The sequence below is a fragment of the Trachurus japonicus genome, chromosome 2 (assembly GCF_045865225.1).
Source record: "Trachurus japonicus isolate A0001 chromosome 2, Traja_1.0".
NCBI lineage: Eukaryota > Metazoa > Chordata > Actinopteri > Carangiformes > Carangidae > Trachurus > Trachurus japonicus.
Window position 1 is genome coordinate 8,412,832 of NC_140908.1, and position 279,588 is coordinate 8,692,419.

At 42.9% G+C, this 279,588-nt stretch overlaps 24 protein-coding genes across 39 annotated transcripts in view; 9 read left to right on the forward strand and 15 right to left on the reverse strand.

Annotated features, from left to right (window-relative positions):
* The window catches only part of LOC146990733 (voltage-dependent L-type calcium channel subunit beta-4-like), a 21,749-nt gene extending 13,414 nt beyond the window's left edge, over nt 1-8,335 (reverse strand). For 2 of the 6 annotated variants that reach the window (XM_085798609.1, XM_085798600.1), the window contains exons 1-3: nt 7,732-8,033; nt 6,499-6,582; nt 1-18 (exon numbers count right to left, since the gene is read on the reverse strand). The exon at nt 1-18 is cut by the window's left edge and continues 153 nt beyond it. In XM_085798609.1, the coding sequence (XP_085654735.1) occupies nt 1-18; nt 6,499-6,582; nt 7,732-7,794 (165 nt within the window). In that variant the 5' untranslated portion in view covers nt 7,795-8,033. Of the gene's footprint in view, nt 19-3,097; nt 3,671-6,498; nt 6,601-7,730 lie in introns of those variants that run through there. The other 4 variants (XM_085798617.1, XM_085798625.1, XM_085798592.1 and 1 more) reach the window with 3 other exon arrangements.
* Nucleotides 8,336-15,236: 6,901 nt separating this feature from the next.
* Nucleotides 15,237-40,815, reverse strand: LOC146990734 (semaphorin-5B-like). 3 transcript variants are annotated; one of them, XM_085798644.1, is made up of 23 exons: nt 40,714-40,815; nt 35,530-35,588; nt 29,062-29,261; nt 26,513-26,612; nt 26,365-26,410; nt 25,800-25,862; nt 25,601-25,699; nt 25,287-25,500; nt 24,369-24,654; nt 24,146-24,281; nt 22,806-23,013; nt 22,498-22,705; nt 21,712-21,829; nt 21,427-21,611; nt 20,841-20,984; nt 20,590-20,737; nt 19,781-20,006; nt 18,803-19,024; nt 18,381-18,551; nt 17,021-17,170; nt 16,878-16,913; nt 15,653-15,864; nt 15,237-15,567 (listed from the first exon to the last, which is right to left on the reverse strand). In XM_085798644.1, exons 3-23 carry the CDS (start codon nt 29,225-29,227, stop codon nt 15,406-15,408), a joined length of 3,300 nt encoding a protein of 1,099 aa, XP_085654770.1. In that variant the 5' UTR covers nt 29,228-29,261; nt 35,530-35,588; nt 40,714-40,815; the 3' UTR covers nt 15,237-15,405. The 3 variants fall into 3 exon arrangements, with proteins under 3 accessions (XP_085654770.1, XP_085654778.1, XP_085654786.1); XM_085798652.1 differs by lacking the exon at nt 40,714-40,815 and having other exon boundaries at nt 29,062-29,264; nt 35,530-35,544; XM_085798660.1 differs by lacking the exons at nt 35,530-35,588; nt 40,714-40,815 and adding an exon at nt 30,423-30,441.
* A 2,876-nt stretch (nt 40,816-43,691) lies between these two features.
* On the forward strand, nt 43,692-54,412 carry ipo5 (importin 5). Its single transcript, XM_085798692.1, has 26 exons — nt 43,692-43,878; nt 46,175-46,255; nt 46,922-47,114; nt 47,227-47,329; nt 47,422-47,518; nt 47,603-47,707; nt 48,465-48,587; nt 48,677-48,797; nt 48,882-48,969; nt 49,102-49,208; nt 49,287-49,411; nt 49,503-49,592; nt 49,719-49,892; nt 49,994-50,212; nt 50,321-50,404; nt 50,501-50,633; nt 50,753-50,874; nt 50,966-51,062; nt 51,178-51,350; nt 51,443-51,554; nt 51,916-51,971; nt 52,069-52,191; nt 52,290-52,509; nt 52,600-52,828; nt 52,916-53,057; nt 53,140-54,412. The coding sequence occupies exons 1-26, from the start codon at nt 43,801-43,803 to the stop codon at nt 53,224-53,226; spliced, it is 3,282 nt and encodes a 1,093-aa protein (XP_085654818.1). The 5' UTR covers nt 43,692-43,800; the 3' UTR covers nt 53,227-54,412.
* A 980-nt stretch (nt 54,413-55,392) lies between these two features.
* atg13 (ATG13 autophagy related 13 homolog (S. cerevisiae)) lies at nt 55,393-62,584 on the reverse strand. Of its 2 annotated transcripts, XM_085798672.1 has the most exons (18): nt 62,416-62,584; nt 61,720-61,800; nt 61,494-61,574; nt 61,261-61,380; nt 61,032-61,078; nt 60,502-60,642; nt 60,331-60,371; nt 60,111-60,207; nt 59,874-59,981; nt 59,488-59,581; nt 59,203-59,301; nt 58,770-58,853; nt 58,307-58,413; nt 57,778-57,922; nt 57,610-57,687; nt 57,390-57,497; nt 57,161-57,289; nt 55,393-56,585 (listed from the first exon to the last, which is right to left on the reverse strand). In XM_085798672.1, the coding sequence occupies exons 2-18, from the start codon at nt 61,786-61,788 to the stop codon at nt 56,508-56,510; spliced, it is 1,626 nt and encodes a 541-aa protein (XP_085654798.1). In that variant the 5' UTR covers nt 61,789-61,800; nt 62,416-62,584; the 3' UTR covers nt 55,393-56,507. The 2 variants fall into 2 exon arrangements, with proteins under 2 accessions (XP_085654798.1, XP_085654806.1); XM_085798680.1 differs by lacking the exon at nt 59,203-59,301.
* A 196-nt stretch (nt 62,585-62,780) lies between these two features.
* Nucleotides 62,781-66,687, forward strand: harbi1 (harbinger transposase derived 1). The gene is made up of 7 exons (XM_085798735.1): nt 62,781-62,861; nt 63,233-63,398; nt 63,512-63,714; nt 63,804-63,891; nt 64,012-64,219; nt 64,309-64,484; nt 64,916-66,687. The coding sequence occupies exons 2-7, from the start codon at nt 63,234-63,236 to the stop codon at nt 65,114-65,116; spliced, it is 1,041 nt and encodes a 346-aa protein (XP_085654861.1). The 5' UTR covers nt 62,781-62,861; nt 63,233; the 3' UTR covers nt 65,117-66,687.
* An 815-nt stretch (nt 66,688-67,502) lies between these two features.
* Nucleotides 67,503-94,506, reverse strand: creb3l1 (cAMP responsive element binding protein 3-like 1). 3 transcript variants are annotated; one of them, XM_085798724.1, is made up of 13 exons: nt 94,128-94,506; nt 85,460-85,592; nt 84,101-84,187; nt 75,205-75,359; nt 74,996-75,080; nt 74,620-74,834; nt 73,605-73,751; nt 73,246-73,304; nt 71,412-71,480; nt 69,038-69,140; nt 68,536-68,701; nt 68,063-68,228; nt 67,503-67,971 (listed from the first exon to the last, which is right to left on the reverse strand). In XM_085798724.1, the coding sequence occupies exons 1-13, from the start codon at nt 94,236-94,238 to the stop codon at nt 67,935-67,937; spliced, it is 1,533 nt and encodes a 510-aa protein (XP_085654850.1). In that variant the 5' UTR covers nt 94,239-94,506; the 3' UTR covers nt 67,503-67,934. The 3 variants fall into 3 exon arrangements, with proteins under 3 accessions (XP_085654850.1, XP_085654841.1, XP_085654831.1); XM_085798715.1 differs by having other exon boundaries at nt 74,996-75,077; nt 94,128-94,306; XM_085798705.1 differs by having other exon boundaries at nt 74,996-75,083; nt 94,128-94,306.
* A 4,116-nt stretch (nt 94,507-98,622) lies between these two features.
* LOC146990739 (ras-related and estrogen-regulated growth inhibitor) lies at nt 98,623-102,294 on the reverse strand. The gene is made up of 8 exons (XM_085803326.1): nt 102,163-102,294; nt 101,984-102,065; nt 101,354-101,410; nt 101,169-101,242; nt 99,887-100,025; nt 99,462-99,555; nt 98,846-98,917; nt 98,623-98,747 (listed from the first exon to the last, which is right to left on the reverse strand). Exons 2-8 carry the CDS (start codon nt 102,033-102,035, stop codon nt 98,639-98,641), a joined length of 597 nt encoding a protein of 198 aa, XP_085659452.1. The 5' UTR covers nt 102,036-102,065; nt 102,163-102,294; the 3' UTR covers nt 98,623-98,638.
* Nucleotides 102,295-102,779: 485 nt separating this feature from the next.
* Nucleotides 102,780-110,678, reverse strand: LOC146990740 (NADH-ubiquinone oxidoreductase 75 kDa subunit, mitochondrial-like). Its single transcript, XM_085798748.1, has 19 exons — nt 110,607-110,678; nt 109,438-109,514; nt 109,132-109,223; nt 108,870-108,977; nt 108,683-108,759; nt 108,377-108,458; nt 108,138-108,268; nt 107,861-108,046; nt 107,621-107,755; nt 107,407-107,521; nt 106,422-106,567; nt 106,196-106,324; nt 105,982-106,111; nt 105,730-105,890; nt 105,487-105,641; nt 105,228-105,403; nt 103,746-103,880; nt 103,573-103,645; nt 102,780-103,109 (listed from the first exon to the last, which is right to left on the reverse strand). The coding sequence occupies exons 2-19, from the start codon at nt 109,508-109,510 to the stop codon at nt 103,018-103,020; spliced, it is 2,196 nt and encodes a 731-aa protein (XP_085654874.1). The 5' UTR covers nt 109,511-109,514; nt 110,607-110,678; the 3' UTR covers nt 102,780-103,017.
* Nucleotides 110,679-111,136: 458 nt separating this feature from the next.
* On the forward strand, nt 111,137-113,693 carry unc50 (unc-50 homolog (C. elegans)). 2 transcript variants are annotated; one of them, XM_085798773.1, is made up of 6 exons: nt 111,137-111,175; nt 111,969-112,240; nt 112,358-112,478; nt 112,572-112,711; nt 112,832-112,939; nt 113,023-113,693. In XM_085798773.1, exons 2-6 carry the CDS (start codon nt 111,973-111,975, stop codon nt 113,157-113,159), a joined length of 774 nt encoding a protein of 257 aa, XP_085654899.1. In that variant the 5' UTR covers nt 111,137-111,175; nt 111,969-111,972; the 3' UTR covers nt 113,160-113,693. The 2 variants fall into 2 exon arrangements, with proteins under 2 accessions (XP_085654899.1, XP_085654906.1); XM_085798780.1 differs by having other exon boundaries at nt 111,137-111,170; nt 111,965-112,240.
* A 1,048-nt stretch (nt 113,694-114,741) lies between these two features.
* On the reverse strand, nt 114,742-126,934 carry LOC146990742 (protein-tyrosine kinase 2-beta-like). Its single transcript, XM_085798760.1, has 30 exons — nt 126,758-126,934; nt 126,226-126,598; nt 125,589-125,767; nt 125,389-125,476; nt 125,182-125,261; nt 124,596-124,658; nt 124,083-124,137; nt 123,857-123,997; nt 123,661-123,732; nt 123,475-123,567; nt 122,581-122,698; nt 122,324-122,363; nt 122,045-122,076; nt 121,914-121,961; nt 121,422-121,516; nt 121,237-121,318; nt 119,780-119,880; nt 119,565-119,680; nt 119,274-119,374; nt 119,084-119,173; nt 118,660-118,864; nt 118,454-118,562; nt 117,587-117,634; nt 117,142-117,267; nt 116,913-116,945; nt 116,512-116,536; nt 116,319-116,356; nt 116,086-116,220; nt 115,912-115,992; nt 114,742-115,073 (listed from the first exon to the last, which is right to left on the reverse strand). The coding sequence occupies exons 2-30, from the start codon at nt 126,430-126,432 to the stop codon at nt 114,840-114,842; spliced, it is 2,835 nt and encodes a 944-aa protein (XP_085654886.1). The 5' UTR covers nt 126,433-126,598; nt 126,758-126,934; the 3' UTR covers nt 114,742-114,839.
* Nucleotides 126,935-130,189: 3,255 nt separating this feature from the next.
* Nucleotides 130,190-146,983, forward strand: LOC146990743 (rho guanine nucleotide exchange factor 7-like). Of its 3 annotated transcripts, XM_085798801.1 has the most exons (22): nt 130,190-130,653; nt 132,029-132,112; nt 135,259-135,343; nt 136,039-136,163; nt 136,267-136,471; nt 137,868-137,959; nt 139,400-139,494; nt 139,819-139,914; nt 141,649-141,771; nt 141,865-142,003; nt 142,186-142,245; nt 142,338-142,484; nt 142,626-142,712; nt 142,799-142,877; nt 143,210-143,346; nt 143,452-143,676; nt 143,783-143,876; nt 144,253-144,342; nt 144,771-144,932; nt 145,311-145,407; nt 145,598-145,652; nt 145,917-146,185. In XM_085798801.1, exons 1-22 carry the CDS (start codon nt 130,489-130,491, stop codon nt 146,037-146,039), a joined length of 2,565 nt encoding a protein of 854 aa, XP_085654927.1. In that variant the 5' UTR covers nt 130,190-130,488; the 3' UTR covers nt 146,040-146,185. The 3 variants fall into 3 exon arrangements, with proteins under 3 accessions (XP_085654927.1, XP_085654935.1, XP_085654919.1); XM_085798809.1 differs by lacking the exon at nt 144,771-144,932 and having other exon boundaries at nt 145,917-146,938; XM_085798793.1 differs by lacking the exons at nt 130,190-130,653; nt 132,029-132,112; nt 135,259-135,343; nt 144,771-144,932 and having other exon boundaries at nt 136,000-136,163; nt 145,917-146,983.
* Nucleotides 146,984-151,162: 4,179 nt separating this feature from the next.
* On the reverse strand, nt 151,163-159,096 carry LOC146990744 (ETS translocation variant 5-like). The gene is made up of 13 exons (XM_085798822.1): nt 158,909-159,096; nt 157,288-157,353; nt 157,106-157,190; nt 156,954-157,001; nt 156,733-156,783; nt 155,552-155,660; nt 154,878-155,183; nt 154,077-154,357; nt 153,881-153,946; nt 153,738-153,806; nt 153,481-153,632; nt 152,919-153,020; nt 151,163-152,687 (listed from the first exon to the last, which is right to left on the reverse strand). The coding sequence occupies exons 2-13, from the start codon at nt 157,333-157,335 to the stop codon at nt 152,454-152,456; spliced, it is 1,551 nt and encodes a 516-aa protein (XP_085654948.1). The 5' UTR covers nt 157,336-157,353; nt 158,909-159,096; the 3' UTR covers nt 151,163-152,453.
* A 2,603-nt stretch (nt 159,097-161,699) lies between these two features.
* On the reverse strand, nt 161,700-163,388 carry LOC146990745 (gamma-crystallin M2-like). Its single transcript, XM_085798836.1, has 3 exons — nt 163,315-163,388; nt 162,189-162,431; nt 161,700-162,096 (listed from the first exon to the last, which is right to left on the reverse strand). The coding sequence occupies exons 1-3, from the start codon at nt 163,330-163,332 to the stop codon at nt 161,824-161,826; spliced, it is 534 nt and encodes a 177-aa protein (XP_085654962.1). The 5' UTR covers nt 163,333-163,388; the 3' UTR covers nt 161,700-161,823.
* A 1,392-nt stretch (nt 163,389-164,780) lies between these two features.
* LOC146990746 (gamma-crystallin M2-like) lies at nt 164,781-165,757 on the reverse strand. The gene is made up of 3 exons (XM_085798849.1): nt 165,646-165,757; nt 165,293-165,535; nt 164,781-165,171 (listed from the first exon to the last, which is right to left on the reverse strand). The coding sequence occupies exons 1-3, from the start codon at nt 165,652-165,654 to the stop codon at nt 164,896-164,898; spliced, it is 528 nt and encodes a 175-aa protein (XP_085654975.1). The 5' UTR covers nt 165,655-165,757; the 3' UTR covers nt 164,781-164,895.
* Nucleotides 165,758-166,979: 1,222 nt separating this feature from the next.
* Nucleotides 166,980-168,216, reverse strand: LOC146990747 (gamma-crystallin M3-like). The gene is made up of 3 exons (XM_085798895.1): nt 168,129-168,216; nt 167,755-168,003; nt 166,980-167,315 (listed from the first exon to the last, which is right to left on the reverse strand). Exons 1-3 carry the CDS (start codon nt 168,141-168,143, stop codon nt 167,034-167,036), a joined length of 546 nt encoding a protein of 181 aa, XP_085655021.1. The 5' UTR covers nt 168,144-168,216; the 3' UTR covers nt 166,980-167,033.
* Nucleotides 168,217-168,737: 521 nt separating this feature from the next.
* On the forward strand, nt 168,738-169,537 carry LOC146990748 (gamma-crystallin M3-like). Its single transcript, XM_085798861.1, has 3 exons — nt 168,738-168,748; nt 168,858-169,124; nt 169,206-169,537. The coding sequence occupies exons 1-3, from the start codon at nt 168,740-168,742 to the stop codon at nt 169,482-169,484; spliced, it is 555 nt and encodes a 184-aa protein (XP_085654987.1). The 5' UTR covers nt 168,738-168,739; the 3' UTR covers nt 169,485-169,537.
* Nucleotides 169,538-171,877: 2,340 nt separating this feature from the next.
* LOC146990749 (gamma-crystallin M3-like) lies at nt 171,878-172,954 on the forward strand. Its single transcript, XM_085798873.1, has 3 exons — nt 171,878-171,904; nt 172,001-172,243; nt 172,463-172,954. Exons 1-3 carry the CDS (start codon nt 171,893-171,895, stop codon nt 172,733-172,735), a joined length of 528 nt encoding a protein of 175 aa, XP_085654999.1. The 5' UTR covers nt 171,878-171,892; the 3' UTR covers nt 172,736-172,954.
* A 1,509-nt stretch (nt 172,955-174,463) lies between these two features.
* On the forward strand, nt 174,464-175,394 carry LOC146990750 (gamma-crystallin M2-like). The gene is made up of 3 exons (XM_085798927.1): nt 174,464-174,616; nt 174,718-174,960; nt 175,049-175,394. The coding sequence occupies exons 1-3, from the start codon at nt 174,608-174,610 to the stop codon at nt 175,316-175,318; spliced, it is 522 nt and encodes a 173-aa protein (XP_085655053.1). The 5' UTR covers nt 174,464-174,607; the 3' UTR covers nt 175,319-175,394.
* A 158-nt stretch (nt 175,395-175,552) lies between these two features.
* Nucleotides 175,553-176,661, reverse strand: LOC146990751 (gamma-crystallin M2-like). Its single transcript, XM_085798905.1, has 3 exons — nt 176,509-176,661; nt 176,174-176,416; nt 175,553-175,881 (listed from the first exon to the last, which is right to left on the reverse strand). Exons 1-3 carry the CDS (start codon nt 176,515-176,517, stop codon nt 175,606-175,608), a joined length of 528 nt encoding a protein of 175 aa, XP_085655031.1. The 5' UTR covers nt 176,518-176,661; the 3' UTR covers nt 175,553-175,605.
* Nucleotides 176,662-178,605: 1,944 nt separating this feature from the next.
* On the reverse strand, nt 178,606-182,198 carry LOC146990752 (protein boule-like). The gene is made up of 11 exons (XM_085798887.1): nt 182,021-182,198; nt 181,202-181,396; nt 180,933-181,024; nt 180,772-180,826; nt 180,580-180,649; nt 180,305-180,468; nt 179,749-179,817; nt 179,627-179,662; nt 179,423-179,539; nt 179,233-179,325; nt 178,606-179,157 (listed from the first exon to the last, which is right to left on the reverse strand). The coding sequence occupies exons 1-11, from the start codon at nt 182,078-182,080 to the stop codon at nt 179,017-179,019; spliced, it is 1,092 nt and encodes a 363-aa protein (XP_085655013.1). The 5' UTR covers nt 182,081-182,198; the 3' UTR covers nt 178,606-179,016.
* A 14,840-nt stretch (nt 182,199-197,038) lies between these two features.
* LOC146990753 (DNA-binding protein SATB2-like) lies at nt 197,039-217,875 on the reverse strand. The gene is made up of 12 exons (XM_085798881.1): nt 217,681-217,875; nt 211,752-211,997; nt 210,128-210,313; nt 206,975-207,101; nt 206,280-206,403; nt 205,414-205,516; nt 203,971-204,021; nt 203,348-203,883; nt 202,693-202,908; nt 202,281-202,433; nt 200,620-200,811; nt 197,039-197,876 (listed from the first exon to the last, which is right to left on the reverse strand). Exons 2-12 carry the CDS (start codon nt 211,951-211,953, stop codon nt 197,184-197,186), a joined length of 2,583 nt encoding a protein of 860 aa, XP_085655007.1. The 5' UTR covers nt 211,954-211,997; nt 217,681-217,875; the 3' UTR covers nt 197,039-197,183.
* Nucleotides 217,876-221,738: 3,863 nt separating this feature from the next.
* LOC146990754 (gamma-crystallin S-like) lies at nt 221,739-222,677 on the forward strand. Its single transcript, XM_085798916.1, has 3 exons — nt 221,739-221,815; nt 221,892-222,134; nt 222,344-222,677. Exons 1-3 carry the CDS (start codon nt 221,807-221,809, stop codon nt 222,614-222,616), a joined length of 525 nt encoding a protein of 174 aa, XP_085655042.1. The 5' UTR covers nt 221,739-221,806; the 3' UTR covers nt 222,617-222,677.
* Nucleotides 222,678-223,139: 462 nt separating this feature from the next.
* On the reverse strand, nt 223,140-250,582 carry LOC146990755 (voltage-gated delayed rectifier potassium channel KCNH8-like). Its single transcript, XM_085798936.1, has 15 exons — nt 249,979-250,582; nt 239,969-240,202; nt 239,692-239,823; nt 239,218-239,363; nt 238,106-238,364; nt 237,285-237,442; nt 235,687-235,894; nt 233,755-234,132; nt 233,187-233,386; nt 232,416-232,665; nt 229,281-229,495; nt 225,997-226,271; nt 224,803-224,912; nt 224,262-224,314; nt 223,140-224,136 (listed from the first exon to the last, which is right to left on the reverse strand). Exons 1-15 carry the CDS (start codon nt 250,052-250,054, stop codon nt 223,405-223,407), a joined length of 3,426 nt encoding a protein of 1,141 aa, XP_085655062.1. The 5' UTR covers nt 250,055-250,582; the 3' UTR covers nt 223,140-223,404.
* A 2,913-nt stretch (nt 250,583-253,495) lies between these two features.
* Nucleotides 253,496-279,588, forward strand: part of fam184aa (family with sequence similarity 184 member Aa) — a 37,454-nt gene continuing 11,361 nt past the window's right edge. For 2 of the 3 annotated variants that reach the window (XM_085798944.1, XM_085798954.1), the window contains exons 1-14: nt 253,496-253,859; nt 262,620-262,697; nt 264,057-264,191; nt 264,339-264,437; nt 266,209-266,415; nt 266,787-266,960; nt 267,179-267,340; nt 267,808-267,943; nt 268,307-268,488; nt 268,568-268,753; nt 272,106-272,228; nt 272,315-272,476; nt 274,992-275,113; nt 275,410-275,560. In XM_085798944.1, coding sequence (XP_085655070.1) covers nt 253,692-253,859; nt 262,620-262,697; nt 264,057-264,191; nt 264,339-264,437; nt 266,209-266,415; nt 266,787-266,960; nt 267,179-267,340; nt 267,808-267,943; nt 268,307-268,488; nt 268,568-268,753; nt 272,106-272,228; nt 272,315-272,476; nt 274,992-275,113; nt 275,410-275,560 — 2,085 coding nt within the window. In that variant the 5' untranslated portion in view covers nt 253,496-253,691. The remainder of the gene's footprint in view (nt 253,860-262,619; nt 262,698-264,056; nt 264,192-264,338; nt 264,438-266,208; nt 266,416-266,786; nt 266,961-267,178; nt 267,341-267,807; nt 267,944-268,306; nt 268,489-268,567; nt 268,754-272,105; nt 272,229-272,314; nt 272,477-274,991; nt 275,114-275,409; nt 275,561-279,588) is intronic. The other variant, XM_085798948.1, reaches the window with a different exon arrangement.

The following is a 279,588-nucleotide window of genomic DNA, read 5'->3' on the forward strand; positions in this document are numbered from 1 at the left end:
GTACGAATCAGCTGAGCCCTGAGGAACAGAAATCACACCTCAGATTTACCAAAAGTGCAAAGCAGAGGTACAAAACTCAGCGTGCACAGCCTGTACAGTACAGCAGGCGACGCTCCATTTAGATATAAGGGGAAACTAGGCTGCAAAATGTATGATCAAAGCATGACTAATGCACATGAACAATCGCCCTCTGCTCATGATTCACCGACGACTCACTGCTGAAAAAAGAGAGAGCAGTCGGGAATCATGAGAAAAAATTGCACTTAACACCTCTCCACGGTGAAACCGAGCTCCAAAGTCAAGGACTGAAAGTGATGCAACAAAGCTCGGAGCTTCGGCCTGTTATAAAACGCACCGCGGCGGCTTTATCTCACTGATTGTCAAATTAGATCCTCAAACTTCTTTATGGGGCCCGTGACAAGTTTTGCTGGTGCACATCGGCTCACGTTGCCAGGTCCTGAGTGGTGGGCTGGCACCGTGCAATGCAGACCAGGTGAAACGGATGAAGTAGAAAGAAGAGCCGACTGCCAGGAGCATCTCAGACAAAGTGGAATTTCTGTTTCTGAGCTGTCAGCGGTTTGTAATACGACCACACCAGGCCAACCAGACAACACTGAGACACGGAGAAGACACTTTCTTTTCTTCTCCTCTCATGCAATCATCCCATATGATGATGAAATGTCACACTAACACGACCTGAGAGAGTTGTAAGCGTCAGGCAGGTGCCATGAGGCTCAGGTTTCCACTCTCTGGTCCTTCAATGTAACATTATGTAAGTTCAGGAAAAATTTGTGAAGAAAAAGACACATTAAAGGTTTTGCACAACAAAAATTATGAGATTGGAAGTCAAAATCATGACAAAAATGCAGAACATTACGGCCAAAAATGGAATAAATTAACTAGTAGTTACAGAATTAATAAGTATATTTGATCGTATTTCAACAAGAAGCCTTTGTTCACATGTTTACTGACATAATCTACACCTGCAACTGTTACACTTTGGTTTGAATCCAGATTTTTCCAAATATGGCTTTTTTAAAATTTCTGTAGATGTGAAAAAATCCAGGAAAATGCTGAATCTGCATCACACACACACACCCATACAGAGTTGTACTCATCATTAACAGTGCCATAAGAGCTAGACAGACATGTGTAGGATTGTTTGGCCTGAGCAGAAAGTACGAGCTCCGCCGAGTGCTATTCTGGTTGAGGATGCAACACTTCCTTCACTTCCATCGATATATTTATTCATACAGACTGACGGCTGTTTGAGAGACAGCTGATATTCTAAATCTACACCGACACAAACACAGACTATGTATTTATGGATTCATGATGTTTAGCAAAAACCAACTTTAGAGAAAAAATTGTGTTAATGACTTAAAACTTGTGATTTCTTTGCATTTTTGCATCAATCTCATTCTATTCACAGGCTATTCATCAGGGCTTCTCATTGGTCTCTGACTCGAGGTCGTCCACTGTCAAACTGTAAGAATTCCTGCAATGTTTCTTTTTTTTTTTTGCTTGGACATGTCTTGACCAAGCTGCCTACTTCTGCTGTGTTAATCTAAACAATCAGCCACTAATGATGATTCAATTAAGGGAGACCATTAGTCTTCAGAAGATCAATCAAGCTTGTCGTCCCAGCTAAGCACTTTTTCGCTTTTTACAAGCTAGCAGCGGCAGGACCTGACTTCAGCACAGCGCTCGTCTGGTGTGTGTGTATGTGTGTGTGTCATCACAAAGCAGCACGTTCAGGAAACACACGTCATTCCTCATTTTAGAAAACACACAAATAAGGGTGATTTGAGAGAAGTAGCAGGAAAATATTTGAGATGTTTTTATCTGGATCAACCTCTAATGATGTCATAATGATGTCATCAGGGTGATAATAACACATTTGACAGTGGAGGTTAGAAATCTTAAAGAGGCGTTTATCAGGCAGGGAGTGTCTGATGAGAAACGCTACACTGTTGAATTATGGGAATTGTAGGATTCAGTGTTTTTAGGGCTTAACCCTCACTCAGGACTAAAAGTGAAGACATCTGGGTTTTTACACTTTGGATTTTTACCAACCTACAACTTTAATCTACATTGCTGGAGTGGTATGTTTCCAGTATTAATACAGGAGGCAAAAAAACTAAACAGTGTGGACTCTAGTTACCCCAGAAACGGTGAGTATTTTCTCCTCAGGACCGTTTTGCCTCCATTTCTGTAAAAAAAAAACCCCTTCAGTCCCCACACCAACAACTCATCCTGACATCATTTCATTCGCCCCTGTGTGGAAGCGTTGAGGTCGCACTGTGGCATCCGAGCCATTATCCAATGGAGTAGCTTCAGCATGTGACTCATCAACATCAGAATCCACTTAATGACATCACGATGCATGTTTCAGCGAGCCTCGGCAGCGGAGCCGTGTGCGGCACGCAGTCGCAGGGTCAGACACGGAACACTCGCCTGCTGCTGATTTCTGATTTTTCCTTTTTCTTTTTTTTTCTCTCTCTCTCCAAAGAAATGTGACACATGAGGTGTTTTAGCTTTTGGGTGAGGGGCCGTGGGGGAGGAACGTTGGATTTACATCGTTACATCCTCCCCCCCCTCCCCTCCCCTCCCCTCCTCACCCACCCACCACCCACCCACCCTTTTGAAACAGGGCTAGGTCCATCTCTGAGAGGTACAGAGTGTGATGAACACTAAATGGCTCTGGTGGGTTTCCTGACAGCCTCACAATCAGACTGCAGCCACACGCACATACATATTTGGAGAAATATCTCCACAAACGTGTGAATGTCACACGTCAGAAGCCATCTGCCTAATGTGCACCCCCTCCCCCCCCCCTTCCTCCTCCTCCTCCTCCTCCTCCATCCTCCTCCTCCTACACAGATACACACCGACACCCACCCAACCCCCCTTCCCTTCCAACCAAGCATAGCCCACGATCACGCTACGGTGTGCTGTTGGCTAACCCATCAAAGGCCTCTTATGTGTGTTGGTGTGTGATTATGTGTGTGTGTGTGTGTGTGTGCAGCTGAGCTACTTCCATCAATAAACACACGGCACAAAGGCAGATTCACGCACACGCATCCGAAGCACTCACCGCCTCCGAGTCTTCAAATCCATGCAGGTACAAATTGTCATACATGGAGGTTTGATATTCCAACGAGTGCCTCTAGAAGAATGAGGGGGAAAAATGAGAGTGGAGGTGGAGGAGGAGGAGGAGGAGGAGGAGGCAGGAGGGGGCACCACAGAGGAAAAAAAAAAGGATGGATGGGGGGATGACGACAATCCCTTCTCTCCTCAGCAGAGAACAATAATTTAAAAAAAAAATATCTCCCCTCCCGTCGGATCACGCCTGGTACTCCGGAGGCCCGTCGCTTGATGGATGCAGCTTCTCCCTGATCCCACAGCGCTGCTGGCTGGCTCACATTATAGGATGGAGAGGCTCTCCCTGGAGGTAGCCCAATCCTGGCATTTCATTTCATCAGGCTTCCACGTACACACACACACACACACGACACACACACACACGCTACTCATACACACACGCAAACACCCACACACGGACACTCACATATACATATACACGGCGAGAGCAGCAGAGGCGGCAGCATCAAGCAGCAGCAGCAGCAGCAGCAGCAGCAGCAGCAGCAGTGGATCCTTCCTCAATATCCAAGCCTGATGACAGAGCCAATGTGCAGCGAGCTGATTGGCTGGCTGGCCGTCCACTCAGCTTGGATGAGCGCTCTCCTTGATTTTTTTTTTTTTCCTTTTCCTCCCTTGTGCAGGAGGTAGCGGGGGAACGGGGGGAGGGGGATGGGGATGGAGGAGTAGAAGAGGGGAGCAGCATCCTCCATTTCCCTCTTACGTCTCATCTCATTATACAGTTAATTTGGCTCCGATAATAAGAGCTCGTATGATTTAACACATTTGGTCCATGAATTTAAAGAAAGGAATCTACAGTAGACAAACATCACTGTATCACTTAGGGTTTAACTAGTAAATTAGATTCTATTTTCTTCATTTTAAACCTCACAACATAAATAAGATTTTTCAGCTATTTCAAAGAGAAATCCTGAATCCAGTACAGTCCTCATTATTATATTCTGTGTATTTCCATTATACATTTATTTGATCTACACAAAATTAACTGGCAACTATTGTCTTTAATTGTCTGGTTTCAGCTTCTCACATGACGATGTCTGTTAGTGACACATATTATGGTTCAAATAGTTATTAATCAATACAATTAGATAAATAATAATAAATGAATAAAATAAATCAGCCAAAACATTGAAAAGTATAAGTATCAAATGATTATTTGGGTTGTTTACCATCAGATGTAAGCAGACCAACTGTTTTAAATCACTTCTTAAAACTCACTTTTATCGTCTGGCCTTCTTAAACTGATTCTTTTTAGTTTTTTTATTCTGTATTCCTGTATTTCAATGTTATAATGTCATGAATTTTAAATTTCCCTAACCATTTTATTTTTAAGCACCTTGTAACTTTGTTTTGAAAGGTGCTCTATGTGAACATGTTGCATGTAAGCAGCATGTGGAAGCTTTAATGTATAAGTTGTCAATAAACCACCAGTTTAATGTGAAACTGGATGGTTTCAGGTGACACTATTGGCTTTAAAAGTTAATTAAAAGTTAATGAATTAATAACATCAATGTAAGAGGTGGTTTAGGAAATGATATATGAAGCAGCCCCCTCACTCATCCACTCAACAGTTTCATTTCTTCACTTCAGAAGCCACAGCAGTAAATAAATAACACACAGGACGACCCACGGTGCAATTAAGTGCAATTATATCACAGCACCAACAAACACGCAGCTACAGGAACCGCTCAGATCTACTCTGGACCGGCCTCAAACCGACTGATATCCAAAAGCACCTGGTGAAACTTGCTCAAAGTGTTCACAGTCAAAAAGGAAACTCTTCAAAACACAAGAGATTCGAAAAACACACAATGTGTTTAAACGCTGCACTTGAGCAATAAGCGGAGAGCAGCCTCCTGGTACTGATGCTGTGACACCTCAGCAGGGTTCAACGACGTGCCCCATCTCTACAGACCTGTTTCTGCAGCAGCACACCTCCACCATCTCCACTTGTGTTGACAAAAACAACTTATCTGCTATATCCAGTTACAAATAAAAAAGTTACATAACTCCGCTCCGGCTGACGTCACACAGACACTACACACACTCTGTCTGCAGCCTACACAGCGCTGAAGCCAACAACTTCACCTTGGCACTCGGTGATGTATGCTGCACGTCACAGCCAGGGACGTCAAGAAGAGGTGACGTCAGACTTTTTAAACATGATAACACGAGTGAGGATCCTAATATGCATCATAAAAATACAATAAATCTCTGACATCTGTGCTGACACCTGTCGTTTATCACCATAAGAAAATAACAAAAGCTCGAAAATGAATAGTAAATCAACGGTTTTCTAAATTGCATCTTTTTCTAATTAAAACCGAATAAATGTTCATTTCTAACGCAGGAGTAGCATCAGGAAAATATGCATGCAGTACACTGCATCCTCTGTGGTGTAGCGAGAATCTTTCTGGGCAAAAAGCTTTATGTAATTTTTTTTTAAAGTGATAGTTCAACATTTTGGCACATTGGCCCATTGCCATAATCCCTATAGTCATAGCAGTAGGTTTGTTACCTTTAATTGTCGGTGCAAGCTGTTTTTAGAACGCGGAGCAGAGCCGTGAGCTGCTCAGAGCTACGCTATGGAGGCTCATGGGATTTCTTAGTTTCCCTCATTAAACTCATCAAATACACAATCCAACAACTCCAAAACGCTCTGGTGGACAAGTTGTGACCTGCACATTCACCACGCTATGAGATAATAACAGAATGTTACCAGACAGAGTTGTTTTAGAGGTAAATGCAGAGACTGGTTGCCAAAAAACGGCCCCCAACGGGAACGCACATCAGCGGTTTTGCATGAATTTCCCTCTAAAACAACTCTGTCTGGTAACATTCTGTTATTATCTCATAGTGTGGTGAATGTGCAGGTCACAACTTGTCCATGAGAGCGTTTTGGAGTTGTTGGATTGTGTATTTGATGAGTTTGATGAGGGAAACCAAGAAATCCCATGAGCCTTCGTAGCGTAGCTCTGAGCAGCTCACAGCTCTGCTCCGCCATTCTAAAAATAGCTTGCACCGACAATTAAAGGTAACAAACCTACTCCTAAAACTACCTATGGCAATGGACCAATTTGCCAAAATGTTGAACTATCCTTCAAATTTGATCTTGTGCTGTACCACCCTCAGCTGACAGCAGATTACTGCCCTCTGCAGACGACAGCCGTGTATGTCATGCTTCACAGTTCACGGTTCACTGTGATGTGTTGGCAGAAGATGTGACACACACACACACACACAAAACCCCAGTGTGATACAGAAACATCTGGCTGGTCTTCTTCTGCATCGTCTTACATCTCCTCTGTGATTGTGATTGTGTTTGTGGTTCTCTACCTGTCTGAGGATGAAGCTGGTGGATGTGGTGCTGCCATCAGACCTCTTCAGTCGGCTTCTCCTCGAATAAGTCCCTCGGTTCACCTGAGTCAAGAAAACACAAAAAAAATCAACAAAATGCACCTAAGTTTTTGTTTGTGTTTGTATCTGTGCTGTAACGAGAGTGTATACGTTCAAAATGATAAATTAAAATTTACAACACATAAGCCAAATGTAGCTTTCACTGTATGTGCTTGCATTGTGTGTACTTGTATGTGTGTTTGTGTTGCCTACTTAGTTTTTCCTTACCACCTGACTTTTTCTTTGTCTCTTCCAAAAAGTCCAAATATACCAGCAGAGTCCGTCTCCAGGGAGCTAAATTAATTATCTGCCAGTGATTTGCCCCATTTCTGTTCAAGTCCCTGGAGTTAATGACAATGTCACTGTTCAAACGTCAGAACCTACTTCCCTGAATTTATAAAACAGGGCCATTAATCTGGGTCACCATCTCTCTTATGTCTCACTCCCTCCTTCCCTCTCTCGCTCTCTCTCAACTCAAGTTTAACAGCCAAAAACCTGAGAGGAGACATGAAGGATAAAGTTAGCCATTCGACTATGAATATCCTGCTATTAATAGGCTCTGATCATCAATCGAGCTGAAGAAACAGAAGTTATCAGCCATCGAACTGGGGCTGATACATTCATCTTTACAGCCTCCAATCTTTCACATTATAGCTTACACCTAAAACAACAATTAATCCAACTTTTCAGCTTTTCAACTGCTTTATTCCAATAAAATGCTATAATAATGTTTATATCTGCTATGCTATGCTGTGAGAATAAGGTTAAGCCAATTCTAACAGTTAATGACCTGTAATAAAATAATAAGTAAATAAAATAAAAGCTGCATACAGGAGAGAGTAAAAGTATCTCAGCAGACATTATTGTGTAAAATAACAAGACGGTTACAGTATGACATTAAAACATCAGGTGGAACAAAAGGTTGTATATCAAAATATGTTGGGTTTTTTTTTTTAATTTAATGTCTTTTTTTTTTTTAGCATTATCTGCCTATGTAATACTGTACCCGCATAGGCTAAGTTTTCTGTTAGTAAATCTTGATGTCTCTTCTTCATCCAGCATTAGGGGAAGAAAAAAGTCACATAGCTCCTTATAATTAATTTTTTCTTGACATGCGAATGTTATCTAATGGAAAAAATATGAGTAAACGGAGTTTTTAAGTTTTTTTTTCACCTGGAAGATGGGCGCCTGGATGCCCTCGCCAATCTTGTTCCGTATGTAGATGTGTCGGGACATCTCGGCCAGGACATCGGTCCACAGGGCGGGCTGCTCCGGTCCAGCCCAGCGGAGGGGCGGCGGGTTCCGGGATGCGTGCTCCAGCTTCACGCCACACTACAAGAACATGAGCGCTCGCGACCCCCGCTGTCTCGTCGACTGTCCGCCACGAGACAGATGTGCAGTTTTTGCTCCTGCTGCGCGCGCTGCCTGCCTGGGACCGTACAGCTGTCACGCGCCACACTCACAGCCAGGTGCGCCTGAATGATGGACGGAACTATTTTAGAAACAGGAGGGGCGGGGCTGGGCTTTAATTATCCTGAGGAGAAACACAAGTGTCTTAAAGAGGCACGAGAGGCTATTTTAAGCATTAAAAGGAACTGGTTTGGGTTTAATTAAAAAATAAAGACACATAATATTGCTTTTTAGTTTATTCTAAGTTATTTATAGCGTTTCAGGGCACACGAAGTGACCAATAAAACGTCCACAATGATGTAAAACAGCTAGAATTTTCACCAAACATGCACAAATAATACAATTAAGTTTTAACTGCACTCATGATCCCCTAAATTACTAAAATATCAAAAATGTCCTTCTAAATTCAACCATAGATTCATATCCAGGCACACATAGGCATTATAAGCTACAGGATATAAATAATACACTTGTAAATATTATTCAGTAGATCTATGTCTACTTACAGAAAACCTATTAACAGGAACTTTGTATTCAGAGGTCAGTCTTATGAAGCCATCTTGAGTTTGCGTCATGTTTTTCCCCCCCATCTCTTCAACCCTGAGAAGTAGGCGAATAAATAGGTCATGCTTATTTTGAGGGGACAGTAAAAGCAACTGCACAATCTCCCTCTTTCATCATTATGTCGTTCAGGGTTGGTGTTGAGGTAAGTTTCTCTCCACCTGCACAGTTTGTTAGTTTTTTTCCCCCACTGTGCCTCTGGCTCATATTCAATGATTCTTCTGTTATTCAGAAGCTTCCTTCAAACGCTCTCCTTCCCAGACTGAACATTGTGTTCAATCCATTTATTGTCTTTAGTGTTGAGATCACAGGTACAGTTTCCATCTGATTACACTGCAGTGTTAAACAGAGTGAAGGCTCCTGTGCATCTCTACTGATTTTGTTTAAACTTATAGATTTTGAGATACTATGTTATATTGAGAAGGAAATTCAAGTATCCAGTAGTGCAGGTTTACATATTATATAAGGGCGTAGAAGAGCAAGAAGAAGAAAGAAAGAAAGTTCAAAGAACGTAATGCAGCATTTTAAAAGTGCTTAAAGTTACTACAATAAATGAGCCTTTTTTGGTTGTATTTTTAGTAAATGATTACTCTGCAGCTTGTTCTTCCTCTCTTTGCCCAGCAGATGTCAGTATTGCCAAAATAAAGGCAACAGGGTTGAAAATTAAAATGCAGAGAGCAGAGTGAGGTGCGTTTGCACTGCTGCAGGACTAGAGGGCGACACTGTACAATACATACCGCAAACACCTGAAGGGACAGGAAATAAGTAGATTTTTACACTGGTTTAACCTCCACATTAAACATATGTTTCCTACTTACTTCAGTACTCACTTTATGTTTTCCTCTTCATTTCAAAATAATGTAATCATAACTTTCATATTTTATTGTGTAGGGATGCAGGATAATTATTATTTTACATTACATTCTGGGCTCATGCTCTTTCTTTCTTCCTTTTGAGCTGATTTTTATAGTTTTGCTGCTTTTTATCTCTGAAAATAAGGAAGGGTGCAAGGTCTGTTTTTACTTTTTTATTTTATTTTAGGCTTCCAGCCCTTATTACTATACTAAACACAGGGGTTTATTGATTGACATCTATAATTAGCTGAGGTTGTGCTGCTGAGTCTGATTATGTGCAGCACTTGGTAAAACTTTTTTTTATCTGGAGGGCTTTTAACTGCTTCTTCACAGCACTGTTGGTTTTGTTTGTGTCCTTGCCGTGCAGGAAGAGGAAAAACAGATACAGATAGATTTGACATCTGAGTCCATAAGGAGCAATTTGCTGCTACGGTTTTCAACCGCCCTCTATAGTGGACAAAAATAACAGTAAGAACATGCCACTCCTGATCCATCTCCACTACTTAGCCAGACATCTAAGTCGATGAGTGGTCCGTGCTTTTTCTGCAGAGGCACCTGAGTGTGTCTTCTCACCGGGCTGATGAAGCAGTTATATTGACTGACTCAAAATATCCGAGTCACTATGCTTTAGATAGCCCTCCTGTAGTCCGTTAAACCTGCACATATAAACCACTTTGTTGCCACTGGCGCTGCATGAACCCATCCAAAAACATCATGCTCCACTGGCACAGATAGCAAAAACCAAAAAAACATATTATTTGTGACTTGAGACATGTGATGTGAAAAATGTCAGTGTCACAGCTCTTTGTAGCACTTTCATGTCGCCCGTCAAACAAATGCAAAAGGACCCACTTTGTTTCATGGACTTATGTCTTCACATGTTCAGAGACACTTTGATCAGACAAATCTTCTAAGGAGTGAATGTGGTGGATTAACTGAGTTTAAAGTGGGAGGATTAAACTGTTTTGCTCTGGTTTTGACTGATGTAGAGTTACTGGTCAGTGGAGGACGTTAAGTTTGAAGAGTTTGAAGAATAAGGAAGGACAACTGGCTTCCTCACTGATACCACAAAATGTTATTCCCAAATACTGAATCGTTATGATCTGCTCAGGGCACACGGTCAAGGGTTAAAATTAGGAATTAGATGAGGGAGGTCACTCATAAAAGATCTAGGAGTAAAGTTTAAAAAGGAAGAATTAGATCCGGGATTATATTGCCCTGGGTTTGACCTCCAGGATTTAAACATGTGGCATTAAAACTGCTATGGTTACAGCTCTTAGGATATTACAGTATTTTATGATGTGATGGAAATGACAAATCAGAATATAACCGTATATATGAGTATATAACACAGACCCAAACCCTTTACACTTGAAATAAAGCGCTAAGTACATGTGCAAGTTGGCAATGAATGAAACCATCTCCATGAACATGAGTGCATCTCCTTTATTCTGTGTAATATTTATGGACTTTTGCTCCAGTTTTCCCAGTTGCTAAAATTCCAGTGAAATAGATAAATAAATAAAACGCACGATGGTCGTCTATTTCGGTGTCCGGGGGTGTGGTTTTTTTCTTTTTTTTTCTTCTTTTCACCAGCAGATTAAATCCTCAGACGGGCAGAGTAGTGCTGCTCATCGGACTATGAACAATAAACACTAGAGTGCAGTCTGTTCGGAGCAACGATGTGAGAAGTCGGCGGTTTAAAGCATTTGGCAGTGGATGGGCTGACAACGGTCTATTATTAAAAATGTGAGGTCATCCAATCACATGGAATAAAAACAGATATTAAAACATTAAAGTGAATTGCATGCACTTATTAAAAACAACTTGTCCAGTCTCTATATTCTGTTCCTTTTTTTGTTTATCCCAGCATGCACTGTGTCAAATACAAACTAGACAAACACAGCACATGAGTTACAGATGATGTATGTTTTAATAATTGTAATTATATAACCTCTGGCAGTTCACTGCCTCAGCTGCACACACTGCTCAACCACCTGTCCAGTGGGCAAAACAAACAGGATTAAAGGCTCCATCACGCAGGGCAGGATTTCCAAGAACCGAGTCCACTGCATGGTGTTGCGTTAATCCCACTGGTAGAGAAAGACACACTTCTGACAGGAGTACAACATCTGCATCGCCTCTGAAAATATCTTCACAGCAAAACATATAGACGACATGAGCACCTATGTGGGTTATCAGGCCATGAAGAGCTGAAAAAGAGTCCATATGGACGTTTAACACGCATCTATTTCCAGTATAGTGACAACGGTAAAGGTGGGGCTCACTCAGGTGCTGCATCTGTGGGTCAGTGTGCAAAATTTAAACGAAACCGTGCTCTCCCACTTTTTCCCATGTGCTTCTATTATTCATCAAACGAGATCTCTTAACCGCCGAAAAATATAGAAACATCATCAACATGCTATACACAGACCTGCAGGTCTTTATGACTTCTACCTGCAGGCTGTCTGCTCTCAGGTCCCGTCAATTATTAAAGACAAATGGAGGATGCAGGATGTTGGTGATGGAGTGAAGTTACTAAAAGAAGAAGAGGAAGAAGAAGAGCACCTTGTCTTCTTGTTTGTGCATCGGTCAAACCACTCAAAAGGGAGAAAAAAAGATCCACCTTAAACTATAAAAAGCTACTCCGGATGAACTCTGAACTTTTGTTGAGTAAAAGTTGGGGACAGGAAATGAGCAAACTTTATTTTATTATTACCAGGAAACAAACAAGCTTAAATAAAGATCTGATAATATGTTCTATAATTTGTTCATAATCAGTTATTTTGTGTGTTTTTTTTCCAGTCTTCGTGATGATGAAAAGATGAAAAATATATTTTGAAGCTTTATTTTAACTCAGCGACTGATTGTGTTGTGGAGAGAAAAAAAACACACTTTTTTTTATGTTTTATGTTTTTGAAAAGCACAGATTAGCTTTTAGCATGTTGGCACCAAAATTGATTTATTCATCTTGATTTTTTTTTTTTTTTTTTACAGTGTACATTATACAAAAATATAGAGTACCAAAATTTCACAGTGTCCAAAAGGCAGTGTTTAGTCATAATCACACCAATCAAGTGTTTTTGGAAAGGAAAACAAATTGACATTTAGGAATCGAATGTGTGTGTGATTCAGATTTCACAATAAAGGACCAAATCCATACAAACGTGTGTAAAAAAAAAAAAAGACATAAATGTGTTTCCAGTATCAGTACATGCTGCTACTTGTACGAAAGCACCCAGACTTGCACACACACACACACACACACACACGATCAGAGCTGTTTGTTTCATGCTACATAACACTGCAGACGGTGAGAAAACACCTGAATTCATTTCTTCGTATTTTTACAACTAAGAAGCAAAATAATGTGCAACATTAACTCTACAGCACAGACGAACTTAAATATCAACAATGTTGTCGAGGAGAGGAGGAGGGGGTGAATACGTCAACGTGTTTTTAAAGGTTTAACGTGATGAAAAGCTCTAATGTGTTGATAGTTTTCCGTGAATTAAAACAGGGAAAGGTCAGATGGGTCAAATAGCTGATTGATCTGTTTTCTTTTCAGTAAATGTGTAAATGTTTTATTTTACATTTCAGAGTGATTATTAATAATTTCCGAAACGCTTCCTGTAAAACATTGATTTTTGTTTTTTTTCCGATAATAAAGGATATAAATGAAAACGTTCTTGTTTTCAAACTATCAATGAGACTCTTGTCACCGGTTTTCCAGGAAACTTCTCGGAAACGATGTATCAGACAAATAATCCACAGTTTGTTGAAGTCAGCGGCAAAAAAGTCATAAACATACAGTATTTATACAAGAGCCTGGTAAACGTGTCTGCACTCGCACCTCACACACACACACACACACACACACACACACACACGCACACACTCATATACACATTCACACACATTACATCCACATCTATGGATCATTCAGTGTTCAGTGTTTTTGGACTGTGGGAGAAAATCATGCTCAGTCACGCAAATGTGTGTTTCTTTTCATGTGTTGTTCTCACTATTAGTTGTATTCAGAAGAATAAGAGAAAACAGTTAAAGTCCATTAAAGTCATGTTTGCCTTGCCTCATATCTCACACCAGTGTTTAGCGTGTTTCTTCAAAACAAACCTCAGAGTTGTAGCTTATTACATTTCTGCAGAACATTTTCTAAATTGTCTCGTCCGTTGTGTTTTTCCGCTTGTTTCAGTCCACTACGAAAAAACAAGTTGTAAAGACTTGAAACCACAGTTGTGCATATAGTTTTGTTACTTTTTCTTTTTTTTTTCTTTTTTTTGCTGAAACGCATGTGGCTCATTCATGATGTGTTGGTGAAATATACAGGGGGGTAGCTGTGTTGTATTTGGTGACTGTTGAGCAATAACCTTAATGCATGAACATCCAGAAGGACACAGGAGTGGACGACACAAAAATGCCTCTTATAAAGTAGAAAATCAAAGTTTTTTTTTGTTTTTTTAAGTTTTTTTAAGGAGCTAGACACAAGTCAGTCAGAGTCCGAGGACTTCAGTGATGCACAGTTCACAGTCAGGCCTGTCAAAGACGTCCTCTTCAGTGTTTTTTTTCATTGTTGACGCTGCTAAACATTAAAATTAAAGCAAATTAGCCAAGAACCTCCGAATGTCTGTTCAAGGAGGAGGAGGATGTTTTATAGAACAGATCATGGACACTTAACCAAGCGTCCAAGCTGCCTATATCGTCCATATACAGTATTACTGAGTCCCCATAAAATACATAGGAGCGGAGTCTCTTCTCAGTCCAGTGAGATCCAGGTACGTACAGTGTCTAAAGTTTTAGCTGAACCGTGGACCTCGGGGTGCGACCCCTGCTTTCACACGACCCTGAGCACAAGTGGAGCACCTCAGGGTGGGTGGAGGGAGAGAGAGGAGGTCTCTGTCAGTTGTAGGTGAAAACACAGTTCCTCCTCGAGGCAGGAAAGGGGCGGCGGTAGCAGGATGTTGGTACGTATGCAAAGCCCTTAAAAAGGAATACTTCATCGTTTTGGGTGATTTTGCTTATTTTGAGAGCGAAAAGAAAACGTGAAATCAGTCGTGTGTCTGTGTGGAAAGTGTGAAGCTGCAGTGGGATGCAGTGAGCTAGGAGCATTAGAGGTGTTGGCATCTGTGGTCTTCATCCAAATTTAACATTTTAAAAATAAGTCTGTTTCCCAAAATGTTAAAATTTCTTTCATTCATGAATGATCTGTACACTGTGCACCTCTGCACATAATGTAGTAAAACCTGTAAACTGTGAATAATTTAGCTGCTGCTTGGTGACACCTGCCTCTTAAAGGGATAGTAGCATTTTTTTAAAGTGGGGTTGTATGATCTACAAATAGCCCCTAAGTACTTTAATTGCAGTAGAAGACTCTCTGCACTCCTCCCGTTAGCAACGCCAGCCCATAGCCCTGCCCAGAGATTTACAGCATACATTGTTGTGAACAGACCCAAAGAAACGGCCTATTTTCGCAGCCTAAAAGAGGTTTTACGTGAAAAAAAATACACAGTTCCATTGTTCGCTATAATATAATTTTTTCCAGTCCAAATAAAAACAGCGTTTTTCCTGCACTTTGAGGGGCTGGAAAAAAATATATTATAATGAACAATGGAACTGTGTATTTTTTTCAGGTAAAACCTCTTTTAGGCCACGAAAAAAGGCTGTTTCTTTGGGTCTGTTCACAACACTGTATGTTGTAAATCTCTGGGCAGGGCTATGGGCTGGCGTTGCTAACAGGAGGAGCATAGAGAGTCTGCTACTGCAATTAAAGTACTTAGGGGCTATTTGTAGATCATACAACCCCACTTTAAAAAAATGCTACTATCCCTTTAACACCTGTGGTTGTGACCAAATTGAAAAAGGTGAAACTGCTCTGTACTGGAGAAATTTTGGCGTTGAAGGCTCTCTTGACAGATAACCAATGACAATCTCGGTGTGTGCGTGTTGTGAAACCCTTGGGCTTGGTGTCGTGGTGGTGATGGTGGTGTGTGAGCTTGACCTCCTCTCAGCTGTGCATGTAGGTCCTGCAGGGGGTGTCCGGGTGGAAGTCGTACTTGCTCAGGCTGGTTGGGTAGTAGGTGGTGGTGAACATGTTGCTGGAGGGCAGAGGGGAGGAGAAGTGGTTGCACGTCTCGTCGTTCACGTGGAGATTGTTCTTGTTTAACGTCTATAAAAGTAGAGGCAAAGTTTGGGCAGACTGTCAGCAAAACTGTCAAGAGAGTGAAGCGTCACGATCGGAGCGACAAAGCTACCTTAAACTCCATGGGGATGTACTTCTCGTTCTTTGGCGCCGTGTTGCCCTGCTTGTTGTAGGTGAGGTGGTTGGGCGTGCTGGGGTGGATGACGGCCGACTCCGCCGACGGCCGGTTCAGGTGGTGGCAGTAGGAGTAGGCCATCGCCGACAGTAACGCCGCCGCAAAGAAACTAGCCAGACCCACGGCGACCAGCTGGAACAAGGTGAAGGCTGGAGGAGGAAGCACAGAAGTTATAACTCTTCAATTCTTAAAGGGATAATAATCCCTATAGTCTTAGCAGTAGGTTCATTACCTTTAATTGTTGGTGCAAGATGTTTTTAGAACGGCGGAGCAGAGCCGTGAGCTGCTCAGAGCTACGCTACGGAGGCTAATGGGATTTCTTGGTTTCCCTCATCAAACTCATTAAATACACAATCTAACAACTCCACAACGCTCTGGTGGACAAGTTGTGACCTGCACATTCACCACACTGTGAGATAATAACTGAACGTTACCAGACAGAGTTGTTTTCGAGGTAAATTCATGCAAAACCGCTGATGCGCGTTCCTGTCAGGGGCAGTTTTTCAGCAAGCAGTTTCTAAATTTACCTCTAAAACAACTCTGGTAATGTTCTGTTATTGTCTCATGTGTGGTGAATGTGCAGGTCACAACTTGTCCAGAGCGTTTTGGAGTTGTTGGATTGTATATTTGATGAGGGAAACCAAGAAATCCCATGAGCCTCCGTAGCGTAGCTCTGAGCAGCTCGCGGCTCTGCTCCGCCGTTCTAAAAATAGCTTGCACAGACAATTAAAGGTAACAAACCTACTCCTAAAACTATAGGGATTATGGCAATGGGCCAATTTGCCAAAATTTTGAACTATCCCTTTAAACAAAGAATAAAAGATTCATCATCAGGTAACCGTGAACTTTCAGAGGTTAACAGAAACATCAAGTCGGGGGACAAGTGGCAGGAAACAAAGTCGTCACGCTGAAAGATGATGTTTATCCGGCTGCAGTGGAACTTTAACACAGGGCCAGTGATGATTCCACACTTTGGTCTGTCCCACACCACATGGGGCCGAAGCCTCAAACAAAAGTCAATATGCTACCGACTGTGTGGTGCACAGGTAAAAAAGAAAAAGAAAAAAAAAGCCAATAACTGTGTAACCTTGGAACAATCACTAGGTGTTGCAACATGATCAGAGACTGAGGAAAAAATACATCAGTAGCAGGGGAGACTTACTTCCACAGGTCTGGTCTTCCTGTCCAGGTAAAATGACTGGAGAAAAAGAGAAAGAGAGAGAGGGGGAATGAAATCTTAAATCTTTAATCTCATATTCAATCATCTGTTAATTTGCAACAGGTCGGCGCTTCGCTCCCTCCTACCTGGCACCTCGTGGGGCTGACACGGCCTGGACTGGGTGAGGTTTCCCTGGCAGGGACTGGCCTCGGTGTCCTGGTCCTCACCACAGCGACGAGTGCGATGCTGCAGCCCCTCGTCGTCGCAGTCCCCCCACTCTGTCCACTCCCCCCAACCTGACCGCACACAGAAAAGAGGACAGACTTCACTGTAATGAAAGGTACGACAATAAAGGCTGGCTTTCCATCCACGGAGACGAGGAATCACAAGAATCACAATTATCGACTTGTGTTTAAATATGTGTTTTTTTTTAAATTCTGCATATGAATTAAAAAAGTGCATAGAAATGTCTTGGCTGAGGCAGAAACATTTACATACTGATAAAAATAAGATGCACTGAATGTCGACTGAGGCAGATTATTTTCAATGCATCATATTTTGAGATGTGTTTCCGCGTCCTTATCTTCTCTGTACACATCCTGCAGTGCAGACGAAGTGTCAGCATATCATTGCCAGCCTATATTAAATACCTCCGCTTCAAAAGAAAGCCCTAAAAAGGTATTTATTCAGAGGTTAATTGGATTATGTAACAAGACCTGGCCCACGTCTGGCTGTTCAGGGGGATGACTCAGGGGCAGCAGCAGGAGTTCTGCATATTGGCCACCTCCAAAAAGACTGAAAGAGAGGGGCTGTCTTGTCGTTCTCCTTCACTGTGCATTCAAACAGCGGCCGGCAAACAAAGTCAAACGGTCACCGACAGGAAGAGGCAGTGACCGGAGGAACCGTTGTGCACGGGTAACAAATGTTGAACGTTGGCTGCAGTGCAGTGGGGATCATCGATCAGCAGCCAGAGCTCGGCCTCCTTTGTGTTCCTACTGGAGTTACTTTGTGTGCTGCACAACAGTGTGAAATGGATGGGAAGTTGATTACACCAATTTGCTTCCCATGTGTCTGGAGGCCGAACAACGGTTGCATCCGTCCATCTCTGGATCAGTTGTAAAAATCTGAGGCTATTTTGTCAGTCCTTTCTGACTTTCAGCCAATGCATGCTGGGATAAGCTCCAGCATCCATGTTGTTTGCCTTCTCGACCCAAATATTGATTCACCACTTGCTGTGTGGAGAAGATTTCCCATCAGCAGCCATACAAACATCATTATTTAATCGAGGTGACTGGGTGACTCTATGGAGAGTATTCATGGTGTTATAATTATGACAAATGAAGACACACTCTGTATGGCAGAAAACCTGCTTAAACTAAAAAAAAAAGACACTTAAAATAAGCACAGAAAGCAAAAGCCATGACATTTTTTTTTGTTTTTTGTTTTAAAAAGGACCACGTTTATATATGAGGAAATTTCCTCCAACATCTCTGTGTGACTTTATACCTTCACATGCGTGTGTGTTGCAGAGTGCCTCCTCCGTGTGCAGGCCGATACAGATGTCTCCTCCATTAGCAGGCGGTGGGTTGCTGCACGTCCGAGTCCTCTGATAGTGTCCACCCCCACAGCTGGATGAGCACTGAGACCAGGAGGACCAGCACGACCAGGCCCCTCTCACTGCCACACACACACACACACACACAATAAACTTTATCCATTTACATGTTCTGCTTTTGCAACTTAAAGGGATAGTTCAAGAAATCCCATTCCGTAGCGTAGCTCTGAGCAGCTTGCGGCTCTGCTCCGCCGTTCTAAAAATAGCTTGCAACGACAACAAACCTACTGCTATGACTATAGGGATTATGGCAATGGGCCAATTTGCCAAAATGTTGAACTATCCCTTTAAAACAGCAAAACTGTGCAGTTACCTGGACAAGGCTGAGTGTTGCAGTCCTGATACTCCACAGGAGACCCCACGCAGGCGTTGGGGTTGGTCCTGCCCTCTGCTGTGGAGCAGCTACGCTTCCGGGTTCGGAAACCTCTGGAACACTGCTGCGAACAGCTGGACCACGTTTCCCAGGATCCCCAGCGAGCACCTTGGGGCGGGGACAGAGTTCGGCCGCTGGTCTTCACCAAGTCTTCAACCAGAGCTGAAAAACACATTTTAACCGCTTTATTAGAAACTAAAACTGTTATAAATAAAAGAATGATAAATAATATGAACGCTTTTTGAGTTCAAATAAGAATCTGAGAACTTCCATCTTTTTACTGCCAAACTCAGCAGACAGACACCGTTGTCATGAAACATTGATTAGTGTGTTGTAATGTGGGTCACGTTGAAAAAATGAACTAGATTTCCCCCCGTACGCCCACACACACATAAACGACCACAATCACAAATTATTTACATTTGAATCAGGAGTAGTTCCTGAAGCGTTTTAAACGAGGCCAGCACAAATATTTCATTCTGGGGTTTTTTTTCTGTGTTTGCAAGAGGTTGAGAGCAGCCACACCGTTTTTATATCAAAATCCTATTTTTATGCTCTGAAATAATTGAGAGTCCACAAAGAGAAAACACCTGTCTGTCTCCGAGGAGTGGAGGAAGTGGACATCTGCCTCCTCATAATGGTTCACTGATGTTTAATCAATCCACTGATTGGAAACCAGCTGCCACAGCAGCACAGTGTAAAACCCAGGCAGATGCAGTTTTACACACAGAGTATATTAGCTGGAGCAGGTTTTGTTTTGCTCTAAATCTGTTTTAAGCCACTGCACAAAAATAAAAGAGAATAAAGTTTCCCTCGGGTTCAGGTGACATCTGCTAACATCTGTAGCAGCTGTGCTCCAAAAACGTGGCAGCACTTGTGATCGGCAGGAAGCAGGAGGAGGTGTGTGTCGGGGCTTACAGTCGGTCTGACAGGCTCCAGAGCCGTCGTTGGGACAGAACCGGGTCTCCATCTTCTTCTTGCCCAGCTGCAGCTGCTGGGGGTCGGGGAGCAGCGCCCGGCAGGTGTACCTGAACCTCTGCTCCTGCCGTGAGCCGTCGTGGCTGACGTTGACTGGCATCCAGGGGGTCCAGGGGGTGTTGCGGCGCACTTCAGGACACGCCTCCAGGTTGCAGACTTTATACTCCTGGAAGACACAGTGGTGGATGAAGGATGAAAACTAAAGCATGTTTGCTTTATCTCCCAAAAACCATGCATGCTGTGTTTTCCAGTAATTCATTAACATCCTGCAGGGACACGTTGCTGCATTAATAGATTCTGCTAAACTGTGCAAATAGTGCAGTTTTTCTTGGACGGAGTTAATTATGCAGCTAATTACTGTGGCTGAATGCGACGAATTAAACAAGGCTGCATCCAGCTGAAGACATACAATGATGCTTCATAGTCACCCCTTACAGAACAGATTAATCAGGGTTTCATAAATACACACCCAGGTCTCTGACTGGGGGGAAACATGAGAGAGGACAGTGTAGTGTAGGTTTTTATTTAGGTTTGATGTTGGCTTCATCTGACAGGTTTTATTTGGCACTCATCTGCCTATATGGTCCCAACATAATCTTTTTGGGAAAGTGATGGTATTTTAGGAATCTTTACGATTAATTGTGGCGTTATCACCGTGATTAATTGTGAAAACATGTAATTGTGACATCCCTACTTTGAACCTTGAATTCATATCTTTATTCTAAACATCTTTACTGTCGTTGTATTACCGTGGCACATCCGGGACAAGTGTTTCCGTTCTCACAGGTTCTGGTCCTGGAGTGGACGCCGCCTCCACACTCAGCGCTGCAGTGAGTCCAGGAGCTCCACGTCGTCCACAGCACGGGCAGAGGACACGGCTTCTTCTCGTTGCACAGCCTGGAAACACAAAGACCTCGCTCAGACTCGGACACTGATGTCACTTCTATTCAAAGTGGTGGTGATATTTGAAATCTTAACAATTATCGACGGTGTTTCTAACCTCTCTTCCCGACCCTGGCCGACGCAGATCCGACCGCCGTGGCGAGGAGAGGGGTTGTTGCAGGACCGCTGCCTCACCTCGAATCCAATGCCACAAGTGCTGCTGCACTGACCCCACGATGACCAGGGAGTCCAGCCTCCGTTCCTGAGGAGCAGGACGCAGAGGAAAAATAAATATTATTATCTGACCTGCACTTGAATCAAGCAAATAAAATATCTAAGGAGATTGCTGAGACAAAAACTGGGTTAAGAGCTGTCCAACGCATTATTAAAAACTGGAAGGAGAGTGGGGAACCATCATCTTCAAGGAAGAAATGTGGTCCAACGTGACCACAGAGTCCAGACCTGAACCCCATTGGGAATAAATCCAACTTTGGACGGAAATAAATGTTGTAACATTGCAGAACCTTATTAAAACGATGCCACAAAATCAAAGCTAAAGGCGGTCCAACAAAATATTAGAGTGTATTTCTTATTGACACTGGCTGTGGGCCAATCAGACGCCTCCCTGAAGGTATCATTCTTTCTTTACAGTATTTTTTCCCCCCTGCATTTGCCTTGCACTTTTGCACAGTACTGTACTGTACCTGGAGCAGTTTGCCACCTGGATGGTGGGGCCCTTGCACTGGACCCCACCACATCTCGCCGCTGGTCCGTCACACGAGCGGGAACGACACGCACAGCTGCTGACGGAGCCCTCGCCGTCATCGTGGTTACAGGGCTGCCATGGCGCCCAAGGGCCGAAACCACCATCCTGGGTTAGGTTCCTCATCTTTGGTGGAGATTTTTAGAGGGAAACACAGTCACAATATGTCCTAAATCTGATTTCTCATTCTTTTTTTTTTTTTATTATGGGACGTTATGTGTCTTACTGGGCACTCTGTGATGTTTTGCGTCCACTGGTTCATGTTGGAGCTCTCCTCGATGGTGGTGCAGCGCTTCTGCTTGTGATCCCAGCCACAGTACGGGTCCCGAGCCTCCATGCAGTAACTAATGCGAGATCAGAAAAGCCAGTCAGTGATTCGTCAAAGCTGCAGATTTAGCCAGACTCCCTGCCTGACACAATCTCCCGTCTGCTGTGAACTGCTGACACAAAGTGACGTCAAGAACTTCCGGCCGTCTGCACTTTTCAGACAGTTTAAAATCAGCAGGATTGTCTAGAATAATGTTTTCTCTGCTGGTGCGTTTCAAGTAGGAGGGCGAACACAGAGAAACTGCTGTACATCACACAGCGTTTTGTCAGACTGTCAGCATATTTTAGTGGAGCATTTACAGTGAACAAATTCATTAGCGGCCCACTTATGTAATGTCTGCTCCGAGGTTTGCCAAAAATATGGACTGGCGGTTCAAAAGCAGTTTCTTCACAGGGAAAATAAAATGGGCTCTTAACATAATCATCTTTGTCAGCGTTTACTGTGCGTGCGCTTCCAGACTTGGACGCCCACGTGTGTTTGTCTCTTTAACGGCAGAGGGTTAATAAATCTTTTTAAGTGTTTTGAGTCGAGTTCATAAATCTGCACACTCACCAACAGCAGCAGATACAGAGCAGACTCACAGAGCTGAAGTGTAACTCGGTTGCAGATTGTGGATTTGCACATGCTTTGTATCAAGTTTTTACTCTTATATATCTCTTCTCTAAACAACTAAAAGAGCTGTACCGTTCAGTCGGATAGCTGGAGCATCGCTCTAATGGGATCTTCACCAATCTGTCATCAAGCCCCACAAACAAGGACCTGTCACTCTGGAGGATTTTAAGGCTCTTGATTGGGCCGATCTGTCCTTCAGGGAGGACCCTGAGCTCCTCCAGGTAGCAGCCATGAAGGCTTTTATTGGTTGTGGAGAGAGCTTTCAGGACGGTGCCGTATTCTGACGAGACAGAGAGGGAGAAAAGTTCTGTAAATATAGGAAATATAACTCGTATGTTTCAGCCCAGCCACAGCTCCGTCCTCCTCCTCCTCCTGCTCACCGGTGCCGATGTACATGACGTGGAAGAGGGCGTCCCGGCCCTGCACGATGTCCACCACCAGCTTGGAGAAGCGCAGGTTGTCCTGGGTGAGCAGAGGGTTGACGGTCAGCGGCTGGACCACGTCGTTCATCAGGAAGAGTCGCTGGGCGTCCTGGAGGCTGCGCTCCGTCAGGTTCCCGCCGGGGCCGCCCTCCTCCAGCGTCCCACACTGCAGGATCAGGTTCAGTGTGAGGTATTAAAGGGATGGTTCAACATTTTGGCAAATTGGCCTATTGCCATAATCCCTATAGTCATAGCAGTAGGTTCGTTACCTTTAATTGTCGGTGCAAGCTGTTTTTAGAACAGCAGAGCAGAGCCGTGAGCTGCTCAAAGCTACGCTATGGAGGCTAATGGGATTTCTTGGTTTCCCTCATCAAACTCATCAAACAATCCAACAACTCCAAAACGCTCTGGTGGACAAGTTGTGACCTGCACATTCACCACGCTATGAGGCAAATTCATGCAAAACCGCAAGCAGTCTTGGCAGAGGCATTTACCTCTAAAACAACTCTGTCTCGTAACGTTGTGTTATTATCTCATAGCGTGGTGAATGTGCAGGTCACAACTTGTCCACCAGAGCGTTTTGGAGTTGTTGGATTGTGTATTTGATGAGTTTGATGAGGGAAACCAAGAAATCCCATTAGCCTCTGTAGCGTAGCTCTGAGCAACTCGCGGCTCTGCTCCGCTGTTCTAAAAATAACTTGCACCGACAATTAAAGGTAACAAACCTACTGCTATGACTATAGGGATTATGGCAATGGGCCAATTGCCAAAATGTTGAACTATCCCTTTAAGGTGATGTATAAAACAAAATAAAAAATGTTTGCGATGCCGGTCACACACAGTTGATGAGTACATAATTCAAATATCGCTATAAACACACCGGAGGCATTTGTTTTGCAGTTTGCGCTGCAGAGGCCCCGTTACTGATGATGATGTAAGTAAATGCTAAACAAATGCAAATCTGGAATTAAAAATACCCAAACTATTGCATATGAAATGAAGGAATTATATAATTTAAACCGGCCCTGCAGCTCGGTTCGGAGAGCATTTTTTGTATACGTGTTGGAAACTGTCCAGGCACTTATTGCTGGATGTGTGTTTGATGGAGGTGAGTTGGGATTTTTATGCCGTGCTCGGAGATGAAATGGGCTTCAGTGCTTTTGAAACCTCTATAAGCCTCGGAGGGAAGGCTGCGAAATTGTGGAAGGATGGCGCAGTTTCATTATCTGAGAGGAAAAACAGGCTCCGATCCAGCATGTGTGTGTGTGTTGTGTTTTCTCTGTGTAAATATGAATTACCTGGAAATTGGGTATGGGGTTTGGGGTGGAGAGCCAGGCGGTGCGGGGGTTCTCCTGGTAACGGAAGGGTCCGTTGAACGCCTGGGTGATGGAGCTCAGATTGAAGGCGCAGACGGCCGAGGCTGATATGCTGTTCCTGAGGGAGTGGGGGTGTAATCACGGTCAGATCGCTGCAATTCAGTGTGAAAGGAAACAAGGAAGAAGAAGTGACTTATAAACTCACACGTTGGTGGTGAAGATGCCGTAGATCAGGTCCTGCTCCGGCAGGTAGAAGGTGCTCTGCAGCTCGTTGTAGTAGAAGGGGATTTCGCCCGAGCGGGAGCAGTTGAGCCGGGCCTTCATGAAGGTGGTCCACGTGTCCTCCAGGAGGAAACGACCTCCCATGTCGTTCTTGCAGACCCGGGCCACGCGGGAGAACACCATCTTCCCGCAGTCGTTCTCTACCGCCGTTTCTCTCAGGAAGAAGTAGGCGAACCGGCCGATCTCGTACACAGAGACGAAATGAGGCTCTGGGGAGACGAGAGAGAAAAAAAAAAAGAAGATTTGAATTTAATTTTCACCCAAAAGACAAACAGAGTTCCTACAGCTTAAGCCAAGTTACATTTAAGACTTTTTAAGACTTTTTTAAAGCCACTTGAAATTAAATTTAAGACCAACTTCATAATAAACACAAATGCAGAAAAAAGAAAAAAAAACACACCACATCAATTACATAGGGTTAGGGACAATTTTACCCACTTTCCTATGTGATCCAAGGTAAAGTGACTGCTACATGAACATTGGATTGTGTCTCTTTCCAGCTGTCCTTTCAAAATAAATGCATAAAAAGTCCAGAAAAAAAAAAAAAACACTGACTCGGGAGCTGGTGGCGGTTAGAAATTTAGCGTTGACGGCCGCCACTAACTTCTCTATGTTGGAATGTTAACAATTATTTAGAGATTTGAGACTAATTACAACCATAAAATACCACTTACCAAGTGTTAACATTTTTAAGACTTTTGAAAAATTGATTTAAGACATTTTAATGCCAATTAAGGCCTTGTTTTTAGATTAATGAATTCAATGCCTTTTAAGACTTTTTAAGGATCTGTAAGAACCCTGACAAATCTGTGTGGCGCTCTGTGTGTGTGTGTGTGTTTACCATTCAGCCACTTGGAGTTGTACTGGGCGCTGCGCAGTGGCGGCATGTTCCCCAGGCTCCTGTAGATGACCGGGTCGCGTCCCGAGAAGTCGATGACCGTGGCGGCGTACAGCTCGCCCTTCTCTGTCACCATGGCGGTGGAGTTGTGGCGCGGGTCGTAGGGACACCGGGCCACGCCGTTCACCGTGTCCAACACCTGACTGGTGTTATTGATCTGACGGAGGGGGAGAAGATGATGAGGTTGTATCAGAATCTATTCTTATCTAATCTATGATCTAATAATTGATTATCTGATAACAAACTGTTGTACCAACCTGCCTGGTTATACAGACGGGGGTGAACGCGTTGGTCCCACATGTGAAGAGCGTCTGCCCACTGATCAACAAAACCCGGATGTAGTTCTGACATTCCTCCTACACACAAACGCACCACAACCCAGTGTTACTGCATCTGTCATTACTGAAAACACCTCAGTATTACTGTTGTGTGACACACGGCTCTATAGTACAATACCTCAGATTTGCCTTTGCTCTGACACGAGCGCCTTGTCTCTTCATCAGGAGCCCACTCTGTCGCCTGGGGATGGAAAAATGAACTTTTAAGGCGATACACTAACAGGCAAAAACACAGTTTTTTCATTCACTGATCTATTTTGAGATTTTGGGCTATTTTTCCTCCTTAACATGTATTCTTTCAGAAAAATCCACATTAAGGTTTTTATTTTTCCTCATTTTGTCTCTTGTGTCAGTAGATTTCTCCTAAATTCACCAAAAGTTAACAGCTACTGTGACATACTGTACTGAGCTGTGCCTGTTGTCTGACCCATGGTATCATTGTAAAGCTCTCTCTCTCCTGAACAATTATGTAGGCTCCAAAAATTGTCATTTCCTCCATATCCATTGTAAAAGTAGGCTACTATTTTCATTAACAATCTATGGGAGATAGAGAATAAAAGCTTTGAATGCTAATAAATAGCTTAATTTAAAATCCAAATAACCTATTTCTTCTATATAACCTCTACTATAATTTTTAATGCATTAGACTAATTCTGTCTCAGTCTATCATAAGCCGGTGTTACCTGTATGAGGGAGGCGTTGCCCAAACTCAGTCTGAAGATAAAGTTTCTGAAAAAAAAAAAAAACATTTCACAGTAGATGAAACAGGAGAACTTGATTCTTGATGCGTTCAGGTGGTTTCGTTTTTTGTAGCGTTGAGCAGACTCTTACCTCGCTCCCACAACGAGCTGGTTCCTGCTCAGGTCCAGGGCCAGCTGGGAGAAATCCTTCACGCCTGGACGGGAGAACTCGGACACCCACGGCCGCAACGCTGCAGCGGTAGGAGGAGGAGGAGGAGGAGTGGTGGCGGAAAGACGAGACAAAGAGGTGAAGAGCACGATGAAAGACGAACAATGAAGAGGAGAGGTAAGATTGATGAGAGGAGAGAGGAAACGACAGAGAGGGGATAAAGAAGTGGGAGGAGCAGGATGATGGACGGGAAGAGGAAAAAGACAAGGAGCAAATCGGAAAGATGAAAAGAAAGAGGGAGGGAAAAAAGGGGAGAAGTAATAAGTTCTCCAGTCTGTGCGTGGGAATCGCTCTTCTTCATCACATGTCACCTGCTTCACTGCTTCAGCTGTTGGTCTCAGAGGCTTGGGGGCGCAGCTGCTCATTTTCTGTCGTTTTTTAAGATCTTCTACATAAACACACAGTTTCCTGCTCCGCTGGTCATTCATGTTGTGTGAGCTTGACAGTATTTAAATATGTGATGACAGCTGTCTGTCACGTCTGATCAGATCACACCCACACAGTCCTGATGATGCAGATTAGCTGAGCTCGCTTCAACTCTTCATAAATAACAACTTGAGAAGATTTTAGTTTTCTATCTGCACATATAAAAAACATGACATATGTTTTTTATAATGACATTTCTTCACACACTTGTGCTTCTTTGCAAAATGGTTTATAGCCTAGATTAAGATCTATTCAATTTCTTCAAACTGAGACATTTCAAAACACTTGAAACTATAAAACAAATAAATTGAACAATAGTAAGTGATATTTGATTAATAGCAGAGAGTTATTCGCCTTTACCACTGAAGTAATCCACTCTTTTTTCTACATTGTGCAGCACTTTGTGGCTTTGTGTCAAAGTCTATTGTGATTATAAATGACATGAAATGACACTGATTTAAAGCCTGGACGGCTGCACAGAACCAGACATTAAATAAGCCACTTTGGCATTTTTATATGAGCTCTGGATGGTGCGAACAAACCGCATAAAGTGCAACAAATTAATCCTTTTGACAATCATTCAGAGCCTTCACCAGAATGAACTCTGGTTCCTCCTGTTTGAGGGAGTGGGAGTGGGAGTGGGAAGGGGGGCAAATGTACCCACAACAAAAACAGCACAGTCTGCCAGACGAGCACTTTGAGCTGAATGGAAACTGACATCCAGTCAAAATAATATCATCAAAGGCCGTTTCACAGGCGTTCGACAGCTGAAGAAGAACACTTAATGAGGCCAAGGCAGCAGACACAACTCTCAAAATATGAAATATGTAAAGTTCATGTATCAAAACTTGGGTGTTAAAGTTAAAATCTGACACAAAATGAATCCACGTGGGAGCTTTTAGCACAGCCAGATGTTTTTTGATCTCTATGTTAAAGCCAAACCTCACTTGTTCGGCTTTAACATATTCAGCAACAGGTTTGAAAAACGCAAACAAAAGGGTTAGAACTATTACAGCTGTCTGGCTTCAGCTCCACATAAACACAAACCATCAGTCGAGCAGCAACAGTGATTTTCAGAGTGACCTATTAAATCAAAATTGTGTTGGTGCATTTTCCCATGGACATAATGAGCTGCGGCTAAGCAGACAAACACAGAGCGTCCACGTATGAGCTCGTGACTCAGCACGGGAAATTACTTCACCATAATACGTCGCTTTTGGACCCTCGCAAGGTTAAAAACACAGAATCAGAGATGGAGACTCGGGATTAGGGGACAAAAACTGTGAAATATGGATATAGGACTGTGTGACTGAATCCACAGGTTTCCCTTTTAGGTTATCTGGATCATCTGTCGTGATCGGAGCGCGTTCAGTCCAGATTCCATCACATTATAGTGTCATAATTTGAAACATCTGGACGACTACACCTCTGGATTCTGGCGTTTTTTGCTCAGTTTCTGCATCTTTGTTCTGTCGTGGGGGCTGTTCAGAATTAGCACTCGTTTTTGTAAAGTGCATCTGATGACATTGTGACTGATCTTTCAATTGAATGTATTATTTGTATGTTGATAATCCAAAATTTTTTCTTTTTCTTTTTCTTTTAGGGTGACTTTTAACATCAGTCCAGGGACAACAGATGCAAAAAAGCCTTTTGGCTAATTCTGGCATGTTTACATTTGTTAAAATGTTTTTATTAATGTGCAATGTCCCTGATCCTTAAACCTTTAAATGAATAAAATAAAAATTACATGGACCTATCACTACGTCGGTGATTATTACCAGTGGGTGTAATAGTAAATAAATAAATCAGCCTGTGGAGCAGCAAAATAAAAGTCAGTGCAGTCAGTTTGTCTGTGTAGAATGTAAGTGATGCTGATAACTTATCATCGCTGCTCCTGCGACAACACAAAGCATCGTTATACGGTCCCAACTTTGAAAAGTGTACACAAAGCAAGGTGAATCTCTTTGGATGGAGATGTTTGACTTGTTGTTTACTGGATGGATTACTGATGGATGGGCGGCTGTGAAACTTAACGACATCCTCACCTTGGTAGGAGACGACAGGATGCTCCTTTCTGCTGCAGTCTGCAGGTTTGATGAGAGGCTGCTGCTGCTGCTGCTGCTGCTGCGACAGACAAACAGACCAACAACAGAGGAGCAGCACCAGGCCACAGGGGGAGAGGGCCCGCGCCCCCCACCCTGACGGAAACATAGCTCCAGTCTTCTACCAGGTCCTCGGGAAACACCTGCTGAAACAGAAGAGACAGTCGTGATCAGTGAAAATCAAACGCCAACATCTATAAACTAATATCTAAACCCCCCTCTGTCCCCCCACGTCCACCTGCCGCTGTCCTGCCCCTCAGTGTCAGCGGGACTCGGTCACAGCTTATCCCCCCCCCCCCCGCCTCAAAAGCCCAGAGAGCCGCCAAATCTGTCAAACGCCGCCTCTCAAAACCGAGGGTGCCATCAAGGGAGCTCTTCATGACTGAGGAGAGCCATTCAGAGAGCAGACTGGGCCCGGGGCCAGAGCAGGGGGTGTGAACTTTGAACTGAGAGCCACATGAAGGGTCTTTGTGTCAACATCAAAATCCATTAATGAACATCAAAATCTGCTCAAGGATGATTATCTGGCGAGGACGACCATATGCAGAGGATTACAGCCGTGGTCCATTCAAGAAATTAGCTGGGGGAGCTTGGACTCAGCCGCGCTGTTTTTTATTCATGCACAGATGAATAATTAACCTAAAACACTAGCTGTGCTACACGGAGTCAGAGCGCCGATATCTGAGTGGGGTCTTTGGCTGAACCCAAAGAGAAGAAAATGAACGTTTGAGTCAAGCGATTTGTTTTGTTTCCTTCACCTGAAAAAGTCCTGTCAAGAAGAAGAAGATCCAAATATCCTCAGAAAGTGACACCGCTCCTTCACCCACTTCATTCCCTGTCTCCATGTTTTTTTTTTTGTTTTCTTTACTGGTTCATGGAGACGAAGGAGCGGCGGCCGAGCGGCCAGACAGCAATCTGAGCAGCCGATGTCAAATGACTCAAAATACAGCACTTGAGAACAAATGGACATCCAGGTGCATGAGGTGTTTCTAGGTGTAAAGAAAACTCATTTTAGAGAGAGAGAGAAAAGAGCTGAGGAACAGGAAGCGGGAAATGTGCACACTTTTTATAATAAAGCTTCAGGAGATTGAAGAATTTAAACTGTCAGCTGAGAGAAAGTTTATACATTTGAGATAAAAGAGTTCAAAATGACACATTTGTCAAGTTATTCTCCACTACAGTTGAGCAGATTGTTTTTTTTTTTTATTCCTTCATGGCAGCCCCCACTTTCCTTGGCGACGTGCTCTGCAAAATGGTGAATGTGTGTCTGCTGTTCCCCAGGAGGAGGCAGAGGTTTTTTCGACCTGCTGGGTTGGACATTGCTGCTTAATGAAGCGGCGGGAACAGAGCCTCCACCGCTGGCCTCACTTTTTGTTCTGCGGCCGTGCCTCCTCCCGGCCTGGGATCTGTCTGCTGGGTACAATGAGGGGAGGGAGGGTGGAGGGAGGGGGTTAGCAGCAGATGTCAGTCAAGATACTTCAGGGGCAGTAGGAAATGTAGATTCTCTCAGAAATTATCTGCTTAGTCCTCCAAACAAGCAGCACACCTCGCCCTTTGCCCCTTTCCTCCATTCATAAGTGTTACAATAAGAAACGAAGGCTGCAGGGTGTTGTTTTAACACATTAAACGTCTCCTGCTTTCTTTTTTCTGCTGAGACCTCGAAAGCTTGCGTCGGTTGTTTCTTCCTTCTTGGCAAATTAACGGCTTGTCGGAGAAGCGCGTGTTCCTCTGAGGGGCTGTAGTGGTGCTGCAGCCTGTAATTGTTTTAATTACTGATTAATCCATTGATTATTTTTAGCCATGCTTGAGGCAGGGTTCAACAGAGGACGACGGCTCGGCCCAACACTTCACTACAACAGATACTGGATGGATGAGCTGCAGTTATTTATTTGATTCCAGATAATAATCCTGATGATGTCAGTGATTCCTCTGACTGAATATCAATCAAAAAGGTTGAAAAAATAAAGAAAAAAGTAGCGAAACATGCTAAATGTTTTTGTATCTCTGCTTAATTAGCGATTTCAGTGATTCATTTTCAGTGGAATTAATTTGTTTCCTAACATAAAGTGACAACTCAACGCTTTTAAATGTGATTCAAGCGATTGGATCCTTAGTCGATGTCGCATTGAAGTAAACAGAGTGTCAAATATTTTAGATTTGGGGGAAAGGTACGTAGGTTTTAGTGTTTTTCCTGAAGCCGTGCCAGAACATGAATCCATCCAAGTAGCTGCCCGGGTTGGAAAAACACCATAAAGACTCAACAACCTGTGAAGAGATTAGAAATACACAGCCTCGGATTCATGTGACCTGTGTGTGTGTGTGTGTTTGGACTGTGGGAGGAAAACCACAGGAACACGGAGGAAACATGTGACTTACACACACACACACACACACACACACACACACACACACACACACACATAGAGGAACATGGCCAAGATGTTAACATCTGAGCTACTGAGCTTTAAGTCTAAGACACCGACTCACTGTGTCAACACACTGAGATACGACAGGTGTTCACATCACTGCTCTGTCTGCTCTGGATTATTCACTGTGTGTGTCTCTGTGTGTGTGTGTTTCCTTCTGACAAATACCACCCCCTACTCACTCAGGGAAAAGAACAGACTTCTTAATGTGTCTGCTAAAAGCTCAGACACTCTCAGAGCTCCGACCTGAAAAACAACTCTTCCTAAAGTAAAACTTTTATTTTGAAATAGCAGCTATTCCAAAACGCTGAAAGTTTCACTCGCTCACAAATGAGATGATGATTTTCTCTCTCCTGACACTGTACATCTAATTAATCAGGATGTGCTCTTGCCTGTAATCACAAACCCATTACAGTACTGTAGAAGAATAGCTTTGGAAATGTTTGCATAAATACCACAGCGTACGGCGGCCTGATGAGACGGGGCTGAATTAAATAAAGTACCTACGTGCTGCTGAATGCTTGGATAAAGACAGCAGATAATCAGTGATGCACAGAGGCACAGCCACAACAGATCTGCTGCTGAATCCCGTCCACAAACAAGAGCTCAACTGATCAGAAAGTCATTAAACACACCACTAACTTCAGAGAGGAGTCTGTTCTCCATCACTTCGACTTCAACTAGTCCAAACTGCTCCCTGCTCAGCTCCTTTCACACATATGCCCTTATATAGACTGTTTACCTATAGAGTGACATTTAGCACTAACACCTGATTTGTTGCACTTTCTGGAGGCTTGAAAATACACATAGGAGTTCCCTGTGTGGTGAACAGACTGGAGTATTCATAAAGTGCTAAAATTAGTGTTTTTTGGGGGCAAAGTTATTACTATCTGTGGGAAATTAATGATTTACAGAAAACAAGGGGCTAAGAATACATTGCAATGTTAAAAATCTGCTATAAGATGATTTTTATCCTGACTGATTTACTGGACCAGGCAGCTCTCTCAGGTCAGGAGTTCATGCAAATCAATCCTATAATAGACAGCAGCTCTTTAAGTCAGTGGCTCCTGTTTACTTGTCTACAGAGTCTGGTGGCCCAGTTCAACAGAGGCTCATTTGTTTTATAAAGAACTGTGGGATGTTTCTTTCTCGATGTCCTGGCTTATCTCAAGAGAGTTTGCTGCAGCCTCCAGAGTTTCACCTTCACCGCTGGTGGAGATGTGTTTGAACGGACAGGCTGTTTTGTTTTTTGACAGTGACTAATCTGCTCTTCTTGGAGATATTGCAACTTTTTTTTTTTTTTTTTTTTTACAGTCTAACAATGTGTCACAACCTCCTCTACTGCTACATCGAGGGAATCTCAAGCTTTTAAAGCGTGCATACAAAATTAAAGCAACACTATTCAAGCACTCTTGGTTTTGTCTCGAGACAAACTGAAGGAGTAGGACATTTCAGCCTTTTCAGAAACCATAACCCCCCCCATGTCACTTGGACACCTCCATGGCTTATATATGAATGAGGAGAGCAGAGAACGGGGCAGCCGCTCTGACACTGCCACTGTATTTGTTCTTTCTCTGTCAGGGTGAGTAAGACCTCATCAGTCATAGCTTACAAAACAGCTATTAGAGGGAATTATAGGTTGTCAAAAGATGCACCTTGGAAATGCTTAATAGCACTTACACAGGCTACAAAATGAGCATCCAGACAAATCCTCTTTCCTGGTGATATATGACGGGGAAATTCATTACGAGCAATTATTTCTTCATCCAGAGGCCCTGTAATTTGTTCCTGCGTGGCATGGGAAATAAAAGAAGAGAGTGCAGCGTCTGACCCTTGTATGTCTGCCTCTTGTCTCAGTTCTCTTCATCCGAGTACTTGGACCTCATCCAAATATCATTAAAAGAAACAGTAACCCCCCCCTACACCTCCCTAAACCCAAAAACATGGGATTCCACATTCCTCCTCAGATAAAACAAAGACTCACGACACAAAACACCTGCTATTAAAAGGGAACTCCCTTTCTTTTTTAAAGTTTCTCCTGCAGCAGGTAGCACTACACACCAATGGAGTCAGTTCATGGAGATTTGTGAGTTGGAGCAAACGGACACTGAGAGGGCATCCAGAGTCTCTCCATCAAAATATTCAGGGAGGACCATTTCCGAGGCAGTATTCCCAGCTCCTTCCTACCGGGGTGAATGGCCTCTCTGTGCGACCTGCCAACTATCTGCCAATGGCCGCTCTCTTTTACAAGTGAATAGACTGAGTTTAGCCACAGTTAAAAAGACACACTAACGTGCCATGGCTGCGCCACAATGGCCGCTCGGGTAATTTGCCAAACCTAATGATGCCGGTTTGGCCCCGGCGAGAGGAGGTAGAGAGCAGGAATCCTAAAGAGGCACACAGCTGCACTGATCCCTCTCTTCTCTATCTCCCCTCGCTCCTCTCTGCCTCCCTCCGTCCTTCTCTCCATTTCTTTTACTCTCTGAAATAAACGACACACACACACACATAGGGTGCATAACCAAACTCACACCCTCTGCATTCTCTTAATTACTCCCTGTCTCCATCACTATCCCAAATCCTCAGTGATGGAAATCTACCCAGTAGCCATGAAGGACAATGAGTGGCCGGCCCGCCCCGTTCTCCACCATGTTTATCCATAAATTCAAATGGGAAATAGGTCAAATGAAAAGAAGCCATTTTTAACAACAACCTGCAAGAATCTGATGAATCCAACTGAGCATTTAGCAGCTACGGAGCTAATTGTTTCATAAAAGAGAGGCCAACAAACATTAGTATTAGTATTAAGTTGACAGTGAATCAATACTGCAGATGTTCTCAATCTGAACTTCATTTTAATTATAATCTTTGTGGTAAGAGATGCTGACTACATCAACAAACTACGCTGATGATCCATCATCCACATGCAAAAAAACACACCAAAAAACACACACAGCACAGTGCAACCACCTGTTGTTCTCAGGTGACCGGTGCAACGCTGCTATAAATATAATATATTGTCAGGAAAGCATAATACACTTATTTTTCCATTAGCTCAGTATGATGAGTCCTGTGTGTTTCTGTTTAAGAGCCTGAGATCTTCTTACTTTTAATCACCATTACATCTCTATTGCATTAATATGCATGGCCTTAGAAAAGTGTACATACAAGTCTTAGTGCTTTAACTCGTCCACCATGGACAAGCGTCTCCGAGTCCAGACATGTGACAATTAACTTCCCAGTAATGACTAATGGCTCATTCTATTTAAAAAAATCTATTAAAAAAAACTAATCAAGTTTCTAATCAAGAGGTTTTTTTACATAGAAATGTTCAGGTACCATGCAGCCTCTTCAGGTCCAAAATATTCATCAGTATCTGAAGAGCACGAGGCAGAGACACACTCAGTCAGTATGACATGTCCCTGCTTCACAAAAAGATAATTGCTTATCTATTGAGTGATCAGACTGAAAAGGAAAAAAAAGGGGGAACAAAAAAGATAATAAATTAATTAATATGCGCACATTCAGTTGTAATTCAAGAACCCAGACAGTGGTTATTGATTGAAGGTTGGGAGTCTTTCCTTCTGTCTCAAGTCTGCCTCTCTTTGCCAATTTAATGTCAGCGCTAATGCCTCAGAGAGGACAAAGGAAAATATCCACCACAGCACACATTACCTGAACCCCTCCCTCACCAGAGTCGCTGTGAACACATGTCTATCCATGCAACACGTACACACACAGAGTGATACACACTGAGGATGGGAGGAGGAGGAGAAGGAGGAGGGAGGAAGGTGAGAGGGTCACGTTATACATTGTTAAAGAAGGGAGCGACGGGTAGAAAAACAGGCTGAGGGAACAGGAGGACACACACACACAAAAAGAAAAAGAAAAAACAGGCAGGACAACACAAAAGAATAAGTAATTGCACTGAAACAACCGAGCTCCGCATGCTGACACACTCACACACGCAGGGAGATAAACTTACTCATTCACCATCACCAAAAAGCTGCTGCGAGAGACGGACGAGCGGCACGGATCCCCACGCTTCACATGGTGAGGAAGAGAGAGAAAGAGAGAGAGAGGGGGACGAATAACAGGAAAGAAAGAACTTGTTACACATCGACACACAGTGGCACGCTGACCAGAGTGTGCAGAGAGATGGGAGGGAAAGGGAGAGGGGGGAGCAAAGCATTCCTGTTTGTGCAGAGCAAACTGTTAACTCTGAATGGAATTGTGGGTGTTTGCCCTCAGTGTGTGTGTGTGTGTGTGTGTTGCCTGCAAGATTCACTTTTAGTAACACTGTGATGTTTTTACACCCTATTTCTTTCTTGCACATCACTTGTCAACAGGTTTAAATTCGACCCTGTGACTTAACGCACCGAACCAGAACCGGTGCAAAACACTCAAGTCGGTGGCTGATTGAGGAGAGCGTCATTTGCATACGGCTGCTGCCTCCTGGTGAGCACAGGTACACACACACACACACACACAAATGTCTGGTAATAAATAAAGTTCAGCCAAGCAGGAAAACTACTTCAGGATAAACTGAGTCGACTTCCCCACTGATCAACAGGTGGAGAAGGAGGAGGAACGTCGAAGATGCAGCGAGGATGAGAACGTGTGTGTGTGTCCTTCCTTACACAGACGCCATAAGTTGCTCAGTTGTTCTGAGGGTACATTTTTAAATCTTCAAATCTTTTCCTGGAAATAAAACTAAAGCCTCTGTGTCGAGCGCAGCTGCAGCATCATCGGTGTGTAAATGAACCAGGGGACAGAGTCAACAGAAAAACACCATTAGCTCAGACAAACAGTTTGTTTGCCTGAACAAAGCAAAACCAGCCTGGCCTCCAGAATCACAACCACCACTGACAGGGAGTAGAAAATACACACACACATGGCTTTTGCAAAAAAATACTCAAAGTAGCTGGTAGGCTACATGTCATCAGTGATATTACACAGATTCTGTCCAATGCAACGACATTAAAGCTGCTGTGTGGAGAGATTTTGTGCAACGGCAGCATCTTTCTGTTTCTACATTCAGCTGCATTAAATGAACATTTAACAACCGCCACCACACAGCTGAGTCAACACAGTTCACTCACTCAGGTCGTCTTTATTACACAGAACTGAATCATATTTGATTCCCTCCCTTATCTCCGACCACTCAAACACGTTCCTCTTCTCATTCTTGAGAGGTTTATTTGGTTTGGTTTGTGATACATTTGTGATATTCTCTTTTTCTGAGGTTGTGCGTTGGCCCTGAACGCAACATTCACAGAGGGTAGAAGCAGAAATACTACAGTCTTTACCTCTGTTAACAGATTATCAACATTAGACATCCAAATTAACAACAGGGCAGAAATGCCTGAAGTGTTTTAACCTTTTAGAATCAATTAAAATCCTAAATAAAATATCCCTAACTCCACTAGTTAATTAAATTTCCATTTGGAAGATGTTATAGCAACTAACAATTAGTCTTCAGACTTAGAATCAAATTAGTTTTCTCCCCATTTCTGCCTTTTGTACCGGACTCATTCTTCTCTTCTGTTTTAGAAACTGTCTGGTGAAATCTGACGCTAAATAAATAGTTTTCTGATAAACAAGGTTTGTGTAGATTCAGTCAGCGTCAAATCGACCGGCCCAGCTCTTGTCCGTATCAACAACAAGCAAGAAGTACGACAGGTCTGTGCCTGTTGACAGAGCCACCAGTCAGGCATGGCTGTAGAAGTGGCTGCCAATCTGATAAGACAAAGGGGTGACCTCTCATTCGGAAATTAATAGCACCAATTAATCACATCCCCGGAGAAACGACAGGCTCGTTTAGCTTCCTGTGCGCCCAGCCGAGCGGAAGAGACAAATAACTTTCCCCGGCCCTCATCCCCAACCGTTACAGAGCGGGAGATTCATCTCTCTCAGCCCCTCAGCCCTCAGCCTCACCACAGCCGAGCACCGAACCCCCCTGAGAGGATGAATGGCTCGGCTCCTGTGCAAACTTCAGGATGACCTCCTCTGGCTCTGTTTTTACAGCCCTTCTGTCACCGCTGAGGCTGAAGGATTACAGGCGCAGGGGAGAGCGGAGGAAAAAGCGGTGAAAGATGGCCGGCTGCTAACACCACAGAGGACAGTGGACTTCAGCTGTCAACGAAAAAGGAGTGGATGTGATAGTAACTTCTATATCACCTTGTATTATTCACAGGCAGTGTTTTGTTTGAGCTCCAGCATCTTCGTAAAAGCACAACCTGTTGTTGTTGCTTCCACCTCACAAGCTGTTTTATTCACACAGCAACAACAACATCTGGCCACATGAATTCATCCCATATGACTGCGGGAAACATCTGGCTCTTTAGCTTACCTGTCTGACTGCTGCTGTTTGGGAGGCGGGGCAGGTAACACACAGTTACAGCTGCCTGCTGTGTGTGGCAATGAAGCTGATCACAGCAGAGGTACTAACTATGACAACACAACAATGAGCTGAAAACACTAAAACAGAGGAAGTGCAGACGCCACAATCACAGTAGGCTACTGAAATATGGTGGAATTATGGTATAATGTCCACAACAGATTGCCAATTAATCCCCAGTCACTTCCATTAATCCAAAACCAGCTGCAAAGGAGGCCAACAGTGGTAACCCAACAACTCTTAACCCCCAAAACCAGCAGCCGACCCTCCACCCCGCAAGCCACCCCCCCCACCCCGCCTCCCAGCCCTCAATGGAGGCCTTGTCCAGCACATAGCGCACCACTGTGTAAAGGAGTGTGTGTGTCACAAAGAAATATTGACTTTTAATACTTCAAAAACATCCAGCTCGCGCCGTTTCCAACAAGCCGGGCTGTGTTGATTTTTTGAAAAACCCCTGCAGTCGCTGAGGTTTACCTTTCTACTGGAGCAATAAAGCTACACACACACACACACACACACACACAAGTAAAAACAGAGTTGAGATGCCCAGTGATGGAGACTCAAGGTTAAACACTGATTTTCAAGGAAATATGTTAAAGGGATAGTTCAACATTTTGTCAAATTGACCCATTGCCATAATCCCTTTAGCAGTAGGTTCGTTACCTTTAACTGTTGGTGCAAGCTGTTTTTAGAACGGCGGAGCAGAGCCGTGAGCTGCTCAGAGCTATGCTATGGAAGCTGATGGGATTTCTTGGTTTCCCTCATCAAACTTATCAAATACACAATCCAACAACTCCAAAATGCTCTGGTGGACAAGTTGTGACCTGCACATTCACCACGCTATGAGATAATAACAGAATGTTACCAGACAGAGTTGTTTTAGAGGCAAATTCATGCAAAACCGCTGATGCGCGTTCCTGTCGGGGGCAGTTTTTCATCAAGCAGTCTCTGAATTTACCTCGAAAACAACTCGTAATGTTCCATTATTATCTCATAGCGTGGTGAATGTGCAGGTCACAACTTGTCCACCAGAGCGTTTTGGAGTTGCTGGATTGTGTATTTGATGAGTTTTATGAGGGAAACCAAGAAATCCCATTAGCCTCCGTAGCGTATAGCTCTGAGCAGCTTGCACCGACATTTAAAGGTAGGGAACCTACTCCTAAAACTATAGGGATTATGGCAATGGGCCAATCTGACAAAATGTTGAACTATCCCTTTAATATGAAAAGTTATGAGAAATATGCTAAATATATGGAAAGTGCTTAGCAGCATCAAGGTGAAAAACAAATCTATATTCTGATTCTGCAGCTCTAAACTCGTCATATTTACCCTCCATAACTTGTTTATTTACTTATGTGGAAATAGAAATGCAAAAATCAAATTGTGGTTCTTTACAGCAGTTATAGACTTTGAGCTATTTCTTGATCAACGACCTATAGGTGTTTTGCGGCCGCCAAGGGTTGCTGGTTTGAAACCTTGAACTGAAGCACAAACACGGTCTCGCAGGTGAGATGCTCATCGGAGGACTGCGGCTTTCTGCTGAGTTTTCCGTGAAAAACATTTTAAGTTTAAACAACTTTTTCTGCATCAATAAGGGTTGAACACACACACACACACACACACCATCAGAGCGTCCTCTGTGGCGTCTGAGGCTGTGTGAGAGGAGAAAACCCTAACACACCCCACCGCCTGTCCATCAGCCCCCTCAGCACCAGACTCTCTCTCTCTCTTTCCTCATCCATCTTTCTCTCCTTTTCCACTTCAGCCTGACCTCATGTGAAACTGTGGAGGTCTGTGGGTAACACATCCAGGCGTCCAACTTAATGATTTAACGCCACTTCCATTTAGAGGTAATTTATCAGCAGCAGTGAAACCTTGTAGGTAGCAGAAGAGGCTTAGCAGAACCAGACCAATTTAAAACACTTTTGACTATTAAATAACAATAAATACCTCTGTTATTTCCTGCATGATAGCTCTTCACTATATTATATTTTATAATAGAGCTCAGCAGATACTGGAATTTAAAAAACTGTTTTTTGAGATTTGAGAAGAGGGATGTCAATGAGATATATTGAGGCCTTGGCCCAAATAGCCACTCAATAATCACATTTAGTAGGAATTGGAGTTTCTCAACTTTTTTTTTTATGTCAGTAAATATTTCATTCTCACAATCAGGCAAGAAATTGGAGTTTTGACATCTTTTGAGTTGAGTTTTCTGTTCATTTCACCTCCTCTACCACAAAAGCCTGCAACAAAGCTCAGGAATCATCAGCCACAGATTATTTCTAAAAGCTAATGAGGGATCAGTGAAACCACAACAGTGGCCGCAGCTCGTCTGAGCACATTGACTAAAAGGAGCAGAAGCCATGTAACGATTGTTATGCAGCAGCCAACCATGAACACAACACAATGTGGGCTGCATCCGAAGTTTTGTTAAGCACTGTCACCGACATTCCTTCACACTTTTTTTGATACTGCGAGCTGATGAACGCATTATTTCTTTAGAGAAACAGGAACTCTGTGGATTAAAACATGTGTGTGCAGCGTTTTCCTCTCCTTAAATAAATGTCACATCCACTCAGTAAATATTATGTTATAAAGCCGATTAATAAAGTGTTTTTTTTATTTTATTTTCAGGCATAATAATAAAAAAAAACTTTCCTTTTTGACCGGTGTTTAATCTTTAAACGCTAATGGAAAAACAACAAAAAACGATAATAAGTGGCTTTTAGCAGTTCACGTTAATGCAACTGAATCAATGTTTCTTACCTTTCACTTGAAGACCATGGTGCGATCAGCGCTGGTTCACGCGGTCTGGTCTCAGACACGGAGGTGATGCGGATCCACGGAGGTCCGGAGGTCTGAGCCGCTGCAGCCTTGTGAGCGGCTGCACATCACAGCTTCAACTCACACCAGTAGGGGAGCTGTCAGGACACAACCACGACCATTCAACAGTAAACAGCTCAAGGAATAAGACAGATATGAATGCATCAAAGAGGAGTTGTAAGTGCCCTGCAAGTTCACCTGGGACTGTGTGTGGTTATTTCCAGCACACAAAACCTACACGCGCATTATATGACACAGTTGGGTCTGCAGATACACGAGGGGGGTCATGTGAGAGAGATCAGGTGTAGACCAAAATCCAGGCCCTTTCCTGTTATTATATGTCTGACACTAATCTATATCACGTTGAAAAATGAACCTAGGAGACAAAATCGGATATGATTTATTATTAGAGATAAGTATAACGTGTTTTTTTTCTGATTTGTCTTCTATCTGGAGTTCATGTCAGTGTCAATGTAAGTGTGTGATGTACTGACTTAACATGAAAAACCTGTTAAAATAAATGTTGTTTTCCACTGAAACCTGGGGGCTGTGGTAAAAATGGATCAAAAATGCACAACTGGAAATGCCACTGATATAGATAGAAAAAAAATAGACAAAAGCAAATATTTACTCACATGTATTAGGTCTGTGTGGTCTTTTAGTTCTGCTGCAGCTGTGTGATGGCCTATCTGACCCACAAACATACAAATGACTTCATTGGCAGGAAGAAACTTGGAATTAATCACTGCATAAAGCTTGGCTGCCATCTAGTGGACAAATGTGGTCAAACACCACGAGGGTTAAACCTCACATCACTTGATTTTGATCATATTGTAGCGTAGAAGCCTCTCCCTAAATAGAATAAAAGGTTGGGCGCCAGACAGCAGAATAGTTCATTCAAACTGTCACTTTTATATTATGATTTCTATTTTAAACGATTAATTCAAAAGGGAGAGAAAACCCAGCAGCTTGCTTCCCTGCTACACAAGTCACATCACATAATCAACCAAAATCAAACACATCAAACTCAAGGAGGTTAAGGCTGGTAAAGAGTCTTATTTTCAATCAGACAGCCATCAATATCATCATCATCAGCATCATCAAAACAGTTTAACGGGTTAATCAGATCAAGCAGGATAAATCAGAAGGTAAAACAGTCAATTCACAGAACTTAAATTAATGTAAATATGCAGACTGTTTCCTTAAATAAAGTCTCTGCTTAAATGAAGTCCAAGAGAGGGTATGTATGAGCGTAGGTGTGTATGTGGGGAGGGACAGGGGCTTGTATCTGAGTCTTCAGGGGGCCAGTCCGTTCCGGGGAAGGATAGGGAGTGTGGGAGTGAATGCAATACAGTTCTGTTCAGTTCAGTTCAGTTCATAGGAGTGTGCATGTAGGTGTGTGGGGGAGGGAGAGGGGAAGAGAATCCAGTTCCGGGCAGGTAGGAGATGGGGTATGTGTGTTTCAGGTAGGGGAGAGAGAGAGAGCAGGAGTAGTTCTCAGGTCAGACAGGGAGAAGCCAGGAGAGTTTGGGGGTAAAGGGGAACTTATCTGCTGATACAGGGGTACACGGATGTCCTCCGACCCGGAGAGAAAGCCACGCCTGAGTCCGAGCAGTGACAGATCCGCCTGCTCCAGGGATTCAGTTCCTTTTTCACTTTTACTTTAAACTCTTTTCCTCCTTTCCTTTTCGTTCTCACTTCTTGTGTTCAGACCTCCTTCCTCCTTTCAGTCTCTCCTTTGTTTGATTTTCCCTCCTTCCAGACTCTCCCAGGTGGTCTGATTTCTAACCTCTCTTCCTCCTCCTTACCAGTGATGTCACCTCCTGCTTCCTTTCATCCTCCTCCTTGCTACAATATAAAACATAAAATATCTATATGATAAATAATGAATATCTATCATTTCTGTCCTGGTTTTATGCTGCCAAAGAAAGCACGTATGTCAGGATATTTTATCTCTTAACAGTGATGTAATGCTTAGAAAATGTAAAGGATGTCCTGGCTTTGCCTGGGTGAAGGGAGTTTGTTACACGCAGCATGTTTTTAGTGGTTTTTAAAATGTTCAGAAAAAAGACACAATAAATCAAACGTGGGGGGGGGAATCCAACTAATGAACAAACATTTAGCAGGGGGTGACATGAGTTCAATATTTATCAAACCCTGACTGTAGCCTTGTTCAGCTACAGTTTTATAGATGAGTTTATGTTCACACTAGTTTCTCTATGAAGCCATAAACAATATTGGTAGAAGAAATATTCTTTACTTGTGAAAAAATATCAGTGTGAAATTCCTTTATAAGTAAATAATACATCTTATGTAAGTAGAAGTAGGCTAGCTTAGAAAAGTGAAATTAAAGTCAAGTGACTCAAAAAATTACATTATTAAATGTAGATCATTATAAGTAATGCAATATTTACTTAGTAGCCAGGACTGAGTATTTTAAATTAGTTATACTGATTAAATTCTATATTTTTTTCAAATAGAATAAGTAAAATCTAAACCTGTGAGGTAACGAGAAATATCATCTTGTAATAGAGTAACGACTGCAACATAGCCTACTGTATACCTTTGATATGCAGCAACGCACAAGTTGAATGTGGTGCATGAATGGGAAAGTAACGTAAAAGTACCTTTCCATGATACTCGAGTACTGCACATGAGTAACTGTACTTAGTTACTGGCCACCATTGATAATTCCTCCTGTTGTGTTTTGTTGTTTTGTATTTTCCAAAGCAGCCAGCGGTGCGGTAATTTCCCGCGCTTTACTGATTCACTATTAGCTAATGGGAACAACATTCACTTTCCTGTGTCGCGCCGCGTCCAATCAGAGCCGAGGATCCATGTGAGCCAATGACGCGCGCACTTGTCGTCCAATGAGCGGCGAGAAGGGTTGATAAAGCGAACCAATGGGGTGACGGCGGCGCTGTGTGACCGAAGCAGGGTCAACCCGGTCTCATTTCGCCCCCTTCCTCCTTCTCCACCCGGCTGGCTGGCTGGTCTCTTTTTTTTTGGGATTGGATCTCGCGCACTGCAATGGCGGAACAGCAGCAGTTCTACCTCTTGCTGGGTAACCTGATGAGCCCTGACAACAACGTCAGGAAACAGTCAGAGGTGAGTGAAGCCGCGGGAAACGGAGCTGTTATTTAGGGGGAGACGGTGTAAAGAGAGAGACTGAGAGAGAGAGACAGAGAGAGAGATATCGGCCTGAAGCTAACCGCCCGTTAGCCTTGGCCGCGCGCGCACTGAGCTCTCACGTCAGGGCTCGTGGACAGAGAGAGCCCACGTGTGATGTGGAGCCGACAGCGTGTACTTCTGGTCTGAGCTAAGGCTAACTACCCCCCTCCACGATGCTGCGTAGTTACATGTTTATAACGCAGAGCACATCCACACACATACACGCGCGCGAGGCCAACTGTGACAGCACGTGTTTTTTTTTTATGCGTGTCAATCGGGCTAAATGAAAGTGAATCGGAACCGTTTGTCGGGTCCTCACATCCTTTATTTATACAGCTGACAGAGTACAGGAAGTAGCATGAAGCTAAGTGCTGCTAGTTGTATTAGCTGACAGGCTAGCGGTGTGTGTGTGTGTGATAACAGATTAAACAGGAAGCTCCTGGGAATTAAATACGGACATAACACGGGACTTTATGCCGTGGGCGACATTACAGGTGGAGTTTAGGAGGGGTAGTTTCATTCAGGCTAACAGTCTTAGCAGAAACGCTACTTATGCAATGGCCTCAAGTCATTTCTGATGGGGGAAAGTCAGTGTAAGATGCAGCAGCAGCAACATGCCGCCGTCTTCCTCCTCTCCTCCTCTTATTCGTCTTCCTTGTCTTGGTCTGGTTTCCCCTGAAGCGATTTATCTCAGTTTCAGCCACGTCACGACAAAGGCTCGTCTCGGGTCATCCCCTCTTCACTGGATTAGTTTCCCTGAGGATTTGTTTGGGATGAGTCGAGCTGGCCTGTTCACTTTCCCCACCACCACCATGATTAGCCTCTTGTCGCGGCAAAGCTTTGTTACCCCCAGTCCCCCCCTCTCTCTCTTCAGCCGCCGACTTTTTGGATGAGGTGGTTGAATCTTATCACAGCCCCTCCACCACCAACCAACCAACCCCCTCCCCTCTCACTGGCAGTCAGCGTTTTTCTTTATAAAACACAGACTGTCTGCCGCGATGCTAAGCTCACTGGAATTCATCCTTTATAGAAACTCTCCCCTTTCTGTCTTACACACATAATAGGAATTGATCCATCTGTAAACCCATATTTTAACAGCTAATGACTGGACTGCAGCCACTGGACATTTGCAGCAGCTGACCCCCTGGTTTTACCCCCCAATGTGAAACAGGAGGGAGGGTTGACAAGTGAACAGTCTTAAAGATGTGAAGTTGATAGATACAAATGAGGTGTGGCTGCTCCATTCATGTCAGACAATAATAAAAATCACAAGAAAGCAGCTGACTGTTCCTGCAGCTCTGGCTGTAATCTATATTTACATGTTTTGTCATAGCTGCTCACTCTAAAACACTCATGGTATATGACCGTGCAGTTTCGATTTCACTGTGTTTGATTGGTAATAAGATCCTGTGCTCCACCATACTGTTGCCACAGTGATACCCCTCCCTCCTGGTTATTTGTAATGCAAATGTGTCCACTTTAAACCGCAGAGGAAATCCATTCAAGGTTGGGTTTTCCCTCATCGCTACATCTGTAGGTGTGTCATCTGGGCTCCTCTCGGCCCCCTTTTCATGTGATAAACAAAGCCGTAGATTATTTATTTACCTCCAGCACACAACCAAGGTTACGCTCCGTCCATCCAGCCATCCATCCATCCCAGAGCCTCGTGTGTGTTTGCATTTCTCATGTGACAACAAGTAAGAAGCAGCAGCAGCAGACAGCGTTCATGTCATGAGATGCCATGACACAAGAAATGACTTGAATTCCTCCTGCTGTTTTTCCTTTTTTTTTTTGCTTTGTTCCTTTTTTAAAAAACAGATTACTCCCATGAAATTGTCCCTGTGTATTTGTAATTAGGTTGTTAATTGGATGCAGACTTGAACCGGTGAGGGTGTGAGGGCCTCCGGGTGGCTGCTGCTCTGTTATCAGTATATTATTAACACAACAATAGAGAGCGTTCCTGCTTTCAAATGAAGCCCAGACGACTGACTCCCACATTACTGAGCTTATTTTAGCCTTATTTACATGTTACACTCCTCTCACTGTTGGCTTCAGATGTGCTACAGCGTGAAACAACAGGCATGTGTAAAAAAACAAATACAATACAATTTCTTTGACTGTAATACAGCGAACATGACGCTCGCTGTAAAGAGATCCATCCTTCATGGGTATCTGCTGTGATTCTGTCTGCAGGCATTTCTCATACCGCTGTCCATTCATTTTTCTTTTGCAGGAGACCTATGACACAATCCCCGGCCAGAACAAGATCACATTCTTGCTGCAGGCTATCAGAGATGCATCCGCTGCAGAGGAGGTTCGTACAGTCACACATTAAATCACATCTTTTTTTCTTTTTTTTTTCTTCAAGTTTGTCTGTGACTTGTAATTATTGTGAGATATCCTGGTGGAGAAATGTCAACCACCTGCTAAGCTCCATCCCTGGCCTCGGTAGGAAGTATTGTTACATCAGGAACGAAGAGCATTTTAGGTTAAAGGACGACAAAGTTCATGTTGTTGCATCACGTCCACATAATTGCAAAATGTTTGCGTTGAAAAGGTGCAACATTGGCGGCATTTGGAGAATGCGGTCTGTCATCATGTACCACAGCCTGACACCAAGACTCATGAGTCACAGGTTTGGCATTTGGGCAGTTCTGTTTACTCTTAACTCAACCAGCTGCTTGGTCCCTCACACTTCCTCTTCTTGTCTTTACCTCAAGGCCGATATTTTTAGAGCCTTGAAACGGGAGCAGGCAGAGAAATGCTCGGCCCAGGGAGGGTGACTCGGCCTTTCTGGGATGCTGCAGGTTTTGTTAGTCAGCGGCCATTAAAGAAAATAAAAACCAGTCTGATCGGTCGTTCCTGCTCATTGCAAACACACAAGGCAGCAGCTGTAATATCCAGTGACACTTATTGCTGTCAGGGCGCATGCATGGCGGCGAAATGCGACCTGATGTTAACCGGTGTTTAATCCGCTCAGGTCAAACAGATGGCGGCGGTGCTGCTGCGGCGGCTGCTGTCGTCGTCCTTCGAGGAGATCTACCCGGGCCTGACCCTGGAGATGCAGACGGCCATCAAGACAGAGCTGCTGACCAGCATCCAGCAGGAGACCTCGCCCAACATCCGCAAGAAGGTCTGCGACATTGCAGCGGAGCTCTCCAGAAACCTCATCGGTAACGTCCCTCTGAGCTTCTCTAATGTGTTCTGACTGAGAGCGATGACGATAAAAAGTGTTGCTGTGTGAAGTCGAACAGTGATTTATGATGGTGGTGTGCTGTTATCCAGATGACGATGGGAGTAACCAGTGGCCGGAGGTGCTGAAGTTCCTGTTTGACTCCGTTAACTCTGACAACGTTGGCCTGCGAGAAGCCGCCCTGCACATATTCTGGTGAGCCCCCCCCCGGATGATGAAGTCAGATTCCAGCTCTGTTCCCTCAGGTGGAACAACGGGTGATTTATGCGCTTTTGGCTTTATTTCAGGAACTTCCCAGGAATCTTCGGCAACCAGCAGCAGCATTACATGGAGGTCATCAAACGGATGCTCGTCCAGTGCATGCAGGACCAGGCAAACCCACAGGTGAGGTGTTGCAGCAGGGTGGTTCATGTCTGGATTTCTCTTCCTGTTTTTGTTTCATCACTAAAAATGATTATCCTCCCACAGATTCGTACCCTGGCGGCTCGGGCGGCAGCGTCCTTCGTCCTGTCCAACGAGAGCAACTCGGCTCTGCTGAAGCACTTTGCCGACCTGCTGCCGGGAATCCTGCAGGTGAGACGCCATGACAAGTGTCGAGCTTGGTGCCTGCATATAATCCTTTTGTACCAGTAATGGCTTTTAAGCAGCCTGTAAAAATTAATCCCCCTGAGAGACCCATTATCGATCTCATCTGATATACATGCATTAGATAACGTCAGCTCGTCCACGCTAATGGGTCCAAGTTAAAACAACGGCCTGTTGAGTTGCTCTGATTCACAGCGCTTGCTTTAATGTGGATCTCATTTCTGTGCATATTGTGTTGACGCTGATCTAAACTCAGTATGTGGAGAGTAAATATGGCCGGTCCTCTGCAAACAGAGGCTGGAACTTCAAAGTAAAAGCAGCAGCAGCGCTTATTTGCAGCTTCTTCAGCGAGACGCCTGAGTCCTTGTTAGGCTCTGTAAAGATTGCAGAACGAATAAGGAAGTTGGCTCAAATTGAACACACAGGAGCAGTAGCTGCTCCTCCCCCCCAGCAAAATTATTATTTTATTACTTAAGATGCAAGATGTTTTTCACTACGAGACAGTAGGGCATCAGTCTAGATTATAGGATTTAGGGTGTCCAATGTATCAACATTTCACAATAGCTATAAAGGCTGCACTAAGCTCTATTGCAACAGAGTTGGGTGAGTTTTTGTCAGTGACTCATAAGGATGGAGTTGGAAGTTAATCCCTCACATCGTAGCTGCAGAATAAATTCAGCATTAGCAGGTTGCCACGGCCAAGTGAGCATAGCTGCAACGCTTACGTCACCTTCTGTTTGATCAGGCGGTGAACGACTCCTGCTACCAGGCAGACGACTCTGTGCTCAAGTCCCTGGTGGAAATCGCAGACACGGCACCCAAATACCTGAGGCCCAACCTGGAGGCCACGCTGCAGCTCTGTCTGAAGGTGAGTCGGAGCGGCTCCACGTTCTCGATAGATATGAAGCTGAAAACAAACGTGTGAACGTCGGCTCATGTCTGTCCTCGCCTCCTCAGCTGTGTGCGGACACCAACCTGACGAACATGCAGAGGCAGTTGGCGCTGGAGGTCATCGTCACTTTATCCGAGACGGCAGCCGCCATGCTGAGGAAACACACCGCCATCGTGGCTCAGAGCGGTGAGAGGGGGGGCTGAAACTTCACTTTTAGTTCCCCCTGCTGGGAAACAAAGAGGTTTGACCGTTGTGTCGTTGTGTCTTCAGTGCCCCAGATGCTGGCTATGATGGTGGACCTCGAGGATGACGACGAGTGGGCCATGGCCGATGAGCTGGAGGATGATGACTTCGACAGGTAAGGCCCCGACCGTCACACCGGGAGTTTGACTTTTGTCTGATTCCTTCAACTTCTTAAAAAAACATCAGGACATTTTAAAGCATAGAGAGTGATTTCTTTCTGGTCACCCCCCCCTTCCTCCTCCCCCAGTAACGCTGTGGCTGGAGAGAGCGCTCTGGACAGAATTGCCTGTGGTTTGGGAGGAAAGATCATCTTGCCCATGATCAAACAACACATCATGCAGATGCTGCAGAACCGTAAGCGAACTATTATATAAAAGTTTTTGTAATTTCTTAAAATTTGCATTAGAATTAACCGAGTGTGTTTGACTCCAGCTGACTGGAAATACCGCCACGCTGGGCTGATGGCGCTGTCGGCCATCGGCGAGGGCTGCCACCAGCAGATGGAAGCCATCCTCCAGGAGATCGTCAGCTTTGTTCTCCTCTTCTGCTCCGACCCCGTAAGAAACACAACCTATAGATTCATTACCTTTAACTGGTCGGTTGTTGTATGGTGGTTTTGATTTTGGCTTTTCCTTTTCCCCTCCTCAGCACCCGAGGGTCCGTTACGCTGCCTGCAATGCCATTGGACAAATGGCCACAGACTTCGCACCGACCTTCCAAAAGAAATTCCACGATAAGGTATTTAAAGTGGTTGTTTCCTGGTACCTGCATGTTTTTTCACTCGCTAATGAAGTGATAATTTTAGATCATCCTTCATTATCTATCATCCACATTAACTTGAAACCGTATCCGTCTCCCCTCTAGGTGATCTCCGCCCTGCTTCAGACCATGGAAGACCAGAGCAACCCTCGGGTGCAGGCGCATGCCGCCGCAGCCCTCATCAACTTCACAGAGGACTGTCCCAAATCGCTGCTCATCCCGTATCTGGACAGCTTGGTGCAGCACCTTCACGTCATCATGGTTGCTAAGCTGCAGGAGGTACGGATATTATTGATCACAGCCAGGTGTATTTGATTGGCACACACACACTAGGGGCGTTTTAAATTGATCCTCCTCCTCCTCCTCCTCTCTCTACGCAGTTGATCCAAAAGGGCACCAAACTGGTCCTGGAGCAGGTGGTGACCTCCATCGCCTCGGTGGCCGACACCGCCGAGGAGAAGTTCGTGCCGTACTACGACCTGTTCATGTCCTCGCTCAAACACATCGTGGAGAACGCGGTGCAGAAGGAGCTGCGTCTGCTTCGCGGCAAGACCATCGAGTGCATCAGCCTCATCGGCCTGGCTGTGGGCAAGGAGAAGGTGCGTCCGCTGCTGCAGCGGCGTGTGATCAAACTGTCGCATCTCGCTACACCCACCTGCTTCACTTCACCTATGCTCACACCTGTTCCTTCTCTGTTCTGTCGCTAGTTCATGCCAGACGCCTCGGCCGTCATGCAGCTGCTCCTCAAAACCCAGACAGACTTCAACGACCTGGAAGACGATGACCCTCAGGTACAACTCAAGACATCTGTTGAACTACCTGGATTTCTATCTATTTCTATTCCTGTGTAGTGAACCTCACGTTTTTTTTCTCTCTGCACGGTTCAGATCTCGTACATGATCTCAGCCTGGGCCAGGATGTGCAAGATCCTGGGGAAGGAGTTCCAGCAGTATCTGCCTGTGGTGATGGGCCCTTTGATGAAGACGGCATCCATCAAGCCCGAGGTCGCCCTCCTCGACAGTAAGCAACACAGCAGTGGCTTTCAGACGCTCACCTAGTGCTTTAAAGAGAAAGACAGGCTCTCTGTTCTAACGAGATGAAAGATGCCGTGTTTGAGAGGTTTAATTTCTGTCTGGTAGCCCAGGACATGGAGAACATATCTGAGGACGACGGCTGGGAGTTTGTCAACCTGGGAGACCAGCAGAGTTTTGGCATCAAGACGGCCGGCCTCGAGGAGAAGGCCACCGCCTGTCAGATGCTGGTGAGCAGACGAGCACAGAATCAACGTTTATTACTGGATGTCGTTATCGGTGTTCAGCCGTGGTAGTAAAACGTTTGTTTTTGTTTTGCAGGTGTGTTATGCCAAAGAGCTGAAGGAAGGTTTTGTGGAGTACACGGAGCAGGTGGTGAAGCTGATGGTTCCTCTACTCAAGTTTTACTTCCACGATGATATCCTTTCCTTTATTGTCCGACAACTCAATATATAATTATTATTCTTACTTTAAACAAGCAATAATCAATCATCGGAGCCCCAGTCTTGTTGTATTTTCCTTAACCGCCTCACGTGTCAGGGTGGCGGCAGCTGAGTCCATGCCCCTGCTGCTGGAGTGCGCTCGGGTCCGGGGGCCAGAGTACCTCACCCAGATGTGGCACTTCATGTGCGACGCTCTCATCAAGGCCATCGGCACCGAGCCAGACTCAGACGTCCTGTCGGAAATCATGCACTCTTTTGCCAAGGTAACGCAGCGTTAAAGCCTCTTTTTGAAATGTGAATGTTGAACCGTTTTCTGATCTGACTGACTGATGGGAGTTTGTGTTTCCTGTTCCAGTGCATTGAGCTGATGGGCGATGGGTGTCTGAACAACGAGCATTTCGAGGAGCTGGGTGGCATCCTGAAGGGAAAACTGGAGGAGCACTTCAAGAACCAGGAGCTCAGACAGGGTGAGGCTTCGTCCCATGGAAACAGCTTGATGCAGCCTGATGACAACACTGTCTTCCTGTTTTTGTTTATTTACTTATTTCATTGAAAAAAAGAAAATAAAACGATTAAAGAAAAAAAACTCCTGAATGAAAGGGGGCAGAAAGAAGCTTATGTTGTCTACCCCTCTTTTTTCAGGAAATCCTTTCACAAATTAGATAATATATTATGTATCCAAGCAAAGAAGAACAACAAAAGTAACATAAAATAAGTTTAAATAATATACACATGCATGTACAGACCCATGATGTGCACATGCATGTGAATATAAATAAGTTTGTATGGGTTGGTAATGACAAAAGATCCTCACTTTGTTTTTCACAGCCAAGAGACAGGATGAAGACTACGATGAGCAGGTGGAGGAAACACTACAAGATGAGGTATTATTTTAATATAGGTGTTAAAGCACATATGGAAACCTGATGATGATGTAACGACTGAGCCTCACTTTTTTTTGTTGTTTTTTTTCCGCCCCAGGATGAGAATGATGTGTACATCCTGACCAAAGTGTCCGACATCCTGCACTCAGTGTTCAGTAGTTACAAGGAGAAGGTGCTGCCGTGGTTCGAGCAGCTGCTGCAGCTCATCGTCCAGCTAATAGTGAGTTAACGATCCGTAAAAATATCTGCTGGTGAGAAAAAATGGGTGACGAGGGGTCAGCGGCGGTAACTTAACGTGTCGGTCCTGCTTGTGCTCAGTGCCCCAACAGGCCGTGGGCAGACAGGCAGTGGGGTCTGTGCATCTTCGACGACGTGGTGGAGCACTGCAGCCCCTCCTCCTTCAAATACGCAGAGTATTTCCTGCGGCCGATGCTGCAGTCGCTGTGTGACACGAGCCCCGAGGTCCGGCAGGCCGCCGCCTACGGTGTCGGCGTCATGGCTCAGTATGGAGGAGAGAGCTACCGCCCATTCTGCACAGGTACGACCTGCTCGATGATGATGATGATGATTGACAGATTATTGCTTTTTTTTAAGTGATAACTGGAGTGTCTTTGTTCAACTGTTGCAGAGGCCATCCCCCTACTGGTCAGAGTCATCCAGGCAGCCGACTCGCGCTCCAAGGAAAACGTCAACGCCACAGAGAACTGCATCTCCGCCGTGGGAAAGGTCATGAGGTTCAGACCGGAGTGCGTCAACGTCAACGAGATCCTCCCCCACTGGCTCAGCTGGCTACCGCTCAACGAGGACAAAGAGGAGGCCGTCCACACGTTCGATTTCCTGTGCGACCTCATCGAGAGGTAGAACGGCCGCTTCATTTTTCCTCATTTACTGTGTTGTTGTTTTTTAATTTCTTTCTTTTGCTGACCGTTGTCTTCTCTCCGCAGCAACAACCCCATCGTCCTCGGGCCAGACAACGCCAACCTTCCCAAAATTTTCCTCATCATCGCAGACGGTGTTGCAAACGAATCGGTCAAGAGCGAAGACGCCTGCAGCAAACGGCTCGCAAATGTCATCCGTCAAGTACAGGTGAGTCCAGGGAAACATCATCATCTGGGTTTGGACGAATCAACTTGTGTGTTTCAACGCTGACCACTTTTTGCTCTTTCAGGTGTCGGGAGGATTATGGACACAGTGTGTATCGACACTGAACGAGACGCAGCAGAAAGCCATACAGGACCTACTGAACACTGCCTGAACCTGAACCCCCCAACCCCCTACCCACCCACCCACCCGTTACCTCCCCGCTCTTTAAAAAGCCCATGAAGAAAAGTCGAGCTCCTGGATCTCCTCCATACACTCCCTCTTCTTCCTCCTCCTCCTCCTCCTGCTCTGATCTGTAGTGTGTATGGACGCCGGCTTCACCCACCCACACCCTCATGATCACCCCCCCACACCCCTACTATTATATATCTCCACCTACATTCAGCCGACTGGGGGGAGCAGGTTGGATATTTATGACAATGGAGGACATTGGCCATCCACCTCAAAGACTTTTCACCCTCTATCCAAGGAAGTGGGAACAGGAATGTCTCCGTCGTCCCCCGTCTCATCACAGTCCTCAATCTTTTTTTGTTTTCCAACCCCGATCCCCGACGTTTGACTTCGTCTCGCCGTGCCCAGAGGGGACTCATTCTCCACGTAGCCCAACACAAACTCATTGGACAGTCAGGCTCAGAGGGGGGGCCGTCATAGTGGGGTGGGGGGGAGAAATGGGGGACAGGACATTCTGGTGGACTGAGCAATTGAATGAGGTGAAAATGCACACTGTCACTGGGCAATCACTGCCTGTCTCCTGTGAATTTCTTTATTTTTTTTCTCTTTTTGTATTTTTATTTTATTTCTTTTATTTTCGTTCCATGTTCCCAGTGTTACCTGGGGAGGGAGGGGAGGGGGAGGGAAACAGCATCTGTCTGCCACAGCTTCACAGAGGGGTGCGTTTCAAAACGGCATGTTAAGTGGCTAACTCTAGGAAATTTAAATAGTTAGGGAATTTACATCATCGTCGTCTGGGAAGGGTTGACATTGATTTTTTTTTTTAGCATTTTTTTTTCCTCCATAGCCTTTCAAGCAGCTGTTCACAGGAAGATGATGATGATGATGATGATGATGGTGAAATGTTTAACGGTTCTCAGCCCCCCCGCCCCTCCTCCTCCTCCCACCCCCTTTAAAGCGAAGGGTTTAAGGGGCTCCCCGGAGAAGAAGTGCAGAGGTCACAGCTTCACAACCGTGTTGACGAGTTGGAGGAACATGAATTGTAGACTATTCGTTAAATGCGTGCTACCATACTCTTAAAAACTTTATGGTTTCGAATCCTTTGCAGTCCTGCAGGTATGTGATGGAACTCAGAAAATAGCAAACAATAAAATTCCATTTGAGAATTGATTGAAAATGAGTTTGATTTATTCATTTATTTACCCACCCAAACTAATCTGTACATTTTTGGGAAATGAATTCATTCTCACAGGTGCTGCATTTGATTAGCAACAGCTAGCTCAACTCAAAATACATATACCAGAGCCTGGGAGGCCAAATTAAAGGGCATTTCCAGTCGTAATCAACGTTTACCTCATGTCAGGTCACCTATGATCAGTTCAGTTCATACCATCCATACTCCCAACAGCAGCATGTGGACGTTTATATTCATTTTTGTTCAAGAATCTATCGTTTTTTTTAAATGTTCATTAATGGGCTCCGGACTAATTTTAAAATTGTTCTGTGGTCGCAAGTAACGTCCTTTTGACCATCATTTACATTTTTAAAATTAGTTACAATGTTTACAATAAGTTAAATCAAAATTCGGACTTACTGCAGCTTCTGCATTGTTCCTTTCCGGGTCAGAGAACAAAACGCCTCAGGAAAGGAACAATGCGGAAGCCGCGGTAAGTCCGAATTTTGATTTAATTTAATTGTAAAGCAAAAACGTCCACATGCTGCAGTTGGGAGTATGGATGGTATGAAATGAACTGATCATGTGACCTGATATCTGAGGTAAACATTGATTACGACTGGAAATGCCCTTTAAGGTGCATGCACAAAAATGGAAGGAGCTGCCTAAAAGTGACTAGACTTTTAGTTTTGTATTTGTAGAGGTTGAATAAAGAAGAGATGACCCATTCACTGTGAGTGTGACCTTCAGTGGTGCAGGATAAATCTAAAGTTGGTCTGTTAACACTAATTAGAGGGGAAACAGATTTGCACACACCTGCTGCACATCATGAATTAATTCCCAAAAAGCTACAGAGTTGAAATTAACATTTGACTTGAGTAAAGTGGAGCAGATGTGTGTGTTTATGTGTGTGTGGTGTGTTATTGGCAGCGCTGTGCCTGGTAAATGCGATCCGATCACCCGAGACGACATGAGTTGTTTCAACAGAGCAGCCGTGTTTTTATTAGGACACCTAGAGACCAACAACAAATGTTTAAATTAAAGCTTTCAACCAAACCAGAACAGTCGTGGATGAACTGGAAACGTTTATCCCACCTTTACAAAACGCAAAAATATACATATGCACGTCGTACAGACTTGAGTTACTCAGGAGGCTAGAACGAATCCAACCGTCCTGTAATAAATCCCATCCTCATGAAGATGTTGACGGTTTATTATTTGGTGCCATTGTGATCTTCATGAAATTGGGATTTACTGACGGGCTGCTGCATTGATTTGTAGCCAAGTGTACTAGTTGGCAACAACTTGACTCACTGTGAAATATGTGTGTTTTCTCTACACATACGGGCTGCTGTAAATTCAATTGGGCCCATTTGTTGACATTGAAGTTGGCAGTTTAAATCCACAGTCCAGCTGGGAACATCTGGCCAGGGCAAATTAATGAGACGCTTCTTTTTTTTTAATCCAAGTTGCTGTTGAAACTGTCAACTGTGTGAAGCGGGACATTTTTGGACACCAGACGATCTTCCACTGTAGTGTACGGCCGAGTGCAATTTTCTCTGGCAGGTCTGTCTGGCTCTTTCAAGATGTTTTCTTTTTTTTAAAGTTTCCGAATAAGCTCACTCCTCTTTCACCTTCGGCTTGGATTTGAAGGAAACTTGCGGCATTGGTGGGAGATTCAGTGAACTACAGTTAACGAAAGCTACGGCTGAGTGAAGTGACAGAGAAACCCTCATGGTTGTCTGGTTAAACACTGATGACGAGAGCAGCTGCGTGCCACATGGATGCGTTAACACTAGCAGATCAGATCGGAGGGAGGGTGGAGGGGAGTACCAGTGTCAGAGGAAATAATACAGTATTTACAGTGGAGAGGACTATCTGTACAAGCTGGCGTACAAGCGAGGTGAGCGTGCTAAACAGGAAGAATGTCAGAAATGAGGAGCTTCACATTAAAACTTGGTGATTTAGTCTGAGTGTTTCTCACAGGACAAACAACTACACAGTCTCCAGTCCGCCTCTACCTTTCACTCTTTCTTTCTTTTTCTCCCTTCACAGTCTTTTTCCTGCATTGTTGTCGTCGTCCTCTTCCTCTACTGGAGCATATCCACGAAAGCGTCAAACTCGTCAATGTTTTTCTCATAGACGGCCAGTTTCTCCGGCAGCGAATCCTGCAGAGGGAAAACAGAAATCACAGTTAGAACGATCTGAGTCACACAACGAAGACAGACTTCACTAAGGCTGTCTTTACACTACAGGCCTTGAAGCCCAATTCTGATTTGTTGCCTATATACAATTTGTTTGACTGACGTTCTATCAGAAGTGACCCATATCTGATATCTGCATTTACACCTGCTTGTAAAATTCAAATAATAATTATAAACAAAGGTGAGTCTGGTGCTCAGAGTTTACGTATATCCAACGAGTCACTGTTTACAAAGTGTTACAGACGAAATCTGGTGTTTCGGTCGTCCAGGTCAGCCCCACATGTCAATCACAGGCTACAGAGGTTCAGTGAAACGTGTGGGCAAGAGAATTCATGTTAGTATTGATGACGTACGGCATGCATTGCCAGGAAAGATCCGATCTGTCTGTTTAGACTGCAGACGTATCGGCAGATATCTGATTTGCATCTGATTTATTTCCACATATAACAAAGGATCCGATTTGGGCCACTTGAGAGGAAACAATCAGAATTGGGCTGGTTGAACCATGCAGTGTAAAGATAGAGAAACCAACGCCTCACCAGGTCGTCAGCCATCGACTGGGAGCTGATGTGCAGTGAGAGGCTGGCCAGTTGTGGAGGGTTCTGAAACTCTCTGTAGAAGGTGCCCAAGTCCATCGGCAACAAGTCGTCCTTGGAGAAGGCGGGTCGCTGCAGAGGAGACGACAGACAGAGTGTCAACATAAAACAAAACATCTTCTCCATCGTTGAACGAGGAGAATGAAAACCTGTGCAGAGGAGGAGTACGTACAAAGTCGACCATGACAAAGTCGTCCTGCTGCCCCGATCCTTCTGAGCCCTGAGAGTGAAGGCTGGCCTGCAGGGGGGACGGGCAGGTGGGAGAGTCTGGAGGCTGCACCTGTACAAACACACACACACACACTTATTTAAAAATCTCCCTAAGTGCATCAAGCTTGTGATCTAATCTGCCAGATGTTTCTATGTATCTATCGTATCCTATCAGTTTTTACCATGGGGTCGTTCTCCTCTGGGTCCAGGCCTCGAGGAGCAAATGCAGCAAACGGCAGGTCCAGACTGGCGGCTGTTATCTACACACACACACACACAGACGGTGTTACAAACCCAGCTCTCTTCTATTAAATCGATGTGTGACTTCAGTTCAGAGACGTTCAGATCACCTGTGTGTTGGGTTTATTGACGAAGGCTCCGACTTTCCTTGTAAACGCGTTGAGCGACTCCACGGGGTCGGAGGGAGAGACGCTCCTCCTCCCTTCCTCCCTCCTTCCGTCTGCGCTCTGCGCCAGACCATCATCATCACCACCACTGGGAAGAGGACAGAGAAATAAAGATTAGACACAGATCAAAAGTTTAAGGGCTCAAATTGTATGTTTAAATATGTAAATGAGGCAATATCTAATGAAATATGTGCTAATCTGCATACATTTCCAGAACCAAAATCTGAACAATGGACAAAGCCACTTTCATAATTTCAATATCTCTTTGTATCACTCTGTAAATGAGAAAATACTGTCGCCAGTTCTAAAAAAAAAACAAATTTCGGCATGTTTTTAGGAATAAAATGTTGTATAAATCTGGCTTTGAATAATATATCAACAAACCCCTCTGTAGAAACCTTCAGAATATAGACAGGAAGGTTGGTGTCTGTAAATGCTGCTGAAGTGAATGCTAGATGCTGAAGAGATTTACCTGCTGCCAGGTGTGTTGGGGGGGTGTTCTGCCAGATGTGCATCTGCTCCGTGCGGAGGATGAGCAGGAACCAACACAACCCCGCCCTCCTTCCCAGGATGCAACATCTGAAGGGGAAGAACACGGACAGAGTTATAGTGGATTAACTGAGAAGAAGAAGCTGCATCAGCTAATCACACTGTATCACAAAAACTATGTGCATAACAGTGTTTTTATTCTTTGTTTTAATGATAATAGAGTTTATATTTGTGTTTTATACATCAACATTTTGAATGAAGATCCAATAAATCTGGTTAAATAGTGAAAAAATCCGAGAATTTTGTGATGGAGTCTAAATGTCTAAATTAACATTTGGGCAAATCTTTGTAATCTGTCTGTTCTGATTTCCTTAGTTTTACATCTATTAGCATATACAATCAGATCACTGGCTACAGAAATGAAGTGATTGGTGACGGCTCAGCACCTGGTTTTGATTGGAGGTGGGATGACAGAGATCAGCAGCTCCTGCTAGAGCTGTAGGCTGATAGGACATCCTGGAGGCGTACAGCTGGAGCGAGACAGAGACAAGAAGTTAATGTTAATCACTAAACATGAAGGATTTCAGGTTGATGTGGGTTTCTACTGGGATGGAAGGTGATAAAAGATCAGGATGAAGCTACTATCGTGAAGAGCCGCAAACTGAAGCTACAAAGCTTTGTGCTTAAGTAAGTGATGAAACCTCAAACACAGTCAAAGGAGATGATGGTAAAAAGAAAAACTCTCTGATGCAACTCTGACACACCAAAGAGCAACACACACACACACACCAAAACAGAAGAGAAATCTGAGGGAACAAAAGAGCTACTGAGGCTGTCTCACACACAGTCACACTCTCACAGTGACCGGTGCAGACTCACAGTGTGAGTGACAAGTCCAGGAGCCACTGGAAGCTGCAGACTGTCCAAGGGGAGGGGCTTAGACAGTTTAGAGGGAGACGGACTCAGCGTGCACACACACTGAGATTATGCAGACACGCACGCACGCACGCACACATACGGATAAACGTACAATAAAAGGACAACAGGAAAGAAAACAGACAAAGAGAGAAAAAGAGAAAGTGAAATGAAATACAGGTATGAAAATGGAAAGAAGAAGTCACAAGATCAACAACAGACAGCGACGGCCAGTGAAGTGAGTTCTACCTGAGAGGGAGGGGAGGTGGAGAAGGAGGTGGTGCAGACCTCCTGTGAATCCTGAACTCCTGCAAATAGTCCTCCGTCGTCCTCATCTGGAGCTCTGGACACACATATAGACATTAACACTCAGGTGCATAAACATCATGCAGAGGTGAACAGATCAGAGTCTTAGATTTACACTTTTAAACCAGTTCTAATAAAAATGTTTCCTCATTCTGTTCCAGTGGAGTCATATGTTTAAAGAATGCACCCTGTGACTTCCAGATGATGCAATTACATCACCTAACAGCTCTCTATTGTTTGTGGTCAGACTGAAACTCAATTGCAGCACTGTCTTCTTGAGGTGGGAGTTGTGGACAGATAATTTAACTCGCAGAGCCTTCCATAGCTACCTGTAGTTGCAGGGGTGTCCGACATTTACAGGACGCAGATTGCTGCCGGGGGGATCCACAAAGTGATCTACAATGATCCCCATGATCGGAGGTGACCGCTCAAACTGCCTGCAGAGGACCAAAACATGTTTTATTACATGTAGTGATACAAACAAATGGTTTTTCTAGTTAAAATAAGAAAATAATAATGTCTTCTGTAAGAGCACGATCTTGGTTTAGATTTTGTTTGTTAGTTACCTGTTAGACATGAATGCCAGGTTGGTGCGGTAGGCACATGAAAGTGTGACTGTGCCAACAGGGGTGCCGACAACACCAACACGCACCGTCTGAAAACCTTAAAAATAAACAGAAAGAAAACTCGGTAAAAGGTAAAAAGGTATACGTCACTGTGATAACTGGTGGCTGGTGGCTTTAAAAACATGCTGTCAGCGATTCAAGACGCTGAGTTTACAGTTACCTTCCCCTAATCCACCCAGCTGGACTTCCCCGAAGTAGATCCTGGAAAGACAGAAACAAGACACTGAGGCGACTGGACTGATCAGTCATCAAAATGCAAAATAAAGTCGGTGTAACTTGCCAGTAAGGAGGAAAAATGTGCCGTTTAATAACACAGAGAATCCACACACACCTGTATAATATAACATAGTCATGTCCCTGCTTTCTGGACAGCTTGTAGGCGGGTGTTACTCTGGTGATGGCCAGCAGAGACTTCAGAAGGACAGACAGACGGTTGTACACTGTATACGACACCTTGATGTCCTTATCGCACCTGCAACACAAACGCACAACACAACCTACATTGTGACAGCTCTTTGGAAACGTGATAAAAGGCCAAAAATGTCACCGAAACAGAGAAGCCATTTATGACTCAACACTGCTGATGTTCGCTTGCCAAAGCTGTTCACTGTGCAGTGTTATTTATACCGCATTAAATTTCACTCACACACAAACTGTACATACAGCGTGGGCATTAGACTGATGCTTTTTCACAGTTGCAGGACCCACGCACTCATCACAAGCTCTGCTTATGATTTAGTAACAAGTATAGCAATGGTATTATATTTCGGCAACTGATTACATTACAGCTGAAGTCCTGGCGTTAACATTATTCTTTAACCGTGTGGATAATTCAACAATTACAAAGTTAAACCCACTCACTTTTCATTCATCTCCAGACACCACGTCTCCAACTCCATTGAGTCGCCCTGAGTGGGGCAGAAAACAGACAATATGACAAGAGGAACAGAAAACTGGGACTAAACAAATCACAGTATCTTGGTTTCTATAAAGGAATAGATGAACACAGATTGTCACTGCAGAAAGTTTGGTGAAGATGTTATTTTACATGAGCAGAAAACAGAAGCAGCAGATAACACAAGGTTTATACCTCTGACGTCTTCAGGGAGATCTCCACACACATGGAGCGTCCGATGCCCGGAAGCTGACCCGCCAGCGCCTTCTTGGCTTCATGAGTCACCTCTGGGATGTCTTTGATGGCCAAGTTAAACTGCAAAATGCAAAATGCAAAAAAAAAGACCAACAGTCAAAACAAGCTACAGATAAAATAAAAAAATCTGCAGAAAAATAAGTGACATTGTTTGATTTGAGGAATTAGTTTACCCAGTCGGAGCCTGTAGGTGATGAGGAAGAACGAGTGCATATTTTCTCTCCAAGGCGGGCTTGGACTATCACCTGAACAGTCTAGAAAAAACACATAGGAAACCAAACTGTTATTATAAACACTTCACACACAAAAAAACTGCTGACAGGGCCAGCCAGAGCCACAATGACACTCACGTTTATCTGCACACACACATGGACAACGATCATCATCAAAGCCGCTTACCTTCAAGGCAAAGAACTTAATGAACTTGTCCAGGTCTTTTTTATCCTGAGGACTTAGGTCACTGTCCATGTTGACACAACCCTGCAATTTTAACGGACAGAGCACAAAAAACCTGATTGTAAACCAATTTCAGGTGTGAAAACTAAAAAATTGCACATGATTGTAAACCAATTTCAGGTGTGAAAACTAAAAAATTGCATTAGAAATATGAGCACAAGACTGTTTTGAAGATGGATTCAAACTCTATTACCTCAGATTAAAATCACCTGTGATAAACACAAGTAGACTGCAATAACTGTGTCATTTCACAGCATAAATTCACTCATTCCACAAATAGCTCGATAACTTTTTAAGATTAATGATATAGTTTAGACCCAAACGAACAGTATTTAGCATTAACATGACAAGTTCAGTTGTTATTATAGCTCCACGAGCAAGTGAGGCCTCCACGTTGACATGAATTTGCACAGATCTAGACGTCGTGTTGGACACTGACAGCCACCTTATACTGTATAATACACCAGCTATTACATTAAAATGCTAAAATATCGCAGTTTCAGTGGTAATTTCTCCACGTTTTCGTTTCAAAACAGTGAAGCGGAGTTTCTGTGACTCAGTGGGCAACCAGCGACGTCAGCTAGCTAGCTAGCTGAATACGACGCACTTCAATTTCACCACAAAAACAGCAAAACTTACATGAGCTTTTCCCTTCACAATGTAGCTACGATAAAAAATATAAAATTAAGAAGACAAGTTCTCAAATGTAACTTGAAACGACGCCTTTCACAAACGTTTAAACGCCCATTTCAGATTAAACACAACGTCAACAGCAGCTCTGTTTATTTTCTCCATGTCGACGTGTTTGTGTAGCAGCAGTTTCGCAAAGGCACTTTCGTAGATTGTAGTGATAAAGGTATTTAAAATATATAGTTAAGCAAAAACAATAAAACATATTTTCGAGGAGGCGAACGTTTATATATATATATTTTTAATATTTTTTTCTATAACGGTAAAACATCAATTTACATATAAAACACGTTCTCGGTCTGTGTCGAATCTGCGAACGCAACGTAAGTTATATGTTCCTGTCTCTTGTTATGGTTTTGGTTGACAAATGCCACCGCCGCATGACTTTAGATAAAGTAAGCGCATTTTCTTAAATAATACAAAACTCATCTATGCTTTCTTTTTCATTTACAGCCACATGCCTGCGTGGGTTTATAGAGTTGTTTCCACAGACATGCAAATGTTGAAATTAGGACATTTTAAACATGTTAGCCAGCTAGCCTAAGCTAGCTGCGCTTTGCACATGAGAACAGTGTTTCGTGTTTACAAAACCTTGTTTTACAGACTGTAGTCTACAATGAAAATGGAAAATATGTCTAAACTTCATAAACATAATTAGTTTAATGGTCTGTTTACCTAAATGCTCTGTCCATGCACAGATACTGCAGACAAGACTCTCATATTGTATCTAAATTACGTATTGATGTAAATGTATGACCACCTACAGCATGGCGATCCCTATAGCCATCTTGGACTGTGATCTACTATTACATGGTCGAGGTCACAAGACCCTGGACCGCTTTGATCTGGATTCTGTCTCAGACAACATCCTCCTCACACAATTTGGCTTCCCCAGGCAGTTCATTCTGTATCTGGTTGAATTACTCAGAGAGGTGAGTACGTCTGCATCCTCAGATTTGAATATGCACATTAGATAAACGTCTGTCTTTGCATAAACTACTGTGATGTGTGTCTAATTTTTTTTATGTCTCTGTATCACTATCAGGCCCTCTGTAGACGCACCCAGCGGTCCAGAGCCATCAGTCCTGAGGTCCAGGTGTTGGCTGCTTTGGGCTTTTACACATCTGGTTCATTCCAGACATCTATGGGAGATACTATAGGGATTAGCCAGGCTTCAATGTCAAGATGTGTGTCCAATGTGACCAAAGCCCTGGTGGAGAAAGCTCCTCAGTTCATCACATTGGACAGGTATGTAGGCTGTGAGTGAAAAGCATAAGGAGGCAAAATGCTTAATAATAATAACCATAATAATAAAGATGATGATATTTTCTGAACAGTGATCCCTCCAGCAGAGAGCAGTCTTTAGAGGAGTTTCAGAGAATTGCAGGATTTCCAGGAGTTCTGGGGGTGCTGGACTGTGTTCAGGTGTGTTATATTGTACTGTATTGACACTTTTAATCACAATGCATTAATGTATGTGTGTATGTGTACACTCTTTGATTTGATGGTGACTAGTCCTACTTTCTCTGCGCTCTTCACCTCCAGGTCGCCATCAAAGCTCCAAACAGTGAAGACTCATCGTATGTGAACAAGAAGGGGTTTCACTCTGTGGGCTGCCAGCTGGTGTGTAACGCCCGAGGACTGTTACTCAGCGCAGAAACCCACTGGCCCGGCGGACTCAAAGACACAGATATTCTGAAAAGATCGGCCCTAACTAAACAGCTGGAGGACACAGAGAAGGGCTGGCTGCTGGGTGAGAAGTGGATTTTACACTTTGCAGCATTGCTCTGTCTGTCAAGTCCTCTCTAGTTTGGCTTTGGTTCACAATTTCCTGTTTCCTAGGTGACTGTCGTTACCCGCTGAGGAAGTGGTTGATGACCCCAGTGGACAACCCAGAATCCCCTGCAGAGTTTCAATATAACCTGGCTCACACTACTACACATGAGATTGTGGACAGAACCTTCAGAGCCATCCAGACCAGGTTCAGATGTCTGGATGGCACCAAAGGATACCTACAGGTATTCTACTGTGTTCTGTTAAAGGGATAGTGCAACATTTTGGCAAATTGGCCCATTGCCATAATCTCTATAGTTTTAGCAGTAGGCTCGTTACCTTTATTTGTTGGTGCAAGCTATTTTTAGAACGGCGGTGCAGAGTCGCTAGCTGCTCAGACCTATGCTACAGAGGCTAATGAGACTTAATGGTTTCCCTCATCAAATACAGTTATTATCTCATAGCGTGGTGAATGTGCATCATTTTGGAGTTGTTGGATTGTGTATTTGATGAGTTTGGTGAGGGAAACCAAGAAATCCCATGAGCCTCCGTAGCGTAGCTCTGAGCAGCTCACGGACTATCCCTTTAAGACTTCATTTTACCAATCTGTCACTGCCCAGTACAAAAAAAGGAGAAATGCACACCTCTGTTGTGGTCTCTCCTCTCCTGTGTGTAGTATTCTCCAGAGAGGAGCTCGTCCATCCTGCTGGCCTGCTGCGTCCTCCACAACGCCTCCCTGCAGTCCGGCCTGGACGCCTGGACCCTGGAGAGGACGGACCCTCTGGAGCAGCCCGAGAGCCTGGAGCAGAGACCCGAGGACCGCGACAGCCAGGCAGAGGAGCTCAGGAAACAGCTCATACTCAAACACTTCAGCTGAAGCACTGGCTGGACTCAGACTCTAACCAAACTCAAAGACTGGAACCAGAGAAAATCACATCTTTTTTTTTGATTTTCTTTTCTACATGAGCATCACAAAGTCAAAACTGAAGCAAGAAAGTCGAAGGACACAGTGTTGCTGATGCAGTTTTTTAATATTTTGCTGGTTTCTACTCTACTGACTACACTAAGATAACATAGTTATATATGGAGGAACATGCACTATACAACAAACCAAGACAACACTATATCCAAAACACATTTCAAACAACTGAACTGGAAGTGCTGGATTATCCTCTGGTAGAATAATCAAGCAGCCTCTGTTGTACAACTCTTTAAACTGTGTGATGCTACTGTGTCACCCAGGTTTCTTTACAAGTGGAAAAAGTCGCCCTCTTTTAAATCCCTCCCCATTTTTTTCCCCAAAATATCCACAGATCTTTTCTCATATTTTTTTGCCCATTCCCGTTTAATTCCACAGGTTAAAATCTTGGACTATGTCACAATACAAAAACAAGGCCCTCTATTTACAACATCTGCACATTACGTTGTCATCATTTATGTACACTTGTCCATTAAGACTGTTAAAGGTGAGAATGACAGGATGGTTGTGCAACGGGCTGCAGTCACGTGATGTTTTTGTGTACGGTTAGCATGAGTGACACAAAATGAAATGAAAACGGAAGAAAAACTGAAAATCTTTGTTCACTGTAATGTTGTGGAGATTGAAAAAAAAAAGAAAAAAAGAAGAAGGCATTTCTGGTTGTTTTATGGTCAGGTTGTAACTGTAACCTTAAGGTTTCGGACTGGGACAGTGTTTTTCTAACTTTGAATTTGAAGGAATACCATGACATTTTTTTTTGTTTTTCTCACATTGTCAGAGTAGTGGTGAAATAAAAAGAAATAAAGAAATAATTCAATGTCCTGGTGTTCCTTCAAACTGTGAAAAGAACAAAGCTAGCGGTGTTTTACTTCCTGGAATGTTTTAGTCACCTGATTGGTTTCATCATCAATATATACATACTTTCTACAAACAGGAATAAATACAACATGCACTGCTGTCGCATGAGCAGATCTAGGATCAATGTTTAAGGTGTTTCCTCTGCTGCTTACAGGTCATAGGATGTATTTTTAGCAGAGATATTGTTGTTGGTATTTCATTTTTACAGTTGCTTTGTGAAAAATGTCTTTTTGTGCTAAGAACTTTAGCTTCAGGGTATAATTAGATTTATTTAAAGTGGTTTTTCAATCACAAGGGAGCAAAGATTAACCTGTGGTGGTTTTCATGCGACAGCAGTGAAACATAAAGACTGTATTACAGTTAAAAGACACAAACAGATCATGTCAAAGTTTTACAATCCATTACACACCATGTAAACTACACACCATCCTGTAAAACTTCACATCATCTTAAATGCCAAACACAACATACATTTCCTTTTTTTTTTTTTGCATAAAATAAATATGCCCTTTTTTGATGCTCGGAATATATTATAAGTTGTATTTTTGTGGTATTTTTTGTAAACATTATTTAGAAAAATGAGACAATAAGATAAACTAACTTTAAAAACATTTCATTTCTTCTTTTTTTTTTTTGCATAAATTAAATATGCTCTTTTTTGATGCTGCAAATATATTACATATACAATTTTTTAATTCCACAAAAATACTTTCATGTCATGTTTCCCGACCTCTGTCAGAACCCCTTTAACACTCCCTGGATATGAAAATATAGTTTCCTGAATAATAATGTAGAGCTGTGGTCAGTGTTTTATTTTCACTTAAAAATAATTGAAAATAAAACATATTACATTTTGACTATAACTCTAACTGAAAATCTATCACATTGTCGTCTTTTTAAGTTGTTTAAACCAAGGCTAGCTCATAGCAAAGGTGAATGTGCCACAAAAAAAATACGGGTACGCCCTGAAATAAAATGTTTGGATCCCTACTGTTCATTCAATTCATGATCAATGAAAAGAAACAAGAAAAAGGGAAATTAGCAGAACCTCAAAAGGCCGAGGCCAGCTCTGATTTATCAGTGTCATCCAGTTAGAGTTACATTTCCTGCTTTGTAATTGCATGTGTGGAAACTAGTTATAAGGCCAAGCTGGTCATATTTGACTGAAACGAGTGGAAGGCACTTTAACACAGGACAACACGTTGTATTCAAATGTGCTGCTTTTAAAGAGCTGAAATGATTATTTGATTATAAATCAACTGTGACAGACTTGATTGACTATTTTCTGACAAGTGATTCATTGATGAATCAGTGGAATATCTGATCGTTTGTTGAAGCCCTTGATCAATATAATTATCAACTAAAAATTAAAGCACTGATATAATGACGTGGATCTAGAATATGAGCACTATGTGCTAACATACACCAAAATCCCACAGTGGAGGTCCGTCAAGTTTCTAGACTTCTGTTTATAGATGTAAAGGTGGAAGCTGATCTCAACATTACATGGTGAGAGTGGCTATCGTACTGTAGGTCGGTAATGCTTTAGATGTAATGTACAAAGCTGGGTATTTAATCAATTATTCTGTATTTTAATGCATAAAAAAGGAAAATTGGAATTCTAAGGTCCCTTCAGTCTATTCGGTCTTTTCAAGCAGAGAAGTGAACGCTACATACGAGCAGGACACCGGCTGTGGAGGATGAGTCTTGGAGTCTTGAAGCAGAGTGAGTCACTCAGTAAAGAGACACAGGTATGTTTTGGTCCTGATGGATGTTGAAGTGAAGCCTGCTGAGTTCAGGACCCTGGAGGTTTTGCGCTTTTCGGGGGTCATGGGAGGTGGGGGGGTCATGCAGTCTGTCAGAAAATCTCTGACGCTCCGTCTGGTTTTGTTTCTCTGAGGACAGAAGAGAGGAGATGGATGATTCATACAGTCTGACGGGGAACATCCGGACATCATCACAGAGCTAATGGAGTGTGGTTCCTACCGCCGGTCTAACTTGGGCCCAGTCGTCTGGTTGCTGTGGGCGTCAGCTGTGTAACGGATTGTCTGGATTTGGGAGGGGGCTTCTGACTGTAGCCTCTCCCCTTCTGTCACCGAGCTCTCCTCCAGTGGAGCCCCGTCGTTGTAGAAGAGCAGGCTGCGGGAACGCACTGCAACACAAACACGCAGCCGTTTATATTCTCACGCTATGTGAAAACGTCCAGCTTTACTGTAAACTGAATATCTTTGGGGACATTTGAGTTCATCATTCTTGACTACCAGCCTAGCGGACTTTTTCTCTCACCACTCACAGGCTGGTTCTTGGCACAACACAGTGGTATTTAACATGACGGCCGCGGTGGAAGTGGTTCAAGGAGGTGAATTTATAGGGAAGTGGAATGCTTTTCATTTCAAGGCTTGCCCTGAACATCACAAACAAACTGGTCATATAGAAGAATGGTTTATTTCTAGACCTACCCTGACTGGTGGTGTAGATGTCCGCTGATGGGAGAGGAGGCGAGGAGGAGGGAGAGGAGGAGGAGGAAGAGGAGGCGGACAAAGAGGGGGTGTGAGTGAGGAAGGAGAGGGGTGAGAGGCAGGGGGAGAAGGAGCCCAACACCAGGACAAAACACAGGGCTACCATCTGCACAGAGAGGGGAACAAAACACTCCTGTTATTAAACAGCCTTGATAAAATGAAACCCAATAGATGAACTCAACAAGAAAAACACACAGGAGCTGGACACAGATGTCTCTCTGTCTCTCTGTGTCTGTCTCTGTCTGAAAATGGCGGTGTTGGTGGTTGTGGTGAACGTCTGCTTCAGGGAACCACAGCTGGACAAGAGTGTGTTTCCAGGGTGGTCACCGTGTTTGAATCACTACATAAACACTGAGAAGCTACTTTCTCCTTCTTCTTGACATTTGTAAAAAGTCAATACAGCTTAAAACAGCAACGATAAGATGCTTGATCAGTTATTTACCATGAGGCATGTCCCTGTTTGAGTTGAGGCCATTTTACAGGAACGGGGAACAACCTTCCCTGAAATCAGCGACTGGAGCTTCTGGAGCTGCTGCAGCAGAGACCTGGAGAGAGACCAAACAGAAACATTACAGAGGAATATTAAATAGCTGCTTTGCATTAGACTAATCCTCACTATTAAAGAGCAGGAAGCAGCTCAGAGCCTACTGCCTTAGTCGAAGGTAACAGCTGGAGAACCTCTAATACAGGTGTCTTGGAGCACTCAGGGGTAATCCAACACCTCAAGGAAGTTCAACCTGTTAAATTCTTATATTTCAGTATTTCCAGATGGTGAATTTCAGGATTAGAGCCTTTACTTTGCTGGAGTTTGAGTATGATGACTTGTGCAGGGCCAAGAGAGGAAGAGCAGCCTGAGAGGTTAAACCCAGGGCAGGAAGCACCCCTGTGGATATGCCTCTTAAATGACTGTGTATTATGTCCATACTAGTGTGTGTGCATGCATTCAAACACGTGCAGGATTCTCCGCCCACCACTAAGTACCATATACTCAGAACATGTCAGGCCACAGGAGGAGTTACATTCAGTCCAAAATCAATGTCCCTCCAGAGAATTTTGCTCCTCTGACGTGTTTTTAAAGGATTAAAAAAACTTAATCCGCCTGATTGGCTGGTATTTTGCCTGTTAGTTAAAACCCTCGGATAAAGTCTAGTGGGATACAGAGGGATCTGGAGAGCAGGGTTCTGATGGTATGAGCCGTCTGGGCCTGTGAGGACACGCTCTGACCACTAAGTGGCGACAGAGAACCGGTTACTGCCAAACACACACACACACACACATACACACTGATACATACACAGTCCCTCAGTAAATCAGTGAGTCATGTAATGGGTTAGAAACTAAACTGGTTAACCATTCTCTCACAGATTAAACCAGACAATGAGCGCAGCAGTGACTCAGTTTCTCGGTACATCTTTAATTTTAAATTTCCATGCTGACGCCTCTCACGTGTAAAAAGAGTGGAGCGCTTTGCCAGATGCAATAAAAGTACATGGGATGATACTAACCAGCATCAGCCACACAGGTCTTTGATGTAAAAACCACGGTAATTTACTGCTACAGTTATTACTGCTTAAAATATACAGTGCTTACAAAGGGCACGCTGGCTGACAGGGTGAATGGAAGTGTGTGTCAATACTTCTTCTTCTAGGCTAACACTTTGCCTAAATAAGTGCTTATAGTTCAGAGTTGGCCTCATTACAAATGAAACATCTCTAAAAAACTGCCTGTGTGACTTTCTGCTCAGACTGTGAGGGGAAAAAGGATTTGTGCAAACTGCAAACCCAGTTTAACACTTGAAAAAAAAAGGGATTTGAGTAAAAACTATTCTTGCACAGCTAATAAACCAGGAGCACGAACCCAGGTCTGTATGAATCAGACGTGCAAGACAGAAAAAACAGAGCACGGAGAACAAAATGACCACTAATAAGTGCATTTGGAGCATTTTTAGGAACTAGGAGCTTAAATTTAGTTCAGTCGCTTCAGAACCTTTTTTCTTTTTTCTTTTTTTGACCCACACACATATTCTGAACTTTATGTGTGTGAGTGTGCTGACTCATGTTTCCCACGTTGTGCCAAGTCATTGTTCTTCTGTGTGGTGGTTTAACATATTCATCAGAGTGTGAGTGTGTGTGTGTGTGTGTGTGTGTGGTGGGGGTTGCCTGCCATGATGAAAGCTCCTGTTAACTTGCTGCTTTAATGACAGACTGACGCTGCCACAGACAGACAGACAGACTTTGTAGAGACAGACCCCCCCAACAACTTAAAGGTCTATCCCGCCACACCCACCCACCCATCTACCAACGCTCCAGGATAATAGCAGATTGGTTTCATATTGTTATAATAACAGAGGAGGCAAATGCAGCAGGGTGAGTCTACACGTTTCTTATGGAGCAGATAATTCCTCCTATAATTTCCTCAGGGTAATTCATTGTATATATACATATATATATATATATATAAACTTCATACAGAGTATAAATTCTAGCATGTATAACCTACAGTAGAGAGCTTTTTGTCCTTTGCAGACCACATGGCTGCAGCTCAGTCAAACGTTGTCTGGCTTGCAGTTGTAATAATGCTTATTCCTCCAAGATAAATGAGAAGCAGCTCCCCGAGCCCCGCTGCAGCCCATCAGTCAACTCTCACATTATCAGGCTGCATTCTTTGCAAACTTGTTGCTGTTTTCAGTGATGATAATCCAAACATCATTACATGAATCCTGGATCTGCGTTAGAAATGTTGGGAGCCAGCGCACACAACGGCTTCAGTCTGTTAAGAGGCGCAACGCTGATGTGTGTGTGTGTAGAAGCGCTCACCTGTTGGCAGTCTCCAGGTTTTCTACTTTTCTCCACAGGTCGCTGTTTTCTGACGTGTAGTTCTCCACCCTGTTGCACACACACAGGTTTTTGTCAATGTTTGAGCACTGCTACACTGATCAGAATCAATAGTTATGTAGAAGGTTTCACTAAATCTGACACAGAGACGGTTAGAAGAGAAGAGCAATAGAAGAGAAGAGATCTAGACAGTATGGATCATTTAAATTCAGGGTTGTGATGTGTTAGAAGCACTTTTAAATGACATTGAAACATCCATTTTATCGAGATAAGAGGTTCCAGCTCTAGACTCTCTTCTCTTCATCCCTCTCCTCTGCCCTGTGTCATCTCTGCTAATCCTACTCATCGCAATTATCAATTCACCGTCGTCCTCACTTGCTCTCTCGTAATCCTCCTTGTTTGTTTTATGGCTCATTCATACACATTCCTTCCAGCGAGTCATCCTGCTGTTTTCCCTCCGAGGGGTCGTCTGGTAATTCTGCCCTCATCTCCGAAAAAGACACATCGATACAAAGAGGATGTGAAGAGGAGGATTTCTGTTTTTTTCCTTTGTCCGCCTGATTCAGTTAAGAGATGTAGACGCAACTCTCTCTCTCTCTCTTTACCCTAATGGGATGAATAATGCATTTTGTTTCCACCTGTGGGAACCTCTATGGGTAAAATAATTTATGCAACAACAGCAATGTCGAAACAGCCCCCATATTTCCATCTCTCTTTCCCTGTGCCTGTCAGAGACTCCTTCATCTTGACCCATGTGTTCAGCAGGTTATTGGAGTCCTGCCACAGCAAGAAAAAGCCAGAATAACAAAGGAAAGAAAGTAAAGGAGAAAAGAAGAGAGGTCCTTCTGTTCACTCTTCTTTAATGAATTAGATGATGTAGAGACGAGTTGAAATCTGACCCCACGTTAACCTGTCCACTTGCATCTGCTTCTGTGCTGCCCCCAGTCTAATCCCCAGCACAGCTCTTGTGTCTGTTAGTGTTACCACACTAAAAACCTCTAAATACAAAAACGCCCTCTTAACTAAGCTTCAGCTGCCAAGTTCACTTCAGCATTACACAACTCCCCCTTTTCCAGTTGCATTTTTCATCATTTTCTTTGCTACTCATGTACATAAAGAGCACACAATTATGTATAAAAAAGGCCTATGATTAGATTCAACCTCACTGACCAACATGCACCAAAGACAACACTCTAAAATACATTGTTCGACAGCCCGGAGAAGTGGATGAAAAATTAAATTCATTCATTGCATTGACGTTGCTGTGTAACTGGAATGACGTGGTCCTAATCCAATGAAAAACTGGGTTTAAAGAAAATCCTAGAGCACCAAAAAATGGTAAATGATGAATACATAACAGCTGGAAAATGATTCTATTATTGTCCCAAATCTACTACACTCACACATCAGTTGACATGCTCCTTTGGTACGATGATCATACACATACACATACTGTCACGCTGCGGTAAATACTCACTGGAGCACAAAATATGTATCCATGTGCATCGTCAAATAGTCCCTAATGATAGTCTGCTACCTGCTCTTGTTTGTGCCTAGGTTTTATAACCATATAATTTTATTTTTTAAAGGTTTGCACCCTCAGTAAGCTGCAGTGTGCTTGCTGCAGAAAGCCACAGCAGCCGTGGCCTCTGATATATAGCTGTTTGGTAACTTAAACACCATCTGAAGAGACTATAAAGAGGATAAAGTGTTTGGAAGTTGCAAAGTGACAGACAGATACAAAGGTAAACCAAAAAGGAGTGGAGAAGGAATGGAAAAAATAAGGGCAAAGATTTTTTTCTTTTCCAAGCCTTACTTCTTCTCCAGACATTCCACATACTCTTTCTTCTTCCTCCGACTCTCCTGAGCTGAGATCTGGGAAGAAAAAACGGACAAACATTACTTCTTTTCTTTCTTTCTTTCTTTTTTTTTGTCTTTCAGCATCAGGCACCTTGAATAAATCCCTCAGGTGAAGAGCAGTTTCCAGTAAATGTTTGACCTCATGAGACTATTTCTGTTTCAGCATCACCAGCACTTCATTCTGAGAAATGCCCCCCCCCTCTCAGTCCAAATCAGTGAATCAGTGAATCTGTGAATAGCTGATGTTTGTGTTCAGTCAGAGGAACTGACTCAGCTGGGGGCGCGCACACAGAATAAAAGGTGCAGTGTGTTTACCTTATTTTTAATCTTCCGCCGCACTCTCTTCAGCGCCTTCTCTTCGCTCTTGGTGAGAGGAAGTTTGTTGGGTACCGGGTAACCCTCGGCAACCAGGGTCCTCTTCTCCTCTTCTGTCAGCATGAGGGGTCCTGAACCCTGCAGTTTCTGCACAGGGAAAACACGCACTTCAGCAACCTCTATTAATCTTCAAATAGGACATGACTGATTCACCAAATCCTCTGCAGGTCCTGTGTGTGATTACCCACGTCAGGGTGCATTCAAACACACTCACTCTTCTCTGAGAAAAGAGATAAATGAGGGAATATACCGAAACCTGATGCAAGCACAGCATCAGATGTTTGGCTTTTTACTCTTCAGACAGTGCCAGGTGTTTACGACAAAGCTGAAACTCTTTTCTCCCTTCGTTTATGGATGTTAGTGTTAAAAAAACAACAAAAAATACACCAAGAGATGATCCTATTACATCGTGGCACAAGAACAATCCTGTCAGATTCGTGCTGACATTGAGTAGAGCTGTATAAATATTTGTCATCATCACATGAGCACAAATGTGATTCATTTGCTCGGAGAGAAGAGCTGAGTCAGGCCAACGATGGTCAGACACTGAATATTCAGTTTTTGACTGAATTAGTTGTTTTGTCAGTAAATCACTGAACTGATTCAACCCTAAAACTGCAGCTGGTTTATACCACGAACCCCGTGACACAGCATCTAATGCAGTGTTTTTCAACCTTGGGGCTGGTAAAAATAAAAGACTGATACAAATATTTTTTGAACTAATTATTATTCTATTTAAAATTATGATTAAAAACACCACAGACAACCTTAAACAACTGTATTCTTTTCTTTCACTTTCCCGAATAAAAATCGAGTTCAAATAAAATCTGAGCTGGCGCATCTTGATTGACGGGGGTCGCCATACATTTGGGTTGTCACAAAAGGTTGGGAACCACTGCACTAATGACTCTCATAATAATCCCTAAGTGAGAATTATCTCTTTTTTTTTACTCACATGTGGTGCAGTGAGGAGAGGTGAAGAGGAGATGGCTGAGGAAGAGGAGGAGGAGGAGGTGGAGGAAGAGGAGGAAGAGGCTCGACCTCCTGGTCTCTGTTGTGGCTGAGGGGAAGAAGGGGGCAGAGCGAGGTGTGGGGAGGAGGGAGGCAGGGAGCCGTCACTGTCGCCGTGGTTACTGCTGGGAGGGGTGGGCGGGAGCTGGAGAGCATCATCTATAGAAGGGGAGAGTGTTGAATGAGTGAGTCAGTTTCAGACTGTATGAAAGGATGGAGGGGATTGTGGGGATTAGATGCACTTGTGTTTTTGCAGAATTGAATTGTGATGCCACTCTATCAAGTGTGTGTGTGTGTGTGTGTGTGTGTGTTGCATGTACCGCTGGGCAGGCTGAGGTACTGTCCCATCTCTCTGGGTTCGTCTTTTATAGCCACTGGCTTCATGTCGTCGTCTTGACTGCACTCCTGCTGACAGGACAGACAAACACACAGCGGTGACGCTCATTAAGGTCGCTTCTCAACTCACCGGTGAAGAATCAGCAGCAGCTTCTTATAAACAAGGTTTCATCGCCGCAGGGTGGATGCTCACCGTGTGTTTCCAAGCTGATCCTCTGTGAGGGGGTGGGGGGCTTAAGATCAGAGGCGGGCCCTCCATCGGCTGTGGATCTAACCTTTGGACCACATCAGGTTCCTCCTGTTTCACCAAGATGGCCGACAGGTCCTGACTAAAGCTCCATTCGAACTCTAAGGAAAAGAATAAAAGAGAAGAATAAGATGCTTTTGCTTTCTTATATATATTTATATATATGCAAACATGTGTGCACAAGTCCAGTCAACACCAGTATTCCTCTTCAGGCTTTGCTGTAGGTCTTCCAATGGGAAGTAACGGGTAGATTATAAATCACACTTTCAAAGAGCTTTCCCAAAACATTTGAGCACTTCCTGACCAGCCTGGTTATTACAGACTGCTGGACGACGTCGCTCTGGCAACTGTAGTGCATAATTTGTCTCCTGCGAGTGTGTATCTACCCTGAAATAAAAAGACGGGCTGAACCAGCAGCGACTCGTCCTCAGTATCCCTCCTGAGAAAAGAAACAGTTGCAGCTTTTAAACACTGCAGAAAATATGCATGATCGAGTGACCCGACAATAAGCTCAGAGTACAATTTCAAAGGAGGTGCACCAAAACACAACCAGGGTGGATTTCTAGATGCATGTGGCAGGTACTTCACTGTTTAGTCTACGGTGACCTGCAGAAAGTATTTTTAGGGATATAAGTGCCTCTGCAAAGGCTGCAGAAGAGCTTGTCACTGGCACTCCTGGTGTATCTGGTGTCCCAGTGGGCAGGATGATGAAGAGGCTCTGGTGCTGCCTGCCAGCGCCTGGAAGGAGCTGTCGGAGAGATTTCTACTGTTTGTCACTTTTGGTGTGTTTGCTTTCTGGTGCTGTGCCGTGCGCCGTACGAGTCAGTACAAGTCCCACATCTTCAAGTCCCTCATCCAGTGGTGGCCTACAGGATAAGCTCCTGACTGTGGACTCAGAGATCACTGGTTCAAGACCTGCTGTTGCCACTTTGCTTTTCTCTGGTGTGTTTCCTTTCAATGTAGAACTCAAATACACCAGGAGCCAGGGAAAAAGACAGCTCGGCTGGGTAGTCGAGAGGTTTACACTTGTGGTGTTGGAGTTGAAGGTTGTGGGTTCAAGACCGGCATTGCGATCATGATGCATTGAAGCTATGGCTAGGTGGAGCCAGGATTATAATACAAAATAAGTATGCTTTTTATATAGATACATATATATTATTTATTTATATAAATATAATATTACAGATGAATGAATAACAGACGATGAAGTGACAGAGGACAGAGGAAAAGGAAAAGACACACATATGTACATGAACAAAGATGCTCCTGAGACTGGATGACAGCTGCATATACATTAACTATACAACACTGTTTCAATGATTCTTTGCTATCTGGGAGATGTTTCTCGTGGAAGCATCATCACGATCCTTCAGCAAAAACACATGTGAAGTGCAGAAGATGCATGTTGTTCAAACAAATGGAATAATAAGAAATGATAACGGCTGTAGCCCAATGATCTGGACCAGCTAATAAAAGAATAAAATAAAATATAAGAAGAACAAATGTCCTTGGGAGGAATTCGAGCACACAAATAAAACAACAATTTTTCTCAGTAGCTGCAGCAGCTCTGCCAGCGAGTCTTCTTCTACTTGGCTGTGACGCGACAAGCTTTGCACACCTGGATTGGGGAATTTTCTCCTCCGCAGATCCAGATCCTCTCCAGCTCAAACTCAAGCTCAGCAAACATGGCGCTTAAACTAGGGCCAAAGAGTTCAAAATGGGTTTCATCAGAACAAACACTCTTGTTTCTTACAGCCTGAGACTCCTTTAGATGCATCTGTGCACATTTTCACTGAAGAGAGACTTCCATCTTAATAAATTTGCAAAAAAAAAAAATCAAAAACTCTGTTCACCCTGTCATTATGGGATGCTGATTGCATACTGATTAGAGAAAACATGAGCTTTTAGTATAAGGCTGGCTGCAACATAACAAAATATGAAAAAAAAAAAAGGAATGCTTTCTGAATGCACTATACTTAAGAGCTTATATTAAATTTAGACTTCACTGTCCTGACGACTCTTCCTAAGTTCCCTTCAGTGCGTTGTGAGCAGCCTCGACTCCCACACGGCTCGGTAACCCGCGTGAGAACCTTTTGCAACCACCACTGCATCTTTGTCTGACATTATGGGCTATTATTCTGCTCCAGAAGAAAATCTTGCCACCGGGAAGAATCTCCTCAAGGACATCTCAAAAAACAAGCTCACCGAGTTAGTTGGATATCTGCGCCGAGGAAAGCCTGGGACAGCTGTTTTTCTGTTCATGCCCCAGATTTGGTTGTTTCCAGACTTTACTCGGCACACTATCGAGTTAACTTAATTCCTCTCAGAGAGACAGAATCCAGATGCTGGAGTCAACAGCATTATATAATCCAAAGTTAACAGACTAGGTGGCCTTTCTCTGACAGGTCATCTCTGATCTTTCCATCAGGTTTCTCATTAAGTGGATTTAAAAGGAGCGTTCCAGCAATTTTACACATGAAGATGTGGTTCACTGGTGATGGGGGGGTACTACTAAGACCGGTGTATAATACCGTGTGAGGACGTTTTAAAACTTTTACAAGTTAAAGGAAATCTTCCAGTTATAAAATAGATATGCAGAGTTGTGGACAGTTAAAGAGAGTAGAAAGAAAGCTTCATCTACCTCCACCTTTATGGAAAGCTGTAGTCCAGGTGTTTATGTCTGCAGATGGAAGCAATGTGCACGTCTTTTATGCACATCTTTATTTTCAAAATGATCTTGTATTCATTTGTACGATGCAAGTCCATCCAAACAAGGGGAGCTGGATGTTCACTGTGCATGTTTTCAATTAAACAAAGGTGAAGTGATTAGTCACTGCTTCATTAGGCGAACGTCTAACTAATAATCAATATGAGTTTCGTTTTAATTTTCACTTTATTTTCAAAAGTGAGGCCATGACACAGCGTTTTGGTAGCTATGTAGAGGCGGACGGGTGTGTGGTGCGTTACCAAGTCAGCATTTTATCTCTGGAATAAAACACCAGGTCAGATACTTTGATGTTTGTCACACACTCACCTAAAGGGCTCCTGTGGTGTGTGGAAAGAGAGCAGCAGCGGGTTAACAAGACAAGAGCTGCTGTGTGTGTGTGTATTGGGAGTGGACGTCATTTTAATCACCTCCTGGTTTCCTAGCAACATTCTGCTGGTAAAATGCTCCGAAGTTTACAACCCATGTGTGTGTGATGGGCAGAAGCAGGCGGGCGGGGGGGCGGAGGTGTGTGTGTGCCGGTCAGAGAGCTGGAAGCTCCACTCGTTATCCTGTCCATCACTCCAGCAGAGATCAGCACAGACAGAATCCATCCTAAAAACAAATCTCTGCGGCTTCTTTCCTCTGGTTTGGACAAAACCTAAAGCCAATAAGTTGCGAGCTCAACACTGTAATCTGTGGAGTCAATATCAGAAATAAACTCTGGCCTCAGGATTGTCAAAAATAACCAGTTTGGCTGCTTACGAGGGAAGTCTTGAGTTGATCTGCAAAGCGAGCCAATGGGGATGTTTATTAATATCAGCTGTTCTGCTTCTAATCAAATTCAGACCTTTCATTCACTTCACGGCAAAACGGCCACAACATGAAGAAACTAATCGATAAACTTCATGGTAACCTGCCCATTAACCCGCTGGATAAATATTTTCAGTGCAGACATTTTGGCGTGTCACAGCAAGACAACCACCGGTGTAATTGATAACATTAAAACAACTGCATTCCAGTTTTCCATTTCCATTTAGATGAGCTGGTGTTCATATTGTGCACGCTGACTCACTGTCATGCCTTGCCGCTGACATTTGTTTCACCTGCTCTTTCTCTGCTGCTGATAAGTGGAAATGTCTGCTGTGGAAAAGGTCTGTCAGGACATGCAGAGGAGTCGACATTTTGAACCGATGTTCGCACCAGAGGGAAAATCACAGGGTTGCCAGCCAGTAGATATGAGGGTGGTCTTTAGGTTTTTCTTTAGATATCATATCACAGACTGAAATGCTGGTGAAGAGGAAATTCTGCAAGGAAAGTCTGAATGTTGCAAATATTATTATGATTTATACAGATTTATACTCTGTGCTACATCAGCAGGGAGCACATGGAGTGGAGTAGCTATATAATGAGCTGGTCTCCAGGCAGTGACTCATTCATTAAATGCTGTATACCACTGTCAGAGTTTGGTACATATACTATCTACCTATCTACATTTATCAACTTTCTGCTGATTGGTTCAATCCTCGTTTTTATAAAAATCTGATAAAAACACAGAGGAAGCTGTAAAGCAGTGTTAGATTTATGGCGGTGTCAGAACACGGAAAGCACAGCTGCATCTAATAAAACACTCGTATGCAGCGACATGTCACCAGTTTCATCAAATTATCATCGACCTCGCTAATTGATGAGAGGATCCAGTTTTGAGCGGATTGGCTGTTTACTGGTTGTGTGCGTCCTCTGTACAAGTCAGTCGGACCCTCGCAGGTCTCTGCTAATGAAGCCGGCCCAGCTGCAAACCTCAGCCTCGTTAAGCCTCCTGCCCTCGTTAAGCCCAGGCCTGATTGGACGTCTCTTTAATGGAAACCAGAAGCTGTGAGCTGCTGTAGCCGATGTAAAGGAGAGCTGCTACTCAGACTAGTGATCTTTAGACAGTTGGATTAAAAAGAGACTGTTTGGCCTAATTAATGAAACTCATTAAGATGTGGGTGACAAAAGCCAGGTCCTAACCAAGGTTATTATAGTTTAATATTTTCATTAGTTGTTATTTTTATTTAGTTTTTCAGTTTCCTTTTTTATTTCAGTTTAGTTTTAGTTAGTTTGAGGAATTTACTAGTTTTCATTTAGTCTAGTCTTAGTTTTAGTTTTTCAGGTATTAGGAGAAAGCCTATGTGAGACTCTGAAGATGAACTTCCAAATTTGTGGGATTTTTCCCTTAAAGCAGAAGTAAGCGATCCGGTCGTTTTGGCTAATGCTGCGTTCCAGGCAGGCTTTTGAAACCGTAAATTACAGCTTCAAGTCACGACTTACGACTTTGTAGCGTTCCAGGCAACCCACTCGTGTTTTTCCGACCTGTTTTACCTGTGAAAGTCACTATAACGGCCACTCGTAACTTCCGACCCGTGAACTCGTACCAGATCGAACTGGTACGACTTCACAGGTTGAAAAAACACGAGTTACGGGTTGCCTTGAACGCACCATAACTTCTTGTCAGTCGATGGAGTTAGCAGCCCCCGCCCTCGTCATGGATCTATTGGTCCTCGTCCCTACGTCGCCACATTCACGCGCATCCCTTGGCTGCACACACAGCCCTTCATGCCGTTCTCTCTCCTCATTGGATAAAACTTGTAGGATACGAGAAAAGTTTTCTCCTCGGCTCAGAGCAGAGCAGAGTGACTGAGAGACCCGTGTTTCAGACCAAACACTCTATATAAGTGATTGCTGTTGGAAGATATAACTATTTAAGACTTATATTAACACAAAATATCGCTTACTTCTGCTTTAAGTTGCATCCCATAAATGTTCCCGTCACGTTAAATTCACTCTTATCTACCTCTTCCTTCCTGCAACTCTAAGAAAACTACAACTATAACTGATGTTATCTGCAATTCAGTTTAGTTTTCACTGCTAGTTTTAGTCTTAGAATTAGTTGACTATAATAACCCTGTTCCTATACATGATCAAAAATGATCCCATTATTTTTGAGCCTTGGAATTAAGAGACATTTTTCTAAATAAGAAAGCGTAATGTGCTTTCTTCCACATATAGGAAACTAAAAAAAAAATAGTAAACCTGATCCTTTCAGTTATGTACTGTTCAATGGGATCTCTGTGGATGCTGTATTAACAGAAAAGTGAAAAGAAAGTCAGCCTTTGTGGGTAAAAAGTTGTAAACACAGGTAAAAAAAAACCGGAGGGCTGGTTAATGACCAGAAGCTCCTGGCGGTCGTCGCAGGGAGCTAACAGAGGAGAGGTGGTGACTGCGTTTGATCTCAGTGGGACAGAAACAGTATTAAAACAATAGGTGGAGCTGCGCAGTTGGAGCTGCAGTAAAACACACAGCTTCTCTTTTTAATGCGTAAGAGGCAGCGAGACCACAGACTGAGATAGGCTGGGAAGAAAAGTGGAGGCAGGACAGCTGAACTTCCTGTGTATCAATAATCGCGTACTGTATATGAATGCATGTAATGAGTGGCATAAAGCACGCAAACCAACAGTGTCAGCACATTTTACTGGGTTTATATAGTATTTTCCATCACTAAAAGTAAGAGCCTCTTGTTTCACTCTGCACCACTAAAGTGCAATATCAATATCAGTATTATTACATGCTCTCATGGTGCTGTAAATGTGTTTCCTCACCATTTAATATTATTGGGATCTACAGTATGCGTCATCTGGCAATGGGTGAACATGTGTTCTATAGTTTGAGTTTATTTTCATGTCCTATCGACTGTTAAAGCAGTATTAAAATGTTATGATCAATAAAATAAACCATTATTATTTTTTCAAGCCAAAAAGAGACTTTAGACTGTAGTGGGTTCCCTCCTGTAATTTAAACACTGCAGCATCGGTGATATTTGAGCTGTGTGGTAAAAAAAAAAAAAAAAAATTGTATCTGATTTGATCTGTGATCAGTTCATAGATCTGAACAGCTGTGAACTTTTTAATTCTGTTTGGAGAAGAAGCTTAAACAGAGGAAGATCCACAGCTTCATCTTGTTTCTGAAAGATCAACAAATACTAACATTTCTCATCATGATAAACTAACTGCTGAGCTCACTACTGTGCTCTCACTCCATGTTGAGAGGTTTGTGAGGAGTCACAAAGTGCAACAAGGACGAGGAACTACATGCAGAGCTTCTTCTTGGCTTCTATTAGAGATTAGAGCTGAAAACAAAGGATTTATAGAATTTATTGGAGAATCTAGCCAAGACCTCCTGCTATTAGACCTTTCAGTATGTGCTTTTGTGTTAATATGCTGCATATTGCCTATCAACTGGACTAAATTATCTTCTCCAAACACTGTATAAACGGCACCATGCAACTACAGAACGATATGTCAAAGTCCATCCTTCCAGTGATTCGTTATTTTTCATTAGTACAGCTGCAACGGTCTCAGTCAAAATACTTAAGATGCCAAAATGGCAGCGAACGGCTCGGCTGTGGCACCAAACATTCCTTCGAGATTAAACAAAGCTGAGAAAAAAACAGTCATCATGAAAAAAAAAGCCTTTTTCAGAGATTAAGATATAATTTACAGCTTTTCTGCAGCTACGGCAGTAAACGATCACCTACGAACTGTCTGAACAATGTTTGATTTCCATTGTAGACAGAATGTCCAGCATGAATGAGTCAGACAATGAGATCAAATTTTGGATTTAAGATCCCATAATCCCCCCTTTTTTTTAAACTATTATTTATTTGTTCTTTGCTTTAAATTCAGACACACGGAGGCATAACTCGAGCCCAAAACCTGTGAGCCGTGAGGAATATAATGGTCCATTTGTGCAGCTGATATACAGTAAGGTAGAGATGTAAAACAGTTGGAAAGAAAGTGCCAGAAAGTTTATGCTGAGGATTTATGGAGCAGATGCAGGTTATGAAATGCATTTTGGATAAAGTTCAGTGATAAATAGGCTGGAATAGATTCAAATGCAAATGATATGTGTGTGTGTGTGAGCTCCATATGTGAGTTTGACCTGACTACACAACTACAGATGGAAACACAAAACCACCATCATTTATTTATCAAAAATAGTTTGAAATAAAATCTGGTTAAATGTTTTGTTTTATTAAGTAATATGTCATTCTAATGTCATTTTAATTTACATAACGTTCTGCTTCCTTTGGTATCATTTGGAATTTACTTTCTAACCAAAGGATGCATGATTAGAGCGGCTCTAACTCTATCTGACATTGATTTACAACCTGGATTTTATTCTCTTCTGAAGCTAATTATTATCTGCAGAAATATTCCACTTCTCATTGCTGAGCTGAACACACGCACGCACTGGCAACGCATGCATCAAACTGTTGTTTTTTTTATTCTCTTATGTAAAATTAGACCCTTTTTGCCCAATGTGCGGTTTTGGCAGTTCGTATAATCTGATATTCATACCAATAAAGTGGGATTTAATTGGATTAAGGGAGACAGCGAAAGATTAAAAAAAAGAAGAGTCAGATACAGAGAGGAAGAGAGTGAAAGATAACCTGACAGAAGAGAGAGACAGAGAGAAAGAGAGAGAGAGTTTCCGCTGGCTTCGGCTAAAGCTGCAGACTCAAAACCATATGCTTGTCATAGTGTTGTGCAAGTGTGTGCACGTGTGTGTGTGTGAGAGCACTGTGCGTGTGTGTGTTAGGTGGGCAGGGCTTAGCTGGAGGAAAACTGCTCAGACTGGGCTCATGCTGTGAGCAGCAGGATCCCCGGGACAAACGGAGAGAGAAGACGGCAGGCAGACAGACAGACAGACAGACAGAGTGAGACAGTCAGGTACAGACAGAGGAAGAGGAGAAGACAGCAGGGGATGATGGCGAAGATGAGTCAGAGAGAGAGAGAGAGAGAGACAGACAGAGCAGCGTTTCAAATACACAGTGTTTTCATATTGCCCTGCCCCTTCATGCAATATAATAGACAACACATTAAACCAATCATCACCCACCCATATTATACGAGAGACGGTGGATCCGGCCAATCAGAGGCGTGTACAGTTTGACAGACAGCACGCACAGACAGGGTCAGGCTGATGTTCACCAGGGTGATAAAGAACCAGACTAAACATCAGCTGCAGCTTTTTCCAAGAAGCATAAACTGTTACAGCTAAAGGAGAAAATACGAAAAAAAAAAACATCAATTGACCTACCAGACTCTTGGTCCATTTTGATTGACAGGGCCGGGCTCTGGGGGGCAGAGTCTTCGCTTAAAGAGTAGCTGTGTTCTGCTTGAATATCTGAGGGATTCAAAAGCTTTTATCAGACAGGGAATAGATTCAGTACTCCAGCAGCTTTGTGATGCTGCGATAAACCATGTCGTGTCTGCACGGACGCACAATGATGGGACTCTCATCTCTGTATATGAGATGATAATCAGTAATACATTTGTTGCAGTGCTTTTAAAAAGACATGCATTTATGCATATTTAACCTTGAGCTACATTTATCTGAAGGATAAATCCGACTTAAATGTAAATATTAAAAGGTCCAACGTGGTGAGAGTGACTTTTAAATCAAATTGACCTGGCATTTATGAATCTATAGATTTAACATCTTCCAAAACATGTCCGTCAAAAATGTTTCTACTGCTTCCAATGATGACAGACATCTCGCCGTGGCGGTCTTGGCTACTACAGTGATCTGGATGAGCGTGACAAGTGGTGCTACATCCTTGTGACAGCTCCAACAGACCGAGAGACTTACTGACATCAACTCTGAGCAGGGACACCAGGATCTATTCATGCAGCTCCGAGAGGATACTTTGCAAGCGAGTGCCTTAGTCGGTAGTAGCCGAGCCTGAACTAACCTCCTCTTCACGGAGCCAGCACCTGCTAGGTGAGGGATAGAGGTCCAGTGTATTTCCTGCTGGTTAATAGGCAGCAGTTTTGGAAGTTTCGGACTTTGGCAACAGAAACTGGCTCTCGGATCTAGGAATTTGACTCTTGGGAAGGCTGAGGCAGTTTGATTTCAGTGGTTGACATCTTGATACAGTTGGTCTGCGTGCAGAGTGTTGGCTTTCGAATTAAACCAAATAATGGGACTGGGGTCTTTTCTACCCAGACTTTGGCGAAGCAGTGGAACAACTGGCTGCGGCGTCGTTGGAGGTTAGTCAAGGAAACAAGAGGGTCATCTACATGTGAGTATGAGCGGAGCAGAAGAAAACTTGGACCTAAACGCATCTCAAAACGAGCAACTTCAAGACAGTGGTTGGCCAATGGAAAGGGTTCCACCAACCAACTTTTTTTTTTTTTACCTGCTGTAAGATTTTAATAATGGAAAAAATTAGGAAGGAAGGAAAAACCCACTGTGATCCAACCCCTGAACCCCTTCAGTACAAATCTTACAAGAGTACGCCGCTTCTTATACTGTTGAACAACGCATGTATGTTCTTGTGATTAAGATTAATCAAGATTTATTTGTCATTGTGCATTTACAATGAACTATTGTTGGAGCAAACCCAACAATAGTTGATGACAGTTTCTCAGAATAAAAAAAAGAAGAGGAGCTGACCTGGGCTGCTGTCTATGTCCATGTGTAAAAGTGAAGGTCTGTCTGCCAGCAGGGGCCGCTCTAATAGATGGTCGTCGAAGAAACTGTTGAATAATTCACTGCTGAAGTCGTCCATCTGGTCACCTGAGAAAGGCTGCAACACACGAAGGCACATGGAGACAAGAAATAGTTATTTAATGCAGCAAAAATACTGATTTTCAAACATTCAAACAGTATTTATTGACAACCTACTGTGGTTGATCTTGGAGTGTCATAGTGCAAAAGCCTGTAGATATATTCCCATCAGATGTTCTTTGATAGTAGCCTAATGCTTATATGCATGTTAAAGGGATAGTTCAACACTTTGGCAAATTGGCCCATTGCCATAATCCCTATAGTCTTAGCAGTAGGTTTGTTACGCTACGGAGGCTAATGGGATTTCTTGGTTTCCCTCATCAAACTCATTAAATACAAAATCTAACAACTCCAAAACGCTCTGGTGGACAAGTAGTGACCTGCACAATCACCACGCTATGAGATAATAACAGAACGTTACGAGACAGAGTTGTTTTAGAGGTAAATTCATGCAAAACCGCTGATGCGCATCTGCATTTACCTCGAAAACAACTCAGGCTTGTAATGTTCTGTTAGAAATCCCATGAGCCTCCGTAGCGTAGCTCTGAGCAGCTCACCGCTCTGCTCCGCCGTTCCAAAAATAGCTTGCACCGACAATAAAAGGTAACAAACCTACTCCTAAAACTATAGGGATTATGGCAATGGGCCAATTTGCCAAAATGTTGAACTATCCCTTTAATAGTTTGCATTCGCGGGTGTAACAGCCTGCAGAAATGAGATTTCTGCAACTGTCAAAAAATAACTACATTACACACCACTTACAATATTTTTTTATGACTGACCAACCTGACACATATTTTCTCAAACAATCAACTGGTTGTTATGTTCAGAAAGTGAAGTGTGAGACAACCAAGACAGTCTGGACGGTGCTGATGGCACAGAGAGGCAGCGAGTGGGAAACAGCATTGATAGATTCATCCTCAGTCTGGATGAATGAGTCACCGAGCAGAGAGACGTTGTTCTGGAAGCCTGGGACAACATGGTGCTCTGATTTCACTGGTTTACACGCACACAAACACACACACACACACACACACACACACAATATGAGTCACCCTGCTCTTGAGCAAACATGCACAAAGCAGAATAAAAGCATACACACACACAGATGGATTGTTTGGAACCCATTACTGCACGAGTCAACTGTGAAGGCTCCTCACACAGACACGGTGACAGAAATAGCTCTGATTTGATTAACGACAAATACGAAAATTGATTTACATGTTTTATTCCTGAAAATTAGCTCCAGCTCTGCCAGTGTGTCACAGAAGATTAAATCAGTCCAGTAGCAACAATGAAGATAGATCTGGGATAATAAACACAGATCCAACTTCAATAGTTTTTTAATATCAACAATGGATCACATGTGTATGTTAAAGGGGTCACTTGTGGTGATGAACTCATCTGACTCTCTGCAGCTCCTCCCAGCTCCATGAAACATATTCCCCTGTTCCTGTGCATTGTTCTGGGTTTTCCATCAAACAGCAGGTAGCTCTGATAAACCCCCTGCATGATGCTGTACCTCCCTCGCACCGGTGCTTATTTAAGAGAGCTAATGCTCGTAAAACATGTTGTGTATGCTTTTATTTTGAAGGATTGGATTTGTTAAAAGTGCGTGTTTGGCTTTTATTCTCTTGTACATGTGCACATCACTGCAGAAGAGAGGCATTGAGATGAACTCAAAGCCAGGACTGTATGCACAGCAGGAGTATGGGAATCGCTCACCTTGACACATGCATTTTCCCAGAGCATGTGTGTGTGTGTGTGTGTGTGTGTGACTGTGCTCTGGGAGGTCAAGTGTGTCTGGAGTTAGTCTGGGACACATGCAGCTGTCTGATAAAAAAAAAAAAACACGTGGAGCGAAGCACAAACACACACAGAAGGTAGGAATACAGAGGCTGGGGGGGTGGGACAACAGGAGAACATGACACACGAGGAGCTGCTGATGTTTTGAAACTGGACTGGGAGATGATGTGAGATTTGAAGCTGGCGGGGCTTATTTAGGAGTATGTGTTTTGCAAGAAAATGCTCTTTTTTTTACTTAATTCACAGCTGCACATTATCTTTAACATTTATAATGAAGAGATGTGTAATAAAGCAGTACGATAAAAGAATAATAAATAGAACATAGGCTCAATTACACAGATTAAAAGTGAGAAAAAGACAAGAATAAGAATAAAGGGGGGAAAATGTTCTTTTAAAACCATCTGCTCAATAAAGGTGTGTGCATGCACTGATCCTGCACAAACAAACACTCACTCATTCATAAACAAGTGCACACACACACAGGAACAGAGATTCAGACAAGAGCAGCCTTGTCCTCCTGCTGCGCTACCCATTCGAAACAATATCCCTTGAAACAACCGTGACACTGGCCCTTTAACTCCATTGGCTCTATTAGGGAATATAGGTCACATTTAAACTGTGCTGCTTAAAAATAAACAGTGAAAAGTTTCCTAGATGAGAAATGTGGCTGAAATTACTATAATGACGGGACGGGAGAGGTGCAGGGAGAGAAAGCTCCATAGTTGAAACATTTCTAAACTTAGCTGTATTAGTCCAACAGTAGTAGTGTTTATGTTGCGCTCTACTGACATTTCACTATATAGAAGTTACCTCTTGTACTTCTAGTAGTAATATTCAGCTGGAGCCAGCACCTGGGGCCAGTGGTGCAGCTCCCACCTCCTCCCATAACAACCCTAATCTTTTCCTTATCCATCACCTGGCACCACCTGGATGGATGTGTGCATGGCACTGTTTGTTTTTTCTAACCCCACACAGACATGTTGGGCTAATCGGCCTTAAAAACCTCCTCCTCCTCTCACTTTGCTATTTCCCTCCCTCACTCCCTTCTTTTAGTTCATTAACTAAAAGAGAAATCTAATAGTTCAACATTTCGCCTGATTGCCGATTGATCCGTATGCCTCAAAGCCCGACGGCACAAAACCTGGCCGTGGATTAAAGGGCAAATTGATGAATGAGGGAGTGTGTTGTGCTGTCATCACACAGTCAAGAGAAATTATTCGATTGCCAGAAGCTCTGTGTACCGTGTACAACAGAGGAATACACATGCAGCAGAAGCTGTTGTTGTTGTTGGGACACAAAGCTTAATGATGGCGGTGCTGAGGCAGCTGCAGTCGGGGGTCTGGACCTTTCATTACCTGAAACACTCCCCGTTTCTGCTGGGAAAAGAATCCCATTAGGGAGTGTTAGAAAGCAGTTGACACTTTTTATAGTTTATTTCAGTGCTGGGGTGTTATTAGGAGGGGATGGGGCTGAGAAGTCAACCACACGGGGAAAGAGCCTGCATGAGAAGACAGACACAAGGAGTAATTATAAATGCAGAGAGAGGCTCTGCTGCGTCTGTAATTAACAGTGTTGAGTCTCAACACACCTCTCTCCTCTCCTGTCATTTGGATGCCACAGGTGAAACAGACAGAGAACGACCAAATGATTCATTTTGGTGTTATTTTTTAAACGTCGGCTTAAATGCGGCGGCTGTTTGGTAAAGAGGAGCCACCTGCTGCACCCTCGCAACCGTACAGCACGATGAACCACATGCTCCCAGCGCGCAGATGAAGGAAAGCAGAGCGATGAACTGGACCGCTGAGAGCCAGGCCAAAAAGGCTTGTGTCATTATGGCATGAAAATTTCAGTGGAAACCATCGTAAAACTCCTCAGAACAACATGTAAGGGCCAAAGGGAGATACACTGAAAAGAAAATGTTCTCTACAAGGTTAAAATCCGGCCCTCCAAGCTGCTGTCATTTGGAAATAATCAGCTCGGCTCCTTCTGGATGTCCTTAAATCCTGGTTTCTGATTCTTATATTACTATTCAAGTGGGACAAAGAAACCAAATTAAAGCACAAGCTACTATTATTCTCTGCAGATCGAAGCAATTAAGGACAAATGATTAGGTATTGTGTGATTCCTGTTTGGTGAAATAAAGTAAGTAGGATTCGAGACTCAAAATGCTGCAGGAAACGGTCTGTAATGTAAGACACACTTTCTCTCTGCAGCACTACCGTTGCAGCCATGATTGCCTTCGCTCTATTTGTTCTATTATCATAAACACCGTACACTACATCTGTCTGTTTCTCAATGGATTTTCTTGATTCCATGTCATTCAATCCATGCTGCAATGGAGCAGACACCCAGAGATTAATTTGATAAGTTGCAATGGCAGCATTTCTACCTTTTTTCTATAAAAATCCACTGGTTTCAGCTTTTAAAATGCGATAGTTTGAGGCTTCTCTTCATCACACATGACAGGGAGGGAACTGAATATCTTTGGGTTTTGGACTGTTGGTTGCAATTTGACAATGGTGATTTGTGGCTCTGGGAAATTACCACATGCATTTTTTTGTTTTTATACAATTTCTAATTAAGGAAATACCTTCATCTGAAATGTTATATAAAATTGCAAAAATGATCACAGCTAATCTAAAGCCATTTGGATAACGCTTTCAATCTACAACAGCAACAAAAAGTCTCACACAGTTGAGATGATCTCTCTGCATTAAGTTTCTCAGTGGTTTTAAATACGATTTGTTGCATAACACATGAGATTTTTTTTTTTTTTTTGCAGTGTGTAATGCGACCAGAGAGCATCATGTCATTATCTTATAACGCTGCCTGCCACAGATAAGAAAATGTCAATGTTCTCGCCTGTGTTTGGCTTCATGTGGTGATGTGCAGCTGTGTTTGGCTTCACATGAGCTGCACTTAAGAGTGAGAGAGGAGGGAGATGGTTACTGTGTCTGTCAGCGTGTGTGTGCGTGTGTGCGTGTATGTATGTGTGTGTGTGTTGAGACAGACGTGAACCGAGCTGTAGTTCTCAGTAAAACAGCAGAAGTATTTTTCCTTCTCACACTCACACTGCTGCATGCCTGCTCACATTCCTTCTGAGAGCTCAGCGGCCAATCGGCAACGGGCATGCAAATTAGATGGGTGTGTCTTTTTAAAGCTGGAGTACAGGGTCTGAACGGAGAATAGAATAGAAAAGAATAGAAGTGAATAGAATAGAAAAGAACAGAATAGAAAAGAAGCAAACATACAGTATGATGCGTGTGTCGGTGGAAAACTTCCTTCCTGCTCTGTCCTCACATGAACTCACTATTACATGACTTCATATAGTATGTCTGTATCCATCTATTGATGAGACTAAATCTGAACAATATGATGATTTACAGCGATTTGATCAGTTATTGATCGATTCAAGCAGAGAGGTCAAACTTCCTCTGGTTGCAGCTTGGTCAGTTGCTGTTTTTCTGTGTCATATATGATTATTTTTAGATGCAAGATGGTTGGTCAGGGGGTTTTCAGACGCCACCAATGGACACATAAGTGATTATTGATAAAATACTGGGGGATAATCAATAGCTGAAGCCTCAGTTTGAACATGTACTGTGTCCGATCTTTCCTCATTCGTGTTGCATTTTGTACTCAACATGTTTTAAAAAACTGGCCCCGCGGCGCAGAGTTAATAAAATGTTAAAATGTGCACGGTGGTTACCATGGTTACAATGGCTTCTGGCCCCGCATGAATTTACGCTCCATAAATCCCACTCCCTGGGCCTCAAGCATCATCACACAGTCTGAAAAGTCTCAGAGTCACACTTCTCCTCAACTTTTAAAACCTTCTTGGCGAGGGAGGCGGTTCAGCATGATCAGGAGAATTCATCTCCTTGATCAAGAGATAGAAAGAATCGACTATTTGACTCATTACAATGACAAATCCAAACTTTTAAAGATTCTCCACTGGGAGGGATTTGCAGTTTTATTGAGATTGTGTGCTAATAAATGTTCTGGCTGGACAAAACAATGGATTTTGAAGACGTCACCTCGGTCTCTGAGGAGCTGCGGTGGCCGTTTTTCACTATTATCTCACTGTTTATAAACCAAATGACCTATCTATTCAATAATGAAGATAACTGTTGCAGCGGGGCCGACTTTAATTTCCTCCAGGATTCAGGAGACCTACATGTAAAGCAGATGATGTTGTCAACGCATACTCCATGCTGGATGCACATGACGCATCAATGCAAATGCATCACAAAAGCAGTCGCCTCCGATTAACCTTGAATCATTTGTACAATTCAAACAGTAGCCAAAGCACGTCCGTCAATGACTGTTAAGGGATTCAGACTCCTAATTCCTGATCCAAACTAATTCTTCCTCTGGAAAATAATAAGCCTAATACGACTTAATTCACTTTATCTTCTTCCATCTACACTGTAATCCTCACACAGCATCCTGAAGGAGATGGATAACACTGTGTGTGTGAGTCCCACCAATGCAAACACTTCATTAAAAACCCATGAGCTGACATCTCTCTGTGTTCACTGCATCCTCTATATTTCATTAAACTTGAATAAACTAAACCATGCTCTCCACTCATCTGTTCACACTTTCTCTTTTCTTCTCCTCCACCGACAATGAAGCTGCTTGAAACAATATTTTCATACGACAACGGATGAAATGTGAAAGATGTTGTTCATGGTGATGAGCCAACAGACTCCTGCAGGTCCTGCAAAACAAAGAGCTCCTTCTTAACTTAACTGTAACTGTTCTGGTTCAGTTTCATTGCAAATGACTGCATGTTATCAGTAAATGCTGCACGACAACTGAAAGAAATAAAGCTCAAGATAAGTCCTCATGTTGCTGCTGAGGTGTAAATTGCTGATAAAGTTCATTGTACGTGCATGTTTGACTTATGATAACATGTCAGTGTTTCCTTTATAGGCATGCATTAATGCAGATTTAAACAGTGTAAAGTGAAATTGAAAATATATGTGGCTTTAATTCCCATCTTTCACACAACTGCAATGAAGAAGATGAGGACAGAGTTAGAGAGGAATAAGCATAACATGGAATAGCTTTGATACTATTGGTGACATCCACAAGTGTCTGATGCTGTGGTTCACCACCTGACAGCAGATTATAGATCAAAGTTTTTGGTCCATTTGGTCTCATCAGCCGTCTTTTCCCATGTCCTCAGTGGTACAGCCCAGCCTAGTGGCTTCACAGCCGAGTGGACGACTTTATTTAGAACAGAGACAGAGGGGTACAAACCACAAGCAGACTGCTGGGCTGACTCACCGACTAGAATAGAGAGAAAAGTTCAAAAAAGAAAAGAGAAAAAACGAGACAGAATGGAAAAGGAGACAGCGAGGGGAAGAATAGAATAGGAAATAAAGACAGAGGATTTCCTGCTAGCACTGTCACTGATGCTGTGATATTCATCAAACTCTCAGTGTGCAGCGATGAAGCTGTTTCTTAGTCTGTGCACACTGTTTTTTGTTTCTTTTTTCAAATAAGATGGGTGAAGTGAGGGCACAGCAGTACTTTTGGCATTTTGTGGCCGGCGGTGCCCAGCTCACCCGCTGCTCTCTGGGAAATGGAGTGAAATAGAGACGTACTGCAGTTGTTATTATTATTATCAAAGGTCGACCAGCAAAGTGACGCTTGTATTGAAATCAAAAGCGGCAACGTCTCAGGTGCAGAGATGAGGGGGGGATGCGCGCAGCTGATGCCCCCTGTTGTTTTCGGAGGATGCTGGTGGGAGCAGGTGGTTTTTGAGATTTAATTGTCATCTTGACTTTTCACAGGCTTGAAATGAGTGTGTCTTCTGCCTCTGTAAAGTGTCACCCCAGGACATTTTTACTGCTGAGTTATGAGCACATGTGAATGTGTGCATGTGTGTGTGTTATCCTGCAGTAGCGTGGTGGAGCTATAGTGGAGCAGGATTTGATTGGACTAGGTGCTACTACACAACTACAATATGACACAGATAAGATCTCATCTGATTCCACTATTATTTGTTGTTCTGCTTTAAAATGTCTAAAATGATTCATCAAAAATCGAAGCAGTTGTTAACCTCATCTCTCTTTGTGGACTTACCAATTCACTGACTAATCATAAGGCTATAATATTATACAAGATTGAAAGTTGAGTTTGGGTAAATAAGAGTTTCATTTCATTATTGAGGAAGTGAATGAAGAAATACGCCTTCGTCCTAATTAAAGTTTGATTATGAAACTTACTTGACAAGTTAATTGGAAAGTAATGAAGAACCAATAGCTAGAAGTGATGTAGCCTATTTACAGCACACTGGCTGCACAGTAGCAACAGATAGACACATATTAATAATCAGGTGTGCTGCTGAGGACTGCAACACCTGTCAGTTCACACACACACACACACACACACACACACACACACACGTTAACCAGTAACTCGTCTGAAAGTGTTCCCAGTCTCACATATTGGTTTACACAACTAAACACACACACTCACATACTCAGTTGTGTGTGAGCCCCGGATGTCAGTCAGGATCTTAATAGCTGCACCGCCCTCCTGAGGTCCGGCTCCGGGCGGAACAGGCAGGAAAGGTGCGTTTGAATTACAGCAGCAGTTACTTATACTACTGTAATATAGGCCTAATAAGCACCTCTGTGCAGCTGCAGCACGTTAAAAGCCATTGGTTATGTAAAGAGCGGGTTGAAATAAGGTCAAGCTACCGACAGAGGAGTAAGTGAATGTGAAGACTCACCACATTAGTGAGGAAATCTCCGTCGCTGAGTTCCTCCAGGTCCAACAGGTTGGTGCATCCGGACGGGTAGAGTTTCTCCGCTGTCAAACTGTCTAAGATAGACTCCATCATGGCTGTGTGTGAATGTGTGGCTCACTTGACTGAAATGAACCGGCGCTGAACGCGAATATTTAAAAAAAATAAACTCAACTCATTAAAGAAGAAGACGCAGCGGTTTGTTTCTTGCTGCGTTACGTTACGTTACGTTACGTTGCGTTTACTGTCCTGCCCGTTATTTACACCGTGTCCAGCTGTCTCTGTCTCTGTCTCTTTTTTCCTTGTCACTGACAAAACTTGTAGAAATGTCGAAAAATTCACATCCTGCTGTTTCTTCTGCTGCTGCTGCTGCTGCGGCGGCGACGGAGACGCTGCTGTCCATCCAGCTGTGAGCGCGAGGCTGACTCTCCTCCCCTCGCGTGCGCTGTCTCACCCACGCGACCATGAATATTCACTGAAACCCCGCCCCCGTGGCGTCAAATAACGAGAACGGGCATTGGCCTTAATTACCCTGATTAGCATAATTAAGGGTAATTACTGAAGCATAATTGAGGTACTTGAGTTCATTTCAGTAGCAGAGGAAGTATCTTTACTTATGTCTTTTCTTTCTTTCTTTCTTTTTATTTATTCCAACCAAGGTAATTTCACAATTTGACAATATCATCACAATATTTCTTCCATTGGTTGGAAGGGAGCAGGGAGAAGACACATCTAATATTGCCTGCCCCTCACTCAATATCCAATTTTCCAAGTAATCTGTCGCTGGCTTGGAAGACATTAGTACAAGTCTTCAATTCATTACTTTGTCGATTCCTTATTACCTATAGGCTATTATATCATTATAAGTAATATAACTCAATTAAAATATTACTGCATTTACAGTACACAAGCATTAACAAAAAAAAAGAAAGAATAATAAGGTGTTTAATATGCAGATGGTAATAAATAGTTTTGTGTTTATCTGCATCCTGTTAAAATCTGAATTGTGAAATCACAATCTGAACCTTGACATGAAGTGTTAGAAAATATAAATACGCATAAGTACAACTATTTAAAAAGTGCACTATACAATTAATGTAAATACTTAATCACTTTTCGCTACTGTGTAATGTAGGGCATATAAAATGTGTATAATAATAGAAACACCTTCATCCTTCTTGCTAGAAGACTTTCTGTGATTCAACACGAGCACCTCATTAACCAGAGCAGATGAAAATACCTGTCGGGGTCCTACCTGGGGGCCATGTATGGTTTATTTGTTTATATATAAACCTTTTCATGTTTACGTGCATTGGCGGCTGACTAACGCGGCTTCCTGTGACACAGATGGAACCGGGCCCTTGTTAATGTTATATATTATTAGTTCCACATGGACTTGTCCAAACATCTGCTATGGAAAGGTCAATGGGCATAAGCATTGAAGATCACACCAGAGTGTATAGATGAGAGAGAAACATTGCATTTGGATTTATTTTAGTATTGGTAATTAGGCTGAGTCCTTATGATCATCCTTGCACTCAGCTTTGCTCCATGGGAAAATGTGATTTGAGTGAGTAGAGAGGCTGTTTTGACACTGCAAGATAATGCCTCGGGCAATAACACACACAGAGAGAGAGAATTAAACAGATATTTCTTCCTCCTCCATGATTACTGAGGCTCACTCCTGTTTGAGAGACTGAAATACCTGTACAGTGGGCTGAGAGAAACAGCATCAGGTGTCAAGAGCTGCATGTGTGTGCATTGTACCTCTGTTACACAACCTGGGTAGATTTCATTAAAACAGACTTACAAGAAAACAACATTTACAAGTTTAATTTATGTCTTATTATCCCTTTATCTTTCCATTTGTGACATCTCCAGGTTCAGATTTTGATTTGCCCACTAAATGCTAAGTCACACAAAGTCAAACTCATTTCCATGTTTCATCCCAGCACCAGTGTGACTCAGGATTTAATTCGGACTTGAGGCTCATCATGAGCAGGATGGACTCTCGGCCCCCTGAGCGTATTGTTCCATCGAGGTCAGTGCAGCGGGTGTGGCAGAGGTGAAAAGACAGAGCTCCTTTGTCATCACAGTCTCCATTGATTACCATCAGGCATCTCTGTGTATGTTTTATACTCCTATTCAAAGCCCAGTTGTTACATAACCATCTCCTGTTACTCTTCAGCCTCTTGCCACCTGACTTCTTCCTTCCGGCCTTGTTTTTTTACTCGATCTGTCTTTTTATTTTTGATCCTTCCTGCTCTCTCTGTTTCCTCCTCCTCCTCCTCTTTCTTCATCTGCATATCACTTTACGGAGGTGTGCCCCCCCTAAGGGAGAAGAGGATGTCTCTGAATTTCTCTCACACATATTGGTGTTGTGTAACAGTGGCGACCTTCCACTGACTACGGTAAAACTCTCCCACTTAACCCGATGAACCCTAAATCACAGTTAAAGGTGCTCTGTGAATTTCTTGACCACCTGTGGAGCAACGTTGGTTTGTATATATGGCAGGGGATATGATGAGATGGAAGTGGATAGTTGGACAAAATGTACCTCAATGTTAAACACTTAGCTTACTACAGTATTTCATAACATTATAAACAGAATAGTGACGGAAAAAGTACTTGCAGTTACCACCAGTCACCAGAGGTGTCGCCAAATCGCTCACAACTGTTGGTTTGATTGTTTTTTTTTGCCGCTTGGAAACAGCAGAACAAGCTGTAAACACACAATCATATTATCACCCTGTAAAGTTTTATAACGTCTACTCATGTCACTTCAGCATGAAATCGACTCGATTCTCAGACTGTGGTGCGATGAATGTGAACAAATGGCTGCTGGCGAGGTGGGAGGAACCCCGTGCAAAAACTTACAACGATGGAAAGTTAGTGAGGAAGTGTCCAAACCCTCCTGAACGCGACACGCACACCGCAGGATGCACAGAAGCTGCGTGAAGAAGAATTTATGTCATTAATATTACAAGTTAAAATCACTTATTAAACATTAACCTCTGATTTCAGGTCAGATTTTGACAAACTTTGTGTGTTTGGATGTAACAGCTCTCTGATTGGCTGCTCATCTGTTGCTGCACATCTCCAGAGGCAGCTCTCTGATTGGCCGCCGGTGTGATGCCGAAGGTATGACTCATGCTCTATTCTTAGCTGAAGAGGTGACACTGGGATCTGACCTTTCATCGCCTTGGTGACCGCCCGTGATGTCATCACCTCTCCGTCGTCACTCTCCGTTGTCATCGCCCTCCTCCTCCTCCTGCTGCTCCGCCGCTCGCCGCCTGTCCCTCGGCTCCGCTCAGGACCCGTTGGCATGGCAGTTAAGAAGAGTGGCAACATCAAAGCATCGAGGTGGATGAAAACACTGCGAGTGAGTCAAAGATGGGCTCGTTCTCCACTGCATCATCACTCCAGACAATTAGTCTTTATGTCCTCTCTCATGGCTGTGAATATAAATTAGTGGTTTGATATTAATGAAGCTTTTTAACAAGTGATGAAGAGCTTCTAGGGGGCCGACATCCACCTGAAATACGCCGAAACTGTCCATAAATATGATCAAAAATAGGATTTGATGTATATACAATAGAAATGACTGAGAGAAAGTCAAAACCTGTAACTATCCGCACCATGTTTGTGCGTAAAAGCCCACAAGGGGTGTGTGTGGTTGGTGGTAGCTGGGCGGAGGAGGTGATGTATACTAAGTGGAGGTCAGTGTCCTTTACAAGTGGCTGCAGATAGAGCAGACTGTGTAAACAGAGCAGTGTGGCTGAAGCTGAGCAGCTCTTACAGACCAATAAGATGCCAAAGTGTTTTCCTTTGCCTCTTATAGCGCCGGCTTATTCCTCTGGCGCTCTTTTGTGTTGTTTTTTTTCCCTCCCTCTCTTTCTCTTCAGATGTCTCTTGCTGATCGTGAGGTTCAGAAGTTCAGAGTGAGCAATGAGGAGAGAGGGATACGCTGGGAGAGAGGACAAGAAATGGGAGTTGAATAACGCCAAGACTGTAATCAAAGCCAGCTCCGGTCTTTACTCACAGTTACATCATCTACACACTCCGACAACAAGGTCAACTTTAACTTGTGTACTGCTGCATGGGTCACCGAGTGGATATTTGAGGTGTTTAAAATGTAAAAAAAAACTTGTGTGAGGACAGTGAAGGTGACAGATGATTGCCTCTGTATATTAAATGTTCATTTTTAACCATCTCATCATGCTGGTGTCACTTCTTTATGGACTCTGTTGTGCAGCAGGCCTGGCAACACTGTCCACAAACTGGGCAGGAGGTGTCCACATGACTTAGTCCGCCTGTGATGAGTCCGTGTCTCGTGAAATGACTGTGCCGCCCCCTACTGGAGGATAAAACACACAACAAACTAGAGCTCAGGCTCCCTGTGGATGTCCAGTGAATGTTCTGTATCTCAGTGCCACTGTTGTGTATCTAAAAGAAGTCGTTTCCTCCTGTCCGGTCCACACTCAATCGTCCCGGTGTCACCACTGCATGGTCTTAGAGCGGGTCAGCTTCCTGGTCAGAGCGTGGCGGACTGTCAGCATGTAGGAGCGCCGGTCGGGCAGAGGACGCTTCTGATCCAGGACCAGCCTGTCAACACAAGACAAACAGGATTTTTTGTTTAGTTTCAGTATATTTCAGTAGCTTATATCTAATTTTTCAGGAATCACATTAGATATGAAACACACCTGATGAGTTGAAACACTGCTGCTTCCACGGCTGATACAGCTTCAGCCACAGACAGCTCGTTGAAGCCACACCTACATACACACACACACACACACATTTAGTTTAAGCACAGACAAAAAACACTATTTTATATTAACCAACCTTATATATAACCTCCTGTATATGCTGTATGTCTAAGTTGATCCTAATTAGATGCACAATGTCTCCATGAAGTTGGTGTCTTCTTCCCATAATATAATGTAGACACACAAAATCTAACATTAATATATTCAGAACATACATAAAAGCTGATCTATAAAGTACAATGTTTACTTAAAATTAGAGCTGCAACAAGTAATCGTCAATTATTTTGATAATTGAATAATTGGTTTGAGTAGTTTTTAAAGAAAAAATGTCCAAATTCTCTGAGTTCAGCTTCTTAAATGTGAATATTTCTGGTTTCTTTGTTCTTTTATGACAATAAACTGATTATCTCTTTGGTTTGTGGACAAAACAGGATGTCATCTTGTGGTTTGGGAAACACAGAGTGACATTTTTAAACATTTCTGACCAAACAACTAATCGATAATGAGAATAATCGTTCAGATCAACAGTATAGTACAAACACATACCAACCTTAAATCCTTGGCCAGTCTCTGTCCTTCCTCTGCCGTCACCTCGCGTCCTATTTCTAAATCGGCCTTATTGGCTACAAGCACTGTGGGAACAACTGACACACACACACACACACAGAGTGTAGGCAATAAACCAAAATGATGATGCTATCTCTGTGTGTGTTAACAAATTACCTACAGAAGACCAAAGAGGGAATGTGTGTGTAGAGAGAGATGACAATAGACAGATGTCAGACAGAGCATGAACAGAGACTCGCAGCACTTTTAAAGCAAACATAGTGAACACACTGTTCCTCTGGAGATGTGTGTTAGTGAGCTGTTTGTTTCACTGATTTAATACTGTGACTAATACACTACATAGTCTAGTTTCAGCCTGTCAAAACTTAAATAATTAGAATAATCGGTCAGTGAAGTTTAGTTTCCTACCCAGACTCTGCTTGGTTTGCTCGATGAGTTTCTTAAGTTGTGCGATCTCCAAGAAGCTGCGGCGCTGTGTGATGGAGTAGAGCAGCAGGAAGCCGTCAGCCCAGCGGATAGACGACTCCAGAGAGGCCGCAGGGCTTTCCTGGAGAAGATGACGTCTGATATTTAACCATAATGGGAAACGCTGACTCACTGAAACGTCAGCAGAACATTATCAGATTCATTGAGGTTCATAATGGAGCGGCTCGACGTTGGGGAACTTGATTATTGCTGAGTTTAGATGAGAAGACTATGAAACTAAAACTTTTAATTAATCATTTTAAATCATATCAACCATTTCATCATATTTAATATTTCAGGGATGGATGATCCAAACCTTGTTGGAGATTTGACCACCACTAGTTTTTGTTTTGTGTCTTACATTATCTTTTAAGCCTGATAAATTATATTATTTAAACTATTAAAATCATATTATATGACCTTTTTTTTTCCTTTTTATTTATTTTTTGTCATGTATCTGTACATGGGTTGACCACTGAAAATGAAGTTTTTTGCTTGAAATTGAAGCAAAAAAAAAGAAATACAGTCTATGAAGTAGGGCTGGGCCGATACGCTTTTGTGTCGATTCGATTCTCTAACGATTTTTGGGTCCCGATTTGATTTAAATTGCGATTCTGATTAAACAAGTATTGCGATTCGATTTTACCAAGTATTGTGATTTTATATTTCAATTATTGTGATTTTCTTTCCTTAAACAAGAGCAGGTTGAACCAAACACTTGACAATACATCATAAGTCATATTTACAAAAAACAATACACACATCACATCAGTTTGTCTATTGTGTTCGTTTGTTCACATAGATATCTGTGAACAAACGAACACAACAGGCCGGTTTGTCGGGTGTAATGGCACAGAATACATGATCGTACAATAAAGATTGGTCGTCCCAAAAAAAAAAAAAAAAAAATTAAATAAAAAAAAAAATTAAATAAAATTAAAAATAAATAAATCGAAAAAAAATCGCCAGAAAAAAATCGCGATTAATATAAAAATCGATTTTTTGGCCCAGCCCTACTATGAAGTATGCATGCATGTATATTATATACGACGCACACTGGAGATGGGATCCATGTATGGCATTCATGCAATTGTGTCTATTAGCTCTCTGTCAGTTTCAACTGTTTTGTTTTGTTTTTTCTCACTACAGTTTTTTGAAAACTCAATAAAAAACAATTTGAAATTAATAAAATCATATTATATGAGATTATATAGATTAAAGTTACCTTATAAGCGACGTCCAAAATCTCCAGATCGACAGCTTCCTGGTCGACCACCCGACTACATCTGTAGGTCACCTCTGTGGTACAGTTACACACACACAGACACATTTTACTGTTTGCTCTGTATCCAGTTAGTCAGGCGTGAAGTGACAGAGTAACGTCAGTAATTCTCTGTAATAAACATTTACCCTTTTTATGGTCGTATTCTCCAATGAAGCGCCGGGTTATGAAACGAACACACAGCGCTGGAGACAGAAAACAGACTGGGTGACTGGAGGGTGAGCAGCCAAACACACACAAACACACTAATATTTCTCCTTTATACTATGTCATATTATATTTACATCCTGTCTATATGTTTGTGTGTTATTTAGTGTGATTGCTACTTCAAGATAAATCCTCTTTGTCATCTTAACCCTGACTTGTTTAAACAAACGCACAAGTGCTTTCTCTGTGTTTGTGCCTGGAGGTGTCTGGACGCATTCCTGTTTGTTTGACTTGTGTGTGTCTGCTGTTTAAAGCCTCGCTGTGTTATGTCATCAGGAATGATTTTAATATAATCTGTTACGTTGGGTTTTTAGACATAATGTCAGAGCTTGTGTTTCTCTTGTTTTAAAAAAAGAAAGAAAGCAACGGCTCAGAGCTCCTGTGTCAGATTTCCATATTTAGCAAAACGTCTTTAACCGTGACCATAACTTCACCCTAAACTTAACCTCTTTATTTTTCCATAATCAACACGTGACAGCTCCTCCAACAACCCCCCATCCTGCACCTTCACTTTGCATCTAAATGTATTTTCTGTTAAAGATACAGTTCACCTGTTTTCCCGGTGTTCTGCGCTCCCAGGATGAGGAGTTTAACTGGAACCATTTTCCCGCCGTTTGTCCCTGCATGAACTCCCTACAGAGAGAGACAGGCAGAGTCACAATATGTTTACATACAAAAAACATAAGGAACAACATAATTAGATGAGAAGTAGCACTTCCATGATACTGACCTTGAAGTGGAAATAAACTCCAGATATAGAGAGGGAGTGAAATAATGAGCCTCCTGAGCTCGGGCTCAGACACTGAGCAGACAGGGAGTGAAGAGGAGGGACTGTCCTCGCTCCTTTTCAGTGTTTAAGTGTGTGTCTCTGCTTGTGTTTTAAGAGCTCTCTCTCTCTCTCTTTCTTTCTTTCTTTCTCTCTCTCTTAGGGAACACTATATGACAAAAACCATTTGTTTGGAGGAGACACGTCCAGCTCCAGACACCAGTATCTTATTCCCGATCCATTCAACACACATAAACACACTTTTTTTTTAGTGAACACCAGTCTTGAAAACGTCTGAATATGTATTTGTTTTTGTGCAATCACTGTTTGTGTGTGTGGACTTCATTTGAACCTGTTAGTTAGTGAAGAATTATGGGTATTTCTCTGGGCTCCGCGCCACATTTGACCACATTTCATCCTGGATTATCTGGCAAAAGCTCGTCTGTCTGTGCCTTTGAATATTTTGATGTGTAAGGAGATTTGTCTTTCATGCTGGGGTGGCTGACGTTAATTCTCTCACAACCTGTAGATCACAGAAATTAAGTTACATAGAGAGTATATAAGAACCACAAGACAATGACTGGAGTAAAGACATGAGTAAGATTTTATTTATATTTCATACGTTTCTCACTTTTTATTCAACAAAGACCGATCTCAGCAGTGAGAGCGATTTATTCTGTGTACAACAAGCACCAAGGACAACTTTAAATTAAGGAGCAAGGCTGAGAGTCGTCAGAGAAGAGTGTGTTCTTTCAGCAGCGGATGAGTTTGTTGTCGTTGTGTGTGTGTGTGTGTGTGTGAGGGGGGGTTACTGAGCGTTCAGCAAACTGACGGCTCTTCGACGGCGGCCGCTCCTTCTGTGATGGCTTTCACACATTTGGCCATCGTCTGTGACGCTCTGCTGATGGAGTCTGAGCACAGAGAGAGGGAGAGGGAGAGAGAGGGTTGAAAAGGTTTGTTGTACATTTCTGGTTTTCTATTTTAACCCTCCTGTTCCCTTCCTCCAGCCTTCCTTCTTTCCTTCCTTCCTCCCTTCCTTCTTTCCACAATCCTTTTTCCCTTCCTTCCTTCGTTCCTTTCGTCCTTACTTCTTCTTCCTTCCTCTTTTGATCCAATTGACCCAATCTGTTCCCTCCTTCCCTCTTCTTTCTTTCCTTCCTTTCCCTTTCCTTCTTTCCACAATCTCTTTTCCCTTCCTTCCTTCTTTCCCTTCGTCCTTCCTGCCTGCCTTCCTTCTTTCCCTTAATTCGTCCTTCCTTCTTTCTTTCCCTTTGTCTTTCCTTCCTGCCTTCCTTCCTTTTTTCCCTTCGTCCTTCCTTCTTTGACAACAGGAGGGTGAAATGTGTGTATGCGCTAAATTAAAAACACACTCACCTGTCATGTAGAAGTCCTTGGCTGTGAGTTGAGGCGGCACCAGAGGATCTGCGATGAGATCCTGGTTCACTGTCTGAGAGAGGGAGAGAGAGGGGGAGGAAACAGAGTCACCGGGAGATCTAAATCATCTAAGGAAACAGTGTGTGTGCATGTGTGTGAGTGTGTGTGTGTACCATGGCAAGCTCATTTGCTTGTTTGAAGTAGTTGGCCTCCTCTACGTCGTCGTACCGCACCAGATTAGGAGAAACTTCGGCTAATCTGGATCTGACCTCATCCAGGGAGTCGTAGGGCAGCGTCACACCGGCCAGCTGCGCACACACACACGGAGCAATTCGGTTAAATTAACTGTTAACTCATTGAGTGCCAACCACGTAATTTCTCGTTTTTCGTTCCCATGCGTTGAGTGCCAAAAACGAAATTTTTCGTTTTTTGCTTTTTTTTTAAATTATGAAAATAGACACTTTAATACACATTATATGTAAATTTGGGGACTCTACGACGAGGAGAACTGAAATAGATGACGATCAAAGTCACATGACAGCTCATGATCTGGAAGTTTTTATCATAACTCAGCTTCTGCAAACGGAGTTCTGCATGCAGATGCAGCGCAGCTGCGCCGCAGCTGCTCTGCGCTCACCCGCGAGGCTGCAGCAGCTGGGAGCTGAACCAGGAAGCTCTCAGCCCACTGTCCCGCCCGGTCTTCATCTGGAGCAACACCGTGTCCTCCCCAAAGTCCTCCCGCGGTAAAATCTGATGGTCTCTGGACCAAAGCAGACCGGCACCACCGACCCGTACCACAGACGGACCGCGACCACCGGCGGGACCGGTGTTCGCGAGCCGCTGTGGCCGGCAGAGCCTCACGTTCCGCGGCGAGAGGCTGTGACACGGCACGGTGCGTCTGTGTTATTGCTGTTTAGTGGCGCCCCCCCCGCCCCCGATGGTGGTTTTGTGAATAGAACAACAATTGTTGTGTATATTTATCTTATACGAGCCCTTTGATCCAGAAATGCGAGTGTCTGAAGAGCGACAGACACAAACAGCGCACCTTTCATAAAAGACGCTCTATCTCCTTTTCTAGAAAAAAAGGAGGGATTTTGGTGAAACCCAGCCATGTTTAGCTTGACTTTTCTCAGGAACGGAGGCACGTAGAAACAAACGGTTTGTGGCCATTTGAAGGATAAAGTTAAACCTTTCAAATGAGCTACAGTATGTGTTGGTGGCAATAATATAGAATACACTATGGCTCTAAAATAAAAAGTCAAATATGGTCTAATTTGCCGGTACACTTGACTAAAACTTTGGAAAGGAGCGCGGCACTCAATGAGTTAACTAAACAACTGTCTCGTAACATTCTGTTATTATCTCATAGCGTGGTGAATCTGCAGGTCACAACTTGTCCACCAGAGCGTTTTGGAGTTGTTGGATTGTGTATTTGATGAGTTTGATGAGAGAAACCAAGAAATCCCATTAGCCTCTGTAGCGTAGCTCTGAGCAGCTCACGGCTCTGCTCCACCGTTCTAAAAATAGCTTGCACCGACAAATAAAGGTAACGAACCTACTGCTAAAACTATAGGGATTATGGCGATGGGCCAATTTGCCAAAATGTTGAACTATCCCTTTAACAAGCAGCTGTGAACAGTTAACTTCCTGCTCACCTCGGACACGGCTCTGATGACCTTCCAGTCCTCTCTGGCCATCCCTGGAGCGGTGACGGCCACCCGGGTGTGTTGGCTCCGCCCTTCAGTGTTGACGTAAGTGGCGTTTTTCTCCGTGTACGCTGCGCCGGGGAGGATGATGTCCGCCATTGGTGCTCCTACATCACCGTGGTGACCTGGAGGAGATGAAAACGTATGAATTTGGATTCATATATTATATACTTGACTGAATAGTGTGTGTGTGTGTGTGTGTGTGTACCCTGGTAGATGATGAGGCTCTCTTTAGGCAGGTCAGCTCTGGTGATGCATCCGGCATCGGCTCCCAGCAGGAACAGGACTTTGGGTGGATTCTTCCTGATGGCGTCTACGCCGGCCTTATAGCCCAGGTCCAACGCTGCCACCTGACTGGCCACTCTGGAAACACACACACACACCAACTATAAGCAGGGGGGCACATCCTCTATGCTTCACGTATAGAAGCTTTAATACGTTGCCGTCTTACCTGTGCAGGACGTTGAGGACTTTCCAGCCTTCCTCCACTCCGCTGCTGGTTCTGGCGTTCTGAGCGATGGTGGACACGGTGCTCAGGATCGCCGCTCCGTCTGCTCTCTGCAGGGCGCTGCTGCCCACGACCACGACTGGACGCTTCGCAGCTGCAAGCACCTTAACAGCAAGGAAGGGAGAATATAAATATACTGTAAATTGTATCATTTTGATTATTGCTCGGACCAGGTGTGTGTGCGTGTGTCGCTACCTGGCAGAAGGAGTGTGTGCCGTTGGCGAGCTCCTTCAGGACTGCGGCGTCCTCTCCCAGGTGGTCGTAGGTGTAGCTCAGGTCGACTTGGTGACCCACCATGGCAACATGGAGCTCGTTGTGGAGCCAGCTGACAGAGGAGGAGAATTAGTGAGTTTTATCTAAAAGCAGAGGAAGAGGAGGAGGAGGAAGAGGGGGAGGAGGAGGGGTTTACCTCTTTCGGATTCGGGCGTTGAACAGCGGGGCTTCGTAGCGTGGGTTGGTTCCTACGAGCAGCAGCAGGTCGCAGTCTTCGATGCCGGAGATGCCGGTGTTCAGCAGGTAGTTGGAGCGGAGGTCAGTGCTGCAAAGAGCGAGAAAAAAACAAACACACTGTGAGAACCCTGTGCATCACACACACACACTTCACCTCCGACCTCGTTACCTAGGCTGCGACTCACCCAGCCCCCGCCGTGGGGAAGACCTCCTCGGTGCAGAGGTTCTCCGAGTTCAGCGTGTTGAGGAGGTCTTTGAGGGAGACCAGAGATTCAGCGTCGGCCATCCCTCCTGCTATGGCTGCCACCTCGCTGCCCTGCACACTCTGGAGCTACACACACACACAAATAATATAAAATATCTATTGTCATGTTTTTTTGTTTGTTTGTTTTTTTCTTCTTCTCATTATTACATTTATCATTATTATTGTTTTTGCATTATTCATTCATGTATGTATTTTTCCTTTCTTTCCTATATTTACTGTATAATCACTTACTTTTCCACTTATTTTTTGTTATCATTTAATTATTCCCTATTTTCTTGACTTTACATGTAACAAATTTGGTTTTCGAATATGTTCTTCTTGGGTGAGGTTTTCATATAAGCCCTTTTGGGTTTCATACCTCCCCTTTGCATATCCCAATCATAATGATTATTCATACTATTTTAAATTATATGTTGGTGCAAAATAAATACATTCAAAAAATAAAATAAAATAATAATACTTAAAGGGACAACGAGGAGTTTTGGAAAAGCGAAGCGTTTTCACACTACATTTATGAGCCTCCGCGCGCACCGTACATTTCTTTGACCGGGCGCAAGACGGACTCATGTTTTCATTCATCAATAATTAAAGTCAGAGGTTCAAAGAAGTTCACATACCACCGTAGTTCCGACCATAAACGGTGATTTGGCGGCGTTATTCTCATGACTCGGCACGAAGGAAACACTGGTCGGCTCGACCAGCATTTCCGCCACCACTAATAATAACAAAATAACGATAGAGACAGAACGATATATTTATCTAAAATGGGCCCATTAACAAGTGTGGGTAGCGGAGATTCATCCACATTAACGTGAGACTTTTTTATAACCGAATAGAAACTCCTCGTTGTCCCTTTAATATCAAATATCAGGCCTCGGGTTGGATTAAGTGGCAAACACACTTACTGCTCCAGCAACACGAGTGAGAGCATCCTCCCAGGTGGTGGGGGTCAGCTGACCTGCTTCATCCTTCACCATTGGCTGAGTCAACCTCTGTCTCTTCAGACCATCATATGCAAACCTGAGGACACAGATTTTTAGGATTTTAGCTCTTTAGCTGAGCTACATTTCAAATAAAATTACCCTGAAACATTCAGTCATTTGGTTTTTATTTTCCCACCTGGTCTTGTCTGAGATCCACTCCTCATTGACGTCTTCATTCAGCCTGGGCATCACCCTCATCACCTCTCCTCCTCTTGTGCTCACCAAGATGTTACTGCCCACGGCGTCCAACACATCGATCGACTCGGTTTTCCTGCAAACAAGCAGAGGATCAAACTTGAAACCATGACAAAAGACACAAAGATGCAAAGAAAAGTCCATTCTAGGATTTTAGAAAAGCTGACATCCTCGTTCCTACCTGGTCTCCCATGGTCGTGCGGTGAAGGCGTAGGGTTTGGACGTGAGTGCTCCAACAGGACAGACATCAATTACATTCCCAGAGAGCTCGGACATAAACATCTTCTCGACGTAGGTCCCGATCTGCAGGTTGTTTCCTCTTCCTGTTGTTCCCAGGTCTTCAACACCAGCGATCTCACTGGCAAAACTTCAAATAAAAAACACACACAGGAATAAATTAACATGCAGACGGAGGAGAATCTCATGAAACAATGTGAGATGTTTTTTTGTCCACTTACCGGACGCAGCGTGTGCACTGGATGCAGCGGGTCATGATGGTTTTGATGAGTGGCCCGATGTTTTTGTCCTCCACCGCTCTCTTCCCTTCTGAGAACCGACTGCGGTCTGCACCAAACTGCATGGACTGATCCTGGATCCAGCACAGACGCAGTGTTAAAGAGGAAAACAGCAGCGGTTACTGTGTGTGTATTTGCAGGGCGAGCTTTGTTTTCGTGGGTGAACTGGCCCTTTAACTCACCTGCAGGTCACACTCTCCTCCTTGATCGCAGATGGGGCAGTCCAGTGGGTGGTTGGCCAGCAGGAACTCCATCACTCCCTCTCTGATGACACAAACACACACATCAAATTCATTTACAGAGGTGTAATAATTAAAGGGATAGTTCAACATTTTGGCAAATTGGCCCATTGCTATAATCCCTATAGTTTTAGAAGTAGGTTTGTTACCTTTAATTGTCGGTGCAAGCTATTTTTAGAACGGCGGAGCAGAGCCGCAAAACGTTTTCCAAAGTTGTATATACAGGTATATGAATATTTGAATTAGTACCTGGCTTTGCGTGTTTTTTCTGAGTTGGTGAGGATGTTCCAACCCTTCATGACAGGCATGGCACACGCTGCTACCGGCTGAGAACACAGATATTAATTAGATATTAATATTGTGAACATTTAAAGCATTATTCAGACCAAAGGCAGCTACAGTATCAGTGTTATTTGTTTAAACTGGAGCCTCTTACCTTTGGGGCTTTCTCAATCTCCACCAAACACATACGGCAGTTTCCTGCCACGGAGAGACGCTCGTGGTAGCAGAACCTGGGGATCTGGATTCCTACCTTCTCACAGGCCTGACGGGGAGAGGAGAAAGAGGGATATTAGAGTAATAAGCCAAAATGATAACAAACACCTAGAGTTACACAAAATCAACAAAAACCAAAGCATAAATCAGATCATAAATAACATCTGTATTATCTTGTAGGTGAATGAGTTGACACTTCTCACCTGCAGTACAGTAGTTCCAGGCTCCACCTCCACTGGTTTCCCATCCACAAACACCTCCACCATGTTGCTGGCAGCACGCACTGAGGTACGCACTGAAATTGCATGCAAAGGACCATGGTCAAATCAAATATCAATAAATAAATGACAATCTCGTACAAAGAAATATCCTTGGCTAAAGTCTTCACTAAAAAAGAAAAACATTGTTCTGTGATTTGACATCTTGTAAATGCAAAAAAGGTCAGTAATAGTAACTCAATGTGAATTGCAAAATAAGTGCTGCTGTTATCACAACAACACACATCTTACCAGTGTTGGACGGAGCCAGGCTGCCTTTGGCGGCTCCGGCCAGAGCACGGCCGACGGTCGGCAGTCGCAACATGACTCTGAATGGAAAACAGAAAGCAGGCAACATATGAGCTTAACTTTGACTGACGTACTCTGCTCATAGGTTTGCAATCTGACTTTTGTGACTATGAAGAGGTTTCTCCATCCAACAGCTTTTGTTTTGTGACACGATTCCTTTATATTTGTCATTTTTTGAAAGTGATTAGGTTTGGTCATCTTCATTTTAAACAACTGAACTCTCTTAATCAGATCATTAAATGGTCTATTTATCTATTTTGTTTTTAACTTATTATCTGCTCCCTGTATCATGCTCTTGACATGTTTTGCAGTTATATTACACAGGCATTTTTATGGAGCATGTATTTTTCAGATTTTGAACAATCAGTGAGCTTGATTTCTGTCCATGTCTTTGTCCTATGTTGTTTAAGTGTCCTTTTGTTTTTGTCTTTTTTTTAATAGGGATGCCCTCCTCCTACTGCAAAACAAATCTACTTACGGCTATTAATAAAGTTCCCTGACCTAAAGTTTACAAGACATGACCAATGTGCAGAATGTGAGGTTGGTTTATGAATATATTAGGGATTAAAGTATTAAACATATCACAACTGGTGCACTTTCCTCTGAGTTTCTTTAAGTAATGTAATAAATATGAGAGTCATGTGACTCTACCCACAACAGGGCAATTGTTTAGGAATGAATTATCTTTTACACCGTCCATTTGATCATAGTAACTAACTATAAATCTGATTGCTGCTGCCACATAGCTCACTGGCTGTCACTGTCAACAACACAACAAGTTATGCTCGCTGCGACACGTGACGTTTCAAGGAGATACAGCACAGGACAAAAGCTGCTTTTTCAGATCAAACCGATATTATAACACCACCATGCACCGTTTTGTTATTGATAAATGTGCACAAGAGAAGGAGCTAAAAGTAACACGAGCCCTCCAATGAGGCTCCCTGTTGCATGCTAACACCATTAGCTACTCAAGGACACGGGCGGCGCAGTGTTGTCAGAGGAGAAACTAAGGGTATTCAGGTCAAACACATCATTTACCACCGGGCATGCACATAAATAACATATCGATTTAAACGTGTGTAATTGCATAATGTGTTTCTCGCTCTTACCTTTCGCTATTTGGCCTTCTTGACCAGAACAGCGGTGATGTGAGTTTCACTACACAGTCGAAAAGCTATGGCTGCTGTTAGCGGAAATGACGTAGTGTCGGATTTCCGTTTGAGTCCAGATTTCACAATAAAAGTTTTAGAAGCGTTATTGTGAACATTTAGTAAGACATTTTCATACGGCAAATTCGTTTCTTTAACTTTATTTATAATTCTTTACTAATTTTGGATATAGAAAGTATTTTCGTCCTGTACATAACCCAGAATATAAATTAAAGGGCCTAATTTGAGATTTTGTTGCAGAAATGTGAGAGAGTAAAATATGATATAAACATATTTCGGAGTATGATGATCGTAACATTAATTTTATTTAGCAGTTGAGCCACCAATTTTTGTTTATTAGTTTCCATAATAACCGACGGGTTCGGCTTTCACCTTTAACTACACTTCCCATGATGCACCGGGCTTATACCGGAAGCAGCTACGTGTTCAGGAAGCGTCCGTAAACAGTCAGTCACAGAAACGAGCAATACTTGGTGCTTTCTCATGTGAAGGAGTGCAGCAAAAAACAGGTAAATATTATCCACAATCTGGAAATATTGCCTTTTATCTCCTACTTAACAGTCACTGCCGCGTTTATGTAAATATTGTGACAAATGACACCAACCAGGCCTCCGTATCTTTACCAAACGAGCTAGCAACAAGCTAACTGTGTTTGATGGCGTCAAGGAACTTAAATGGATTTAATATATTACTGTTCGTCGTGGATTAAACTAATATTGCTCATTAATTAACTGATGTTATGGTTTACAAGAGGACGTTTTTTGTATGCATTTGATATTTTAATAGGTTTGTTGCGCCTTGTTTTTCTGTGTTGACTTAATATTGACAGCTATTAGCACGCATTTAAATTAGTATACTTTGAATTTACGACATATGGCAGTGTGTCTTGTGGTTGTTATACACTGTAATGTCATAACACAGTGTGGCATTAGCAAAACAGGAGTAGTCCACTTAAATTATCTAAATAAAAACATTATGTCTGTCACCAAATATGTTGGGGTATATCCTGGTTTTATCTCTAATTTTGTAAGATACCTAAGATATACTACTTCATAGAAGAGCTGGCTTCTTGGCATTACTATTATTTTTTATTTTCTGTCATTACTACAACCAAAAACAAAACAAAAATATATATGTATATAGTTTAAGGTTAGACTGCTGAACCTGATTTGATTTATTTTATTGGGATCACCATTAGCTGATGCAGTACACATCAACTATTTTTCTTGGAGTCTGCTTAAAACCTGTCTTTCTTGTCCCTCACCCTCCATCCTCTCCCCCACCTTTCCTCATTCTTCACAGCACCATGTTGCCGACCACCACGCCGCACAGCAACGGTGCCCTTGGCTCCAGGGACGCTGCACGCCACACGGCGGGGGCCAAGCGCTACAAGTACCTGCGGCGGCTGCTGCACTTCAGACAGATGGACTTTGAATTTGCCCTGTGGCAGATGCTGTACTTGTTCACATCGCCGCAGAGGGTCTACCGCAACTTCCACTACAGGAAACAGACCAAGGACCAGTGGGCCAGAGACGATCCTGCCTTCCTGGTCCTGCTCAGCATCTGGCTGTGTGGTGAGACAGCATCATTTCCACACCTATTTATCTTCACTGCTTGCTTAGATTTGAACAAACACTGGTGCATTGTGGTTGATTTAAATCCTGGTGTTGTCTCCCTGTATTCATCCGCAGTGTCAACAATAGGCTTTGGTCTGGTGCTGGACATGGGCTTCGTGGAGACTCTGAAACTGCTGCTGTGGGTGGTCTTTGTGGACTGCATAGGAGTCGGTCTGTTCATATCAACGCTAATGTGGTGCGTATCGAGTTTGTCAGGTTTACTCTCCTGTGTGAAATGAAAGGAGGTGGAAGAAGTAATGAATATGTTTGTTTTTTTGTCTTTTACCAGGATTATCACCAACAAGTACCTGCTAAAACAACCCAGCAAAAATTTTGACGTGGAATGGGGCTACGCGTTTGATGTTCACCTCAACGCTTTCTACCCACTTCTAGTCATCCTGCATTTTCTACAGCTCTTCTTCATCAATCGTGAGTAGATTTGGTTTTAAATGGAGATTTAAAGGTCTTGAATAACATGAAATACTTTTTCTATGTGGTGACAATGAAAGGTAAATTCATCAGGTGCTGTGTTGTGTTATGTGTTTTTAGATATTGTGGTGATAAACTCAGATGGCTTCCTGGCTTGCTTTGTCGGAAACACTTTGTGGCTCGTTGCCATTGGTTATTATCTCTACATCACCTTCTTAGGATACAACGGTAACGCCCATTCACATACTTGTATTTCAGATTGGCTTTATAGATGTGTGATAGATGTGTAATGTCTGGTGTCGTCCTCACAGCTCTACCCTTCCTGAAGAACACGGTGGTGCTGCTCTACCCCTTCGCTCTGCTCGGCCTTTTCTACGTCCTCTCTGTCTCTCTGGGCTGGAACTTCACCGAGGGTCTCTGCTGGTTTTACAAGTACAGAGTCCAGTAAAAACCGGTTCGTCCTTGAGACTGGACACTCACAAACTCCACGCCCGTCTGAAAAAATCTTCTTCAGCTCACACCTGGGTGATTTCAAATCCATTTCCAGCTGCTGTCAGTCAACATCTGGTGGAGACGGACTCGGCCTCTGGTTGACTCTCGGTAAACTGGGACCTCTGGGTTGATTGACGTTGACTGTTCCTACACTCTCACTTGATTTCCTGTTCGAGCCGGAGCTCCAAAGTCAGTCAACGGGTCGTGTGTTTGGACTAGTCGCAGAAACGAGGGGACGGACGAGACGCAGCTTTTATTGTTGTTCTTTTTGTATGATTTGTAAATAGTACTCTGGCAGGTTGTAATATATACACAGAGGTTTGTTTCTGAAGAGGATGCTTTGTTTCTTTGAGTTTTCATAAAAAAAGAAAAAGAAAATCCTGCTAATTAAAGACAAGAAAGGAAAGTGGAGGAATGTGGGATGCTTTATTTCCTTTTTCCTAAAGTGTACATTCCAAAGCACTTTGAATAAACGGTTTTATGAATTTAAGTTACTGGAGTTTAACTTCCAAGAAGAATAAACCATAAGTGTGATCTTCCTCATGTCTCTGCGGAAGGTTTTTTAATATGACTCAGGATGAGAAAACCTCACAGTGGCTCTGGACATGCTGCCATCATGGAGTTGTAATATCACAGTAATATTTATAGGTTACATGCCTCTGCTTGCACATGAATCATCGAGTCACGCGAGAGCAGAGGTGCAAATCACAGGTGACGACTCAACTCCCCCCGACACCCACGTACGAGGGCTCTGATAAATTTCGATCCAGTCTGTTGCAGACTTTCAGCACTGACCACAATGCATCTCCACTAAATAATGAATAATCTCTTCCTGTTGCGGAATAGTTGAGTAATTCGGCAGGTGACAAGTTTGTGGTTATGATCTTTCATTTGAGGCCAGTAAAACATTTGTTTATGGTTCTGTTATTGTGAGACGGGTGACATCTTAAACAATCCCTGACTTCTCATTGGTCCTCAGATTATGACAAATAGAGTTGGAAAAAAGCAAAGGAGTGGCAGAATGTCATTGTCTTTAATAGTAGAAAAAGTACAGATTAGGTTATTGCTTAAAACAGTCATAGTTCGATTGGCTCGCCTTCAACTTGCTGTAACAGATCTTCCTTCACTATATATTATCATATTTTTCTTCATTTATTATGAAAACAAAAAGTGTTGCATCCTCCCATATAATCACAGCTTTTGTTAAAGGGATAGTTCACTATGGCACACTTTGGCAATTTGGCCCATTGCCATAATCCCTATAGTTTTCAGAGTAGGTCTGTTACCTTTAATTGTCGGTGCAAGCTATTTTTAGAACGGTGGAGCAGAGACGTGAGCTGCTCTGGTGGACAAGTTGTGACCTGCACATTCACCACGCTATGAGATAATAATGATTATTTGATGAGTTTGATGAAGGAAACCAAGAAATCCCATTAGCCTCCGTAGCGTAGCTCTGAGCAGCTCGCGGCTCTGCTCCGCCGTTCTAAAAATAGCTTGCACAGACAATTAAAGGTAAGAACCTACTCCTAAAACTATAGGGATTATGACAATGGGCCAAGTGAACTATCCCTTTAAAGCTCACTTAACTTCCATGTCCATGTCTTAAAACATTCAATCAGCGATGACCTCACTCTCCTCAGTCCTGCGGCTCAGGTGAGTCCGGTTTGGGCTTGGCCAGGTTGGCTCTGACCCGGGCCTGGTCCACGGCGTCCAGCAGGTTTTTGGAGTCGAGCGCGAGGGTGTGAGCGGCGGCGAGCATCTGCCGCTGACACTCCTCCCTCAGCGACGTCACAGAGTTCTGTTGGGCCAGTCGCATCTTATTGATCAGCTCCCCCAGGTCTTTGTTCAGCAGTTTCTTAGTGCCCTCGATCTGAGGGGAAGATCACATCGCACAGCTGTGGTCAAATAGCAAAAGATACTGATCTGTGTGTGTGTGTCAAGGTTATTATCGTTAACGAAAACGAACGAAATGACGAAAACTATAATTGAAAAAACATTTTCGTTAACTGAAATAAATAAAAACTATAAATTAAAAAACGATAACTAACTGAAACTGTATTGTGTGTTTACAAAACTAACTGAAACGTACTGAAATTAAGGTAAACATAGAAAAGCTAAGCACATCAGCATCAAGCCAAGGTGGAGAAGTATATTATCAGCTGTCTGGCACTGTGCACTACCAGATAAAACTTTAAATGTCCAAAAGATTTGCTGTGTTCACTTTATGCTACTTTATGTTAAATACAATACAACATGCGTGGTAGGCTATTGTAGGCCTATTGTTACTTTACTGCACTAGTATGTCAAAAAAAACTGCAGTAACTGAATACATTTGTTAAATGGTATCTTTTGAGTTTTATTACACAATACTTGCTCTGATCTTTTTGAATCCTTCAACCAACAAATAACCCAAATTATGAAAAAACTAAAACTAAGCGTTTAGAAAAAAAATTAAAACTAACTAAAACTAGCAAACCCACTCTAAAAACTAATTTAAACTAACTGAATTAGAGAAAAAGAAGTCAAAACTAAATAAAACTAAACTATAATTAAAAATCCAAAACTATTATAACCTTGGTGTGTGTGTGTGTGTGTGTGTGTGTGTGTGTGTGTGTGTGTGTGTGTGTGTGTGTGTGTGTGTGTGTGTGTGTGTGTGTGCGCGCTGTCATAAAATGAGGTCAGGCAAAGAGAGGAAGTGAAGCGTCTACCTCTGTGGTGACAGAGCTGTGCAGCGAGGGCAGGATCTCATCAACACTTTGGATCAGGCTGCGGAGAGTGATGCCCACCGTCTGATCAGAGAACAAAGAGTGGGTCATTATAATTAATAATAATAAAAAATAAAAAAAAAACACTACTAACACTCATTCATAAACAGGACCTACTTTGACAGCGGAGGGATACTCGGAGGCGGGCAGCGTGTTGACGTCGTTCTTCAGCTGCACCACCTGTTTCACCATCAGCATGACGCCGGTGTAAACCTGGTCACCTGACCGGTCCAGCTCGGCCGTGGGACGCGGCTGTCGCACAAAACAACACTGCAAATGTCAGATCTATGTGCTGTACATCACACGAGGCTCCTGCTGTGTGAATCTTTGGTGTCTGTGCTTTTTTTTACCTGTGTGGCAGGAGGCATCTGAGGCTTCTCTGGAGGACCTGACACACACAGACAGAAACATATCTGCACTTTATGTACACGCACACAGTGAACGCAACACAGTTTTCATTTTATATTCTGTATATTACACTGTTGGAGCAGTGTCAGCTTCAGATATCAAAAGGTAACAGGTCAGTAAAGTTACTGAACTCACCATTTACTGGGTTTTTTTCAGGAGGCTGCAAAGACAGAGAAGAAATTGTCACATATTAATTATATCAGTTTAAGTGTTTTAGTTACACACTTCAAGTCATGTTATTGCTCCAAATTATTTTTCTAATAGTGGAGAAGACTCAGGTTTTTACTCTTTACTGCCACCGTGTGGAGGATTGTCTCAGTCCAACTAGATTACCTCATATAGGTGGTTATTTAAATCATTACAATCAATCATTTGTTGGATACTAGCTGAATAATGCTGAAGTTAAATCTTTAAGGGAGCAAAAAGTACAAATTAAGGCCAAACTACAGCTGAAAGAAACACTGTGAGTGTCCAGGTTGGTTTTCTGCTGCTTAAAAAACATTACAAAAATTAAAAAAAAAAAAAGTAGAGTGTACCTTTAATGGTGGATCCAGGCGCACAACAGGATCCTACACAAAAACACAACAAGAGCAATGGCTGCTATTGCAAAATAGTTGTTGACGTTGTGTTCATTTCATAACGTCTGGTCAGACACTGGATGTGCTTGCCAAAGATGCACTTCCTGTGTGAAGCAGTGAAAAGGACTTTCTACTGCGATATCTGAAGTGTGTGGGTGTGTGTGTGTATGTACTGTATGTGTGTTACCAGTTGTCTCTCCTCCTGCTCCAGCCATTGTTTATCCATCTGCATCTCTCTTCTTTGTCTTTGTAAAGTGCTCTCCACGTGCGCTCTCTCTTTCTCCCACACTGGCCTGTTATCCTTTTCTGCTGCCTACACACACACACACAAACAGTCTTTCATTTTTGATTTGATGCATTCATTTCTAATATTCACATCATGAACCACACTTCCTGTATTGTTACAGTCACGTGACTTCAATTACTTTACTTCCATCTTGTGGCTTTGTAAACTCTAAACTTCCCTCTAGTGTTGTGATGTAATCTGGGTTGTTTGCTCATTGTATTGTGTGCACCATATGTTGACATCGACAATACAGTACAGGTTAACGAGTGCACATGATAGTGTATTTCAGATTCAGATTCAGCTTTATTTGTCCTTTACATTTGATGTCTTGTGTGTGTGTAGGCACCTGTTTTTGTGCAACCCGAGGAAGGGTGTTGCCCTGTATTCTGGATGGCTGGAGATAGAGAGATAGATAGAGAGAGAGAGAGAGAGAGAGAGAGAGAGAGAGAGAGAGAGAGAGAGATGATGATGATGATTAGTGAACTATTCAATTGCTCTAAATGAGTAATGTATCGTTAAGGTGAGAGGACATGAGACAACATTCACTCAAATATGTATTCACTTTTCATTCAGAAAGAGCTGGCGTGGAGCTGGAGTTCAGAACAATTCAGTGGTGACCAAACAGACATATTGTTAAAGGGATTGTTCAACATTTTGGCAAATTGGCCCATTGCTATAATCCCTATAGTTTTAGGAGTAGGTTTGTTACCTTTAATTGTCGTTGCAAGCTATTTTTAGGCAAATACAGAGACTGCTTGCCGAAAAATTGCCCCAGACGGGTATGCACATCAGCGGTTTTGCATGAATTTACCTCTAAAACAACTCTGTCTGGTAACGTTCTGTTATTATCTCGTAGCGTGGTGAATGTGCAGGTCACAACTTGTCCACCAGAGCGTTTTGGAGTTGTTGGATTGTGTATTTGATGAGTTTGATGAGGGAAACCAAGAAATCCTATTAGCCTCCGTAGCGTAGCTCTGAGCAGCTCGCGGCTCTGCTCCACCGTTCTAAAAACAGCTTGCACCGACAATTAAAGGTAACCAACCTACTCCTAAAACTATAGGGATTATGGCACTGGGCCAATTTGCCAAAATGTTGAACTATCCCTTTAAGTTTGCCTGTTTCTTCAGCACCACGGACAGCTTCAGGTCTGTGAGTTAACAGTGTGTGTGTGTGTGTGTGTGTGTGTGTGTGTGTGTGTGTGTGTGTGTGGTACCTTGGGTGGAGGGTCTGCATGGTTGGCGTTAGGTACTGTTGGTGTGATGGGTCGTGTCCGGTCCGACGTCACACCCTGCTCCTGCTCCTGCTCCATCCTGTGCATGTCACTGTCAGACACAGACGTCAATCAAATACCAGTAAAATCTCAAAATGTGAGTGTGTGTGTGTGTGTGTGTGTGTGTGTGTGTCTTTGTGTGTGTGTACCTGAGGGAGCACACCATCTGGCTGAAGCTGGGCCGGTCCTGCGGCTTGTACTCCCAGCAGCGGGTGAGCAGCGTGTAGACGGTGGGCGGGCAGAGCTGAGGTTTGGGGAGGCGGACGCCGGTCTCCAGCTGGTTGATGACCTGGCCGTTCTCCAGCCAGAAGAACGGCTGCTGGCCCATGGAGAAGACCTCCCACACACACACACCTGGTGGAGCAGAGACAAAATGGGAAGATCTCGTCACCGAGGAAACGTCTCTATTTATATTCAAGAGACAAGACAAAACCTTAAAGGGATACTTCACTCCAAAAGCGTTTTGATGACTCTGAAAGTTCTCCAAACCCTTCCTTGGCATGACGGTGAGTAGATGATTGGTGAATTATCAATTTTGTGCAGTATCCCTTTAAGTCTGCAAGTGTTTCTTACCAAACATCCAGACATCACTGGCCGAGGTGAAGCGTCTGAAGTTGATGGATTCAGGCGCCATCCATTTGATCGGTAGTCGACTGACTGAAGCTGAAAGAATGAAAGAATGAGTTTCCTCTGTGGTGCATTTCTCTGAAGTGTTTACCACAAGCACATGTATACATCTATGTGTGTGTGTGTGTGTGTGTACCTTTATAATACTCTTGCTCGTCAATGTAGCGAGACAGACCAAAGTCGCCGAGCTTGACGCATTCAGGCGACGCCACCAGGACGTTTCTTACCGCTATATCTCTGCAGCACAGAAACCAGACAGGAAGTAAGACATGAAAGAAAGAAGGTCAAAGGAGCAGTTCTCACCAAAATAAAACACTTGTACCTTTAATTAGGTTATTGTAACTTGTCTCAGGAAGTGTTTGCAGACTCAGATCTTTATTTTCACAATTTCTATTTTGAGCTGCACTGATGTTTTGCTCTGTGTTACCTGTGCACCATGTTGAGTCCCTCCAGGTACGCCAGAGCTTTGCAGATTTGTAGACAGTAGAGGGTTAATGTTGCTATGCTGATGTTGTACTGTTGCTCCACCAGATACTGGCCCAGCTGATGGAGAAACAAAAAAAAAACATTCACTGGGTTTTTTTTTTTTTTTTAAACCTTGAAGGCATCTTTACTCATTTATATGAATTCAATATTCAATACCTCTCCGTGTTCATACAGCTCCATGACGATCCAGATGGGATCCACCTCGATGACCCCGATGAGACGCACTATGTGAGGATGATGCAGGTTTTTCATCAAGCCTGCGACCGACAGAGCAGAATCGAGGAAAGTGAAAGTGAGTAGACATTACATGCCAGAGACGCTTAAAATGATGATTTACTAGTATAACAGTTAAGTAAGCAGTGATACGCACTGTTGGCTGTATAGGACAAATAAACAAGGACAGTAAGCACAACAAATGATTCCCTCTGAATGATATGTTGAGCCTCTACCAAGTTGTGATTTATGGTGGCGTGGTATGAGTTGCATGCCCCTGTAATCAGATATCACAGGAACACTGCAAAAACTCAAAATTCTTTTCAAGAATATTTGTCTTATTTCTTGTCAAAATGTCTCATTTCTAGTCAAAACTAATCTCTTTCCACTTAAAATAAGACTAATCGCCAACAGTTAACTTGTTTTTAGATAATTTTAACTTGTTTCAAACAAATTTTCACTTGAAATAAGTAGAAAAATCTGCCAGTGAAAGCAAGTTTTTTGTGCTTGTAATAAGGAAGAAAAACTTGCTCCACTATCAGTTCTTCTACTTATTTCAAGTGAAAATCTGCTTGAAATAAGTAAAAAGTGTCTAAAAACAAGCTACTTTTTATGTGATGAGTCTTATTTTAAGTATAATGAGATTTGTTTTGACTAGAAATGACATTTTGACTAGAAATAAGACAAATATTGTTGGTAAGATATTGAGTTTTTGCAGTGAAGCTGATTTATCAGAAGTTGAGTAAGAAATTCACAGAATGAAGAAGCTTCATTTTCACAACAGTGTAACAATGGCAAAGCTGTCTCTAACCAGTGACTTAGATGGAAAGTGTCAGTTTGACCACAATGAGATTCAAACTGACCACAGTGTTTGTGTGGCAGCTTGTGTTTCAAGCTGGTTGGCCTAAAAAAACAAAACAAATATCTCACTGGATGTGCTGCCACTTGGTGACATCATCATCAGATAGTCTATAGTTACGCCGATGACACACAACTGCACGTCTCGATGTTGTTGAGCAATAATTAATCAGTGGTAACGGAGGCTGTTTGGTTAATAATCAGAGGAAATTAAGTCAGAGATGTCACGTCTCAGTTTGAAACCACCGCGGCCTCAAGTCTGTGCTTCTTCACAAACCCACAACCAAGCAACAGGAAGTCGACTACCTGACGAAAGACACAAAACCCTGAATGTAGATTTTCTTTTAGTTTTCTGTGATTGCTGCATTCCTTGTGTCTTCAGGGCAAAGTTTCTTTTCTGATGATGTAGCAAGCTTTGCGGTTGCGTCACACACATCTTCTTCTGAAACTCAGCGAGCCGATCATGTGACTGAGGCGGGGGAGGGAGGGCACCGAGAGAAGCTTTCTACAGGAAGTAATCACGGCTGCAGCTTCGTACCCACCTGCTTCACTCAGAAACTTCTCCTTCACATCTGCTGAACAGTCTTTACATGTTTTGATTGCGACCTGGATCCTCTCCCCTGTCTGTAACACACACACACACACACACACACACATGCATTAGATTCAACATTTAGTGGGCATCTATAGCGAGCTGTGCCGACACGCAGAGAGGAAACAAACTCACCGGGCTTTTATAAACTCCAACGTGAACCTCTCCGAAGAATCCCTCACCCAGGATCCGACCCACCACAACGTCACCTCTCGATATACTGTGTTTGTCTGCACGCACACACACACACAAACACACAATAAGAAACAATTCAAGTGCAGAATGGGAGTGTGTGGGTGTTAAAATGTCTGCAGGTACTTCAGGAGAGAAAGAGATCAAGAGCCATCAGATGTTTTGGTTGAAACTGAAACTGCTCTGAGAGGAAATTTAGAACTAAAAGTAGGTTTACCTAAAGAAAAAAAAACTCCCTCTGCCTCCTTTCATTTAAAAAATCCCCTTTTTTCTGATTTCGTCACATGTTTTAATCATTTTTCTTTCTCTCAGGGAGGAAGCGGATGCGGATGTGATTTACTTTTTAAAAATCGACCTGTTGTTTCTGGCTGATGATGAATTGATCATGTGACAGCCTGGTTTTATAAGGGCGCTGATGGCAGACACACTACTCACTGTCAGAGACTGCTTTGCCTTCTGGGATCTCAGCATAAATGTCAGAGTCTGAAGTTGAGGAAAACAAAGATTATTATTGATTCATCATTCAGGAGGCTGAACTGGGATCAGCGAATGATTATCTGACTTACTCGAGCCTCTGTTAGGTCCTTTGGGGACATTACTAGAAGAGAGAAAGAGACATTTACATATGCAAATAAAGCATTTCAATGACAAATGGGCCTGTTTGAAGTGTGACATTAAAAACAACTGCGACCTTTCGCCTTAGAAAAGGCAAAAATGAGGTGGAAGGTGTGAAAAAAACATAAAAATACTTTACTCGGCAGCCGACAACAGACAAAAAGTCTGACCGTGTCATCTTTAGCAATGTCTATGACACATTACTTTCCAATATGATTCATCACACTTACCATTTTGGGATGTCAGGAAGTTTCAGTCTTGCGTCTCTCCCTGTAAGAGCCAGAAATTATTTCTTTTAGTCGTGGTTGTCTAAAAACCTAGAAAACTAAAGGAAGACTATATTCAGTCAGTCAGTCAGTGAGCAATACGATGATAAAACGTCTAAATTAAAGGCTATTGGTTTATTTAAACCAATTGTGAAATCTTTTGTTTGCTGTTGGACATATGGCTGAATATGGATTTGCTGCATTATTGATGGTTCCTGTACCTTTGCTGGGTCGGACGATGAGCGAGGTCTCGGAGCAGCCCTGCAGTCGACAGTAGCCGTCAATGAGGTCGGCCATGTTCTCTGCTACAGCCAGAGAGGCAGGTTTCACAGACAGAGGCTGGAGGGTTTAACACATGATACTGTGTTGATAGATAGATAGATAGATAGATAGATAGATAGATAGATAGATAGATAGATAGATAGATAGATAGATAGATAGATAGATAGATAGATAGATAGATAGATAGATAGATAGATAGATAGATAGATAGATAGATAGATAGATAGATAGATAGATAGATAGATACACTGCAAAAACTCAAATATCTTACCAAGAATATGTGTCTTATTTCTAGTGAAAATGTTATTTCTAGTCAAAACAAATCTCATTATATTTAAAATAAGACTCATCACCTAAAAATTAACTTGTTTTTAGATCATTTCACTTGTTTCAAAGAAATTTTCACTTGAAATAAGTAGAAAAATCTGATAGTGGAGCAAGTTTTTCTTCCTTATTACGAGCACAAAAAACTTCCTTTCACTGGCAGATTTTTCTACTTATTTCAAGTGAAAATTTCTTTGAAACGAGTTAAATGATCTAAAAACAAGTTAATTTTTAGGTGACGAGTCTTATTTTAAGTGGAAAGAGATTAGTTTTGACTAGAAATGAGACATTTTGACAAGAAATAAGACAAAAATATTCTTGGAAAGATTTTGAGTTTTTGCAGTGTAGATAGATAGATAGATAGATAGATAGATAGATAGATAGATAGATAGATAGATAGATAGATAGATAGATAGATAGATAGATAGATAGATAGATAGATAGATAGATAGATAGATAGATAGATAGATAGATAGACTGCAAAACCAGGAAGTGTTGTGTATTGATACCTGTTTGGCTCCTTCTATGTGCACTGTGAGCAGAGCCTGGCCGTCACTCTCTGTGCAGGAGATGCTGCGCACCTGAGAGAAGGTGGCCTCAGGCTGAGAGGGACACACAGGTGTAAAACTGAATTATTTTTGTCATTTAAATTAAATTTATATGACAAAAAATGTCAGGAGAAAGTTCAAACTCACTGTTGACTTCTTAGTTTGTTGACTGATGCCTTCAGGGCCGATGACCAGGTCCATTGTTATGTTCCAGCTGTGCTATAGACACAGAAAACACAGGAACACGCACAGATATGAATGAATATGGGGCAGACAAGGACATCCACAGTTAAAACACATAAATAACAACTCATTTAGTGGTATTTGACGCTCTGACACTCACCACCAGCTGGCAGGTGAAGCTCTCCTGTGTGTAGCAGTGGCACTGAGCCAGAGTGGTGAAGAACCGGGTCATGCACTGGTCCTGGTTCAGCGTGGAGTAGCCCTGGAAGGTCTGCTGGATCAGCCGGCGCAGCTGCTTGGGCTGATGCACAAAAACATGCAGGATTTAGGCCGAAGAAAGAAAGAAAGAAAGACATATCATACCAGGTGAATGAGTTGAACCCTACCTTCATGCTCTCAATCAGCTCTCTGGGGAAGAACGGGTCCAGCCCCACTTCCTTCCTGACGGGGCAGAGGATTCACCATCATGACACATTTCAACATTTCTGATCAGCACTCAGGCCTTGGTGTTAAATTCTCTCTCCTGATATGAACGTGTGTGTGTGTACGTAACGCAGCGTTGGTCACTGAATGTGAATGCAGCTGTATGCAATGCAAACCACACGCTGCATCTGTTCTTTCATTCTTCCTCTACATTTATCAGCCAGAGCACTTGGTCGTGTGTGTGGTTTCCCCGCTGTTGCCTAAGGGCACAGTGGTGTGTGATAGATGCGTTGATATATGAGCTGCAGTTCATTCCAGTTAAAACAGGAATTAGGGCAGCAAAGGCCACACGCAAATGTAAAGTTTCCATTAAGCCCCTTAACACCCACTGGCCTGTAGGTCTTCATACTGGGTCGGCCGGACCCTGGGCGGACCAGTGGGTATTAAGGGATTAACATAAATAGGTAGAAACTCACTCTAACAGCTCAAAGTTGGACTTTTTCTCCAGCCCGTTTGGATTCATGTCTTTGTAGAATCTCCTGTGGACACAACAGATCAAGAAATGCAATGATGTTTTACAGTTTGTGAAGAAACTGCTGTTTGTTCTTCATTAAGAATATGCAATTATTAGTAGGTACAGATGACAATCCTTTTTTAAAGGGGACATATTATGGAAATATAACTTTTTGAAGGCTCTTTAATTTATATTTGGGTGTTTGTCTTGCCGTCCGGCCTCCAAAATGTGAGAATTGACAAAATAATCAGTAATTTTCAGGCTCCTGAGGTTGAAATCCATGTGGTTTTACGAGTCATTATTTTTTGAATTTGCATAATCCCACCCCTACCTGGTGTCGGTAGAAGGGGCGGGGCAAGTAGTGGTTCATTTGCATTTAAAGGGACAGGCACTGAAACCAGCCGTTCTGAAAATAGAGCTGTGATGTTTGATCCTTGGGATATTTTGACTGAAGCATGACACAGATATGTCTATAAGACACCTGGGAACTATTTTAATTTGTGGAAAAGGGGCACAATATGTCTCCTTTAAGGTGGTAATTCAAGTACCTAATCTCCAGACAACCAAGCTGTAGCGCCATCCCATCACTGACTTTCGAGGCGTACTGCTGCATGTAGTCACTTCGTACCTGTGGAAAAAGCACACACACACATCCCAATACTTGTATCTGAGCTCTAATTTTAATGCTAAACTCAAAAAAAAAAAAAAGGACTAATACAACTACATATTGTGCAACACATGGATCCATCACTGACCTGCTGGTAAAAGTAAAGCATGGTGGTTCTGTCGTCCTCGAATTTCTCCATGAAGTCTGATGGGATGTATCTGATCCTCAGGTCATATCTGCACAGACACACACCGCAGTGAGCTTTGAGAAGTCACGTTCCTTATCTGCAGGTCATGTGATGCTGCAACAACATTGCTTGCTTGCACAACACCACTGACGACGACTCACCTCCACTCGGCCTCGAGGTACTGCTGCTCGTAGCGCTGCGTGAGCTCGGACACCGTCATGTCCGGGTGCAGCCAGTGGATCACTGAAGACTTGAGGTGTTTGAGGAGGAGGCCGTAGCAGAGATGGAATTTTATGTTTGGACCCACACAACCACTGGACAGCACTGTATTGATGACAGCCTGGGATGGAAGTAATATCCCACAATAAATATTAACACACCAACAACAAATTAGGGTGAGTTTGACAACTCAGCTTGATAGGCTATGTATTACATATTTTCTCTCTGCTATTGTCACATTATCTTAAATCTAGATCAGACTTCCTTATTTGTCAACACAGTACAGTGAAGTGTAGTAGTAGTAGAATATGAGTAGATAAGTACATTGAGTAGAAAAGGACAATGAAGTATTTTCATACAGTGGAATACAGGAAGTAAAGTGGTGTAGAGGAAACAGTAAGTGCAGTATTACGCTTATTGCACAGTATATCAGAGTGTAGTATGTGCTATATTAAAGTCCATTAGAGCATAAAGTAGAGTGAAAAGGTGTAAAGCAGCATATATGATAGTGAAGTAGAGTATAACAGTATAGATGTGCCAGTAGGACATAAAGTAATGTGAAAATTACTACATCAGTACCCTGACGGTCCAGCCCTCCTCACAGCGGACCAGTTTGAAGTTCTTGCCCATGTTGGAGCTGTTGCTAAGGAAACACACTTTGATGATCTTCACGGGGAAGATGCCGTCCCTGGCGACAGCTGCCGTGGGAGACCCGCTATCACAGGAAACTGACCGGGTGAGGGGAGACATGCTCCTCCAGGACAGGGTGCTGGTGTCCCCCGACATCACGCAGCCTCCACTCAACACACACACACACACACACACACACGAACACACACTACAGCACAGGGGCACACATCGCCTTCGCACCTACACACACACACACATACGCACACACATACACACTTCCTTGTCACTCATACAGCTGCATATGTGAAGAGATGCATTGAAGCTGGGGACACACAGGAGACACAACATCACAACATAGCAACATCACAATATCACAATATCACAACACAACCATTCACTGTTGGATCTGAAGAGTTTAAAGAACATTAACATGTCAGTAAACTATTCAACCGCTGCTGTTTGCGTTTCACTTCGTACTCACCAGTCTCGCACATCAAGCTCCACAGCTCACCATGAGAAATACACTGTCAGACAACAAGTTGACACAGGCAACAAACTGCACTCATGTCACTGTGAGTAAATTTGTGTATTTGGTCTCCTCAACACAGCAGGCTCTCTCGAGGCTGCGTCCTGAAGAAGAGCAAATCATCACTGAGCAAAAGAGGAAATGGTACGTGCAGGCTAAAAAAGGAAGTTGAAGAGCAGCGAGCAGAAAAACTTACAGAACTGATGAAACCGCCGTGTCACCCCCTAGCTCACGCGCAGTGGCACAGTCCAGCATCAAACCACAACCCACCCTCACTGTGCAAAAGAGGCACGTCCCACAGCACACTCACTTCCCTTTCTTCTGAGTTTTGCAAAGGTTTTGGAAAACGTTCTGCACAGGTGGAAACGATGGCTTTAGTCTGACGTGCTGCAGTTTGACACAGTGGTTTTAGAAGGCAATGGAAATCTAATTGAATATGTTGATAAATGTGGGAGAAGAGGGCGTGTGTAGGACAGACACTCAGTGGATTATGAACAGTTAGTAGTAGTTACAACTTTAAAAGTCAGGTTAACACAGGTGGAATTCATCACAGCTGGAAAGATGACAATAAAATGAAAACAATTGTTAAATATTTCACCTTTTAAATTGTCTCTCCCCTAAAAAGACAATGAAGACAGTTACAACTTTAAAAACAAGGTAGCCTACAAATACATTAATCGTTGCTGGGAATCTAATGACCAAATTAATTATTTGACCTTTTATATGAGAGGTCACACATGTTGGGATGCCACAAAAACCCAGCGATGGTGGGAGCTTTAAATTAGCATGTAGCCTAGGCTACTTACAAATAGGCCTATAGTAAAGTCTGTGTGTAGCTATTGACTGTATAACCTCAGCCTAAGGAACTAACTTTGTCATTTGTTATATGACTTTGTTATTATAGTTCATTATTTAGCTGATCGGGGCTTTTATCTCCTTATTTATTAGTTCAGTCAAAACACCTATAGACTAGGTTAAAAAATGAATTAAAAAAGGCCATTATTTAGTGGTTAAGTCGATTAATGCTGGACGTTATTAGAGTGGACAAAGTCTCACATTTTTCTGTAAAATGTCCTCTTGTCAGGTGTGTAGGCCTACTCAGGGTGTAGTAGCAGCAGTTCACCGATAGAGGTCTCTGTTTCAGAGCGGTTGTCGCGAGAAAGCGCGCAAATCTGATGGTTGGAACGTTGTTTACGTTCGATCGAGCGTCGAATGTGAATTTTGCTACAAAATGGTCAAGCGGGCCCAAGCCTCTTTACCCCTTTTACTCATTACATTGACCACTTCCTGTTGTGGTTGTAGGCTACATGAAGCCCTGCTACAGCGTGCAAATCAAAGAGTCACTAATTATTATTAATAATAATGATAAATGCCCATTACCCATGTAGCCATGTGCTGGACTGGAGTATTAGCAGTCATGTGAGCACATTTTAAACCAACTAATAAAGAGTTTAATGCAAAAAACATCTGGAATGAATTAGGCTATCACAACTTTTATTGAATGACTTAATGTGCATTATATTAATGAAACAAAATGGGTTGAAATTAATGAAGTCAGCCATTCATGAATGGGTGCATTAACTGGTAAAACATTCAAATATACTATTTGAATTGGTGTTGTCCTGTTTAATTTATATTGTCTCACTGCATGTCTCTGCACCCTCTTCAGGACAGGCTCCATCTGTCTCCACACCAACCGGCCACATTCGCAACTCAGATGACTGTGCCTGTGTGGGTGCCTATGAGAACACGTTCACATATGTTGGTGTGTGACAACAGTAGCTGCCAGGAGAAAAGAGACAGATTTGGTTCTCCCCCGCAAAAATACTGAAATAGTTTGATAATCTTCACAAGTCTCATTTGCCCAGTGACACCATAATGCTTCCAATTCACAGGAATGTACTGTATATAGATGTCTAGACTGGTAGTGAGCAATCAAACAAGGTGAACAGTTTTAATATAAACTGGACCACTGAATAAACTTGGGATTTTATGGTTCCATCAGCTGAGTACTATTAAAATAAGGACAAGCTTCATCGTTAACCATAAAGAGAGACTTCACACATGACAAAAGGCAAATTTCATATAATGCTCAGTGAGTGTGACATCCTGTTGTGCAGCGTATCTATTCACACACACACCCGCCCAACCCAGTTTGCCTGTATGAAGCACTTTTACAGGAACACTTTATTGTTGAGCATCTTAGCTTCAGATAAAGAAGAACAGAAACATGGCAACAGTCTCAAACTATGAAACTACAAGGATCCTGTTTTTATGAGTGATGCCCCAAATACCAGGGCTTCATTTTAAGGGCCGTAGGCTATATCACAAGTCTTTATTCAATTATTTTACAATTTTATTTTCTGTTGTTTTTGCCAGTTTGGTTAATAATAGCTGACTGAGCAGCCATAGGTGTTGAAAATGAGGTTTAAAGTTTGGGTTTGGGGGTAAATATTGCAGAGTTTAAACTGACATTAGGTTATTAAACATTGCAAAGTGGGAAATCATAAACCTATGAAGTAAACTGTCCGACAGAGGGCGTAACCGACCAGTTTTAACACTGTTGGTGATAAAGGGAGGTAGCCACTCATCATAGCAGGGAATGGGATTATATAAAATGCTGTTGCAGCAGTGTTTTGTAAATTGAGAGGAAAATACATTTAATTTAAACCAATTTAGTCATTGAGCCAGGCTATTTCAGTCTTCAGTGGATTTAATTAGCTTGTTATCATCAATGGGACGGTCCTGTGATGTGCATCTGTCAACTCTGTCAAACTACTCACAGATAGGCAGAGTTAAAACGGAAGTCACATTTTTTTCCTTCAGAGTAAAAGTACTAGGCTAAATAAGGCCTATGGTAAGTAAGATATTTTCTGAGGCTTGTGAAAATAGTTTGAGTTCAGACTAATATATAGCCTAGCTATTTCAGTGATTTCAGAGCAGTATTGGAATAAGGCTGGACTAGAAAGTAAAAATGTTGTTTCATATGACAACAACAGGTCTACCATGTTTATAATCTTTGTTAAATAAGTAGGCTTTCATTTGCATCACTGAAGACATCGTTACAGACGTGTTTAGTACCGTGAATGAGTGTGAATTGTGATTTTATTATATAATAATACAGAGTTATTTAAGCTGTTTGACCAACAAATTTCCTGATTTCATCCCTCTATAGGTGCATAATGTAATCAAATATTAGACTTTTAATGCAGCCTATATGGCCTACTGTGCGTAAAGATAAAATAATAATAATAAATAAATAAATAGCAGTTTTGTTTTCTATTTTGAACTGAAGCAGTCATGTTGGTCAAGTACGGGCCTTTAATTTGAAAATCTTTAAAGGAAACTGTGTTATATTATATCTACTTTGACTCTGGTTTCGCTGCCACTTTGTGCACAAGCAAAGGTGATGCCAACATCCGCTGAGGAAGAGAGGGAGAAAAAGAGAGAGAGCAGGACGAGGAGGAAGGAAATCGTTTAATTCTCATTACCAGCTCTATTTTTTTTTTATTTTTCTATATGATCCAACCAGTGTGGGCTGATTGTAATGTTCAGGCGAGGCGGGGCTGACCCTCCTGTCTTATGTTGGACGGACCACAAGTAGGATATATCCAGATACTCCAGAGAGAGAGCTGCTGCTGCTGTTGTTGCTGTTGCTGCTGTTTTATGACATTACACATTCAGGCATGAATTCCGCCGAGCAGACGGTAACATGGCTCATAACGCTGGGGGTCCTGGAGTCTCCCAAGAAAAGCATCTCGGATCCAGAGGCTTTCCTCCAGACGTCTCTGCAGGATGGAGCGGTGCTGTGCAAGCTGCTGGAGCGACTCAGACCCGGGACGGTGGACAAAGTAAGTGGGTGGAGGAGAGCTCGGTGAACAACAATATAATATCACATTACAAATATATTCAATGGACAACAGAAAAATAGATTTAATCAAAAGAGAGAAATAAAAGAGCTACCGTACATCCAAATACATGTAGGTTTCCTGGAAAAATAACTTTCTTAAAATACAGTCTATTAAAAACTGTATTTAGTAGCTATATAACATACAGTATTAATAAGGAATAGCCTATTAAATGTTTTGTTTCACAATGAGTAAAGTTTTTTTTCTCCCAAGTCAAAAGGACACGCCTTAATATCGTATAATTAAGAGTAGATAGTGTTTGTAGATGTGATTTAGTAGACAAACTGATCTGATTATGAATAAAACTACATCATTCTGGAGAAGTTAGGCTATATTGCAAAATGAAATATTATGAAATAATAACTAGGCCTATTAGTAATAATGAATGTAGACTGTTCAACAGTGAGTGTGTCTCCATTGGTCACAGGAGCACAGTAGCCTACATTTGTTATGTAGACCTAGTGAGTTAATACTGAGACTCCACTCAAGGCTTTTCTACATGTAAATGATCTGAATTTTAAATTTGCATGTCTCTATCTCTCACACTCACACACACGCACGCACGCACGCTCACTCACACAGACGCTCGTACACACACAATAGACCCTGAACCTGTCGACGTCACATCCTCCTCTGGCTTATCCAACTTCCCTGGAAGATTGTAAGGTCTGTGTCAGGTTAGCCTCGGTCAGCTGCAACTCAACACAGTGTGAACTAATGCGTCCTTCAAAGTAAAGGTATAAAACCCCCCAGTAGCCATTGCTTATTATCTCTTTATTTATTTATTTAAAAATCTATAGAAATGGCTTTTGCCCCAACTGTTGCAGACAGTAGCCTGCACTTCTGTGGATGCATTGGACTATTATCTAGTTATGCTTTCCTTATGTGCTTTATGCAGGTATTGTGACAACAAAAATAACCCAGCAGGCTAAGAAAAGCCTGTAATCTGATATAATTATGTAGAATTAAGTTTATAAAACACTATAGGCTACAATAGCTAGGTGATAAAATAAAATAATTTTACATGTTTGTTTTATTTTTTCACGACATGAACATTTCCAACATCAAATGTATGAAAACACAAGCTTAATTGATGTTTTAATTTGAAAGTGGAAACCGGAAGTGCGCCTCCTGACTTTGGCTAATTTGATAAGCGATAAGCAGCAAGTGGCAAGTGCAGCACCAGCAACAGCGCCTGGAATAAGATTGTTTCCGAGCGGAAAACCCTCAAACACATTTCTCTGACAGCTCGTGAATATTTGGACTCAGCGTGTGAAGCTCATGCACAGACTTTTTTGTTGTTTTGTTTGTTGTGTAGTTTTTCCAGGAACCGAGGAGCGACAGCGAGTGTCAGAGGAACATTGGCGAGTTTATTAAAGGCTGCGGGGCTTTCGGTGTGGAGGTGAGTTACCGCTTTAAATATCGATTTGTCAATATGTTTTCACAACATTAAGCCTAGAAAACACACATTTCCTGCAGTTCAATTTACTAATTCATCCTATTTATAGTGTAAACCATGTTTTATAACTTGTATTTCCTACTGTAGCCTAGATATTAGTGACGTAATTCAGTTGATAGTTTTCAGCTGTGTGGAGACCAGCTGACAGTTATTAGCCGGGGCAAAGTGACATTTAAATATGGCTGTGGTGGGAATAATATGATCAAATATGAAAATGCTAATTAGGTGTCTGGGTTGTCTAGATACGCTTTCCATAATAACAATAATGAACATTATAATGCTGCTTTGAACCATCATATAGCTATAGGGATATTAGTCATAACCAATGGCTTTATTGATCATGGAGCAGCTGTTGTGTGGTCCATTGTTATTAACTGTCAGAAGTCACTGTAATGACTATAAATGTTTATAAATGTGTTTATAGATGATTATATAATTTTTGATAAGATACCTGTGGTCCAATTACAGTAATTGGAGCAGTGATGTTGCAGAGGAAACCCCTGTACAGATTATGTTTTAGGAGAATGTGATGCTATTTTCTGTTAGGATGAGATGAAAGTGCATTAGAACCTGCAGGCTATGAAAGCAATGTTTATTTGTATAGTTGTGTGGACAGTAACATCTCCAATCTGTGCCTCTCAGTTGCTGTTCCCAAGATGTTTTTTTAAGCTGTAGTCTTGACTGTATTTTATTTGCTCTTGTTCCCATAACTACAAAGGGACATCACTCATATTTCCCTTTGTAGTTATGGGAACACGAGGCAGATATTATATTAGAGGGATATATTGGGTAGCATGTGCATCATGCATGTTGTTGTTACTGGTGATGATGATGATGATTCATGATGTTCTCAATACTGGTGCAGAGGTAGTCAGATTTGAAGTTGGAAATACTGAAATAGATGTAAAATGATAGAGTGTTGGCATGTGTATGGAAAAGATAATCTGCATTGTTATCAGAGTTCATAGGGTGTGTGTTCTGTTTGCACAACAGTGGGTTAAGCCAGGTTATGTCCTGCCCCATAGTGGGCGTGGACGGAGAGAGCGCTAGAGAGTAGTGTGGTACAGAATTACACCACAGACACACACACACACACACACACACAGACTATTGATCTAATCTATGTTTTTCCATGGGCATGGAATCATAATGGAAAAGAGCATATTATGCAATGCAGAAGTCCTTGGCCGCAGATCCTTAACAAGGTTTCGAAAAACGATCTTGTAGAGGAGAATGGGCTGTATAAATAAAACCCTGGAGGAGAAATGGAAAGAGTATGAAAGGATGAAATGGAGGAAGGAGAGAAAGGGTGGGCTGATGTAATGCAACACGCCAGGCAGCCAGTGGATTTTCCAATCAGGTTGATTAGAGGCATGTCAGCCATGTTGCTGGGAGCCAAGGCCTCCATTACCAGCAGCCTCACTGACATCAGCGTAGTAATTCTCCCAGACAGTCATCGGACAAGCAGGGGACGAGCCAGACTGCCCGTCCAGTTAGAGGAGGATTACAGAGTGCCACTATGAGTGTGGATGAATTTGGACTCCACGATTAACCAGAGCTGCACAATTAATCAGACACTCGCAATCATAAATTTGGCTTCTGCTATTAATGAAACCTAAATGGGTGGAATATTGATTGTGCGCATTCAGTGTGTGCCGTCTCTGCAGCATTAAATCAAGCGCGCCCTGTCATCAGGTAAGATGTCTGACCAATCACAGGCGTTTGTTGAGAGCATGTGTGTGTGTGTGTGTGTGTGTGTGTGTGCTCTTTGTGTCCCACAGCTGCAGAGCAGAGTGTGTTTCATACAGATGCAATCTGCCAAATGAAGCCAACTCCATTTAATATGTGGTGATGGATGTTTTGAATGTCATGAAATGCTAATCCAACCTTACAATGACTTTGTCAAGTTGAGATTTATTGACACATATCCTTAACAGGACTCTCGGTTTATGGCAACAAATCAATGCTTATTTAAAGGTGTGTACGTTTTTGTCTTAGATGTATGTTGCTCATTGCACAAATATAAAATTCACACGGAAATATATATATATATCGTGTTTAAAATTCATATAGGGTCAGATTTATGATTGTTGGAATAAATTGAAGAGAGCACTACCTTCATTAAGTGCTTCTGGTGTATATTTCTACTGCAGTAGTGAATGGAAAGTCTCATTTTGTACTTTGGACAAATGCCAGTGGGAGAGGTGAAAGTGTGTATTAACTGTTGAGCTACGAATAAGTCTATATATCTAAATGAGATGTGGATTTTTAAAGCAATGCTTCCTTAAAGAACATGGTGTTTGTGTTTAAAAAACAACTTAACATGGTGAAATGATCTTCCATTCTCATCATGCAATAGTTTTACTGTAAATTATTGATTTAATTCAAATGTCAAAGTGCTGCCACAGAGTATTTCGGCTTTGATTTTCACACCCTAGATCACAACCACACCATCTTCACGCCTTTGGAGTGTAAAAGTCAGTCAGTGTGTGTGGTGTACACAAGATTAGGGGCTTCAGAGGTATTTTGATTATGGCAGTGTGTGTGTTTGTGTGTGTGTGTGTGTGTGTGTGTGTGTGTGTGTGTGTGTGTGTGTGTGTGTGTGTGTGTGTGTGTGTGTGTGTGTGTGTGTGTGTGTGTGATGGGGAGATTACAAGGGGGAGCTCAGACTTTGAGTAATCCTGCTCCAGACTGCAGTTGGAGCAAAGATGTAAACCCCCGCTTAAACTCAGTGTTCCTTCATTTTTTAGCTGACGTACTTGAATAAGAGGAGCGTATTGTAAACGCCAGAGCCGTCGCTCCTAAAAATAGGATCTTATATTGAATTCTTCCTGTAAACTCAGACTCAGAAAATACAGCCTGTTATGATCACCAGTCTTTTCTATTTACCACCACATCACATCCCAGTGTGAGATACGTGCTTGGAAATGTCAGGAGGGCAGCTCTGTGTCACTGCTGATGTTATAAATTTATTATGAACGTGTGTACTGTTTTCTCTCCTACGTCAAACCTCTCGGTGCTTTATTGCTTCTCCAAAATGTATTTCATATTATTTATTTGTTTTTTGTTTTTTTTTCTTCCTCCTTTAGGCTTTTGAGGTCAACGACCTCCTGCAGGGACTGAACTTCTCCAAAGTGCTGAACTCCTTGGTTTCTCTCAGCAAAGCTACAGAAGGCAAGATTCATGTTATTATTGGAAGTAGTAGAGAAGTGATGAATATAATATACAGTTTACAATGTATATATGTTACATTACAATACAAACCATGTACAAAGCAAAAAATAAACTTCTTCCTCAAGATATCCAGAATCTGTTTAAAATGAAGGATTCCAGTTATAACCTGAGAAGACCACTATTATTTGAGAAACCAAAGACTCGAACTACTGTAAAAAATCACTGTCTTTCTGTTAGAGGGGTTAACATCTGGAATAATTGTCCTGAAAATATTAAATTATGCTGTACTCTAGTCAGCTTTAAAAGACTTTATAAGAACAACATAATTTCTCGTTACAGTATGGAAATTTAAGTTTTGTTGTGATCAGAAATGTAAGTGTACCGATTAATTTCAAATGTCTGTGATCTGATCCTATTGTATTAATGCGTATATATATTTTTTTATTTTATTTTTTATTTTATTTTATTTTTTAAGGTAAAAGGGGTAGGGGTATATAAGCTTTGGCTTCAACCTACACCCTTTCGGTTATATAAGCTTGAAATATACCGAAATAAATAAATTGATTCATTTATAATGATCGTAAGTTGATAAAAGCTCTTTAGAAATGTCAATATCTGTTTATGGGTACATCCTCACCTGTTCATCTAATGAGGTCTAACAGAAGCAGTGATTAGTTCTAACTGTGCTCTTGTAGACGTCGGTGTCTCTGGAGACAGTGTGTGTGTGCAACACTCCTCAACGCTGAGGATCAAGTCATTTGATTCCCTCAACACTCACACTCGCTCCTCTAAGCTGCTGCAGCCTCAGTACCGTAGCCTGGTGAGTTACCATAACAACGGCGGTAACAAAGCTGATGTGTATTGACAGTGTTATTATTACTGTTGTGCACAGATTCTTTCATCTCTGTGTTTCTCATTCCCAGGACATGTCGGAGGGCAGCGGGTGTGGTCAGGTCCTGGTCCGGGCGCGCTTCGCCTTCGAGCAGACCAATGAGGACGAGCTCTCCTTCTCCAAGGGTGACATCATCAGTGTGAGCAGGCAGGAGGACGGGGGCTGGTGGGAAGGCTCGGTGAACGGCAAGAGTGGGTGGTTCCCCAGTAACTATGTACGGGAGCTGAAAGGAAGCGGTGGGTGAAGCTCTTACTGTTTCACATGGTGTGCATCATTCATTCCCACTGACATCTATCACAACACAGTGAACTGGCTTCTTCTCGTTGCTGTGGCCAAAAGAGGATGGCTTGGTTACCTTTACTGAATATACTTAGTTTTAACCACAGTTCTATTTTAAATTGCAGTAAAATAAACATACATTAATGTTACAGTGAACCCAAACCTCCTGATATTACAGGCCAAATACACATTCAGATAGACACAGACAGACTGACATTGTGCAGGCCTGTTCTCACTGATAATTACTTTGTGACCTCTCGTAGTTATAAAATGATTATTATGAAGGAGAATGGCCAAGTTGTCAACATACAGCAAATTTAAGCATGAAGTCAGAGATGGACTCTCAATGATTTGTGTTTATAATGGCTGAAATGGACCTGAGCAGGAATTTAATCTGAGGCATTTCTTCACCAGAAATCTGAAAAAAGAGCTCTGTTTGTAACAAGGTAACGCATTAATTCAACTTTCCGTATCGTATCTGCAGGGTTTATATGAATTGATATGCAGTTCTGAGCTCACTTGCCTCCACAAAGCTGTCGTCTGCTGCCCCCTGTGTCTTCAGCTGCAGCTGGTTTGATTGTGTTGGTTTGTTGTGTTGCTTTCTGAGGAGGGAAGGCAGGAAAGGAAGGAAGCTCCACGACCACACAATGACAGGAAGTTCCAGAGCTGCTGTATAGAAACGAACTTCCTGCCTTGAAGCTTACAGCAGAAAATTCAGCACGGTGATAACGGTGACACTGAGGAACGGCAGCAGATTCATATGGCCGTGGGGAGTTGTTTCATGTGTCAGATAACAGGCTCACACTGGAGAGATGCAAAGTGATGCTGCCTCTGTTTGTTTGTTAAGTAAACAGTGATGAACTGGAGGCTCCATGTCTCCTGTTATCTTGATTTATTGACATGAATCATTGAGATTGAGACTGAGCCTTTGGGTTTTTATGTAGGAGACACATCACACAACATAGATTACTATAGACTATATAGATTCCATCCAGGTCTAACATCTGTATCTCCCCTTTCCTGGTTATTGCAGAATCTAGTTTATGTCTTTTTGTACTTTCCCTGATCAGCCAGATGGTTTTAAGGAGGACATTAGGCTGTCTTCTATCTAGATAACTAGTCATTACCCCTCTGGCTTTACATTGCAGTGTCCCCAAAGTGAACAGTAAGATGACATGACAGTGTGCAGTCAGCGATTGGCTGTCCTACATACTGTAATGACCTCGACATTGTCAACTGCAAATGGTAAATGCAAAGAGACAATTTTTTGACTGAATGAACAATGAGCACAGCTTTAATTTGTTTTGATGGAACATACCATTAAACTGTCCTTTCTTCTTTCTCTGTTTTTAGATAAGACAACAGAGAAGACAAAGTCTGGGACTCTAAAAAGTCCACCCAAAGGTTTCGACATAACTATCATCAGTAAGACCTACTACAACGTGGTGAGCATCACAACTGTGTGTGTGTGTGTGTGTGTGTGTGTGTGGGGGGGGCGGATCTGACCTTATAATGATTTACCATTCATATTAACAATGAAAGAGGAAGACAGTCCACCGGGTCTCAGTATTGTTACTTAGAACAAAGGTTTAGTTTAGATTTCTGAGTCTAAATCTGCCTGAGGAAGGTCACAATGACCGAAAGCTTGCAATAAATTGATATATGCACAGTGTTTTGAGTGTGCGGTTGCTATTTTGTTGTTTTCTGAGTCTGAATCTTAGAAATCAGAAAGTAAAAGTTCAAAGCTGGACAGCAGGAGTTAACTGAGTTAATGGATGTTTGTCACACGTGTGTTTGCTCTTGTTGACTGTTAGAATCAATATTTTTCCATCCACACATCCACTTAATGATTGTTTTGCTGTGTCTGTGCGTCTACAAGCATGTGGTGATTTTGTGGAGCCTGCATGGCACCGCTGCATGTGTCATCTGTGTGTGTGTGTGTGTGTGTGTGAGTGAGTGCTGCAGATGTAATGTAGGTTATTTCTTCCATTTCAGTGGTTTCTGGGGCAGCCTTGCCCCAGGGTTAGCGCCTGCTGCTGTGTGTGTATCTGTGAGAGTGTTGTGTGTGTTTTAATAATGCAACAAGCTGCACAGGCTCTCTAGACAGCCTATCTTTGGTTAGGCTACCTGAGTCTCTCTCATAGACGCATACACAAAGACACAAATAAACAAAATACACAGACAGACTCTGCCTGAAGTCAAAGTTGTTCCCGGACACAGATGCAAAAGAAAAAAGAAGTTTGTGTCCATCTTCTAAAAGAGCCTCTAAAAGCTGTAGAACAGATGTTTGTGTGAGGACACAGGCTGTGATGTTTTCGTCTTTGCGTGTTTGTTTTCCCAGCATTCTTGTTGCTGTCCTGTTTGTGTCCTCTTAGATCTTATTTTATCGCTTAAGTTGCAGTTAGATGTTTAATGTCTCCTGACGTGCAGGAGCACACGGCAGCATGTGTGACTAATATGCAGCAATTCATCACCAGAAACCTCATTCCTAAGAGGTTTGTGATGTTGTGGAGAGATTAGCCAATTAGCCTGAGGAGTCAGACCCATTGAAAGCTACTTAAGCCAGTTGCAGCTCCCACCGGGTCGTGATATCTCTCTCTCCATTAGCTTCATACAAAATACATCCCCCACTTTACAGGACAACCTCCTCTCAGAGTTATTCTGGCCTGCCTGCACATTGTGTTTGTGTCTGGTCCTACCTCCAAAAAAATGTGTTGATAATGACATCAACAGAATGATGATCCCAATATTGAATTACTGACAGAGCCGTAGGATCGTTCCTATGAATTTACATTAAATATCTCTCCAAACAAGGACGTTTTATAGGAAAACATTGGCATCATTGTACACAACATGTGTGTTTTTGTGGGTCGTGTTTCTGTCAGGTCTTACAGAACATCCTGGAAGCAGAGACTGAATATTCGCGGGAGCTGCAGAGTCTCCTGGGCTCATACCTGCGCTCACTTCACCCCACAGACAGGTAGAGTTATTTTTACTCTTTTTATTGTGTTATTCAACAGTTCCAGAGGCAGTGAAACATGCGCTAGAATATCTACTGCATTTTCCATATATTTTATACCATCCTTTATAAAACATTAGAATTATCCACATTTGATATTCAGAGCATGATGATACGTATAAATGCATATCATTTATTACTATCTTGTTACATGTGACAGTAAAATAGCAAATTCTGTTTGAGAGTAACATAAACAAATAGAGAAAGCTGTGTTTATACCTGATCAATCAGCATTACCCAGAGAACACCTTTAAATAATGAATGATGACCTCCTGTGGTTTGCAGACTCAGCGCTGTGGACATCAGTCACATTCAAGGAAACCTGGAGGAGATCTCAACTTTCCAGCAGATGTTGGTTCAGTCCTTAGAGGAGCACACAAAGTCAGTACATCACTCTGCTCTGCCTCCTGCATATATACATGTTACATATTACTCATAAGGAATATTTAGTAAGTTAGAATAACTCAGTCTAAAGGCCATTTTAGTAAATAGGGGAGACCGGGGTTGGTTGGCACACTTTTCACTCTTTGCCATAGCACTCTGGCATCATTTATGTGAGAATATTCAAACCAGCATTAAATGAAAGGTTAAGGTGTCAGCTTTAACTAAACACATTTCAATGTCCACAGTTATATTCTAAAATCAATTTATTTATGAATAAAATCATACTGCGCACTTGTGCCAACCAGCCCCAACACGGGGTTGGTTGGCACACTTCATGGGGTTGGTTGGCACAATGTAAAAATGAATGGATGAAGCAACCAATATAATAATAAATTGGAAATTGAATTCTAATATATTCAAATTTAAGAAGATAGCATGTATATGCATGTATATATTTGCATGTATAACACTAAAACAGGGCAGTTAAGGCCACGAACAAGATAACAGCACGTACACAGAACATTAAACAGTAAATGATTCAAGCTTTTTTTTTTTTTTTAAAGAGAAAATATTCAATGAATATAGAATTTATTCTTAAATATAGCATATCACCTCTTTGTATTTTTATTTCTTTCCATCTCACTGTGTTTTAGATTTGCTGTGTGGGGTGGATGCAGATTATTTACATTAAGGCCTATATAGAATCACTGGAATTACAGTATTGGCATATGTAGGCTTTGTGGCCCATTGTATGAAATTATGTTTAATCAGCATGTTGGGGTTGGTTTGTGTGTGCCAACCAACCCCGACATGAGTGTGCCAACCAACCCCGACCAAAACAAACCCACTTTTGTGAATATATGATGTTGCCCAGGTAACATCACTCATCAAAGACTTTCAAGTTTCATATCAAATTGAAGCTGAATCCTATCTCTACAAACTGGAAGTAACACATTTCCAATATCTTTATCCAAAGCAATTTTATAACACTTCAAGTGTGGGGGGCAATTTTTTACTTTTGGTACTAAAAAACAGATATTTTGCCCTCAGCAAAAAAGTGAGTCATTTTCAGATGTTTTAACAAACTAGATAAGTGCAGCTCAAAAAGATGATCATTTTGATGTCACATTTGTGAGTCTGTGACCAACACGAGGCCAGAAAACAGGGGTGTGCCAACCAACCCCTGTAGCCAACCAACCCCGGTCTCCCCTATATCAGAAGCCGTCACATGCAGTTATTGAAGCGGTAGCATTTTCTTCATGAGACAGTAACAACAGATTTCTTGCAGTGGTGGGTTATAATCTATACATTTGGATTGAGCAATATGACAAATGTGATTTATTATTATCCATTATTATCCCAAAATGATTTACTAACCTGCAGATTAATCACTTAAAAATATTGTTAGTTGGATCCTTCTTGTGGGTCTGTCTCCACAGTTAATTTTGTCTTTTTATTCTGCACATAGATTATTTCAATTTCACCACCAGGTTGCAATAAAAAGTCTTTATTCAGGCTCTGCATAAATCCCAGCCGACCGGCTCTTGCTTACATCCTGTGTAATTAATAGTGACTGTGGAGGTTTGGGTGAATCACTTAAAAACAGAGGGGTGAGTGTGGGTAAAAGCTCAGTGTCCAGCCATCTGTGCACCAACAGAGACATCTAGTGGTAGCATGAGGTACCAGCGTCTATTTGCTCAGTCTGATATTGTCAATGGTTTTTGTCTGTAGACTCCCAGAGACCCAGCAGAGGATCGGAGGCTTCTTCATGAGTCTGATGGCTCAGATAAAGATCATCTACGTGGCCTACTGCACCACCCACCCGTCTGCTGTTGGCGTACTCACACAACACAGGTACAGACAGACCGACACTGTGTGTGCAAAACAAAGAAATATGTGTTTGTTCCAAAACTAAGTTGTGCCTTTGGTTGTGTGTATGTGTCACAGTGAGGAGCTGGGGGAGTACATGGAGTCGAAGGGAGCGTCCACTCCAGGGATCCTGACTCTGACCACTAGTCTAAGTAAACCCTTCACCAGACTGGAGAGATACCCAACACTGCTGAAAGAGCTGGACAGACACATGGAGGTTGGACTCTCTCTCTCTCTCTCTCTGTCTGTCTTTCTGTTATTCTTAAGGTTCAGATCAATATCATCAGTGCTATTTTTAGTTTTGTTTTTGAGACCTGCACAGATTCAGATGATATCAAGTATAAATAATCCAGTGTGTCTATTCAGTAGATGTTTATTATGTTTTTATCTTTGCCTTAGGACCAGCATCCTGACAGAGCTGACCTCCATTCTGCAATGGCGGCCTTCAAAAACCTTGCAGTAAGACACACACACCCCCACACGGTGTCACACAAATCTTCTTTTGTGCAGATATTTGCCAACTGTATGTGTGTGTGTCCGTGTGTCCACAGGCTCAGTGTCAGGAGGTGAGGAAGAAGAAGGACCTGGAGTTGCAGATTTTAACCGAGCCAATCAGAAACTGGGAGGGGGATGACATCAAAACACTTGGCCCTGTCCTGCACATGTCCCAGGCCACAGTCCACACACAGAACTGTCAGGTACCCATCATATACCTGACACCACATTCCTCATATCATGCAGTTTGGACGAGTTTTGGTTTATACCCTGGGGTTGCATTCAGACTGATGAGTTCAAGTGACAATAAAAAACAGTATGTAAAATGTGACTTTGCCTTCCAGGAGTCAAATGAACGCTACCTCGTCCTCTTCCCTCATACGCTGGTTGTGTTGTCTGCCAGCCTGAGGATGAGTGGATTCATCTATCAGGTATGTTGTGTGTGTGTGAGATCAAGTTTAAACGATGCTTTCTGTGTTTTAGCTAATCCTGTGTATTTCTCCATATGTCTCTGTAGGGGAAGATGCCACTAACAGGAATGCTCATCTCCAGAATAGAGGACGGAGAAAACCTGAAGAATGCCTTTGAAATATCCGGTCAGCACTCTTTCTCATTTAGCCAAGAGATTTTTTTTTTCTAAAACATCCAGAAACTGGATTAAAATACATTCTACAAGTCATTATCCTTAGTTATGTAGAGAGGAGCAGCCGTAAAGAGAGAAGTTATCCCAAATACATAATTTGATATGTTGTTGTTAGAATAACTTTTCACAAACTAATAGAGATAGAGCACTAAAAATTGCATGTATGTCTGTTGTTCAAAGGAATTATGGGAAATGTAGGAAGCTAGTTTACTGTCTGTGTGACCTTTGCCCGCTACATAAATACATATGTTTGCGTGTGTATTATATGTGTGTGTTGCGGTGCAGGTGGCCAGTATGAGCGGATGCAGGTGGCCTGTAACAGTCAGCGCGAGCTACAGGACTGGCTGGACCTCCTCACCAAACACACACACACTACGCCGGCACACACACACGCTCACAAGCATCTGTCTGTCTGTCACACAGTAAGTAAAGGATTTATTTATTTATTTATTAGCCGCTCCATTGCTTGCTCCCATCTTCTCTCTCTAACCTCTAACCTCTCCTCTCCTCTCCTCTCCTCCGCCCAGTTGCCCTCTCACCCCGTCACTCCCACGAGACACTCTGAGTCTCGAGCGGGCAGCACTGGACACACCTACCACACCCTTCCCCACCCCTCCTCTTATGGGACGGCACTCAGTAGCAGCCCGATGTGGGGGCCCCTGGAGCCACCGAGCACCCCCAAACCCTGGAGCCTGAGCTGCCTCCGCCCTGCGCCTCCTCTCCGGCCGTCTGCTGCTCTCTGCTACAAGGAGGTGCTGTTCGATGAGTCAAACTGATACCGCTGCTTTATGGGATTCAATTCACTTTCATCCATTTAAAATTGCAATGAAACAATGATGAACACTTTGTGTTTTGTAGGATATGAGTAAAAGCCCGAAGAACATGAAGAAGCTGCTCCCTAAGAGGAAGCCAGAGAGGAAACCGTCGGAGGAGGACTTCACTGCCAGAAAGAGTAAGAGAACAAAACTTATCGAATGAAATAAAGAAATAACAGCAACTGTTTTAAAACTGTTAAATAAATAAAATTTCCTAGTCTCTTTCATTGTTAAATAACTTGTTTTTAAATCAGTGCATTGGGCTGCATCTCTATCTCTGCTGCTGCTTCTACACAGGTTGTTGTTTCTGTAGTAGACACCAAACATAAGCCAGAAAAACATGTTTTACTGAAAACTCTCTCATCGGTTTTAACAATTACTTAAAACTAGGAAAATAATCACAAACTAAACAGATGAAACCCAGGCTGCAGTGATAGAAAAACCTTAATGTTTTCCAATATGGCAGCCATACTGTGTGTACTGGAAGTTGAAGTCCTCTGGTCCTGCTCTCAGGTACAGCGGCTCTGGAGGAGGATGCTCAGATACTGAAAGTGATTGAGGCCTATTGCACCAGCGCCAAGACACGACAGACACTCAACTCCAGTGAGTGCACAAACACACAAACACACACACACACAGATTCATATGTAAACACAGTACGAACACAACGTCATGGACACACATCCTCACACACTTCTAGCTGCTGTGTGTTATATCTAACACTGTTTGTTCTCCGCTTTCAGCTCTAACAATATTTTTTCTCTTCCCTCTCTTTTCATGTCTTCCCTTGTTTTTTCATTAACTGCTGGTTTGGTTTTATTCTTCTTTCTTCCTCCTCATTTCCTTAATTTCAACATGGTTTATCCCACATAAACTATTCTCCTTTTATTTCTGGTTGGTCTGGTTTAAACATTTTTGTTTTTGAACCCAAACCCTTCATGCAAATGGTTTGTTCTCCTCCCCTCACCCTCCTCAATCCTCAATTTGGTTTGTCCCACCCCTCATCCACTGCTGGTTACTTTATGGTCCAGCCTGGCAAGGGACTGACCTCATGCACAACCATGTGCTCGCTGACACCAGCCTCACCATCACCGCTGGTGTCCCTGGCAACCTGCCATGTTCTGACCAATCAGAGGACTCGGATTATGACAGTCTCTGGACCGCCCATAGTTACAGGACTGCCTCGTTTTCTCGTAAGATATTGGGTGTCGCCACAGGCCAGAGACACTCTGGTGAAGCAGCTAGCTTACAGTTAGAGAGAGATGTGCCACATCTATTGGCCCAAACCCTTCCTCTGCTGTGCGTATGTATGTGTATGTGTGTGTGTGTGTGTGTGTGTGTGTGTGTCTTCATTTGTGTACATTCAGTAGCTGTTTTGGTTAGATTCCCATCAGTGCAGCATGACTCCTTTATTTCTACGTTCAACACTTGGAGTGATAAAATGTGTTTGTGTCCATGGGGCTGATGTTTGTGTGGACGTGTTAGTCATATTGTGTGTGTGTGTGTGTGTGTGTGTGTGTGACGCTGACGCACACAGTTGATAACTTCCACCGTTGTCTCTGCTCCATCAGGCTCCAGCAGGAAGGACGTGCACATGTTGTTCCCAGAGGAGGAGAAGATCATCGTGGAGGAAACCAGGAGCAACGGGCAAACCGTGGTGGAGGAGAGGTGAGGGAGAGACGACGCTGCTGCACACACTGATCATTTAGACTCTTGACAGTGGTTGCTGTGGGAACAAGGAGCTGCTTAAAATAAAGGCCACAACATCATAACATATGAAACACACCAGATACGAACTATAACACTAGAAGCATTCAGATGAGAGCTGGTCCTGTATCTGTCTGTGGTGTCTCTGCAGGAGTCTGGTGGACACGGTGTACAGCCTCAAGGATGAGGTCCAGGAGCTCAAACAGGTGAGTCTGCATTTTAATCAACACTATTCATCTATTATTGCTACATTGCCTGATGTGCAATGGAACCTGGAACATTTATCACATATAATGCTTTTTTCTTTAGCATAATATAAATCTGCAGAAGTGTTGTGGCTAATTTGGCTGAAATCAAGCTAAAACTGTAATATAGATGCATGAAGCTCCTTAGAGGAGATGAGCGTCACTGCTCAAGCTAAACTTATTCTCTTTTTCTCTCCTTCTCTTTCCTTGTATCTTCTCCTCCAGGACAACAAGAGGATGAGGAGGACGCTGGAGGAGGAGCAGCGAGCGAGGAAAGAGCTGGAGAGGATAGTCAGACGAGTCCTTAAGAACATGAACGACCCGACCTGGGATGAGACGAACCTCTGAGGTCAACATGTGTCCATCCAGACATGACGGACAACACCAGTTTTTTTGACTTTTAAAAAGGACAAATGACCTTTGACATGTTGTTGTTCGATGGACAGAAGCTGCCAACACTTGATCACACTTCAGTATCTCCTCACCATTTCCACTTGTTGGACTCTGGACCAAGAGAAAAACGCCTGCCAGCCTTCAGCAAAGCCATCCAGACTGTAAAGCTGTGAAGCCATATTAGCTGGTAGGCATGACGACATTACTTCCTGTCATGCTCCTTTCCCTTTTTCTAACAGCCTTTGGAGCACTGACAAAATACTCACCTCCCTTATTTATCTCTCATTCCCCGTTGTGCTTGTGCAAGTATAAAACCTCACTACAGCCAGGACAGTATGCAAGTGACTGGCCTGGCCTTTATATATTTCAGTGAGGTGTCAGAGCAGTATGTGAATAAAATTCCTCATTGAGAGTTGAAATAGTTTTTTCCATGCCTCATTTCATCAGCAGCAATTTTGTCTCAATTAAAAAAGTTATTATTATGAAAGACGCCTTATAGAATTATAATTTATGACAGATGTTATTGATAAACAGACTATTAATACATTTTAAACTCAACCTAAATTTACCAGCACGTATAAATGACAGGATGAGATCAAAGTTCTGTATAATGTGAATGAATTAATTGAATTGTAGACGATTAGTATGTGAACTTCAATCAAAAACAACAGCCCTTGTTGTTGTCACAGTCAAGCTGGAGGGAAATCTTCTCAGGAATGAACCATCAGGGAGTTTCAGCTTTCAGCTTCAGCTCCACATCCAATTCAAATTTCACATTACAAGCAATATTCAGAGGCAAATGAAAAGTTGGTTTGTGCTGAACATGTAACTGACACAGACTCATGAAGCATACTGTAGAGACCAAAACTTACAGCAACCGACAAGTTGACTACAAGTTCTCCCTCTCGCTGCGTGTGAATCTGAGGCAAGAGAGAGGAAGTTTACAGGGCCAACAAATGTTAAATGTTAAACATTCACAAAAATGATATATTCATTGCTGCCAGTTCATAGATAATTTGGAAAAACAGGGCAGAACCCCACCCCTGCCACCTTTCTTCATCAGTTGGAGAAGAATTTTTAGGTTTTTTGCAGCCAAATGTACAAGTATCATCTCTCAGAGTCACAAAAGTTCAGAAATCATTTACCTGTCGATCGCACATCAGAGGTGTGTCGACGTCTGGAGTCTTTTTCTTACGCATCATTACCTCTTTTCTTTTCAATTTGGACACTGCTGTAGTGAACTGTGAATCTCAAACACTTACCCAAAAAACATGATGTCATCATCAGGTACAATATCAACACTAAATGGCACTTTGAGTTTATATTATGGGCAAACGAACTGGTCAAACACTGACTGGATGCTGAGGTGTTGACTTTCATAGGAAGAGACCACTATGTGAGAGAAATGATGTCCAGACACCATCAGTCTTTATTTCACTGCTTTTTCTGTCTTAAGACCAAAGTTCAAGCAATAAAACACTGGAAATGTTCATGTTTTTATGATCTTTACAATGTCAATATGCTACATACATATACTTTAAAATGTTTTTTTTATTTTTATATTTATGCTTTTACTCCTAACAGGTGATTTTGATTTGTAAGACTTTTTGTTTCCTATTTGTCTTGGCTGATCACACTACAGATGATGTATGACTCATGAGGCTCAGCAGATGTGGTTTTTATTAGACTTCATCTACAAATTAACATTCCCGAAATTAGAACTACACTAACGTAAAATGTAATACAGTGTCAGTTATTGCCTCTTAAATTGTGTCTGTTGTCGTTCATACAGATTAAAACTGACTGAACTGGATTCACGTTGATTCTCTGATCCTGATTGAAACATATTTAATATTCCCTGTGTGTTGACTGTGTGATGGTTTCATGCATTTCATCGGCGGATTGTTTTGAAGAAGGCTGGAAACTTTGTGAATGGTTGAGTGGAGGAAGAGGAGGAGGAGGGAGTGGTGGGCATAGGAGGGCAGAGGAGCAATTGGCTGAGTTCCGATTGGTGCAGCACCTGAAATAACCAACCAATCAACCATCAGGAATTTCCAGCTGAACACACATACACAGAGGGATCATAATAGACAGCTCAACATTCAATCACTCTACAGTACAAAGTCCACATGGTCACACCTGGAGCTGCCGGTGGTCTGGTGGCGCAGTAGATCTGCTCATGATAATGGACGTGGAGATCGTGGGTTCGAGACCGTGTGCTGCTTTTGGTTTGTGCATGGTTTGTATGGTGCTGTGCCACAGTACGAGTCAGTACAAGTTCCAACACATCAAGCATCAGATCCAGTGGTTGATGTCATGGATCTGCTACTTGCCTGCTAAAGCAGAGGTTGTGTGTTCGAGGCCACGTTCAGCTTTTGTTATGTATGATGTTGTGCAGGCGTACGAGTCAGTACAAGTTCCAACACATCTGATTTCAGATCCTGTGGTGGCGTAGTGGTATCGTCTACTGCCTTTCGACTCAAGAGATTGTTGGTTCAAGTCCAATTGTTGCCTCCTTGATTTTCTCCTTAAGTTTCTTTGTATGTGTTGCTGATGATGTCAAATACACTATGACCAATGTGTCTATCACACTGATTAATGGTTGAGTGGGTTGCGCTGCTGCTTTGGGTGCAGCAGACCACGGGTTCAATCCCCAGGAGGGCAGTGAGAAAGGAAGAAGACTGGTTTGAGCTGTGCACGAGAAGTGAGTAAATAAGTGGGATTTTATTTACTTTATTACTTAGTAATACAATAATAGTTAATAATAGTTCTTATTTTAGTTTATTTTTATTTACTACTTACTTTTAGTTACTTATTATTACTTTTATTTTTCTACTTTATTCCTTACTTTTAGTTCCTATTTACTTATCACATTCATTCACGCATTCATTCACAGACAGACGTCACACAGAGACGAACAATGACACAGACACACTTTAATTTATTTTTATTTACTAGGCTACTTACTTTTAGTTACTTATCATTACTTTTATTTACTCAACTACGTATCTACTTTATTCCTTACGTTTAGTTCTTTATTTAATGACGACATAAGTTGGGTCACGTCGGTAGTTAGTCATTAGTCAGCCGGCCTTCTTCTGTCCCACCGCTGGGGCTTAGTACCCATCGTCGTGGTGGTGGGAGGGGGGATGGGACTGCTCCCCCTGGGGCTCGAACCCGTGGCCTGCGATACTCAAAGCGGTAACGCAACACACTCGACCACCGAGCCTGAGACAATCCACTGGTCATAGTGTATTTGACATTGTCAGTGCAGCTACAAAGAAACTTAAAGAGAAAACCTCTCTCTGTCACCCCTGGGGATCGAACCCATGGTCTGCTGCAACCAAAGCAGCAGCGCAACCCACTCAGCCATTAATCGGTGTGCTGGAGACATTGGTCATAGTGTATCTGACATCGTCAAAGCAGCACATACAAAGAAGGAGGAAACCAAGAAGCCAGCTCCAGGACTCGAACCAACAATCTCTTGAGTCCAAAGCCAAAATAAGATCCACTACACCAGCGCTAGATCTAAGATGAGATGAGATGTGTTGGAACTTGTACAGACTCGTACGGCTGCACAACACCACTGGTGTTCAGGGACCGACAGACCCCTCAACCTTTTCTAGCATCGCTGATGTTTTTCTGGGGTTCCCTTTGAGACCTCATTGATAGCCATGTGTGTATTCAGTAGGTTTATATATAACCAGTTAATTGTAACTGTACATACTAAAGCTATGGTCAACAATACATGTGTTTATGTATATCTGCAGGTATAGCATGATGCTGCTGATCTATGCTGTTTGGCTCTATAGCTAGTTTGGCTCATTTTCGGCTAGAAACAGATGCTGCTGATCAATGCTGTTTGGCTCTATAGCTAGTTTGGCTCATTTTCGGCTAGAAACAGACACATAGATCAGCACCATGCAGATCTAGGCATCTATTTCTAGCATAGACTCATACAGCATAGATCAGGTATGCTGTTTGACGGTGCTGATCAGTGCTGATCTAGGCAAGTGTTTCTAGCTGAACACACACAAGGGTAGTTTGTTTTTCATTGATGTGTAGCCATGTGTGTGTGTATAGTTTTATGACTGGCTAATTGCAACTGTACATACTAAAGTTATGGTCAACAATACATGTGTTTGTGATTATCTATTCAATTTTTGTATTTGTATTTTTTTCTACCACAACTTGTGTCTGTCTATTGCATCTTTGCCTTATTGCTTGAGGACATCATCCACACAGGTGGCCAAAATAAAGATTAGGCTATAGTTAGAAAAAAGAAAGTATTTAGAGGTGGCAAACTCTTTATTTTAATTCTCACACTGACACATATTGTAGACTGGAGAAAAATAGGGTAATATTGTTACAACCACTCCCCAGAATATTAAATGTTATTGTTGCTTCTCTTTCAGTTAATTTATCCTGTTTTTATTCATGTGAACTGGTTGCTGCAGTTGATCGTCAGGACGGGAGTGCAGAGTCAGTCAGCTCCTCCTGCTTCATCTTCAGTGTGATGTGCACAAATACCTCTGACTCGGACAACAGATACACAAAATACATTTAGTCACACTCATCCTGACATTTAGAAATGTTTGAGCTGCAACAGTTCAGCTACAAATCACACTTACATTGTGTTTTATCCAGAAACATTGAGGTGGCTCACTCCTAGCTCCAGCTGCTGATTTGGCGTCATCTGCTGGTCAAAGTATAGAATTACACCAGGTTAGTTTTAAATGACAGAAAACCTGCAGTTTACATTGAAAACATTAATAAACCAGAAACACATACACATAGAGTTTCTTCTTCTCAGTGCAACTCACCATCTTTACACGTTTCTTCTGTTGCTTCTTTGGACTTTTACACAAAAGTTGAGCTTAAGAAAATCAATGTAGCAACAGCAGCTGGAGCTTCCTGGATACAGCAAAGTGTTAAGTGGAAACTACAGAGCTGAAATGGATGGATGATTTCTGAGTGCTCAGTTTCTCTGCAGATAAACTCATTCAGACCCACAAGCTACAGTTGTAGTCTCATCTCACCCTTGTAGTCATGAAAATAATTGATTTATAGGGCAGAAGAAAAGAGTAAAATAGTTTATTGTTTCAGTTAAGATCAACATAAGGCACACATACAGTATCTGAGGGTAGACTCACACCAGTGTCAATATCTTTCTGCAGCTTTCATCATACACAACCTCCCCCATTCATACCACCATGTGATCATGCAGCAAAACACACTATTACGTCCAGTTTCTTATCTGCAGGACTCAAAGGGTACAAGTCAATCCAGCTTGGAGGGGCTGAGATTGATGCAACATATTAGCAAGCTAAACTGTGCAGCTCATCGTACAATGTAAAGCAAATGGCGCCTTTAGCAAAAATATATTCATATACAATTATACACCTTTTCTACACATCGAAGCAAATCAACTATACAAAATGCAGAAAACTATTTCGGCACAGTAACTGGTGAGCCGTTTGTAAGAAAAGTCCATGCTTAATATTAGCATTAGAGTGGCAGTATTACAGAATCAAAAATAGTAGCAGTACCTTTGTCATAAAACGGTTATAGGAAAAAACTTACAAGTCCATATAATGCCAAAAATATTAGCTTTGAAAACATACACAAAAAAGACATTTCCATCAATATACATGTTAATAGGAGGACTAAAATGTGTGTCCCTTTCAAGCAGGATAAGGTTCACCCATCAAACTTTTATTGGTCAATTAGTGAAGGAGTGCCATGGCTTACAGATACTTTTTGGTTAAAATACAGGTCCCAGAGTTCACATACACGAGAACTACAGCAATGGCCATGCTACAAAAATACCCCAGTTTAAGGGCAAAAAAAAGAAAAAGTAAATTAAGAGAAAAGTCCCAAATTATCCTGCTATAATTCAACTTAATCCTTTGACACTTCACATTAAGACCTTTCATTTATAAGATTAAAACTTTATCTCAAAATATATAATGATGACTTTATGAGTAGCTACTTTTCATGTGAATCTGCAGCTTTATTATTCTTTTCTTTTCTTTTACAACCGTTGTGTTGTACAAATATATATTTATATTTGTTTGCTAGCAGTAGCCCTAAACCCATTATAACGTATATGAAGCCTAATCAGGATTACAGTGGTGGTGTACACAGATTCTCAGTTCTGTATTGAGAGATTTTCTGGTCTCTCAACAAAACTTTTGGCAAAACAGAAACTTACTCTTGATGAAAAAAAAAAAAAATCTAATGAGTTCATCTTTTCTGTGACATACATAATGCAGGTGTACATTTTTGAAAAATCACAAACACTGCTCAGTAATTTCAGTCTTCCTATGTGAAATATCTCACATCCGTCCAGCGTCCAGGCTGTTGAGTCTAGTATGGGTAGCTGTCAGGGAAAGCCAGTCCGTGTGTGCCCTGCTCACCTCCGTCGCCCAGGTAGGGGCCCTCCTCCTCATAGGTGGGCAGAGGGGGGCCGTCCTCCTCGCTGGGAGGTGGGACGGCGTCGGGGTCGGCCTTCAAGCTCGGCCTCTGGTTGTCTGGGAAAGCCATGGAGAAAAGTGCCTCGGAGTTGCAGACAAACTTGTAGACGTACCTTTCTCCGGCCACCTGCAGCAGCGACCAATCAGGCGAGAGAGAAATTATTACACAGTTATTTTATGACTTTTGATATGATATTAAACATGAATGCACTGTAATCAATACTGCTTTGCTTTTTCAAGTAATGCTGCAAACAGGAGCTTCAGGTACATTTAAAACATAGCTGACTGCAATTTCAAACATTAAAAAGATTAAATTCATCAAAAATACTTCAGAATAAAAGAGGACAGAAGTCTTTACCTTCTGCATGATGCCCTTCTCGTAGTAGTACCTGAGCGAGCGGCTCAGCTTGTCGTAGTTCATGGCTGGTCGATTCTTCTGAATCCCCCAGAGACGAGCAACCTGAACGCAACATGTGAAGGGAAAGCCTCTATTAAACATCCAGAAAAGGAATTGAATAAAAAACCTTAAGTTTAGTTGCTTTTTGGCTTTTCACACCTTTATTAGATAGAGCAGTTGAGAGAGACAGGAAATGGGGTATGGGAAGCCGTTTTAATCATAATCAAATAAATGAATAAATGCATAAATAAATAGATATAGCCATGAAATGAGTCACGAATTAAATAAATTGGATGATAAATAGCTAAATATGTCTAAAATATATACAAATGAATATTAAAAGTAAATTAAATGAAATATAAATACACGATTACTTTATAACGTCACATTAATTTCACTGCTCTTTTTATTTCAAGCTGCAATATTCAAATGGAGGCAGAGAGAGACGCCCCCTGTTATGGTTTTTTAATCTTCCTCACTAGCATCGCTCCCTCTGTGTCTCTCATTGTTTTTACTGACTGACCTCTTCAGGGTCGATCAGCTTGAACTCCATGTTGCGTCCCGTCCACACGATCAGGTGCCCGTTAGCCGGGTTGTCGAGCAGCGTGAGCAGAAACTGCCAGAGCTGCAGGGAGCCGCGGCGTTGGTACGGCAACCCCTCCTGCTTCACTTTGCCTGCACACAGAGACAGAGAGGACACAATGAGGACATCTCGTACCAGTTCTCAGCATCACGACTTAAAAATGAGTCTAATCCATGCTGACGGCTCTGGGGTCTTACCGTCCAGTCTCTCTGGTACAACACAAGTGTCGTCGTAGTACAAATGTGGCTCCCTGTCATGACCGAATCCTGTGGGAGCAGTAACGTATATTAGAAAAGTAATGCAGCGTAGCAGTGAGAGGACTCAGGCTCACACAACTCACCGATATTGCTGTTGTGGTACAAGACCGGAGACTTCCCGAACGATGACGACTGACAGGTTTGAACCTCTGGAAAACAAAAGTCACATCATAATAATGTAAATGAAGATCAAAGCTGTTATTCTGCAAAGACACAATGTAAAGGCAGCATGCACATCCCAATAAAACACTAACTGCATCCGTAGGAGCGGTTACTGACCTGAGTCGAAGCCGAAGTCTCTGGGCTCTTGTTTTATCGTGACATGGTTGAAGGTGGTCTGGGGCTGGGCCAGTCCTGGAGTTGGTGTCCCTGGATCTGGGTACCGTGGGTCCACCAGCTCCTGTTTGAACCCCCGTGGTGGGCCGTGGGGAACCAGAGGCTCCGAGAGGTGGCGCTGGTACAGAGGGCGTCCGTCGCGGCCCGAGGGGGGGTAGAGCGTGTTTGTCGTCTTCTCTGGCGGGAGGAAGGACAAGCAGGGCTCCGAGAGCTGCCTGTGGAACCTGGGACACGGAGGAACGGCAGCAGGTTTGAGGCTTTAAGGTGGAATTTGTTTCTAGGTTTCATCCTATTAAAGGTCCAGTGTGTAAAATGAGGGGGGAAACAGTGACATCTGGCTTTCAGATTCTATTATTTATCTATTAAATAATTCTATTGTTAATTTATGAACGTGAAACTCTGGATTATCCATTCTGTACAAACATGGCGGCACATGTTGGCCACACTCTCTTGCTATATGTAGATATAAAAGAAGAATTATAAGGCTATTAAAACTAAACAGATTTTATTTTATAGCGATTATACACTTATACAAATATATTCATTGGTATATTCAGATTTTGCCAATAAACCTTGCCTATTTTACACACTGTCCCTTTAAAGTTTAGTTTAACAATGCAACTCCTGAATGAAAGAAGCCAACTTATGTTGTCTACCCCATTTTTTTTTTAAGAAATCCTTTCACAAATTAGATAATATATGATAATAATATATCATATTTCATAATATATAACAGGAACTCACCTTTGATCCCTGCTGAAGGCGGCTGCGGCAGCACAGTTGAGGGGGGGCCGCGGCAGAGCGAACTGGTGGTTTTGGTTGGTAGGTGGGAGGTGGTTGTGATGGTGGTGGTGGTGGTGGTTGTGGTGGTGGTGGGAGGGGCTCAGGGCAGGAACATGGCTCGGGGGGCAGCGGGGGGTGGATGGCTGTAGCTGCCTCTGTAAGGGCGGAGGTCCGGTCGGATGGGAGGAGGAGGAGGAGGAGGAGGAGGAGCCGCACTGGACCGCAGGTGTGGAGGCCGGAGTCAGAGCTGGCTTGTTGTCACAGGCACTAAGAGGGGAGGAGAGGAGAGGGGGGGTGAGCATTCAGAGTCGCATCCTGACTGATGTTGAGTGTTATCAGACATACAGCACTTTTATTTTATTCTATTTTACAGTTTTATACTTCTTCTTATTGTTATCTTTCTCCTATTTCTATCCTGCATTTTATTCTATTCTATTTTATTTATCTATTTTCTATTGCTATATTTTATTTTATTGTTGTTTTTAATCTTCGTGCATTAGTCTTCATGCTTTTTCTTGTTTTACCTCCTATATTGTTCAATCAAAATGTAAAGCACTTTGAATGGCATCTATTTGCTTTGAAAGGTGATATATAAATAAAATTTGATTGATTTGATTGGTTGACTTATCTCACACCTGTAACTGTAAAGGCACATGTCAGCTTGAGGTGTTCTGCAGGGAGACAGGTCTTTGGACGGCGTGGGCTCTTGCTTCACTTTGCTGACAGGCGGTCCATGAAACATCACTGCAAACACACACACACACACAGAAATACAGTAGTTATCATCTCAGTGGGTAAAACAAAAGCCTGACATACATGGAAAAAAGATCCATCCAGCACATTCTACCTTATCAAACAAGGGTTAAACATTGATTAAACGCTCTGCAGCCTCAGTGGAAGAGTAGAACAAAGAAAATCATCTTATTTGATCTGATCTTCCTGGAACCTGTAGCCACGACGACACCGTTTCCATCCACGACACGCTGCAGCTGCTGTCACATTTTACTGTGTGAGCCACCGAGAGTCATTTTTTGTGTAGTGGCAGCTATCACACAGCAATAAAGGCATGTGGTATACGTGTCTGGCAGCCGTGACACTGAACGCACCGTTTTCTCAGCTCCGGCCTTATCTGTGACATCATTCTTGCTGGAAGTCATTTTTACAGCTCCCTCCCTCCCTCCCTGTACCTCCTCATTTCCTACTATCATTTAACTGGCACACATCCAGAGTGTGTCATTTACTGTCCTGATAGGCAACGTGAAGACTGTAAACACACTTCTGTTCACACCAGTTCATGGACTGCACTCACTGACACGGACTGTTCAGCCGGATGTAATCGCACGCCGGAGGGCAATCACGTGCGCACTAAGCCTCGGTGCACTGCACGCTCACTGACAGCTGCAGTAATTGATTATATTGCAGATTCGGATTGATTTTACATGCAGGGCATATGATCAGCTTATAAAAACACACACAGAGGAGCACTACTTTCATATTGATCTAATAGTAACACTTGGAACTTGGTGTTTTTGTTGTGCTGCTACTTTAAAATATAAAAGATATGCAAAACCAACAGTTTCTTAGTTTTTCTTTCAACATAATGAGCTTGCATTGGTTCCTACATTCATTAAAAATCAATTAATTCATAATAAATGCCACTTAAATAAGAGAAAAATACATTTCTCAGTGGTGTACTACATATTTTCTCTGAGCTGTGTGCTCTGCCATTAGGAAACAAAGGCATAAATAAAGAATGTGTTATTCTGCAAAATGTGCACAGCTCTCTATAAATATTACAGGAGAAGCAGCAACTCACGGTTGTTAGACTGGAAATCGGGGACAAACTGCTCGTCGTCGGGAACCTGAGCTGTCAGGGGGGAAAGAGAGAGAACAGGAAATTAAAAGACTCTTCACTTCACACTCCTGGAGTTTTAGATTTACAGCTCAAATATCTCTTCTTCAGTTTTTTTTTTACTTTCTACATTTCCTCAGAATAACCTTTGAGAATAATCATGATTGGATGTTCGCAGGTCTCACCTTCTGCAATCCAGATCTCCTGGAGTTGGCTCAGGTCCTGAAAAAGCTCTGCGAGACAGCGGGAGTGATATTGAATGAGCATGATTTGTCACGACATTCACAAAGCTTCAACTTGGACCTATGATGATGATGATGATGATGATGGACCTTACCCTCTGTGTCCTGAGCCAGCTCCGTGTCCACAAACTTCCTTTTCCTGTCGCTGAGACATTTCTCTGCTTCTTCTGTGTGACATTTCTACAAGTTCGACAACAAAAAAGTCAAATTAAATGTGATTTATCCTCAGCTGCTGTTTGGAAAAGAGGATTTTTGTCATGTAATGTATCAAACTTACACTCTCAGGGACCACAAAGGGGACCTGTTGGTCATAAAAACCGTCCATGATGCAGGAGTCTTCACTCTGAATAAAGAGAGGATGGAGGGAATGTGAGTGAAACCAGCTGGTGGATGTTTTCATCTCTGCCTAATTACCCTAGTATTTTCCACTGATACTACCACTTCATCCACATGACGACCGTCTCCACATGTCTCGGTGGGTCCATAACACCCACCCTCCCACAGGACTCTGCAGGAGCTGTAAAACTGCTGTCGTCAATGACAGCGTTATGCAACTTGTCTGGCGTAAATGCGAGCAACAGGAGGAACGAGTCTTCAAAGACGCTTGTTTTTGAGGAGATAAACAGAAAGCAGCGTTTCCTTTTCCTCCTGCACGGTGACATCAGTGACCAGGAGATGCTGCTGGTAAAGGCGCGCAGACATGAAAGTGATGCAGGAGTGATACTGATCGACATCTGAATCTGAGCAAGAAAGCAAAATACAAACTACAAATTATATCCCTGAATCATGAGCTTTGTTTTGTCTGAGCCAGGATGCACTGGAGCTTTCAGAGTTTCAAAAAAAGCATCATACCAATGTTATAGTGTGTGTTAACCTACTTATTTCACATGAGGTGAACTGTTTTTAAACTTTCCAGATACAGTATATTAACACTTTTTTTTTTTTTAATTTTCTTATTATTTGAACAAGTGGTTTGAGAACAACATAATCTACACTGTGGTTATTCCTGTGTTTAAAATTCCTTGCAGACTCTCATTAAAAACACATTTTATTCTTAAAATAATCTAATTCAGAGCAGCAAGAGGGTAAAAGTGCACAGTCTCATACTTTTACCTCTTATCACACCAGGATCTATCATAATTACAGCATGTAGAAGGTACAATTATGAGAAATTGCTCTTTTTTTCCCCTCAGGTGGGCTTCCGTAGATTAAGATCAAAAATAGCTGTAGTTGCTTTTGTCTAAAGAAAACCGTGTTAAAAAAGTTGAGTAAATAGGCTTTTGGTAATAAAAGTTGGGTTTGAAGTTAAGTTACACTGTTGTAACGACACAAGCTCAACTTACAACGTATACGTGCTGTGTTTTCTTCGTAAACAAACCATGAAAGAGGGAGATTTGTGAATGGAGTTCGGTGGTGACGCAGGGCAGCGAGCAGCAGCACGTATCCTGGGACCTCCTTGTTTTTCTCAATGAACTGAAGTGAAACTTGATCCGTGGAGAAGCAGAAACAGAGGAGGGAGGAGGAGGGGGGGACTAACAGCTCGCCATTGAGAAATTCTCCACAGCACACGGGGAGACAGAGCCGCGGTGTGTGGGGGTTAACGGGGCCGAGCGGACAGCTGCTGCAGGCGGACACTCCGCGGTGCAGGGCCCCGGCAGATGTGGCCGGAGGGACGGGGGAGAAACGGACGATATGTCGCCTTGGATTCTCAGAAAATGGCGTTCGCCTCTTAACCCACATCTGCTCCCCACTGTGTGCCAGCAACAAGCCGCGATAAGCGCCGCTGTGGCCAAACAAAGCGAAGCGAAGGCCACTCACACTAACACAAACACAACCACACACATAGGCTAACATAACAACAGCAGCAGCAAGGACAAAAACAAAAACACGGGACTCACTTGATGGTGAAGTTTCGTGGCCGTGGAATAAACTCGACGCAGATTTCCTCCCCTACATCCCCTGCAGATCCGCGTCCCAAAAAAAAAAAAAAAAAACTCGCCAGTGAATATTTCTCAATGAAGAGCTCCGATAGCTCGAGCTAGTGCCCGAGTTCTATTGCCGCGCTCCCATTGGCCAGAAGGCGACGCCAGTCAAAGGGGGCGAGCCAATCGTCTTCAAGGCTGCTCTGACGTCCGTTCCCTGTGTTTTTATGAATGGCTGCGTTTCATTCATGCAGCCACAGCTCTCTTAAAGGTCCAGAGCTGCCTCCATTAGATAACTAAAGGGATTAATACATATGAATACAAGATGATTATTGTACAATTGATGTAAAACAAAAATAATAACTATTGTACAAACATAGTTATAACATTATCAATAGGCTACATAATTAGAAAATTGATCAGATTTGGATAGTCATTTACATCTTTGATAAACAGATTACTTCCTGTCATGCCATGGGTTGTGTTGTGCTTCATCAACCATCAAACACATTTAGACTGATGATTATTTAATGAATAAATAAAATTCAAGTGTACCTTTAACTCTAAACACCAGGATTATATATCATAGAATTGTAGTCTAAAACCAACCGTTTACTCAGATGGAAATGATGTCAGCTTAGATTTGAAATATATTTTCATGAGGGGGGGATGTCTTGGTCCAGGTTATATAATGGGATTCTCAAGTTTCAGAGGAGTACTGTAGCTGTACTACATTAGCTTCACCGTTTTGTAACGGTTACACGTTTGACAGATCTAATCCGGCGTCACACACATGACCGCTTTGAAAAGTCCATTCATCTCAGTGGGTGGCAGAAAACTTTCTCCACTTTAGTTCCACTTTGGTCCCTCTCCACTTCATTACCCACTCAGTGCACAGAGAGATATCAACTGATTGTGTGTAAATCTGGTACTGGCACTGAGCTCCTCAACACATGTGACTGTAAAGTTATCAACACTTTGGTGGACAGGGAAACTAAAAGTCTCACTTATGCAATGTTATCTCTGGATGTTATTTGATTAAAAGTTGTTGTATTTTTACACAGATTTGAGAAAGTTCAGGTTCATATTCACTCATGCTCTTCTTTATCCAGATACTCAAAGTTATGCAGGTTTTGTCACATTTTAAATAACTTCAGACTGGACGACCTGTTCTGATGCTTTTTTTTTTTTTTTTGCACGGTGTACTGATTGTTTGTGCTCTGTTTATAGAACCTGCTTGATCAGCATCAGGAGATGCCAGAACGGATCTGTGTGTGTGTGTGTGATAAAAGTTCCAGTTCAAACATCAGCTGAGCTCAGCGCCTCTGTTACTCATTTGCAACGTCTCCTGTTTACTCGGTCGTCACGTCTCTACTACTGTGTACGTATCATATCACTGATTTTTTATTCTTCCGTTCTGGGAGATCAATGCAGATGATATCATCCAACATATCCTGTCACAGGAAATTAGACACTGCAGAGTTACAATTCCTTATCAAACGTGTCCACAGGTTGTGTTTATGATGTTTTTTTGTTCTCTTGCGTTTTATTTCCCTTTGCATCTCTTCACGGCTTCACTTCACTTGCTGACGCTCTAAAATGACATTTAAATACTAGATATCATGTTGTATCTGTATTTTTTTAGTGGTGGAGGAGGGATTAGCTTTTTTTTTTGCATTTCATAAAGTGAAAACAGGGTGTAGAGTTTGAAAAGACAAAAGAAATGCATGAAACTCAAAATTATGACATATAATAATATAATAAATACTGTAGAAAGGCTGCTGCTCATTTATTAATAATATGACCCTTGAATTTTATCAGTAAATTGATTTATGGCCCTGTCCACAGAGGTTGTGCTCATTTGTGAGAAGGATGATTGAACCAATTTGTACCCAGTTTGGACCCAGCACACTATGGCCTGAATCAAGACTTTCTGTCACTAAGAACTTATTGTTTCTTAAATCTGGTGCATGTTGTTGGAAGCCCTGTAGCTCTCACCTCTCAGTCTATTCATCAGCTTCCTGGTTGTTGATTAGATCAGAAGAGATGACGTCCTGACGTGTCCTGTGTAATTAAACCCTCACACCACCAGGTGGTGCTCATACTAACACCCCCCACATGGTGGCCTGATGACCTCTGCACTCAATCGCACAAAAGAAAAACATTTATTTCCAGTTTGTTTCCTCACAAATTTTATGTTCCTTTCCACACAGAATCAAATATCTGAATCTCAGCTGTTGTTTGTGGGTGTTTCTACTTTTAATTATTCCAGATTCTGCATGTACCTTAAAGACTGGAACAATCAGGGACGTGATATAAATCATTAATACTGCAATTTTTGAGTGATAGATCTGTCTGTTTGGTGAGTTACCATTACTCAAGACACTTTCTGATAATCCGTCAAGTCTGCAGCTCTAAATGTTATCCAGTCATTAATAATAAAGATCACAGCTGTCCAACACACTGTTTATTTTTATTTTGTCGCTGCTGAAATGCTGCTCAGTTGTGTTTAGGCACCGAATGTCATCTGGGGACAATGGCTGCTGACACCACGGCTCCATGTTGGTGAATCCTCCTGAATCATCAACGGGCTTTTGCAGCCTTTTTTTGTTTTGTTTTGTTTTGTTCTGAGCTTTAGCACCCACTGCTGGGTTGTTAAACCATCAGCACCCAACTCACAGCCAGTTGCATGCAAATGAAGCTCAGGTGCCTAATTTCCAGGAAGTAGGCCTATTCATTCAAAATGCAATGTTCCCAGAGGATGAATCTCAGACGTTTACATCATCATTTATTTTTACATATTAAATGAAATCACACCCGTTCTGCTGCAGTGCCTCTGCTTTTATTTGCAGGTTTGATGTGAAGAAGACGTTTTTTGGTGTGATGTGTGTCTAATAGTCCACAACACGTCTGATGGAGCCTATAGAGGAGTGAAGGGCCCCCCACTCCGAGTGTCGCCTGTATTCACCCTTCTCCAGCAGGTACTGCCGCCCCCGGTAGTTCGGGTGCTCGTGAAAGACCCAGGTGCCGTCCTGGACGTGGGCCGAGTGGACGTCACGGGAGCGCCAGCGGTCCTGCAGGTTGGGCAGGTCCTCGCTGAACTCCATCATCTGGCCGCTGAAATCTGGACGTTCATAGATGCGGATCCTGTGCCTGCTGGAGGGCTTTAAACACACACACACACAGGACACACAGGTGAGTTAAAGCTGCTGCACTGAAATGTTTTTTTCATGAAATTTGATTTTCCAGGACTTACATATCTGATGAGGCGACAGGAGCGGATGGTGTCGTTGAAGCCGTTCCAGCTCTGGTAGTTGGGGTACTCTCCTTTCATGAGGACATACTGGTAGCCCGTGTACTGAGGCCTCTCGTAGATGACCCAGGCCCCGGCCTCCACCCGGATGGAGCTGCAGCGGCTGAAGTGGGCGCTGAGCTCAGGACAGTCGCTGCTGCATTCGTAGTAACGACCCTGGAAGTTCTTGTCCTCATAAAAGAAGATCTGCAAGAAGGAGTTACAAACTATACTACAAACACTGCCACTGCTCTCAGTAGCTCATTTGCATTTGGAATAATGATTTTCTTGTTAAAGCAGAAGTAAGTGGTCCGGTCGTTTTCGCTAATGCTGCGTTCCAGGCAGGCTTTTGAAATCGTAAATTACAGTTTCAAGTCACAACTTACGACTTTGTAGCGTTTCAGGCAACCCACTCGTGTTTTTCCGACCTGTTTTACCGGTGAAAGTCACTATAACGGCCACTCGTAACTTCCGACCTGTGAACTCGTACCAGATCGAACTGGTACCACTTCACAGTCGGAAAAATACGAGTGTCCTTGAACGCACCATAACAGTCCCCGCCGGTGAGCCTGTGGGACGGGTCCCGCTAATCGTTGAATACGATAAATGTTTTCTCTTCGGCTCAGAGCAGAGCAGAGGGACTGAGAGACCTGTGTTTCGGTCCAAACACTCTATGTAAGTGATTGCTGTCGGAAGATATAACTATTTAAGACTTATATTAACACAAATATATCACTTACTTCTGCTTTAATGTTGCACTGAGACATCATTTTGAAAGGGTTTTACATCTAATTCTCCAAGTTCTGCAGCTGGGACCAAGGTCTACAGTAGGCGGTGACTAAAGCACATGCTCTGATATTCAAAAAGAAACCAACAAAAAACAATCACTGCAGCTTTAAAGTTTTGTCTAAATCAAGGTAACACATAATTTGACTAGTAAAGTTCACAATTCTCATAAGATCATTAACAAACAAACATGTAATAAACCATCAAGCAGCTCTTTGAATCTTAATGAGCATTTACCAAACAGTCAGAGCAGTTAGTATGAATTAGTTCTAGTTATTATATTGAACAGAAAGGCAGTACTCACTTTCCCCGCTCGCTCCATAATCACCTTATGTTTCTCTTCACCCAATCAAATTCAAACCACTCAATCACACTGTAGCTATCGCGGATGGGGCGCTTTTATACGAGGCCTGATGAAATGCATCGCCAGTGGAACGATTGTCATTCAAATGGGCTCTCCATTAACTTTGGCACATTAGCTGATGCTGCAATTGTTTCAGTGTTTCAAAAAAAAAATTGTGAATGACATTTAACTCTAGAAAAATATTCGCTCAAGATCACTGCATTGAACAAGAGTTGTCAGTGGTGATGTTGCTGCAAATTCACTTTAATGACCTCCAATGGGTTACCCAGAATCCTTCAGTGCCTGAGCTGCATCATGGAGGTGATGCTGGAAGCTTCTGTCTCAGACATAAAAATGAACTGAATAAAAATGTGCATCAAAGATGTGAAGTACATTTATTGTAACATACACATAGTTTGCACATACTACATTAAAAACATAGTTAATATCAATACATTTTGTATTTTATATAAAAAGATTAAAGCAGCTACATCCAATCTTCTCTTTATAGGACAAGAACAATATAACTGAGCACATGGCTCGCATTGTGTGACCTGGATTATTCAATCAGCGATTCAAATATTTATCCAGGCTTATCACATTGTTCTGATGCAGTCAATCCTGTTTCCCTAAACAATGCAAATGCAAAGTGCAACGCGTCCCAAAGCCACTGGATGCAGCAGAGCGTGCTGCCAAAAACAAGGGCACAGTAGGACATTTGGTTTGATATGAAACGCTTTGAGCTGAGTCAGTGAGCCCGCAGGAAGCCACCAGAGACTTCACAGGTGACACCGGATCCTGATTTTTATTCACCGCACACTGAACTGGGTGCTGTCTAATCTTTGGAGACTGCGGTTTGACACCTACCACCATCATGGAGATGATGTTATTCTCCTGCGCTAACTCCATCTGCTGATGAAGACTGTGCAATGCAGCTGAACGCTCTGGAAAAAGCAGCAAGTCCTATTATTATCCAATGCTTTACACATCACTGCTGCAAAAATAAAACTCTGCTGCACCTTTAACACTATACGGCTATGGGTTTGCCTCGAGTCATTCTTCCTATTCTTTACATGAATAACATTGTGTATGTTCTATATTGATGGAAATAATATGTAATATCAAAAATGAACACCCAGATTGAGGAATTGCTGGAGAATTGTGCAGCTTTATATGTTTTGAGAAGCCACAGGACACATTTTAATTCCTGTTTTAAACTGTATAAACTGAAAACAGGTGCAATAGTTTGTGTTTGGAATAAAAATCTCACTCCACTTATTTTGAAAGGCAGAAAATTTAATGAGTTATCTCAAGTTATGGTGGCACACCTTCAGGTCTTTTAATTTACTTTACTTTACTATTTTATAATATGACATCATTACATCATGATCACATATGCTTTGGTCTTGGACAAGAGTTGTTTACAAAAAAAACATAAGAACACAGTCAGAGTTTGCTTCTTATTTATTGATTGCGTGTCAGTGAATGCATCTGAAAAGGTCTCCAATCACTTCCTGGTTCAGGCTCGTTCCGAGGTTCGGGTTAAAACTCTGTGATCCTGCGGAAGGAGCCGACCCCGGGCGAGGACGCCCCCCAGTCGCTGTGCTGCGGGTACTCGCCCCGCTCCAGCAGGTACTGGTGCCCCCTGTAGTTGGGGAGGTCGTAAAACACCCAGGCGCCATCGGTTACCACGCAGGAGTAGGCCTCTCGCAGCTTGTAGGTGTCGTACACCGAGGGGCAGTCGTCGGAGCACTCCACCATCTGCCCCGCGAAGTCCGGACGCTCGTACAATCTCAACTTCCAAATGCTGCCATAGATCTGAAAGAGAGGAGTGAGGAATAAAATCTCAGTACCCCAAAAGTGCACATTTTAGCTCTGCTTTGGTCTCCACCTTCACTTGCACATATAGACATTAAAAAACCCATGTGAGGACTCTTACGTTCTTTATGGCGCGGCAGGACTTGACGCTGTCGCTGAAGGCCATCCACTGCTGGTTGTCGGCGTACTCCCCAGGGCTGAGGATGTACTGGAAGCCCTTGTAGTTGGGCCTCTCATAGATCACCCACACACCGCTCTCCACCCGGATGGAGTTGCAGCGGGTGAAGTATGTGTGCAGGTCGGCACAGTCGCTGCTGCAGTTGTAGCAGCGACCCTGGAATTTCGACTCCTCAAAGAATGTGATCTGTAAAAAAAAAAAGAAAAAAGTGCAATATGTGAACAGCAGTGGTCTTAAACTAAACACATCGTTACTAAATGAAAATAATACACCGGTTGTAATAGCTTTTATCTTACCTTCCCCATTTGGATGCACTGTAATCCTCATTCTTTGCTGCAGCCCCATCAAAGTATTTATCGATAAACAAAATGTGCAGAGTGTGGCAAGTCTTTGATACCCAAATGAGGTAGATTTACATATCAGCAAAATGGCTTGGTGCACTTTGATTTGCCTTTGTTCCAGTCTGATGATGACTCTGTATCAAACACATGCTGGAACGGTGAAGGCAGACGGTCGGTGGCAGATAGGGAGTGGAAATAACTCGAGTTGACAAAAAAATACACATCTTATGTTTTCAGCTATAGGCAGCTTTAAAATGTTAATGCACCATGGAAGCCTGGCATAAACCCTGCTGAATTGAATTGACATTTTTTTCTTTTTGAATCTAGCGACATCCATTGCAGAGTGCCAAGCAGGAAGAAGAGTTGAGAAACAAGAAATAATAAGATTAGAGAAAGTTTAGTTTATTTAAGTTGAATAATGCAGATGACTCCCACAAAACTGGATGACACACGCACGCACGCACGCACGCACGCATGCACACAGTGCTCATTCTTACTTTCATTTTTGTTTTGTTGCTGCAGAGCATTGGTATTTTTGCTGAACAGTGATCCTGGTGTGTTGCAGAGAATAGATTTTTTAGTTGATTCTTCATAACTGAAGCATCTTTACATGCCTGTTATGGCTAATTAGCAAATTTTACCTTTGAAATCTTGTAGCTTTAGCATTCAATTCGGTGTGGAAGCAGAGCTTGAATACAATGTAATGTATTATGATGTTATTAACGTAGAGATCAAAGGTTTTTGAGATATACACATCATTCTGAGACTGGATTCGTGTTTTTAATTAAGATTTGACACAGATGTCACATCTTTAAAGGTTAATTCTCTGAAACCCTTAAAAAACACATTGTTTCATGTTTGATTTTTAAAGTTTGGTCACATTTTTCCCCATCCCTTGCCATGAATGCACAGTTCTGCCTGGTGCTTTAGGTCTTTACAGATCCTGTGCACACCATTTTTGCGCATTTGGTTATTTTAGTTTAGTTCAGTGTGGTATAAAAAAAAATCAGTCTGCACAGATTTGCAGGTTTGAGGTCACTGTTGCAATCAGTGACAGTTTTGAAAACTTGCTTGAGTGCTTGCAGGAAACTAATTGGACTTTTTACCAGCTTCCTGTTTATTTATTGTCTTTCTGTGGGTTTGATTTTTCTGGAAAAGCTTATCATACCTCACTCAAACACTGAATGTTGGAACGCATTGCCAAATAAACATTTACAAATCAGTAAATGTTCACTTATGGAAGTTGTGATTATTATTTAGCATTACAATGACATGCAGACATTAGAAACTGTGGATTTCAGCTTTGTTTTATTTTGTAAGCAGGTACATTTCGGGGGTTTGATTTAACAGGAATCCATGATGCGTCTGATGGAGCTGAACCTCGTCATGTTGTTCATCCCCATCTCTCGGAGGTTCCTGTACTCCCCGGGCCTCAGGTACAGCATCCTGCCCCGGTAGTTGGGCTGCTCGAACATCAGCCAGTGGCCGTCCATCACGTTGCAGGACTGGCAGTCGGACATGTGGTAGCGGTCCATCATGTTGTCACAGTCGTTGTCCATCAGCTCGTGCATCTGGCCTCCGAAGTTCTCCCTCTCGTAGATCCTCATCCTGAAGGGTCCGCGGTGCTGGAGGGGGAAACATCAGACCAGTGACTCAACTGGAGTATGGAAGCTTTATCAAGAAAACTAATGCTTATATTAGATCACAATGTGCTCTTAAGAAGGTTTTTCTAAAAATGTATGGCAATCGAATCCAATTATTCATCTTTAAAATGTTGCAATATTAATTTCAGAGTTTCTCGTATTCTTACTCTATATTTTGAGATGCTGCAGCTTCACACAAACACTATTTATATCAGCCACATTAGCACCAGACTCTGAACTGAATTTTCTTCAGTGAAAGGGACCTGCCTGGATCGATCTTATTGCAGAATTGAAGCTTATTTGCTTTTTGCATTTGCTCAACTAACTAATTAGCACAGTTGTAGATAGAAACTGTGCTATCTAGTTCCTTCCAGTTCTATCTACTATTGCAACTCCCCTCGTGTGAAACTCGTCCACCTACCATGGGAATCATACGACAGGATCTGATGCAGTCGCTCATGCTGGTTCCCATCAGGCGCTGGTTGTCGGGGTACTCGCCCCTCCTGGCCAGCATCTGGTGGCCCATGAAGTTGGGCTTCTCGTAGACCATGAAGAGGCCGCTCTCCACCCTGCAGGAGTTGCACCTGCTCAGGTAGGAGGTGAGCTCGGGGCAGTCGCTGCTGGTCTCATAGGAGCGACCCTGGAAGTTCCTGTCCTCGTAGAATATAATCTGCAGGAAACAATGTGAAGTGCACCTCAGAGAAAGATCTCCATGTCTTGTATCACTTGTTTTCCAAGTCCAATACATTAAGTGATGGATGTTTTACTAATAAATATTTTGTAAGCTTCACTTACCCTCCCCATGGTCATGATATTTGTGAGCTAATCTCAGATGTACACCATCAACATCGACCCTTTTCCCTTTTTATACATTGCACTGCCCCAGTATTTCCACATGGCTTGTGCTGAAACCTTTGAGTCATCACTCTATATTGTGATACAGCGCAGCAGTATAGGGTGGCAGACTGTACTGGGCCAGAACCTCCAATGGTTATTGAGCTGAATATTGGATTTGGGCTCATTTCTAGCAACTTCAACTATTTAATTCATATCTGTTATGTAAAAAACGAAACGGTGCGACGATCAAATCTAAAGATGGAAGACTGAACTTTGTGGCTGTGGGTTCCACACAGACATTTTATCCTGTTATCGTTTCTAAAACTGCGATTAGTAAGTCATTTGAAGAACATTTAGCATTTTCCATGACCTGACATGACCTCCCTAAACTACATTCAACATACAATATAACAAGTGAGGTGTGCTTTGGAAAAAAAAAAAACACACCCACGTGAACTTCATGATGAGTCATGATGTTTGACACAAAGGTGAACAAGGTGGTCTATTGGTGATAGTCTATATAAAAGTGACCTGGTTTGGCATCATTTAGAAAACCTAAAACTGTCAACATGGGGAGGGTAACACATCGTATATTTGTATAACGTTGAAGAAATACAGGAACATCCAAGTAATAAACATTGATGTCTAACAACTCTACGTTTCCTGTATGTTTTTTTTCCACTGCAGATTATTTTCTACGAGGAGAGGAACTTCCAGGGTCGCTCCTATGATTGCAGCAGCGACTGCGCCGACATCCACATGCACCTGAGCCGCTGCAACTCCTGCAGGGTGGACAACGGGTGCTTCGTGTTGTACGACCGACCCAACTTCATGGGCAACCAGGTGTTCCTGAGGAGGGGGGAGTACCCGGACTTTCAGCGCATGGGAGGCATGATGGGCAGCATGGGCATGGCTATGATGGACAGCGTTCGCTCCTGTCGCATGGTCCCAATGGTAAGGCCTTAAGGTGACTGGTTGTTGTTGTTGCTAGGTGGTGCAGAAGCTCATGATGGTCTGGTTTTTTCCCTCCAACAGCACAGGGGACAGTTCAGGATGAGGATCTACGAGAGGGAGAACTTCGGAGGCCAGATGCACGAGCTGATGGACGACTGCGAGTCCCTCCAGGATCGCTTCTACATGTCCGACTGCCAGTCCTGCAACGTGATGGACGGCCACTGGCTGATGTTCGAGCAGCCCAGCTACAGAGGACGCATGACGTACGTGAGGCCCGGAGAGTACAGGAACCTCCGAGAGATGGGGATGAGCAACATGATGAGGATCAGCTCCATCAGACGCATCATGGATGTCTGCTGATTGTAATTCATTAGGAGAAACTGCGGGTCATAAATAAACCATATTTTGAAGTATTTCTCTTGCTTTTTTTTGTGTGGATCAAAAGCAAAATGCTTTATGAAAAATACAGTTATAAATCCTAAATAAAATCACTGACTTCCTCCCACACACACACCCACAGAGCTTTAGCTACAGATTCTGAATAAACCACTCTTCATTCAATAGTATTAGTATTAGTATATTAGTATTGATGCTCCATGAGTTATCAATGTACAGTGTTGCAGTAAAAACCATGCAGTTAAATAATGCCACATGACTGGAAGCATTTTACATTTGTCCAAATTGAAAAGACAAGAACAACAAACTTTTACACCTGACATTAACATGAGTTTTCAGTGATCAGATTGCAATCAGATAGACCTCGAACACATGAAAGTACAGGTGTCAACGCACCCAAGACACATTGAGTAATAGATTGTGATCCGATTGACCAAACCACCTCAGAAGGTGGTCAAGGACAGATTGTGACCACATTAAACACAAGTGTAAACGGTAATCTGCATAATCTGCACAGGGCCGTTGTATAGGGGAGAAAGGTGATGATAATTCTAGGGGCCCAGCGCCCAGTGGGGCCCATAAAAAACCCCAGTAGTCTAATCTTTGTATGACTGAATTATTCTGGGTAAGACCCTGACTAATACTCATAGTACACTGTAAAAACACAACATCTTTCCAAGAATATTTGTCTTATTTCTTGTCCAAATGTCTCATTTCTAGTCAAAGCTAATCTCTTTCCACTTAAAATAAGACTCACCACCTAAAAATTAACTTTTTTTTTTTTAGATAATTTTCACTTGTTTCAAACACATTTTCACTTGAAATAAGTAGAAAAATCTGCCAGTGAAAGCATGTTTTTGTGCTTGTAATAAGAAAGAAAAACTTGTTCCACTATCAGATTTTTTCTACTTATTCCAAGTGAAAATATGCTTGAAAGGAGTAAAAAGTGTCTAAAAAGAAGCTACTTTTAACGTGATGAGTCTTATTTTAAGTAGAATTATATTTGTTTTGACTAGAAATGACTTTTTGACTAGAAATAAGACAAATATTCTTGGTAAGATACTTGAGTTTTTGCAGTGTAATGCTGCATTAGCATCAAAACAAAGTAGGCTACATAATAAATGATAATACATACGTAGTCTAAGAAAAAAAACTGGAAAAGTTAGGGGGAGGGGCCCACTTTAGTATTCTTTAAGGGGGCCCTGAATTCCTAGCAACGGCCCTGAATCTGCATACAACTACATGGGCAGAAATACTTCTACTATTTATTTTCTTTTTCCTATTTTAATTTACCCGCGCAAATATATGATCGGATCCCAATCGGATGTCAATGTGGACACTGGAGACGCATATTAATGAGGGTGTAAATGCTATCCAGTCAAATTCTGGATACGAGACCCATGTTAATGTCAGGTCTAAATGGGGTGAAGATGTTGTTTGTCTTTTAAGATTCATTGTTGAATGAATTATTAGATTTGTACATATCATCACTCTGGTGTATTCCTATGCCACTGCAGATAAACAGCACTTTTAAACAACACAGTAAAGAAATCCCAAGTTTTACCAGTGGTGGAGCTAAAAAAAAGTTTGTCCTGAGGTCAGTGCAAAAAGAAAGATGATGCCATATGTTTGTTTTTTTTAAGTTAACAGCTCAGAGCATGAACACACTCTTCATGTCAGGCTGCGTGTTTGATTACGAGATGAGCACAAGATAATATCATGCACAACAGAGAGGGTTCATCCACAGTGACCTGCATATTAAAATATTGAATATATATTATCAGATATGGGTCAAATTCTGGCAGGAGAAGAGAACAGCATCAGTAGCAGACACACTTAGAATAAGGCGATGTTCATTTTGCAGATCATGTAAGAAAGAGTAAGTGTTTGCAAAGATTAGCCACCGCGAGCTGCAGGTCAGAGCAGAGGGAGTGAGGCTGCAGCAGCAGAGACACTGAGGAAGTGTGTGTTCGCTGCGTCACTTACAACAGGATTGTAATTAATCTACTTCATCTGTCAAAATGCACGTTTCATCTATTAATCACGGGCTTTAATCCAATCTGTCGACATGCCGATCTGTTACATACTGCTCTATAAACAAATGTGTCCTATAATGAAAATGATGGTGCAAAACAACAAAAGTGATGCACGAACTAGAATTTGCTTTGTTATTGTCAAATCCACACAACTACTGTTTAATCACGACCGAGTGCAGTGTGCACAGCTTTGATGTATAATGCAGCAGAGACTTCCACGCTGATAAGCTGACTCGGTCCTTTCATACAATTGAGGGCCGGATTCTTTTCATGTCACATGATGCATAAAAGGCAGAGCAGCAGGGAGATGAGCGACAGAAATCAAATAGCTTGACCATGAGTGGGAAGGTAACAAAAGCTAACCGACACATACACACAGCCTCAAATTACTAAAAAACTAAAAAAGTGTTTTCTACCAAACACAATCTGTGTCTCTCTCTCCAGATCATCTTCTTCGAGGAGAGAAACTTCCAGGGCCGCTCGTATGAGTGCCTCAGCGACTGCTCTGAGATCGCCTCTCACCTGAGCCGCTGCAGCTCCTGCAGGGTGGAGAGCGGGACCTTCATGGTATATGATCAGCCCAACTACACGGGGCAGCAGTACCTCCTGACCCGGGGAGAGTATCCTGAGTATCAGAACACCATCGGCTTCGATGACTGCATTCAGTCCTGCCGCTTTATCCCTATGGTAAATATAAAGAGGATATGAGTATGGCATCAACTAAATGCACTGAGCATATGTATATTTATATATGTGTGTGGTTTAACTTACCAGAATGAGATGAGGTGAGAGAGTCCAGGTTTGTTCTTTGTTGGCACATATCAACAGCAAAAGAAATGCAACAAAACCTGAAGGAAGTGAAACTAGATTGAGCTGAACTTGTGTTTGCTGCTTGTACTCTCACAGCACAAGGGGCCCTTCAAGATGAGGATCTACGAGAGACCAAACTTCGAGGGCCAGATGCACGAACTGACCAATGACTGTGAGTCCATCCAGGACCGTTACCACATGTCCGACATGCAGTCCTGCAACGTGATGGACGGCTACTGGCTGGCGTTCGAGCAGCCCAACTACGAGGGCCGGATGTTTTACCTGAGGCCCGGGGAGTACAGGAACCTCCGGGAGATGAGCTCCGACGACGCCAAGTTCAACTCCTTCAAACGCATCACCGAGTCTTAACTCGTCTCGTGACTTCTACTCCGACGGAGAGGCTCTGCAGACGCTTTGTTTTATGAATATAAGCGAGTTGTCAAAGTGGGAGGCAGAAAGAAAAAGCCTTGTTTTTATCCTGACACTGTGATTTGTGCATTGTTTGCATGTAGTTCCAGTTGTACTGTGCAATCCAGCCACCATGAATTTACCTCTATTACTTTGTGACGCACACAATAAAATGATTTGAAGCAGTGATTCTTTTCTATTGTATGTATTCAGTTTTATAAAGAAATAAATACATAGTGATTTCCCCAAATCTTAAATGTGCATACAAACTTCTCCTTATAGACACCCACATCTGAATATACACCATCACTAAACACCACCTATGAGAATATTCTACATTTCAGATAACACTAAAACTCCAGCTCACTACATTTGTGAGTCATGCGAAATAAGGATAATGCAAAATATGCACGATTTATTGTATTGTAAGCAAAATAAAGTAAATAAATGCCAACATAGACCGATATTTCCACATAAATACATAATAATCATAAAAAATACTAGGCTATATCTATATTTGCAGATGCTTATATGCACTCTGCACAGTACAGTACAGTAAGAAAAGCAATGAAAACAGGGAGTATCTCACCTCCTCCATGTCCTTTACTGTTCCCACTGTACTGAATACCAGTGTTCACACTTTACTTTTGATTGAGATGAAACTTTATAGACAATACACGAAATATATCAACTTACTAAGACTCATTATACTGTATAAGAGTCTCATTTTAACATCTTTTTGCACTGTCCATCTGAAAGATTTAGGTTTTTCTGCAATGCTATAGACAACTTGGAGAATTTTAAAGACATTTTAATCTGGTAGTTTTCTGTGCACACTGTGTGAAAGACATGACCAGGCCTGTGCTGTATGTGCTTGTGTCTACATTTGACAGTGTTGTTTTTAAGCACATGATTTCCAGGTTTCCTGCAGAGCAGATAAAACACCAATCAGTTTCTGCAGATGTGTTTTTTATCAAAGCAATCATTCCCACACTAACTAGCTTCTAACTGTTTACACTCGATGCTGCCGCTGCTCTCGGAGTAAAACTTGTCACATGCCGACTGTACTGAAACAACATTCTGGAGCTCGGTCCATACACAACATCACAACATGGCCGACTGAAGCCGGACAAAAGCCGAAAGACCTCGAAGCCGCCTGAAACAACTTGTCACCGACATAGAGAAAACAATGGTGCAGGAGGTGGTAAATCTTATAAAAGGTGCTGCAGCGCGCAGAGGAGAGGCAGTGATGTGTTCAAAGTCAAAATGCAACCGTCTGTGTTGTGCAGTAGGAAAGGCGGACACAAACCAAAGGACAGCATCTCGGGTGTTTTTTGACTTTCTGCGACAGAATCATCACAGTCTTGGCCACACAACATGCACAGTAGCATAATCACCACATTGAATAGAATAATATATGTTCTGTTGTACTAAGATGTTTAAATATATGTTTATTAGATGAATAAAAAGCTTGTTTTAATTCACTGTCCAATGCCAACCCTAAAAAAATGTAATAAAGTACTATACAACTTCATTATGGTCCAAGTCTGTAGCTTTATTTCTGTTGTTTTATATCATTTGGTTATTTGTAGATTGAGAGAGGGCTCTGTCCATCAGTAACCGGAGCAGGTTCAATGGGTAACCCTCTGCTGAAAGGGGAAAAAAGCTGATTTGCTTTGTTGACCGCACAAAACAAAAAAAGTTGTTCTGCCAGAAAAAGCTGACGAGCCTGCTCATTGTTCGCCATCACAATGCCACAGGTCATCCGTGGGTTATAAAGGCAGCGTGGAGCCCACGGCTGCTGCTACAGTGTGACCAAGGTTAGCCGACACAATGGGCAAGGTAAGGCTGCTTGTTTTGCTCCCAAGCTACATGGGTTATCCAGGGGGAAAGCACGATTCCCTCAACGTGAGCCGACATTGATCTAAAATGTGTATTTGCAGATTATCTTCTACGAGGACAGGAACTTTCAGGGTCGCTCCTATGAGTGCAGCAGCGAGTGCTCTGACCTGCACTCCCACTTTAGCCGCTGCAACTCCATCAGGGTGGACAGCGGGGACTGGATGGTCTATGAGAGACCCAACTACATGGGCTACCAGTACTTCCTGAGGAAGGGCGACTACCCCGACTACCAGCGCTGGATGGGATTCAACGACTGCGTCAGATCCTGCCGTATGATCCCAATGGTAACCCCTTGGTTTTTGTGAATTTTAAGGTTTCTTCCGATGCATTTCTACTGCAGATGCACATAAACTTCTTCATCTTCATCTTCAGCACCAAGGTTCTCACAAGATGATGATCTACGAGCGCCCTGAGTTTGGAGGCCAGATGATGGAGCTGACCGACGACTGCCCCTCCCTGTTCGAGCGCTTCCACTTCAACGACATCTACTCCTGCAACGTGATGGACGGCTACTGGATCTTCTACGAGCACCCACACTACAGGGGACGCCAGTACCTGATGCGCCCCGGCGAGTACAGGAGGTTCAACGAGTGGGGAAGCATGAGCTCCAGGGTGGGATCCATCAGACGCATCACCATGTAAGAAAGCTGATGTCTGAACCCTGTTTATGTAAAGTACAGCCAATAAAGTACTGTTAATAAATCTATCTAACGGTTCTGCTGTGTCTGCTCCTGTTTTATTGAGCTGCAGTCAAAGTGGACGGTTTAGATTGATGCTGAAAACATGAGAGGCTCAAACACTAGGGGGGGGGTTGAGTTTGAGATAAAACACAAACACACACTGATGTCTTTTAGATAGAGAGACGCACACACACGGTTTAATCCCAGCATGTTTTATTGAGAACAGAAAGAGGAAGACGAGTTCAACTTCTAGTTGAAGTCGGTGATTCGCCTGAGCGAGCCGATCCTTGGGCTGGCGCCGCCCCAGTCGCTGTACCTGCGGTATTCTCCGGGCCTCAGGTAGTAGGTCCTCCCCCTGTAGTTGGGCTGGTCGTACATCAGCCAGTGGCCGTCCATCACATTGCACGAGTTAATGTCAGACATGCGCAGGCGGTCCTGGACGTTGGGGCAGTCGTCGCTCACCTCCTGCATTTGGCCACTCATGTCTGGACGCTCGTAAAGTCTAATTTTGTAGGAGCCACGATGCTGCACGAGGAACAAAGTGCACGAGTCAGACAGGTTTGGTTGCTTGTGATCGTTTGGTTTTGGTGGATTTCAATTCAATGTGTTAAGACTTTCACAATCTTTAAGAAAATGATTTAATAGATGCTTCTCAAGTTCATTTAAAGAAATCTGTAAGAGACATGAGCTTTTTCTTTACGTTTAGTGTGAGACTAGCAATATTTCATATCTGACACATCATGACCTTTTCCTTGATTGCGTTTTCCTGCCCACTCTCTTTGTTGCATGTGACCCACACCAGCTGAACGAGGCTTACCATGGGGATCATGCGGCAGGAGCGGATGCAGTCGTTGATGCCAATCATTCTCTGGTTGTCCGAGTACTCCCCCCTGCGGAGGAAGTACTGGTGGCCCAAGTAGTTGGGTCTCTCGTACACCATAAAACAGCCGCTCTCCACCCGGATGGAGTTGCAGCGGTTGAAGTAGGGGTGCAGGTCGGCACAGTCGCTCATGCACTCATGGTGCCGACCCTGGAAATTTCTGTCCTCGTAGAATATGATCTGCGAAAGCATTGATTAATTATTAACTATTATGATAAAAACATGTTTGTTTCCATTCTGTATTTTTTAGTAGCAACACATAATGAGCTTACCTTTCCCATTGTTATATTAGTGGGGGCCAGATGGACGCTCAATAGACGCTCTCCGTGCCGCAGTCCTTTTTATATAAAGTTGCTGTGTGATGGCACAGCATAAAGTATTGTCATCCAAATAGGTTTCATAACGCAAATCTGGTTACGTATAGCGATGCACCAAAGTGTGATGATGAGTTATTGTTGTCCACTTTTCGCCCATGTTCATCGCTATTCATCAAAAACACCACAGTGTGATAGTGACCCCGGGGTCACTGTTCACAGTATCAGCAAAACAACCAGCGTCATTTGTGTCCTTTTCATTCAAAAAGATTGCAAACACTATATGCCAGGGCCAGAACATGCGTCTGCCCCAACACACTGTCACATACATAATGTATACACAATGACTACATTAGCTGTTACGTTTAACACATTTTAAGTGCGCAAGAGGCTGCAAATTATGATAATATTGAATTGTTATCAGATATATTCCAGGATTATTGCAGATAAAGTCATATGTACCTCATGCTGGTTGTGTTTTGTGCACTTTAATGCATATTTACTACATTAAATGATAAAATAATGTGTCAATTTCTAGTTGTAAGATGTAAAAAGAGCATAAAAGACAGAGTGTCCTTACAGCTACTGTGCAACAATATTTAGATAGATAGACATTAACATTTACATTGAGACCTGACAGTCCATTATTATGGAAATTTATCAATGTTGAACAAATACGGACATTTCCATTTGTTTCAATTAGGCTAGTGATTATATAGCAAATGTTATAACTTAGCAATTAAATGCTAAACTTAGATGGTGATACCTTCTTCTAACAGCAGAAAAATTGCAAGTGGGGCTTTAGCATTTAGCTCAAGACATTAAAGAGCTTATCACAAACACTCAGTAATATTTAAAATAAGAGCCGGAGCTACTGTCATTTAGCATCTTAATTCCTCCTGACTGAGTGGACCTGAGGTGATGATTATGTAAAATACCGCAGGCTGCTTTTCCTTCATTACACCGGCTGTACTTGGGGTGGACAGGGGCCCTTGAATGTAACTTTATTTTCCTTTTTCAGGCTTCATGTGAGGTGTGTTCAGGGGCATGATATATGTATGTGGAAAACTGATGGAGCGCACTGATAAAAAAAATTGTGTTTTGTGTGTTTCACATTTTGGATGTAGAAAATGTCTTTTGGAGTAATGCTATACATCACACACGTGACATTTTCTCACCACTACCTCCACTGCGTAACTCCATAAGATAAGAGAGGTCAATCTAAACAGTATCAGGCTCATCGTGCACAGACAGCTGACACAGAGGCTCACTGCTGTTTTATAAACCTCGATCAAAGGTCATGAGATTTGATCTTTTGTTATTCTAATGAACAGGCATTTAGTGCTTTTGCTTCCCTGCCAAGATGTTGATCCCATTCATACACATACAAAAACCCTGATTCATCAAAGCCCTGTCCAGTGCAACGCTGCCCCTCGCTCTTGTTACACCACTGGATGCCCTCAGAAAGAAAAATTAATGTAAAACCAGGCTTGATAGATTTCTGTTCATCAAGTTGCATTGTGGGAAATGTAGTACTATAATTCTTCCCTTCCTGCCGACCTTTGCTCTCTAATGATATGAATCAATCTCGTCTGATACAGAACTAACACAGCGAGTACACGGAGAGAAAACATTTATTTCCACTCAAAAGAACTGGAAACACACTGAACTAAAAAATATTGTTGATAATAAAAACAGTTTCACAGCAGGTTTGATAAACAGCCCATTTGAACTCAGCAGAGCGACCTGAGAATCCAGAACATGAGCACGATACGAACAGTTATAACACACAGATATTTCACTTGTTCCAACAAGCATGTCGTCTGTCGATAAAGTTTTGACTTAACCAAACGATTATTGATTATAATTGTGGCGATACAAAACTGCTAACATTCACCTAACAGCCAGCCTATTTTACAGAAAATACTAAATTGTCATGTTGCTGCCCTGCCAATACATCCGGTTCTAAATTATTATTATAATTATCGAGCCAATTAGAGTTGGTTTTAAACAGATAGAGGCCACAGTCATGTAACAATACTGCATTTTAGAACTATTTTCAAGCACTGCTCTATCGTTAATTAGCTGAGGTCTGAACAGACAGTGGAAAAAGGTCAGAGACTCATCCAGAGCATCCTGATGCTGTTAGGACTGACTCAAAAGAGAGGATACATACAAAATACAGGAGGAATATGTTCAGATTTTAGTTTTACACAGTCAAATTAACTTTGTATTTTTGGGACAAGACTTCGTATTCAACCATGGGAAACAGAAACTGGTCCGAGTGAAGCCTGTGACATATGACAACGGCTCAACAAGAAGGCCTGAAATCACATTTCACCAAACATACTGTGTTATAGTTGTGTAGCACAGGCTTAAGAGTTGACTGATCGTGTGTGTGACAACGCTGGCAGAGGATGAGCAGGTGACATTGAGCGGTTGTGTTGTTCTTTGTGCGAGTTTAGCCTACATGAGAGGTTCAGTGGTGTGAAACATGGAGACGTTTGGCGCCTCCGTTACTTCTGGCTGGTAGTAATAGTTCTTGTGGTGGATGTATCGGCGGTACCTTGGCTTCAGGTGGCCTCGCGGGCGGTGAAACATCAGATTCTGACGAGAAAAAAAGGTAATTAAGACTCAGTGAAGTCAAACTCCAGGGATATTAACTGTAAAAAGGCCCTTTACCTTTCTAGGATCATGTTGTGCGTCACGGGGTGTCATTAGGTCTGTTCTCTGAGGGTACACTGGGTACATCTGCTGCACTGAGGGCTCGACGAACTGTAAAAGTAAAAACCAGTCATGAAACACTCCTAAAACCAGTAGAATCACAATGAAGCTGATTCACAGACTCTTTTTGTGTTTTGTCCTTATGTACCTCTGGCGTGGCGTCCTCCATGACCGGCAGGGGATGCGGGACACAGCCTCCGTTATAGGGCTGGTACAGATGTTCCTGCTGTTGAGGGTACACACCTGGACTGGAGGGCATCAGCGACTGCATGACAAGACATTGACCACAGATAAACAACGGGCCAAAATCTCCAGAACTTAAAAAACAAAAGTGCGGCTTTATTTCGTCTACCTGGGCTGAAGTCCACTGGTACTGGTTTGGCACAAACTGGGGAGGTGGAACATATAAAAAAGCAGACTGGTAAATAAAGTTCAAAGTGAGAAACCAGTGGATCTTTACTGGGGTGAGCTGACCTGGTTGTGGTGGTAGGCTGGCTGCTGGTAGGCAGCCTGAGACTGAGGGAGGGGCCCTGGAGGAGAGGGCTGCAAGGGAAGAGACACACTTACATCACATCACACGTTACCTATGTAGGATATTTTAGTTTATTCAATGCGCCTTTATGTTTTTTTGTTTAATAAAAGAATATGCAACTATAATCTTACCAGTGAACCAGTAATGCTCAATTTACTGAGTATTATGATGTATTCTAATGACATGTTTTAAGTGATTAGTCCTTTAATATTGCCATTTAAAGAGGAACTATGCTACATTTTTATTTAAACCCATCATCTCTTGTTTATGACAGATAAGACTACACATATACATGGCGTAACATCGAATATGATATATAACATTATCCACCGCTCTATTGATTGCTTTCTCGCTGGCTTCGTTGTAAACAAACGCACATGGTCGGGAGGAGGGTTAGCAAAACCGAGGGAAAGTGACCAAATTTGCATAGTTCCCCTTTCATTTTTTTTTTTTTTTTAAGTGACGTTTTATTTGGGTGTGATATCAGTGTGGACTGACAGGCCAGTAGTGAGCTGTGGGAGGAGGGTTCATGCTGGGGCTCTGGAAGTAGGCCACTCCGTTGTGGTAGCTGTAGGGGCAGCCGGTGGGTGTGGTCAGGTGGAGGGTCCCGCCAAACGTTGGTGGCGCGGCAGGAGCCGGGCTGGCCACGTGGAAACTTCGAACTGAGAAATAAGATAAGATAAAAACATAGCTGTGTCATTTCAAAAGTCAAGTACGACACACGAGTCAGGAACATTTGTCAAATGTGTTTCATAGACTGATTGTTGACTTACTTTGTCCATGTCGCTTGCGGACAGCCTGGCCGATGCTGAGCCTCTTGTCTTGGAAACAGATTTCATTCCCCTTCAGAGTATTTAAGAGAACAGAACAGTGGCCATATTATGAAAATGATGAAGTCTGCTAGATAAAACACATTACTGTTTGAGTTTAGTTAGCAAGATATTTAAATGGACTGTTGTACTCACATCATGAAGGATTTTCACCACATCTTCTTCATTTTCAAACGTAACAAACCCATATCTGTCCAAAGAAGCAAAGGAGAGAAAAACAATCATGTTTGCATGTTTCCTTCTTCAGTCTCTGTACAGCATGTGACATGACAGCAGGAGTGATACGATGAACTCACCCCTTTGGGAGTCCTAAACGATCCAGCACAATCTTCACCTGTTTTACTGCGCCGTACTGAGAGAAGAGCCGTCGCAGGTCGTCCTCATTAGCCTTCATAAACACAAACATACGCTTGTTAATTCTAGTTACAATGAGTCAAAAAGCTCTCTCAGGCCGCCCTGTTGTCCTATTTACGCACTTTGCTGCTCTCTAGTGTCAATCTTCCTACAGTAAGACACACAGACACAAACATACACTGCACAAGAGAGGGAAAGGTGCTGCTCTTACACTGTAGTCAATCCCCCCGACAAAAATCCGGTTGGGGATAATGCTGCTCAGGTGGAAGGTGTGATGGGTCGGACTGTCAGCGTGCCAGGTCGGGTTGTCAGCAGGATGAGTTGGGCTGTCGGTTTGGTTTCCTGGAGGTGACACGTCCGGGTTGGAAGAGCTGCTGCCATTTTTGGATTGACAGGTGGATGTCAACTACAAAAGGTAAGGTAAGGTTAAATCCATCTTTCACTGCAACATCAGGAGCTGGAATCAATTTTTGGCAAGGGGAAAACTGCAATATATGCTTTGCAATGGCCCTTTACTAATTTTCCAAGTGGTAAAAAGAACTGGTAACTTTACCAGGTCAGGTTAAAGGTCAAATCCTCTAAATGTAACTCTGGTGAGTAACATTTCGAGGCAGAAACCCCCTTTCTGTGCCAAATGTCTTTAATACTCACACAAGTCAGATATAAATCATGTTAATTATCGATATTGGACCAAAGTACTCAAAACACACACTAGTCTTTAAATAAATAAATAGTGTGAATGTATAATGAACTTTCTGACAGTAAAGTGCAACATTGTTGAAGTAACTTAATGTCAGGGGCTTAACTGTAACATCTTTTACTTTTAAAGTAGTAAAACTTGTCCTTGTCCCACAATTTAAAAAGTAAAATGAGCTTATGACGCAGGATAACACGTGTCTTATTATAAATTAGAACGTTTAGGTAACTTTAGAATCACTTTTCGTTACTTAGCGACCTAGCTAACCCGTTAGCTACACGGCTAATTGAACGGTTGGCTAACGAGGCGCTAACAGGTGTTCAGTTAACTCACCTGGCTTTGGTCTTCCACCTCCATGGTCACACTCATCTGGTCACAAACTGCTCGGGACATGTGCACACTCTATAATCACAGAGAAACCATGGCCTTCATCAAGATATTAAGATGTCCGTGATGGGGTTTTTGTTAGCTCCTCAGCGCAGCGGCACAATGGTCAAAGTGTTTACAAGAAAAACAAACCATGCTACGTTTTTTTTTTCTAATTTTCTTTTTTAATTATTATTAATTTTTTTTTTATTCCTTTCGATTTAATAGATAGATAAATACCATCCGTTTATGGATGAATAAATTGTGAAATTAATTATCAATAACAATCTTTGGTGATTAGGATTATTATAATAAATAATATCTTTATGTTTAAAAGAGTAGGCTATTAGATAATTCATTAATTAGAAATGATATTAAAAAGAGTGATAAGAGAACTTTTGGCATATTTTAAGCCATAATATTTTTTCATGAACGATGTTACATAAGTGAATAAAGTGTATGCTTTTCATAAAGTTAATATTCTTACTCTGTCTAATCTATTTTAATATCTGTTGACTTTGTGTAAATGCCTCTTATGTAGTGTTTGTCCTGTAAATGTCACCATTGCCTAACAAGTTGACTATAAATAAAATTTTACTGTAGTAATAAGCAAAGCCGGGTTTGGTGCAGTACTACAGATTGTCCACAAGAGGGCGCAATTTCCTTGCGAATAAATGTGTCACCCACAAACACAGTCTTCATGCTGAATGAAAACTGGTAAGGATATTAAGACTTCAGCAGATTTCACAGACTGAGCAGGTTGCTTTTTGTTTTGTCTGTATTTTTTTAGGAGCAGTTCCCTGCATTTTATATTAGACACATTTAATGATGCCAAAGCTTTTACAATAAACTTTTTAGATAATAAGGTAACTGAAAAAAGTTCAGCTAGCTATATAAATGAACTATAAATATTAACCACAGACGTCAATGTATTGAACTTGTCAATTGCTGAATAACTACAGCCCACATGAACACTCATGGAGCTATCATTTCTCAGTGATTGGCGATAAAGTGCTTTAAAACACTGTCATTTGTATATGTCCCCACCTCTCTCTCTCCCTCCTCCTCCTCTTCCTCCTCCTCCTCCTCCTCCTCCCTCAGACCACAACAAAGCAGTCGTACAAACTGCCCCCAACAGAGAGAAAAGCACCAGAGTCACTGTAATACCAGTAATGAATGAGCAACACAACACGGGGGTAAACAAAGAGTTTTGTTAAAGGTTTTCCTAGAACACATCCATACTCGTGAGGATAAATCTAAAAACATATTCTCCTTCCTCTCAACAAAATGCTCGTGACATTTCCAGTGTGTGTTTCCTCTCCGCCTGTCTTCCACATTTCCCATCATTACAACCTCCTCTCCCTCCCTCTCTCTCTCTCTGTCAGATTGTTTGTAACCATCTGAGTAATATGGGCCACACCATTACATGTCATTCATTTCCAGCTCCTCTTAATTGCCGAGTAAATTTGCCAACAAGGTCTGACTGTGCAAAATGAGAAGGGCATGTTTGATAATTACAGCAATTTACAAGCTAAAAGTCCTTTTATACTCCACAAAGATCATTTAAAGACACAAGTGTTGTCAGGGCAACTTGTCAAGCTGAGTTTTCATTTAGAAACAAAGGGGATTAAAACTGTGAATGAGGATTTTAGTTCTTGGCTGCTCTTTGTATTGACTAGTTTCTAGCTCAAATCCCTGTGTTCTTATTATATTGTTTTATTGTTAAAGTCTTTCTCCTGAGATCACACAGAGCTCTGTGTGTGTCTGTGTCTGTATTGTCCAACAACTGGACACAAACCATTGAGCTTTACAACAAGTTTCAGTGTAGGCTAACACTTCGTCATCTACGCTGTTTAGCTGAAACGTCAGGATGTGAGTAATGTGACCAGGGCAGAATAGAGACGCAGGTAAATCCCAATTAGCCTCAGCGTCTCTGGAGGCCAGCAGTGGTTCATGTCTGGCCTGTTTGACACAAACACCGTGGGTTTCACATGGCGCTTTAGACTTTAAGAAAAGATTTATGCCTCCGTCTCTCTTGTGAGAACAGTTTTGTCAGAGATTATACACCGCATCATCCACTCTACTCTTCCAGCTTGACGACAAGTCTCGAAGTCTGGAGTGGAGTAAATAAAAAACAGATATAGCACAGCTTGAGGTCAAATATCAGGTCAGATGTGAATGTCCCACTGAGAAAACGACCATGTTACCTCCGTCGGTCAGTCAAGTCAGACAGTCGTGGAGACAGAGGTTGATGAAAAATGAGCCATAACAGAAGGGTTCGACTCTGGCTCTGTAATTACTCTACAAATCTCTGATTTCCCCTCCTTCATCTCCAGACTATTTATAGCCGCCGCATTCCTCTCGGAGAATAAAATGATCTCTTTGAGACAGTACAATGCCAGAAATAACAGGTTTGGACAAACATTTGCTGAGGCGTGGTGGGCCTGGCTGACCATTACTGAGTTCCACTGTGGTTTCAGTCTACTGTTTTACCCCCTCCACCATTTATTCATCTGTTATTCTAAATGGCAGTGGGTTTGCTAGGGGAGGTGTGGAGGGGAGGGGAGGGGAGGGGGTAGGGGGGGGGGCGGTGGCGTTTTGAGTTTTAATGTGATGGTTCAACAAAAAAGCTTGTATAAGCCAAAGTGAAGTGACTTTGTAGTAAGAGACGAAGCGCGCCGGCAGCAGCAGCAGCAGCAGCAGCAGCAGCGAGGCCCGGCGACTGTGTTGATGAGTGGAGTTGTGGGGGGAAAAAAAGAGAAAACACACAAAAAAACACACTCATAAACACACTAAACACACTCCTTCATGTCTGGGAACGCTCAGGTGACTACAGGACTCAGACCTCCCTCTTCGTGCTCCATTTTTGTTTATGTTACAATCATAGGACTTCACTGGGAAATATGCGCAACTCAGACATGTGGCTTTGAGTGTGAATATGTGTATATGCAATCATGTGTGTGTGTGTGTGTGTGTGTGTGTGTGGCTTTTCTACCAACTGTGCCTCAAAGATCCATTAGCACAGCATCCTATTCCCACCAGTACTCACTCACTGCAGCACTACAGGAAAAATGACTTTTAACTAATTTAAGGTATGAATGTTTTTAACCAAACGTTTCTTTTAGGAGCTCATCTAAATTATTACTGTGCTCTTCATTTTCTTACTTGTACATTGCACATTGCACTCTTTATTGAGTACTTTCTTCTCCATTTTTTTTTTACTTTGACTTTTTCTATACAATCAGTCTAATTTCTAGTAGGTGTTATATCCTACTTGACAATAAAAGCTGGCTCTTCAGTCTCTACTGGCAAAGTTGCAAGTACAGTGAGGACTTTTCAGCTTAGGATAATAACTACAACAGCTAGTTTCCATTCAAAGACATCAAAAAATATTCTATGCCCACTCTCTCCCTTCATCATCACTTCAAACTACTGGATACAAACTGGGATTGGCATTTTCATATAGACATATTAACTATTATTGGTTACGCCCATTAAAAAAACAAACATGTCAGTCACATTGTATACCGTATCAACACAACTACAGTTTATTGTCCCCTCTCTGGCTTTCTCCAGCGGTTGTTTGTTCTTTTGTGAAAACGCTTCACCACAATGGTGTTGCATTCCACAGCAACACCCGATGATTTCTCTAAATGTAGACACATATTATTTAGGGTTTTATATGCTGGGGCCCTGGCTGTAGTTAGTGGGTGTACTCACACTGACCTATAATAAAGTAAACACACTCGCAACTATGGGCCCAGGCCAGTGAACTTAAAGTAAAGCCAGCTTTCTTTGCTGTTTGATTTTTAACCTCCTGGACTTTCTTTATTGACTACATAGTAAGGCCACTATGACCTATAGTATGTTTCTGGGTTATGTAATCTGAGAGTTGTAGCGCGTTTGACTGGACGCTCTGGGTGAACAGCGTCCGAACTCCTCTAACTCACACCACTGATGCTCTTTTTTGTCACGATGTCCTGACACACCCTGAAGTACACGTCTACATCATCATCAGAGCTGAAACACTAGAGGTCAGCAAAAACAAAACCTCATACAAAGAGGAAATATTATTATCCTAAGACATAATAGTCCAGTCATTTTATGAAAAAAGGTTGAACAAACAGAAGCAAACTCAACCGATTTTGTATCCTCAACATGTCACGAGTGAGGGAAAAAAAGCCCAGAAGAATCTTATTAGGGGAAAGTTTCGAAAAACTTGTAACTTATATTAAGACAAACAAAAATGTATGACAGGTTTTCTGAAATTCTTTGTTAACATGAGCAAACAGTGCATAATCGCATTACATATGGCTAATTTGCATACATACAACACCAGATCTAAACATTGGGTATAGCAGCTGAAAATGTCTTGTTCAATCTTGTTGACATATTACAGTAAAAAACGTGATATTAAGGTCTGAATGGAACCCATTTAGGCTACCCATAAGAATTAATACATAGAGACCGGGAGGAAGAAGGAACTTTAAACCAGTCTATATTAATTATTATTATCAACTCATCCCAGTTTTCATGCTGGTACCACCACAGCACCTTTATATAGTATACCCGTGCAGTCAAAATGGTGGAATATATGCACATTTATGCAAATTTTCACATGTTAACAAACTATTTAAAAAAAAGCTGTCATACATTATTTGTTTGTCTTAATGTAAGTAATCAACTGGGTAATTTTCATGGTGATATCTAAAGGTTAAAAATTTGACCCTATTCACGTGAGAAAAATAATTAATAGGCGTATGAATGGGCTATATTTTGGTCTTTTTCAAAACTTTCCCTAATGGGATTCTTCTGGGCTTTTTTTTTCCCTCACTCAGGACATGTTGAGGATACAAAATCAGTTGAATTTGACTTACTGGACTATAAATACAGTGATAACCTTATCTACTATGACTACACTGACTTCAAATGTACACTTTTTTTTTTAATGATAGGCTCTGTGTTGTATAATTGTGCACGTCCATGTGTGTAAGAAAAGTCAGGTTATATAAAGCCAAAGTACAGCTGATCTCACCTCCTTTCATATCTACTGTCTGCAGCACAAATTAGGTCTAAAAGTCTTTGGGGATCAAAGCAGAGAATTGCCAATTGTAGCTGTACTTATTTACTAGTTTCTGCTCCATGTGACATTTTGAATAAAACATCATTCATGGGGGAGAGTGACAAAGACCTGGGGGATGACGAGCCGAGTCCTTCTGCTATCATTTCGGATGCGGGCTCATGAATTATTTGGCAGGAAGATAACACTAATTTTGCATTAGATTCACAGCCCAGTGCACCTGCAGAGTTTCACCCCCAACACACACACATGCACATTTGTTGCCCTGCCCCTCCTGACACCCTGTTGTTTGTGTATAGTGAATGTAGGTCATGCAATTGTGTACATGTGTGTTTGTCTGTCGCTCTTTGTGCGTGTGCGTTTATGTAGTGTATGTGGCAGTGTGCTATGGAGGTCTCCTGACACAACTACAAATATGAATCTGCATGTACGCACGCACACACACACACACACACATAATCCAGCGGTAGGTCAGTTTAATATTTCATTTGGCTGATGGACGGCGTCTGCTGCTCTGTGAGCCAAACAACATTACAACACACTAAGTGACTTAACTCTAATTAGAGCTGAAAATCACATTAAAGCTGCTCTGTGATACAGGAAGTAGCTCACCTTTTCCCCGTCGCCGTTGGTTTTCGAGGCCCTCGCAGCTACAACGTCGACTGTAATAGGTTCAGAATAATTACAAATTAAGATTCAGAGAGTCACAGTCATTGATAAACTACAAATTAACTCAAATGTGGACATTAGTTGATTTAATCTCCACAATTACCGTATTATCTGTACATCAGTAATTGTTATTTGGCCTCTAATTAATTCAATTGCATTTGCATTTATCAGTGTTTTCCCACCTTTACTGCTTCATATTAATCCTGATTATCATTGATGAAACAAAACAGCTCCACTTCTCTCAGTGATGCTGAGTGTTTGTGTGTGAACGTGGGTGTTTCTGTGTATAATTCATGAGCGGTGAGGAAGTAAACAGCCTCACTTTGGCAACATGCTTTTGCACTTTGAACACAAATTTGTTGTGGATGAAGTCACAGGCTGCTTACATTCCCCCTCTACTGTACCAACGGTATCTCCTTCTCGTGGTATTAGAGGAAGACTTACATGTTGCGTTTGGACGTACAGTCGTACACTAATGTGTTGGCGTGTGACCCCCCTGCAGCCTTCTCACTGCTGTTGTGTCATCGTCAGGGCTGTTGTATAGGGGAGAAAGGTGATGATGATTCTAGGGGCCCAGCGCCCAGTGGGGCCCACAAAAAACCCCAGTAGTCTAATCTTTGTATGACTGAATTATTCTGGATAAGTCCCTGACTAATACTCATAGTAATGTTGCATTAGCATCAAAACAAAGTGGGCTAAATAAAAAATGATAGTATACGTAGTCTAAGAAAAAAACCCCACTAGGGGCCCACTAGGGGCCCACTTAAGTATTCTTTAAGGGGGCCCAGAATTTCTAGCAACGGCCCTGCTCACTAGCATTAATTCTCGGCCCAAACCCGGACTTGGCCAAAGAAAGAGGAAAAATGACCCAAACCATTTGTATATAATTGGAAGCATTTTAATCTTATCAGTTAAAAGTTATTAATCGGTTGTTGGTCCGAATAAAAAAAAATGTGCATCCCAATTTTCCCCCAATTTGACCGGTTGGTACAGCCATAGACTGTACAAATGTTGGGCATTTTTATCGCTTTTTCCAAACGCTTGCGCCCCAAGTGTAGTCATGACATCACCTGCAAACCACTTATTCAAAAGTTTGGGAGTTAATGAACCTTTAAATACTTTACTTTCAGTTTTTGAGTAGAGTGTAGTAGAGTTTGAGTTTAGTAGTAGAGTGAATAAAAAATGATAATACATACGTAGTCTAAGAAAAAAAGTGGAAAAGTCAGGGGGCAGGGGGCTACTTTAGTATTCTTTCAGGGGGCCCCAGAATTCCTAGCAACGGCCCTGGCCATCGTATCACCACACAGACTGTTACAGCAAACACAACAACAACACCGGCCCTTTCACGACTCATCATGCAACATCTGCAACTATGAAGACAATGGGAAGTGGTTGTGGCGTCCCAAACACACACACACTGGGCAGTGATAGGCATTCAGGTGAACAACTCATGAGGAAGGAGATAAAAAAGAAAAATGAAACACAGTGAGACAATAGAGAAACCTCCATCTGAAGCCTCAGGAGTTTTATGGAAAGTCTCAGGTCAGAGGTTTTTAACTTCCAGTCATGGAAATCTATTCTTCGGCTCCGTGTGTCTCAGATTTCCTCCCCCATAAAGAAGTGTGGTGGTGGAGGCATAAATAAAGCTGAGGCTGAACCCAGAGGAGGTGTTTTCTTCTTCAAGATGAAACTGCCTGATTTCAGCTTGCATGTCAGAACCATGAGCTTTTAAATCACCACCTCCTCCTCCTCCATCCGTTCCCCTGCACAGCGCCATGCTTCACCCATGGCGGGAGTCAGAGATGTCCTTGTTTTCTCCTCCCTCCATCCCTTCATCCCTCGCTGTGTTTGTGCTGAACAGATGCCAGCGCTGGGTAAAGTCCTCTCCAGAGGGGCTGCCAGCAGCATATTGGTTTATAATTAATGAAATTAGGGCCGCTGTCTGCCGAGGAGGCTTCGGTCCCAGTGTAGGATAGACTGCTGCCTGCCAGGAAGACAGACGACTGGAGAGATCGAAGAGGACAGACAGAAAGAGACAGATGTATTTGGATGGTCGCGGATGCGCTGGAAGGCCAGAGTGGTTTACTTGAACACATTCACCTTCTCCGTCTTCATTATCAGCTTTTAAATTACCACAACTGTTTGAATCTTGCATTAAAGTGGGATCTCAAATGATTATTGGGCAGGGCTTCATTCATGAGAATCTAAGGTGAACAAATATGGTTTTGCTTCATACATTTTGTGTCATTAACACTCAAAATTTGCAAAAATGCACGAGTCTGAGCAGCAGATGGAGCATAAACACAAACTATTTCTTCAGCAGACAGGTTCTGGACAGGAAAGGTGGTGCATATGTCTTTGGAGTAAAAAATAGACTCATTTCCAAACTTTAAGATGCTGCTTCAACAAATGCAAACACCTTTAAAAGCAGCTGCACAAAGGGGCACACAAACACCCAAATTCCAATCCCATACTATACAAACACACATGCACATTAAATATTGATGCTTCAATTAATAATTTGGCAAGTTTAGAGTTTAATATTTCATGTTTTGCACATAGTTGACCTTTATCCTGCTGCTGTGACTGTGATCGCCAATCTTTGCAGAGGAGAGGTGAGAAAACTAATAAGAGCTCTAATAAAAGCGGAGTCACAGCCTTCTTCACAGCAGACATTTTGACTTGTCATCGTACGTGTTACATCATCAATGTCATCAATGGTTTGGTTCTATTCAACGGCCCCATGAAGCTTCATTAACTTTAATATTTACACCCCTGAGCTTCTATGTCAAAATGTCCTGTGTGAAAAAGGCCTGTTTTCATACAGAGGTGTGTGTATGGGGCCAGCCTTTGACCATACACACACACATGCACACACACACACTCCTATTCATGCCCACTAACCTTATTTTAGTCACTTGCGCGCTCTGCTCCCCCAGTTAATCCAGTTAGAGCTGCTCAATCCAGCAGCAGCCGTTAATGCTCTCCTGCTGTGTCCTGATGCAGCGTACCTGAATGTGACATGATACTGCAGCCACATGATGTTTCACTCTTTTTTTTTTGGCTCTACAAAGTCAGATTTGACCTCCAGACATTTTCTGGATGGATCTCAGTGGAGGATGGGATGGATCTAGCCTCAAAAACCAAAACCAAAACAATGCACAACGTGGAGGAGAGGACAGGTTAGAGGGATGAGAGACAGGTGTGCAGGGTGGAGCATTAAGGGTCAGGTGATTGACAGGAGGAGGAGGTGACTCAGTGGAGCCACTGGTGGATGAATGAGGAATGACAAGGCCTGGAGATGGAGCTCACATGTTCGCTTTGAATTTGATTAGATGTAGGCTGCATACACATATATGAAGCATGGTTAAGCTCTGCTCTACCTGCTCTCCCTCTCTCTGTTTCCAGGCTTCATGCTGATAAATGCATCTTGTTTGTCTCAAAACTTCACTGTTATGACATTTGTGTTCGATCACATTATAAACAGGCAGTGCGGCTGGCTGGCACTGCTGAACCACTAATTGTTGTAATTGTTTGCAGTTGTCTGGGCTGCAAATAAGGGTCTGGTGTACAAGCTCATATCCAAGTGTGTGTGTGTGTGTGTGTGTGTGTGTGTGTGTGCTTTGTATGTTCCTTTGAATGTGATATACACCTACGCTATAGCCTATGTGCGTGTGTGTGTGACAACTTCCTCTCCATGTTTACATCCCAGTTCAGCCTTAAGCACTCATGATTAGATAGAGAAGAGACAGAGGAGAGGTAGGAAGGAAGGAAGGAAGGAAGGAAGGAGGAGAGGAAGGATGCTAGGTTCTAATGAAGGAGGGATGGAGGAAGAAAAAAGTGAGGAAAAGTAGAAACCATGTTGTTGTACCTCCAGTTTAATGAAATAGACTTGGAGGGGTGGAAACAAACTCTGTGGTAAAATCTCTAAACTAAACATAAATCTTAAAAAACTTTAGCGTCCTTCTTCCTGCATGGAGCAGGAGTCAGTAAAGCGTGCACGGTGCAGGGCCCGTGGCGTGGCGGCACCGTGGAGGAACAGCCGGTGTTAATCCAACCCAGTGACGGTTCAGCGGGCTGCAGTGGGGAACCAGCGGAGGAGGGAAGGAGCGTGAAATCCCCGACACCTGGTGGCTCTTTCTGCACAAGAGTCTGCAGCTGGTGTCAAGAGCCCACAGCCACCGGGCCAGCTGTGCTTCCTCGACAGCTCCACTGGCTCACACACACTCAGGTTACATGGACTCATGTGAAGTCCATCCACTGTATAGTACAGCACATCAGGATCATGATGCTTGAAGGACCTGTTGGAGATTGATCTGTCTCATTCAGCTTTTTATTTATTTATTAATAGTTCTTTTTTTTTCTTTAAACAAAAACAAAGACATTTTTAAGTTCAGACAATGTGCTGTTGTATGAGAATCTGTTGTCTTTATGAGGTTAAAGGGATAGTTCATCATATTGCCATAATCCCTATAGCAGTAGATCCGTTACCTTTAATTGTCGGTGCAAGCTATTTTTAGAATGGTGGAGCAGAGCCGCGAGCTGCTCAGAGCTACGCTACGGGGGCTAATGGGATTTCTTGGTTTCCCTCATCAAACTCATCAGATACACAATCCAACAACTCCAAAACGCTCTGGTGGACAAGTTGTGACCTGCACATTCACCACGCTATGAGATAATAACAGAACGTGACAAGACAGAGTTGTTTTAGAGGTAAATTCATGCAAAACTGCTGATAGGCGTTCCTGTCGAGGGCAGTTTTTCGACAAGCAGTCTCTGCATTTGCCTCTAAAACAATTCAATATACTAGTATAGGGATTATGGCAATGGGCCAATTCGCCAAAATGTTGAACTATCCCTTTAAATTAAAATAAATATAAGAATGTATTGTAATAACAATGATAAAGACCACATATACATTTTTATAATGCAAAAGAAGACCTGTGTGCTCCATGAGTCTAGCTTGTTACTTACCTAGTTGTGTTGTGTTTAATTTTTTATTTTTAATTCAAAGTGACCAAAGTTGGAGTTGGTGGATATGGTGTGAAATCCAGGGTGGTGAAGCGCGCTCGCTGTGCAATGACACAGTTATTTACAGAGCGTGAATGGAGCCACTGCTGCCTTGTGTAATTGCAGAAAGCCTAAATAGCTCATTTACTCTCAGTTTAGCTGGAGTCATTAGGTGCTGCAGCCAGAGAGCTGCAGGGAGGGAGGAAGCCATGCTGCTGCTGCTGCTGCTGCTGCACATACAGATCCTCAACATGCTTAACATCAACTACAGGTTCAAGTTTTTATTTGCAACTGGAAGAAAATATGATATTTCTCCTCCAAGCGGTGTCACAAACCCTGATTTCCACACTCACTCTGGCTTCCTGTGTGAGAACTTCACCCTGTGTCGGTCTGCGAGACCACAAAGAGCCGAGAAGGAGGGTGTTTCCTTCTACAATGGAGTCTCCCCTCGTCTTCTTTTATCTGCTGTGAAGCTCCCAATGCAAACCACATTACACAACAGGGTGTGCTGGGTGATGGGTGAAGGAAAAAGACTGAATAAGTGAATCATCCAAGTTTTAAAACCTATTTGAAACACATAATTAACAGATGCAGTTCTATTGTTATTGTGGTATTAATGTGTCAAATGTCACCTCATGATATCGAGCTAAAAAAAAAAGTTTCATCCGCTGCAGAGAAACAATTACAACCAACCACATGCATCAATGAGAAACACAAAAATAACGTTCTGCAAGTTGTTCCAAAACAGACAGCGAGTTCTCTAATTTAGCTTTAAATTTATTTGATGGTGAGGTTTTTATATTTACAACAAATAGGGCTTTTTATTTTTTTTACTGTTTGAAATAAATAGAACATTAAATTATCAAATTCCAGACTTTCAGAAGTTACAGCACTATTAGTCTTTAATTGTTTTTCATTTTCCTCCGAAAGGGATTTGCTTTGAATGTCTTCTGGTGGGTGTAAAAATGTTACTGGCTGGATGTAACGCTATTTAGAGGCGCACATCAAAACCCGCTGCTCGGCCACTAATGCAGCAGAGCAGCCATAATTAAATGTTTGTTTTTGAAGGAGATGTGATGTGGTTGTTTTCTGACTCGTTTCATCTTTGGGTATTTGAGGGGTGTTTTCACCATCTGGGAGAGAGAGAGAGAGACTGTGACTGTGTGCTTGTGTTCAACTAGTGTTAGCATGTGCAGTTGATCGTCATATGTGACACCTTCAGGCCAACATGACACCATCAAACTTCAACTGAGCAGCTCCAGCTCAGTTTGGCCTCATGACAAAGTGTTTGACCTTTTAAAAATAAAATTGTAACTTTAAATGTTACTTTTCTAAGTTGGAGGTTTGTAAAGTTTCAGTAAAGGAGTCCTATACGACCCTACCGTGACCTCACTCCTGTTGTAAAATGTGTTAAATGCAAGTGTTGAGTTCATGGCTTGTAGGAAACTCCAGTGTTAAACAGAGAAAAAAGTGTCAAATTCATCTCATTTCTCTTTCAAAATAAAAATGCCTAGGTTGCCCTTACGCACGCACAACTTTGCCTAATGAGGCTGCAACGCCTCCTCGTTGTATACATGTAATGAAATGAACACACACACACACACACATGCATAAGTTTCCCAAAACATCACACACACACACACATTCACATGTTGGCTCCACTGATTACCGTGTGTGTTGTGTTCAATGGTGTGTAAAGTTCTGCTGCTGCTGCGAGTATTAGCCTGTTTATCAGAGTGTGTATTAACGTGCTGGAAGGGGAGGGGGGGGGGTGTGTGTATATGTGTGTGTGTGTGTGTGTGCGTGCCTAGCATGGGATCACAGGTGTGTTTGCAAGCTCCGCAGAGAGCCTTCCTTCCCTCAATAACCCCTACGCCCCCTACCCCGAGCATCCTGGGTAATATCAGCCCACGGAGCACCTGCGTCCCTATCCCACAACACACACACACACACACACACACACTTCTAATGGCACTGTATCAGCCTGCCATACGCCTCTAATAGCCAGCTGTGTGAGCAGGAATCCGGTGGACCGTATACCGACACTCACTGATGCAGTTGTAATATTACATGTGAGTTAACTATGATCTCCAATTACACTTCAAACACACAGTGAGCACAGGACAACAACAAAACACACAGACACACAAACTCCAAACAGGATATTTTAGCCGTTTGTTAGCTTCCCTAAAAGTTTGGTGTATTTCATAGTGTGTCAGGGTTCACGCCTCCAGAGAGAAGTCCACAGCTCCACTGGGACCAGTTTCTTCCAGAAGCTCAGCCGGTCCTTTGAACGCACCACCACCACAGGCATCTCACACACACAGACACACACACACACACACCAGCAGAGCACTGACATCCTGGACCTTTAAGCGTTGGATGCTCACTCTTGAGTTGCGCCTCAACTTTGTGCAGCAGAAAAAAAAGCCCTAAAACACTTCTCAGAGGAGAGGATGGCAGCTGGAGATAGGAGCGAGAAGAGGCACACTAAGTTGCTTTTCACACATGGCACTTGTTAAATTGTAATTATTCAAATTGTTATCAGGTGCTGTGGCGAGCAGAGAGGACTCATAAATTTATCTGTTTCTAATGATTCCCAGAGTGAAGACGAAGGATCTGCAACAGACCTCTGCACGCCGAGCAGCCGATCCCGTCCCGTGCTGCATAATGGATATGACTGTTTAATCATAAATTAATTTTACAATCAGTCAGACACACACTGGGTGTTAACCAGTGCGCAAAACACCCCAAAATCTGGAGATGGAGTTGGACAGACACTTTAAATTATGACCCAGTTGGTGATGAAATCTGGGTGGATGTGATCCAGAGGTTTGCAAGAACCTAAAAAGGACATCAGATCAATATGTTACAGGATGTTCTGCATAGGGGATTTATATTTTAATTGAACTATATACATTGTATTTGTATTTTACAGCTGTTTTTGTTACAGTATATTCAGATCTAGTTTGGTTGGTACTGCATGTTCTTTTATGTGTTTGTGGTCAGAGCTTTTGACAGTGAATCCTTTACATCACTTCCTGTGGGTGCACTGCTACTGGCGCTCAGACAAAGATGGCAGACGCTCCACACACAGAATACTTTGGAAAGATTTCTTTTTTTTTTTTATCAGATTTTCATGTCCCACCCACAACAGAATCAAACAAACAGACGATGGCGAAAACATCAAAGTGGAACAACACCAGAAACTTTGTGATCCGTCTGGGGGACGGAGGGATTGTCGAACTGAAACACGCTGTAAACACAAATCCTTGTTTTCATACCCTGTTCCCTTTGTGGCACCAAATACACAAAACAGTGTCAAGTGACAGTGGGTTTTTTTTCTTTTTTTCCTCCCACGAACAGTATGATGACAGATTCACTTCTGCAGGTGGATTGTCAACATTTACATTATAACGAAGGTACATTTCCTCTAGAAAACAAATCTGTTGCTTTTAGAAACAGCAAATAGTGGTTAAAGCACGTCCCATGTTGGTGAAGCCCAATGCAGTGATAACTGTGCTGTCTCTCTCCACTATCCCATCAATTAAAGGCAAAAATGTCCCCAAAAAAACTGTAACACTGAGCTCAAAACCTCTCTGCTTTTTTGTCACATTCACAACGACATATTATCATATCAAAGAAAATCATATCAAAATTATAATTACAACAATAATACTTTGATTTTAGTAAATATAAACTTAATAAATATTAATGTGAGGGTGGGGTGGAACTCATTTGTTGTCAGAAAAGGCTTAACAGCCCAGTTGGCGTGGGGACACTGTTAAGTATTAAGTTGGACAATAAATTATACTGTATATTTAAAAACAAAACAAAAAAACAAGTAGAATAGAAAGTGGCTTCATTTTGAATGGATGTTCAACTTCCTCTCTGGTTGCAGCTGGTCAGTGTGTCTTCACTCTACATCCTGCACAACAAAAACGTGAAACAAATGAAGTGGACGGTGCTGCAGGAGTTTATTCATGAACTGCAGAGTGAGTGTGTTACATTTTAGGGGGGGTGGGGTCAAACAATGTGTTATTGTGTTGATCTGTGTGTCGATGCTTCTCCCACCCAAAACACAACAAGGTCGGACACTCGAGCAACTCAGGAGGAATTTTTTTTTTAAGTTGTATTGAAAAATCATCTAAAAATAGCATCAAAGCAGAAACACTGATTGTGTCTGAGGATTCGTACCTTCAGATCTGTTCAGTCAAACTTAAATCAATATTTTTCCACAGTTCTTCAGATATTAACGAGCTCTGATCGGCAGCTCTGGTTCGGGTGATCAATGTGTGTGTGTGTGTGTGTATTCACAGGTTGTCTGTGTGTGGTTTTCACAGTTTGTTGGTGCCGTCTGCCTCCTGTCTGTTATCTCTGCTGCTCTGCAGAGTGGGGGCTGTCCACGCTGCTGTAGGGGGACAGAGAGGACGTCGCCGGCCCTGAAGCTTTCCCATCATCCACTTCTTCCTTCTCCACCTCCATGTCCACATCTCTCTCCTCTCCTCCTTTGTCTCCTCCTCCCTCTGTTCTGAACGCCTCCACTGATCCTCTCCCGTCCTCGCTCGACTCCTCGGAGGCGCAGAACCTCCCCTCCTCCTCCTCCTCCTCCTCGCCATGCCTCCCCCCCGTGCCGACGCCTCCCTCGCTGGGACTCGGGCTCTCCCTGTCGTCCTCCTCGGGGATGGAGTCTCTGGTCTGGTTGTGGTGCTTGACGTTGTAGCGCTGGTTCTGGAAGAACTTGACGATGGTGTGTTTGGGCAGGTCCAGCTGAGCCGACAGGGTGTGGATGGCCTCCTGGTCCGGGTAGAGCCCCACGTCGCCGATGAAGCTCTGCAGGATCCCCAGGGCCTCCAGGGAGATCCGCGTCCGTGAACGGGCTTTCTTCGGTCCACCTCCTCCACCTCCTGCTCCTCCTCCTCCTCCTCCTGCACCGAGGCCGGGGCTGAGTCCACGCTGGGACCCGTCGTCTGAGCTGTGCAGCACCAGCAGAGGGACCGGCTGTGGGTCTTCATGTATCGGAGACGGGGACGTCAGGGGTGGGAGGGGCTGTCTGTGGAGCACCTGTTGCAAAACAAACATCAGGATGAGACCGTTTACAAAAAGGGTAAAAATATAATTCAGCAAAAAAGGACAACGTGCTACATTCTTCTGGAGCTTTTTCATCTGCATCTAATTATGAATTTGAATTTGAATTTGAATTTATTAAAGGATAGCCCCTTGAGATGTAGCATCTCATTTTCAAGGGGGTCTCTCCACCCTGTGATGCAGCAATTAAAGGGATACGTCACCCAAAATCAATAATTCACCAATCATCTACTCACCGTCATGCCAAGGAAGGGTTAGGAGAACTTTCAGAGTTATCAAAACGCTTTTGGAGTTCCAGGGGGGTCCGGCTGGCAACGGATTTACATACAATGGAGGCGGATAGAGTTCACTTTTGAATCGTCCAAAACACACACTACTGTATGAAAGAAACATCCAGATACGTCCATACTGCTCGTCCGTACTGACCCAAGTGTCCTGAAGCCGCATGAAACATTAATTTGATCTGTTTTTAGCCTTGTTGTAGCAGTAGCTCCCAGTGGCTCTGTTGATGTTTGTGCACATGCGGGAGATTTGCTGCGAGATGTTCATTCGTCATTGTAAACCATTGGATGTATGATGTAAACACGGAACTGGGAGCTACTACTACTACAACAAGGCTAAAAACAGAGATCAAATTAATTTTTTCCGAACAACTTTTTCATGCTGCGGCTTCAGGACACTTGGGTCAGTACAGACGAGCAGTATGGAGGTATCTGGATGTTTCATAGTGTTTGTTTTAGACGATTCAAAAGTGAGCTCTATCCGTCGCCATTATATGAAAATCCGTTGCCAGCCAGACCCCCCCTGGAACTCCTAAAGAGTTTTGATAACTCTGAAAGTTCTCCTAACCTTTTCTTGGCATGACGGTGAGTAGAAAATTGGTGAATTATCGATTTTGTGTGAAGTATCCCTTTAAGGTTACAGCTTTATGTAAGATGTTATTGGTCGACTATGTTGTTTCCTGTCCTGCTGCCTCAACTCACACCTTCCTCTTCAGTTTCCAAGAAAACTCTGGTGTTCATTGTTCATTTCACAATTCAATTGCAATTCGTCTAACCCTTACTTTCACATCTTACACAGCATCTAAATTGCTGTTCTGAACAAATGCCCAGAGCCAAGGTTGCAATGAAGGTAGCAACATGAGTTCACGGTGGTCAGATTATTGTAATTAACAGTCATTTACTGGTCCTTCACAGGCCTGTTTGTAAAGGTCACGACCTTCTGCAGCTTTATGAAATGCACAGATAATGACATAGAAAGAAATGTTGCAGATTTAGCTGTGCCTCGGCCTCGTGTTAGAAGCAGCACATCAAAGACTTCAAAACGTAACAAGTGGATGTAGAGAAACTATAATAACCATCACTCATGTGCGATAAAAACCACAAACGCTTTATCACCGCAGCAACAAGCGAATTGCTCGGCTCCTTCGCCACTGCCCCCCTCTCTGCACAGTCATTACAAGGAAATGTAGTACAAGCGGAAGTGTGAATGACCGGCTTCCATCAGCCGCCAACATGCAAAAACTCCCAAATTCATCACACAAACAGCCACACTACTAGAGCTTATTAACAGGGCGGGGTGGCCTGCACACCCAAACACAGGAATCCAACACCATAAATCTGTGGTCCATCAAAATGAAAGGACCTAAATAAAGATAATGGCAATTCCTTTTTCTCTGCGTCAATAATTACAGGCTATGTTCTGAATAATATTGAGGTTTAGGGCCAGACGGGAGAGCATTTTGGTTTTGGGGAGAGGGTGGGATGGAGGAGTGTTTAGCAGGAAATGTGTGGGCTGGTCATTTACCACTTCTATTTTCAATGACTTATGGGGCACAAACAAGACAAAGAAAAGGGCTGCAAAGAGGAGCAGGTGGTGGGATCACACACACACACACACACACACACACACAGGGAGATGGAGGAAACTTTTCTGAACACCACGCAGATCGCACGCTGGTTTCTCACTCATAAAAAACACTGATTTGTGTTCTTTTCTGTTTGTACATGGCAGCACTGTGACTGTGTATCTTTAAAAAATGGGTTTTCACACAGACTTTAGTTTTAATCTTCAAAATAAACACGGCTAAAAGTGAAACTAGATGATGATCCATGATTAAAAAAAAAACAATCTTTAGAGTATCCTCTATGCACAAGACCATCATGGTCTCTGGTGAGGAGTCCTCTGGTTCATCTTTATCTATTGTTGCATCGTTAGGACACAAAGTATTCAAAGTACTTGATAGAAGGTCAAAGGTTTAAAGGGTTAGTTCAACATTTTGGCAAATTGGCCCATTGCCATAATCCCTATAGTTTTAGCAGTAGGTTCATTACCTTTAATTGTCGGTGCAAGCTATTTTTAGAACGGCGGAGCAGAGCTGTGAGCTGCTCAGAGCTACGCTACGGATACGCTATGGAGGCTCATGGGATTTCTTGGTTTCCCTCATCAAACTCATCAAATACACAATCCAACAACTCCAAAACGCTGTGGTGGACAAGTTGTGACCTGCATATTCACCACGCTATGAGATAATAATGTAACGTTACAGAGTTGTTTTCGATGCAAATGCAGAGACTGCTTGCCGAAAAACTGCCCCTGACAGGAACGCGCATGAATTTACCTCGAAAACAACTCTGCTATGACTATAGGAGTTATGGCAATGGGCCAATTTGCCAAAATGTTTAACTATCCCTTTAAAGTGTACAGTGGTGGATGGTACCTGCTGGTCCGGGATGTGGAGGACGGTGTGGAGCCTCTCGCTGTGCTGCTGCCTGGACTCGTCCTCGTAGATCTGGTCTCGGTCGGCCTGCGGTAGCGCCAGGAACCTGCGGATGGTGCACAGGTTCTCCCACAGCGTGCGGTTGTCGGGGCTCGGACTCTCCTTCCACCTGAGCAGCTCACACAGCCAGCCCTGCAGCACAGCGGGACGGAGACGGGTTCAGCATGAGTGGCACCAAGAGAAATTGTCTCGTACAAAACGATGACAGAAGTAGAAAATTTGGTGGAGGGATCCATGTGTGTGTGTGTTCATGTACAGTTAGGAACTATAAAAACAGTATTTAATGATCTCCCTGAAGAGAGGAGGCTTTGATTGTTCTGTGATTTAGGAGAAACTGGGGACAAAGTCTATTTCATGATTGGCTACTCACTACATGATGATTAGTGGCTCCACTTTTTTATAGTAAAACACTCATTTCTTCTGAATGGATGATTATAACCTCAATTGTAAAGGGGATGTTTTTTGCAGCAGATTTTATGGGAAAGAAGACAAAGTTCTTTGTTTTGAAGATGTAATATTACATGGGTGAAGTTATAACCTGAATTATGGTCTTAAAAAAAGCTCCACCACCACCACAGCAGTAGTTTTTATGTCTCCAAAGACCATCTGGACTCTGTGAACGCCACAATAAAAATCACGAAACAAGACAAAAAAACCGAGCAGTTTGACAAACAGTCAGTCAAAAAAGGTTGTTATGTCTTTTATTTTGAAATACAATCTGCAAACTGCAGACTGTTGGAACCTCGGCCCTAAAAAAAAATGACTGTGTTTTCGGCCTTGTGGTAATTTTTTGATACATTATATGGCGACATGTTTGTTTTCAATTTGACTCCATGTTAACAACTGCAAGTGATTATTTATTTGTCCTGTGTATGTTTGGAGCAGAGTGTCACACATGAGCCCGACTGTTTCCATCACTGATGTCTGAGAGGAGCAGCGAGTGTCTGCAAGTGTGTGTGTATGTGTGTGTATGAAGATTGGATTATATCTGCTAGGCTGACCCAGGATCTGCCACCAGCTGTTGTTTATGCGCAGCCTTCAGCCTGGAAATTAATGGTAATAATGTGATCATCCCACCATCTTCTTGTCTGCCTCCTTCTTGCATCCTTCTGTTCCTCCCCTCGTCCCTCGCTCCATTTATGCTTTTATCATTTCATACGTCAATACACTCCTTCTCTCCATCTTTTGCGATTCTTTAGTTGTACTGTATTAAGTTTGTGGTATATGAACTTTTAAACTATCATCTTCCCCTTCCCCCTCTCTCCCTCTCCCTCCAGTGCAGACTGGGCTTTGATCTCGCCCTCGATCACCCGCATTGTTTACCCGAGGATGGAGACATGATGGTATGCCACAGCGGGTAATCAGATCCTCCACACGCCCACACACGCAGCCACACACCTCCCCGCTACACCCTCATCAGCGCTTTCAAACATCATGAACTCAGCGTGGACGAGGATGTATAACAGGATGTTTATGTATGTCAACTTAAAAAAAACCAAACACATGTCAACAAAGGTTTTTTTTTTTTTTTGCCTTATATTAAGTTGTTTTCCCGTCTCATCTCAACAAGTAGTGATGGAGCTTTAATACAAACAGCTGACCTGACTTTTATTAGCAGCCACCTTGGCGAACAGCGCCTGGGAGACCTTCGCTCTCTTCATCTCCTGCTGGATCTCCTCGTAGATCACCGACGTGATGTTGGCCAACGAGTTGAGCTTCAGCGGCGCCTCTGCCCCCGGCGTGCTGCACTTAATCTGAGAGTGAAATACTTGTTTTAAATATCTCAGTGAGGCTTTTTTTGGTTACATATAAAAATAAAATGTTGTATAAATCCACAGTTTATTCATTAAAATTCACTAATGTCCAATTTATATTTAAGAAATCTCTGCTATAATGTTTTATTTATAGACTTTGTGACAATACGTCTTTATTTATTCATGTCCACTGCAAAAACAAGATGCAACATTGATGCAAAAAGATGCAGAGTGTGATTTTAGGTGTGTGTGTGTTTACCTGTGTGTGTCTGTGTACGCTGGCGTTAGAGATGTGGTTGGTGGTGGGGTGGGTGTGGTTGGTGTTGGTGCTCCTCTCTCTCTCCTCCTGGTAGATGCGGTCTCGCTCGCCCTCGGGCAGGTTGAGGAAGTTCTGCATGGCCTTCAGGTTGACCAGCAGCGACTGGGAGGCTGAGCGGGGGTCCTCCTCCTTACGAAGGATCTCTGACAGCAAGCCCTGCACACACACACATACACATACACACACCTACACTTTAACCTTTGTCTTGTGTCAGCTTTCTGCTACCATCTCTTGTGTTAGGGTCGGTTTTGACCTGAGTCTTTAATCAGCTGTAAAACACATTAAAACAATTATTTATCATTGCATTTGTTTCTCATCTCTTGGTTACGTTGTTAGACTTCCTTATCCATGAAAAGGTTGGTTTTGCACTTATGATTTATTTCGGTTTTAACTCTTTTCTTATCGTTCTTATCGTTATAACCGGGTTAAAATCGACCCTAACACCAGAAATGTCATAATTTTAACCAGAGCATTTTATTTTATGTGAAAAAAAATAGAGGTTCCTGACAAAGTCAAAAAGCCTTGACGCAATAAACAAATTGATGTGGTACTTTTATGCATTAAAAACCTAAAAACGGGTCACTGGCCAGTTTACCTGTGTGCGGTTAAAAGCCACGCGGGCAAACACGGCCTGGGACACGCTGGCCCTCTTCAGCTCGTTCCTGACCTGCTGGTAGATATCAGAGGACACTTCGGCCCCCGAGCAGTTGAGGCCGGACTCCATGGCGGCGCCGGGGCCCTTGCAGGTCCTGGCGATGGGCGGGTGGTTGAGGAACTGCTGGTTGACTCCCTGCGGGTGCTGGTGGGCGAACAGGCGGCTGACGGCCAGCTGCTGGTTGATGAGGTGGGCCATGGCGAGCTGCTGGCGGACCAGCTGAGGGGAGAGCTGAGGGGGCAGGAGGCCGCCGTGGCCCAGCAGAGGTGGGGCCTGGGGGCGCAGGGGGGGGCTGGGGTGGTGCTGCTGGCTGCTGGGGTGGGACAGGCAGTGAGGCTGGGCGGGGGGCTGGCCGTCCCCCAGGCCGCTCTTGATGGGAAGAGCTCCAGAGCCACCAATGGCGCCCAAATGCGTGGGGGAAGGTAAGAGAGAGGGAGGACGTTGGCTGATGACGCTCAGGTCCAGATCTCTCTCCACTGCATCAACACACAAACACACATTTATGTTGCTAAAAATGTCCCTTCCAACCCACAACATGGCCACACAAAAAGAGACAAATCTACCTTTTATATCTGATTTCTCCTGCGCCGACCACATCTTGTCCATGTATTCACCTGATGGGGAAATATCACAATATCAGTTCCACAAACCACACATTTTCATTATGTCTGACACATCCAGGTGATATGTAGATGCTTTTTCACATCATACAGCATCTGAAAAACCTTTAAAAAAATATTTTCTGTTCAGAGAGTGACAGGTCGGTGCAGCGGCGTATCGTAGGATGATCTCATCATCACCACAAACGTCTGTATCACTCACTGGCTCCAGGTTCTCGAGACACAAGATTATCAAATAAGTGAAGAATGTTTCCTCTTTATCTCTGCGTTCGGGGCTCGGCCTTCTCTCCTGGATCTGAACGGCCTCTCTGCTCCTCTCCACATAAATCTGCTTCTCATTACGCTTCTACTGGGTTTGGTTGAGAGTCACATTTTCGTTTATTAAGGGAATAAAAGCTGGAGTGAGGCTTGGCAGGGCTTCAGGTTTTTACCTTCTCTGTGTGTGTGTGTGTGGAGTAAGTGAAAGAGGAGCTCTTATTCCTGGTTTTGGTGCAATGTGTGTGTGTGTGTGTGTGTGTGTGTGTGTGTGTGTGTGTGTTGGGGGTGGCTGCTGCTGTTTTCCATTAGGAGTTAAGAGCCTTTAGTTTTGTCATGTGTATTAAGGGTGACATTAATGTGAACCATGTGTGACAGTTCCTTCCTACTGAGAGCTGTCACTGACAGACGTCTCATGCTGCAGATTAGACACATGCAGGCTGACACATGCTCGTACACGTACAGGGGGGTGGACAGAAGAATGGAAAGACTTCATTAGGAAGGATCACGATCGGAGCGGCCGCATCAGGTAAAACAAAAGACAGCCAGGCAGGTGAGCTGCATTAAGCGTTGCTTTTGAAAAAGGAGCGGTGACAGTCTCCGCCTTCATGAGCTCTCGACGCGACGGGAGGCGAATAAAGAGTAAACAGCAGAACGGTTGATGGGTCGAGAGCAGGAGGAGGGTTCGGTCACAGAGGCCGTAAACTTTTTAACAAGGCAGAGTGAGGTGCGTTCACAAGCGCACACACACATGGAGTCAGATTATTGTGGATATTGTGTTTGTTTGCGTGTGCTGTAAAAATCATCCCTGATTTGTCCTCTCACTTGGTCACTCGTCTTGGAGTTCGGTACGTCGGCCATGTTTGTTTCCGATTGATGACTATAATAAGAGGTAAATATTAGGAGCAGCTAATGCGCTACAGTTCGGTCTGATTAGTCGCTACATGCTGGTTTCCTGGATGGATCTGTGTAGGCAGAGAGCGACCGACCTGTGTGTCTGTTACACAACCATCCAGACAAACACGGCTCCGTCATCACAACACATAAATTAATGGATGGATGGATAGATGGATGGATGGATGGATGGATGGATGGATGGATGGATGGGAGAGAGGGAGACATGTGAGTTACCTTTGATACGTTTGTATCTCTTGAACCAGCGTCCAAACTCTTGGCATTTCGATGTGGAGACGTTGGCGTAGTAGGAGCCGTTGACTATTGCCGAGATCATACTCTGAAACATGGAGAGAGAGAGAGAGAGAGAAAAACATCTGAATTACCAATTTAAAAAGTTTATTCTCAAAAGCAATCTTTCAAACAAACTCTCTGAACGTGGGGAGTGGCTGGTGAGTGGTCAGCTCCACAGAGCAGCAGATCCACAGCGAGGAGTCAAAGCTCCACATGGGAAACGCTGAGGACTTAGACTCACATGAGTCAGACTGAAAACACACACACATATACACACACACACACACACACACACACACCACCCACACGCTTCCCCTAATCACTAATTACATCATGACTAAGTCCTGTGTATAAATCACAAGTTGAAATGACACACTCTGGGCTCTAATGACTGCAGGGTGTGTGTGAGCAGGATAATTGAGGTGTGCGTATTTGCATCCTTTCCCATGGGATGGTATCAATATTTGTGTGTGTGTGTGTGTGTGTGTGTGTGTGTGTGTGAGCGAGGTGTGGTGAAGTGATCATCAGACCACATGTGTTTATAGAAATTTTGTAGCAGCGTTTCAGCTATCTGTGTGTGTGAGGCAGAATCCAACCCTGCTAACAACTTAGAGCCAGAACTCAAAACAATCACACGTTATTTGAATTAGGCGATTTTTGGCCATTTTTGGAGTCAAATATGTTGTAAAATGTTGAATTAAAAATCAAACTCATTTAAATTTAGCTGATATCTGCATCTGTAGCTCTGATGTCATAAAGAAATCAGCAGATTATTTAGATTAAGAGTGAAAAGTGTGTTGAGCAGGTACCTGGGACAGAGGACACTCCTTGGCCAGGGCGCTCTGGTTGGTCTCTCTGAGCAGCTCTTTGAGGGCGTTCCTCACCGTGGCGTGGGTCCACTGGTCTGATGGCAGCTCCTCCAGCCGGGCAAAGCTGCATTTTATCACACACACACACACACACACAAAAAAATCATTATAATGCATTGAAGCAAACATATAATGCATGAATTGAGTTCTTTTTTATATAAATATATATATACACAATGGCATGCAAAAGCTTGGGCACCCCTGGTCAAAATGTCTGTTAATGTGAACAGTTAAACAAGTGGAAGATGAAATGATCTCCAAAAGGCATAAAGTTAAACATGAAACACTCTTTTGCAATATTTTAAGCAGGATCAGTACAGTGTATTATTTTTGTTATACAATTGAAAAAAAGTGAAAAAGGGGAAACAAAGTAGCAGGACCCAGGAGACTTGAGCTCTCAGATAACTTTGACCAAGGTATCAGACAAGATATTTACTATTTACATGTTGTACTAACTTCCTTTTCTTTCATTTTGAAAATGTAAAAGATGAAAATAAAAATTGTAAAGTTTAAAATGTAAAGGTGATGTATCATCTGTCACTTTCTGCCTTTTGGCGATTATTTAACCAACCACATTAACGGAAATTTTGAACCTTTGCATGCCACTGTATATATATTATATTATAGACACTGACCTGTGCAGCAGGATGCGCAGTGTGACCATGTGGTAAACGTCCAGCAGCATGTCGGCCACTGTTGCCTCCGGTGCGTCTGTCAGGTAGTGGATGGGCATTGGCTTCCACCGACCCACTTTGATGATGCCTGGAGAACACACACACACAACAAAACACACACTGATTTCACATATTCTCACCCTACAGACACTTTCAGAGTCGTTTTCCACCATGCAGGGTCAGAGTGAGTGGTTGTGTGTTTAAGTGTTACCCTGTCTGAGCATCTGTGTGTGTTGGCCGAGGGTGTGTTAGTCTGATTTATACTGGCTGCTACACTCTAAGTCTCCATCTCTTATCGATGTAAATCCAACCTGCTCGTGCTGCTCGACGCGTCTGTTCAACCTCCCTCCTCTCGGAGCGTGGATCCTGGGGTGAACATTCCCCTGGCCTCGCTGCATCCATGACTGGAAGTGCAAATCTAAACAGGCCTAATCGCGTTAGGACCTGCTAAATCAAACACAGACCCGGCCCGGCCTTGGCCCGCCAGTCTCAATCATGTGTGTGTGTGTGTGTGTGTGTGTCTTCATCGCACGAGGATGGTGGTGATAGGGGCAAAAGAACAAAGGCCGTTCTCTTTGGACTTTACAGCTGATTAATCAGAGGAGAAATGTAAAATCAGCTCAACATTAAAGAGCAGAGCAGCCTGTGAACGAGAGCGGCGTCTTGATGTTGATGCGCCAAATAAACACTGAGGTCATTATTCTCCTGTCCGACAGCAGGAGATTCTCCCCGTAACTGCCAATTACTGTGTGTCCTACAGCTGCCTTCGCTTTACAGATGATTGTTCACATTTTGACATTTCATGAGCTGGTAACTGATATGATTTTTTTTTAGAAACAAACATTTGAAACTTCCCGAAATAAAATAAATAGAGTAAACAGAAACAAGCAGTTTTGACGACGGTGGAAGTTGATATTTTTTGATTTAATAAAGCTCAGCACAGGGTCACACAGTGCCGACGGACAAATATTGACAGTCAATATTAAATCTGGCTTCAGATCTTTTAAATCTGTGCCCACACTTTTCATTTTTCACTGAATAATACACAGATACACGAGCGCCAGAGAAACTGTATTAGAAGAAGTGCTATGAAAACACTACAGGTTGTTGTGAAAACTCTGTCATTACTGAATAATGAGGTGAAATGAAATAAAAACGCAGCCTGATTATCAGGCTGCTCAAATATATATTATATAGATATTTTTAAATTCACAATCTGTAAGAGACTTCGCCCAGAGCATGAATAAAACAGCTTACAAATGTTTCAAAATCACAGACATGAGCACTGAGTGAAATTATTAATGAACCTTTGTTGGGAACTGTGTCGAGAACTTTTTTTTTTTCCAGCAACTGTCCGGAGACATTTGGGGGTTTAAATGTGGCATAGGCTGCTGTAAAACAGGGGGAGTGTAGTTGAAAATGTTTATAATTATTTGGTTAAAGGGTAAATTCTCTGAAATGCAGAACGTTTCTTTAAATAAGACCTGGTTTGTTTCCACTGGTGGTTTTCAGGGTCTTCAATTACATTTTGTTATATTTTTTCTGCTCTGCAATTCACCTAAGCCCACGTTTAACCCAGGACATAAACCATATACTGCAAATAAGAAATAGCCTCTTTTTAATTAACCATAATGTGCCAGTTAATTAAAAAAAGAAGAAGAAGAAGAAGAAGAAGAAGAAGAAGAAGACGAAAACCTTGTGCCAGTTAAGAGCTTAAAAATACTCGTCCAACCAAAGTTATGCAAGACGCAATTGAATTGCAGAAGAAAATAGCAGAGACTCTGTATAATTTTGGTCGTGACCACACGGGGGGAAAAAATGCACGACTCCATTTATTTGAAAAGAAAAGGCTTATTCCTCCGAACAAAACCTAGCTATTTGGGAGAGGCGAGGGGGGTCGCAGGGCGTCGGCCACTTGGTTACAGTGCCCTGTGTTTATAGGGACTCACCAGGAATGTCAAACTGCCCTACTTTCTCTATGTGTGTGTGTGTGTGTGTGTAGGCTGCTGTTTCACGGCTGGCTGATGTCGTCTGCCCTCTTGTTTTGATCTCTAAATGATGAGAAAAGAAGTTTGCGATGCTGGTCTAAGATGCACTGATACACACTTTTATTTTATTTTTTATTTTTTACCTTGATACTGTCAGGTGGGCGGAGTCAATCAGGAGATAAACCAGGAAGCAGACAGATTTATCTTTAAAATACCGTCTCGGTAAATAGCTTCCCCGTGATCGCCCAAACATTTCAGCGCTCATTTTTTACCCATGTGGAAACCCCACCCATCTGGAAACCAGTTATGCTCTATTCAGCTGCTGGAAATAATTAATTACTCATGAATTACCAAACAACTGGGTACAAAAGACTGAAACATGACATGTTTCCCATTATCGTGTAATAATGGAAAAGTTAGGAAACCGCGTTTCCCAGATATGATGTAAAAGACACAGAGCGGCTGATGATGAATTTTTAGTCAACAAACTCTCTCATGAGACTATGACCATGAAAACATGGACGTGATGATAGTGAAACTCAGATTTACATTTACTGCTTCATCTTTGTGCCAGAAAATACAAATTATACAAATCTAAGAAGGAGGAGGGAGGAGCTGAGGAGGAAGATGAAAGTGAGTGTCAATCAAGAAAACATGGCTCTCTCTAAATTACAGAGACCCATTAAAACTTGTATATTCTGAATTTATCAGACCTCCATTTAATCTGCATTCATGTTATTGATTTCTGATCAGAGCTTCTTCAGATTCAGCTTTTTAAATTTATTTTGAAAAGATTTAATTATCATATTTGTCAGAATCAGGTATCTTCTTAAAACATTTATTTGTTTTATTTATTTAAAAATGTCAGATTTTTTTTTGGGGGTGCTCCTTTTTGCATTAACTGTCCTATCTGTCTGATTTTATTAATTTATCTATACATTATTGTCGTTACTATTATAATAAACATCTTATTAACATCATATTTGGATTTTCAGGCATGTACTTCAATATGATGCTGTATTTATATGATATATTTAAGATTAAGTGTATGTAATATCTTCATATCTGCCACCCACCAACACACACACACACACACACACACACACACACGCACACAACTACTTACCACGTGCCTGTGCAGCAGAGGTGTGTGAGTACCCGAGAGCGACCAGTGCCGTCTCCACCAGCTGTGTGAAGAGGACGTCCTTACGCACCAACACAAACTCGGCGTGACGGTCGCTGCGCCCCTCGCAGTCCCCGGCCACGCCCCCGTCCACATGCTCCACCACGCAGTAAACCGGGATCATCAGACCTGGCAGAGAGAAGACAGAGGAGGAGATCCAGATCCAGGGTTTGATGGGTGGGAACAATAAAAACTCAAAATTCAAAAACATCTTTTTCAGATTTACCGAATGGACACAGATCTGGCGGAGCAGAATTTATAACCTCTACTACGTCAGAGGGATTCCTACAGAAACTGTGGCCGGACACCAACACCAACATTCCCAGCGCTGCAGTGTGTTGGTGTCGCTCCTCGGTGGTCTCAGTGGAAGACTGGTTAAACTGGGCAGCTGCCAGTGTGAATACAAGTCAGTGTGAGATTTGTTCAAGTGTGTTTGTGTTTGCACCACATATTAAAACCCACAACCCGCTCTGGGTATAATATCTATATCATGGAGCGCGCACTCGGTGGCGGCGGCGCTGCCAGAACTCCAGCGGTGGAGCTGGTTCCGAAACAAGACGTTGGTCTAGACTTGTTACTGGGCCAGTGCAGAGAGCTCCTCCAAACCTGGAACCGTTCACCCCCCTCCCCCGGCCCGCCCAGTCCACTGCTGCGTCCCACAGGAACAGATAATTAACAAGTTATCAATCCTCCTCCTGACAGGGCAGTGACAGATCAGCCGGAGCCAAACCACAGCAGCATCAGGCCCCAGATCAGCCAATAAGCCAGCCACTCAGTGGAAGGGTGGAGGGAGCGTGTGTGTGTGTATGTATGTGTGTGTGTGTTCCAATGTTTGTGTGATGATGCATGATGATGTTTTCAAATGCATGAAAGAATAATGAGCATCTGTGCATGATTGTTGCCTATGTTAGGTATGTTAGAGTGTGCATGAAAATAGCCATGCAGAATGTGTGTTAGACTGTGATGCAGTGCTAGGACTGTACTGTAGCATCCATAGACATGAGTGACATGGGTCTTTACACTAACATGACGTGACATGACAGGACAACGTGAAGCTTATCCGTCCCAACACATACAGTAATAAAGGTCATATGAGAAAATACAATGACACAGTTGTCAGTCACACTGTGTTCAATACAGTCAATTCTTGTTGGTTAGTGGGAGTTTTATTTTGAAAGGCAAAGGTTAACACCCCAACTCTTTCGACAACTCTTTAAATATTAATAAGCAAATATATTTTCATGTGGAATCTGTTCATTTTACGATGTGAGGTAATGTTTGTTTTAGTCACCTGTTCTCTCTCAGACACTGTATGTGCATTTTTGTGAGCTTAAGCATTTTTTTTTTTCATGATGCCAAATAACTTTAAGCGGGTATGCTGTATTGTTTTTTATGTGTTTTTCATGCATTAATCAGATAATTTGTGTGTTTATGTCTCTGAAACTGCATGGAAATTACGTGGGTGCAATAAAGCGCTGTCTGCGTCCAACAAATTACAACTGCATGTCTAAGGTCGGACGAATTCTGGGATTCAGCGGCTTCACTTTAATTGTTTTTAATGTCTCACCCCCCAGAGGTCTCAGCTGTGTGCCGTTCTGCCGGGTTTGTGGGTTCGCCGGGCTGCCGTTGACATCCAGACGGCTCAGCTTGCACGGCGGGGGGCAGCTGGAGGTCGGGCTCTCCCCTCTCTCCTCTGGACTGGCCCTGTCCTGAGGGCCGGGGTTCTCGGCCCCCCCACCTCCTCCTCCTGCGCCTCCACGCTGCTCCATCCCACCGAGCGCTGCAGGAAGAGCACCCAGCACGGTGTGAGAAGCTGGGAGGAGACAGAAGAGGATGCTTTAGTGCAGTAAAACCATCTTCATCTAGTTTCTCTACACTTTATAGACGGTTGTTGTTGCTGCAGATTGTTCCATCAACAACTGATGCTTTGCCCCCCCCACCCCCGACCAACACAACGAACATATTTCTCTGTTATGTACATACAAGAGAGGCCGGGACGACCACAACAGACAGACAATCAGAGCCATCTGGGACCAATCACAGGTCGACAAGTGGCGTTCAGTCACAGACTAAATACAGACAAGTTCATTATGCTTTGTTTAGACACAGAAGTGCACAACACTTCTAATGACAGACGTGAAGGTGAATAAAGAGTGAAGCTTTCAATGACTGTTATTATACTGTATATATTATCCAGTATATATATTTATATACAGTCACATGACAGGAAATGAAGGACAGTGTTACACTTTGCAAGAGGATCCTGAACTGATGGTGAATTTGCAGCACTTCTGTATGAATTTACATGTGTTTCCCTAAGTTGCATTGCACTGAGCTCTCCGGGCCACCGTACTTATCTCCTAAAATGTCACACGGCTCTTTTATCAAGGTGTTTTTCATCTCAGCAAACCTTTGAGTTTTCTTATCTTCATACACACGAGCATATGAATCATCACGTTTTCAACTATTTAAAAGCATTTAAAGGCTTATGTGCATTGCTGCACTGTTGTGTCCTTTACATTCAACAGTCTGCAAAGCTTTAAAAAAATGTATATATAGGCCTACATTCAGATTATGCCCCAAATCCTCAGCGTTGTGTATGTATCCACTGTCTGCTCCCTTGGCTTTGTGTTTTTTCCCCTGTGTTCCTCTGTGTGGTTTCCAGTGGTATGACTGTAAATCCGGCAGCAACACACGAGTCTGAGCCCAAAAGCGACACATGATTACAATAAAACACACATGCAAAATTAATTACTGATGATAAAAAAGCCCGTCCAACACAAACAAGAAAAAAAAATAAAAAAATGACGCAGTAAGAGGTGCAGCGAGGCCTTGTACCCCGCTTCACTGCAGAAGCCTGGCTTTACACAAGGGAAGCTGAATGTTGAAGTTGCTCTCCATGCTCGATTGACACAGAGGAGTGATCTACCACAGGGTTAAAGCAGCGAGCAGCAGAAACAACTTTGCAAACTGTTCCTTAAACTCAGATTTAAAACTGGTTCCATGTAAAAACTGTCATTTAATAAACATGAGGTCCTTCTTAGTCTCCACCATTCATCCCACATGACTCTAACGGATCGCTGCAATCCTCCCTCATCTCCAGCACTAAGGTCCACAGCTCATCAGGAGCCACTTCTTCTTCATCATCTTCTTCATCTTCTTGCACCTCTCACTGTTTGCACACAGCTGTAGTAGAAGTTTTCTTTTCTCCTCTATTATCCCAAGTCTCATCATTTTTCTGATGCCACATCATCCTCTTATTGTCCCACCAAGGCCTCTTCACCCCCCCTCCCCCGTGTCCAAATTAGGATTTCCTGGTTCCTGTAACTAACAAAGATGGTGGAAATCAGCGACTGTGAACTCTCAGACTCCCCTGCTATGACGTCCTATAGCACAGATTAAAAGGCAGTTTTATTTCTCAATGACCACCGTGGGGATGCTGCTGCTGCTGTTGATTGCCCCCCCCCCCACACCCCCCATGGGTGCAGCTGTCCATCCCACACTGTCTTTGCTAATTTACCCATCAATCTATTATCATAAAAGAGATTTAATCATCGCTGTGCGTTCTCCAGTCCGGCCGAAACCGCAAAAGCTCTGAAGCGTTTCCCTCTTCCCTGAGAGACCCGTCTCCCCCGCTGGGGCTTAATTTCACTCCGGGGAGGAAAACAACTAAGTGCTTTATTTCCCTCGGTCGTTTACTCAAGTCAACACACACCAAACAAGAACACAACAACATTGTTTTCAAATCCTGACATACTGTACCAAATCATAAACAGCTGATCAACAGGAATGTAATGATGAGATTGCATGTCAGCTCTCTAAACATACACACTGCTCTCTCGCTTTCCTTCAATATGACTTCAGTCTGCTTTTAATAAACACATTTTTGGAATATTTGGGGTGATGGATAATAATCAGCCCTCTTCCCTACTTCATATTTTCTCCTCTAACCAGACCATTATTTAAGTCATTAATGAGGAGGCATAAAAAATAAATAAATGGTTGTGGTGTTTGAAAGAAATATTAAATTAACTGTCCAGAACATGGCCTGAGAAGAAGTTCATGAGAAGCGTCTGATGGGTCACGGAGCAGCGAGCCTCCTGTGTGCGTGTCTACAGCACATGCATCAGGTTTTAAATTGCTTTAGGTTCAGCAGTGTCAACTCTTTCTAGCGTTTAACACCTTAAACCAACGTCTACTAGACACTCAATCTTCGGTAATGTTGAAAAAAATGAGTCAGAACGTCTGCTGGTTAATTTTCTGTTGAACGTAATGTGTGATATTTACTGTACAGTATGTATTCCATCTTAGTCTAAAAATGAAAAATTAATGAGCAAAAGCATCTTTTCAGAAAGAAATATAGTTGCATGTTTTTTTCTCTTTTTCTATCCCCTCAGGAACCTTCTCCACCTCCGAGGTTTATCTCTCGACCAGCTCACCACTGACTGGAAGGAAAATGACGTGCAACGCTGCAAAGGTTTTGTGGCCACTTATTAAACATAATAAGTCCTAAAAAGTTTTAGGTGGAGTCCAGGGGGCTATTACAATATATCACTGGTGGTAACTCCAACTTAGATCATCTTTGGAAATAGAAAATCACTCAAATTTAAGCTGAAATTCGACATTTCAAAGTTTCCTATCAGCTCAAAAGTCCACTACTTCACAATAAAAGCCACGTCCTGCATTGCTTGGATGTTGTTGTGATGAGATATTGGTCATTTCACTAGAACTTTTTTTTTTAAATGTTACTTTTAGTTTGAGTAATATGTGTTTAACTGAGTAAAGTGATTCACTATGTTTCAGTTTATTGTCATTCTGCTTCATTGACCAACAAGCTCAGGAATCCAAATAAAAAAAAGGGAATGTATTATCTCTATGTTTTACACTATCATAAGTACTTTCATATCGATTAAAAAAGGTGAGGACGAGGTGAAAAAGGAGGAATGAGATACTGCCACACTTGAGTCTGTCATATTCTCTCTCTCTCACAGACACACACACACACACACACACACACACCACTTCAATCAACACATTCAGGGGCTGCACAGCCGAGACCACACACTCCCAGCACAGACTCCTGTTCACTTCACCAGCACACATGGAGGCCAAATGTACGGTCACAGTCAGTAGCCCTCCCACTGACAAATCACATAGAAACACACAGAGAGCTTCAGCGGGCTGCACAACAGCAGATTAACGTAGGCAGGGTCTGATTTAGGGCGTCTCTTGAGGTGTTTAAGAGTGCTTTAATGGCCTTTAACTGCATTTTAGTGGCTAACTGTAATTAAGTTAACTGGGATACTAAAGTAGAGCTCCATGACACACTCAAGTGCCCTTGAGAAAGGTCCTTGAGAAGCTTCCAGGGCAGCCCAGAAGTACAGGAGAAACTCAAAGACGATCCACAAGTATGCAATCAGACAAGAGAAGGTACAGCCTCTACTCTCTTCTCTCAGACAACTGGTGTCTGCTTCGTTCAGATTAGATCGATTCTGTGACTATCGGTTCATGCAGGTACAGTAAATACACGGTATATTATACATTACAAACCTGGGTAAGTAAACAAATCACCGCAAAAACCCAAAAATGCTCCTATCATTCCCAAAATGTGACAGCTCTGTTTTCACCATGATAATATTTTCAGTTAAATTTAGTTTTGTTCAGGCTTTCAGGTACAGAGATGTGACTGTAAAGCACAGTAGTCTCCAAATATAAATCTTAAATTTGTACAGTACTTGCTCTAAAACATAAAAAAAAATGGGGAAAAGCAGAAAACTTTTTTGAAATGTCCAAACTCTCTTATCCACGAGGAGTGAAGTGAAAACACCTGTGGATAATGTACATTTCATTTATTTCCTTCATAATAATATAATAATATTTTCTTTGTCTTTGTTCCTGAAGTGCCTATAATATTATATCCCATAATCTTCATTGAGACTCATACAGTAGTTTCCAACTTGCTTCAACAGAGATGCATCTTACTGACGACGATTTTCATTTAAATAAATCCAAACTCTTCATTTCTCATTAATTATTACTCATTATGCACATGCACATCATCGACTACATTTTTCAGGATGTTGTTGTAAATTTGTCTCACTTACTTTGTTTTTGTGCAGTGTCAACAGGACTCCCTGTGTAGTGTTGCCTCAGTGACATTAGCCCCTCTACCAGCAGAGTGTCTGCTCTGACTTGTGACAGCAGGACAAACACAGGTGCAGCTAATAAAATTAGTCTAATAATAGCCCTGTTTGATTCAGGTGCACGAGCCACCATTGATAAAATAAGCCAATTGAGTAACAAAACAGTCTCCTATTGTTAATAGTCAACGGCTCAGTAAATCAAACGCACCTCTGTTCATTATTAATGATATTAGCTGCAGCTGTGTTTGACCAATGACACGTCTGTGAAGAGGGTCAACTTCAACTGAGGGCCATTAAAATGAGTAATGCTCCAACAGTGAAGTGTGCTGCTCTAAAGGAGTCTCTCCATGTGCAGGTATATGATGTAGGTTATTGGAGCAACGTGGGAAAAGTGCAATAAAAGAAGTTTCAGTAGGTTTGGTTTCCTATAATTAATCACAAATGTGCTGCGTTGCTTTTTATTTTAAAGACGTGATACGGCAGGAACGTTGAAAGTCCCAGAAACATTGAACGCATCGGACAAGTTACTCAAAAACACTAATTTTTACTTGAAGCCAATTGAACGCTAAATCATCTCCAAACAGAAATATCCTCACTTATATGATTTTCAACATTATATGAAAGTTATGTAACATTTTCTATTTTCTTAAGTGTAGCAAACCTGAATTATCGTACAGTCTTTGAAGTAAATTGCCACCACAAAATCTTAAAGCTAATTAGAAAATTAGATTTTTTCTCACCGCTCGAGCCAACACATGAAGAAGACAGGATGTGACAGATTGTTTGTGAGTTAAAAGTATTTTTATGGGGGCAAAACCAAACATGCAAACACATTTTGTTTGCATTCTTTAAAGTAGAAGAAAGAGAGAGTGCTACTTTATGAGGATTAATTCCTAATATGGATCCTAAGGAAGAATTTAAAATGAAAACAGAATGAAAACCTAATTAAAATCTTACATAAATTAATATATTTGACTCAACTTAAATACTCTACACATGTAGTAAAGCTTAAATGATGCAAGTCTCACTTGTTATGTATTCTCACAATTATTAAGTGTATTTTCTTTATTTCATGTGTGTGTAAATGATTGTTGTTATCACATGATAAACAAGTCCAGAGGAGCATTTCCCTCTGAAATTAGTTGTATATTGCTCTAAACTGGACATAATATACCGGTAAGTAAAAAAATAAATAAAAAAGTCTCGTTAAACTTGATAATCTAATCTCATCAACATATTTGCATCGTAATCTGTCGGATTTTAACTCGTCTATTTCAACATTTCACCACAGTTTGCCATGTTTAAACGCCACGAACCTGGAGGAGGAGAACTTTTCAATAAACGCTCACTCACTTTTTAAGAAGTCACTGTACTTGCTGGGGAGTAAACTCCATCCATTGGTGAAGAGCAGAGAATCCAGCCTGAGAGAATATGATAATTTTTTTTCCCCCAAAATGTTTCCTTTCCCGTAGTAAGACCGCGCCAGATGAGGAGAGACCGGGGCGAGGAGGTACAAAGACGAGGAGCGCTGAGGACAGACTGCTGCTGGCGGCTGAGTAAAGAGCAGTAAAATGACACATGTAGAGAGAAAGAGAGGGAGGAGGAGGAGGAGGAGGAGGAGGAGGGAGGGAGGGATGGAGGGAGGGAGGATGGGGTTTGGGAGGGAAACCTAGAGACAGATGACAGACATAAAAATAAAAAAATAGTGTCATTTACTCAAACAATAACCCTTAATATTAACCTTCAGTTAGAATAAAATGTTTTAAATAAAAGCTAAGAAGAAGCTGTGGTTAAAAAGAAGGGAACTATTTTTTTTTCTCCCAAGAAAGCTAAATGAATAATGTGATCACAAATTTAGAAAGGATAATTAATTTTTCCCAGATGCTGTGATAGCAGAGAACAGGGAGAGGAGGAGAAGTGGAAGGAGTGTGAGGTTAGAAGAAGGTGATTAATACTCATCATGATAACAGTGTCACAAGTTCTTAACGTTAAATAGATACTAGGGCTGTCAAACGATTAATTTTTTTAATCGCGATTAATCGCATTTTTTCCATAGTTAACTCGCGATTAATCTCTATTAAAAATATTATATATGGCGCTTTGGACTTTCAACACTCCAAAGTGTTATAATCTCTAGACAAACAATTTTTAGACCAGACCTAGTAGGCCTACCTAATCATAACACATGATGCATGAAACTCACACAGAATTGAAACGAATTGCATCCAGTGGAAATTGCCCTTTACTTTGCTACGTCTCTGCCTGGCCATGTGCATTTGTTGACAACAGACGTGGTCAAAAAATCAATACATCGCCACGTGCATTTGTTGACAACCGATGCCGTCAAAAAATCAATACATCGCCACGTGCATTTGTTTACAACAAAGCCGTCAAAAAATCAATGGATGGAGCTGTGGATATATGTTAGACTGTGTATATTTGTGTAGCAACCAACTTGAAGGTGCCTTACCGCCACCTACTGGACTGGAGGTCCCACACTCCAGTCCTCCAGTCCAGCAGACAGAGGACAAAATGGGCCGCGATTAACCGCGATTAAAAAATTTAATCGCGTTAATTTTTTAAATTAATCTCATCGCGATTAACGCGTTAACTCTGACAGCCCTAATAGATACACATGATTATAGATCTTTATATATATATATATATAAGGATCAGAGAGGAAATGATCAAAGTTATCCATGCATGTTATCAGAATATGGCTTTACAGAAAAAAAAGGGACATGACACTGAGCTGAGTGAAGCTGATTATCTGCCGCCTAGTGGTGAAAAAAAAAGAAAAAAAAGTCAAATTAAAGGTTTGAACGGACTAAAATATGCCTCGGGGAATTTTTTGCCCTGAGTTGAACATTCCAGAAAAACCTTCCTGTCCCTGTAGGACCTTCCTCCTCCTCCTCCTCCTCCTCCTTGGACAGCATGGCCCTAATTCTGACCCTGGCACTTTCACCCTGTACTAATAGTGAAGGTTAGACCAGGGTACAGCTCACAGGGACAGAGCTTAACTTGTGTCATAAGGACTTCGTTGATTTACTTAACATCTGAAGAGCTTTGTAGAAATAACCTTTATAAGTAAATAACCTTTATAAGTTTAGCTCCACTGAACTGCATCATCTGATCTGATCATCTTCAATTAAAACTAATAAAAACACACAGTTCAGCCACCACATTAAATCTAGTAACAGGTTGGAGTATAGTATAATGGCTGATCAGTGTTAGCTGTAGCACTGCATGTCTCTGCATGAATAAATAATACAATTTAGACATAATGTCTTTGTTCCTATTGTGTTTTCAAACTGTAATTTATCTTACCTGGAGCCCTGAACATGCTGGGGGTAAGTGTAGAGAAATCTGGGTTTACAGTGACAACATGACATGTTCAGATGATAAATGTGTAAACACAATTGATGGCGCTGACTGTTGGGCTGAAAGCTGCAGCAGACAGGAGTTAAAGAGCTCTTTGTTCTCACAGGTTGAAATCCGACTGTGAAAAAATAAAAAAAAGATAAAAAATATCAGAATTTTTCAAAACTTCACAATTGCTGATTATTACCTCCAGATTTATGAGATTAAACTTGAACGTGAGGTCAATAGATGATCAGAGGTTCATTGTATTCATTAAAGCAGACACATGAAATTAAAAAATGCCAACTTTGACTTTCTGTTGATCATATATCTTCTATCCATCCATCATCGATATGTTTATTTGTGTGTCTTTCCCAACTGCAGGCCTGTGTTTCACCAGCAGTGGTCAGCTCTCCTTGATTTATACTAGATGGAAGAATAGTCACCTATCATTACTCAGCCTGTCTGCCTTCCTGTCGCTCCTCCTCTGTGGTTTCTCCCTGTGTGTGTGTGTTTTGCGCACACACACTGCCAACACTTGTCTGCCCTATATCATCTTAAGTGTCTCTGACAGCTCACCACAAGTCACTCACCATGAGCATGAGGTGTGTGTGTGCGCGTGAGTGCATGTGTGTGTGTGTGATGGTATGCATTGCAATTAAAGAGAGCTTTCACAAGGCTCCAGTGAAAACAAGCCAGCTTCTATTACCTGTAACAGCAAATATTGATGCTCTGGATGCATTCATGGTCTCAAACCACCGTGGACCGTGTAGCGTATCTGATTACAGGTGTGTGGTGTGCTGTGGTGCTGTTGGTGGTGGACTCTGGTGAGAAAAGGCTGTTTTAACAATCATTACACACAGTGTCAACTCTTCTCTTGCAATGAAAGGATCCAAAATGTACTTTTTTTTCTTTCTTTACATATAAAATGATTTGTCTGTCTATGCTCCTCCATAGTTTGAGATGCAGTGTGACAGTTTGACATTTAGCTGAACTGCCGTGTACTACGGGCTGCAGCTTCTGATTGTTTTCATGTCTGATGAATCGATTGAACATCTGTGAAATGTCAGAAAAAAGTAGAAAGCGATTGAAAAATCAGCACCGTTGTTTCCTGGAACCATCATCAAATGCTGGGTTTTGAACAAAGATTTATAATGTAAAGACAAAAAGCCAAATTTTGAGGGATAAAAATTTCTAGACCGAGAATATTGGGCTGGTTATCAAAACAGCTGCCAATGTATTTCCTGATTGATTTCAGCTCTAATTAACATATAAGTTCATCACCACATAACACTATGATCAAACCGGTAAGAAAAGGAGATTGCCGTTTCTTTTCACCGTGGAAATGCTGCCCCCCTGTGGTGCCTGTTGTAATCACAGGAAAGTGGTGTCCCAAACTAATATGTACACTGCTGTTTATAATACATGCATGTATGCACACATGTAAAATACTGTATAACTGATACATGATGATGATAACGGTGGTAGGAGGACAAAAGTAATGATATAGGCTGCTGTAGGAGTTTACTCTTCTCCAAACTGCGTCTTTCTGCTCTAGTCACTGTTGCATCAACATCAACATTATATTTATTTTATTTTTGATGATGAACCAGATTCAGCCCTTTTCTATTTGATTGTCCAACTCAGGGGGTTCAGGCAAAGATACTATATAGTTAAGCAGAATCCAGTGGAATAAAGAATAAATGGCGTCATCTAGTGGCTGCCAGACGGACTGCAGCTAAATACAACTAAATCCTCCAGTGCATACATTTATATATAATAGGATCAGCTACCATAATGTGGCATGTATACAGAGGTTTCTTCATGTTTGCACTTATGCCACTGTGTGTGTGTTTGTGTGTGGTGTGTACAGCAGGTCTTTATGCTGTCTAATCCCACAGCCTCTTTCTGGAAAACATGAGCAGCGGCGGAAACACTGACTCAAATTTTGGATCTCATTCTCATGACAAAGCAGTTGTTGATTTACAGAGCGTTCAGCAGGTATAAAAGAGGACAGGGACGCGTATGAGCACACGCACGCACACACACAGGTAGTATTTGTATTACATAACAAGCACATTCAAGGGAAACCACACGAGTGGACACAGCTAGTCCCAAGATGGGCAGGGTGAGTAGAGGTTTTCAAGCACAGCAGAGCTTTCTGAATGATTTAATATCAGACGCTCATCCCTAACGCCCCTCAGATCATCTTCTATGAGGACAAGAACTACCAGGGTCGCAGGTATGAGAGTGACAGTGACTGCACCGACTTCCACTCCTACCTGAGTCGCTGCAACTCGGCCCGTGTGGAGAGTGGGACCTGGGTGATCTACGAGAGACCGAGGTTCTCGGGTTACCAGTACGTCCTGACCAGAGGCGAGTACCCGGACTACCAGAGCTGGACTGGCTTCAATGACAGACTCAGCTCCTGCAAGATGATCCACTTTGTAAGCCTGCGAACACAGAGTCTAGATTTTCTAGAGGGCAAAGTTTAAAAGATACAACTTCTTAGTTTTAGATGGTAGACTAGGTTCCTGTCCCCCCCAAATATCCTTCATTCAGCTGATCACCAAATCTCCCAACACTTATTTTATCTCTGTTCCCCTTTTCTCCCCTCTACCTGCTGTCTTCCTTTTGCATCATCATCATGTATCAGGCTGGTGAAGATCCCTACAAGCTCCAGCTGTACGGTAAAGGAGACTTCGGTGGTCAGGTGTTTGAAGTGACTGAAGACTGTGCCTCTGTGCTGGAGAAGTTCCGCTGGAGGCAGGTCCACTCCTGCAGGGTCCTGGGAGGTTGGTGGGTCTTCTACGAGCACCCCAACTACAAGGGCCGCCAGTACCTGCTGGAGAAGGGCGAGTACCGCAAGTCGGTGGACTGGGGCGCCATCTGCCCCACTGTCCAGTCTTTCAGAAAGCTGGTTGAGTAGTCTGGTTTTTTTTCTGGTTGCTGATTGGTCTGTGATTGACTTCAAGAAGCAGCTGCAACCATAATAAACCTTAAAGGCTCTTCTGAAAGGACCGCACTGGTGTTTTTGCCTATTTTAGCCCTTTTAATCACTAATAATAATGAACATTTTGCTGAACTGTGGACGTTTGGGTTGTATAATAACTGAAACTCATGCTATAATACCATGCAATGATAATCTTACGATTGCAATTCTCAATGCTCGCTGCATCAACGTAGAATAAAAGGCTGTTAAGTTAGTCCAGTGGGAACTAAAATTAAATGCTTAAACTCAGACTGACTGCTAAAATGGTCAAAAATGGACATTATCTATAATCAAGGAGTTTAGACGACAAATAAACGTCTTTAAAGCTTCGGGTTATACTGGCTGTAACTATTTGAAAGTGCTTTTACAGGTCTTCTAGAGAGATCAGGGTGATTACTGAATAAAATCATATTAATTTTATATATATAGAGAGAAACTTTTGTTTTGATCAGTCGTCCTGCTGTCCTACAACTCTGGGCGTCAAACAAGTCAAAGTCAAACTGTAAAACAAACTCTTTTATTGTCGGATCAGGTTACACCTGGTGCTCATGATCATAGTTTAGAATAGTTTAAAATTGATGTATTTACAGCGAAGGTCACATGCCAGACTGTAGGCAGATGTTAGTCATGCAGTAATTAGTGTGGCATGCTGGTCCAGTCCGTCAGTCGGGTGTCAGTGTCACGGTCGTCCTCTTCTTCTTCTTCTTCTTCTTCTCCTCCTCTGTTCACACCGGTGGCCGTCCTTCATCGATGAAGCTCAGCTGAGCAGAGTGCTCCCCCCACTCCATCTCCTGCAAGTTCAGGAGGGGCTGTCGGGGGCGTGACGCCATGCCGGGGGGCTGAGGGGGGAGGGGCTGGAGCTGAGGCTGGGAGAAGGAGTGATGGGGATAAGACTGAGGGATGAACTGGGGCTGGAACTGGAGCTGGGACTCAGACTGGGACTGGAGCTGGAGACGAGACGTCTCGCCACCAGGTCCTGATAAGTCCACTAAGAGGTGGTCGAGGGTGGACGGGTGGTTTGATGAAGACAGAGAAGGGATGGAGGAGGATGAGAAGGGGTTTGGCACAGATGAGTGCTCATGGGGAGAGCTGTTGAGTGACGGTGGAGCCGAGCAGTGGGACGCCGGGGGAACCGCGCTGGTCTGATGAGGAACTGCAGGACGATGGCGGGCGATGGGCGAACACTGAAGTGGATCGAACTCTCCCTGCGACGCCAGGCTCAGCTGAGGAGAGGACGGCTCAGGCGGCGCCGCGACAGGTGGAGGATTTTGACCGTCCACGTGTTGGGTAAGAAGGGGCGGGGCCGGGGAGCAGCTGTGCGAGGACACGCTGGGAGGCGGAGTCACGGCGCTGAGCATCAGCGCAATGCCGGGGTTGTGGAAGAGAGGTTTGAGAAGACGCGTCATTTCCTGCAGCTCCTGACTCACAGCGGTCACCTGAGTGGAGAGGACGCTCATCTGAAGAGAGGGACAGTCAGTCAGTGTTGGTGTGAAACTGAACACACGGCTCCTCTTTGCAAAGTCCAGTCAAGATCAAGTTAAAGTTAAATGTAAACCTGTCGTTGCTACTGTACCAGCCTTACCTCGTGTTTTAGCTTCGCAATCGTCTGCATGGTGTCACCGTCATAATGGTTCCCTGTGAACACAAACACACACTTGTTAAAAAGAGCTGATCATTCACAACTCTCTATCTTGGAAATATGCCAGATGGACTGAGTAAAACTGATGTTTATCTTCTTAGGTCTTTTGCTGGCTGCAAGTTAAAAGGCCATCACAAAATGCTGCCTCCAGAAAAATGTGCCCACTACACATATTTTTGTTAATATTGCAAAACAACTGCATGTTCCAGAGAAAATGACTCACTCAACTCGACTCCAAAACGATCTGGGTGAAAAACGATGTCTTTTGAATATCCTTGAATTTGTGTAACTGTTCTGTGTTTTGTCTTACATTTTGTACTAAAAGATGGAAATTATCTATAAATAAAGAGTTTTTAAAAAAAGAATAGAGAAGTTATTCTTCAATAATTTATCCTCAAATCTCAGATGGGGCTGATGTTGGCATTTCAATAATAAAAGAATGTGGTCCAGTCTAATCTGTGTGTGTGTGTGTGTGTGTGTGTACCTGTGGCAGATGAATTGGGGCTCTGTAAGAAACTCTGAGTAGCATTGGGTGAAAAGTCAAACTTCTGGGCTGCAGCGCTGTGGTTTTCCGTCTCGATGCCGTCCACAAACCTGAGAGACAGACAGACAGAAGGAGGGAGGAGACGAGTTCATGACCAGACAAACACGCTAAGAACTGTGGGAAAATCACGACTTGCACACCGAGCCTGCCTGTGTGTGTGTGTGGATCATGACTAGAGAGCGCTTGCTGGTGGAAAATGTTTTCCAGGTGGCCGCAGTCAGCGGGTCAAAGGTCGTCTGCAGTGAGCGATGAGGAGTGGCTGCAACCAATTAGCAGCCAGACTCTGACACAGTAACACAGCTGCATGTGACAGGAGCCTCTCTCTCACACACCATCACTGACAGGTGCAGCTTTCTGTCATCTCTGGAGTGGAAACATTAAATATACCGTTGTGGCATTTTTAGCAATGGGAGATGATGCATTACCGTACATACAGTGCAATATTAAGGTTGAAAATCCAGCCATTAAATTGTTAGAGCATGAGTGATGTAATAATTCAAATTTAAAGTAACACTAAACCCTTTAGGCCGTTTAACAGGCCGTTAATTATGTGATGATGTCAAGAAATAACAATTAATTTCATAGTAATGTCATGTTTTTCATAAAGGCAGAAGATTACACATGTTTTTCATGCTTTGACTTTTTTGGGAAAGGCCAGAATTTTTCTTTCTTACTATGAAATTGACCATTATTTCTAGGCTATTTCTAGACATTATGACGCAAGTTCTTGTTATTTCTTGGCTATTTCTCGACAGACTAACGGCCTGTAAGTTAACGGGTTACCAACTTTTCCATGTTCATTTCTTCCTCAGTTTGTTTTACACATATAATTACTCCTTTTCCGTGCAGGACTACAGATACCATTTGTTTTTGTGCTTTGATAGAAGCTTCCTGTGAAAATGTGTCAGCAGATTTCCTCTCTTAACTGCAACTAAAACTGAAATGAATAAAAAACAAATAAATAATCAGGACACGTATTAACATCTTATTTACCACTGCAGTGCTGCTATTTCCCCAAAATATCTCTATGTGACTGACACGGTGATACAATTCTCACCATCAATCACCCATTAGATGGTTTGTGTTGCACACCACTTAGGTACCCACTCACTGGATCCATGACGGGCTCCTTACCGAGGGCTGAGGTCCGGCTGCAGGCAGCTGAAGCTGACCACGGGGATGTGCAGGCTGGTGGGCCGGGTGTGGTCGGTGGACGGTCTGAAGGGTCGGGGCGGCAGCAGAGGGGAGCGTAGAGGGGAGCGCAGGGGGGAGCGCAGGCCTCGGCCCAGCCTCCCCAGTGCGGGCAGCTTGGGGAGAGGGGAGTGCTCCCCCTCAGACCCTGATCCCTCCTCATCCTCTTTGATGGAGGGAAGCTTCTTGATGATGCCTCCGTTGCTCTCGCAGTCCGCCTGCAGAGTGGCACAAGTGTAACCGTCAGTTTACTCATCTAAAGTAATTACAACAGTGATGATGTCAAGCGTGCACGGCCGACACGTGCATGAAAACCACACAGGGTTCAGAGAGAAGCTGTCATTTTTATGTTGTGATTGACAGTTTTGTTTTGACAACCTGCTCTCCAACTGCCTGCAGGTGTTTCCATGTCTATTTCTTATTTGCCACATGATGGTTGTATGACAGCCAGAGTGCCAAAGGTTAGAAGAGGACGTGTTGATATTATTTGGTTCCAAAAAATAGAAAAAGCAGAAACTATTTGATATTCAGAATCAGTTTCTTCTTGATACAGCAAATGAGAATCCATTTATATCTTTTGTGCTGACAGGAAACATCATTAGTTCCCAATTCCACTGCTGCCAACAAACACTTTCCCAACAGAAGCGAATACAAACAGTACAGAAATAGGACACAGCTCGTCAGGGCAGACGTAAACACAAAGTTGTGAAGTGTTGAAACTCTGGGACCAGAAGGGGGAGCTGCAGAGCTGTGCAGCGGAGGGCTGTGGCTGCAACGGCACCGACGTCCATTCAGTTTATCGGCAGCGCTGCTTAAGATTCATTCAGAACCGAGCGAGCGGGCGCGGACTCCATTCACCCACAGAGACGTGAAGTCCTTCTGAGGGTTCTTCTGTGATGTTCATGACTCCTAACAAGTAATATCTGAGCAGTCTGACCTTTCAAAGTAAAATTCCTTCACTCAGCATCTTGTTACTGGTGGTAATTAGAGGATTTTTTTCTCTGCTGCACCTTCTCTGGACTGGAATCTAAAGCTGATTAAAGCACTGCCGAACAAACCCCATCTCCTCTGTTCCCTTTTTTTTTTATCCTCCTCCTCTCTCCTTCTCCACCTCTCACCGCCACCCCTTCCCCTCCTCTCCCCTCTATTTGTTGTCTTCTCCACCCAGTCTTTGGTTCACGTGCCCAGCTGGTATTTTTAGATCACAGTGGTTTAATTTTAGCAGTGGTTTGCCTGAAGGGGTCTGAGTAGAGAAACGCACTGTTTGGAATTTCAGTCTGCGTGTGTTTGAGTATGAGTAGCACGTGCCACCCTTGATATGCAGTGTACCACAATAAGGGCATCAGCCAATTATGTGTAAAGAAAGACGATGTAAAGAAAGAGAAAGAAGTGAGCGTTGCGCTTTAATATGTGCTGTTATATGCGCTCCTGAATACCACTCTGTATCATTCAGCAAGGGCAAATGATGGATGATGTGTTTTGGTACAATGGTGTGTCAGAGTGTGAGTGTCTGCAGTGTGTGTGTGTGTGTGTGTTGGCATGTTGTTGGCACGTGAGTACAAATATCTTCTTCCTCTTTTCCCCTGCAGCTTCCTTTCATCCTGATGTTTTCTTGTCTCGTCTCCATCTGGTTGTTGCTCTATATTTATCCAACCAGGGATGACCCCACCCCTCCCCCACCCTCCTGACAGCACTATTTTTAGTCCCATGCCACACTTGCTGCAGGATGCTCCACTGCTCCTGCTGTACGTACACATAAGTCTGTGTTTGTGTGTGTAAGGTGCTGACAACCATATGCAGTTTAACATACCGGCTGCTACATATATTTTTTAATTTCAGGCTTCTTTAAGGCACCAGTAGCTACAAAATTCCTCACAATTGTCACACAATTGAGAGCTTGTTTTTCCAGTGGTTGAGCTTGGACCAGTCTAGCACAGGGTTAGAGACAAACAGCCATTCCCACCCAGATTCACACCTACAGGAAGTCAGTGTCATCATTAAACCTGACCTACATGTCTTTGGTTTGTGGGAGGAAGCCACGGTCCTTCCTGTGAGGCAACAGTGCTTCTCTGTTCTTTATGGCAGATAATATACATGCGAGTGTATAATGTTACACTTATTGCTGGGAAGCTGTCAAGGCGCATCCAGTATAACTGTGCCCTATAGCAAAAAGCAAAGCACAGTCAGGTGTAAATATGTCGGCCCCACGTCCTCAAGCTGAAACCCGGGTCAGTTAATTACAACACGCTCGCTGTCTTGATGGCTTCTCGTGGATCTCTGCTCTAATTAACAGGCCTACTCACAGTGAAAATGTGACTCAGTGATTTCCAGAGTATGCTGGTTATTCATGTGCACGCCGCTACAGCTGAGATCCATCTGTAAATCCCTGGCATCTGAGTCGGCCATGTTTAGCTCATGTCTCGATCTGTTGGCGGCATCTCAAGCAGAAGCTGTGGCTTCCTCCTCGCTGACTGGTCCAGATGGCTAATCCTTTTTCAAGTGCAAAGCCATCACTCCGTCATTGCGTAAAATGATGGGTGGAGGGGGTCAGTGCACAGCTGAGACTAATCTAAAACACTCACAACATTAGACAGTTCATCTCTGATGCAATTCTTTGCTAACAGTGGGGTGACATTAATAATATAGTTATTTTCAAATGATAAAAACTTGGCGACGACTATCAAGAATTCTACTGGAGGTGAGTTGGAAGTATCTCAGGTTGTTATTCTCAGGTGAAGGGAAGATGCAGCTCCACAGGTAAGCTGTCCAGACTACATCAACTAACTTAGAGCCTAGACATCCATAAGGTTCATGGTGTTGAGAAGAGCTGTTGGAGGGGGTTTGGGAATCTGATAAAGATGCCTAACAGCATGTTCAACATGGGATGAGACCCCTGAGCAGACACAGTGCACGCCTGAGGGACAACGCATCCCATCTGGCTGGGGAACATCTTGGTATCCCTTAGGAGGAGCAGGAGGACGTGGCTGGGGAACTGGAAGAACATCTGGGATGTGTTGCTTTGCCTGTAGCCCTCACAGCCCAGTAAGTGGCAGGATGGATGGATGGATGGATGGATGGATGGATGGATGGATGGATGGATGGATGGATGGATGGATGGATGGATGGATGGATTTCAGATATTATGTTTGAGCTTCAGCTCCTTGAATCAACAGGTACTTGACATTTCAAAGAACTTATTCAAGCAGCGGTCATCATGGCCGTCCTACCTCAGTGTTGTGTCCTTCCCGGAGGTTGTACGTCAGGTCGTGCTGGATCTCAGTGATGAACTTTTGGGCGTAGTCTGGATAGAGGCAGAGCACCTCGCGGAGGCCTTTGAGGCTGATGTACTGCAGGTCACAGTAGGTCAGAGCCTTCACGCAGGCGTTGGTCTTAATCACCTCCTCCTGTGTCAAATAGTCTGAGCCAATCAGGTCGCCTCGGCCTGGAGGACAGAAACACAAGCAGAATTATGTTGAGATGGTTTTCACCTCTGCTAAAGAGTTCATGTTTTTACCCATTATTATTCCAAAAGGTCTGAACTGTGTGACCTTCTAGATTGTTTATTTGTTAACAGACCTTCAAGCAGTCGTCTTTTCCAACTTAAGCCATTAGAAAGATGGTGACAATATATTCTTAATATTCTTCCAGTCAGCTAATTATGTTGAGATTGCATGAGATGAACCTCCATGTAGGATTAAGACTGCCTACATGCAGTCTGTGTTTACATGTTATGTAAGAAAACACTAGGCATGTTTCCTGTTTACTCCAGCATAATTTTATACCGCTGGCTGACAGGTGGCTGGAGAAAGAAGAGACAGAAATGGCAGTGAAGCGGAGGAAACGGGTGTAAAGAGTAGATGATAGAAATGTATTTTTTAAATTGGCTTCTCTAATGCTAGTATATGAAGAAATAGATTCCATCAAAACATTTGTGTGGATTGTAAATCTAACTTTTCTTTTTGTTGTGTTATCAGGGTCATACAAAGGTCTATCACAGAAGAAATCAAAAACTAAAGGGTCGACACGTGTGTTTAGACAATTTAACATCAGTGTTAAACTCCACACTGTGGGATACAGATGGACTGCTGCAGATGAAAATAGAAGCTCTGTGTTATTCTTTTTATTTCTCTACCTCACTGCCTTTTCCAAAGCTGTAAATCCAAAGTGGCAATGCCAAAACAATTTGTGTGTGTGAGAGAGTGCGTGAGAGAGAGAGAGAGAGTGCGTGAGAGAGAGATGGAGCAAGAAAAACAGAATGTGTGAGCAGTGTGTGACTGTCTTTTAGAGAAATGTGACTGTGTGTGTGTGTTATGTGTGTAGTGTTGTTTCTGGGATAACACAAAGCCACTCTGGAGGGAGAGAGGGGGAGATTGTGTGCACTTGTGTTGTGCTGTTTCACTACCCACATGCCTGTGCCTGTGCTGTACATACACAGCAGGTACACCATGCTAATGAGCTCCCAGCCGCTTCATTATTTACAGCAGTTTGGTCATTAATAAGAAAAACAGAGTTGCCAATTTGCGCCCTCTGTTTTATATGATCCAGAGCTGGTTCCAGCGGTGGTGGTGAGTCTATTTGTGTTTCTCCATTCTGTTTCATCCATGTTATTCAGAATGAAGCAGCTTTTATTCTGAAGGAATGACGCTGAGCAGGCATCTTTTAGTCAGTGTGATGATGATTTGAATTTTGGATTTGGATTTCTGTCAGCATCATGGTTTTCTGGCCTGAGCTGGTGAATAGACTGAACAGTGAGCAGCTAAATAGCGAGTAAACACTAGATTTTAATTCATAACATTTACTGAAACAGCTAAAAAAATGTTTTAATGGATTGAGCTGCTAAACTGTTTCCCAATGTAACAACTTTATAAGGTGATAATATGTTAATTCTGTTTACTCTACTGCTCCTTTGAGGCAAAATAAAGTGGCACAAATTAATACATTCACTCATTCATTCATGCATTTATTCTGTTTATGGATTTCCTGCAAGGCTTCTGGCTGCTCCCCAAACTGTTCCATCAATCTCTGGGTCACACTCCATCTTTCACCTGACGGAGTGTGAACCGTTTGCCCACAGGAGCAGTTTAATAAGGGGATGATGGCAGTTTTTATCAGCGCTGGGCTGCTCCTCTTCATTATGCCTCTCTTCATAAAAGCTGGCTGACTGGCTATTAAATGCTGGATGTCTAATAAGTTGCTCAATGGTAAAAGAAAAAGCTCTTTCTCATCTTCTACTCACAGCCCTCCGAGCAGACGCCAAAATAGACCAAAGAGAAGAAATATTATATCCTGCATTTTTACATATTACTTAAAAAGCACTTCATGGTCTCACTGCAGCATATTTAGTGCATTTCAGGCATGACACACAAACTCAGCCTCAGACTAATTCCTTAAACTAATTTGCCTGCTAGGTACTCAGATTCAACTATCTATTTAAAACTGTAAATTTGTGCTTTTGAAGTGCGTGTGTTCTTACAACTAGACCCAACCACTTTTCCACAAGTTAATTTATTCTGTATTGATTTAAACAGCGGGTGAATTCTCATACCTGTGCTCCCTTGATGTTCCTGAGTTTGGCTTGTGCTTCCAAGCAGCTGGCCATAATTGCTCCTCTGCTAAATCTAATGGTGTAAACATCAAATACTGCATGGAAACAGCTGCTTTCTACTTTTTGCAGCATTTTGATGGTGCCATCGAATCCCCCCACCAGTCCATCAGCCTAGGGTGAGTCTGACACAGTTATTTCATCAGCCTGGATATAAAAAATTTAACCTCCCCCAGTAACATGTTGTCCCATTTCCCAGAAATACTTGGATGGGGACTTTGGTGTCCAGGACTGGCGACAGTTTTATTGACTCAGCACCAAGGGGAACCTCCTAGGAGGAACATTTGGCACTCAACACAGCCACAACAGTTGCATCTCTCCTCCTCCTGCTGTTGCACGTGGATGCAGACGACGGTTTCTGAGTCACTTTGCTGCCGGAATCTAGGAGGGCTTCTTTGGTTTTGGAGTACAAGACAGAGAAGCCCTTAAAGATTCAGGTGGAAAAATTACTCACGCTGACTGGTGGCCCAAGAGGAGGATTTTTTTTAATGTCATTCTGAGCGAGCAGAAATGAAAAAAGAAAGGGTGGGAAATGCGCAGATGGAGGCAGCTGGGAGAGCCGGTGCTGTCCTTGGTGCTGAACCTCTGTGATGTGGGATGTGTGCAGCATGCATTGCATTACAATATAATTTTTTTTATCAATTAAAATGTGTGACGAATACTGATACTAACAGTTTCTGTCTTTATAGTGGTGCAGCTATTGACTGATTTTTGTGCCACAGATCGAAATCTTTACATTTTCCACTGCAGTGTCATTTACCCAGAATGGCCAGCACGGTGTTATCCTTCAGCACTTCCATCGACCCCGAGCATACAAAGTAGATCGCCTGGAGGGCGTCCCCCTGGCGGATGAGGAACTCCCCGGGAGCGCAGAAGGACGTCTTGATGATGAGGGACAGGGAGCGCAGACACCCCCTGCTGGCCGATTCAAAGAGTGGCAGCTGCAGCACCTCCTTGTTCAGGTGCATGGCGATGTCGGCCCTCAGCTCATCTGGGAAGTCCCTCAGCAGCTGTGGGGGGGATGAGAAGGAAACAATGTTGTTGGAACAATTTGATTTGTCCAGAAAAACTCACGTCACCCATAACAGCGAATGCAATGTCATCTATCTAATTGTGGGTTCTTCACTATCATGTTATGTCTTTTTAAAAGATTATCTTAATTTGTAGCCACGGTAAAACCAAGAGTGATTTTAGTATCTGTGAGGCCATTAATCCATGAAATTAAGATATGTGCTCAAGCGCGATTGAACCCAAAACAAAACCTAAATCCTCTCCATGACTTTGAGTCGTTTTCTTTGAGTCGGCCTGAAGGGCAAGACGGAGGATTTGCACTTTCAATTTTAGAAGCCAATCCAGTTGATCCCATTGTAACTGACAAGGTCGATCCAAGCCACAGAGGTTACCCGCCCATTTCAGAAAGTTAAAGGAAGAGACGTATGGTTACATAACGTTGATATCGCAGACTGGTACCAGCTTGATGGTCCACAAAGACAGAAGGAGACTCTGTCTGACTGTTCACGTTCACTCCTACCTCGCTGACGTCAATGCCGTTGTTGACGGACCAGTTCGTCTGGAAACATTCCATCATGCGCTGCTCCAGAGCCTTGGGCAGCCGGTGCACCCGGATGAAGTCCTTCAAGTCCTTGGTGCGTGTGTGGTACAGCGAGCGGCGGGAGTACATCCTCTGGATGATGGCGGTCACGTTACCAAACACCACGGCGTGCATTAGTGCTACAGAGGAGACGCACAAAGAGATGAAAACAGCGAAAAAAGCTTTTAGACTGTTCCTTTTGGGAGAATTGTGCCTTTTTTCTAGATCCCCAGGGTGAGGGGGCAGTTTTACATTATGCATGATGAGATTTAAAAAGTTTTAATTACTGAATATGTGAAAACCCTCGACAAAACTAAGAGAAACAAATCTTTCTCCACAGTAAAATTGCTTTGCATCACTGTGAGCCCTTGTCTGCCAATGGAGGGACTGAAGATGCTGAATGTCCAAGTTGTGCTACAGCCAAGGAAGTGTTTTAGCCTTTGGCTTTAAGCCTGGCCCCTGCACTTAAGGCTCAAGTGTGACTGGCTTGGCGCGGCGCTCTGCCCACCTCCGATCAGCATGGTGCAGATGGAGAAGATCTTCTCAGAGTCTGTGTTGGCCGACACGTTCCCGAAGCCCACGCTGGTCAGACTGCTCAGGGCGAAGTATAGTGATGTAACGTAGGAGCTCCGGACAGATGGGCCGCCACTCAGCGTCGTCCCCGAGACGTTCGGTGTCCTCACTCTGGTCCTGCTGCTGTTCCATTGGCCTGAACCCAACAAACCCGCCCTGTTCAGCAGCTCCAACCCCGAGCCATTCAGCTGGCTGTAATTGGTCAGTCCTGCTGTCACGGTGCCCTCGGGCGAATCAGAGACTCCCAACAGGGAGGTCAGCGGTGCCAGGAAGTATGGCGTTCCCAAGCGTTTGGCAAGTTCATGGAGCCAGCCTGGTGGGGGAAGAGGGACAGTCCAGAAGAGTTTGTCAGTTTAATGAGAATGCATCCATGCTTGTTAGATGACCTTTACTAGCAGGCTTCATTAGCAGTCGTAACAAGGCTGGAAGGGCAGAGTAATTACTTCACTGTTGGTGTTTGTGTATTGGGTTGCGCCGGCCGCACAGTGCAGACATTTCAAATAATCTCAGTTTATATTTACACATAGAGAAAATAATTCATCAAGCTTTTTAATGTGTTCTCTTCCCATATTTTAGCAGCTGTTTCGTAACCTTTTCAGTCCCAGCATCCATCATAATGTAATATCATCGAAATAGTACAGATTTAATTTTTTTTTCACCTTTTTAATATTTATTTATGTAAATGAAAACCCCACCCCACACCTGGGTGCAGCAAAGTTAGTAACGTGGGTAAATCGTTATTGTCAAAGGTTATTTTCAACTTTTGAGATGCCTCCAGATGAAGTCACTCAACCGCTAAACACATATTAGAGTCAAGTGCCAGCCCCAATGTTGACCTGATGGCAGATGTGACCAACAGGCATGCTCTGTCATATTCAAGGAAGTCAATATGTCAGAGGTTTTAAAACGGATAGAATAAAAATATAGAGACCAGATCTACCAGCAGCTGAAAGACAAAGCTCTATTGCTTTATTCATGACAATGTGACTGCTGCCGTCATGACTAAAACACTGGAGCTAATCTGTAATGTGTGATGTTCAATGGACAGTACATATACAGCATGATGCATTTCAAGGTGAACCTCCTATTCCCCCATGCACACACACTCATTCAGTCACATGTGTGCAGTTTCACACATGTGCATCTGTGCATCGCTGGATGCGTTTTCTGTGTCAGTTACTCTCAGCTCCAGTCTCAATACATGTAGCTGTTTTACATCACTTAAACAAGAAAACCCACCATCGCCATCACCACATGCTCTTCACAGTATTGTTATCTCGCACCGGTGAGCACAGCAGGAGACGGGACAGATCACCATAATTAGAAGTGTTTCCTCAGTAAAAGGACACGCAGACACCTCACACTGAGCGCACACAAGCAAGTCTTCATGCTCTGGATCAGTGAAAATAACACAGGTGATGCTTGTGTTGCCGGCTGTTTTCGAGATAAGGACTAACTGGTTTTTGTACGGCCTCCGTGACATGTTCTTTTTTTTCTGAGTTAGGTTGTAAGCCTAAGCGGGAAAATGCATGAAGTGACATAATTTCACTTTGAAAAATGGCTTATGTAGTTTAAAGGTAGGGTTGGGGATCCAATTCTGGGGCATTTTTATTTACAAAATTGTTTGAAATCCTCTTCACACTCCGATTGCAACCAATTAATTGAATGCTTTTTCACGAAAAAGCTGCTGTCTCCATCCCTCCCTCCCAATCTTTTTCCAGGATCTCCATCCCTACCTTTAATGTTCCTCGATGTATTTCTGAATGGAAACCAACTTTTTTTCCTTTTCCACTTGCTACATTTGGAGCACAGGTTAATGGTAACCTCATAAAATAAAATAAAAAACCCACAAAAAACCCCCACAAACCTATATCCCAGGAGGCGGGGCTGTTGCTTTCGATCTCGCTGCGGCCGATGAAGTACCAGACACAGGCCATCCAGTGGCCGAGCAGGGCGAAGGTGGACATGAGCAGGGTGAGGACCACAGCACTGTACTGGGAGTAACGGTCCAGCTTCTGCAGGAGCCGCAGGAGCCGCAGGAGGCGCACCGTCTTCAGCAGGTGAACCCCGAAGTTCTGGGGAGAGCGGGAGAGAGGGAGGCGGTGGAGGATATTAAGGTATGAACACATCTAAGTGAGGGTTTTTAAAAAGTGGAGCTTATTAGGATGGGATTAGTTTCTCTTAGATAGGCACAGTCACATAATTAGAACTAGATTTCATATTTTATCTCAAAGGTTTTGTGTCTGTAGCCAAGGGAGGTTTGCAATTAGAAATTATCCATGCACACTAGGAATTTTAATCAGCCATCTTGATAGAAAGTTAAGGACCCACCCCACGATCTCATTCCCAGTGCAGTGTGGGAATACTAAAAATCTATAACACCAACTTTAACTCAAGATTGACTTAAAGTTACTTTAATTTCAGTTCCAGAAGAAGATACAAAGAGACACTCACGACCATTATCATCCTCATCCAGAACAATTTTATTCTAGAGGTAAAAATGACTTCATTGATTTTCCCTCTTACCGAGGTATTAACTGAAGCTGCAATTCCCTGCTCAGTTAAGAGGACTTTTAATTGAAGTAGGCGCTGATGATGAATTTCACCACACTCAGGCAGGATCTAATTCCCTGGATGTTTGGATATGTACCCATGCAGAGAATTTAACTGCTTCACCACAGTTGTCAATGCATTAACAAGTCCTCAGAGACGCCGTGTGCTTCAAAGAGATCTGGTTTCGGCTAATACTGCAACTCATCAGGACCTGTCGTGGTTCCAGCTACAAGTAAGCATTTTATCATGGCTGCTTTTCTTTCTATTACTCTGTGTGTGTAGTAGTAGGCTGGAGAAGGAACCACCCTTTAAAAAAAACACTTTCCTTGTTCTATTAACAATTCACTCATCTTATGACCCTTCATACTCTGCGGCACAGCGGTCCACTATCTATCACATCTGTTAAACAGCTGGCAGGCTCTACACTCCACATCATCCGGCTAATCAACTCGCTTCCACCTGTAATTTGTCGTCAGCATACTCATTCATCTGCCTAATTACCAGTTACCTAATAATGAGTTTCATGTTGAAGCTCAGGCTCCCTTGAAGCCGCTACAGCAAATAATGAGCACAAGAAGCCAGAGAGGGAATTTCAAGAAACACTGAGCAAAGAAATTCTCATGTTGATTTTTCCTTTTTCAGATAAAAGTGAGTTTTGTTTCCTTTGCTGTGTCTTTGCAGGAGAATAGCTTCAGTGCGTATGTGTGTGTGTGCATGTGTGTTCACTGCGCATTTGAAAGCTCCTCCACAGTCATATTAAATCAATGCTGAGAGGGTCGAACAGCGGGAGAGTGCTACCGCTGACAGAGCCGTAAATTGCACTGCCAAGACACACAAAAGCGAAAAGTGCAGCGGAACATTCCCGACTTACGCAGGTCGGTTAGCCTGCACAGTGTGAGATGTGAGACTCACCACGCTGATATTGAAGGCGTAGAGCAGGTCAAAGGGCAAGGCGGCGATCAGGTCCACAAACAGCCAGGAGGTGACGTAGTGGATGCAGATGCAGCGGGCGTCGTACACGACCTGACCGGACGTACTCACATAGGTGGTCCGGAAGTTTAAAATGATATCTGACACACACACAGACACAGGTTTTCAGCTCACTGTTGGATATATGAAGCGATGAACAGTGTTAAATTTCAGAGCATCAGAAAGACTACTGGATTACGGGATGCTGTGACAAAATCCTTAATGTTAATGTGGTGCTGCATTCAAAGGTTTATTTAAGTAGAAGTATAAAACTGTGACAGTAAGATCCAGGCTGTGAAAATATTCCCTTTAACAAGCCTTCTTCAAGTGGGATTAGTGGACTTTGTTGCCAGAGGGGAGACAGCAGGTTAAGATAGAGAGGAAGTGGAGATTGTTAAGGAGGTTAAATTAGCATATAGTTCCAAAGTGCCAGGAGGAGTTAGAAGGCATTGTAGACTATGGTGCACCTGCCAATTAAGAGACAAGGAGTAATTGTTTCTGGCCAATTTGATTTGAAAACAAAGTCCAAGAGGGAGCTGCCTCTAAAAACTGACAGGCTGTAAGAAGAAATTCATATAGTAGTATGAATGGACAGACACTAAGAGGCATAGCTTAAAGAGATAAATGAATGGAAGAATAGAGGAGACAGGAATAAGAATTAAACCTGTGATTAAAGGATTGGTTTTGCCTTTAAAGGTACGGCTTAATTAAAGCTGATACTCAAGCAAAATTACAAAAAGACAATCATGTGGAAATAGCTTTACCGATGATGAAGAGGATCTCCACCAAGATATCGCTGACGCTCGGAGGGTTTCGTGCCGTCGAGCCGCCGTCCTCTCGTATCTCCACGGCCGTGAAGCAGACATTGTAGGGGACGGTGACCGCCACGTAGAAAGTGGCCAGCAGGATCAGCCAATCCCAGCCGGCCTTGAACGCACCGTAGTGGAGGAGGATGAGGCGGGACTTCTGGACGTCTGCCACCTTGTACTCTGGGACCGGGTTAGCATTGGCTCCGAGGACACTCTATATAGGGAAACACACACTGGAGCATTAATAATGAAGTCACATTATCAATATTAATATTATATATTTGTGTAAATAACACTGGAAGGATCTCCACTCATCAGCATGAATATCTAATAGTCAGTATCAGTGGTGTATTATTCATGGCTTCAGCTGGAACTTGGTGCGTTGCATGGTGTGAATGCTACATATTTAAATACACCGGTCAAACACGGAAACATCAGAAGCAAATCAAGTGTTTTTTGCAGCTTCACACTGAAAATGTAGATATTACAAGAATACCACAACAACACAAACACACACACAAGGTGAAGAAGACACCAACTGAACCGCTGCGGCTTGTGGTAAAACATGTCCATCTAGTAAACAATGACGTCATGAGTTGATGCAAGAGGATGAAATCCTTTGACCAGGAAACGTTATCAGTCGGCCTCTGAACACATCCAAATGACTAACAAGAGCTCTTATGCTAATTTCTCTCCTGCAGGATCCAGGGTGCTTGAGATTTTCCTGCTGGGCCACTTTCCTGTCATGTCGGTTGTTTGAATTTACAAGTTTTCATCGTGTTGAGATGAATGCAAATCAAGTTGTGATGCAAATGAAACTCTTAGCTACTGGACAAACAAATGGCTCCTTGATCAGCAAATGGAAATTTGTGAGATTAATCAGCTGGGGCTGTTCTGTCAGAAGTCCATTTAGCAAAATAGTGACTGTCTAAAGCTTTGCTGCTGCTATTACATTCCTGTAGTGCTGACATTTTGGACAGGGAAGGTAATGCAGTAATACTTCTACTCCTCCAGGTCTAACAGGTTGAGGACTGTGAACAGAGGGTACCAAACACAACATGTCTCACATTGTTGATCTTGAGCTTGCTCTTGGACTTGTCCTGTTTCTGTAGGTGTCCGGACAGCTGGTAGAGGACAGCCCGGCTGCGGCGGCGCTCCATGTTGAAGCCTGGGGGGCGGCTGATCTGGCGGATCTCCAGCCCTGTTTCCTCATCTGAGAGCAGGGACACAAAGTCACAGAGACATTAAGGCACATGGCAGGAACATCTACAGTACTGGACAATAAAGACACGCCAGTTCACACTTTCCAAAGTTACTCGAACAGCCGGATAACTGGTGATTTCTAAAGCGAATGTGACCATCAATCCAGGAGAGGACATCCTGTAAAAGCAGAATGAGGTCGTTCTGCTCCCAAACCCCCAGCATAATATCACCAGTCATTTCTGCAGCTACATTTGTGCCACAGCTGCAAAGCCACTACTGGATAATTTCATGTGAATTATTGTGGAATTGGAGGCTGCCTCCCTTTCCCCCCCTCTCACCGGTGTCAGATTCATTTCCATGGTCCAGGTCTTTATTTTCTGTGATGTCCTTATGTGAGACCAGGAACAGAACCACCTCGCTCTTCTCGTTCTTTATCGGCACGATGTCCAGCAGACACCAGAACTTGGAGCCTGTTGACAGCAGAGATCACAATATTCCAGTTTAAAGAGAGAATACCCTGCAATGCACAAAGCTTCCAGGCCTGATGTATTTTTGACACCAGCAGTATTTACACATGATTTCATTTGACAACATCCTCCAGCAAATCAGTCTTACCACTCTTCTTGTAGAGAACGATCTCGGTCTTGAACTCCCGTCGCTCGTCCAGAGCTTTCTGCATCTGCGAGGTGAGACGGTCGCTGGTCTCGCTGCCGTACAGGAAGTGACACATGCAGCTCTTCTGCATCAGCTCGCCGCGGGCAAATCCCGTCAGTTCGCAGAATCCATCAGAGCAGTAGACGATGGGATAGAGGGTCTGGACCTGGGCGTTCCCCAGGACAAAGTTACTGTCTGAGGGGAGGACAGAGAGAAACAAAACAAAGCCTCCATCACTCATGTATCACTCAATATAAATAATACATACTGTTGCAGGAGATAGCATCCATGATCTGCCAGTTGGCTTTGAGTGTGCAACTTCTACAACTCCCATGAGATTTAGATGTGGACTCACTCAAAAGCTCATGGGAGTTGCAGCTGCCAAGAAAATACTCATTCACAATAAAAGCGAAGCAAGCAGGAAGCGCCATGTTCCAGCTGTAAAAGCCCTGCCAACAGTTTTGTTCCACGTCCAGTCACATCCACACCTACATGTTTTACTCCACAACCGTGGGGTTGCAACCTACAATTTTGCAAAGATGTCATGTTAATTCAGAGAAAACATTATTAAAATTTCATGCAGATTGGCCCTTCATTTTTCCTCCGTGTTCATCCTCACCTCTAAAAGGCCTGGGAGTAATTCTGCTCACTTTGAAGAGCTCTCCTCGGGGAGAGTTTAACGTGCCCGCTGCCTTTCAATGAGCTTCACATCTTCTCCTTTTCCTTCTTCTCTCCTCTATTGTTCCCTTCAAATAATCTTGCTTTTCTTTGACTCGTCCCATGCGTCTTCTCCACTTCTGTCCTCTACAATATTTCCAGCAGCAGCTTCTTTATCAGACACTATATAGAATTGAGCTATAAAAATAAACTTGACTTTTCCGTAGAGCTCAGACATCGTAGATTTAGATTATAAAAGTGATTTCTTTATGTTCACAGCTCAGGACAATACTTAGCTCTGGTTTGCAGAATGGAAACAAATAAAACTACTTTTATCAGTGTGGGAATTTGGGATCTTCACAGTCACAGTCATTTTCATCCTCTCATATATGCTCATGTAACACAGCATAGTGATATCTGGCAGGCAGCACAATCTAGTCATAAGGATGGATGTTACATGATGTATTTATGACTTGATGTGCAGGAGCCAGTCGCTCTCATTCTTGACAACCGTGCAGCAGCATGACCAGGGACAGTCTCTCACACTGGAAAATCACATTTTGATTCAAGTGCTTTTTGGGTTTCTGCCTTCACTAAATGTCCCAGACAGTCAAAACCGATCCAGTCTGTGCTTTCTGCCTCCTCTTCTGTCTGCTTCACTGGTCTTTTTTTATTTCTCCTCCTGCCATCGATAATAGGTGACTCTACAAGATACTAGATTACTCTGTCCTTTCTACAATATCTGTGTATGCACTGAAGCTTAGCAGCTGAAAGACTTGAAGACAGGACTGTGTCCAAGTATGCAATTTCATACACGCCTGGTCTGCTGGAGAGTATCTGCTCCAGTAACAAGCTGCCTTAAGAGTTTGTAGTCACTCATGAGATGCATGCAAAATGCAAACTTCTATATGTTTAGCAGTAGCACAGTGACATATTAATGATATCAATAATGGAAGGCAGAGAGCCTCCATTCCCCTGTCATTTAACCATCACAATTATTTCAAAGCTGTTTAAGGTAAAAATCTTGCATTGCTCCCCTTTAATGAGATATGAGATCCAAAAGCAAACATGCATGTACTGTAAACATATGTAAGAGGCTGCCAGGCAGGAGCTCTGACAAATGGTTTGATAGCCTGACTTATCGGGACGATATTGAATAATTCATTGTGAAACTGACTTACATACAGGTGACTCACACAGCTAAGACATTCATTCCACTGAGATCATTAAAGTCCATACATAAATGAAACTAGAAAAGCTGAGCGCTCGCATTGAGAAATGTGAGCAATAGAGAACGAGAGAGCAGGCGAGCAAATGATTGAGAGAGAGAGACAGACAGAGTGAGAGAGAGATGAATTAGCAGGCACAAGGAAAATGAGATTGCATGAAGATGAACTGGGGACAATGAAATTGAATAATTCATGCATTAATAAAGCATGTCCAATGTAAACGCTCTTGCCAAGCACCACTCAGGAGAAGTAAACTGCCTGTGGGTGCAGGAGGCGCAGTGGAAGTCGCACATTTGCCGCGCAACCAGTTATGGATCACAACAATACAAGTGCCAAAATGAAACCAACATGTGCTGTGTTTAGAAACCAAATACTGGGTGTGAAAGGCTGAGGAGGAATTTCACATATATACACATAAAAACCAAATTTATAACTCTCTGACAACATTTCCCTGAGTCTAACCTAATCTTATTGGTCAAGGTTCAGCGGGTGGAGCTAACGAGCCACAGGCTATATAACTTACAAAATTCAGCAGGAAAGAAGATCAGGATTTGAATAAAAAAACGAAAAAAAACTTCAACACTGACTTTTTTAGAGTAGGACGAGATATTTCTGAGTCTGTCCTCTACATGTGAAGCTGTAGCCGGCGGCGGATTAGCTCAGTTTAGCATAAAAACACATATGGATCGTATGTGCTGTGCTGTGCTGTGCTAGCCTCAGGATTGTATTTGTGCTTTTTGAAAATGATGTCATAACGTTGGCTTCATCAATCTGCTAAGCCTGCTGTCCCAGATAAATGAAGGAGCACTGGATGGATGGATGGATGGATGGATGGATGCAGCATACATATAATATACAGCATCTCGCACTGTAGCTCTGAATAGGGCTGTAGAGCTGCTGCAGGAGGCATTAAACTGAACTGTGTAAATGACTTATTCTGTCTTTAAATCCACAGAGCAGAAAAAGATAATGAAATTTCATTTAAAAGTGTCTGGTAGTTTAAAAGTATTGAGTAAAACCTTTATTCTGCTTGTAGCTGCACGACAATGGATCTCATTATAAAGACATTTTGAGGGAACAACGTGAAAAGAAGATGATATTTTCAGTCCGTACTGGACTTGAGAGATGCAACAAGTGCAAGAAAGACGACGTCACCTCCTGTCTGCAGATTAACCAGGTGTTTTAAATAGATGCAGGTTGATACGCGCTGCAGTAACATGCCATCAGTCTGACTACTATGGGAGGCGAGAGAGGCCGTCCACGTTTTTGCAACATAAGAATGATGCAGCTGGCAATTTTGAAGAGTGTGACAGAATATAATGGGATTTGATGAATCACTTCGCCCAGAAAAAATAGGCTTGTACTTTCGAGATGATTAACTGGTAGAATAGAGGAATGTATTAATATTTAAGAGCAGGGAGCCCATTTTGCATGAAAACAAGGGTAGTGCTTTTATATCAGTCTAAAATAGTAGCTTTTACCCAGGCTCTTACATTGGGGGCTTTAAAGACAAGGACCCAGACTCTGGAGTCTCTGAAACACAGAATTTGTATGGTGGTCACCCACATGTGAAGATGTTATTACAATTGAATGGACAAGGCTTTCCATACGATCTTGGACCCTGGTTACTGGGATTTGCTCCCATTCAGCCACAAGATTGGATTGTGGTGAAGAAGGTCAGTGTCTCCCATATAATGCAGAGAAAAATCGTTTCTTTGTGGACTCGACATTGTGCACAAGGGCATTTTCACCAGTTGGTCAACATTATTTTCGTTCAACTGTGCCGGAAGGTGCCCTGGAAGGTTTATATTCAGAATATATTGTCCAGCGATAATGTACTTTAACTGCAGTATAGGAGCCTGAGTCACCTTTCTGATGCTCTCTGCCTGTGGAAGGTTAGAGTACCAGTATTCAGTATGTGTGCATGGTGGTCAGTCAGCCCCATTACTACATGCACACTTGTCCCCCAAAGACGTGATGTGGTTGCAGAGAAACGCTCCCTGTCCTCCATCATTTTCCCTCCAGTCCGGCCTTATGCTGTGATCCTATTTTCCCTGTGTTGTATTCGTTTTTTTCTGCACAGTCCCCCGGGCACTAGGCGGCCCTGTCACATCCAAACCACAGGCCAGGTGTAATAACACGCGAGCTGAACTACAAAATCACTCAGACTCAGCCCCTGAGCGGCTTAGGGAACCCCGATAAACCCTGGTACTGATAACAGTGACAGTGACAGTCCGCCACAATACATTCACCTCCATGCACGATGTAAGCCTAACACATACACAGGCCACACATAGCATAGCACTTTTTAAGGACACTTCTTTCACTTCTATGATACTGTACATTTAACACAATATTAAAGGGATAGTTCAACATTTTGGCAAATTGGCCCATTGCCATAACCCCTCTAGTTTTAGGAGTAGGTTCATTACCTTTTAATTGTCGGTGTGAGCTATTTTTAGAACGGCGGAGCAGAGCCGCGAGCTGCTCAGAGCTACGCTACGGAGGCTCATTGGGATTTCTTGGTTTCCCTCATCAAACTTACTGTATACACAATCCAACAACTCCACAACGCTCTGGTGGACAAGTTGTGACCTGCACATTCACCACACTATGAGATAATAATGTAATGTTACTAGACAGAGTTGTTTTCGAGGCAAATGCAGAGACCGCTTGCTGAAAAACCGCCCCCGACAGGAACGCGCATCAGCGGTTTTGCATGAATTTGCCTCCAAAACAACTCCGTCTCGTAATGTTCTGTTATAATCTCATTTTGGAGTTGTTGGATTGTGTATTTGATGAGTTTGATGAGAGAAACCAAAAATCCCACAAGCCTCCGTAGCGTAGCTCTGAGCAGCTCGTGGCTCTCTCCTAAAACTATAGGGATTATGGCAATGGACCAATTTGCCAAAATGTTGAACTATCCCTTAAAAGATAAACTCATACATCTGAGTCAGTAACAAAAGGATGCATGTCATTATAAATATCTGAACTCCAGCTTAACAACGCCATGTCTTTGCTGAAGCCAACTCTGCTGAAATATTGATGAATTTCCGACATGAGGTGCAGCTGCTTTGTTGCTCTCACCCTCACCTCAGAGAAGACAGCGAATGATTTCCGCTCAGTGCAGACGAAATCAAACATGTGCAGGCTTTGAACGGTTAGGTATCTGTGTACATGTCAGTGAAATCAAGCAGACCACCACTGACAGGAAAGATGACTCTTGAGTGAAGGATTATTTGGTTAAACCAGCGCTCAGATGACGGTGTATCCTAAACTTTAACAGAAAACACATCTACACTCTGTATCAGCTTCAAAACTTTATAGCCCACAGCTTTGCGCACAAAACACAAAACTCTGTCACTCCTCTGTCATTCACTCACAAGACGCTCTCAACTTCTACTCAACTTCCTGCAAATGACAGGAGCCAGTTGTCTCCATCTGTGTCTGGTACAGTATAAGTATTGCACATGGGTAAAGGATATCAGTTACCTTCGCCTTCAATGAAATTCACTGTTCTACTGGATTTTTAAGAAGCAATTAATTGAAGCTACTAACCTTTGTCCTTATAAATATGTATGTAGTGGATTGAGATATCTGCGGGTTAAAAAAGACTCTAACTGAAGCTTCCTACTGCAATGTTAGAAGAAGAAAAAAAACCCAGAGAAATTCCCTGGAGTCTCCCTGGATATCGTGCTGCATTAATGTTGTATGAAAAAGATGGAAGATCCCAGCTTCTGACCTGAAAATGCTGTTCTGCTCAGCTGAGTTTTATTACTTGAGAATTCACTATCGCTCAGGATGAACACGTCCATCCACATGCACTGTCTTTTTCTGGTACCGGCGTACCGCTCTAAGTCATCATTCAGTGTGATGATATATTGTAATGTGGCACCCAAAATCTTTCACAGGCGATTTTGATTGGTGTGTTTTTGTGTCCACCAAGTCCTCAAAACATTCATTCTTTCTCTCTGGACAGCCCTTTCTTCTCCTCTATACTTTTTTGGCAGCACCCCGTGGTCGGCCACATGCAGTTATGTCGTTATTTAGTTGTAGAGGCACCTCATTAAAATTCTCCAACTGTGTTTTTACCATGGGCCAGCCAGAGGTTAGGAACAAGAGTGTAATCATGAATGAAGAGCTCAATATGAGCAGCAGCATCCCAGACTTCATTTTCTAACACAAACTTATCCAAGCGTGAAGAACTGCTACTTAATAGATGTCATCTCTTGTCTTTATTATATATACACTATGCCCAGAAAAAGTTGTATTATTCACTGGAGTTGGTTCAAATTATGTACTGTACGAGTAGAAAAACAGGCATATGCTAATGCATTATTTAAGGAAGAATTCGCAGCCGATACAGAGAAAAAATAATGTGGTGGTAGGGGAAGTTTGTGTAGCAGGGGAGTGGGGCAGAGGACTCCTGGCACAGGCCCATGTTAGTAAAGGCTGGAAACCTTTTTCCTCTGATTGGGTCATATTCAAAGCCCCAGGAGCGGCTGCCCAGTGCTGTATCTGGATGGTCAAAGTAGAACGGTTAAGCTTGTCTGGGATTAATGCAGGGAACACTCAAAGGAACTCTTCAATCCAAAAACCTCTGACTGCAGTGGTAGAGTGCTTGGGTTGGATATAACCCTGGGGGTCTTCACTGACAAGCCTTTCCAGTGTGGTAAAGAGATTGTGGGCTGGAAATAGGAGACGGTGATTCACATTTTTTTTTTTTTTTTTAAAAAGGCAGGCGAGAGGGATCTCCGATAATCAGGGTCTTGCATTGTTGCGATTTATCGCGAAAAATCTCATTCCAGGAAGCTGAAGAGCGGGATGAGTCTGACACCTCAGATTCAAAAGGGCCAAAGAGTATTGATTCAAGCCTGTGCAACAGCAAAACCAGTGTAATAGAGGAATGCTCATGGGAGTTTACCTGTCCAGTTTGCACTGCGTCCCCTAGGTCATTTTATGGGGGTTGGTTCTTGTATAGTCAGAGGCAGAGCTCAGTTTGCAGAAAGAGAAGTCAAATGCGTTCTCAATGGGTGTTGGCCTCCTGCAAAGGCTTTGTCATTACATCTGTCGATATATTAATTTATATGAAGTCCTGGGAGGTGTCCCCCTGGTAAATTATGGTTCACTATTATTTGCAGAGCAGGAGGAGCAGATGGAGAACCTCTCAAGTCATTTTGGAGTGAGTTAAATCTCTGTTAAACCAAAGGAGCCCTGTGTTTAACAGATCTTCTCCTGTCTGTGTGTTACACCGGGACTTCCGGACGACGTGCAATCTGTTCAACATTCAAATTAGACAGGAACCGATCGCTGTTGACACAAAATGAAAAATTTCTAATTGAATCAGTGTTTCCTCATAAACCGCTGCCTTCAGGGGACGGACAGAACAACACTGCATAGATGCCACTGACTATTATTACATGACAGCGGCTTTTAAACATGCAGCATAATGCAGCGGCAATCCGGCTGCGATCTACACAAATTAAATTTGTCTTGCTGCTGTTTACAGCTGTGTCAGGCAACAGAGAGATTCTGGCTCTTGTGCAGTGTGCATCCTTCATCTACACATTCGGTCTGCTGCTCAGTCCTGCCTTTCAGCCTGCGCCTTCAGAGCTATGTTACGTAACAATGTTAAGATATAATAACCACTACTGTTCGCATATTGATTGACAGTGATGTCTCTATATGGCTTAATGCTCTGATAGATGTGTCAGGTTCTGTAATGAATCCTGTGTAAAAATGGGTGAATAATACGGAATAATGAGTAAAAGTTGAGGACGGCTCTGTCAAACATTGTGAGGATTGTTCTGCTCAGCTGTTTCCTCCTCATCTAAGATGATGATGATTTTAAAGGAGGTTCAGGTGCCACCTTTACTTTGTGAACAGATCACATGCTGTGTTGCTGCTGATGTAACAGTTTGAAATGTTTCGTTTATATAAAGGCAGTTTTAAATTATTAACAATTAGTCCTGCAAAATGCTGTCAGCAAGGCGAATTTCTTTAAGGGACAAAAAACGAAGCCATTACTGCAAGCCCTACGGACAGGTGGGCGTAATTAGTCTATGGTCAGTACCAAGAGCTAGAAGGAGCATTTAACAGTACATCCAAAGTATATCTAACTCTATAACAACAAAAAAGCTGCTAAAACTTTTCATTTACGCTCATTATTTAATATCTTTATTTGAAAAACTCCCCCTGGTTCCTGTTGAATTGTTTGTGGACTAATAACTACTGTTGTATGTCTGTCACCTGCTTATTGCTGCTTATAGGCTATGTCTTGTTGATTGTTGCTACATGGTGGCACTTTTGCCCAAGACGAATTTCCCCTTTTGGGGACAATAAAGTTTATCTAATCTAATCTAATCTAATCTAATCTAATTTGCACCTTGATGCTGCTATCAGTAAAGATTGGATTTTTAGTTAGTTAGTAGCTACTAAAACAACATAACAAATAGAAGATACCAACCATGGTAATTATTCTGACATGTCTGTTATAAGCTGGTTTTGGTGTCAATAAACTCGTCGTCTGTGACAAGAGTTTGTGCAAACATAGCTGCTAACAAATGAGTTATCCACTACAACATTACAAGCCAACAATCAACATAAACACATAAACTGCATACCATTCTGAGACGTCCTTCAGTCGCCGATTTGGGTGCAAAATAAACTTTTAAAAAGTGCATAATGTGGACCAGAGTGATGCTCAGACCAGACGTAGACATGTAGCTAGCTTGCCAGCTGCATAGACTGTAAAAACACTAGGCCAGCTGTGGCTAATTACCTTAATTACCTGTTGCTAGGACGCAGCGTAGTGGGCGTGCCGTAAGCAGTGACGCATTTAGCAATGCTCTGCTGCTACTAATCCATGCTAGCAACGCTCGTCAATTTTGTCACCGTAAGTTTTTCACTTTATATAGCTTCTCTTATTCCTTATTTATATCTTTAACTGTATTATTTATTTATTTTATTATCTTTTAATTATTATTTAATTTTGTTTGTCACTATTCTTTTTCGTCTCTTATTTCATGGTTGGTTGTGTTTTGCGATTTGTCTGATTGTTTGTAGCTAACTTACAGTAGCTATGTAAGTTATACCTTCTGTTGTACTTTGTTCATGTTGAACATAAGTAAAGATTAAAAGAACTGAAAAAAACAAGCTAGTAGCAACAAAGAATAACTTTTTGTTTCCCCCCTTTTTGGTGGGGAAAATCATGTTAAACAAAAACTTAAGTAGTTAACTACTGTAATCCAAGGTTATATTCCGACACAGAAAGTGTGGGACGGTGTTTCAGGGGTTAATGAAGACGCAGCAGCTCATTTTTTTGTCGTGGGCCCATCTAGCAGGTGAATCCACCCGTGACTATATGTGAAATATCTCTAATTGAATCTGCAGTAAAGGTTGCAGCATATTGATTCCACACTGAGCTGATGTCCAAGTCTTTGAACTGATTGACATTTTTCAGATGACTGCGGGAAACCAGTGCCTTTGAATGGTAGCCTAATTAATGCACTGACTCATAGCATCAATTAACCAACCTGGTATGCAATTAACACTGGGAGTCATTATTAAGCTACACATTAGGCCTGAACATAGCATCACCATTTCCCCCCATTTTTCCACAAATCTGTAGGCTTTTTGTTGCAAAATTAGATGAAGCCTATAGTTTTTTTTCACACTTTGTTCACTTTGAAGAAGGTTAAAATATTTCTGTCAAGGATAAATCATTAATTGCTTGAATGTGGATTTAATTGACACTGCGTTTCTGAGCAAACAAAAGTAGCGTTTGTCATTTATTAATTTATTGCATTAGGTGAGGATCAGCAGAGTGTAGCCTAATTCTCAGTTAAAGTGGCTGCTCAGGTAGCTGCAAAGATCCTGCTCTGTGCCTCCATTCATTATAATTCATTCATCAGTGCTGCTCCTGACCTCGACCCTGATTAAGAGTTTAATTGTTCCACATCTCAGTAATACTCGCATCTTAATGGGGCGAGCAGTTCAGAGTAAACTAACTGCCTGATGTTGCGCATTTTTAATTTAAAGGAACATGGAGAAGTCACAGATGAGAGATGTATAAAGGCTACTCACGGGTTCCATCGAAACGAGTGGCGATGGTGTCCAAGAAGGTGTTCTGTGGCGCGATCAGACCCCTCATCACCGGCATCCGAGAGCGGGTCGAACCGCGTCTCTCCCTCCGCTCCGAGCCATGGCTCTCCCCGGCTGGAGCTACGAAGCCCGGCAGGAACCTGGACGAAGCCCCTGGCGCTCCTCCTAACCCCTGGAGGAGGGCGCCGAGCCGAGACACCCGGGACTCCACGGTCCAAAGCTGACCGGTGAGACCACCGAGCAGGTGATCCCGGCGAAGAGGAGCAGAGAGGAGCCGCTGGAGGCTGAGAGAGGGTGAGGAGGATGGAGGGATGGAGGGGACCTGCGAGGATGGTCACATTTACGCACGGGTGTACTGTAATGCAATCGCTCTTTTCCTCCTCCCCTTCCTCTCTTATACAAACACTTTCTTCTCCCTAAATATTTCCCCTCTTCATCAGCATAGACCAAACATGCCTTTCCACTCGCTTTTCCCTCCCCACCTCCCCAGCCAGTGCACACTCCCCCTTCTCCCTCTCTCTTTGAAATTCTCTCTTCACCTCTCATCCTTTGGTGCTCTCATAATGAATGCATTTTTAAAGCTTGGAAATGAAAGTGTTCTATTGTCCTTATTTTGGACGGACAAGCTTATAAATTCACTTATATGATGATATTTACAGCTGTGTGTCTGTGCCACGTTTCACACTTGAAGCTGCAAAATTTGTCACTCAGAAGAAGCAAATGAATAATTTAGTCAGGATGGACGAGAGATTATGACACCACTCCTTACGCCAGTGAATACTGTGATGAATATCAAACTGTATTTCATCCATAGGTCTTACACAGCTGTGTTAATGTTGTTCCACATGAGGGAAATCTATATGCTTGGGCTTCTCAAAGGGATTCAATCCAAATAACACATTTTGTATGCACACAGTGTGCCAAATACAGGCTTTCCACAAGGGATGATGCTGGGTGCTTTGTATGTGGAGTTTCCATGATCTCCCCATCGCTGCATTGATTTCTCTCCCAAAGTCATGCATCTTAGGTTAATGGGAAACTCTTAGTGTGTGACTGTGAGTCTGGATGGTTTGGTCTCTTGATAGGCTCACCCCTTGTCCATGGGTGTACCCAACCTCTCATCTGATCTCAGCCGGGAGAGCATCATGGTGTGACCCCTGTAGTCCTGGAGACAAAACCGGCTGTTCTCCTTTACATTCATTTTACATTATACCAGTTTTGCAGCATGGTAGATGGAAAAGTGTATTAAGTCTGTAAATTACACTTACACAGTGATGTATCAGTAATAATAATGATAAGGGTGACATAAACACACTAACAGAAGCTAATCTGAGTCTTTTTAAATCTCATATTGTTGAGCCATTTTCTACAGCTCTGGTTTTAACAAGTGCCTTTGAAATCATTCTGTGTAGTTGTTTATTGATTAGATAGTAGTTAAGAAAACAAAGAATTTAAGTGTGTGTTATAGAATAGAGGAATCACAGCTTGTTTGAAAACAGCCTCACAATGAGAAGGACCAAAGGCCCAGAGCGACTGTCTGCATATAAACCTATGAGCTTAGTTAAGCTGTCCACACCTGTCAGTGGAATTGCTGCAAAGACTGATCAGGAGGAGCTGGTGCTCAAGATAAAGGCGTCTGGAGAGAGGCGTCCCTAAACGGCTGCAGCACAACGGTGTCAATCAGAAGACAGGGTGTAAGGTGGAGGAAGGGAGGGAGGGAGATGGAGGTTTAGTGTCAGGGGGGGAAAAAAGAAGAGAAAGATTGACAGCCAGTCCCTAACAGAGATGGACCGCTGCACTTGGGTTGTGATTTTAAAAGATTAAAACATGATGACCACACTGTAATGTTACACCGGTCCAGGAGGAGGCCTTGAGTTGTATTAGAAAGGAAATAGCTCCATCTAGAGGAGATAAAGCTCAGGTTAAACTGTGTGAGACATGATTGTGGACGGACTTATAAAACCTTAAACTGACCACATAACCAGTATGAATAGAGATTCCTTTTAAGCTTTTGGGTTTTATAGTAAAATGTAGCAAAGGGGATTAGAAAGCCTTTCCAGTCATCAGTCTGATGCTTTCACACCAATCCACCCAGACACTTAACATGATCTATTTTTGCTTTTATCATTACTTGAAAGTGTGCTTTCATCATTGCTGCTTTTATGCTCAAATAGCCTGCGCAATTATGAATCAAGGCAAGTGCAAATACAGGGAGGTGCTCTTGGATTTTTACAGGCAAAACATATTCACATGGGGTGTCAATAATATGACAGTAATACCAATGAATTATGCCATTTAGGCTGTACATCCACTATTTTGCAAGTGTTGATTCCACCACACAAAACAGCCCCATGCCCCAGTTTTAGCATTCACAGTGTGCAGATAATAAACTCTGATAACTTTGATTTAACCTTAACTGAAGTTGTTTAATTAAAAAAACAACAAACAGATGCTCAAGGTGAGTTTTGTAGATTTTCCACAAGATATGTGGTTGCGTTTTTCAAACCATGAGCATCACATGCAAAATGTTGGAATGGAGACAGAAAAACTAACTTTAAGAAGAAGTTAAAGAGTTAAAGTTGATCCTTGACCTCATAGAGAAGAAGATTCATTTTTAAAGTATCCAGATGGCTTTTGTAGATTGTATGAACTGATCCCCTGAATAAATATTTTTTTGCAGTTCGCAAGGATCACCAGCAGATGTCAGTGCAGGATCAGTGACAGCTTCGTCATCTCCAGGGTGATGTAATGCAGTCAAGTGTCAGTGAGGGCCAGCAGCATCTCATCCCATACTGTAAGTTTCCAGTTGCTGGTTGATGTTGATCATGATTTGTTTTTTTCTACTTGAAGTAAAAATACCAATATAACAAATACGTCCTGGATTCAAATGCTGACTAATGCACAAAGATATTTGCAGCAAAAATAATAATAATAATAAATCATATTGATTATATTCCCTATCATAATTATTGTGCATTAATGCGTAAGAATCGTTTAAATGTTGCAGGTGGTAAAGGTTCGAGCAATTAAAATATAATATCATGTTTATTATGGTTTGTATTAATTATCTGTCTTTGCAAAGGGACTTCAGCTGGAACCACTAGAATTTAGGCTATAATAGAGCAGAATAAAGTAGCATAAAATAGAAATGTTCAAGTGATACTGTACGTACACAGAGGATACCTCAAATCTGTAACTGAGTAAGTTGCGCGTGTATTTGAAGACTCAAGATATTCTCAGCTCTGACTGCCATTGGTTGGGATAGGCATAAACTTCCGTATTTCCGACAGCCCTGAAGGCATCATCCTGCAGCTTGTGAGCCTGCTGTGTGTCCGGACTGACTGTCGGACCTGCTGCTGCACGGCTGCTCATCGTCAACATGTCCGCTGTCCTCTGCAATTAAACGCATCAGCGTGCACTTGTGCACAGAAGCGCCGTTAAAAGCGTTAATGCAACCGAACCTGGGCGCGCGCCACTTGATGAGCATCTGGCGCGCGTCTCCGAGCGCTCGCGCCCGCTTCCTCTGCGTGCGACGGGACGGTCTCGCGCCCCGCTGCCCCTGCTCCCCGTCTTCCTCCGCCACTGAAACCGAAGATTAACCACAGACACAACAATGGACGGATTTGACGCGTAGCAGTCCCCGGTGCATTTTATTTCAATTTACGGCGTCGCGTTTGGGTTTATTCCCGGTGAAAATGGCGACGGGGGCAGGCTGGCAGCCTCCGTACAACACCTCGACTAGCACCAACACCAAATACACCCCCTCTCCAACGTCCAGCATGTTTTACGACGGGAGTTTAACGCTGGAATACACTCAAGACCTGCATTTGAAGATGAGCAAGAAGATAGCACAGCTGACCAAGGTGTGTGGATGTCAGTGAGTGAGTGAAAGAGTGACGGAGGTGTAGAGGTGAAGTCATTTCGTGCAGGTTGGGATGGAGATGGAGTGTAGTACTGTGGAGATGTGTTGGTGCTGATGTGGGATGGGGTGTCATTTGTAAACATGCTCCTATACAAGGATGTGCTGCTATTTCATTCTGTGTTTTTCACATATAATCTTGTGCAGTTCTGCAGATTTGGTGCTGAATTAACATCTGCTGGTGTTTTGGAGCATGTGTTGATGATTTGTGACAGTTATTATGCACCTTGCCTGTTTAATGGTTCACAGGTCACCATTAAACAGGCTTTTTAAATTAAAGATATGTATTTTTTCTCCTGGTGCATACAGGCAGTGCTTGTCGTTTCTGGTTAGTTTGGAGGAGGTGAATTTTACACAAACCATGACAAGAGTTGCAACCTAATATCTTACTACTCTCTGCAGGCTCAGCTACACTGTAGTACTCTTCATCTAAGAGAAAAACAACAAAAACAAACAAACAAAACAGGCCTTGTTGTGTTTCATGAGTGGTGATGAATGCTGCTGTGTATTTACCATTGTTTAACCTGTGCATGTGTGTTTCTTTTTTGTCATGCCAGGGCTGCCACTGCCAGCAAAAGGGGGCTGAGGGAAGTTATGTAATCTTGGAGGGGATGCAGGGGTTTGGCATGGCTGCTTCTGTCTTTGTAGTCCACCTGAAACCAGTGTAGCATACAGGGATATACTATGTGTCGCTCAGTAGTAGGAGATTTAAGGTGGCAGCTACATTTGCAGCATCACAGGCTTTTGTCTCAGCGGTGGGGCGGGTGAGATGAAGCAGTTTGTACAAACCAGTCGGTACAAAGGGGAGACAAAGGAAGGAAGGCAGGAGTAGAGGACAGGAAAATTTACATAACAGGCATGGTGATACTATTCCAAGGCAGAATTAGGCACTGTGTACAGTGGGATAAGCTGGACTAATATCCACCGAATTGCATATTGATTGGAAATGTGGATATTCAGGATTAAATTGCTGCTCGATTAAAATGATTTGCAGTGGTGGAGAGATTGGCAGGACGTGATGTGTTTGGATCCAAGCCGGTTCTCAAAGGAGCATAGTACCGGTAGGTGAGGTGAACTCTTGGATGGATACGACAGTGTTTGTCTGTCTGTGTTTATCACACCTGAAAACCGACCCCAGGATCCTTCCCATTGCATGCTGGGAAAGGCTCCAACCCCCCGCCCAAACCCCTGAGCGAGCCTGAGCAGAATAAGCAAGTGTAGTATTTACACGGATGGATGGAAGGAGGCCACAATCAATACATGTAAACAAAGGATTCAACTTACTCAGTGCTAATCATACATTGTAAATAACAAATGGAGGGACGGGTCAGTGGTGGCACCGTCTTCTCCAAACTGAGGAGATGCTTCTTTTGTTTTTTGCCGGTTGCTTTTTGCAGTTTGATCTGTTAGATTAATACAGTAGATAATGAAAGTAATTGTTGGTGGGAGTGGATGTGGTGTAAAGGTCAAGTTCAGGTCACAGTCTGCAGAAGTCACAGAGATGCTTGGTCCAGAAAATGGCTCTCTGAAGATATTTCAGGGATTACGTTGTATGTATGTTACAGAGTTCCTGCTGTTGTATTCTTAAAAGCAAAGAGCACTTCCCTCTGTTCTGTGTCCAGCTGTCTCAGCGTTTTAAAAATTCAAGGTGTTATGGCAGATTTATCCCTCTTGGTTTTTTGTTTTTTTTGCTCGCGTCCCCGTATCCGCAGGCCACCGCTATTTGTTTACTCGTCAGCCTCAGCGTGGTGCATTGTTTCTCCTGTGTGGAGAAACATTTTCATTTCAAAAGAGCGACTCAGATATCGCTGCACCATGCCCCCCCCCCCCTCATGTTTCACGCGTTTGTGTGATAATTCTTGCATGAGCCGGATCTAGGTTTTTGTGTGAAGCGACAGTCACTCCACTCTCTCTGTGTGTGTGTGTGTACGGTGATGTGTGAGCGTTCCCTTTCAATTTCCAGTCATGCAGGTATCTGCACCGTTTCCTTCGATAACAGTGGTGCTTTTAGCTAAAACAGGAAAACTAGGACATTTTTTTGTTGTTGTGGGGACCTTTGTTGTTTTGGAGCTGTTCAGAGGAAGCATGTTAAGTAAAATGAAGAAGTACAGAAGACAATATTCCAGTGTTATTAAAACTATTTAACAAGTGTTTCAATATATTTGTTCATAAAATGCCTTAAATCTAAATTGTAAAAAAAAATATTGGATTAACTAATTTGATTGATTAAAGGGATAGTTCAACATTTTGGCAAATTGTTCCATTGCCAATGAACCTACTCCTAAAACTATAGGGATTATGGCAGTAGGTCAATTTGCCAAAATGTTGAACTATCCCTTTAACTCATGACCCCATACTCCCAAGAGAAGCTACGTCTCCTGCTTTATTCATACCAGTACAATACAATTAGTGTGATTTTTGTTTAGCGAGGCTGGCTCAGTTTCAAAGCTTTTTATTTCTCAACAACAAGACATGATGAGGTACTTGACCGTGGTCCAGGATCAGACATGATTATCGTCATGGCGATACAGTAGATGGCCCTGCTCCTGTTCTGACCGAGGCTCTGATCACATGTGATCTGTTTGGGAGTCTGTAGCCGCAGAGATTTGAATAAGACATCCTGGGTTTCATGCTGTTACATCATGTTGAGGAGTTAAACAGCACAAAACAGGTTTTAAACATATTAAAACCAAGAGAAAAATATATGTTCAGTTCTTTAGAGCTGCCACCGCTGTCGTCGTACCCAAGGAGAGCTGGAGCAATTCATCTCGACACCTTGGCTGGTTGTTCCCGTGGGAGGCCTTGAATCAACTCCTCAGCTGCTTTACACTCTTACCTGGCGGAGCTGTTGTTTGTTGAAGAGCTCGTCACATGGAGGAGAAGAGAAGAGAAGGGCTGAAATCTGGAGCTTCTCTTGTCCTACATGTTCACTGGTTTTCCAGGTCGCTTTGATTTGCAGCTCCAGCGCCTGCATGGCTGCGGTTGGTTTGTACTGTAAAGTCTCTTCACAGCTGGACTCCAAGGCTGAAACACTTACAAGAGGCCAAAAGGTCACGTAGAAGATCAGACAATTGATTTCTACTCCCACTTTCCACTGTGTGTGCATGGCCATGATAATACTTATGAATAAATGATGAGAAAGTATTGAAAATGCCAATGAGGATGACATCAGTGCTATCAAAAGGAATAGGTTAGTCTTGTTAAGAGTTGATTTGTTAGTCTGTTAGAGTAAAAGAGCTTGCACCATCATGTGCAGGGAGGAATAGTCAGCCAGCGCGACAGTAGTGTGTAATAGTATTAGTGCAATAACCTTCCATTTAATTTGAGAGAAACAAATATTAGATTTTAACTGGGAGACATGTTTACAACACTATAGAGACGTCGGTGCATGAGAGCAGAGCTAGCTGGAATAAGACTCTCCCCCCTGAGTTGATTGTGGATGCTGCCTGGGCCCTCACATCTCTGCAAATGTCAGCGCAGTCTTTAAAGGTTTAGGAGAACACAACAACACACAAGAGCACAGATGGAGGCCTTACAGTTATGTGCACTACAGCGTAAAAAAAAAGGCAAATCTGTTTCCTTTGGTGTATTCAGTCGGGTGAGAAAGTAGATCCAGTGTTTTCCAGAGCAAACTGAGTCGTAAGATGTTTTACTTAAAGTTTGTGACCTGCTCTTATCAGAACATCACAGAAGACAATATTTCCCCCTCGGCGTGCCCTCGTTCCTGCCTGCTGTGTTTGTGACTCAGCCGCGATGGCGTGCAGCGATGATCAGGGAGTAAAAGTGTGTGTGCACTGAGTGTCCTTGGAGCGTCGAGGAGGAGGAGGCACAACAACGCCAAAAAAAAAAAAAAAAAAGTAACAGATGCAAAGTGTTTTCACACCATGACAGGGAGGACAAAGAAAGTGCACTTTGTGCTCTGGCTAATTGGCAACAGAGACTGTGCTGCCACTCGACGTCGTGCCCGATGCAGGAAGAAATTGCGGACTAAAAAGCTCAAATGTCGTGGGATCGGGTTAAGACTATAGCACCTCGGAGAATCGGGCTTCGATTAATCCTTTAATTAGTGTATATGATGCTAATCCTCTCAAAATGATGAGAGCAGAGCAATGGTGTTTTGTTAGAGACAAAACATGGAGTTGTTCTCCTTCCAGAGCTTAGTGACCTTTATTCTGTTGTTCAGTCAATGGCGATCGACTGTAGAGAACGTCCTTTAGCCTCTGTTGTCATTTGGAGCATCAGTCCTCATTTGTCCTCCGCTCTGCTTTTGACACTTGATGATAAAAGGAGTTGGATCGTAAACCTGGACGATGATTACCCCCCTTTTTGGTGAAATTTCCCTGTCAGCCACAACCATTTGTCCACCACTGTCAAGATAGATACAGTGGGGTTTGATTGATTATACAGCACACGTACAATTGATCATTGCTCCGCCGGGTGCAGAGGAACTGAAGTTGAATTGTCTCTAATGATACATGGTAATGAGGTTCCTCAGGGATGTTTTAGTGGACCATTAAGGTCGAAATTTTCTTTCACGCTGGCAGGAATAAAATGATGCAATTGACTTGATCTTTGTTATCTTTTTTTAATATTCTAGGCAAGAAAAGCATCATTTACAAGATTAATTTCAGTAGTTTAGAAGAAAAAGCTTCATCCTATAGTGACAAGTTGTGCCTGATATCAAAAACCAACACCGTATTTAACAGAAACCATTTTATCTCTGGGACCAAATCCTTTTATTCAGGTCAGTATCAGAGCTGATCTTTGTGCACCAGCCCGTCCACCCTGACCTGCCTGTAAAGAAGCTTAGAGACGGCATTATTCATCATTATTTATCACTATTCACACCACAGCAAGAGGTAGTTCTTCGGTGCTTGTCTCCTGAGGCGGCGGCAGTGGCGTGGGTTGGGTAAAAACAGGCAGCTTGTGCAGCTGCTATATTTAAAAGGAAGCACAAGGTAATTTTCCCTCTTCACAAGCCGATAGAGAGACATCACTGCAGCGGGGACCACAAAAGGGGGGATTCTGGGTATCTTACTGCTGTTTTTCCAGCATCGAATACCTGAACTCTGTCGCTGCAGGCGGTTGTGTCGCCTTCAGGTTTGGTTTGATCGCAGCCTCGGGCCTGGAAACTTTCCTGTGAAACCCCCTCTCTCCCCTACATAGCCCAGAGAGGAGAGGGAGAAGCTGCAACCTGCCGTCACTCTCCTCGCTTTGCTTTTATTGTAAATCTTGTCATATGCAGGTGTGGTCATGTGAACGCTCTGCTTCGTGTTTGCTCATGGGTGATGAGACGAGATAAAAACAGGAGGAAAAATTACAAGGAAAACAAATGCTTTGCACTTGATGTCGGCTACAGCATGTGGATAAGAAAGACATCTATGTGTTTTATTGATGTATTTACCTGTGTGTGTGTGTGTACGAGGCTCCCAGCTCTCTGCCGCCGAGAATGTTAATCACGGCCCGTCAGGCTGCACCTGTCTGCTTGACAGATGCCATAGGATGTTCGAACAAACTGTTCTCTTTAAAGGTCTAAAGTGTGTTTTCAATGTTTCTGGGAGTTTTTGGACCAGTTTTCTGACTGTAAAAGTTGACTTGCTTGGGATATTTCAGTCATTTTCATGTCAACGCAAGACTTGCTATGGCAAAGACCAGACAGCTCACTGAGAACACATTGGAATTGTGATGAGTTTGATGAGGGAAACCAAGAAATCCCATTAGCCTCCGTAGAAGCGTAGCTCTGAGCGGCTCACGGCTCTTCTCCACCGTTCTAAAAATAGCTTGCACCGACAATTAAAGGTAACGAACCTACTCCTAAAACTATAGGGATTATGGCAATGGGCCAATTTGCCAAAATGTTGAACTATCCCTTTAAGGCCGGCTGTTATCTCCAAAAATCTAAAAATAATTACTGTTTCTTCTCAAAGGTGGTTGTTTGATCGCCCCTGGAGACCACATTGAAATCTGAGAACCGCATCAGCCCTGTAGATTAAAATCTGCAGAATAAACACACAATACAACCAGTCAAATTCTATCATGTCCATCAAATTAGATGTAGGAGCATGTAATGGGAAAATATCCCAGCGGTGATTGAAATTGCATCCCCATATACACTGTACAGTATCCTTGTAATGTGGCAGTGAAGTGTTTATTAGAGCTGTCACTTTGCCTCTGCACAGCCTATAATCATGAGCGTGGACTGTAATGTGTGAAGTATGAACCACTAGACTATGTATCTGCCCCTTAATTCATTTGGATTTGAACGCAGCCCACACAGCCCACTGCTCCACTGCCTTTGTAGATGTTCTGTCCATTTGCGGCGTCTCTCTCTGCCGCCTCTGTGATCATGTCAAAGTGGGGACGTTACTCCACAGCAGCATTTCACTTTTTATCTGAAATGTTCACATTTTACATTTTGCATATTCACAGATAAACCTGCATCATAATTTCTCCTTCAGCATTTAATATTTTTTGCTTGATAATTAATTATCAGACATATTGTATCTGCAGTTATTCATGAATCCACTGGCTGTTTATTCCAGCATTAGCTATCAGATAAATATGTAATTGAAGAATGTATTTTATAACAGAACCATTTCTGACAATGAAAGGAGTTGCATTGTGGAAGATTATTTATAGGAAAGCAGTAGCACGCTTTAATAATGTGGGACTGGAGACACAAATAGTGATGTGAGGTATCTTTATTCCTGGGAGATGGAGAGACAAAGGAGAAAGGAGGGGGGGAGTGAGATGCAGAGAGAGAGAGAGAAGGAAAAAGAACAAAAAGAGGGAGAGATAAAAGGATGAGAGCAAAGACAGAGGAGAGAGAGGGAGAGATGAAAAGCAGCAGGCATGCCAGCGTCATTAAAATAATCATGTATAATTAAAGTAACATTTCCATGGCTGACTTACTGCTGAGAATCAAAGGCTTGCAGTAGGACCTACCTTTCTCTGAAGGCTGCTGAAGTGCGAACATGCTGTCGAGGTAACACCACCGAAGCCTGGGTTAATACTGAAACGCTGCAGCAGCGCTCTTTCACAGCTCCGTTCAGACTCCAGGCTCAGATCAGACGGCTCTCATTAACAGGATGAATTCAGGTTTAGTTTTTATCAAAGTCAGGTTTTTTTTTTTTGGAATCGAGCTCAGTTTAACTGTGACCTCTGAGTCTGTGCTGCAGCAGCAAACTATTTTTAGTGTCATGAGCTCCGGTCGAGGTTGATTGAGTCGTGATCGTTCACAGGGCAGCTTTGAGGCCTCAGTGTTGGTGCTTATCTTCTACATGGAGCAACTGATGGAAGAGCCTTTTTCTAATGATGCATCCAGGCCCAGCTCCAGGCGTGGGCACGGGGGAGCGAGGCGCCATGAAATCATCCGGCTTCATCCCGAAATTGAACAAATAACGAATGAGAATCTTTTATTTAATATTTTGTCTATGTGACCTGGTTTTAAAAGTCATTACTGATACTAGTAATGCTTAAAGTGCCGTGTAAGTAGCTCACTAAGTCAATGTTATTCTCTCAGTGCAGTAAAGCTTTCAGTAACCACAGAGTTCACTGCTGTGATTATTACAGGATGGATGTTGAAGTGGTCTTTAAATGTCAGTCATAATTCAATGGCCGCTTCGCCGTCGTTACACATCACACCACGTAATTACCATGTATGTGCCCATTACATGCTGTACTGGATGCATGTAGGCAAACTTTTCACTTCACCTGTAAGTGGGAGGGAATGTGGCGCTCCTGGCTGTGATGCCGGCAGGCCTGTGATTTAGCTGACCATGACTGAATATTAGCTGCTCACTGGGGGCTTCAATTTGCTGAAGATGATTTTTACTCTTTTTTTTTTCTTTCCAAAGCTTCTGCATATCATTTTACCTCCAGCACTTACATAAAACCTTCTCATAATCCTGGAGGAGAGAGCAAGCATGACTGACAAGATGTGATTCACTTAGGTTTGTGTGTGGAGTGCGCCACAGCGACCGGAGGGTTCACACATATCTATTTGAAATATTTCTCCTTTTTTTTTTACTTACTTGCCTTTCTATTTCTATTGTTTCTTTTCATCTTGAGTTCCATGTTGCTTATTTGTTAAAGGGGCAGTTCAACATGTTGTCAATTTGACCCATTGCCATAATCCCTATAGTCTTAGCAGTAGGTTTGTTACCTTTAATTGTCGGTGCAAGCTATTTTTAGAACGGCGGAGCAGAGCTGTGAGCTACGGAGGCTAATGGGATTTCTTGGTTTCCCTCATCAAACTCATCAAATTCACAATCCAACAACTCCAAAACGCTCTGGTGGACAAGTTGTGACCTGCACATTCACCACGCTATGAGATAATAACAGAATGTTACGAGAATGTGCAGGTCACAACTTGTCCACGACAGCGTTTTGGAGTTGTTGGATTGTGTATTTGATTAGTTTGATGAGGGAAACCAAGAAATCCCATTAGTCTATGGTGGACAGACACACAACTGATGATTTTTTTTACATTTCAGAGCAGCTGCGATGAATCTGTGTATAATGCAGTCTTTAATCAGAGGCTGAAATCTGTTTCTCTCCTCTCCTGATTTTATTGGTATTGATTTTGTTGCAGAGCCGAGTCGGACTGTTCATTGTCGAGCCATTGATCTGATATGGAAACAGTTAATAAGAGCATCTTTCTCTCCGTCTTCAGTCTGTTGTCTAACTCTCTTCCCGCCTACAGGTAATTTATGCCCTCAACACCAAGAATGACGAACACGAGGAGGAGATCGACTCTCTGAAAGAAGCCCACGAGGATGAGGTACGGACATCACACAGCACCAAACACCTCGATCTGACAGCTTCGACAGGGAAATTTGGTGAAGTGATGGCAGAAGCTGGGACGTACAAAACTTCTCATATTCACACCGCCTGTCTGTTTCTCTTTTCACTCTCGACTGTTCAATTTCCTCAGCTGAGAAAAAAAAAATCAAGTGATTCCATTTAGGCAGAGTTAGGGAGAATTAATGTCTTACAAGCATCTGTTACCTGCAACAGTTTGCAGATGTGAAACCCTTCGCTTGCAGCAGATTAACTCCCTTTGCTGCCGTCTGAAAGTGGCAGGTACAGAGGGCTGCCGAGTGAAAGGAAACCCTGCAGAAAGTGTGTTCCAGATCAGCCTCAACGCTCTGTTTGCAGCCTGTCAAGGTTTTTAGATTCTGCAAAGCCGCTCCCTCGTTTACTGTTTTTGACGCCGGTGGTGGAGGGCGCTGAGCACCTCACGCCAAAATCTCTCAGAGGTGTCAATTAGGGTTTAATGTAGGAACTGTGAAGGCCGCAGCATATGACTGGCATCATTTTCACGGCCCGTCAAAACCTCCAGAGGCTGCGTCTCCCCCTTATGCAATCGATATGTTCCTCATTTGTTTGTTAGCCTTTCACTTTCATTTATCACTCCTATGCATATGCTTCAAATCCAGAGTGACGCACACTACCAGAGAGTGTTATATTACCACTTGTTACCTTGAATAAATCTTGAATAACCAGCTCAGGACTGCTGCGACAGAAGCTTCTCTTGCTTGTTCACATCTTTCACTCTAGTGTGCGTGTGTCATGGGGTCCAGTGGTTTATTTGAGGAGGATCCAGTGTAATTGGTCTTGATGGGAACTGGCCAGCCCAGATATACTGCAGTCACGTGTTTCTGAATCCCGTTAATCTAACATACAGTGGAATAAATCTGTGTGAGATTAAACCCAGCGATGAGTTTGTTTAAGGATAAGACCTAAGCCGGTTTAAATGTCGTTAATTTCGTTGGTATTGCTTTCAGAGAGAAGCTTTAGTGTACCGTGTTCTAAGTTGTTAATGAAATTAGAGTTGCTTTCAACTGTTAAATTTTCAAAGTGGGACTCCTCTCCCCTGCCAAGAAACATTTCTTGGAGGCAGCAATGTTTTGCTGGCGCCTAGTTTTATTTATTTCCACATTTCGTTCCCTTCAGCTCTCATTTCCACCTACTCTGTATGTAGGTTTTCACAAACCTCTACATGCTGCAGTTACAGCAGAAACGTTGTAATGACTCCTTTTTATAATGTGCAACATTAAAAAAAAAATTTTTTTAAAAAAATCCGGTTTTGAATAATTTCTACAGCGTTTAAGGTGTTGCCTCTTTTCTTCCTGCTCAGGTCCAACACATAGTGACAGAAACCAGAGACAAGATCATGCAGTACAAGAGCAAGATGGTGGACGAGGCGGACCTGAGGCGGCGGCTGGCCAGTCTGGAGGAATCTGTTGAACTCCACGAGCACATGAAAAGACAGGTCATTCACCGCTGCTAGGCACCACAAGGGAGGGGGGTAGGGGGGGGCTCCTTTAGTGAAGCTTTGTTCACTTTCCTGTAGATAAATCAATTAGACACATAATACGATGCAGCTCCATGTGCTGTAATGTGTTTTCCTCCCTGTCAGGCTTTAGCAGAGTTTGAGATGTACAGACAGAGAATGGAGGACTCGCAGCTCTGCACCGAGGCCCAGCACACACAGAGAGTGGTTTCTATGAGCAGAGAGGTGAGGCTACACACACACACACACACTCACGCACACACACACACACACAGAATACACACAAAAATGACTGTTGATCAATTCTAACAAGAAGCAAAACAAAAACATCCGGTTTCTAAGACTCATACTGTAGAGTTCTCTTGGTAAACTCAAACATTAAACTTTGCTGCTTTTCACATTCACTGCCCGTCCTAAGAAAAAAAACAGTCACACACTCTAAAATTTCGTTGGATTTCGTTTTTAATAATGCATTGGACAGCTCTTAACCCAATTTTAGTAGTTTCAGCAGTCTCCTTAGATATTTTATTTGCTTGATGCATGCCAATAATTTGACCCTTCTGAAACAAATGAACAGCTTTTCCACAACCAGATGAGACTGCATCAGTTAGGGTTAAAGGGATAGTTCAACATTTTGTCAAATTGGCCCATTGCCATAATTCCTATAGTCATAGCAGTAGGTTCGTTACCTTTAATTGTTGGTGCAAGCTATTGTTAGAATGGCGGAGCAGAGCCGTGAGCTGCTCAGAGCTACCCTACGGAGGCTGATGGGATTTCCCTCATCAAACTTGTCAAATACACAATCCGACAACTCTAAAACAAGTTGTGACCTGCACATTCACCACGCACCACACGCATCAGCGGTTTTGAATGAATTTACCTCTAAAACAACTCTGTCTGGTTATTATCTCATAGCGTGGTGAATGTAGGTCACAACTTGTCCACCAGAGCGTTTTGGAATTGTTGGATTGTGTATTTGATGAGTTTGATGAGGGAAACCAAGAAATCCCATGAGCCTCCGTAGCGTAGCTCTGAGCAGCTCGCGGCTCTGCTCCGCCGCTCTAAAAACAGCTTGCACCAACAATTAAAGGTAATGAAACTACTCCTAAAACTGTAGGGATTATGGCAATGGGCCAATTTGCCAAAATGTTCAACTATCCCTTAAAATAACCTCCAATGGGAGGCTCTTACCTATTAGTTTAGTTAAATCCAGGTGGTGACTCTTTTTTGGATGGACAGTGTATATATGCATATATAGACAGGTTGCTTATTTGCACCAAGTTTGCCTGTGCAAGACTGATTGCAGATGTTATATAAATGTCAAAATGTCGCAATCTGATCTGTTGTCGTAGACTGTACCATGTTTCATCATGCCATGTCATGTCATCATGTCATGCATCATATCACACAATGACACACGTTGACATTACTACGCCTGCTTCTGTGGAGTCTGACGGCAGTCGGCATCAACAAACACCTGAGGTCTAATTAGCCGGGATGAACTGGTGGCTGAATGAGCTCAGTTCATCGTCACTTCCCTTCTACGGCGGGATTGGTCCGTGTTAGCGTCGGTCTTAGTCCCTCGTCTTCCTCTGTGCCGCTGCCTTCATACTGTCTCGTCCCGGCTCGACTAAAGAGACAGCCTCTTTACCGACTTGAGCGAGTCTGCTGGCATCACATGACATCACACCTCATGCTGCATTTTTATATATTTTCTCAACCTGTCTGTCTGTCAGATGTTTTGATGCAACAGCAAACACGGGAAAGTCGCTGCCGTTCGCACACATGGAGGTGTAGAGAAGCTGTTTGTTTTGAGAGAAACCATAAATAAGTATCCTCCTGACAGCATGAGAGGGAAGTGCCTTATTTCCTAATTGTTACAGAGCGATTTCACAGAGACGCTGCGAGCATCTCGCTCGGCACAGGTAGAGATTAGTCTGGCAATGACACATGAATGAGAATAAAGAGAATAGAAAATGTTTCGTGGTTTCACTAGGTGGAGGAAATGCGTCGGGATTTTGAGGAGAAGCTGCGGGCGTTCAGCCACGCTCAGGCCCAGTTTGAGGCGGACAAACGGCGAGCGCTGGAGGAGCTGAGGGCCACCCACCGGCAGGAGGTGGAGGAACTCCTCAACAACCAGCAGAACCAGAGCGCCTCCTCCACCGAAGACCAGGAGAAACTGGCTGAGCTGCATAGACAAGAGGTGGGCTAAGACGGAGAGAGACAGGGAGACAGGACTATACAGCAAGTTACTGAATGGGGGTAATTGCTGTGACGGAGGCTTATACAACTTTTCAGTTTTTGGCATGAAAACTGAAAAATGTAGGGTTGTTTCAGTGGCGCAAGTTAAACCTGAAGTGGATATAATCTGGCCATGAACCTTTGTTGCATGTCATCCCCTTATTTTCCTCCCATTTTTCCTCCTTTCCTCTCAACTATTTACTCTCCAATACAAGCTAATCTTTTTTAAGAAATAGATACGATTGTACATGTGTCGGAATGTATTTTGGCAGCTTTCGGACATCATAACAAAAAACAAAGACTTGCTTTCAATGTATTCATCTCTTGGCGCAGGTGGAGGCGTTGATGGAGCGGGTGGAGGAGCTCACAAAGGATAAGGTCCGTCTGGTGGAGGAGTACGAGGCCAAGCTGGGGAAGGCCCAGGAGTATTATGAGAGAGAGCTGGAGGCCATGAGGAGAACACACCAGCTCACCACGGAGAACCTGCTGGCCTGGAAACGAACAGAGGTAAAGACAAATCACATCATCAAGACGAAAAGAAAGAAACCAAGCTTCCATGTTCTTTACAGCTGTGTTTCCATATGTGGATTATGTTCGTACTGTGAAAGTATCCAAGCCTCAGTCCATCGTAAAATGCATAAAACCTGCATGTGGGATTCACAGTTACACATCACAGACACCAACATTTCTCCTGCTGTCCTTCTGTAATGTGGGCGTTTCTGCAGGTGGAGCTCCGTAAAGAGTTCCAGGCCCAGGAAACGGCGCTGCAGCGCTCGCTGTCCAAGCTGAGGAGCGAGCTTCAGAAAGCTCAGGAGGAGGCCAGAGAGAACCGAGACAAGACCAACAGACTGCAGACGTCGCTGGCCAACGCCGAGGGAACCATCAAGGTGTGTGTGGATGAACGGGACGGTTTTCTCTCCTAAATTGTTTAATTAAATAAATGTAATGCACCAAATCTGTGGATGTTCTGCTAAACTGAGCTCACACTGACTTACCTGTTTCTCCTTGTGTTTGCATTAACACTGCATAAATAGTACAGGAGACCTATTTTTTGGATACATTTGTGTGGTGTGCTAAATTGGATGAAAAAGAGTCGCTCAAAAACAAAAACAGAAGGAAAAGCCTCAGGGCGCAAACTGTTTTCAAGGATCTCCGTGTGGTGGGAAATCTAATGTGGTGTGCACTGATGGTCCTGCAGGCAAATCTGCTGAGCAGGAATAGCTGGGTAGGTTTATGTGACTCCAGGCTGTGGTGGGAGAGATATGACTGGGTTTTAAAATACCAAATGTGGGATTGTAAGGACTAAACTGTCTGTGTGTGTGTGTGTGTGTGTGTGCGTGTGTGTGTGCTGCAGAACCTGCATAAGCAGCTGGAAGAGGCCATCCAGGACGGAGAGATCTGGGTGATGCAGCTGAAGGACACAGAGTACGAACTGGAGGGCAGCAGGGAACGAGTTCAGCAGCAGGCGACTGAAATCCTCCACAAAGCCAGTAAGACACTAAAACACCATCCAGGGGTGTGCACAGATGTTTTACACTGGTCTTGATTCTCATATATTTGTGTATTATGATTATTTGTCATGGATTAGAAAGCATCTGAAGTGTTTAAGTGTCGATTCCAGCTCTCTGCATGCTCATACATTTGTTTTCATTAGTGAAACCTGTTGTCATAAATGCAAAAGGAAATGAATCTCATGTTGCAAATCAGCAGTTTATAATAGGATGTGTTGCAGATGGTGAAACAGCCCCAGAATTATAGAGTACAATTATAGAGTCGGATTTTAAAGCTTTACCAGCGTGATCACTGAATGTGGAGCCTCTTTTACAGCAGGGCTTTGATGTGACTGTTCCCAGGTCAGATCGGCTCGCTGCAGGCGACGCAGATGGCCCACGAGGCGACCATCAGGAACCTGGACCAGGAGCAGAGCCGGCTGAAGGAGAAGATCAGCAGGCTGGAGGAGGAGAGGGAGGCTCTGCTCAACCAGAGCCAGGCCACCAACGAACAGCACAAACAGCAAGTGCTCAAACTGGAGCAGGTACGTCACACCCGTCTGCCTGGCCCGTCTGTTAAATGTGTGAAGTCGACTTCAACCTCTCTCTCTCTCTGCTCCTCAGTCTCTGCGCGAGGAGCACCAGGGCTACGAGAAGGAGCTGACCAGGCTGAGAGCGCACTTTGAGGAGGAGACGCTGCGCTTCAAGGAGGCGCAGGTCAGAGCGCTGGAGGATCTGGAGGAGAAACACCAGAACCTGAGGGAGGAGGCTCAGCAGGAGAAAGAGGAGGAGAAGGAACTCCTCATGAATGTGAGTCCAGTGTTTCTGTCCTCTCTTTATGATCGTATCTATCTATAGATTATCACAGGCACAGATTTGTTTAAAGGGATAGTTCAACATTTTGGCAAATTCGCCCATTGCCATAATCCCTATAGTCATAGCAGTAGGTTCATTGCCTTTAATTATCGGTGCAAGCTGTTTTGCGATCGGCGGTGCAGAGACGTGACCTGCTCAATGAACACAATGGAGGTGAATGGTACAGGTCCCGTGTTGCCCATCAAACTCATCAAATACACAATCCAACAACTCCAAAACGCTCTGGTGGACAAGACAGAGTTGTTTTAGAGGCAAATGCAGTCGGAACTACATTCCAGACATGGCTGCTGATATCAAAAGTGCTAGTAGTTCCCAGTATTTGCTTCTTGTGTCGTAATTTTACATAATTATACATGATTATTTCATAGCGTGGTGAATGTGCAGGTCACAACTTGTCTACCAGAGTATTTAAGAGTTGTTGGATTGTGTATTTGACGAGTTTGATGAGGGACAGGGGACCTGGACCGTTCACCTCCATTGTGTTCACTGAGCAGCTCACGTATCTGCCCCGCCGATCTCAAAACAACATGCACCGATAATTACAGTAAAGGTAATGAACTTATTCCTATGACTGTAGGGATTATGGCAAAACATGTTGAACTATCCCTTTGAATAAATGTGGTAGACGTGTCAGAGTCATTAGCTCTTAAACACACTGATGGCTGTGTTTCCTCTGTCACCATATGGCTGTGTTGTACATTTACATACTGCTGTCTGAGGGCGTCAAACCCTCTGTCACGGCAAAGAAAGAAAAAATCAGCAGCTCAGCTACGGGCCGCTCTCCTGCGGCTCCACTGTCTTCAGATATTTGGACACGATTTAAAATGGACCAAAGGGAAACACAGTCAAGAGATCATTTGTTTCTTTTGGAAGTGGACGTCTTAATGAACCTGTAGTGACAAAGCCCCAAGTGAAATCACGCACACACAGGCAAATGTTGGTGTTTCTCTTTCCTGTGCAGCAATTAAATTTCCTCCTCAAAGCAAGTGGTCGCAGTTATTAAAGAAATCTGCGTCTGTAATGAAGAAATGAGCAGCCCTCCCTCTGCCACTGACTGCACGCGTTTAATTAGGTCAACATTAAGACCAAGACGTGAAAACAACATCACTATCTCGCTGTATTTCCCTCTGCGTCTGTCATTTTGTCATCTTTTTGTCCTCCTTCCTCCAGTTTTTCTGTTTTTCTCCCCCTCGTCTCCTCACTCTCCATCCTCCATCCTGTCTCTTGGTTCGAAGGGGCTGCGTGGAATGAATACAAAATGTCCTGGATGCCAGAGGAGCAAGAGCAGCAGATCAGATTACACAGGTTAAATTAACTTACCCTGATTCATTTACCAATCACAGCACCATTACGTAACCAACAGCAAGGAGGTTTTCACTCGCCTGTCAATCAAATCTGCAATGTAAAACACACATCGTTAGATCATATAAATCATATTCTCCGCACATAGGAGACCATGTTTATTTGTTATTATACTGTATTATTATACTGATCACTGCGTAAAGATGTGTTCATGTGCCCCCTGCTTGGGTCGGCTCACACAGATTGGTCCGTTTGCAGCCGGAGAAGGAAGATACACACTCGAACTTCAGTGCTTTGCCAGCCGCTACATCATCTGATTGGTTAACAACAAGGATTACTTGAGTGAGGAGGAGCGCTTGTTTGTCTCCTGCAAGCAGCTCTTTGCAGTTCATTACACCCCATTTACTCACGCTCACGTGGCTCCACCTGCACTCAGCGAACATTAAGAATCTGAAGCTGAAATCTGAAAAGGCAGAGTGATACTGTACGTAACTCACAGTGCTTTGTCTTAAAAGTTGCAGACTCTTCCTTTAAAATGGCAGATTCTCTGTCTCTGAACTGATCTGAAATTTTTTGTTTCAATTCAAATAATGTTGAACTCTGTGTTCTCTCTCCGTCTCTTCCCCGTATCCCCTTTCATAACCCCCCCCCCATGAGCTCAGACTTTCAATGCTGTTTGAAGCTGACTGCTAATTGGCTGATTTTCATTGACATTAAATCCTGCCTTCAAGCCAAAAGAGAGCGGTGTGGTGTGTGAGAGAGCGTGGGTGTGTGTTTATAGATTCCCTGAAAGAAAAGAACGATGGAGAGAACGGATGGAGAGGTGGAGAAGGAGGGGAGGAAGAGGAGGGTGTGTGTGTGTGTGTGTGTGAGGGGGTTATATTATGTAAGACAGAGCTGTGCTGTGCCTCATCATCTTTAGATTAATGTCTGTTTTTATTCCAAGTGAAATCATAGAGGATGCAGGAAGACGAAGAGGGCGAGGTGAAGATGTTGACAGAAAGATAAAAGACATTTGATATAGATTTTTTTCTTTACTTTTTACCTTTTCCAGTACCAATACAGTATCTGTCAGCAAGATGTTTATTTAACGAGTTTGATAATATAGCTAATTGTACAAACTGCTCACGCTGTGATAATTCATCATTCACCACAGTCGAGTTAAGGCGGTCGGAGAATAGCTGCATTATTTAATCTGCCTCCTCTGCTGTAGATCCTGATGAGTTCATCCATTCATCTTTAGCTGTTGTCTTTACTACAGAACCATTAGGAGACACTTTATAGTGTAAACTTGTTGACAGAAGGTTAAGATCAAGGATGGAATTATTATTATTATTATTCTCGTTATTGTTTATTCTGCAGGTTTTATCGGCTCATAAAATATAATATATAAGTGATAAAATATGGGCAGCTTTCCCAATCCCCAATATTGGAGCTGTGAAGTACAGTAAAATAAAAAAAAAGGTAAATAAATGAACTTGACGTGACAACAAAGATAATAGATAATCATATGATAGCAGGGTATATCCACTAAAGATGGAAGAGAGACTGAGAAACCGTCTGAACAGAGGGAAAGAAGGAGAATTTCAGAGTGGCCCAGAGAGGATTTAATGCCGTGGTTTGAAGGATTATAAAAAACGGGTTGGTTTTTCGACGAGATGGCCTTTTAAGTTTAAATGACAACTCACATGTGCCTCCTTCATTCAGTGGCCACGCTTCATGCTCAACAGCTGCCACGACTCCATATTCACCCACAAATGGGATTTACTGTCCAGTGGCTCCTTTTTATAAAATATAAAATAAAATAAAGATTATACTTTCAGTGTGTTTCAATAGGAACTGCTTTGCCACTGTATTCCTGTCTCTGCACAAGGCCCACCACAGGCTTTCAGGGTGAACACACGCACGCAGATAATCTGTGCTTTCAAGTAGGTTTCTCATTCTTCTGCCTCTGCTGTTTTTTTTCTTCCCCTCTCATCCACAGAAAATGAGTCAGGAGTTTGAGATCAAGCGTCTGTCGCTGGAGGAGCAGCGAGACCGTCTCCAGCAGCAACTGGACAACTTGAAGGAGGAGCTGTCGGCCAAGCTCAACATGGCCAACCAGGAGGCAGGAAAAACATCTTCCTAAACCTCGTCTTGTCTCTTCTTTTTTCTGACTGATGATGTGACAACCTGCTCTTCTGTTCTCCTCAGGTGTCTCACCTCCAGGAGCTGGTGAGGGAGGGGCAGCAGAACCTGGGCTCGGCTCAGACACAGATCTCCTGTCTGAAGGAGACGCAGGAGAAGCTGAGGATAGAACTGGATGCAACCAGAGCCCGAGTCCGAGAGACCAGTAACCTGGTGACAGACCTGCAGGTGAGAGGAAACCTGGTCAATGCAGCTCAATAATCAAGTCAGTTAAAGGGATAGTTCAATATTTTGGCAAATTGGCCCATTGCCATAATCACTATAGTCATAGGTCGTTACCTTTAATTGTTGGTGCAAGCTATTTTTAGAACCGCCGAGCAGAGCGGCGAGCTTCCCTCATCAAACTCATGAAATACACAATCCAACAACTCCAAAACACTCTGGTGGACAAGTTGTGACCTGCACATTCACCACGCTATGAGATAACAACAGAACGTTATGAGACAGAGTTGTTTTAGAGGTAAATTCATGCAAAACCGCTGATGCACGTTGCTTTAAAGGACAGTTTTCAGCAAGCAGTCTCTGCATTTACCTCTAAAACAACTCTGTCTCATAACGTTCTGTTACTGGTGAATGTGCAGGTCACAACTTGTCCACCAGAGCATTGTGGAGTTGTTGGATTGTGTATTCGATGAGTTTGATGAGGGAAACCAAGAAATCCCATGAGCCTCCGTAGCGTAGCTCTGAGCAGCTTGCGGCTCTGCTCCGCCGTTCTAAAAATATCTTGCACCGACAATTAAAGGTAACAAACCTACACCTAAAACTATAGGGATTATGGCAATGGGCCTATTTGCCAAAATGTTGAACTATCCCTTTAATGAATGATTATGTTTTTTTTAAGTCGGCAGCCAATCAGGTGCCTCGTCAGTCAATGTGACGTTCGGCCAGGAAGCGTGTCCATCACACAGTCAGAGAAACAACCAGCCAATCAGCACGCCACTCCCATCCAGTCCTGGGTGACTAACTGGAGGTGGCAGAGGGGATGGAGGAAAACAAAGAGGAAATGAAGAGAGGGAGGGAGGGAGGATGGAGAGAGGGTTGGAGGAACAGTTTGAAAGCAGGAAATGAGCGTTGAGTGAGAAATAAGTGCAGCACTGAAGGCCAGCTGTGAGATAATGATGATGAGCCTATTATGGGTGAAGTGGTCCTGTGTTTGAAAGGAGCCTTGCTCGTGTGAGGAAAGTTGTGTATGTGTGTGTGCATGTGTGCATGTGTGTTCATATTATTATTATAAGTACTCTTAATACTAAGAATAATGAAAATGTTAATGACTCTGCATTCATTAATTAATTCTCATACAGTACTTTTCTGAAGTGTTCTTTGGAAACTGAGTGAATTCCAGCTTCAAAATAGTTAAAATACTCACAAAATATGTTCAAAAACTAATAAGTGAACAAGTCACGGCAGATGGAAACTCACTATTTAAATGAAAAATAAAGAAATAACTAAAAGAAAGGACAGACAGAAGGGTTTTAAGAGAGACAGTGAGACAGTGAATGAGGAGTGATAATTACATGGAATCGCTGAGTGGTGCTCTTTGCTTTCCCACCAGCCTGGGCTCTATAAAAAGAAAGGGATTTGGACTGTTACAAAAAAAAAAGCCAAGCCTTACACAGGATTGAATCTGGTATTCACAGCCAGAGCCCCATGCTTGTGAATCTCGACCAGGCATTGTGTGGCGGGTGCGAACCATCGAGTAGCTGATTAAATTCATCTGAAACATGAACCTTTCACTGGAATATTGAGCTGAAATATCGCCGCCTGTTTTCAGGACTCAAAGACTCAAAAGAACTTGGAAATAAGAAGCTCTCTAACAGAGCGTCTTCCTCTTTGTCTCTCGTGTTTGTCTGAGGAATCCAGCCCTGCTCGGCCCGATCTTGGCAAACTGATGCATCTCTATCACTATAAATATCCAAAAGCCTCCGACCACCTGTGAACAGCAGCTGTACACAATGAAGACACAATAGAGACTCGGAGGCCGGGGATCGTCTTCCCTTTACAGTTTGAGATTTGCAATTTTGATAGCAGAAGAGGAATTTAAGAGAACCTCAAACTCAATTTCACCTTTACAAAAAAAGTAAAATGAAGATCACTTGTACACAGTGTGGTCTGGGTTCAATTGCTCAGGCGCTTCTCCTCAAAGATGAACACGAGAGCCTGAAGTGTCTTTTAATGAGCTCTTCGGCAGATAAACCCCCGGAGCCTCTTCAGCAGCTGGAAACAGCTGACCCCGTGAAGTTTCTGCCTCGTAACCAGGCGCATTACAAATCCCTCGTAGCTGTGGCATTATAAATAGATTTGGAGGTGGGCATTGTGAGTCATCCGGCCCTCGGACGTTATCTGGTCAGAGATAGCAATTTGAGAAGATGGTCTTACTTTGCGTCGTTATTCTGAAGGATTCAGGACTCCGTCACTAACTCTCTCTCTCACATAACAGGTCATTTATGTGAGCAGGGATTAGAGCACTCATTTGAAGTACATACAGTAAAACCCACTTTGCTCTCTGAATCCTTTATTCTATCCTAAATAGTGTCTGAAAGTATGAGACAGATTTCAATTTAAATGTTTAAGATGATAAAAGGAAATATGTGAGTTGATAACGCATCCTGAAGCTTTAAAGGTGGAAAGAAAAGTCCAAAAGTCTCAGCAAAAAACAAATGTGTGCACCTGTTTGTGTTTGCAGGAGGAGATTGAGACCGAAAAACAGCAGCATGACGCCAGAGTGATGTCCATCCGGACAGAGGAGAAGCAGAAGATGGACAAGATGGCAGACGACTTGGATCAGAAATGGAGAGATGCTCTGCGGTAACAGAATAAAGCTCCTTCCTCTGTTTGCCTGTCAGTCTCACTTTCCCATGTTTTGCTCTTTCCATTTATTTCCTCATTCATCTCTGTCATCACTCGCCCCCTCCTCTTCACAGTCACACTTGTTATTAGCGTGACAAGTCGACTTGTTTTGCCAAAGCGCTCATGGATATTATTGAGAACAAACAGGGAAAGAACAGTTCATAGAGGCGTACAGTATATGCAGATATCCTTTAGCAGGACTATTAATTAAACATGATTACACAATGAAGAATAATTCTGCTTCCTCACTGCAGGGAAGAAGTGCGTCTGCTGAAGGAGGAGTTGACCGAGGAGTACGAGGCGGACAAACAGTCGGCGATGACTCAGGTCTCCCAGCAGAAAGAACTGGAGATGATGGCGGCAAGAGAGGGCTGGCAGAGGAAGGTGGAGGACCTGCTGGAACAGGTGAACACTGACCCGCACAGATGATGCACATCCACAGCTGGATTAGTATTGGTTTAGGAAGCAACACATTTATTTATTTTGACATATTTTTTGCCTTTTAATTCTTTCGAACAGCAGAGAAATCATAGAAACATCTTCAGAAAGATTAAAAGTCTGCAGAGTTGTCTTATTTGATCCAATTACTTTTTTGTCCTGGCTCCAGAGCTAAATCAACAAAGCCAATCAGAGCTTTAAAGGCAGAATTAATACTTACAATGTCCAGCTCTCTCAGATTTACATCTTCACGCCTTACAACTCTTTTTGCACTGGAGTTCAGCTTTTGTTAACTTGACCCATAAATCTCAAGTTGGTTGTGCTGAACTTTGAAGGAACCCTTTGTCCTGATGGTGACAGAGCTTTTTTTTTTACCCTCTTCAGCGAAACTATTGAATAAACCGACGAACAATCCCAAACACAAACTGCCAAGGAGGATAAACGGTCTGTTACAGAGAAAACAGAAAGAAGATTGGGGAGCTTTAGTGACCGAGCAGTGCCAGCGTTAAACAGCAGGGCTGGCGCTAAGATAACAGGGAACATTGATCAGTCTCTGGATAGCGTTCTGGGCTCCACCACATGAACTGTAGATAGTCTGCTGCTCATTTCCTCCCCTCATCCTGGACTCAACACACTAAACCCAGAAGCTTCTGCAGCCATGCACATCATGATGCAACCAGCACAGCCTGCTGCGATCACTAATTCACTCACACCACACGAACCTGCCACTGACAGGTCCACAGTCTGTCACTTGCACCTCCGGTATCTGTCTGTACAAGGACAGATAGATTTTGTTTATGGATGGTTTTTTCTGGGTTTCATTTCTCTCTCTTCCAAAAAAAAAAAAAGATGGATGTGTTGGACATTTTTAATCTTATTCTGAGACTCCACTCTTGGAATCACCCTGATTGACCACTTGATTTTAAAGCAGCTTTAGGATTCATGTCATGCTCACACAAAGTAAAAAGAGCCTGAAAAAAGAAACATAGGACTGATCTGAGAATAAAAACACCAGCTTCCCTCTGTAATAATAAGTTTTCCCTAAAGCTATGTCTCTCACCTCTGTGATCCGAGTGCTGCATATGCACACAAACACAGTGAAGACGGGGTGGTTCTTCTTCTTGTAGCAAGGGTTAGTGACGAATCTTTCTTATAGGAATAAAAATGGAAATCAGCAGAAGGGTCAGAATCGAAGCAGAGCAGCGACAGTGAGAACCGGTTGAGTTCAGACGACTTATCACGTAGGTGACCGCGCTGAGCGTGTTGCCTGTGGGTATTTCAGAGCTCAGCTGAGTCACAGCTGAAAAGAGGTTCATCCTGATTTTGCCAAGACGCCGGTGGCCCCTGATAAATATTCTCTGACAAGCTGGCTCGGGAAACCTCCGACGCCGGGGTTGGCAGCCTTTTTTCCAACGCCCCCTAAACCGAACCGTGACAAAAGCAGCTCACGACGAGATGCTACGTTGCTAAATGAGGAGTACCACTTTGTAGGAATTTTTTATTTCGCTTGTTTTACATGTTTTCACATCAGAGAAATATCATCACTTTTAGCCAAATCCCCCATTTTATTTCTACAACTCTGCTACTGTCGAATGTAGGGAAACAGGTATTTTCAAGTCTGAGGGTTGGATGTCAATGAATTAATGTTATGTTTTCAATTAACTGATCGATCGTCTGTCTTCTTAAACAAAGACAATCAGCAAATCCTCCCAAAAGTGAAGCTGAACTGAAGACACACTCAGTATCTTTAATTTAAAATGCGTGGAACTACAGCTGCCCTGAAATAGTTGCTAAAAAAATTCAAAATAAACATCAAACAATGTCACAGAACAGATACCTAAGGAGCTTACACCCTGTGTGCATATGTATATGTATGTGTGCCTTTGCAATCTCTGTGTGTGTGCAAGTGTGTGTTCGTCTCATCAAAGGGCTTTGGTGAATTGTGCTCATTTTTCTTGGCTGTTTTTTTTCTTAAGCTACGTGAAGACAAAGAGCTCTAAATTGTTTCTGCTTGTGTGAGTGTGTGTGTGTGTGTGCCAAGTGTTCTGTGGTTGTGTCCCCAATCTGATGATTTGCTGCTTCTCTTTGCTCTATATGATTGTAGAGCTGAATAGCGATGGATTTCCAAAACAAAATGAGTCAATTTATGACGTTTCCTTCTTGCTAGAATAATATCTCACTTTTTCTGACATTTTACTGTCCAGTAAACTGAGTAAATAATCAGTATTCATCCTTCCCTCCTCCATCAAACACAAATATTTACCATCTGCCTGGAGCCTTAATGATGACACATTCTTATTTTCTTCTAAACCAAATATTTAAATCTGAAAAATCAATGCACAGATCAGACGACAACCTCTCATGTCTATTGTGTAGTGAGATGGGTCAGAAATAATCCTTTTTTTTTCCATAAAAAGGAAATGTCAGTCAGCCTTTATGCACACTGAATATAAACCTTCATGTATGTGCATGTGTGAGTGTCTCAGGCTCCACTGAATACAGAGGTAATACTATATTACTCTGTATTGACCCACATACGGCAGCACTGCAGGGACTCACTCACACTCCCCACACGTCACTTCACATTGTGAGTGATGCTGTTCACACATGAAGCTGTGTGGTTGAGACCAGCAGCTGTCGGAGCAGCATCAGCAGGTGAACCGTCGATAGCGAGCTGCTCCGTCGCTTTGATTTCAAATTCTCAAATATCCTCCGGTTGTAGTCGTTCCATTTTTTCCACGTTGGGGATTTTATTAGAGCGGCAATCACTCTGTTTCCTGGTTCAACTTGCAGGTCATGAATACGACATGACACACTTAAAAATAACAGGCGATTTCACCATAAATTTAAATGGAGTTCTTTATTAATCCAAATGGGAATTTGCAGAATTTATGGTTCACAGCAAAACTCAATCAAAAATCCTGAATTTTTCCTCCTCTAACATTAACACCCAACACTTCTCTACTGTATTGGTGTATTTCTCTATCTGTTTTCAAATGATAGACTAAATTAACCCAGTATGTCTCAGCAAGACTCATCTCTTTGTGTCTTTCAGTAAATCAGCTGAGCTCCAGCCTCGGTCCTTTGACGGACAGGGAATAGCAATTACATGTGCTGCTTAAGTGGACAGGAAACGATTTATTCACAGGTTATGAAGTGACTTGTTGTTGTGTGTGGGTGGAGGTGCCATTGTTATCTAAAATGAATTATTTCTCATTAAGATTTTTTCATTGTAAGGTTCTTGCTTGGCTGCTGTTTGTATGTGTGTGTATTTAATTAAGGCTTTAGGGGGTTAGACATACTGTATGCACTGCAGTTTGTCAGGAAGGCAGGTGAACTCTTCTACAGGTCACTGTCTGTCTTTTAAATCCATATCCAGTGTTGAACCCCACGACTTCATCCCAGCCCTGCTCCTCATCCTCTCTTTTTAAATCCATCTTACCTTACACTCACTAATGTAGTACTCCTATAGCACTAAATCCTGCAGGGGATTTAACCAGTGCAGCTTGAGGAAGAGTGGCGTGTGGAAGACCAGAGCCGCCTGTCTGAGAGAGTCCTGCCATTCACAGCCACTTAGGCCACTGTTAGTTCCGATATCTCCTCAAAACAAAACTGTTTTGTGCACTCTTGATGGGGCTTATGCTACTTGGCTCGGTGTTATTTGGCTCGGCGCGCCGTGTGGCGTGTCGCCCTGACAAGCTGTCGGCTCATCGAGACGAGCGGCGAAATCTCCAGCTCCGTTGTCTGGCTCACGTCCACGTGTCGATATCTCGTCTATCTCTCTAAAGTCAAAACAATCTGCAGGAGAAACTGAGGATTAAAAGAACGAGAGTGTGACGCAGGAAGAAATATAAAGTATTAAATAAATGAGAGACAGTTTCCTGGAGATAGATATTCCTTAAAACGGCCGAGGGCGTTTGAGCAAAAGAAGGAATGAGATGTGATTTCCCTGCAGTCAGAGATAGAAAACCACTTGAAGCTGTATCATGTCATCA

Coding starts and splice junctions, on each gene's coding strand:
- LOC146990734 (XM_085798644.1), bottom strand. CDS start 29,227: ATGTTTCCGTCAGGGTGGGGGGCGCGGGCCCTCTCCCCCTGTGGCCTG. Junction 25,700..25,799: donor AGAGCAAAGGCAAATCTGAG/GTATTGTACTAT, acceptor GTTTGTGTGTAG/GAGGAATGTCAGAACTACAT. Junction 19,025..19,780: donor TGGAGCCTGTCAGACCGACT/GTAAGCCCCGAC, acceptor TGTGTTTTTCAG/CTCTGGTTGAAGACTTGGTG.
- ipo5 (XM_085798692.1), top strand. CDS start 43,801: ATGGCGGAACAGCAGCAGTTCTACCTCTTGCTGGGTAACCTGATGAGC. Junction 50,634..50,752: donor CGAGGTCGCCCTCCTCGACA/GTAAGCAACACA, acceptor TCTGTCTGGTAG/CCCAGGACATGGAGAACATA. Junction 52,510..52,599: donor CTACCGCCCATTCTGCACAG/GTACGACCTGCT, acceptor CAACTGTTGCAG/AGGCCATCCCCCTACTGGTC.
- atg13 (XM_085798672.1), bottom strand. CDS start 61,788: ATGGACAGTGACCTAAGTCCTCAGGATAAAAAAGACCTGGACAAGTTC. Junction 60,643..61,031: donor TGTCTGGAGATGAATGAAAA/GTGAGTGGGTTT, acceptor TTTGTGTTGCAG/GTGCGATAAGGACATCAAGG. Junction 58,414..58,769: donor CCACCTCCAATCAAAACCAG/GTGCTGAGCCGT, acceptor CTTCCCCTTCAG/ATGTTGCATCCTGGGAAGGA.
- harbi1 (XM_085798735.1), top strand. CDS start 63,234: ATGGCGATCCCTATAGCCATCTTGGACTGTGATCTACTATTACATGGT. Junction 63,715..63,803: donor CAGTTCATCACATTGGACAG/GTATGTAGGCTG, acceptor TTTTCTGAACAG/TGATCCCTCCAGCAGAGAGC. Junction 64,220..64,308: donor AGAGAAGGGCTGGCTGCTGG/GTGAGAAGTGGA, acceptor CCTGTTTCCTAG/GTGACTGTCGTTACCCGCTG.
- creb3l1 (XM_085798705.1), bottom strand. CDS start 94,238: ATGATGGAGTCTATCTTAGACAGTTTGACAGCGGAGAAACTCTACCCG. Junction 73,305..73,604: donor GGCGGAAGATTAAAAATAAG/GTAAACACACTG, acceptor TTTTCTTCCCAG/ATCTCAGCTCAGGAGAGTCG. Junction 68,702..69,037: donor AAACAGGGACATGCCTCATG/GTAAATAACTGA, acceptor CTCTCTGTGCAG/ATGGTAGCCCTGTGTTTTGT.
- LOC146990739 (XM_085803326.1), bottom strand. CDS start 102,035: ATGGTTCCAGTTAAACTCCTCATCCTGGGAGCGCAGAACACCGGGAAA. Junction 101,411..101,983: donor GCAGAACACCGGGAAAACAG/GTGAACTGTATC, acceptor TTCTGTCTCCAG/CGCTGTGTGTTCGTTTCATA. Junction 98,748..98,845: donor GCAGTGTTTCAACTCATCAG/GTGTGTTTCATA, acceptor TTGTGTTGACAG/GCTGGTCCTGGATCAGAAGC.
- LOC146990740 (XM_085798748.1), bottom strand. CDS start 109,510: ATGTTGCGACTGCCGACCGTCGGCCGTGCTCTGGCCGGAGCCGCCAAA. Junction 105,642..105,729: donor GTCCTCAACGTCCTGCACAG/GTAAGACGGCAA, acceptor GTGTGTTTCCAG/AGTGGCCAGTCAGGTGGCAG. Junction 103,881..105,227: donor TCATCAGAGCCGTGTCCGAG/GTGAGCAGGAAG, acceptor GTGTGTGCGCAG/CTGGCCGGTGTGACGCTGCC.
- unc50 (XM_085798773.1), top strand. CDS start 111,973: ATGTTGCCGACCACCACGCCGCACAGCAACGGTGCCCTTGGCTCCAGG. Junction 112,241..112,357: donor GCTCAGCATCTGGCTGTGTG/GTGAGACAGCAT, acceptor ATTCATCCGCAG/TGTCAACAATAGGCTTTGGT. Junction 112,712..112,831: donor ACAGCTCTTCTTCATCAATC/GTGAGTAGATTT, acceptor ATGTGTTTTTAG/ATATTGTGGTGATAAACTCA.
- LOC146990742 (XM_085798760.1), bottom strand. CDS start 126,432: ATGTCGGGGGACACCAGCACCCTGTCCTGGAGGAGCATGTCTCCCCTC. Junction 125,477..125,588: donor TACCTCGAGGCCGAGTGGAG/GTGAGTCGTCGT, acceptor GTGTCTGTGCAG/ATATGACCTGAGGATCAGAT. Junction 116,537..116,912: donor GCCTGGATCCACCATTAAAG/GTACACTCTACT, acceptor CTGTCTTTGCAG/CCTCCTGAAAAAAACCCAGT.
- LOC146990743 (XM_085798801.1), top strand. CDS start 130,489: ATGAATTCCGCCGAGCAGACGGTAACATGGCTCATAACGCTGGGGGTC. Junction 139,495..139,818: donor TCACTTCACCCCACAGACAG/GTAGAGTTATTT, acceptor TGTGGTTTGCAG/ACTCAGCGCTGTGGACATCA. Junction 141,772..141,864: donor GGCGTACTCACACAACACAG/GTACAGACAGAC, acceptor TATGTGTCACAG/TGAGGAGCTGGGGGAGTACA.
- LOC146990744 (XM_085798822.1), bottom strand. CDS start 157,335: ATGGACGGTTTTTATGACCAACAGGTCCCCTTTGTGGTCCCTGAGAGT. Junction 153,021..153,480: donor AGCTGATCGACCCTGAAGAG/GTCAGTCAGTAA, acceptor TGTTGCGTTCAG/GTTGCTCGTCTCTGGGGGAT. Junction 152,688..152,918: donor AGAAGGGCATCATGCAGAAG/GTAAAGACTTCT, acceptor TCGCTGCTGCAG/GTGGCCGGAGAAAGGTACGT.
- LOC146990745 (XM_085798836.1), bottom strand. Junction 162,097..162,188: donor CCTGTCGCCTCATCAGATAT/GTAAGTCCTGGA, acceptor GTGTGTTTAAAG/CCCTCCAGCAGGCACAGGAT.
- LOC146990746 (XM_085798849.1), bottom strand. Junction 165,172..165,292: donor CCTGCCGCGCCATAAAGAAC/GTAAGAGTCCTC, acceptor CCTCTCTTTCAG/ATCTATGGCAGCATTTGGAA.
- LOC146990747 (XM_085798895.1), bottom strand. Junction 167,316..167,754: donor CCTGTCGTATGATTCCCATG/GTAGGTGGACGA, acceptor TTCCCCCTCCAG/CACCGCGGACCCTTCAGGAT.
- LOC146990748 (XM_085798861.1), top strand. Junction 169,125..169,205: donor CCTGTCGCATGGTCCCAATG/GTAAGGCCTTAA, acceptor TCCCTCCAACAG/CACAGGGGACAGTTCAGGAT.
- LOC146990749 (XM_085798873.1), top strand. Junction 172,244..172,462: donor CCTGCCGCTTTATCCCTATG/GTAAATATAAAG, acceptor GTACTCTCACAG/CACAAGGGGCCCTTCAAGAT.
- LOC146990750 (XM_085798927.1), top strand. Junction 174,961..175,048: donor CCTGCCGTATGATCCCAATG/GTAACCCCTTGG, acceptor CTTCATCTTCAG/CACCAAGGTTCTCACAAGAT.
- LOC146990751 (XM_085798905.1), bottom strand. Junction 175,882..176,173: donor CCTGCCGCATGATCCCCATG/GTAAGCCTCGTT, acceptor TTCCTCGTGCAG/CATCGTGGCTCCTACAAAAT.
- LOC146990752 (XM_085798887.1), bottom strand. CDS start 182,080: ATGTCCCGAGCAGTTTGTGACCAGATGAGTGTGACCATGGAGGTGGAA. Junction 180,827..180,932: donor CGTTTAGGACTCCCAAAGGG/GTGAGTTCATCG, acceptor TTCTTTGGACAG/ATATGGGTTTGTTACGTTTG. Junction 179,663..179,748: donor CAGCCTACCACCACAACCAG/GTCAGCTCACCC, acceptor CCACCTCCCCAG/TTTGTGCCAAACCAGTACCA.
- LOC146990753 (XM_085798881.1), bottom strand. CDS start 211,953: ATGGAGCAGCGTGGAGGCGCAGGAGGAGGAGGTGGGGGGGCCGAGAAC. Junction 205,517..206,279: donor AGGAGTGTCCTCTGTCCCAG/GTACCTGCTCAA, acceptor TCCATGTTTCAG/AGTATGATCTCGGCAATAGT. Junction 197,877..200,619: donor TCCACATCCCGGACCAGCAG/GTACCATCCACC, acceptor GTTTTGCAACAG/GTGCTCCACAGACAGCCCCT.
- LOC146990754 (XM_085798916.1), top strand. Junction 222,135..222,343: donor CCTGCAAGATGATCCACTTT/GTAAGCCTGCGA, acceptor ATCATGTATCAG/GCTGGTGAAGATCCCTACAA.
- LOC146990755 (XM_085798936.1), bottom strand. CDS start 250,054: ATGCCGGTGATGAGGGGTCTGATCGCGCCACAGAACACCTTCTTGGAC. Junction 238,365..239,217: donor GCAAGCTCAAGATCAACAAT/GTGAGACATGTT, acceptor TTCCCTATATAG/AGTGTCCTCGGAGCCAATGC. Junction 232,666..233,186: donor ACGGCATTGACGTCAGCGAG/GTAGGAGTGAAC, acceptor TCCCCCCCACAG/CTGCTGAGGGACTTCCCAGA.